We start from the raw sequence: 288,358 nt of genomic DNA, 5'->3' as shown, positions 1-288,358 counted from the left end.
GTTGATGACATCTATTTTTTAAAGGTCAGTACCTTAAAGGTCAAGGTCATGGTCAACAATCTTATCATAACTTTGTCCGCAAAATGACGGTTTGATCTATGACAAGGGTTGCACTTGGTCCTAAAATGCTGCCCATTGTTATTGAGGTCAGATAGTTTTGATCAATAATGTTATGAAAGTTTTGTTAGTACAGAATCATGAAAACACTTCGACCTATGACCTTGAAACGTTAGTGGTGTGTTGCCAGTACACAGTAGATGACCCGTATTGTCTTTGAGGTCAGAAGGTTAAAGGTCAATGTCATGGTCAAAAGTCTAAAGGAAACTTTATCCTTGAAATAACGACTAGAAATAAAACTTTTATGTTTATCTGGCTTTTGACATGTCGATTCCACCATTTATGTCAGTTGGTAAATCTTCAGGTATTTAAGAGTCTTATCATAAATGATATAGAATCGTTTGATATAGGATCGTAGAAAATTGGGCTAACCAATACATCCAAGGGTACGGTCATCATTATTCCTAACTAGTTCTTTCTTCCTAGAATTAATAGAAAATATTCTGTGTTATTATGCATTCGGTTAATTTACTTTGGTAACGTTGCATCGGATTTTCTGTAACAAAGTTGTAATTGACACAGGATAGAGGCTTATGATTAAATGACAATATATAAAGAGAGGGAACAAACATTGCGTGGTGATACTTTGTTAAAGTCAACTATCTTGTATATACTAAATTCGTAGAATCAGGATATCGTTAATTCAAAAGTGACAAATCTTTTTATGACTTTTTAGCGTAAAACTTATTTAATGATATTATTTGCAGTGGACTTCAATGCGTTAATGCACAAACTTTGTTATTGTCACTGAGTCTAATGTTAGTGGGATAAAACTGTATTTGAAAATGCTTATCAATGCTGGAATATCTAAAATATTACCATATTTATTTAAAATATATGGAAATATGTCTCCTGTCGCATTTCGATAGTGGTATATGATTTTTTGTAGTACTATACATATCATTGAAGGAGTTGTAAATAAAAAAATTATTATTCCTTGAGCTTGCCCTAGCGACTTTTAAATGCAGGACTGTTGTTATTTCACGACCGCAAATACGCAATACCGCATCATAATGGAGGTGCACACATGAACAAGGAAAGCAATACATCATTTGAATTTTTCCCAAAGGAATGTTCCTCCATTGAAATTATTTCAAATAAATCATGTAATTTGAAATCATGTTACGGTGGTTGACATCATTGCTTGCTTTTACATAATGGACCATGCAGCGGTGTGTCATTATTAATATCAATATAGTGATGATAAATGGTTAAATTAAAACGAGATATAGCTCATTGCATGTATATGACTAAGGGAAATTGAAAAACTTAGGTGTACATAAAAGATTATAAAACATGTATGAATAGTATACATATTTTATCCATTGAAATCGTTCCTTTGAAACAATGATCAATCACGTAATGACTTAATTGGATTTAGTTTGAAACGAATGTTATTGTTTTAGTACAGTTAAATGCCAAAAACTCGAAGACAACTGAATTTGATTTATCCGCTTTCTCAAATGTGTCTTTATAGTTGTCACTTTTAAGTTAGAGTGACCTAAGAAGAGTACGAGTAAAATGCATAAATGAATGTTGTCGTCCCGTTGTCAAGTATATCGCCTTTTCCATAGAACCGAAAAATACGGTTCATAGCCAGCTTCAATAATGAGCAAATCACCTGTTTCGGAATGAATATATCGTAGTCGAAGATGCAATGCATGCGTTATCAGTTATTTTACTAGAGTTATGTAAATGACCCATTATGGTGTAATAAATATTCTATTACGTGCTTATGCAGCATTCATGTGAATGCTAAGACCTACTTAAAGTTCGTATTACTGAAATAAAGATGCGTGTAATGTTATACTCTCTAATTACACTGATCTGGTAAGAAAATCAGCCGCCTAAGCATTTTGATTTTTTAACTATTTCTGTAATAGTGTCTACGCAGTAGTTCTAAAAGATTTGTTTTCAGCCTAGGTTTATATTTTAGGTATAAACTGCGTAAAGGACTATGCGAATTTGCAACCGTTATGACGTGATTAATATTCCTATGGACCGTTTGGCTTAGGACAAAGCTGTTGTATTGAAACTTTCATGCGACAAATATAAATCATTGCTCAATAATTTAACTGTCATTGCCCGTTTTTTCTCTACCACTTTGTATTCTAGCTGCCGGCAACCTTCATTATTGCCCTACATTTAAGCCTGCAATAGCAAAGACGATGTTACTTAGTTACATACACCATCATTTCCATACATTTCAACATGCGGGTGCAAACTCTATGTAATCTTGTTATATACACCATGATTGCCATTGATTTAAGCGCGTGGTAGAACACACGATGTACAAGCCTGTGGTAGCAAACACTAGACAGACATCATGCTCGTAATGGATAGTGTGAAAGCGGAAAAGCGTAACTCGAGAAAGGCGCCTACATTAAGCACCTGCTTAAATAGCTTGTCTTGGCACCATCAATATCTAAGAGGTCTGACGTTTGGCACCGCGAAGGTATTTTTTTTAAATATGGATTAAAAGCACGCATAATGTTAAAAGGTAACCATTTCATGGTCAATCACTGGTGCAAAGAAGCAGCATGCTGGTAAAAAATAAGTTGTTTGGCCTAAGGTCACCGTATGCTGGTCCAAAGAACCTGTGTCTTGGTACAAAGTCATCGCATGTTGGTCCAAAGAGCCTGTGTCTTGGTTCAAAATTATCGCATGTTAGAATAAAGAACCCGTGTTTTGGTCCAAAGAAACCGCGTACTGGCCCTAAGAACCCGTATGTTGGTCCGTTTCCATTCTCCATTGCAATACGTATGCATTGAAAGAAAGTGTCTATATATATATATATATATCTGTCTAGATTTTCAAATAACCTTTAGATATGAAAATGTATGCTTTTATTGATATCACATTTTGATACTACGGATTGCGGTTTGTATATTGATGTTAGTTGAAAAGAGGATTCTGTGAAGATATTTAACTGTTTAGTGCTGCACACTTTGTGGTTGATTTCTGCCATTTCGTGTTTTCATAGTTTCACGACGAAAATGTGAAGAGTGAAGGGGCTAAAATGTGCCAAGTAAATTGCTGAGCATGTGACAATTCACAAACGGTGGGGCGAATACGCCAAATGGTTGGTTGAAACCTTTCCAAGAATACCCCATTAAAGTCAATAATTTCACGTACAAATGTTTCAAATTCAATAAAATGCGGTAGGTTTGCCGTTAAAAGGGTTCATATTGGCACAAGTTTGAAAATTAACGAAATCTTATGAGTTGTTTCGACGTGGGTGGGAAGCGCCTCCGATAATTTTCCGGCATTATTACAGAAATGCACTCGAGATTGTAGGGTTTTTGTACAATTACATTTGAGTGACTTCGGGTCGGACGCGTTTTGTACAGTTAAAAGTTAATGTTTTTGCATTGTGATTGGATAGATTGAGTCATGAGTACGGTGTGAGTACGGGTTAGTGAGATATGTGGCTAGTTCATTCATTGACGTAAGTTAACGTAAGCACTCTAGGCATTGATCAGCGCATGCTTTTCATAACGGTATTTTTAAAGAGCACAATGGCAAGCAGACTTCTAGCAAGTCTCCCGATTCAAAGTTTGTAAAACATCATAATGTAACATGGCAGACATAAATGCACAGTATGACTGAGAAATATTTATTCTGCAAAGACATGCTGCAATATTTTCTTACGTCACGACGATGAAAGAATTTCGCTAGTAAAGAATGGGGACATAACTTTATTACATATTCATATTAAATACGACATGCTATGTTGAGATGTAGTCGTGAACATAATGGCGTACGATGTTTCGCGCAAAGATGCAGATATCTGTACAAGTTGTATTTGGTGAAAGCTATCATTTCATTTGAGCGAGAAGGCTGATCAACCCTCAACAACCCGCTTTCTCTGTGAATATGTAGGTTCCACTGACGTTTACCATTCACGAACCTTATCACACATACACTGTTAACTTGTCATTTTACCGATTACACACATTGACTTTTAACTATAAAGAACAAATACATGGATAACACTGAACGCTGAAAAAGTAGATCACACGTACACGCGTAGCGAACTTGTAGCTATGTTATTAACCTATAGGATAAACACATACTAGCGATATTTGGGCACGTTTTTACCTTGCGAATTTGAGGTCACATAAATATTCATTTAAAGCCGTATTTCTGAAGGATAATATATTTCGAACTGTACACAGCTCAAACGCTTTATTATCATATAAGTCAAATGAGATAAGCGTAATATTGCATTGGAATAAAAATAAATAAATATTTTTTTGCATCTATCAAGTGTATTCCATATTGTGCCCCTATAACAAAATATGCTGCCTGTTCTGTTCTGTATGATATTTACCAATAATTTATATAGTACAAGTAATATTTAGGTGTTCTATGATGAAAACAGTATGACTGATAAGTTGTATCTTTGAAGGTTTTATTCACCCATAAACTGGCGTACAGATTACGCGGAAAAGAAATACGGTTTCAAGTATATTTACGAATCTTTTCTTAAAAGTATTAGTTGAGTTCAATGTTTTGAGTATTTGACAAAACCAGAATACGAAGTGAAAAATGTCATTTATTCAAATTTAATAACGGATATCGTTATAAACGAGCAACATAATTTCTAGTGATTTCTACCCATACAATGAAACTTGCAATTCAAAAAAGAGAACCCTAAGCAATAAAAGAATTTCAAACATGAAAACAATATTTACAAATTCTCAACAATATACCTCCGTCTTGAGAATCGATCAGCTATTTTCTAACCTCAAGTGAACAGTTGTCTTTAAATATGTTTGTGTTTGACTACAATTTTGGTGATCTGAATAAAATACAGTGAGTATAGATCGTCAAAATTGGACTCTAGTTTATTTGATGTTTTCGGTGCATTCGTCAGAATCGATCTACGTAAAAAATTATGAACAGAACATTTTGAAAAAATCCTCGACTGTCATTGGCCCATACAAAAATGCAATCACATATGCTACTTTTTGTCCTTTTTTTACTCCAAGTAACATGGTTCCCGGGACACGTACTTGAACGTGATTCAATAGCTGTCAGCCTTCGTCACAATCGAAATACTATAAACTATAGATTTAATGTGTACATAAGTTGATATTTTTGTGTGAGGTGAGTAGGATATGTGTCAGTGTTGCAAAAGTACATATAAACTTCAAAAATATTTTGTCGTTGAAAAGTAGTTCAAATGCAGCGTAATTTCTCTATCAATGTTATTAGCAATCCCATTGTTCATTAGCCAAAGTCTTTTATTTTAAATGAGTTAGATCATAATATCCAAATCCAAATCAAATAGCTAAATAAGGCGGGAAAGGTCACGTTGTTAACATGCGAGTACTGAAAAACTACATTTAGTGGGCCAATTTACAGAAATGCCTAAGTGAGAGAAAAACCTAGGTACAATAAGGGGTACAATTTGGGTTAGCATAACAATTTTATTTTAAAATAGGTATTTTCTGCCACCGGGCATTTACATATTACATGAATCATGAATAAGTCCGGATTAAGTTGCATTAAAAATTATGCCATAACCTGATGCTAAAAATAGATGACTTAAAACTAGATGACTACATTGCTCGATTCGACTCTCTTCTTACATTAACAGTGTTGATGTTTTGGGCATTACACTTTTGCATCTACGTTTCATATGTTTGTTATCATAACACATTGACAACAATAAGATTAGTACCTTAACTTCGAAAAGACACAAGTGTAGCACTTCAAAAGAATCTGATAATTACTAAGAAAACCTAAGAATATTCGTCAGTTATTGCACATTCAAAACAAAATAAGTATATTATGGATAAAAACGCTGATAAACGACATTCATATTCCGTCTTGAGAGCCGATCCATATGTACAGGTGTTTTTGAATGATGTATTGTCTTATATTTCTACTCCATGTAATATCAATATAATTTCATCTCATTGAGCAAGTCCGAAATTCCATTAAGGAAATGTGGTGTTAACCCTCTTCGGCTTCCTGTGGTTAAACCTAGTGATTATAATAACGTTCCCAAAGGCAAAGTATCAATTTGAAATAGTGTTCATTACTCGGTTAAAGCTGTAGAGTTTCTATGTTATGACAAAGTGACCTATCATAGTGACCTATCGGCCTCGAGGACCCGATTTCATGTTTACATGTTTGCAATGGACTAGGGTCTACGGACAAATTTATAGATTGTAACAAGAGTGAATACTTATCAATATCACATTTCTTTCATCTTTCTATAATTTTTGCTGTTAAGAAACCGTTTTGATGTCCGTGAATAGTTCATCAATAGATATATAACAAGCTTTATAAAGAAATGTTAGCCAGACGGCTATTACGAGAATCTACAAACTCATTGACTTTGTTTAGTTTATATTGGTCGCTAGTCAGACGCAGTTGTTATTTTCCTTTGTCAAAGGAAGGCACTGTGTTTGAAAAAAATCGCCGTATATTTAAGCGCATACCTGTCGGAATTTTAATGATAAAAGCATTCCTTTTTGTTGGTGATTATTTTCAGAAAAATAGAGAAATTTGGTGGAGGAGAAAAAACACGGTCCGTCGCTTGTAGAACTAGCGAAGTACCGGTTATGACACAAAGGATGGAAACAAGGCCCAGTTTATAAACTTCAAGAAGGCGATTACGCACTTAGATATCAACATTACGTGTATGGACTTTCCTCATATCTCCTCAAATTGTCTCGCCGACATAAACAGCGAAATGACAAACTGGCTTCCATACGGGTGATTTTATTTAATTTAATCTTTAACATGTTTCTGACAACTTGCGGCTCCCTGGTTTGATATGTTTTGTATTAACTTATGTCATCCCTGCTTGTGTAATGTTTCAAACTTATGTCTGACTCAATTCGAATAATGATCAACATAATATCATAAATATAAATATGAAATTAAAACTATTCAGCCGCGTCTTGGATGTCTTACATCAAATTCCGTCTTGTTTCAAGTATAAACGCTAATATATTTAATGTAATGATAATATATTAAGTTGGTATGCATTTGTCATAGACAATATAAGCAGATAATTTAAAAGAAACGTGTGCAAAGGTCGTTTTATCTGCAAAGTGTCAACCTGAATTGAGCAATAACTCTAAAAAAAAAATGAAACATTTTCTTTTTGTAAATACCTGTCGGAAATTTTAATGATAAAAACATTCCTTTTTGTTGGTGATTTTTTTTCAGAAAAATGAAGAATTTCAGAGGCTATTTTGGAGGAGGAGAAAAAACATGGTCCGTCGCTTGTAGAACTAAAGGATGGTAAAAAGGCCTTGTGTATATACTCCAAGAAGGCGATTTCGCACCTAGATATCAACCTTACGTGTATGGAATATTTTCCACATATCTCCTCAAAATGTTCCGCAGACATGTACTACAAAATGACGAACTTGCTGCCTTTCGGCAGGTTTTATTTAATCTTTTACGTGTTTCTGACAATTTCGCCTCTCATGGTTGGATTTGTTATGTATTACTTCATGTCATCCCTCCTTTTTAATGTTTAAAACTTATGTTTACCTCAAAGACATCAAATTTCGTCTGTTTCAGTTATAAACTTTAATATATAAAATGCATTGTACATACATTAAGTTGGTATGCGTATGTTATAGACAATCTAAGTCGATAATTTAAGAGAGATGGTTGCAAAGGTCGTAATATCTGCAAAGTTTCAACCTAAATGGAGCAATAACTTTCAATAAATGGAATTCATTTTAAATCAAAAAAGTATTTTATCTTGCCTTATATTTACGTATAAGGCAGCTAATGTACTAACTGATTTATCAAAAGGCATTAGATGTTATTTTTTGCAATAGTTTTGAGCTTTTAAAGAATGTCTTTGTTTTTACATTCGCTTTTAGAATTAACATTATTACCCACCTGCCAACACCGGAATTCGGAGATTAAAGTTTCTTTAAACATGAAATATACCAAGACATTAAATCAAATCGAATGGACCTCGCCCTCAGTCAAGAGCTTCAGTTGAGAGTTTCTCAAGTGTATGTTTGTTGTACAAAGTGACGAAATGAAACGCGGTCGTGTCATTCATGCCATAAAAAACTATTTTAGGAAGGTGAGATTGTCGACCTATCAGTCGGTAGATCATGACTTCTTCGCACAATAACTTCATATCGGTTTAACGTAGGACCGTGAATTTTCACTCGTAGATTGCACTTGACTAGTTGATGACACCATTGTTTAAAGGTCAGTAGCTTAACGGTTTGACCTGTGACGAGGGTTGCCCTTGACCCTTAAATGCCGCCCAATGCTTTTGAGATCAGAAGGTAATGATCACTACTTTTATGAGTGTTGTCAACACAGAAACTTGAACACTCTTCGACCTATGACCTTGAAACTTTAGTGGTTTCTTGCCCTTACACAGTAGATGGTTCCTGTTGCTTTTGAGGTCATAAGGTTAAAGGTCGATGTCATGATCAAAAGTCTTAACGAAACATTATCCATAAAAAAACGACTAGAATTAAAACGTTTTATGTTTATTTTGTTTTTAACAAGTCGATTCCACTATTTATTTTTGAGTTCAGTAGGTAAATCTTCAGATATTCAACAGTCAAAATTGTTTCGGCAAAAATGACTTAAGAATGGTTTGACATAGGACAGTAGACAAATGCGTTAATCAATACATTCAAGGGTATGGTCATCAGTCTTCCTAACTATTTCTTTCGCAGTTTAAAAGTCTAAAAGTGTGTCTTTACTTCCCCTAAAACTTTTGAAACTGTTTTGTTTATAATTGCATTTTGGCAAGTTTACTCTGATACAGTTTCATCGGATCTTATGAAGCGTTGTGATTCTTTGTTAATGTTTACTATCATGTTTATACTAAATTTGTAGAATAAGGATATGGTTAATTCATGAGTGACGTTTCTTTTATGACTTTTTGGCGTAATTTTATGATTCTATTTGCAGTAGACTTCAATGCGTTAGCCACAGTCTTTGATTGATTGTTACTGAGTCAAATGTTAGTGTCAGATTTCGGATAAAACTGTATTTGAAAATGCATATAAATGCTGGAATATCTAAAGTATTACCATATTTATTTATGATATATGGATATTTGCACCCTGTCGCATTTCGATAGTGGTATATGAATTTTTGTAGTAACATACATATCATTAAAGGAGTAGTAAATATCCGTTTTTATTCCTACAGCTTGCCCTTGCGACTTTTAAATGCAAGGCAGTTGTTATTTCACGACCGCAAATACGCAATACCGCATCATAAAGGAGGTGCACACATGAACAAGGAAAGCAATACATCATTTGAATTTATACCAAAAGAATGTTCCTCGTTTGAAATGAATTCAAATAAATCATGTAATTTGAAATCATGTTACGATGGTTGACATCATTGCTTGCTTTTACATAATGGACCATACAACGATGTGTCATTATTTATCTAATTATAGAAAATAAAAGTGATGATAAATGGTTAATGAAAAACGAGATATAACTCGCTGCATGTCTTTGAGTACGAGAAAAAGAAAGACCTAGGTGTGCATAAAAGATTTTAAAACATGTATAAATAGTATACATAGTTTATGCATTGAAATTGTTCCTTTGGAACAATAATAAATCACTCATGTGAAAATAAATTTGTATTTTCATATAATGTCAAATATTCCATGACAATCGATATCAATTTCCCCGTTTTCTCGAATGTGTAAATAGGTATTTATTTGTGTTGATTATAAGCCAGAGTGACCTAACAAGAGTACGAGTAAACTGAATAAATCAATGTTGTCGTATGTATATCAAACGCGTAATTGCGTAACAGGAGTGATTTACCATTGTTTCAAAGGAACAATTTCAATGCACAAACTATGTATACTGTTTATACATGTTTTAAAATCTTTTATGGGTCATTTACATAAATTTGTATTTTCATATAATGTCAAATACTCCATGACAATCGATATCAATTTCCCCGTTTTCTCGAATGTGTAAATGGGTATTTATTTGTGTTGATTTTAAGTCAGAGTGACCTAACAAGAGTACGAGTAAACTGCATAAATCAATGTTGTCGTATGTATATCAAATGCGTAATTGCTGTTTCAATACTGAGTTGATAAGATTACAGCGAGTTAAGTATTATGTTCCCATTCCAGTACATCGAAGACCTGTCCGAGTGCGTCAAAAACTGACCGTAAGTCCCATCCGCTACCTTGAGTCGTCCAAAAGGCGATTCGCGCCGTTGTCCAGTACATCGTCTTTGCCGTAGGACCGGAAAATACGATTCATAGCCGGCAAATCATAATGATGCAAATCATCTGTTTTGGCAGCTTTGAAGACACTGAATATATCGTAGTCGAAAATGCAATGCATGCGTAATCAGTTATTATGCTAGAGTTATGTAAATGACCCATTATGGTGTAATAAATATTCCATTACGTGTTTATACAGCATTTATGTGAATGTTAAAACCTACTTAAAGTTCGTATTGCTGTAAAGATGGTTGTAATATAATACACTGCAATCACACTGATCGGGTAAAGAAATCAGCCGCTTATGTATTTTGATTTATTACCTATTTTTGTAATAGTGTCTACGCAGAAGTTTCTACAAGATCAGCTTATTTCAGCTTATGTTTATATTTCATTAGAACTAAACATATTTCAAAACTTACATAGCTGTTGTATTCTAACTTTCATGCGACAAAAGTTTGAACTTGTATCAGGTGCACATTATGATGAATTTGAAAACAATGACAATTTTACTCACATTGTTTTCTCATTGCCTTAAAACTATTTTCGTATTTCATACGCATTTAACATTACTCATTGCTAATTAATTCAACTGTAATTGCCCGTTTTTCTCTACCACTTTGTACTCTAGCTGGCGACAACCAAAGAGTACTTCATTATTGCCCTACAGTTGAGCCTGCAGAAGCAAAGACGATGTTGTTTAGATATATACACCATCATTACCATACATTCCATCCTGCGGGTGCAAACACGATGTAATGTTGTTATATACACCATCATTACCATACATTCCATCCGGCGGGTGCAAACACGATGTAATGTTGTTATATACACCATCATTACCATACATTCCATCCGGCGGGTGCAAACACGATGTAATGTTGTTTTATACACCATCATTACCATACATTCCATCCGGCGGGTGCAAACACGATGTAATGTTGTTATATACACCATCATTACCATACATTTCATCCGGCGGGTGCAACACGATGTAATGTTGTTATATACACCATCATTACCATACATTCCATCCGGCGGGTGCAAACACGATGTAATGTTGTTATATACACCATCATTACCATACATTCCATCCGGCGGGTGCAAACACGATGTAATGTTGTTATATACACCACCATTACCATACATTCCATCCGGCGGGTGCAACACGATGTAATGTTGTTATATACACCATCATGACCATACATTCCATCCGGCGGGTGCAACACGATGTAATGTTGTTATATACACCATCATTACCATACATTCCATCCGGCGGGTGCAAACACGATTTAATGTTGTTTTAAACACCATCATTACCATACATTCCATCCGGCGGGTGCAAACACGATGTAATGTTGTTATATACACCATCATTACCATACATTCCATCCGGCGGGTGCAAACACGATGTAATGTTGTTATATACACCATCATTACCATACATTCCATCCGGCGGGCGCAAACACGATGTCATGTTGTTATATACACCATCATTACCATACATTCCATCCGGCGGGTGCAAACACGATGTGATGTTGTTATATACACCATCATGACCATACATTCCATCCGGCGGGTGCAAACACGATGTAATGTTGTTATATACACCATCATTACCATACATTCCATCCGGCGGGTGCAAACACGATGTAATGTTGCTATATACACCATCATTTCCATACATTCCATCCGGCGGGTGCAAACACGATGTAATGTTGTTATATACACCATCATTACCATACATTCCATCCGGCGGGTGCAAACACGATGTAATGTTGTTATATACACCATCATGACCATACATTCCATCCGGCGGGTGCAAACACGATGTAATGTTGTTATATACACCATCATGACCATACATTCCATCCGGCGGGTGCAAACACGATGTAATGTTGTTATATACACCATCATTACCATACATTCCATCCGGCGGGTGCAAACACGATGTAATGTTGTTATATACACCATCATTACCATACATTCCATCCGGCGGGTGCAAACACGATGTAATGTTGTTATATACACCATGCTGGTCATTGAGCCTGTGGAAAAGCCACGATGTCATCTAGTAAAGTGAAACTCGAGAAAGGTTGTTGACATCGTAAGGCACCTGCTTCTACAGCTTGACTTGACATCAATAATATCAAAGAGGGCCGCATGTCTGACCTTTTACACCGTGAAGGTTGGTTTTTAAATATGCCTTAAGAGCACGTATAATGTAAAAAAGGTAACCATGTGTGATGGTCGTAGCCCCATGCTGGTAAAATTGATCCAAAGAACCAATATATTGGTCCATAGTTACAGTATGTTGGTCAAAAGTTACCGCATGCTCGTCCAAAGAATCCGTGTTTTGTCCAGAGTCACCGAATTCTGGTACAAAGTAACCGCATACTGGTCCTTAGAACCCGTCGGTATGCGTTACCAATAGTAAGACTTATGCATTAAAAGAACGTGTCTGTATATCTGTCCAGGTTCACACTAATAACTATATATTAAAAGGTCTGCGTTTAATTATTATCATATTTTGAAACTACGTATAGCGATATGTATCTTGATGTTTGTTTGAAGTAAGATTGTGTATGTACACATTATGGTTGTATATTTCTGCCATTTCTGGTTTTCAAAAGCGAAAATTCGCAAATTGGCGGCGCAAAAATATTCCAAAGGGAGGGGTGAAAATGTGGCGGGGCGAAAATGCGCCAAGTTGCGGTGGGAAGATGTATAAGTATGCAACGGTTGTTTCATTGTCGCGTTTTCGTCAAGCCACTTGCTATATGTTCGCCTTCCGTTAAGCATGCGCATTTTCGAATTGGTTTACAATTTTTCAAACTGCATTTATGTACAGAAGGTTTTCATTTTGCCAGTTTGAATAATTTGCACATGCAGTTATACCGAAAACCTGTATGAAAGCAAATAATACCTGCCTATTCAGACATATGCATGTATGAACCTCAAAAAGATGCAGTGATATTATTTGCTTTCATACCTTTTTCCGCATGCCTGACTTGGGAAAATGCCAAAACACGAAATGACATAAATCAGCCGCCATAGAAAACAGGTTTTTTAAAGAATGTCGTTTCTGCATTATATTAATTTTAGAAATACCTCTAAAAAGTAACCTGAACTTTAACAGCTGTATTATGAATATTAGGGACACTAATAGTAGATTGGATCCTATAGGGCACAGACGTCCACAATATTCTCCACAATATGCGGCGAGACTCGTTCAACAGCACCAGTTCCCGGATGCACGCAAAGATCGCCATCCTCGTCATTTACAGTATCCTTGAAGAACCACTTAAGACACTCGCTGAAGATATACGGTATTGAGGCATTTAGATATTGTCCAATTAAATGCTTCTTTGCAAACTCGATCCCTTGCAAAACAAATATTTGAACGCATGCTGGAGCAATAAATTATGCTGCTAAAAGTACAAAGTTGAAAGTAGATAAAAACAATAGCATTAGATGATTCACGCTCCTACACTGACCTTCAACAGGCCAGACAAAGTATGCTAAAGACATTATGTGTTGGTACGAATTTGTTTTACCCGCTCCTACTCTGACCTATAACAGGTTAAGGACAAACACCTTTAGTTACGATGTGATGATAAGATCATGTTTTATCTGCTTCTACACTGACCTTCAACAGGTCAAAGACAAACTCCTCTAGTCACTACGTGATGATAAGTACATGTTTTACCCGCTTCTACACTGACCTATAACAGGTCAAGGACAAACATCTTCAGTCAATGTGTGATGATTAGTACATGATTTATCTGACCTACACCTACTTTCAACAAGTCAAGAACGAACTCTATGAGGATTGACTGTACAGTCACTCTGTGATGGTACGTAGATTAGCTAAGGCAACTACGGTAGGAAGTATGCATGCGTACATTTTAGATGGATGTCAAATCTTCCGAGTCAAAACAGCGCTGTCACGAAATAAATCTCAAAATTAATTGCAAAAACACTTACACAATGGATTTTGTTTGTTTCAATAGCTTGTAGAACATTCGAAGCATACACGAAATGAGCCTTCTTTTATCCGTTTAAAAGCATTTCTAGTTCATAATGAATTACATGATTTAAACGTTTTTAGCTCGTCTGTTTTTCGTCGTAGTACATACATTCTTAATCTTGGCCATAAATAAAAAGAGGTAATATGCAAACAAAATTAATGATTAAAACATGTATTGTTTGTTTTGGACATCCTATCTCTCTTGCAGTTGCTTGTGATTTAATCATGTTCATTCATTCAGCTATATGTAACAGCCTTTCTGATATTTGTGCAATATGTAATATTGATATCATTTTGTACTTTGTGGAAGAAATGAAATTTTTGCTACAATAGAACGTCTTGAGTTCGTATCCTGTTTGCCTCAAAACGGTATTATCAATAAAACCTTATTCATACTGGTACTATATTTCACGGCATGCCGCGATACACGGGAAATGAACCTCACCAGACATGACTGAGACGTTTGAGAAAAGTTTGGTCACTATGTATGTAATGTACGTTTGTTTAGCCTGTCTACAATTTTAGAAAAAAACAACTCGGAATGTAAGCACAAACCTTGTGTCCAATGTTCGCACGAACATCATACATTTCCGCTAATATTTACAGCAAGGTATGTATTAAATACAGAATTGACCTCATATGTGTCGGAAACGTAACCTTTAGAGCCGCTAACGCAGACTATTTTGATGAGTTGCGGGCCCCCTAGTACTGTAAGCGCCATGAGCGTAGCAGCAACCTCAATATCCACAGCAAATTACTGATGACTGTGACATCCGACAAACCCTTCCGTATTTCATGTTATCCAACGCCAAAGTATTTGATTATTTTTATGTCTGCTCTCTTGCATGACAAAAGACATATTGCAATATGTTTAACACCACGACGATGAAAGCATTTCGTTAGTAACTAATAGGGACATCGGGCATAACTTTATAACATATTTATCAATGTTAAATACGATATGATGATACTTATGGCAGGATGTAGTCGCAACATTAATGCCGTTAACGATGTCTACGCGCTAAAATGCACCTACCTGTACAATTTGTACATGGTGAAACCTATCATTTCATGTGAACGGGTATCATGATCGATCCTCAAAACCCCGCTTTCTTTGTGAGTATGTAAAGGCCATTGTAAGGTCTAGCACCAGTATGACGTTGCTCTCAAAATGTTGATCACACGTACACTTACACGCACAAGTACCGCTTCTTAACCTCCCTGTTTATTGGCAGATATTCTTCACATTATATTTGATTAATTTATACATTAATGAGTTTTATACCCTATCCATATTAATATATTGCTTGTCTTCGAGTAGAAAAAACCCCAACTTAAACCAACATTGAAAGCCACCAAGATTACCATATCACATACCATGAATGTGGTTTTACTTAAAAAAAACTATTTTAGTGACATGTTCATACACTTTTGCAACAATGGTAATTGACAACAAACACTGACCTCTCATATAAAACATCTAAAATGTAATGGAACAGATCTGCTTTACGTGCCTGTTCTGCCAAGTATAATATAAAGCTGTTGAAGAAATTGTCTGTTTTACTACACTTAACAATACCTACAGTCAATATTTATATGAAAAACTACAGAAACAAGTACAGTCGTCGAAACTTAAAACATAAAAACAATTAAATGGCACAGGGTCAACGCATAGAAAACAAAAACAAACAATCACAAACCAGATATACTAAAATTATCAACAACTAATAACATTTAAAAAAAGAATCCCTTTAAGTAAAAAAAAGTCAGGTTCGATTTATTGACAATTTATCAAATTAAACATTCAATTTAACTTAGTCACGCCGATTCCCTGCCTTGAATATTCCAGGTTCTAAGGTACAAAAAGTATATAAGATAAAGTGCTTCCTTGAAGAAAATATAATTTCGCCCATAAAATGGCGTACAGATTAATGTGTTTTTGGATGAAATTAAGAAAGGAAAAACGAATTTAAAATACATCTAACTTTATCAATTTCTTCTTTTACAATGGAATGTACAATTTAAAATAGAAAACCCACAATGGAGTTCCCTACCAATGCCATGTTCATTAGCCAGTTTTAATTTAATTGAGTTTGAGCATCATATCCAAATTTAACATCTGAATAAGGTGGGAAAGGTCATACATGGGCTGAAGAAACTACTTTTATAGGGCCAATATACAGGTATGCGTATGGGTAAATGTAAGTTAAAGATAACAACTAGGTACAATTTCCACGTTGGTTTACATTTGCATTTTACTGACCGTTCCGAGGTGGTACCTAACAATCCTTGATAAACACACCTAGTATTTTATATATGAAATTTTATGGAAAAACATAAAATCATTTATAAACTTGAACAAATAAACTATTAGTTGTGTGTCACCTTTTTAACCGTTAGGGTAGTATTCCGTTCTTAGCATTGTTTATTATTTTTAACCAATCATTTGACTTAATTCCATCACGTGACACGCCTAAGCCAATGACATTGTTCTTGGCCATTCTCAGATATTTTTCGGCGTGGGCGATTGCCTCGCCAAACTTAATAAATTTTTGATTATTTGTACAGTGATTCCAGGAATTCAAGTTTATTCCTTTGTGACTTTCATTACCTCAGTACTTTCTTTGTTATATGGACGAATGATAACGGGGCGGCGACCTTAAAACAGGTGTTATTTCGGGTGCAAAGTGGACATAGTACAACAATTTCTCTCACACAGCGGCGCTCTCGCGATTCCTTTGTGATAGGACGAGATGCAAGATGGCGTCGCCCATCTCAGAAAATTGTATAATACAAATCTTGGGACATTCCTACGTCAAACGTCTTCGGGATTTCATTCGTCAGTCGAGCACGTTGCAGTTTCATTTGGGCTTTCAGGGTTCTCCACTGATTCAATATACAGGCTTTCCCGGCGCTACTGTGTCCACGTTACGTCATCATTTGGACACAGTTTCGGATTTCGGACCGGATATTCTCGTTCTTGTCTTCGGAACAAACGACGTGTATTCCAACGATGTGTCTCCACTGACTGTTGCAGCGAACATTACCGACTTAGTGGACACGTTATTGTTTGTTCACCATATCCCAAAAGTGATAGTTCTGCAGACGCTTCACAGATAACCATGTCTCGTGCATACCAGATTTCCAGTCGACATACATTGGTTCAATGCGAGAGTTGACGAACTTAACATGCTGCTTCTGGACAGGCTCAACCACACCAAACACCGCCGTTCCTATTTATGGCGGTTGAAGGGTTTCTGGTCGCCTGAATGCAAACACCGGAATTTTGCCCCGGATGGCTGGCATCTGTCTCATGACGGTCAGCTTCGCTTTGTTAGCAATATCAGAGCTGCTGTTGTCGCTGCCCTGCGAAAGTCCATCACTCATTGATATACCAGATACGTATCTGCTTGTTTGTTCCTTTTTCTTTGTTTACGTTGTTACATTGGTGCATTGCTTACCTCACTTTTCCAGTGGTTACGTGCTCTTTATTCTGCCCAACTGCAGCCCAGTTGTCGTGCTTTTTACCATTACATCTTCACATCGTCACGAACCATTTCTTTATATATATGAATATGGTTTAGTTTTCGTGCATATTTTTATACTTATCTGTATATTTGCTGGTATTGTACGCACATGGTTAGTTTACGTGCTTATTACTATGCTCCCTTCTGTATGGTTGACTCGCATAGGGCTTATTTTCATGCGACGCGTTATCCCCTTTCTTTTGGTTGGTACGGTTTATTTCCATGCCAGCTATCCAATGATACTTTTGCTCGCATATGGCTTAGTTTTCATGCGATGCGTTATACACTCATTTTGCTTCCATGCCACGCTTACGTTCGCATATTGCTTAGTTTACATGCGAGTTTTTTCCTGTGTCTGTTGTGATTCTTTACCTTTGTCATATATTACAACAGTATCTTTTGATGATTGGGTAACTGTTAAACCTGAATTTGTTAGTAATCTTATAATTCCTTCACTCAGGTGTTTTATCATATTTCTAATTTTATTGGACAGCCGTCATTGTTTTGTTCATTTTTATATTACATCTTATAGGGTGTATTTTTCAGATGAAGCCCACAAAGAAACGTAAACGGGCCAATTCCACACCTGCCTGTGCATGCTGTGCCACAGCGACTCGACCACAAGGAGTCCGGGACTCTGCACCGTTGGTGGCTTCGCCTCTCTTGGGCTCATCTGACCATCCGAGACAATCAAAACAGGGGAAATCCAGGAAAAGAACTGCTGTTCCAACTCCGCCTCTTCAGAGGTCTGACGCTAATGGACCCAACCTCCCACTCGCCCCACAATTGGACACTGTTGACAATCCAATGGACCTACCATTTACTACTACTTCTCCTCCAGTGGACTACGACTCTGAACTTCTGCTCCAACAACCCCATCATCAGACCGCTGGTGTTAGACAGCGATCACTGCTGGACACCTTTGCCATGCCAGAACAATCTTCCGTGCAATCTTCCGTGCCAAACCAGGGCCTTCACAACCCTATGAACATTTCATCCGATTCCGACAGTGACGATTACGCCCAGGACATGCCACACTTTCTTCAGGCCCATTCCGCAAATTTGTTGCCAGGTAACGGTGTTCAATTTACAGAGCCTATTAGTACTCCTATCCTTAACCAAATCCCCAAATCAACACGTAAAGACATTTGGGCTAACCGTTTCATTGATTTCGCATCTCTTTTGCCTACCACCACTTCTCCATCTACTCCTCAATATACTTTACAATTAGACAACAACTCAACATCTCCTTCCAGCCAACCTCACGCTCACGAAAAAATATGATTCTCAGTTTCGCATGCTTCGAAAATCTGTCCTCCTTCCATGGGATCGACTCCACACGGAGTTCTGGTTAATGGCCTGCACTTCTTTTCAACAGGCTACTCCCCAGTCCTTTCGAGCCTCCCGTCAACCTCTCCGATCCTTTCGATCTAGCCCCCAAACCCACTCTCGACCTTTCCATCCCCACATCTGTTGGAACTACAACAAGCATTCTCAATGCCGCAACTCCCACTGCAACTTCCACCACATCTGTGGTTTCTGTTAAGGTCAGCATACAGCGTTCAACTGCAAATTCTCCAGCAAAGATGAGGCCGACAAAGCTCTGGCAACCAAACCCCCTCCCCCCAATAGGAAAACAACTTAGCTCCCCTGTCACCCCTATCAAGATACATATCCTTGCTCCATTCCTGTTGGGTTATTCTTTTGCAGATTACTTGATCCAAGGTTTTTGATTTGTCTACGGTCAATTACAGTTCTTTCGATGATGCTGTTGCACACCTACTGGAACTTGGCCAAGGTACACTTTTTAGTAAGAGCGACATTGATTCCGCTTTCCGCCTCATCCCTATTCATAACACTGATCACCACCTCCTTGGTTTTAAATTTGATGACAATTACTACTTCGATACATGCCTCCCAATGGGTTCTTCATCTTCTTGCGCCATTTTCGAACGTTTCAGTTCTGCTCTCCACCACATTGCCAATAATGTCCTTCATATTCATCATATGGTTCATATTCTTGATGATTTCTTGATAATGGGCCCATCCAACTCTTCCACATGCCAGACTGATTTAGACAATTTCCTACAGTTTTGTGCCCTTATAGGGGTTCCAATAAAACACGAAAAAACCACACATGTGAAAATGCCACACCTATTATTACTTTTATGGGTTTAGAACTGGACTTTATGCTTATGGAAGCTCGATTGCCTCATGACAAATTGATTAAGCTACGTTCTCTTCTTGCCTCTGCTTCTAAATCCCGGAAAATCACTCTAAGAGACCTACAGTCTTTGCTCGACTTGTTAAATTTCTGTTGCCAGGTTGTTCTACCAGGTCGTTGTTTCTTACGCCGTTTGACCGATCTCGCCAAAAATGTCTCCAATCCACACCACCGGATCACTCTATCCCGAGAGAGCCGAAAAGATCTCCATGCTTGGCATTCATTCGTTGATCATTTCAACGGCCGCAATTTGCTCCTACATCAACGATGGGTTACATCTTTTTCCTTACATTTGCATACAGATGCATCTGGATCCCTTGGTTACGGCGCTATTTTCAAATCTCATTGGTTTTACGGTTATTGGCCTTCTCTTTGGCAGCGAGATTACTTTCAAGGAACTACTGTCCATAGTTTTATCCCTTGAAATCTGGGGCCCACAGCTCATCAACCAATGCATTACCCTTCATACTGATAATGCAGCTGTTCACATTATTAATAAACAAACATGCAAATCTGCTCCAGTTATGTCACTCGTCCGTCGATTGGTCTTGGCCAGCATGAAATTCAATATTCTTCTACGATCGGAACATATAGCAGGCAAATACAATCATTTACCTGATCTCCTTTCTCGTGTGCAGATCGAGAAATTCCACATGCTGGCTACACACATGGACAAGCACCCCTACACAGTTCCAGGTCACTTGCTCCATTGAACCAAGCGGTGTACACCCTTCTTGAATCTTCCCTGGCACCTTTCACAAAATCCAACTATCAGAATGCTCTTAAGAACTACCACGTTTTCCACCACACTTTTTACTCACAAACACCGTTACTTCCGGTTTCCGCTGACCGCCTTGCGCAATTCATTGCTGTTTGTAACAGCCGCGGTCTTCAAGCCTCCACCATAACTTCTTACATTTCCGCAATAAGCTATGTCCACAAACTACACAATATGGCTGTTCACGCTGACTCATTTCTCAAGAAATTACTGCACGGTCTACGTCGTAATAAATGTTCAGACATTCGACAACCTTTCTCTCTAGCACAGCTCAGCGCCCTATTAACCGCCCTTAAACATGTAGTATCGGACCATTTCACGCGTACACTTTTGCATGCAATGTTCCTCCTGGCCTTCTTCGGACTCTTTCGTGTTGGAGAAATCGCATATTCCCCGAAAGGATCCCAAAACCTAGTCAAACGTGAGGATGTTTCTATTCAATGCTGCCACTCTATGGTTTCCTCTTTTCTATTATTCTGAAACAATATAAACATTCCCAAGGACGGCCTTCTGCTGTCCCTTTTTCCCGTCAACCCACCCGCCATTTATGTCCCGTCTCTTGGAAAAACTACATGTGTATATATATTAGTTTAGAACACTTTTATGGCATTTTTTAATAAATGCCCTTTTTTCATGTAATCAACGTGTTTGTTTTTCCCTTCGTCCATACAAGTTCGCCTTAGACTGGTTTTCGTTCTACCTAACCTAAACGAAATTTTATGGAAAAACATAAAATCATTTATAAACTTGAACAAATAAACTATTAGTTGTGTGTCACCTTTTTAACCGTTAGGGTATTTTCTTAGCATTGTTTATTATTTTTAACCAATCATTTGACTAATTTCATCACGTGGCACGCCTAAGCCAATGCCATTGTTCTTGGCCATTCTCAGATATTTTTCGGCGTGGGCGATTGCCTCGCCAAACTTAATAAAAAATTTATTACCTCCTCATCTCCTCCTCCTATGAGAATATTTTTATTTCATATTATTTACATTTTTCCTGTCCATGATTTCTATGTGTAACTTTTATTTCCTTTATGTAAAAACTACATGTGTATGTATATTAGTTCTTAACACTTTTATGGGGCGGTTTTATCCACCCAGATATGATCTCTTGGAAAAACTGCATGTGTATATATATTAGTTTAGAACACGTTTATGGCATTTTTGAATAAATGCCCTTTTTTCATTCAATCAACGTGTTTGTTTTTCCCTTCTTCCATACAAGTTCGCCTAAGACTGGTTTTCGTTCTACCTAACCTTGGTCAACATATAAATAGTATGTATGCACTGTGCTTTTTGTGGGGTTTTGTGCTGTTCTTCCATGTTTCTTGTTTGTGATTTTATGTTCTATGTCTTTGGCGTTTACCCAGTGGCATAAAACCGGGTTTATGTTTAAACTTTTTTCTACTGAGCTTGTTTCTGCAGCTTTTTGCATAAATACTGATTAAAGATAGTGTGTTTATAAAGAAAAATTCTGCCCCCTGGCATATACATTCCATCAAGATCGTGAATAAATGCCGAGACAGTTGCATCAGAAAATATGCCAATAACCTGAATTCAGTTAGCTTAAAATAGATTGCTTTATACTTACATAAGTGCATTATTTATGCATAACGCTTGAGCGTCTGCGTATAAGATATCTGCTGTCATTACACAATGACGACAATAAAAATAATACGATGATGATTGCTAAGGAAACCTTCGTAAGGTATTACACAATTAAATAAATCTTAATATGAATTTATAAAAACGCTGATGCACGACATAAGGATTCAATGTGAACAGTTGCCTTTGAATGATGATATAGTTTGTCTCATTTCTCTACCCCAAGAGATATGGCATTCAACAAGTCCAAAATTATTTTTAGATTGTTCAAGAATATTGCCTTGTGTGGTGTTAAAAAGAGCTTCCTTTTGTTCACCCCAGTGATTCAAATGATGTTTCCGACGATACAGTATCACACTCGTGTTCACACAATTCAAAAATATTTGTCATAACTGGGTTTAAACTGTAGAGTTTCTTATGACGTGGCATTGTGACCTTTTACTCATTACAATTATAAAAGCAAATATTTATAACGCTATGCACAAACATGAAAATAATAAGCATATGCTAGTATATATATTACATATAATAGAGATTAGCCGGCATAACTGTTCGTCTTATCTGCAAAGTTTCAACCTTTAATAAGCAGAAACTTTCAATAAAAATTCAGTTTTTAATTTTCACCAAAATGGTGCTTTTATCTTGCCGTGTTACAAACTGATGTAATAAAAATAACCTATGCAACAGTTTTGATCCTTTAAAATATGCCATTGATTTTGAATTAGTATGAGAATAAACTAATTACGAAACCGCTCAGAACGGATTTCAAGGATTATAATAATGATATATTTTTTTCTTTGTATACTACAATATTTATTTATATGTTTCAAGTTCCTTTATGCTTATAAAAGATATCATAACATGCTTACTATGAAAAACCTTTACTTGGTAACTTTAAACGATAATTTGATAACAGTTCGACGTAGACCGTCAAACTCCACTTGTAGGTTGCACTTGACCAGTTGATGCCATTTACTGTTATGAGGCCAGTGGCTTAAAGGTCAAGACCATGGTCAACAAAATATTTAAACCGTTGCCAGCACAATAACGATTTGACCTATAACAATGGTTGCCTTTGATACTTAGATGACTCCTATTGAGGTCAGTAGGTCATAATCATTATCGTAATGAAAGTTTTGTCAGCATAAAACCTTGCAAACAGCTTGTCGAAAGCTTCCGTGGAGTGCTGCCCTTAAACAGTAGATTGGTCCTATATTTTCAAGGTCAAAAGGTTAAATGGCAAGGCCATGGTCAAACTTCGTAACAAAACTTTGTTCTTACAATAACGACTTGACCAAGGACAACTTCAGTCTTAATTTGCCCTAAACAAGTCGATTCCACCATTTATTTTGGAGGTCAGTAGGTACTTTTTCAGATGTTCTAATGAAAAATGGGTCTTCAAAATAAGTTAAGAATGGTTTACATAGGGCCATAGACTAAAACGCTTCATGGACTTTTCCCACGTGCCCTTCTCCGTTCATACAGCATCAATGCAAGAACAAATGCGATCAATCCTTAAATAAAACGATTAAATGTGTTTTTATTAACATTAAAAAAGAACGAATAAAATGCATAAATCAATTAGATTCTGTCTGATGTATATCAAACACGCATTTGATGTTTTGATAGTGAATTGATTAGTTTACAGTACTCTCAACATTTTGTCCCATTCCTAAAGATAGAAGACACGTCCAAGTAGGTCAAAAATTGACCGGAAGTCCTATCCGCTACCTTGAGTTCTCTAATGTTTTGTCATTGCTTTCAAAAAATATAATCTAATTTCATACACATTTACCATTGCCCATTAAATCAACCGTAATTGCCCGTTTTCTCTATCACTATGTACTATTGCAGGTGACAACTAAAAAGTACAGCATTATTGCCCTACAATTGAGCCTGAAGTAGCAAAGGTTATGTTATTTAGTTATATACACCATCATTATCATACATTCAAGCCTGCGGTTGCAAACACGATGTAATCTTGTTATATACACCATGTTTCCATTGATTCAAGACTGGGGTAGGAAACACGATGTAATCTAGTAATAAACACCATTATTGCCATACATTTCATTCTTTGGTAGTAAACACGATGTAATTTAGTAATAAACACAATTATTGCCATACATTTCAGTCTGTGGTTACTCATGATGTAATTCAGTAATGAACACCATTATTCCCATATATGTAAGGCTGCGGTAACAATAAACCGACATCTTGTTTGTAATGGCTAGTGTGAACGCGGGAAAGTGAAACTCGAAAAGAGGGGCTTGACATCGTAAAGCACCTGCTTGACTTGACATCAACCATATCCAAGAGGGCTGCATGTCTGACGTACGGCACCGCGAGGGTTGTTGTATTTTTAAATATGGATTAAGAGCACGCATAATGTTCAAAGGTATCCATTTGCTGGTACAAAAACAAATGTGTGTTGGTCCTAAGTCACAGTTTAATTGTCTAGAGAACATGTGTCTTGGATCAATGTAACCATATGCTGGTCCAAAGTTACCGCATACTGGTCATAACATCCCGTATGTTGGTCAGGATGCGTTCTCCAATGCAAGACTTATGTATTGAAAGAACGTGTCCATATATCACTCCACGCTTTCATATAAATATCTAGATATCAGTAGGTATGCTTTTTAATTGATGTCATATTTAGAAACTACGGATTTCGATAAACATTTTGTTGTTAGATGAAAGGGAGATTGTGTGAAGATGTTTTATTGTTCAGTGTTGTACACTGATTTCTTCTATTTCGTGTTTTCGCAATTTCACGGCGAAAATGTGCCAAGTGACGGGCTGAACATGCGACAATGCGCAAACGTCGGGACGAAAAGGCGCCAAGTTGCGGTGTGAATGTGTATAAGAATCCAGCGTTGTGTTTCATTGTCACGATCCCGTCACGCCGCTTGCCATATGTTCGTATTCCGTTAGACGTGCGCATTTTTAAATTGTTTTCAACCATTTCAAGAATACACCATTATATTCAATAATTACATATACAAATTATGCAAATTGAATTAATGTTCGGTAGGTTAAAAAGGTACTTCCAAATGTTTAAAAAAGGTAGCGGTTTATTTGCTTTCATAACGTTTTTTAAATGCCTACCTGCAGGAAAAAAATGCGAAAACGAAAGTATCACTAGCCGAGTTTTCGACATTTATCGGTGGCAATGCGACAATGTGTAAACGTTGGCATTCTTTGCATTGTTCGACATCCTGTCGAAAAGGCCAAAACACAATAACGACATAAATCAGCCGCGATAGAAAACAGTTCTATAAAAACTTTCTAAAATAATGTGGATTCCGGATGCACTATTCAGATCCTTGACAGAGGCCTTGAAGAGCCACTCAAGACACTCACTAAAGATATACGGCATTGATTTCTGCGTTATTCATGTAAATAGACCGGTACTTTAAATTTCAAGATCACTTGCATTTAGATATTGCACAATTATATGCGTCTTTGCAAACGTTAAAAAGGTACTTCCAAATGTTTAAAAAAGGTAGCGGTTTATTTGCTTTCATAACGTTTTTTAAATGCCTACCTGCAGGAAAAAAATGCGAAAACGAAAGTATCACTAGCCGAGTTTTCGACATTTATCGGTGGCAATGCGACAATGTGTAAACGTTGGCATTCTTTGCATTGTTCGACATCCTGTCGAAAAGGCCAAAACACAATAACGACATAAATCAGCCGCGATAGAAAACAGTTCTATAAAAACTTTCTAAAATAATGTGGATTCCGGATGCACTATTCAGATCCTTGACAGAGGCCTTGAAGAGCCACTCAAGACACTCACTAAAGATATACGGCATTGATTTCTGCGTTATTCATGTAAATAGACCGGTACTTTAAATTTCAAGATCACTTTCATTTAGATATTGCACAATTATATGCGTCTTTGCAAACTCGATCCCTCGCTAAACAAATATTTACACCCATGGTCGAGCAATAAATTATGCTGCTAAATATAAACATTGAAAGACGATTCGTTTTAATTTGAAAACTATTATGGGTCCATTTGAACGTAGTTGCGATCATTTGACTTCCTATTATTAAAACTGCTGCTATATACGTCATTGTATATACTTCTACTATAGTAAAGTCTAGTAATACATGTATTCTTGTCAAGGCCAGTCTTTCAAGGACAAAGCCCATTCTAAATTAGTACGCGATATCTATGAGTCTGACTATGCCCCGCGACAGTTTCGACCCTTAGACCAGAACAACTGGCTAGGTGGTATACTAAATGTGACCACTAATGTCATCCGGTGTTTTAAGTATCACTGCTGTGTGATATACTGATTGTGCTGTTTCTCATCAACTAATGAGTTGCCTTTAAAACAACAGGAGGTGCCACAGGAGGAGATGTTGTTCATGTGTGACGACCCTTAAAGCCAACGTGTTTTCCAGGTCCGCTCCTACATTGACCTTCAACAGGCTAAGGCAATATGCTTAAGTAACCATGTGATGGTAAGTTTATGTTTTACCCGCTTCTACACTGGCCTTGAACAGGTCATTGACAAAATCCTTCAGTCACTATATGATGGTAAGAACATGTTTTGTTTGTTTTTGGCATCTGTATTGCAATTGCTCGTGATTTATTCATATTCGTCCATTCATTTAATATGTTACAGACTTTCTGCTCTTTGTCCAATATGCAATATTGATATAATGAAGGCATTTCGCTAGTAACTAATAGGGGCATCGGTATACCTTTATTTCATATTTATCAATGTTAAACACGATATGATAATAATTATGGTAGGATGAAGTCACGTAAATCATGCTGTGCGATGTGTACGCGCTAAATTGTAGCTACCCGTACAGTTTGTATTTGGCGAAAGCTATCATTTTATTTGAACGGGCATGCTGATCGACCCTCAAAAACTCGCGTTCTTTGTGATTATGTATTATTACATTGCACAAACCTTCTCATACATAGACCTTGTCGTTCTACTTACCGAATAAACAACTTCTGCAGAGTACACGTACAGTCCAGTGCCTGTATGACGTTGCAATCCAAATGTTGGTCACACGTACACGTATTCATACACGTAGCGCTTCTTAACCACTCTGCAAGGTGACAAATATTCTTATCATTATGTAATTAATTAAGTCGATGTCGCCGCGAATTCATTTATAAGTTTGATTTATCGTATCCGTATTGATATATAGCTTGTCTTCAATTTCAGAAAAAATCAACTCAAACCAACAAGCAATGGAAATCAATCAAGATAACCATATCACTTAACATAAAAGTTTAACGTGGTTTTACTATAAAAAAAATTAGTGGTATATATGTACTTTTGCAACAACGGCATTTGACACAAACCCTGACCTCCCATATACAATATCTGGAATGTCATAGAACAGTACTAGATACGCATTGACAAATTGCTGCTTTAGATGCCTGTTCTGTCACGTATGAGTTATAACGGTTTATTGTCTATTATTCATCACTTAACAATACACACAGTCACTACTAAAACAATCAACAACTAATAACCTTTATGTTGTTTCCTTTAAATAAAAATAAAAATGTCAGGTTCTATTAATTGACAATTGGTCAAATGAAACAATCACATCAGTACAATTTAGTCACACCGATTTCCTGCCTTGAATATTTCAGGTTCTCAGGTGAAAAACGTATGGTATAAAAATTGTTTCCTTCACACAATTTTCAATTTAACCCATAAAATGCTGTTCATGTTACTCGAGTTATTGGTTGATATATGGAAAAGAAAAATGAATTTGAAATAAATCTATCTTTTCCAATTTTTACTAATAAAATGAAATGTACAATTTAAAAAAGAGAATCCCCGGCATGTAAGTTCCATAAACAACGTGACTTCTCAATATCATAAATAATCCTATTGTTTATTAGCAAAAGTTTTAATTTAATTGAGTTTTACCATAATATCCACATCAAACAGCTGAATAATGTGGGAAATGGCATTTTGTCTTAGTAAGAGAAAAAAACCTAGGTACAGTTTGTGCTTTAAGTTTCCACAACGATGTCATTTTCATATAGGTATTTTCTGCCACCGGACCTTTACATTCCATCAGGATGATGAATAAATGCCGAGAAAGTTGCATCAGAAAATTTGCCAATAACCTGAATTTCAGATGGCTTAAAAAATATCGCTGTCGACTTACATTAATAAGTGTATTGTTTATGTTTAACGCTTGTGCGTCTGCGTATTATATGTCTGTTATCATTAAACACTGACAGCCATAAACATAGTACTTTAACTTGGATGTTAAAAATTATTGCACTTACAACAGACTCTGATGATAGCTAAGGAAACCTTCGTCAGCTCTGAGACAATCTATTAAAATATCGTCTTTAGAACCGATCAGCCGTTCACTACTCCGTGTCAACTGTTGCCTTTGAATGATTTGATATATTTTGTCTTAATTTACTACCCCAAGTGTTATGGCATTAAAGAAGTCCAAAATACATTCAGATTGTTCAAGAATATTGACTTTTGTGGTGTGGTGCGAACAAGAGCTTCTTGTGGTTAAACCCCGTGATTCAAATGGTGTTCCGACGACACAGTATCAAACTCGTGTTCAGACAAGTTGACAAATTTGTCAAAACTTGGTTAAAACTGTAGAGCTTCATATGATGTGATATTGTTACCTATTCTCATTACAATTATGAAATCAAATATTTATAACGCAATGCACAATAAGAGAGATGATTTGCATAATTATGCTATCTTAGTCGATAATTCAATAGAGATTTGACGGCATGGCTCGTTCATTTTAACAGCAAAATTTCTATACCTATGTTAATCACGAACTTTCAATAAAATCAAATATCAATTTTTTAACCAAAAGAGTGTTTATCTTTCATTTTCTTTACCTTTAAGGCATCGACTTTACAACCTAATTCATTAAAAAGCATTTAAAATAATATATGCAATAGTTTTGAGCCTTTATGGGATGTCTTTGATTTTTTATTAGTTACGTACAAAATAATTACTCACCTGCCAAAAACGTATTTCAGGGATTTTTATATGATTTTTTTTCTTTGTATAATGAAATATTTACCGAATTGTTTCAATTTCCTTTATACTTATACTTTTTACTTTATACTTATAGAAGATACAAAAACATGCTCACAATGAAACACCTTTTTCAGAATGTTACGGTTGAGAGGTGTATTATGCTCACTAGAAGTTATCAAAATGGTTTGAACTCAAATTCAAAATCATAAACATGAGAAATAGGTTTGAATATGTTAGTAAATAAATAAAGTGAATGGTAACGATTGTAAGTATTTGTCAACACACATATTTACCATACTTTCATCATTTTGGAGTTTGCCTTTTGTACGTACTTTTCAATTTCTTGATTCAGTGGATTTTGTCTTACGTGTTTAATTGATGGACAATATTCTAGAACATTCGGTGTGAAGAAAAACAAATCACAAACCACAAATATTAACAGACTTAACATATTAGTACTCCGATTCAATCACGTTAAGCTGCATAGGCGTATAGTCGCCAAGAGCTTTAGTTGGGCGTTTCTCAAGTGTATGCGTTTGTTATACAACGTGGCGAAATGCTAACCGATCGTGTCATAGATGCCATAAGGTTGGATGGTTGTCCTATCGGTCGTTAGATCACGTATTGTTCAAACGATAACTTGATAACGGTTTTACGTAGGACCATTAAACTTCACTCGTTGCACATGACCAGTTGATGACACTTATTGTTATGCGGCTAGTAGCGTGAAGGTCAGTAGGTCATGATCACTAGTGTTATGAAAGTTGTGTCCACACAGAAACTTGAGAACACTTTGACCTATAACCATGACACCTCAGTGGTATGTTGCCCTTAAACAGTAGATGGCTCCTTTTGTATTTGAGGTCAGTAGGCTTAAAGCCATGGTCGAACGTCTTGTGTCTTTACGACTACACCTAGGACAATGAACTGAAGTGTTGTTTTGACCTCAACAATATTTATATGAAAAAAATTCAGCAACAAGCTCAGTAGCCGAAAGTTTAAATATTAACCCCGTTGGAAGGTGACCTTCTTTTTCTTTATATATTATTTGCTGTGTGTGTGAGAGGGGGAGGAGTAGTCAGTAGATCCAAAGGTACGGTGTACAGTCTTACCAACACTTTTTTCGCAGTTTAGAGGTATATTTGTGTTTCATCACTTTACTGAGAACTTGTAGGAGCAATTGTTGTCCACACGTTTCCGACAAAGCGGCGCTCAGGGGCATACTGTTAGACCAACATGCTATGTCTAGTTATGCATTTTGGTAAGTCCTAAGTTTACTTTGATAGCGTTTCATTGGCTTTTCTATAACAGCGTTGGACTTGACAAAGAATAGGGACTTATTATGGTACCATTGGTATGGAACAAACTTTGCGTGGTGATTCTTTGTTTAAGGCAACTGGCTTGTATATACTAAATTCGTAGAATTCATTAGTGACATTTGTTTTATTACTGAGTTGCGTAAAACCTTAATTGTTTAAGACACTATTTGCATTAGACTTCAAGCCACAGACGTTGATTGACTAAGCCAAAGGTTGATGTCAAATTACGGATAGAACTGTTTTTGAAAATGCTTAGTACTACTGGAATATCTAAAATATTATCATATTTATTTATAGCATCTTGTTATCATATACCTGACTTTAAATAAAGAGTATTGCATCTTGTATCTTTTTAGAACACAATCTCAGAATAAATGTGTTTATGGGGAGTTTGGTAGAACACCATTGTAAGCTGAACGTTAAACAAGTTTAATAAGATAGTTAGTGGAAATTTACGGGCTCTTAATGCATACTTATGAATACACCTTCTTGGTGTCAAACGTTTTTTGAGTCCCATCCGCTACATGGAGGCGGTCGAGCAAAAGGCGATTCGCGCCGTTGTCCGGTACATCGCCTTTGTCGTAGGACCGGAAAATGCGACTCATAGTTGGCTTCAATGATGAGCAAATCATCCGTTTGAGCAGCTTTGAAGACACTGAATATATCGCAGTCGGAGTTGCAATACATACGTGTTCGGTTATTTTACTAGTATTATGTAAATGACTCATTATGATGTAATCAATATTCTATTACGTGAATGTGTAGCATTAATTTGAAAACTTTAGCCTATCTAAATTTCTTAGTACTTAAACAAAGATGTGTGTAATGTGATACTCAATACAATGATATGGTTAAGAAATCAGCAGCGCTGCCGATGTATTTTGAATAGTTTTGTTTTCCTATTTTAGTAAAACTGTTCGACCTAGTTTTAACGTTCTTTATACATGTACGTATTTGAAACCTAGTCCTTAAGTGAACTTGTTGTGCACATTATAGATTCAACTGCCTTAAAGACCTTGTGACCTTGCTAACATTATAAAGTGATTCATTTTCCTATTAAACCGTCTGGCTAAGGATAAACGAGCTTCTCGTAGCTGTTCTGAAAACAATGATAACTCTACTCAAAACATCTCATTGCTTTAATATTATTTTTATTTCATTTGCATTTATCAACTATTAATTGCTCAATAAATCAACAGTTCTAAGTTGCGCGTTTTCTCTATCTCTATGCAATCTAACTGGCAACAACCAAACAATACACCACATTCAATTTCCCTTCATTTTAGCCTGCGGTAACAAACAGTGAGTTATCTAGTTTTATACATCATAATTGCCATACCTTCAAGTACGCGGCAGAACAAGAGACTGACAACGCGGGAAACGAAACTTCAGGAATGCGCTTAACAAAGTAAAGCATCTCTTTGAACAGCTTGACATTGAGAATCACAATATCCAATTAGGCCGCATGCCTGATGACTGCGAGGATAACGTGTCGCGCTCAAGTAAAGCGATGATTGAGTTGACGTTTGACACCACGTTATGAGGCCGTATATAGTTGAACGGTACCTATTTGCTGGTAGAAAAAAACGTTTGTTGGTCCAAAGTAACTGTGTGTTGGTCGAAGAACCCGTTTGTCTATATATCTGTTCAGGTTTTCATATTTATAACTAGATAGACTATAGTTTAATTGATTCTATACTTCGAAAGTACGGATTTTTGTATTTTTGCTTCACACTATGGTGGTTGATCTCTGCCATTTCGTGTTTTCGCATTTTCAAGGCGCAAATGCACAAAGTGGCGGGATGAACAGTCCACAGCGGGGCAAAGCGCGCCAGCCAAGTTGCTGTTCAAAAATATGTAAGAATGCTTATTTGTACACGCATTCGGGCCTTGCCCATTCGGCGAGTGCTCCGATAAGATTGTTAGTAATTTTAGATATTTTGGAGCATAATGCACAGGCAGAATGTAACCCTGGTTAGAGCTACCCTTGAAGATAGCACTGTCACACGGGACCCCCATTCCTCTTCTGGTAGGCACTCGCATATCCGAATAGGTTTAAACCTTTCCACGAATACACCATTCAATTCAATAATTGCATCTACAAGTGTTTCACATTACATTAGTGTAAGCAACGTTTCGTTGTTAAAATGGTTTATACATGCATAGGTTTGAAAAGGCAGCCGTAATTTTCCTTTCATGCCATTTTTGGCATGCCCTAAGGAAGGCGAACATTTGAGAACAAACGTAGAACTAGTCGTGTTGTCATCACTTATCGGCGAAAATGCGACAATGAGCAATTGTTCGCCTTCGTTGCATTTTCTGACTTTCTCATAAAAAAGTGATAACACGAAATGACATCAACGGCCACAGACAACAGCTTTATTAAACTTTCTGGAAGAATGTGGTTTCTGCATACAAGAAATTCTAGAAATATCTATTAAAAGAAACCTTAACCTCAACAGCTTTTATATATAAGAAATGTATATAGGAAACACTAATATTAGATTGTATCTTACAGGGCACAGACATTCTCCACAGCATGTGACAAAGCTCGTTCAGCCGGAGCGGATCCCGGAAGCATATGAGAGCGCCATCCATTGACGGCAGTTTTAGTGGGTTCCTACATCTTATTAACAACTGTGTGTAATAGTTGTTTAAAGGTTCCGACAAGCGCAACTCTTTCTGATTGTTTGGTTTCAGCTTGAAATAACAAGTATGTGTCCGTCAAGTATTTTATTCGAAATATACAGGCAGTGGCGCACAAAAATACATAAAACTATTAGTTGTTATACCTAAACAATAATATGAACGTTATTAATTAATTCATTAATTCAATGTCAATGGAAAATAGCAATGTTACCCTGATATTAAAGTATAACAACTCTTTGATGCATTAGTTTAACTTTGATATGAACAACAATAATCACTATATACATTTTCACTTGCAGCCTTAAACAAAATAATTTCTAGGTAGGGTAGGTAGGAATTTTTTTTTCAAAATCTGTCGTAAGTTCAGAGTGTTTTCTTGCACATGGCAGTCTTTCCTACATTACTGTCATTGCCTGACTTTGTTTTATCATATAAACAATAATTCTGATTTAAATCTGCATTTATCCGCCCTTAGTAACTCTCTATTCGCTGACGAATATTTATTTTGCTCAGAAACGGAAAAAAAATAGTTATGGTCGGCGCATTTTTATATAGGGTCGGGTTACCCGAAACAGACATATATTTTTTAGGCCTAATAATAATCAACATAAGATAATGTTTTTTTCTGGCCAATTTTAAGTTTAAGCATAATTTGAACAATATATAAAAAAAACTAACAAACAGTTGTCCGGTAAGGTGCTGGCAGTGGTGCCTGAACCAGCTTGGGTTTTCTTTATATACCCATGGACGAATTCTCATTACTTCCGGCGTCTCTTATATTATTTTTGTATGATGATTTTATTGGAAAGCTTTAATACATGTTCTATAGTTTTAACAAAAAATATTACTACAAGTTTTCTTTGGTTTGACACAGACGGTGCACAACTTCTTCTTATGAAAGTGTGTATACTTCCATTACTTATAGAATGAAGGTCATACAGCAGATTGTTTTAATAACGTTGTACTACTATTACCGGGTAATATTAATCATAAAACAATAACAGAGAAAATTTCAATATGAAAGCATTCTGAGAGAGTGCCTAATCCACTCACTTAACGCATGCGAGCATTAAGGCATTGAGGTCTTCGTTATTTAGGTAAATCGACGGGAACTTGAATTCTTAAGATCATTTGAATTTAAGTTTTGCCAATATAAATGTTTCATTACAAACTCGATCCCTTGCGAACCAAATCTCTGAACTGGTGGAGAAATAGATAATGTAGCTAAAGGTACACATGTTATAGGAGGTAGTATGATATATGTTAAGTCACGTCTAGTTTGTTACCGTGCATCCTGTTCTTTTGAGCTGTAATGTTTATACCAAATATCTTCTTGAGCATTAAAAACGAATCTTTTTAATGTAGAAATTATGTGCACCAACTTGTACTGCTAATTTTCACCACATAGTAGTTTTTTTCTGTATTGTAGCAACGTAAAGACACTGCTCTATTCTGGTCAATGGCAGCCTTGCCTCGGTGATTAAGTCATATTTTATGAGTCTGACAAATCTCGCGCCAGCTTCGACCTTCAGACAAGAGAGACCAGTTATGTATTGTACTATAGGTAGTCACTAATTCACCCAGTACCTCAGGTATATACATTGTGTGGCATACTAAATGTTTGTTCCACATCTACCAATAATGTGTTTTATAACACCAGGTGGGTGAGGCGGCGCCCCAAGAGATGTTGATGATGAGACGACGCTTCCTGTCCACACATTTTCTATGTCTGTTTAAACAATGACCTTCAAATGGTCAAGAACCAACTCCTACAGTCACCGTATGTGATGCTTAGTAAAAAAAATTATCCGCTAATAAACAAATCTTAAACAGTTGAAGCACAAACCCTTAGGAGATTCACTGTAAAGTTACTCTGTGATGGTAGGAAGATTGGCTAAGGCAGGTACGGTATGACAGCATCAACTAGACGTGCGTGTGGGTACTATTGACAAGACGGTCAAATCTTCCGAGTCATAAAAGTGCCGTTTTGCCTTAAGTAGCATTCCATGACCTCAATGAAAGCTATGATGACAGTCGCGAAATACCTTCCAAAAAAAATACAAAAGAACAAGAATAGAGAAGAATTTTACCAGATCTAAGCTAACCTGCGGAATAGTGTTTGAACTTCGAAAAACCCCTTAATTGAACCACTTCATTTCATTTTATGTTATTTGTGATTGATGCTCTTACTAATTATATTACCCATTATAAGGAATAAATATATTGATACCTTTGAACGATATCAAATGCAACAAAACGCACAGAAGCATCTATATTATGACATGTTTTATAAAAGGGTCATTTATGTTTTTAAAGAATATACATAAAGACGCTTGTCTGTGATAAATATTGCGACTAATCGGTAACCCGGAACTCCCTGTCTCCTGAAAATCACAATGCCTGACCACCTGACACGCCTATGCGAGGGTCAGAAAACCTGGGCGTATGATATGTGAAGGTTGGGCAAAACACGAGGGTGGGGGGGTAACATAGCAGACTTCCTTAATTTATCACAAGGTAGTGTTGCGACAACTGTATAAACTGCTGTAGGTAGGTTTACAATAACAGTCATGTTTATCGACATATATTATAAATTACATTTTTAGCCGTAATATTTAGAGTTGTTTATTTCGTCCAACTTCATGTTTTCCATGGTCGACTATTAAATTAACAAAGGGGTTCAGCGTATATCAATCGTTTAAATGAAAACGTTATTTTTCGTGAAAAGGAAAATGATAATCAAAATTGGTTTTGATATTAAATGGTGACCAGCGTCACTTATTAACGCCAGGTAATATTCAACACAGATTTTAACCATACTTTTATCTCCTTGGAGTTTGCTTTTCTGTACGGATTCTTCAATTTCGTCCTTCAGCGGATGTTGTCTGATGTCTATTTCAGCTGATGGACATTCTTCTAAAACCTCAGGTGTTACGAAAAACGACCCCAAACCACCAATATAAACCGCTTTCATGTATATGTACTCCGCTGCAAACAAGCTAAATGTCCGTAACATTGTGATGTTAGATATAGAGGTGTCAGAATTCTGGAAGTCGAACCTTTTTTAAGCAGTCCATTGCGTTAAGTATTTCGCATCTCTAAGAACATCATAGATGGTGCAGAGTTCGGTTTTCATCATCCTAATATGAATAACAACTGTATTCGGACTGTAATCGAACTTCAGTAATTACATCTTTGCAAGTTTGCATTTTTGACCACATTGAAGTGGAGGTTATTCTTAAAAAACGAACAAGATCCTAGCTGATCTGGATCCACTATTTCTCCGTTTGTTTCGGTAGAAAAGGCAAGGTGCATTACGAAATTAATAGCTGATCCAGCAAATGCATGACAAAAACCCAATCCCGGGAGGTAAATGTTGGACAGTAGAGCTGTTTGCAGGATTTCTGAAATATAACTATAGTTTGTAAAAAGAAGAAGTCATATCAAAATAAGATAGAAAGCACAAGGAATATAATCGTGAGAACACAAACACGCAAAGATGTCAACAATCCCAAAACTCCGAGTCAGCGCATTTTAAGATCATCACATGGCACAATTTGAAAATATTTATTTAGAGCAAGGATATTTCTCAGCATGCGGACGGTTCAACGCTTGGTTATTTCGAAACAAAGCAATGGGTTGACATAAATTCATAAATGTACTCCTAGGTTTCCACTTTCCATCAGCCAGCATCTCTATTTACAAAAGATTTTAAATAAATAAGTATCAATCAAAGTTGAAATACCTGTAATGGATCAAACATCTCCTCTTTGCCACATCTCGGAGCGTCGTTTCGTTCATTTTTGTGTTCAAAATCATCATGAAAGCTTGTCCGTCAGGCTTGCCTACCAAATTGGTATCTAAACACGTATAGTCAACGTTTACTGCACTCCGAAAGCAACGAAGACAATAGGCGTTCCCGTATACGTGTTTGCGTTGAATGATGTATGGTAGTTTGTTATCGAGTTTTCGGTAATAACCTCTTCATTTATATCACCAAATTGGCCACACATGTTTAAAACTGCACGCGTACCTGCACATTCATATTTGAGAACATGCTCATATAAGCTGATTGGAGGCATCGAGTAAAGCTCGCAGGATTCCAAAACCGTCTTTTCAAAGTGGTCAGTGCTGTTGAATGTGTTACTTATAATATGTGGACAGTCCACGATATTAAGAGTCCATTCGACAACATCTTCAACTCCATTACAAAGTGCACATTTGCGGTTAACATAAATGCGGCCGTCGGTATTCCTCGACACTGGAATGAAATCATCAAAATTCTGCATTTCTAGACAAGATTCATAGCCTTTGTCCTCTCCTGAACAGCGGGTTATGAAAATGAAACCTCCGTCCACGCTTCCGGCAATTATATTCCTGGGATCGTTATAAAGATGATCTTGAGTGTAGCATTTATGGGTTTGTTCAATGTCCCTTTTAGGTTCATAATCATAACAGCATTTTCCAAACAATTCGCAGTCCTCAGTACAGAAACAATGTTCGCAACACGTGCTTTCATGTTCATCTCGCGTCCATGTTTGTTTCAAAATCATAAACATTTATTTACAACTATATATTGAATAAGATTATAAACAAACACGTACCTAGTCTGTCGCAACACTGCAATACTCTGTCCATTTTGTAAATGTAGTTATACATTAAATAGTCCCTCTGGAACACTAAAAATTACTGTTAGGCTGAATCTCTTTTCAGAGCAACGTAATATAGTATATAGTTCCGTATGAACGATGATTGTAAACATATAGATTTTAACCGTCTAGGTCTGCATTCATGAACTTACTTAGTTTGCTTTTAAATGTGAACTGAACAATGCATAGGGTCATTAATGTAACAGAAAAACCTTTAATGGCCCTGATGTGCAGAAAGTGTTATACGGGCGCATTTCGGTCATATTCAGCTGCTCTTCGGACCCCAAAATGATTGCAAGAAATGTCAAACAAAATGCAGTCGGCTAGAACATTTTTGTCTCTTTGTGTGTGCCTGTAATATTAGATGAAATAATCATATGATTAGGTTTAACATGTTTAACATGGGTTATTTGTCGTGTATGAAATCAAACATCATTGTTATGAACAAAATATCATTGAAAAATAAGAAAAATATCTTTCCGGTCCTTTTTGTTTATCCAGGCAAAGTTTTAATTACAACTTCGTATGACAAAACCCATAAAAATATCAAAATGTTTCATGACCGGTTTGTGCCTTCTTACTGATATTCGGTAGAGATTAACTTTATATAGTCTTAGGCATCTGGCGTCTTTAACAAGTGTATGTCACAGTGTCATTTTAAACTGTTAGTATCTAACATTACTGTAAGCTACAATACGTCATGTTTCATACCTTATATAATCCTGCTAGAGAACAAGGCGCCAACAAGAGGACTTTGTCGGATGTTTTTGAATTGTAGGAAACCAACCCACACATAAGCTAATTCTTTTATAGCTCAATTCACTTTATATTAATGTTAAATTTTGATACCTGTTCACCCCATACAATGTTTAATTAACTTGTTTTTTGCTCTTAGAGAATAGCTGCTTGAATCATCGAAATGATAAATACAAAGTATCTCTTCAATATTGAGAAAATAATGTTTGAAATAAAACAGGAGTCAATGATAAACCATACAATAGTTGATTACCTATTGTGGCATTTGCTCGTCAAGTGCTCTTCCGGATTTATATAGGTTTGGGTTGGAGGCCCTCAAAGGGTATGCACTTTTAGCAAAAGTATATGTATATATCTATATTAGTAAATATTAATATATCTCCAAGTATGAACAAAAAAGAAAAAGGAAAACTGTTGGTTTCAATCAACAAATATTCTAACTATATATGCTCTTGGTATATGTACTAATATAGTAGTGTCAATTTTCAAGATAAGAAGTATTCAATCGATGTTTCATGTAGTTGTATATTGAACAAATAAAATAGTCAACGGACGCTGTTATTAAATAATGTTTTATTTATTTTTATTTTAACATACATTAAAAAACGGTTGTACCATGCAATAAATATATCAGAAAACGTTAGTTATTTAGCTCATGGGGAGAAATTTGATTCTTTTCCTATTTCTGTTCTATGGATGGGAACATTATCATACTGGAATAACCCTGTGCTTTAAGCGGGGTTTATGTTAAAACTATTGGCTACTGAGCTTGTTTCTGTAGTTTTTCACATACATATCATTATGGGGAGAATGGCGCACAACTGGCCAAACATATTAAATAATTGTCAATAAATATTTTGCGTTAACATCATCTACGATAGATTCCTGTGTGGGTTATTAAGCCCCAGGTGACCAAACTAAACTTTGGAGGGAGGAGGCTCGGGACTCGATTTGCTCGATAATTGCGGAAGCTAGCAATTCTTTGCCATCCTCCCTCGAAATAAAAACATTTTAAGATGACTGTATTATAAAATATATATTCAGACAATTTACGTTTAGCTTTCACCAGTCAAGCCTAAACATTATGTGATGCGAATAGACTTCTGGGCAACACGTCGATGAAACCCTTTACTCACGTTTTTTTTCGGAACAGTAAATATACAGACAGTAGCTAGTGTGTGTATGTACGCTTATACTCGCACTCGAGCCGTGTCCATTCGGCAAGTGCTCCGACAAGATTGTTAGTTATTTTAAGGTTTTTGAAGCATAGTGCACAGACAGAATTTAACCCTGGTTTGAGCTACCCTGGTCCTTAAACGTGCACCAGTGTATAGCACTGTCACATGGGACCCTCATTCAACGTCGCTCCCGGTAAACGATTGACATTATTTTAGTCGAACCTGCGATCCTCGATTGACAGTCAAGTGTGTAACCATTAGACCACGAATCCGCCGAGGTACAGTTGTGTCCTTACCCTTGCAATATGTACTATCTACCACGCATACGCATTGTCATATTCGCCAACGTCAAGATGACACTTCCGTTGTGACACCATCCGCAATTCCGTCACTTTACAAGTAGTTAGTGTTAGCAGATTTGGTGTTAACCTGAAGATGCTGTCATTCCCACCACACTATGTTGTGAAATGTTTGTTCTTGTGCGAAAACGAGTCGCCAAGAAGGTTGAGCATCGGCTAATTATAACACTGCGCATGCGTGGTAGCAAATTTTATAACTGGTGACCTATATTCATACCAACACATCAGCGAGAAGGAATAGTAGGCCCGGCTATTTCTACAGGATACACGTAAATGAGTTGTTATTTACTTAAAAGTTCAATTTAGTTGAAAGTCAATTGTGAATTAATATTACCAAGTTAAGGCCATTTTCAAATAAAATGGAGAATTGAAAATTGGAGAATTTCATTCTATGTTAACCACGCCATTTACCTTTGCGGTTGAGCAGAATGAGTTATTAATACATTTTGCTTTTAATGTCTCCAAATCACTTAAAGATAACTGAAAAGAAAATCCAACTACTTAGATAAGAGCTATCTCTTTTTTTTAAAGAAAACATTCTCCATCATCATGTTTACCTCGGCTTTGAACAAACATCGGGTCTGACATAGAAGGGATACGTTTGCAACGTAACACGCAAAGCAAATACAATTCGTAATGTGCTCAGTAGACACCTACTCAGTGTAATTAATAGGTTTGTGCACTTGTACCATACCGAATAATTACTTTGAAAACAAACATTATTTAACGTTTTGAAAAGAACCGGTTCATATATCGATATTTCCATCACAATTAAATACACATTCTGAATAAATTTCGGCTAAATTTAAGCAGAAACTATGCAAATATCGTAAGACGAGAGTCGACATTAAATGGTAACAATTTATATTCTGACACCGTCGAAGCAAAGAGCATAGTTTCGCATTCTAGCGATTATTTTCAAAAAGAAATGTTTTCCTGTCATTTTAGATGATACATCAAGAATAAATGGTAATGAAGAAATTTTTCAAACATTACATAATATTTTGTCAAAACGCAAACGTAAATTATAGAAACACAAAAACTACGAAAATGAGCTTATATTTAAGTAAAAAACTTATCGACTTTCGCGAGTGAAACTAGTCAGTCGAATCTAAGAATAATCTGGAGTTAGATAAGATTTATTTTCTGTGTTAAGTAAAAACAACAACATTACAACAGCCATTCTAGTCCTGGACAAGCAACAAGTCTACTAAATTAATTTAACTTCTTTAAATGAATATTTTAAATGTTACCACATATACAAATGTTTGAATCGCTGTATTTACAATCAAAAGGGTAGATAAAACCCAAATATTGCTGGTCAGATGTACTTAAAGTACCGTAAAGGCATAATATACGGGACAAGGTATCAGTATAAAAATGCCGTATCGTTTTGTTGGTATCAGTATTGGTATCGAAAAATGCCGTATCGTTTTGTTGGTATCAGTATCGGTTTCGAAAAATGCCGTATCGTTTTGTTGGTATCAGTATCGGTATTGAATAATTCCGTATCGTTTTGTTGGTATCAGTATCGGTATCGAAAAATGCCGTATCGTTTTGTTGGTATCAGTATCGGTATCGAAAAATGCCGTATCGTTTTGTTGGCATCAGTATCGGTATCGGATCGGTTCGTCCTTTAATAATGATCAAGTCGAGTAAAAAACATTCACATTGTCAAAGTCACGATCACGGTGACCTTCAACCAAAACAGCTTGTTCGATTGATGACTAGCTTGTGTGTGAGCGGTCCTCAAACTTAGTAGGGAGGTCCTGACCATATGGCAGATCAAGGTCAAGGTCACCATCTTTTACATAAAATAATTAAAAAAGATACACACAATGATTACTAACTAAACCATTTTGCTTGAAAGTGCAAGAAATTGATGATTGTTGTATCATTCAAAGAAAAAAAACATATTGTTTTCCACATCAATTGACTTTTAAGCAGTTATCTACATTGCCAATATTTCTAAACTTTATATTGTCTATTTAACTAGTTCAATTTTGTCAGGAGGACGCATACATGTTTTACTGGGAACTATAACTGATCAAAAACCCTGTTACAACATTCAATCACAATACCTCATAAACTTTGAGGGGATGTAGGTTCTTTAAATGCACCCACATAAATTTAACCGTAAGTTCTTAATTTGATGCCATTAGGGGTTCTTACATGTTTTACAAAAACTTATTTTTAGTTTCCGATGGAACAATTTGATATTCTCTATTCTCGACTGCTGAAGACGAAGATATCAACAACCCAATGGCTTGAGCCACATAGTCTTACACGTGTACACAGTGCTAAAAAGTCGTCTCTTTTTTCTTGAATCAATATGGCAATAATTCAGTAGTAAATCTGTAAGAAAACCTTTTAATATATCCTACTCCGACATGGCATCATAACGAACATAACATTTTTGAAGAGATACTCTCATTTTTAGAGTAGCTCATGGGATACCCAAAGTGTTTGTAAACAGTCCTTATGTTTGGTTACCATTAGCAAGCTGTCATCGATAAAACCTGCGCAAATATAACCTTCAACTATTCCATAGTCTGGGACCCTCTTTTCACCCATACAGATTATTGAAATAGTTTGCCGAAAATAGTTTTGATGCTCAGCGAGTAATGAGCATGTCGTATATCAGATGCAGAATTTGTGAATGTTTTTTATTTTTTAATTGAGAGCTGTTTCAAAGTTGTTCATTTTGAAAGGATGATATGGAACATGCGCATTTCTCTTTCTACCAATGTAGTATAATTCTATACTCGTTTTTCTTTGGCCGTAAGATATTATGGAATAAAAATGTATCATCATTCCTTGCCTTGAAGGCATGCCATATATGAATTTAACAAGGCAGTGTACACTTAAAATGTTTTCCCAATCTCAGTTAAAATATTTCAATCAACCCGCTACAAACGGTGCACTCATTGGAGAATATACATCTTTCTTACCCCACCCCCCGGGCCTTTAGCTGAAAAACTAGGTCTGCCTCTGAAGAATCCACCCACGGAGACAAACCACTGACAACTCATCTCCAAATAACTCGTTTGTGTATGGTAGAGATTTTACCCAAGCTTGAAAATTCATTGTCACCTCTGGCTTCAGTAGATATCGGTGTACCAAGTGTGTGTGCGTGTTTGAGTGCCCAGGAATCAGTAAGGCATCATTGCACCCACCAATTAACGGCCCGTTGTCACAGCCAGCATGTTTTGCCTCTATTCCATCTTTGCTACTTTATCAATGACTGTAGTTTCTTGTTCCGTGTCTATAGCTATTGGGGACACAATGTCCCAGGTTTACTGTAACAGTGTTTTTACAGTTAGGAGTAACCTATTCCTTTACAATATGATTGTAATGGTGCTCCTCCATTCCATCCATGAGCAGAACACATCTCATTGAATATCGTAAACATTCTTAGTCTAGCATGTTCTAACTGTCTTAGATTATACGATGTTTACAGCAGGACAAAAATATACTGTCATATCTGTTAAGTCGTTAATGTGCAATGCTTAACTATGAAGTGGTATGTGTTATATGGGAAACGAAAAAGACTATTTAGGGGATTTGGGTACAATGCATAACGTAAATCATTCTGAATACCGTAAATAATTCGTGATACATTGGCTATATATGTGAAATAATTGTGCACTTTCTGTAACAAGCACCAAACTTGGCACAGTTGTTCTTCAAGTCATTCTCTTTCATTTACGAACGTGCGGCCCTGCCTCATAGTAAGAGTTTTATTTGAGATTACGAGTTTCGAGTTTGGAGTTACGTAACGGGTAAGTGTCAGTTAGGGTTAGGGTTAGAAACATCAATTTTATGTTGTCATAATTAGATATATGTTATAAAAGAATCCAAATTCAGAAAACATAAAATAGTAAGATCAGGTATAGTTTTGATCTTATGGGATCCAAATCAGATTTAATCAAATACGTTTTTCTGTATACATTGTGCTATATGGGATCCGGTTTTGACCGTTCTTAACTCGTCAACCATATTTCTAAAAAGAAATGTTTTAGGGGATCCAGTTTTGAATCCCATATAGTAATGCACCAAAACTGGATCCCTTATATGCAAATACACGCGGTGCTTTTATATCAAATAAGTAGTTTTACGACATTAACTGACTTTCCTCATTTAAATAATAATATGACCTCCACCCGATTAAGTATACTACTTATTGAACACAGATACGCATGCTTTGGTGGAAATGTTGGTTTTAAGGTAGCACACCCCTAATGCAAACCTCTTCACTTCTTGTTTGTTTTCATTAGCTAACATTCTTTACAGAAGCCAATATTGTATTTTCATTAAAACGTAATTAAATACATTTCGACACATAAATATTAGCTTCTGTGAAGATTTTATAATTTGCAGGCACGGCTGAAATAGGTGGATGGAAATTACAAACTTTATTTATTTTAAAATGAGACAGTAAAACATTTTTTTTTGGCATAATGTTCCCAAAAGATTAAAGATAATTATCTATAAAGAACAGGTCATGAGTATTTCTAGAACTTGTTGATTTTGCTTTTAAACATCGTTCCAATATTACGCGGTCAAAACAGTATGTTAAAATTGAATTACCATATGGCTATTTCAGTAAAGTATGATTTTATTTGTTGGTGATACTGTATTATTTCTGAAAGCAAATATATTTCTTGTTACTCTGATACCAAATTATAACCAAAATGTTGAAAAATAAATGAAATACAGGACTTTTCTTGTCTCTCGGGTGATGTCATTTTTATCGACAATTCTGAAATGGGGGTAGGGTAATTCAAATTTAAATAAACTTATTATTTGACGGTAAATTTCCTTTAAATTTTGTTTTTGAATCCAGGAAATGATACACATCAAGAAATTATCAAACTGATCATAGTTTGAAAAGGTGCCCATTAGGAATGTGCTACCTTAATGTATAATAATCATTTGCTTGCATGTACATATATTTTTTGTTATGCAATACATTGTGATTATATTAAGTACCTTTAATGCCGGTTAAGGGTCACGGTAACTAATACAACTTGATTCCATTTACAGCGTTCTTATCTTTGAGGAGTGTATCTATTGTAACTGTCTGAGATGTTTCACAATATATATCTACTGCTCGTTTATGAAACATACGATGAACATCTCAATACTTCTACCGCTGTGCTTTGTGTTCTTGGCTGTGAACTGCGTTTATGGTGACGAAGAGAAGTTCGTTACAAGACAGGAATTCGACAAGACGATAACAACACTGCTAAAACGAATCGACCACCAACAGACTGTCATTAACGCTCTCGGAAAAAAGCTCGAAAAACAAAGTGGTACTTAGCTTTCTTCATTCGTGCTTAATGATTTTATTTCATAATTTAATAACCCACAAACATAGTATATGTAATTGCATTCTTAAACAGCTCATAATTAATGGTTTCACTTGGAAGCATTCATAGTTCAAACAATGGGCCGATTGTTCAGAATTGTGTTGATTTAACAATGTTGTTAACTGCATCAGTATGAACTTATAAACGTTGAACACCTTTCAATGTGTTCATTTATTTTAATACACAAGAACAACTGAAACTATTGTCTCATATCTGATTTGAAATACCGCAGATTACAAAGGTATTCTTAAAACTTCTAGAGTGTTGAAGCTTTGAAATTAACAACGATGCTGTTAACAACGTTGTTAGCTTTAACGACGTTCTGAACCGACGGCCCATTGTCAATGTTGAAATGTTGAAAAATCAGCGATCAGACGATTGTACAAGGCAATAGTATATAACTTAATATAAGCACATTTTTAAAAAAAAAAACATGAATTAAATGTCATATATTGTGGTCAGTTTTGTAGGAAATAAAAAGAAACGCTATTAAACTATATTCTAAGAAACACGTGTACCTAGTCAAACAGCAGAAACCTTACCTTTCTGCTCTAAACGAGATTTGACCAAAAAAGGGTTCAAAATTGCTTCTCCAGACTTCAAAATACATTGGTCACATTTGCATTTAATTCAACGGAATGAATGTAATTTAAAGTTTATTGATTAAAAGTTAATTGGTTTTGGATGCTATGGACGATTTTATGCAAACCTTATTTATTAAACCAATATAAAATTCAACCATCTCGGCACCTGCCATATATTTTCTATATAGTCAACGTAGATGTTATAATCATTTGTATTTACGTTCTTCCAGACATCGGAACCAAGACCAAACGACACGCCCAGACGCCCCTTATTGCTTTCAGTGCAACTCTGCAAAGTCACCAGGAACATTTAGGTATTCATCAGAAGGTCCTGTTCGACACCGTCATCACAAACGAAGGGAATGGGTATAACCCGCATTATGGCGCATTCGTAGCTCCCGTCAGCGGCACGTATGTTTTCAGCGCTACCCTTCTTTCTCACGCGGGAGTCAGCGGAAACTTTGAGCTAATGAAGAACGGCACGGTAGTCTACAGAATGTACATGGGCGGCCACGGGGGCGGCGACTATGACACTGCCGGAGGCTCGATCATACTCAAACTTTCGCAAAGGGATGACGTGGCTATACAGGCCATGGATTCCGTTTCCAATGGACAATCCGTACATGGTGACCTTCATTCAATATTCTCGGGATTTCTCTTAGCGGAGGCAGGAGAGGAGCTTGTCGTTGGATAATAAATAGATGTGCAAACGCATGATAGTGTTGTTGGTAACTAGGGTTTTATTGAAAACCGGCCAATAAGGGGTGAGCTTAACTTGTGTTTCTCGCTTAATAACTTGAGTAAGGATGGACTTTATTCAATGTAATATAATTGGTAGCAAGCGCATGTAAAGACGTACATTTTGACGGTATTTTAAGTCGGTGCCTGTTACTAAAAATAGAATAAGAGCTGTTGTAGGACGTCGCGCTCGACTATATGCCGCTTTGTGTTAGAAATGAATACAATAATGATGTAATATTTGCCTGCCGATAGCAATAAAAAGACAAATTTTAAAAAAGTTAAATTTAGCTTTAACTTTTTTCTTCTATTTTTAGTAACAGTGACCTTCACCTTGGTTCTAGGGGCCCCAAATCCAACCCAATGGAAGTCCTCCATAAACTCTTCCTACATTTCAAGTTTGGTCACAATATTTTTACCCTAACTAAAGTAATTAAGTACCAAACGGTCATATATTTTTAATAACAGTGATCTTGACCCTAAAGGTTCTAAATGCGGTCCCATCTAAGGTCTCCAATAACTCTTTCTATATACCAAGTTTGGTCGCAATATGTCAAACCTTACTAAAGTTATTCAGTTCCAACCATTTTTCTTTTTTAGTAAGAGTGACCTTGGCCTTGACTCAAAAGGCCCAAAACGAAAACGCATGCAAGGTCTGCATAAACTCTTCTAATGTATCAGTAAGGTCAAAATACGTCAACCCTAACTCAAGTTATTCAGATTCCACCGGGTTTTTTTTTCTATTTTTAGTAACAGTGACCTTGTCCTTGGCACTAGGGGTCCCAAACTCAATTACATGACAGGTTCGCTTAATCTCTTCCTATATACAAAATGTGGTCAAGATAAGTCAACCCTAACTCAAGTCATTCAGTTTCACAGGTTAGACGCCGCCCGCTCCCCTAAAAAACGATGTACGTTATTCTAATAACTAGGTTTCACTATGTGAAAACCTGGTTACTAATAAAATTGTCCCTTGAGTTGCAATGTTATCATATTTTTGAATGAACAAGAGCAGTCACAGACAGCTATATCCCCCGCCTCATGGGGACATTTTTTGTAACGAAAGCCAATCAATGGAAAGGGAACATAAGAAATGCATAAAATTAAGAAAGGGCAATAACTCTTTCAAAAAAGGTCGAATTGCAAAAGCCTGACAATATGCACTGTGTCTCTTTGTAGTCATAAACATAAGAGGAGTTGCGAAGAAACCAATTTTAAATGTAAAATAAGCAAAGGGCAATAACTCTTTCAAAAATGGTCAAATCAGGAAAGCCCGACAATATGTGCTGCTTCACTTTATGCTCATTAATCTGTGAAAGTTTGGTAGAAATCGCATGAAAAACGTAAGAGGAGTTGCGAAGAAACCAATTTTAAATGTAAAATAAGCAAAGGGCAATAACTCTTTCAAAAATGGTCAAATCAGGAAAGCCAGACAATATGCGCTGCTTCACTTTATGCTCATCAATCTGTGAAAGTTTGGTAGAAATCGCATGAAAAACGTAAGAGGAGTTGCGAAGAAACCAATTTTAAATGTAAAATAAGCAAAAGGCAATAACTCTTTCAAAAATGGTCGAATCGCAAAAGCCAGACAATATGCGCTGCTTCACTTTATGATCATCAATCTGTAAAAGTTTGGTATAAATTGCATGAAAAACGTAAGAGGAGTTGCGAAGAAACCAATTTTAAATGTAAAATAAGCAAAGGGCAATAACTCTTTCAAAAATGGTCAAATCAGGAAAGCCAGACAATATGCGCTGCTTCACTTTATGATCATCAATCGGTAAAAGTTTGGTATAAATGGCATGAAAAACGTAAGAAGAGTATCGAATAAACCAATTTTAAATGTAAAATAAGCAAAGGGCAATTACTCTTTCAAAAATGGTCAAATCAGGAAAGCCCGACAATATGCGCTGCTTAACTTTATGCTCATCAATCTGTGAAAGTTTGGTAGAAATCGCATGAAAAATGTAAGAGGAGTTGCGAATAAACCAATTTTAAATGTAAAATAAGCAAAGGGCAATAACTCTTTCAAAAATGGTCAAATCAGGAAAGCTCAACAATATGCGCTGCTTCACTTTATGCTTATCAATCTGTGAAAGTTTGGTAGAAATCGCATGAAAACGTAAGAGGAGTTGCGAAAAAACCAATTTTAAATGTAAAATAAGCAAAGGGCAATAACTCTTTCAAAAATGGTCAAATCAGGAAAGCCAGACAATATGCGCTGCTTAACTTTATGCTCATCAATCTGTGAAAGTTTGGTAGAAATCGCATGAAAAACATAAGAGGAGTTATGAAGAAACCAATATTAAATGTAAAATAAACAAAAGGCTATAACTCTTTTAAAAATGGTCGAATCGCAAAAGCCCGACAATATGCGCTGCTTCACTTTATGATCATCAATCTGTGAAAGTTTGGTAGAAATCGCATGAAAAACGTAAGAGGAGTTGCAAAAAAAACAATTTTAAATGTAAAATAAGCAAAGGGCAATAACTCTTTCAAAAATGGTCAAATCAGGAAAGCCAGACAATATGCGCTGCTTCACTTTATGATCTTCAATCTGTGAAAGTTGGTAGAAATCGCATGAAAAACGTAAGAGGAGTTGCGAAGAAACCAATTTTAAATGTAAAAAAAGCAAAAGGCAATAACTCTTTCAAAAATGGTCGAATCGCAAAAGGCAGACAATATGCGCTGCTTCACTTTATGATCATCAATCTGTAAAAGTTTGGTATAAATTGCATGAAAAACGTAAGAGGAGTTGCGAAGAAACCAATTTTAAATGTAAAATAAGCAAAGGGCAATAACTCTTTCAAAAATGGTCAAATCAGGAAAGCCAGACAATATGCGCTGCTTCACTTTATGATCATCAATCGGTAAAAGTTTGGTATAAATGGCATGAAAAACGTAAGAAGAGTATCGAATAAACCAATTTTAAATGTAAAATAAGCAAAGGGCAATTACTCTTTCAAAAATGGTCAAATCAGGAAAGCCCGACAATATGCGCTGCTTAACTTTTTGCTCATCAATCTGTGAAAGTTTGGTAGAAATCGCATGAAAAATGTAAGAGGAGTTGCGAATAAACCAATTTTAAATGTAAAATAAGCAAAGGGCAATAACTCTTTCAAAAATGGTCAAATCAGGAAAGCTCAACAATATGCGCTGCTTCACTTTATGCTCATCAATCTGTGAAAGTTTGGTAGAAATCGCATGAAAACGTAAGAGGAGTTGCGAAAAAAACCAATTTTAAATGTAAAATAAGCAAAGGGCAATAACTCTTTCAAAAATGGTCAAATCAGGAAAGCCAGACAATATGCGCTGCTTAACTTTATGCTCATCAATCTGTGAAAGTTTGGTAGAAATCGCATGAAAAACATAAGAGGAGTTATGAAGAAACCAATATTAAATGTAAAATAAACAAAAGGCTATAACTCTTTTAAAAATGGTCGAATCGCAAAAGCCCGACAATATGCGCTGCTTCACTTTATGATCATCAATCTGTGAAAGTTTGGTAGAAATCGCATGAAAAACGTAAGAGGAGTTGCAAAAAAAAACAATTTTAAATGTAAAATAAGCAAAGGGCAATAACCCTTTCAAAAATGGTCAAATCAGGAAAGCCAGACAATATGCGCTGCTTCACTTTATGCTCATCAATCTGTGAGAGTTTGGTAGAAAAAGCATGAAAAACATAAGAAGAGTTCGAAGAAACCAATTTAAAATGTAAAATAAACAAAGGGCTATAACTCTTTCAAAAATGGTCGAATCGCAAAAGCCAGACATTATGCGCTGCTTCACTTTATGATAATCAATCTGTGAAAGTTTGATAGAAATCGCATGAGAAATGTAAGAGGAGATGCAAAGAAATGAATGGGACGGACGGACGCACACACACACATACACGCACACACACACGGACACACACACGGAATCGCGCCTACCATTACTATATCCCCTCGCCTTTTCAAGGCGGGGGATAATAACAATTTAAAAAAACTACAATGAGCAAAAATCATTTGATCTATATGTGAGGTATCCGAGTGAGCTTGAAAGGTGCCATATAAAATAGAAGATGCTAGGTGATATACTAAAGCGATAAATACTTACATAATGAAATTGATGAGATCCAGGAGATATTTTTATGTATTCACAACAGAAATTTCCAATAGGTAGGAACGGTAACTTAATGAGGTCAAAATTTGAACCAAGTTTTATAATAATCCATCAATGCATAACTAATTTACAGCGCAGACACGCATGCATACTCTGACCTTTACATGTCTCGTTTGACCTTGACTATTGAGGTATGGACCAGGGCCAAGGTCACTGCACATCGTCTCAATGAGGACAACATTTGTACTAAGTTTTATGGTAATCCATAAATGCATAAGTAAATTATAGCGCGAAAACAGCCTGTGTACTCTGACCTTTAGTGAACTTGACCATGACCCAAATGCAATCCCATGAAAATTTTTCATAAACCCTTCTTTAATATACCATGTTTGGTCACCATATGTCAAACCTAACTAAAATTATTCAATACCATTGGTGAGTTTGACGCTGCCTAAATTAAAATACATGGGAGAAATGCAGTAAAGGCCTGGGTCACTGTTATTACAAAAAACATTTCAAGTAAGAACATGGGAGTTAAAATTACCCGTGCACTTGTAGCAAGAAACAAGCTTATAAAAAGGTGTTAACATAGTGTATTGCGTTTGGTATTGATAGGTTTTATTTCGCTATTAAAAAAGCGATTTTATGCTAAGAATTATGTACATATTGATGAAATAGAGTATGTAGCAGCCCCGTGTGAATGTGTACTTTTGGGTATCATTTGAAAATGGTGGTGTCAAGGTTGAAGATGATCAAGAGTGGCAATTTTTTACAAGATTTGCCTGTCAAAATTAAGTGATTTTTTGTGTCATTGGCCATAACTCTGAGTAAAACTGGTCGACATGACTTTTTATCGAACTTCGCCAAGATATTCTGCCAGTAAACATAAAAAATAAATATTGTCCATGTCTGGTGACGGTTCATTGTGCATAACCATGAAGTTACTGGTGTGGCATGGATGGTTATCGATATTGGTCGAGATAAACTGGCTATAGACTGATGGATGGACGAAACATCCACTATATCCTCTCTTAAAACTTGCAGCATTAAATTTACACACACTGTCATAATACATGTACCAACACTGTCTTATTACATTATTAAGGCTACAAATACATGTATGCATAATGTCAGTACAAACAACACACACAATTAGTTTTTATTCAGAATAACAAGTAACATTTAAATCAAAGAACACATTTCTGATTTCCATACATGATCTGAGCCATAAAACTATTGATCTTTCAATATCTGATAAATGGCATATAAGAACAATAAAATTTAATAAAATACAAAACGTACCCTTATAGAAGTTTGACACATGTTAATACATAAGAGAAATAAACAGAAAATATGTTACCTGGCAAAATACACTTATTGTAACAGAAACAGTGTCCATTTATGACAATTCTTGATTTTTTTTATTATACCAAATTATATCCATATGTGGTCCAATACACCAATACAAATAATTTACAGCTAGTCTTTAGTTAAAAAAAGGTTTGAATGATCCCAATGTGTCTATTACATGTATAAACTTATATACAGCTATTACAATAAAAATTAATAAAGATTTTAACAAATGAGTATTGCTTATTATTATAGGCGAAAACTTATCAAGTCAATTTACATGTGACGATCTTCAGTCATGTAAACATATTTTATTCAACATATATATCAAACATTAGATTGCACATTATTTGTTTTACTACAGAAAAAGTATTATGTACTGAAATGGACAACAAAAAAAGCAGAGCTTATTATGTTCCTCTCCAAATATTTTTACTTACACTAATAAGGGGAAGAATGCTCACTTTAGAAGATTACATATGTATGAATACATTTAATATATCATTTAAAGCTGCACTCTCACAGATAAACTGTTTTCACAACTTTTTTATTTTTAGTCTTGGAAAGAGCATATTTTGGCGTAAATATCGGCAAACCAATGATAAAAAATTGCTGACAAAAGATCAGATCGCAGACTTTCATTTTTCCATTCGAAAATTAATGTTTTATGGCTTAACTAACGGTTTAAGAAAAATGCATAAAATATCAATTTTTGAACTTAGATATAAAATTTTCATTCCATTTTTCATCAGCATTCTTATATAACTGGTTTCCATGCATTTTCTCAAAAAACGGCTCCTTCCAAGACAAATTATAAAAAAAGTTGTCAAAACGTTCTATCTGGAAGAGTGCAGCTTTAAGTGTAAACAATGTTTGATTCAAAGTATTTAAAACCATGACATATATATGGAAAATAGATAAAAGACCTTCTATCAAATTGAAACTTAATATCATATTGAGAGCTTTACTACGGATTACTTGACAGTCACTGAACCACCTGAGCCAATAATATAATATTAGACTTATGAAATTTTCTGGCCAAAAATATAACTCAGGATAGAGGAATGTGATATTGAAACAATAATATGAACTATTTTTTCATCAAATACAAGTTTTCTACAAATAAATCACATGATTTGACAACACTCGGCACAATGATGAACACATTAAGTACAGTTTTTGTTTGAAGGCCATTTTAGCTTGGAATGTGGGTTTGCCTCAAGCCATAACTTGCTTATCTCACTAATTTGTTCACTTAAATCAGCATGCATTTCAAGGAATGTCCTAGCTTTCTTCTCCACTGTTGAAACCCTTGAACTATCGGTATAATCGGGTGAGTTCTCCGACTGACTTGAGACACTGCCACGATCAAATGAGTAATCAGCGTTAAATGGGTTATGTCGGTGATGAGTAGCAACGTGATTTGAGGAACTAGAACTGGCAGACATGGATGAGTCCTTAATGAAACCCGATTCCACTAAAAATTTTCTCTCCTTCACAGCACCTTTTAGAAGTGCCAAGTTTGAATTGGTTTCCAAGTCTTTTAGTGTTTTCTGAAGCTCTGTCACACAGATTTTCAAATAGTCATAACTAGCCCCTGACAGCGCCTGCCAAAAAAGGAGTAAAATCAAATGTAAACAAGTCAAAGTTTCTTCAAGATATGTTTTGTTTACATATAGTCTTGGTTCTTTATGTCAAAAAGGCAATAAATTATGTGACAGGCTTGTAGTGTGAAGTTACAGAACAAGAAAAGAGGCCACTCCAATGTCTTTGACTCTTTTTTAAGACAAGCTTATTTTTTATCGTAAAGAAACCTACTATTTATTATGCATAACTGTTTTGAGCAGAGATTTTTACAGTTCATATATCAATGCTGATGCTTATGATGATACCTAGCTGCATAACTCACCTTCATCCAGCCCTCCATGTCCTCCTGGCTGTCTGCTGCCAGGACATACGTCCTCGAGCTGGTTCCGGGAAAGTGGAGCATGAACATGAACCCATCCTCCAGGTCTGATAGCTCCACGGTACAACCCTCCAGTACTAGCACACCTGGTAGGAATTCAAGAAAATGACAAACCTATATTTAAAGTTTAGTCAGTTTGTGCTGTTAAATCCATATAACTATAAATATACACTTCTATACAAAAAAATTCTGTCCTCACATTCTGTAAAGAATGGGACAAATACAATGTGTTCTGGATATTTGCATTGTGCATGTCATATCACTCAACACTACTATTTATTTATGAATTTCTTTCTTGAAGATTATAAAGAGCTTAAAGATTACAGCCTAATATGTGAAGTTTGTATGTATTTCAATAAAAGTTTTAATAAAAAACCAAGAAAAATTTCACAGTCTTAATAATTTAATTCTATGGTGCACATACTGATCTCTTTACTACCAAAAAAGGACAGAGTGCAGCACCCTTCCATAAGTCTTAAGCTTTAACGCTAATGTACATACCATAGTATAAATTTACCAGTAATAATCATGCTAATTTTATCTAAGAGTTGGTGAATGTGTGTGCTTATACACGAACCATACTTGTAGCTTACCTAAGGGATCCTTATCCGCTCTTTTCTCATAGTAAAACAGCAGATTACCCTTCAGTATGAACCATCGTCTCTGGAATGCCTTATGTAAAACCCCCTTCTTGAGGAGGAAACCTTCTCGGTCAGGTGGAACACCTGATCCTGCATACTTGGCCAGGCTTTTTTCATTTATTTTCATTTTGCATGAGCCTCAAGCATACTCTTGACGCTCTTGCTCTTAAATCTGAAAGAATTGCAATCAGGTTGGATCAAACTTTCAATATAAACCATGTTCATGGGTGAACACATGCAAATCCAACATGTAAGTACTTTATACAACCTGGAAAGTAAGAATACATTGTACATTTATATTATTATCTTAACTACACAGTGCTAGGAAAATTTATCAGGGGAGACGTAAATGTACCATTCAAAGGCTATAACTCAAAGCCAGGTTACCTTCACCATAACATTCACTTAAATACTTGTTTAGAAAATTATGTGTTTAAAGAGTTATCTGCTGGTCATGACCAGCCTCCTTCCCAAGTTTGAGGACTTTAGGCCCAAGCATACTCCAATCATCAATCAGACTAGGTTTGTTCTACCGACCGATGGGCTGACGGACAGACGGACAGACATATGCAGAGCAATTTACCCCCGCATAATAATAATTTCTTTTTGCCAAATCACTGTGCTATGAAAGTTTCTAATAGTTGTGGTTGGTCAATCCTGAAAAACAGCCAGGGGTCTATTTGAGTATGATGAATTCATTCCCAGGGAAAAGGGGCTTTTACTCCTTTTGAAATTGTTTCCAAAGTCATTTATATTCATTTCAATTTCCTACTGTTTTTGTTGCAAATACCTAGCAAAAAAACAATAACAATCTAAACAAATCAACAAAAGTCTGAAGTTCAGAGATCTTAATCTTGAGTTCAAGATTGTCTCTCATACATGACTACTTTAGGCGCTTGACTCAAGTGGATTTCTTCCTTAAACTATATATCATATTAACAAGCACAACAATGACAACTTCAAAGCTGCACTCTCACAGATTTACCATTTTTACAACTTTTTTATTTTTTGTCTTGGAAAAAGCAAATTTTTGCGTAAATATCTGCAAACCAATGATAAAAGATTGCTGAACAAAGATCAGATCGCAAATTTGTATAATTCTGTTCGAAAATCAATGTTTTATGGCTTAAACGGTTACTAATGGTAAAAGAAAAATGCATAAAACATTAATTTTGACCTTTAATATAAAGATCTACAATCTGTCAGCAGTCTTATATCACTGTTTTCCATGGATTTTCGCAAAAGTTGTCTCGTTCCAAGACAAAAAATAAAAAAGTTATCAAAACGTTCAATCTGTGAGAGTGCAGCTTTAAGAATTTCCAAATAAAACAGTCAAAAATTATTGAGTAGCTAAAAGAACTGTAATTAAGCACATATTTTATGTAAGAAATTAATGTCAATTATCCACAGAACAGAGCAAAGTTTCCAAACTTGATCAAAAGTCTATTTATCACTGGCTATGGACCCCTTTTTGCCAAGAAATAGAGGTATTTCTTGAATAAGTGAAGAAATATTGAATATGTTTTATTTAAATTTCACTTGGAGAGAGAAACCCTTATCTAGGCCACTAAGTACAAATATTTCCCCAACTCTAAATTGTGTATTATTTTTTAAAAAAATACCAACAAATGTTCATGTTTGGAGTGAAATATTTTCAGTATGTATTTCCTTTCAGAACATTTGTTTGCTTGTCACTGGATAATCTATGTTGTGTTGGAAAAAAGCTATTAGCTAGTGGTATCATGTTTATTAAAACCAACTTTAAAGAAAGATTATTTTATTTTATCTAATCTTATCTAATCTTATCTTAGTGGGTAGTCGCTTTTGACCCCCTACTTATATTATCTTATCTTAAGTTTGTGTGTTTGAAACATTTTATTAATTCAACAATTGGTGTGATTTTTTCTTCATTTCAAATATTTAAATATTAAATTAAACAAATTTAATGCAATTAAACTGAAAGGTCCATCCCCCACTGGAAAGTTGGTCAGTTCATGTCTCGTCTGGGTAACAAACCCTATATTCAAAACTTTACACCCCATCTTGACCTGTTCATACATCCTGCTGACTCAAACAAATCGCTGCTCAAATATTTTTTCACATTTTTTCACAATGGAATGATTGGAGAGATTATTCAAAGAATTACTAAGAAGGACAGAAAAAATGTTTCTCCTGGCCCTAATAACCAAAATATATAGTGCAAAAATGTCTACTACACAACCCAACCCATTAGGACTAATGGCCCAGTCACATAGCCCGGCAGATGTCCGGCATCGGTAGAGCTCGGTGGATTTTTTTGGTGCCACCGAGCTCTCTTCATCGGAAGCAGAGCTCGGTGACGTTAACGGACTCCGTCCGGACATCTTCGGGCGACCGACCGAACACCGGCCGGTGACCGTACGGAGTCTGTCTCAAAATGCGAGTTTTTTCTGCCGATGTGGCAGCAACTACCGGCCGGAGGTCGGCCGGACATCGGAAGGAATACGGCCGGTACCCGAGCAGGTAACAGGACACCGTGCAATCGCGGGCCGGGTTGTAAACGGGCTTTGAACAATGACCGGCCGATGCTCGTCCGATGTAACACGGACTTGGGTGCCGAGCTATTCCGTTCTTCCTACCTGACATTGTCAGTTCATCACTATGGCTGCACCGAGGAGACTTCGAATGGCACTGCTCGAACACGAACTGGCTCAAGTAAGGTTCCAGTACAACCTGGTCCTGGCGGCAATACTAGAAGCCGCCGAGAGGGAGCGACAGAGGGCCCGCAGAAGAGAAAGACGCTGGTGGGTGCGAGAGTGGATCCTACGCAGAGCCCTTTTCGGCCAGTACGAGACTCTCATGAAGGAACTCGAGGCCGAGCACCCTGCCGACTTCAAAGCCTTCCTCCGCATGGAGCCACAGATGTACTATGAGTTGCTTAACCGAGTTGGCCCCCGCATTACCAAGAGTACAACGTAAGTTAATCCGTATTTTGCAAACAAAATTCCCTCCAAACATTATATTCTTGCTAAGGTTTAATCATATTTCATCCTCTCCTGTTGCGGGCATCGAAACCCCTTGGACCCTGGGCTGAAGCTGGCAATCACCTTGAGGTTTTTGGCGACCGGAAGCAGGTACCACGATCTTGCGTTTGCGTTTCGTGTCCCACACAACACCATCGCCCTTTTCATCCCCGAGGTGTGTCAGGCCATCTACGACGTATACGAGGATGAGATGTGGGCCACTCCCCAGACAGAAGATGAATGGCGCCCGGTGGCCGAGGGATTCGGAGACAGGTGGAACTTCCCTCACTGTTGTGGCGCGATCGATGGGAAGCACGTCGCAATCAAGAAGCCCCCCAAGAGTGACTCACTCTACTACAACTATAAAGGCTTCTTTTCTATCGTCATGCTTGCGGTGGTAGACTCGAACTACAAGTTCATCTGGGTGGATGTGGGGTCACCAGGGTCGTGTTCCGATGCCGGCATCTTTAACCGGTCGCGGCTAGAGCCAGGTCTTCGTGAGGGAACGATCGGACTCCCCCAACCGGATTCGCTGCCTAATGACGACCGGGCCACACCCTACTACATGGTCGGAGACGACGCCTTCCCCCTTCGGCAATTCATGTTAAAGCCCTACCCTCATCGTCACCTGGCAGGGGACGAGCGGTTCTTCAATTACCGGTGTTCCAGGGCACGCCGTGTGGTTGAAAATGCGTTTGGTATACTTGTCAATCGCTTCAGATGTCTTCTAACAACCCTGGAAATGAGACCGTCGACAGTTACTAAGACCGTCATGGCCTGCATGACCCTACACAACCTCATGAGGACTCGTTACCCCAACATCCAGAATGCCGATCTCGACCGGGAAGATGAGCAGGACCAGTTCATCGCGGGTGCATGGCGAGACCAAGCCGTGCTCGAAGATGTGCAAGCAGCAGGGAACGGACCATATATATATACTAGCAGAGATGTCCGGCCGGGTTACGGCCGAGTTCCGGCCGAGCATCGGCCGGTGTCCCTTACATCGGTCAGCCACCGGTACTATACTTTCCAAGGCTCTGTCCCACATCGGCTGGAGCTCGGTCGGAGCTCGGCCGGTGTCCGTTAAAAAAACCTCGTCCTCTGGTTGTCTCAGATGCACGGGACACCGGCCGATACTCGGCCGTGCACCGGCCGACGTGTTTTCCGATGTGGTTACGATGGGGCTGCGATGAGGGAGCTCGGTGAGAGCCTGGTGAAATTTAGCTCCGAAGTTAAAATTTCACCGAGCTGCCACCGATGTGGTTTTAAGCAACAAACGCCACGGATGTCTGGCCGGTGTTCGGTGAAAATCGCATCGCTGGCTCATCGGAACCTCATTGGCCGGGCTATGTGACTGAGTCATAAGGAGCACCAATTATTCATAAAATTCCCCTTTCTTCTATCATTGGCATAAAACAACTAGTTTCAATGTGACTGAGAACTGCAGTTCCTCATAACACATGCCCCTTAAGTATTTAAATACATTTTAAGTCATGATGTTGGAGTCAAGCAATTATGCAGCTAATGGGCAAGGGTAGACCTTTAGACAACTACCCCACTTGAAGAAAGATGGCGTATCATTGGAATACCGGGGTAGGTCAATAAATAATTGGTCCCAAGCTAAACGTTTATTAAGATATCATTTATTAAAATTCAGCAAGGCAAAAAACAATAAACATGCAAGTTGCAGAGCATTTTTACTGACTATAAGGGACTATAATGTAAAAATACTTAAAAAAGTTATTGTGTTAACTTAATTTCCTGTGTATAATTCAAACTTCAGATGTTACTCTGCAAAAACACTAGCTTCAGATGTTACTCTGCAAATACTTAAGCTTCAGATGTTACTCTGCAAAAACTCAAACTTCAGATGTTACTCTGCAATGACCTACAAAATGAAGCTTGAGCAAGTATTCATAACAGACCTACAACAAATACTGAACTTGTTTAAATCACAACTCCATATCTGTATGGGTATCATGGTCGAAGAAACACCAATAATGACTTTAACACAATGGGGGCTCACATTAAAATTTAGTTATTTTTTTAAGTTTAGTTAAATGTAATAGTTAGATAACATGAGGTCAATACTTAATCATTTAGATTATTTTTCAGGACATCTAACTGCCTTAGACTAACCTCACTTGCTGTTACATTATCACCATAAAATATGACCAAGGGAGATTGTCTTTGGTGACTGACAGTAGGTAGACCTTTAAACACCGGCAAAAGTTGAAATTCTTAATATATATTCAGACTCAGAATAAATGTTTGCAAATATCTGATAGCTAAATACTAAATCACTTTTGACGTTTGATTTAGAGCTGCAACAATTCACTTAAAGCTCGATTCGATTCCAATATCAAATATTAATTATCATTTAATTAAAAGATAGTTTCTGGTATAAATGTGTGGCGTTTTCTGTACATATCAAATTTGATGGACTTTTTTAAGTTTGAACACATCGATGGAGATGCCAATTTAACTATCAACGCCCCGTACCAAAAGTCTACATGTTTAAAATGCGGGTACAATAGGTCATTTTGTACATGCACGTTTAATATCGAATCAAATTTTTGGGTTCTCTATTCAATCTAATTGGCAAGTTTAAAAACGTTTTTTCAATGCATCGCAGCAAATCATTGCACCTCTACAAAGTTATCCTTCCACAAGATTGTCAGATATGGTCAGTAAAAAAAATGGAAATAAAATTCCTATCATTATCCAGATAAGAAGATATCTACTCAACCTGTTAAACAGATTATAAACAGGAAATTTAAATAAAATTTACCTGTGTCTGTAAAACTTAAAATAGGAGAGGTAATAATTTTAGCTCTTAGTTATCTCCTCGTCCTCAAGTATTTAATATTGATTGTCTACATTTAATTCATGAAATGCTTTAACTTACCTACACAAACTATGTTTTAAGGATCATTTAACATCGTTTAATTATTTTTCCTAAGTTTGACAGCTCTAAAATTTCGGTAGAGCTCGTTTCAACTTTTACGCGAAAGAAAATTTAAGGGAAACGTATTTTGAAGCAGTCAACAGTTTTGGGAACGAATCAGCATGGAAAACGGCATAGAGGCTGCCACCATTCTTAAAGACATGACACTTTTAAGATATATGCATTTATTTTAAATATTTTTCAACAAATGAGGGTTTTGTCCCCTCTACCTACCCATAAAACCCGGAATAACTCTAAAACTCAGTTTTCTTGATATGGGAAAACCACATTTAGTATAGATATTGCACTTTAACGTCAAAAATGTTATAAATTTTATCCTGTCAACCTTGTTCAAAATTAAATATCGTTTTTGAACTATATTTGTTATCCCAAACGTGTTATTTTACTTGTATATGAATTATACGTGACTATATACTCACTGGGTGTCGAATGGTCGGATAACTTGGAATATGCTCTTCCCAGAGTCAAACGAATTAGGTTTGAATGGGGTGCGGGGTTTTATGAGGCTCTCTCCCGAGAAATGTGTGCATGTTAACACCAAAATTGTTGACACATTGACGATTTATTTGTAGAGCAAAAGCAGTTTATAACTGTCATTTATGTTTGCTTGTTTTCTTATGGGATCCGAATCCACCAGTTTGCTGTTGTTTTAGAATCCGGCGTACCTACATCGGCATCCGGGATACCGCCCAAAATGACCCTGATTCCGCCTTACCAAAGGGGGAAGGGGTAAAGCGACACACACTCAGACATATGTTTTATCATCCTATTATAAAGGCCTTTGATGTAAGATCAAAGACGGTAAACTCAGACATTTAGTATTGGTGTCGTTCGAAAGTTTGTTGTTTTTTTTGGAAAAAGATCTTTACCGACAACGCGTAATAATTTCTACTCGCCAAGGTCAAACGCTTTAAATAACTTTTGTCATTTACTGTAACTCAACTAAAGTCGTTAATTAATTGAAATTAAAACATTTAAAATGAAAAAAGAAAATGCAAATAAAAGGATTGAATCCCGACTTTCGTGCGCTCATTTATTCGGAAAATTTAAAGCGCGCTTCGTGAATGAAAAAGAATGATCGTGCACGAGAGTTCAAACTGCATGAAAGCACGAAACACGGGCTGCAACCCATAAACATATAGCTTTCAATGCGCAAAACAAAACCATTTCAAGCGATACCATACTGTCTGCATAAATAAGTATTCTTGATAGTGCTTCTGGACCATGACCAAATTTTTCAGCATATTCCATGAATGAAAACTAGATCATATCCAGAAAACAGTTATTTTATATAATTTATTTTGATTACACCATGAATGTCTATGCCGAGCATTAAATTTCTCAGAGGTGCTTCAATTTAAGTAACTTAATTGTGCTTTAAGGATTCCTGTAGCTCTGAATATAGCACACATGGAGACCTAGGGCGATGCTCTAAATGTTGGAAAGAAATATCGAAATCACATTTATAACGACACATTTAAGAGTAAGACCGGCGAGACAAAGTACTTCCGCAGTTATAATACTCAGTTTTGTGAAGATTTAATTGAATGCACGAGCTTATAGTGACAGGGTTGAAACGACTGAACCATGGCGTACCATAATCAAACACATTTCAACAAGAGATGTTTGTCAAACATTATGCCCCCCTGAGCGCCATGTTGTCAGGATTATATGGACAATTAAATGAAATATGCATGGACCGAAATGACAGCTGATTTGTCGCTGACATTGGATGCCGTTGAGGCAGTTTTAACATTATGACCATTCAAAACTTGAGGATAGAGTGTGTTATGACCATGACCTTTGACTCTATGACCTCAAAATCCATAGGAGTCATCAGCTGGTCACCAAAAATCTAAATGTTAAGTTTAAGGGCCATGGGTGCAGGCATTGACAAGTTATCACACAGACAAGCTTTTTTCGTTCAAGGTCACTGTAACCTTGACCTTTAACCCGATGACCCCTAAAATCATAAGGGGTCATCTACAGGTCAGACACAACTCCAAGTCAAGTTTGAGGGCCATGGGTGCAGGCATTGTCCAATTACCACTTGAAACATTTTCGCATTCAAGGTCACTGTGAACCTGACCTTTGACCCAATGACTCCTAAAATCAATAAGGGTCAACTCCTGGTCAGGCCCAACTTACATGTCAAGTTTGATGATCATAGATTCAAGCATTGTTGAGATATCACTGGGAGAAGATTTGTTAACGTTTTTGAATTACCTTGGCCTGATGATCCCCAAAGTCAAGAGGGGTCATCTACTGGTCAGGCCCAACCTTCAAGTCAAGTTTGATGACCATAGGTCCAGGAATTGTCGAGTTTGCTTTCAAGGTCACTGTGACCTTGACCTTTGACCCCTTAAATCAACAGGGGCCATCTACTGGTCAGGCCCAACCTCCAAGTCAAGTTTGATGGCCATGGGTGCAGGCATTGTCGAGTTATCACTCGGACAACCTTTTACCATTCAAGGTTACTGTGACCTTGACCTTTGGCCCAAAGACCCGTAAAATCAATAGAGGTCATCTACTGGTCAGGCCCAACCTCCAAGTCAAGTTTGAGGGCCATGGGTGCAGGCATTGTCGAGTTATCACTCAGACCTTTTACCATTAAAGGTCACTGTGACCCTGACCTTTGGCCCAACGACCCCCCAAAACAATAGGGGGACCGATCGACCGACCGACCGACATGCCTGTGCAAAGCAATATACCCCTCTTTTTCGAAGGGGGGCATAATAAGTTCTGTCTTAGTAACTGTGATATTGGCCCTAACGGTGATGTATAGTGGTTTTGAATGAGAGTGGTACAGGAAATATAACACTAATAACAATAAAATGTTTATTCTATGAATTGATAGCATACACAGTACATGTTCATGTTTGTAAGTCCAAATGGATTGAAAATTGCACTGAATAAAATATTTACAAATACACCAATACAAACAACATAAATTTACACATGGAAAAATATTCCATATATGTTCTCAATCATATTACGGTAATGGTTGCAAAAAAGATACACAAAAAAATTACGCAAACATGATGCAAAAACAGATAATGGTCAGGCGCGTAGCTGACTGTACGCAAATACGCAGTTGCATAATAAAATTTTGACAGGTCAAAGTTTTTGTAATACGAAAACCCCTGAATTTGAAATAAAAACCGAATGGGGATAGGGGGTGGAGGGGTTAATATGCTGTCCGTCATCGATCTGGTTATCCCAAATTGGCCCTAGCTACGCGCCTGATGGTAGAATCCGATCTAGGATCTGTTAAATGTTCAGCTACTTAGGCGTTTATTTGTTATCCAAAATATTTCAAAATGCAAGATATTAAGTTCCCACATTATAAGACACAAACAATTAATATCTAATAAAAAAATATTTTAGGCACTGGCAAACAATTTTCCAGAACATTATCTAGATTTTTATACAAAAGTCATGTAAAAAGATGAAAAACGACAAATATAAATTCTGGTACAGCTAAATGACTAACAATGTAAAAATATGGAAAGGCTACCTGGTCCAAAATCAATTTGGTTAACTATTGTAAAATATCACAAATATACAGGCGTATGCACTCTAGTTTAGAAAAATATATCATAACAAACATACATGTACAATGTACATGTAACATAATAAGCAACACAATACATTGTGGATTAAACAAATAACTTTCATAATATCTTAGTTACTACTTGTTATGTTACCATTAACATGTACATGTAGGTATACATGGAGAACTACATACTTTTAGTCAAACTGTCTTTAAAGGGTCCAACTCACAGGTTTTTTTTAACTTTATTAAAATTGATTAATTTTACTTTCTTATATGAACATTTGAGAAGAAATGTGTGAATCCAAGCCTAATATAATTCAATTTATAAGAGTAATACCAACTTCTTTTGGCTTAATAGAGCATTTTCTGTCACACCCATTAGTAATTATGATAAATAGAGCTCTAATATGAACTGTTGATATTAATTGAAACCAGCACTTTGTTCACATTCCACACAAGCAGAGAGTAAGATTATTGGTCCCAGACACAAGCAAGCAATGTCTGTCCCTATTAAACCTGAACAAGTCCCTTTAATGCACTATAAAAGTCTGTCAAATGTTTAACACATTGTCTCATAATAGTTCTGAGATTGCCTTGTATACATAACAAACACAAAATTGTTTCCAGTTTCCCCACCAGCCATTTTTTTTACCCCACCCTATTTTTATATACCTTACCCCATTTTATTCCTCAAAATAATCCTGACCAACCAACCCTATTTTTCGATTTCAGGAGCGGTGATATCGGAAAACAATAGCTAGTAAAGAATGAGTTGGATCATATACAACCGCTCTGTACATCTTTCATACACAAATGTAGGTAGTTCTACCACTAATATCAATGACATGAGCTAAGCTCACAAAATTCATGGCACTGTTACGTGGCATCTCAAAAAAAATGTAAATATGAAATCACATAGACGAGTCATGGTATAATTATATAAACAGTCAACAGCACCATTTCTTTAATTTCTTCAACAATTGTATGATATCCTTCTACATGTGTACACCATTCTGGCCAATGTGAATTCCATCAGCTAATGCTATTCAAAACTGACTCATGGTATAATGACAACACCATAATTATTAAAAAAAAAAATTACAAGCAAATACATTTTCTTATACTAGCTGGGCTAACAAAAGTTATGGCAAGATCAAACAGCATCCCTGCGTGGGAGCATATTTAACTTGTCTTTTCTTGAAATTCTAATGTCAAGGTCAGCACATTTAACTCGTCCTTTCTGCTCCAAGGTCAAGGTCAGAATTGGTCAGCCGTAGTTCATTGGAGCCATCTGTAAAAGACAAAAGGTGGAAATGAGGGTATTTTGTCCACTGGTAACATCAGTTACAGCTGGTATCATTTGAAAGCATTAGGTTGCAGATTTTTATTTTTTTTATCACAAAATGCATTTTTTGCAATGAGAGATGGCAAATCTCGTTACAGTACACATATTGTATATCATGCTCAATTACAATAGGAGTATAGAGCATAGCCTAAACACCACAAAAACTAATGTCTATACTGCATTTCTGGCCATTCTGGCCATTTGATTTATATATATATAGGATCTGACACGAGTTGTCATTTAGTACCAGATTTTATTAAACGAGTTCATGAAATTTGTTAGTAAGCGAGCCTCTGGCGAGCTTACTAACAACTTTCATGGACGAGTTTAATAAAAATCTTGTATAAAATGACAACGAGTGTCAGATCTTTTTTATCACATGCTTAAAACGGTGTTTTTATTACCAATTCAGTCCCACCTTCCACTTTCTAAACCCATTGTTTGACAGCCAAAGTACACTGAGTGGAATGTCAACGATGCGCCATATAAATGGTTCCAAATGAAAATGACAAAAACAGCTAGCAGTTATCAAGTTTTAATTCTGATAAAGCGCTGAACAAGTCACAAGTATGAAAATGTGTAGTAAAATATCCAACAACATGAATAACGAACAATTTTAACCATTAAACCACAATAAGTATTTGATGACGTCACACTGAGAGTACATGCTTTACGCGGTTTATGTGACCTACATCGGTCTGTCAAGTTTTACTGTGTGCACGGATTTAAAAGTTATTCGCTGTCGCTTTTTACGATGACTTTGAAGCGTTTTCTTAGTGTACATGGATTTTCACAACATGCAGATGATTACGACGAAGCCTTACTCTGCACTGCATGGATGTTGATGTTGAAAAAGTTCCATCAAGAAGGTTTCCAGAGAACAAGCTGTTCTTACCGTCTTGGGACGTACGTGTGGAGAGAAAACCTGTGCTGCGGAATTCGTATTTGTGTTTTGGTAACCGACAGCTGATTAAACTGGCAAGCAAATTTTATGGCATTGGTCGCATATTGCCTGTTAAGATGGAGATGTTTGAAATGTTCTCGTGTTGTTTGTCACTAATGTGGCTGTATTTGTTGACTGACTGGATATTTCTGTGACTATTAATCTGCATTATCTGGTTGGCGGAACATTGTTATCAGAAAGTTTTCGAACAAGATGCTTTCTGGCACTATGATTCGTTAGCCATTTGTCTCCCGGAAGTCCTACCGCTTCATTATTGAGGTAAGTATTTGTTGCGTTTAAACCATTTTGTTTACAAACAATGCGGAGGGATATCTAGGTCGCGTGTGATTAGTCTAGCCAATAGAAATGTCTGATATGTTATCTTACACATGTGTAAGAAAAAAAATATTCGTAATGGGTATATTACACGGAAAACAAGGGTAAGCATGTGATAAAAATTATTCTGCATCAGTAGCCAAAACTCTTTCAAAGGATACAAATATGATATACTTGCAGTTGCCAAGCATCAAAATTCAACCTTACAGAAAATGAGACATTCAAAGAATATGTAAACCTAAATGAAGGATGGGATACCTTAACTTAAAACTTGCAATTCTTTTAAAACATAAACAAAGTATATGATTATATTTTTCGTTTTTTTAGAACATGAAAATATTTCATCCAATGTTAACACTAGATATAACTAGTAATCCAATTCATTTTCTAAATGCGTGTTAATACAAGTTGTTAGTAACTGTGCATTCTATTGAACAACTCTTATCAAAATTGTGTTATTGAACAACATGAACATTTAGGAGTGAATTAAACAAACCCAGTGTGTCTCGTGCAAGTGCAAATTATACCTACTACTAGCAGTTGTCCCCCTTTCCCCTTCTTCACCAGGTAATTGTCTCCCTTGGAAAACTCAATCTGACCCTGCTTTCCACCCGCAAGGTCATGATTGATTCTGAAAACCAAAAGGAATTAATGGGTTCATGAACATGTTATACTTGACAAATTATCTTGTGCACAAAAAAATCGAATAAAACAACTCAATATGTACATTATAAGGGTGAGAATGGTCCAGTGGTATACATGTAGGTGTCACCACCAGGGTGAATATAGGTGTCACCACTAGGGTGAATATAGGTGTCACCACCAGGGTATATAGGTATCACCACCAGGGTGAGAGCACCAGTGATACTTTCCCATGGCCTTTAGAAAGGACTGGTTTCTATCCAGGAAACAGACTTAAGAGTGATTTAAATCAGCGTTGAGATGTCTGCACAGCTTAAATATCAAGATAAATCAAATAAGTTCAAACAAAATTTATACAAGACCGAAGACAGAATTTTTTATTTTTAAATGTATTGCTAATAAAGGGAAGGCTTAAAAATCAGATTGATTCACTGTATATAATTCCTTCAAGGTTCATTTATTCAAAAGGTAAATTGGCAACTTACACTCCACTGGCCGCAATTTGTAGAACACTTTCATTGTTGGATATCATCACAAGTTTAGTTAGTGTCTCAATCACATGGTCACTTTGTAGAATAATGTCACCCTGAAAAAAAATAAAAGTCCTTTCTTGAATATTACTGAGAATAAAATGAATACTGAACACATATAGAAAGCTTCATCAACACACATTTTAAACCCTAAGTCACCTTTATTACATATCTAAATCAATTCTAGCAGTGTAGGTGAAATCTGGAGCTTCAATCAACAATCAAAGTTCATGTCCTCTATTAAAAAATACCATTCTACATGTTAATATGTACCAGAGGCAAATATGAAATATACTTTATCATTTATTTTCCCCTGTAGTCATAATGCTCAGTATTTCTTCTATGACACATGCATGTGTAATAACCTCCGTATGTGATTACCTTGCATGCTCCATTCTCCTCTGAGGCAGCCACCACAATGACAAACACGCCATCCATCAGGTTACTTGTATGGACACCTGGTAACACAGCAAATACAGACATACAATGTGTACTGACGGGCAAATAAATGGAATGTGTTTGAGGGTTCAATGTGCTATTTATATGTTTGAGTCTGTAGTGCTGTGTCGGTTGAGCCCTTGACTTGTTCCTCTAAACAGGATCTATTTTTTAATCTTCGACTACTGGGCTTGTTCCTGTAGTTTTCATTGAAACAAATTTATATATACAGTTGAACACCGTTATTCCGAACATTTCGGTCCCGATTTTACATCTTCTTTGTTTAACTAAATTTTTGGTCTTTAATCCGTAATCACTATTCCGAAATAATCGCTATTCCGAAGTAAAAATTACGGTCCCGATTTGGTTTTCACACCTATTTATCATTTCTTATTTCGAACTCGATCGTGTCATATTTTTTTACACCATTCTGCAAATGCACTCGGGCATGGGCTTGAGGTGACAATGGAGCACAATTAGCTCTTGTTAAAGAATGATATTGAGAACGCGTATGTTACAAACATCGATGTCAGAAAATGAGCGATTCATTTGGGTGATGTAGTGTGTATACATGTAATTGCTGGTTTTAAACACAATCTGAAAATATCATTCGAAAATGTCTACCTCATCTGAATCGATCACCGCTTTGCATACATCTGCTGTCATTTTGTTTTAAATGTTTTATGTTGTTTTAATAAAGAAGTATAATAACGAATTATTTGCCAAATATTAAACACTAAATCAACAAATATTTTTGTGTACGAAAGATAACTCAAACCGAGTGTATCGTATTAATAAAAATTGTTAATCCGAAACATCGCTATTCCAAAGTAATTTGTTGGGTCCCTACAATTTCGAATTAACGGTGTTCAACTGTATGTAGAATCTGACATGAGTTGCCATTTAATACAAAAATGTAAGAAACAAGTTAAGAAAAAGTCTTTTGTCTAAATTGGAAAGCAAACATTTGTATAAACCAACCTTTAATGCTGCTGTAAGGAACCCTGTCCTTCACCTTACAATCTTTCTCGTCCACAACAAACAGGGTTGTCACTGCCAGGAACAGAACACGCTTACGAGACTTGTAGCCATGGCGATCATACTTCGTCACGTATGTGCAGTACTGTAATAAGATATTGTTAGACAATTGTTCATCAAATTAACTGTGCTTGATAAACATATCATAGGTCAAGGATATTGATTTATTAAAACTACGTTCAATTAACTCTCAAAGTTCATCTCAATGATTCCGATTATTACTGTATACATTTATGTCCTTTTTGTAAACCTTTAAAAAAATTCTGCATCTTGTAACAAACCTTGATATTTTCATTTGTCAGTTTTTGTAGCTTGTCCTTCAAAGTGGCATGATGTGGAGCTGCAAAAGAAATGCAAGTTATAATGCCAAGATAGGGTTAGGGTAGCTTTGTAGTGAAAGAAGGAATACTTATCACTTTTTTAAAGTAATTGTTCATAGCATTTTGGTAAACTTCACATGTTTACATGACTGAGCAGTACTAATTATTGTACACTTCACCACAAACCATTCTTTTGATAAACATCAGCAAATATGTATAGCATTTATTTTGTACTTTTTAAACTTAATAAAATCCCACCATTTAAAATACATTTAAAATGCTCAATCATCAAACTGGCATGCCTTACCAAGCGGTCTACACAGAACCTGGTGACATTAGGTGAAGATGCACATTCTTTTAGCAATGTTACGAGTCATTTTAATTCTTAACTTGAAGTTAGAAGTGAACTGATTATCTTTACCAAGTCTGGAATCTACAAAGTGGTCCTTGACACTGTGAGGGTAGACATCCTTCTTGCCCTTGAACAGCCGTTCCGCAACTACCTTCTGCTTCATCTAATTTCAGTACAAAAACACAGCGTTATAATGAAATGTTATTCAAGAACACTGCTGGTGTCAAAAGCCTTAGTTGACATGATGATTGTCATTGGTTACTTGTGTACTACAAGTTTCATGTAACATGCGCTGCAAAATCAGTCCAGACGAGGAAACATTACATTCAGGGGATTTAACATTTTTCTCTAATGGATGTATCAGTAATAAATGTTGAAAATGTCAGTGTCATATCAGGACCTTTGACTTTGCTTAGGTCATTGTATATGAATACACCCGAAGACTAAAATTGTATCGATTACCTTCACTCACAGCAAAAAAAGAGGAAAAGAGAAAATTACTTGAAAGTTAATATTGTGTGGTTGTAAACTATATGTTTATCTTATTACAGTAATATTATTATGTTAATCTGTTATTTCAGTTAAAATCACTGATGTGTGCAAAACACTTGCCTGGGATTTCATGGTTGGTGTAATTTTCTTCACATATTTGAGGACTAGATTTCTAGTACAAAGTTTCTGCAGATGACCAGATGTCTGAAAACAATGAAAACATTTTTAAAACAAAAAAGAACATTGTGACATTGATAACAAGAGCACTGAAAAGGAGCATAACACAAACATTATTTAAGCCAGAGTTATGGGCCTTGCTACACATGTGAGTATAATCTCCGACAACATATGTACCATTAAATTAAGTTTCATTTGAATGGTTCTTGAATTATGGCCAAGGTTAAATGATTTTTGCATGCCGACCATATTGCCAACAATGACACCAAGGATGACAACCACAACAAGGCTATGTCTATTAACCTCACTTATTTTTATTTCAAAAACAGTCAAGCTTGCAAGGGATACTTTGTGTTACCAATACTGCATATTCAATTTTGATAATATAATTATTTCACTTGGTTGCGCTTGAACACTCCTAAAACACTGTCTGACAATTAATTTAGAAACTGTCATACAATAAAGCACAGATCCTGTTTTAAATATTTATCAGCAAGTCTTTTTCCACCACTTACCTCTGCCAGCAGCCTGGGTGCCGGTATCCAGGTCTTGTCTAACACTGACTGTGGCGCCGCCTGGGCGAGGCGCTTTAGCCAGTTCATCTTAGTGAACTTCACAAACTCCCTGTTCTCTTCACACTCCGGCTCATTACGGTACCGGAAACCTTTCACAAATCTGGGGAAACAAACAGTCATTCTGTTGTTATTTTAATCACATTCTGGAACCAGAATCCTTTTTACTTTGGAAAATTGATGGATCTTATATTCCATAATTTAGGTGGATTATTTAGCTCTTACATGATTCAATCATTTTTTCCACATAGTGTTGAATTGATAATGATCAAGTGATCTAAAAGTAATATCTTAAAATACTACTGTATGTGCATCCAGATTTTGTCTTAATCTCTATTAAAAAACACTTGTGTTTGACTAAACACCTTTGTTATGAAGCAAAGTCTTACTTGCGTATAACCAGTGCTGCCTTCCTCCTTCGTTCCAGCAATCGTTGTGCAATGACTCGTCGCCAATGACACTGGATTAAAATGGCTGAAGTAACAAATGAATTAAGTCACATTAGATTATGCATACTTCAAGCCCACATTCATTGTTTGCCAGATCATGACAAGTGACATGCACACCTATAGAGGGAGGTTTTCAATACTTTTTTTATGTGGTTATTTTCTTATATATCAATGAACTTAGTACATATGTATGTTATATTAATATAGAAGTTACAACATAAGTGCTATTCAAATTACATACAAGGTTTCTTCAACATCATTTGTGATAAATAGAGAGTAATAATGTTAATCAGCTTAATTATGTAATAGTGTACATGTAGGAGTTTAATGTTAGATTCTGTACCTGATATTTTCATTCGAAGGAAGACCTTCCTCTGGTGAAAGCATCTGTACTTGGACTGGATCTGGGTGGCTAAACATAAAACATAGAACGAAGATACACTTTAGAGCAGTACATACTAGGCAAGTGGATTTAGTCATGAAAAATTAATTTGAGTCACTCAGATAAAATATAATGTTTACAAAGAAACAAAGAAATCAAGTTCCGTTACCTAGCTCATGTTTTCGCCTTTGGAAGGCATCCTCTGTTGCAAACAGAACTCTTGGAAACCGGATAAAAATCTTTGTCCTGAAACCAACATTAGATGTTAAAAATGATGCCATTATTTTTCGGTATATGAAGTATTCATTTTATTATTTGTTAGGACTTAAGCTTCGTATTATAAACCTCAAGAACATTTATTACAAATAAATCTCTGTGTTTAAATTCACAAAGGTGAAAAATAACTTTCACTTTAAAACTGGACAATGCAGAAATTGCTCTACCATTGAAATAAGGTACATATTACAGCATTTCATCTGAAGATCAACTTTAAACCATCCCTACTTTCCAAGCCTGTAGTCATCCTCTCCATACTTGAGATGGGACACCAGGGCCTGCACTCCATCTTTTGGGTGTCCCCGGTAGCTGGGCCAGGTGGCGGGGCACAGGGACTTGTACCTGGAACAACCATCAGCAGATTATATCAGTAATCCATCAACATGTTAGTGTTGTAGTACTGGTATCACAAAATAGCTAGAGCTATCAATTGATGTGATTAATACCCATGCTGCCATGCACAGCACTTCTCCTTAACACGGTCAATATGTGTCTGAAGTTTGAAGTCAATACCTCATTAACATATCGAGTAATGGCGAAAAGTAGACTTGACATGATGTCCCAGGACAGACGGACAAACAGACCAGACATGTTGATTCTTATATAGCCCTCACCACATTATGATGGGGATTAAAATTATATCCATGGAGAAATGTTACCATGTATTAAGAAGCAATGACACTGCGACTTATGCAAATGTTTCTTTGTTTTTCTCAGTTGGTATACAAATTGTTACTGTACAACACAACATAAAAAACTATTCTCAAGTGAATATATTTAACAAATTGACAGAAACAACCCAAAACAGTTAAGACATTTACGTTATTAATCATCTTTACCTTTTTAGGAAGACCTCATACGGCCTCCTGTAGGCAAACCCTGCCCGGCGTACTCTAAGGTTCTCCATCAACCCCAGGTACTTGACCTGGTGAAGGACAATTTTCTCGTCAAACTGGCCCGCACGCTTGTAGTCGTTTGGCTTGATACATCGCACATACGATGGCTCCTTGGACATAAGGATGTCCATCAGCTGAGCTAGACTTGTCTTGAACTGGGTGGCTGCCTGTAAAGCACAAATAAAAAAAATCAGAGGCACCATAGGAAAATTTATTTAAGTTAAAGAGCACAAGGGCTATCATTTGTGATTTTTTAACATAAGGATAAACAGTTAGCAAATAGATATGGGTGAGAGTGGTGAAGTGGTTAAGGTGTCTGCCTCTCACCCAAGATTGTGGGTTCAAGCATCACCTGGAGTATTTTCCCATGACCTCTGATAAGGGACACCAGTACCGGTTTCTTTCCAGGAAATGCACTCGAGAGCAATTCATATCAGAATAAAGCTGTCTTGCTAAAAATAAATTAGTGATAAAAATATTTAAATACCAGTACGTTATTTCCACCATTCTAAATGGTAAAACATCTTATATAAACACTTTATTGAGGTTTCTTAACACAATTCTTTTTAAATAACAATACACAAACTTACAGTTTCTGGTCTCTTCTTACTGATAAGCTCAGCCTTGGTGAAACACTGGCTGGTTATGGCATTAGTGGTCTCCACCATGGCCTGAAGTATGCAATCATAACATGAACAGTCACAGATTTTGTTCTTCTAGCAGACGCAAAGTTCAATATAATCATTCAATAGCAATCAAAGTAGGGGTACATGTAAGGCAGGCATATCCCTTAAATAGTCAAAGAACTCCTGACTTTAATTTAAAAGAATAAAACTAAGGAATAATTCTAGGATTCTAGATTATACTCGTCTTTGTTTTTCCTCACTTGAAGGGCAACAGGCACCAACAGCAGATTTAGACAAACTGCATATATGGTTGTTTAAATCGCAATCTTGGAGCAGGAAAATTTGTCAAAATCCCTAGGGTCTGGACGATCTAAAATCTGTCAAAACCCCATCACCCACTGTCTTAAGTCCCCTATATGCTCTACCCGTTGGGCTGTGAAAACATGGATAGGTACTTAACTATTTCAATTGTATGTGTCTATTAGAACTCTTTGGCTTTAACCATTTACAATATAGAAGACTTACTTCTTTAAGATCTCTAAAGAGCAGGTCATTGTTTTTATCGAGGAACCCCTTGATGTTGTATGTCACGTCTCCAGCATAATGCAGCATACGGAATTCCTGCCAAATCAATGTTTAAACTTCAACACCTTTCATAACGATTGTTGTAAACAATCAGAACATAAAAACTCATTTTCAGACATGCATTGTCACAAAGACAATATACTGAGAAGTTATCAGGTTTAACATGTAATTTCAACCAAGACATTTGAAAAATTATTAATCTCAACACAAATATTTTAACAAAGAAAGTTTACAAACATAACATATACTTAAATTGTGTTATTGTATGTTCTTCTGTTGTCACTTTCTTTAATTTTGTCAAACTATCAAAGTAAACAGTCCCTCTCACATCTCTAGCGATGGTTTTCCTGGTAGCATTGTCTGCCACACTGTGTGATATGAAGTGCGGATGTTTCCCAATTGTCTCCCCTAGTTTTGACAGGAATGTGGCATCAGTTGTGTCCCCTGGTCTTAAACACTCCTCATCCTGAAAGTTTTGCAAACAATTAAGAGTTGCTATAACATGCAATAAATTGCATATCTTTTAGTCTATATAAGTTAAATCAATGGAAATAGTCAATCGCAAATGAATATTTTTGAAAATAAAGCGTAGAGAGATGGATAAATGCTACCTCTTATTTATCATATTGAACAATCAGACTGAGATTTTTGAAAAATAAAAAAGAACCAGGAACACCATCTACAGGTTCAAATGTACTGTGACTGTTTTTTGTTGTTGTTTTTTAAATGCCAATTTTCTAAAAGCAAAGCATAACTGACATCAATGGTGATGATAAAATGGGTCCATTCCCTGGTTTGTTTGTTTGTTTTTAAAAAAACAATGAAATATAATAAGTAATTATATGAAGAAGGAATGCCAAGGACCTACCAGGACTGACATGATGCCTATTGGTTTTGCTTCAATGAGGTCACAGATGATTTTGTTGTTGAAGTATTCCACTGGCTCCCACTGAAATCAACAAAATATTATAATGGTCAATCACAGGAAAAGGCCAGCATCTTACTGTTAATATTGGCCAATTTCACCAAATAATTAAAAATTAATCAAAACATATTTAAGAACCAGGTTTTGATATTTTGAACTCCAAGGCCTTCAAATTCGGAAACTTTCCACAAAATAATGGCAATTTGTGAACTTCTAAGTACTTAATTTTGAATGTTCCATGCTACCATTAATGAAATGCCTATAATTTGGGTATTATTAAGAGTGAATAGTTTGTACCTGGATTCCCTCCCTTTGGTACTCTTCCTGTTCAGACTTCAGTGTGAGCTCGATGAAGAGCTGCTGCAGTTTCTCATTGCAGTAGTTGATGCAAAACTGCTCAAAGCTGTAGAAATACATTTTAAACTATATGTGTAATATAATATCATATATACATACATATCTGCCAACTTTGTTACTAAAACTAACAGCATTTAACTTAAAAAATGTTCTTAGAAGTTATAAATTTGATTGACAGGACACCTATATGCCCTGATTTGAATTTTCAAGACCAGCAAGTGAAAAAATCCCTGGCGACTAGCAACTGCAAAAAAACTCTTTGTAGATTTAACAGATTCTGTTGTTATACATTACGGAGCGCATTTAAAAATTAGCATCAAGTCAATATTTTATAAAAAAAACTGTCAATAAACAGTGCACAAATTGGCAAAACCTAAAAATAACTACATGTGTACAGTAAGAAAATGATGATAAAAAACATTTCATCCATCTTAGGGCAACTAAATGCTTCCTTTATACATGTATATGCCTTACTTACCAGTTGACTTGAAATATTTCAAAGCCATAGATATCAAGCAATCCCATCAGACTGCATTTGATTTTACACTGAAATAAACAAAAAGCATAGTGATAATGACATTTATTTAGTTTGATAAAAACAAACCTATGAAGTACAAACTACTACAGAACGCTTAAAGAAACAGAAGCACTGCAAGTAGATGTCTGAATGAGTTGCTCAAGGGGCATAATTTCACAAATATTATGGTCAGAGTGAGAACAACTAGAGCTCTCACAGGAGTGACGAATACCCCCACATGCCGCCTGGACACAGGAATGGCAAACCATTTCTTTGAAAACAGGCCATAACTCCAAGGTTACTGCACACTGCATCTTCTTTTATCATGCATGTATTGTTTTATTTAAATCTGTTGAGTAATTCAGAAGTTACACTGCTGACAAGAAAAACTAGCCTTTCATGAGTTATCGTCAGGAAACCGTTTTTCTATTTTTAGTAACAGTAACCTTGACCTTGGCCCCACCAGCCCCAATATCGAACTTGACCTGTATCTTCTGATGTTACACCTGCGTACCAAAAATTTTTCAAATCTGTCTAGCCTTTCATGAGTTATCGTCCGGAAACAGTTTTTCTATTTTTAGTAACAGTGACCTTGACCTTGGCCCCACCAGCCCCAATATCGAACTTGACCTGTATCTTCTGATGTTACACCTGTGTACCAGAAACTGTTCAAATCTGTCAAGCCTTTCATGATTTATCGTCCGGAAACTGTTTTTCTATTTTTAGTAACAGTGACCTTGACTTTGGCCCCACCAGCCCCAATATCGAACTTGACCTGTATCTTCTGATGTTACACCTGTGTACCAAAAATCGTTCAAATCTGTCAAGCCTTTCATGAGTTATCGTCCGGAAACCTTTTTTCTATTTTTAGTAACAGTGACCTTGACCTTGGCCCCACCAGCCCCAATATCGAACTTGACCTATATCTTCTGATGTTACACCTGTGTACCAAACTGTATCTTCTGATGTTACACCTGTGTACCAAAAATTGTTCAAATCTGTCTAGCCTTTCATGAGTTATCATCTGGAAACCGTTTTTCTATTTTTAGTAACAGTGACCTTGACCTTGGCCCCACCAGCCCCAATATCGAACTTGACCTGTATCTTCTGATGTTACACCTGTGTACCAAAAACTGTTCAAATCTGTCAAGCCTTTCATGAGTTATTGTCCGGAAACCGTTTTTCTATTTTTAGTAACAGTGACCTTGACCTTGGCCCCACCAGCCCCAATATCAATCTTGACCTGTATCTTCTGATGTTACACCTGTGTACCAAAAACTGTTCAAATCTGTCAAGCCTTTTATGAGTTATCGTCCAGAAACCGTTTTTCTATTTTTAGTAACAATGATCTTGACCTTGGCCCCACCAGCCCCGATATCGAACTTGACCTGTATCTTCTGATGTTACACCTGTGTACCAAAAATTGTTCAAATCTGTCAAGCCTTTCATGAGTTATCGTCCGGAAACCGTTTTTCTATTTTTAGTAACAGTGACCTTGACCTTGGCCCCACCAGCCCCAATATCAAAGTTGACCTGTATCTTCTGATGTTACACCTGTGTACCAAATATTTTTCAAATCTGTCTAGCCTTTCATGAGTTATCGTCCGGAAACCATGAAAACCGACAGACCGACCGACAGACAGACTGACCAACCGACCGACCGACCGACAAGCTCACTCCTATATACCCCCTCAAACTTCGTTTGTAGGGGTATAATTACTTATCGCATGCCTATCATCATGGCCCAGTTTTCACATACTGCTGATGAAGAAGCAATCAAGGCTATGACAATTCCTAATTTTTTTCAGACTATGGACTACCTTATAAACTGTATGCAACTGAATTTGCAAATAAGCCAAATTCTATTCATTTATTTTTGTTTGTACAACACATGATTAAAACAAGATGGCTGAGATTGCCCTATCTGCACACTTGATTTAAATGACCAACATGTCAGTGCTTATTAAAGATATTGCTGCTTGCCTAAAACAATTTTGGTGAAGGACCACAACATAATGCTACATACGAAATATCAAACATCTGGGCCATGCAATTTCAGAAAAGAATATTCAAAGGGGGATTTTCTGATAAACCAACTACCTCTTCCAACTGGAGTTATTTTTCTTACAAGAAATGAATCATGCTACAAATACATGTACAATTTAGTAATATAGTTAAAACTAGCACCGCCTCCTGTCTGCAGTGTTTTAAACAAACCAACATGTCTGTAAAAGCATTTTTTAAATCTGGCCAGTAGTTCCTGAGGAGAACTTTTTCAAAGCTTTTCCTTTTGGTTGCCATGGCAATAATAGTTCTAAAAGGAACCATATCATTTTAAGAAATCTTGAAGAAGGCTATCCAATGAACATTCCTGTAAAATTTGGCAAAGTTGTTCACGAGGAGATGTTGACGACGGACAACAGATGACTGACAATGGACAACAGACAGTCCCCTATCACAAAAGCTCAGCCTTGAGCATCAGAAGTGCTCAGGGGAGCTAACAACAGCTAAACACGCTACCCTGTTGGAGAGTGAGGAGTTGATCTTGTGGACTATCCAGGTAAAGAGGCGGTCATAAATCCCCTTAGCGAGAGCATCTCGTGCATACAGGGCCTGGTCCACAGTTAACGGGGATCTCAGCTAAAATACAGATATTACAACACAGATTCTAAATATAAACAAAAACAACACTGAATGGTTATGGACAAATGATCATACATATTTCATATTGCAAGAAAATTAATATTTTTTGATGGAATTATCTGGGATAATATTATAACTTTGATGTTTAAATTTACACAAATTTCTTTTCTGATCTCTTTTAAACAGTGTGATATCAAAGATACCAATAACTCATAATTCTCATATGCGTGACTTTTTATCTTCCCTTTAAACATCCTGATTTTATTGACGGATATACCTTTTCATTGTTTGCCTCTATAGTTTTGTTCTGAAGTGCCAACAGTAGCTTATCTTCCTGACATCCAAGCAACTGGGGAAAAATAACATGATATGTATTGATTATAAACCCACAAATTAATTTCCGTAAAACATACAACATTTTCATTAAATAATGTTATCATGGAAGAATGATGTTTTGATCAGAATAAAATGACTTTGTTTCCATAGTAACTTCCAAATACAATGGTATGAATTGTAAGCAAATGATCATTACATCTAATACAAAATTGATTCCATACATCACAGTTATGAATAAGTATGCAAAGAACCTCCAATAACTGAATGAGAAAAAATAATGAATAATTAATAGCATAACTATAATGTTCTGACAGCCTTTGTGTCAAAGTGGCGTTGATAAATATCTTACTGGTTATTATAGTTAACATATAACTATATATAATGCAGCTGACTTTTTTGTATCTAAAGAGCAAGTTCTTCCTGTCACTGCATCAGTACATGACAATATTCCCCATGAAACTTATTAGGCAAGGCAACCTTTTTGTCCTTTTACCATATTAAAAGGTACATTGAGGAACTTCAATCTTTGTAATAGTTAGAAAATATTAGATAAAATCTAAATAATGAAAAACGCTGAGGGAGCGAAGCAATTGGACCTTTACATGTTCTAAATGTCTTTGATTGTACCATAACCTATTTTCAGCAGTTGAGCAACCAAATTACCACATTGTGTCTGTTTAGTTGTACAACTATAAATCCAAATGATGAAGCATGGTACTGATTGAAGGCTGATGTAGGTTATAACCTAAACTGACATAGAATGCTACCCACCTCTGCTACCGTGGCAACCAGATTGGGGTTGGAGATGTGTGCCATGTCCTTGCCATCAGCCTCAAACTTCACATTGCCCAGGTGTAACACAGAAGCTACTATGGCAAACAGTGCCTATGAAATATAGAAAAAATCACTTAAAGTTGAACATACATGTAGATTATTTTATTGTTAGATTCCAGAAATAATGCTATAAACATCTTAAATTGCATATATGCTAAACATTGAACTGGCAATAAAAGCTTCTTATCTATGTTTTCACTGTGTTGTTGATAGCTCGTAATTGAGGTTCACATTTGATCTATTATAAATTTATAAAAATCAGCCTTTGTGTATAATATGGTGCACTATATTTTAGTAACAGCTTTTTGTGCATGGGTACTATTTTTTAGCAGTGAGCTTTTTATGCACTATATATTTAGCTGTCAGTCTGATATTTTTGGGATGGATCCATGGTTAAGAGGTTACAAAGTAGATCCAGGCATAACAGGTTTGATCCCCCGCTAACTACTAACTAGAAGCACTGCAATGCGACGAAACCAGGCTTTTAATATTGGCAATCAGAAATTATAGTTAATTAATTTCTCAGTTAGGAAAAAACACCAGCCTTTATATCTTTACTTTTATCAAAAAGAGACATAACTGAAAATTATTCTAATTAAGTATCTTATGAGTTTAGTTTCAATCAATTCTAACTAAAGCTGTTGGGCGGAAACCATTCTTCTATTTTTTATAGTGAAATTGACATTGACCCCACCTCCCTCAAAAGCAATCCCAAGCTAGCTCTTCACATAGGCTACCTACATACCAACATTCATTACTATCCATCAATGCTAGCTGAAGTATTTGGGTGAAAACCAATGTTTGACCCACATCGCCCAACAACATCCCAATCCTAATAACCTGGTTTTCATTGCAAACACGGTAAAAAATACTGTCTTCTGGAGGAACGTTAATGGGGTCTTCAATGTGACAGTGACATGGGACAGTGCTACATGTATATGTTAATAAGCCTGTTGCATCTTAAAATAAACGCACAGACCCCTTGTCTTTGTTCATAAGATTTTAAGTAAGTTTGAAAACAAGGCTGAACTTCAGTAGAGTTAAACACACACTACAACCACAAGGTCTCGTACCTTCTGTTGTTGCTGTGAGAAGTCTAGGACATCCAGACTGTGTTGTACAGCCCTCCAATTGGCCTGGTCATCCATTGTCTGAAGGCTGCTACTCTCACCCTGTAAAATATAGACAACTCTCTTTTAGTTACACATGTGATACAAGGTTTGGCATCTTCTGTTGTTGCTGTGAGAAGTCTAGGGCATAAAGACTGTGGTGTTTGGCCTGCGAGTTGGGCTGGTCATCCATAGTATGAAGACTGCTACTCTCACTCTGTCATTTGTACTAGTCATAGAATATTTATCTATACATTGTTGAGTAAATTGTACCCAATGTACAATGTACTACATTTATTGTCATAAAATGACCATACAAATAGAGTATTTCTAGTGTTATATTTAGAGCAAATTTGAGTTAGTCTGTACCAAGCATTGTTTAAATAAATATTTTTCATTTCTAAATGAGTTTCCAACCAAATGGTAATGGAACCCACCTGGTTGAGATAGAAGTATGCGTCAGGCTCAGCGGTGAGGCTAAGCTGTTTAAGGGTAATGGGCGAGGCGCCATTCAGGAGCTGGTAAAATGCATGGAAGTTCCTCTCCCCTGGGGCCTGATGTACCACTCGTGACTTCTCTAGCAGGTAGTTCAGGATGTGACCTCCCACAGGCGCTCCCTGCCAGAATGAAACAAACCAAGCTTTAGTATAAACATAACTACAGTATGATTCTCTCACATTAAAAACTGTTCCTCCTTTTTCCCAGCCAGCATGGTGTACCATTCCTTATTTCTTCAGATGAAAGTAAAAAGGTAACTTCCCAAGGGCCGCTGTCAGAGGCAAACTGTAACAGACAACCAAGTTACTGAAAAAATTTCCTCTCTAAATTTTAAAAGTCCTCACTTGAATTATCCAGTAAAAAAACTCCCATTGTTGCTCTCTGTCAATACAGATCAGTCACCATTTACTAAGAGACCCTCCCTTTCTTTACGACACTCTGCCTCTCTTGTTAAGCTTCATCTCCTATACTAGGACATGGGTACCACCCACATCTTCCCTAGGAGATAGTTTAGGATGTGATCGTCCAGGGGGCTCCTGGTTGAATACAACCCATAGTCAATCTCTACAGAATAGGGTCCACAACCTCTCTCTCTTATTAAGACACACCTATTTTCCCATCCCCAGGGGCTATGTGTTCCACCCACGACTTCCCTAGTAGGCAGTTAAGGAGTGTCCTCCAAAGGGGTCTCCCAGTCGGATATAACCCATAGTCAACCTCTATTAATCTCCCTCTTACTAAAGACACACCCAGTCTTAAGTTATTTTTCTCCTCTGGGGCATGTATCACCCATGACTTTTCAAGATAAAAATAATCAGTGACTATATGACTAATTATTAATACCTAAGAAAGTAAAAATGACATTTTAATGAGTTTTTATGCTATGGCAAAATACACATCTGACTTTGCCATTAATAAGACAAAATTATATACCGTAGCATGTTCCTCTTTATTACAAGATACTCATTCTTCACTTTGTTGAATACAATACAAAAGTGGAAATTGTTCATATATATTTATATATATATATATAATTATTATTGTATACCGTATGTACCAACTTTAGAATTATTTTAATAATACACAATCATAAGGCCACTGAGAATGAGAAGAAAGAAGTATATAAATCTTTACAACCAAGACTGTAACCATCTGAATCACTAGGCAAGAAGATGACAGGCTATGAAATATTAACTATTAAAGTTCTAATACCTTGTAGTCAAACTGGATGTCCATGTATTTCCCAAACCTGCTGGAGTTGTCATTCCTGGTAGTCTTGGCGTTTCCAAAAGCCTGAAAATCAAAAGAAAATCATGTATTTTTAATAAACACAATTTGTTTAATTCTAAAATGTTTCCCGTAGTTTGAAAAGAAACTCTGGTTTTGTCATTAAAGATTTAAGCCGTAGGTCTGAGAAACAACAACAGTTCTTAATTAATCACTATCATAACTTAAACAAGAGGGCCCTGAAGGCCCTGTATTGCTCACCTGATCCAATTCAATTACCTTGCTGTAATAAGTACATTTTGACCAGGTTTCATATAAAAAAAGTCGAAAATATGACCTCCAAAGTGTTTTAACAATGTTTTCCATGATTAGACTTCATGACCTAGTTTTTGAACTCAGTTTACCCAGTTTCAAACTTGACATAGACTTCATAAACACAAACATTCTGACATAGTTTCATGGTGATCAAAGAGAGAATATCACCTCTACAGTGTTTACAAAGTTTTTCTATAATTTGACCTAGTGGCCTGGTTTTTGACTTCTTATAATTCAGTTTCAAACTCTACCTTAAGATCATCAAGAATAACATTCTGATCAAGTTCCATGAACATATGGTCATAAATGTGGCCTCTAGAGTGTTAACATGCTTTTCCTATGATTTGACCTAATGACCTAGATTTTGACCACACATGACCCAGATTCTACCTTGGCCTAGAGCTTATCAATATAAACATTCTGACTAAGTTTCATGAACATACAGTCATAAATGTGACCTCTAGAGTGCTAACAAGCTTTTCCTATGATTTGACCTAATGACCTAGATTTTGACCACACATGACCAAGATTCAAACTTGACTTAGACATTATTAATATTAACATTCTGATTAAGTTTCATGAACATAAAGTCATAAATGTGACCTCTAGAGTGCTAACAAGCTTTTCCTATGATTTGACCTAATGACCTAGTTTTTGATCGCACATGACCCAGATTTAAACTTGATTTAGAGATTATTAATATAAACATTCTGACCAACTTTCATGAAGATACAGTCATAAATGTGATCTCTAGTGTGTTAACAAGCTTTTCCTTCAATTTGACCTGGTGACCTAGTTTTTGACCGCACTTGTCCAAGATTTTATTGAGGGTAACATTCTGACCAAGTTTCATTTAGATTGTGCCCAAATTGTGACCTCTAGAGTGTTAACAATCAAATTGTTGGCAACGGACGACGACGGACACAGGGCGATCACAATAGCTCACCTTGAGCACTTCGTGCTCAGGTGAGCTCAAAAGCAAATTTACAAAAGTCTTCGCATGAACATCACTTCACATGTACAGGTCATTTTTAAAATAACAAATCACTCACAACATTGAGCCTTACCTTCTTTGCTCTCTTTTTTCCTCCATTTTATAGATTTTAGTATTAATAATATTTGACTTTCCCTATTCCAACTGATGGTACAAACATGCCTGTATAGCTAGCTATTAACCTGCTTGAAACAAATAAGCATATACTTCAATAATTATAATTGATATCAACTGTTAATCGATCTCGAGACAAACCTCCAATAGGGGGTTAGACTCCAGCAGCCTGTCCTTGACGCGTTCAACATCGCTAGAGTGTGTGCTGCTGGCCGCAATATACAACAAAACCTTCTTTGAAGCCTCAGTCTTGCCAGCGCCACTCTCCCCAGATATCAGGATACACTGGTCACGATTCTCACCACGCATGCTCCGATAGGACGCATCCGCTATGGCAAACCTGGAGTGTACCGTAAAATCATAAATCAAGTGTCATTAGCTTATAATATCGTGTGTTGGAACAAACTGAAACTGTTTGCTGAGGCACTATTAACGAGACTTCATTATGACAAATAAACATTGATATCAAAATCAAAATTTAAGGTTGTCTAGTTAGCACACTCGCTTCTCACCTAGGCGACCTGGGTTTGATTCCCGGCTTGGGCGCATGTGAGTTTGATATGTGGTCACCAAGCCTCACAAGTGGGTATTCTCTGGGTTCTCCGTTTTCCCCCACAACACATGACCACACTTTCGTGTAAAATCATGCCAACAAGAGTGATTTATATAATGTTGTTATAACTTGTTTCACAATCGTTGTAAAATAAATATGTTTAAACTAAATTTGCAAAATCTTCTACAATGGACAAGCTGATATTTAAAACTGGCATATATAAATGTAATGATTTTATATGTAATTTCAAAAAAAAGTCATGTTAGGTTTGATGATTATAAAACTATGCAATTTTTCTTTTCATTGATACATATAAAGTAAAGAATATTATAATAAAATGTATAAGATATGACAGGAAAATAGGATAATCACGACTTTTGTATACTTTTTCAATGTATGGCATGATACAAAGGAAATATTATGTTTCGGCCTTATACTAAGTTATGTTAACATAATACATTTGACAGTAAACAATTTACTTGTAAGATGACTATGAGAGATTAATATCAAGTTTATTTGTACCAAAATAATGACATCTGTCAGTGACATTTGACTCTGCTAAATGGAAAACGTATGTAACAAGGTGAGATAATAGAAAAATGAGACAGTTACTTTGTTAAAAGAGGAACAGTCATTACACAGTAGATCAATGATTATTAAAAAGTCTGGCATGCCTTTGGCTTAAGAAGAACGGTGAAATAATGCCTGATTACCCAGATACATTGTAATAAATGATCCATAAGGCCAGTGCCTTATATTAAAGAGTTAATGTCTTACAACAAAAGGATTTTGATTTTGCTAATCTATTTAATAAGGTCATTTTCATACAAATATACAAAGTAAAGAAGTTTATTTGTATCATAAAATGTCAAGGGTTCAAAGCAATGAGAAATAATAATAAACATGCAATTTAATTAATTGAAATCAACCTCTTCAGACAATTTGATGATTGAATCATAAAACAACACCCATATCCTTGTTCAAGTTTTTCATCGTGAGTAATAACAATTCAACAGGGGAAAAGAAATACTTGTAGATATCAAGTACATGAGGATGAAAACCACTTCATAAGAGGATTTATAGCTGCAACAGATGCTAACCCAACATGCTGTTACAACTTTATCTGTTTCAAGAATGTTTCACACATATTCCACTTACATATAACATTCCCTTTTTGTGTTTTTTTACAGAGTTTGCTTTTGCAAGTAGTCATATTACAAAATAAATTAGGGTAGAGTTTCTTTAGAAAGAAAAGTACTTTGCATGTGACAATATTTGATTCTTATTACAAGATGATTTGCATAGTATGTACAGGTTATTTTTTTTATCATTCTTTATGAATTTTAATGTTCAAACCTGGCGCAGCGGAAGTATTTAAAGCTTATGTTTTAACCTCACTGTAAACAGCCAATATGTTGATGTTTTAACTACAAAGTATGGCATGTATAACATTGATCAAAATGGACTTTAAATGTCAAATGTAATGTTTTAAAAAATGCTGCCATTCCCATTGCTCAAAAAAATATTTTAACCATTATAGACTATATAAAAAAGCACCGTGCCATTAATTGCGAGACATTAACATTTCACTAGTTTATGAAACCGTTTTTTTTTTTATTGCAATGTGTATACAGGTAAATACCCTTATACATTATGTGCACTACAGCGACGGAGTTCTATTGTAGTTATTTTATGTGTTCATTGGATTGCACAGCAAGTCATGAAATTTGACTTTCAAGATCTGCAATCTGATATCTAATCTCACAATACGTAGTAAAGAAGCAATGAATGAAGCTACCTTTGGATCATTTCTGCAATTGTTAGAAAACCTCAGATTGCATAATTTTTCATTAAAATTGCTGTTTTTCAACGAATTTTATTTTATTGCCTTACAGATACAGGATAATATAATTTTGTATCCATTTATGAAAAAAAGAAAACGGAAGAGATACTATGGCAGTTGCATGCTGCACCTTTACATGGAAAACCCATTACCATAATCTGCTCAGTCATGTAGCAGTTAAAATCAGATTTATTACACACACATAATTATACATACACATGCGGAGGTAGCTCGTAAAAGTTGACATTCTTGTAGCTGTGTATGATCTCAGGGTTGTAGATGTCCAGTTCATGGTATGGGTTCACTGACACGAGGACTGGCCCTATGTATGTCTGTAAATATGAACATCAAAGGGGTTAAAATGTATATAATCATATATTATTTTATAAATGTCTATAGCCAGTCTCTCTAAACAGTAGTTTCATTAAAATGTAATGGCTTGAACCACTTACATATTTCATTTAGCTGTCAGTTAATTAAAACCAATTATTGATAATTTCATTTCCTAGAACCGAAATTCATTCTGTAATAAATATCAATTTAAAATAACAATAATTAAATAATAAACATGCTTCTTCTGATGACCAAAAGTTATGGTACTAGTATATAAATATGTAAAGATTTCTATGTTGTATCAACATTTCTACCTAATCCAATATACATGTCATAAGACTCACACCTTCTGGACTTACATATATCAGATCTTCATGGAACCGTTTCTTCAGGTTTTCCAGAAAGGCATCTGGGTTCCTGTAATCCTCAAGCAGCACAAAGTCCTGGACCCCAGTGTGGTCCCTTCTGTGCAGGTGATCCTCCATTGGTCACTACAGAGGGATGGGTACCGATAGTGGAAAGCTAGAGGTACCAATATCCTTGGTTATCAAAGCTGGGTACCAAATTAATAGTTTCTGTACTTAATCCTGGGTCCGCAAGGCAATATCCAATGACCTGTTTTATTAATGCCTCTTAAATGTCCTCACACTTAAGTTATAAAATCCTATATGATGAACATGACTCATCTGAAAAGATAATTATGTACCTATAAGTAACCAAACAACCTTTTGAGAGGGATATATCAACCAGTAAGGTTGTTAATACTTCAGTATCAAATTTTCAAATAAAATTACTAGGTAATGAAATTTGAGCAAACAATACTTGTAAACATTGCTGTTCACTCACTGGCAGCTTTAAGAGAGAGGGGGACAGCTTTTGCCCCCCCTCCCCTAACCTACCCCAATTGGTGAAATAGATTTTTTTTGTAAATATTGGGAAATTAATATGAATAGTATATACCACAATTTCAAACTTCAAATAGCCAAACTTTATGTTGGGGTGGACCCCTGTCCCCCTTACCACGCTTAAACTATAAACTGTCCTTATCTTGGAGATGTCCCCATGCGCACATCTGAAGTACCCACCCTCTAATGCCTAATCCTGCTGGATACACCCCTGCAATTTACATGGATGTGAAAATTTATCAGTTAAGTAGGAGAAAGCAAACAGGCTTGTGTTGTAAGATTTTGTTTCCATCTTGACCATAATCTTAAAGTGACCTCATAAATCCAAGTGCTCTACAAAGCACAGAGATCAAGCACGCCCAGGGTTAATATCTACCCAGAGAACATTTAAATGCCAAATAAGGTCATCTAACAAATCCTCAAGCTGACCTCAGTAAACTGCTTTCAAAAACTTCACTCAGATATCATTCAACAAATCTCCATTGTCTCTCTTGCAGAAATATTCTCAAATGAAACTTAAAGCCAAGTTATCCAAAAGCAGTGTTCCAAACTCTTAAGACTTCAACACTTAAGCCAGATACTTGAATAAACAAATGTTTAAGAAAAATAAATACCACAGTTTAGTATTTACACAATTGTTAAACAAAATCAAATTTACAATATTCAGCAAATTTGGCAAGCACGGCAATTAATGCACCCATTCAGTAAACAGTAAGCCTTTAATAAATTATGCATGTAAATACCCATAAACTGAATCAGGAAGCTTTAAACCCAAGTGATTAAATAACTTACCTTTTTAATACTAATTCACAACTTTGAATTCAAATTGTACTGTGATTGTTGAAGTATATATTTCTATATAACTTAAATTACACACTGTACATGCATGTAGTTATTTAATCAATTTAATAGTATTTTTCAATTAACTTCCTCAAATACACTCATACTTGATGAAACACTTTTACATAATAATAATTCCTACAAGAATTCTTGTATTATTATTATTTAATAAGGAACAGGACTTTTATTGAGATTAAAAGCTGCACTCTCACAGATTGAACGTTTCAACAACTTTTTTACTTTTTGTCTTAGAACGAGCCAATTTTCGCGAAAATCCATGGAAACCAGTTTATGATATAAGACTGCTGATAAAAAATCAGATCGCAGATTTTTATATTTAAGTTAAAAAATTGATGTTTTATGCATTTTCCTTAAACCATTAGTAACGGTTTAAACCATAAAACATCACTTTTCGAATGGAAATATGAAAATCTACGATCTGATTTTTTGTCAACAACCTTATAATATTGGTTTGCAGATATCTACGCAAAAAAATGCACTTTCCAAGACAAAAAATAAAAAAGTTGTAAAAATGGTAAATCTGTGAGAGTGCAGCTTTAAGCTAGAATTTTAAATATTAGATAAGATTAATACATAAATCAATGATTCATACTACTGTTTGCAAATGCACTTAGCATTTCAAAGTATTGAAGCATTCGACTCTCGTAGCTGACAAAGTTGTCACAAAAAATATCAAGGTGTTTAATACAGACGATTGATTGCACTGATCAAAAGCACCGTCTGCTGCTGTGAAGACTGGCACACTATAATATATCAAATGTGTATACTATTTGCAAATAAACTTGATGATTAACGTGCTAGTCAATCAGTTAAACATGGTCAGGTACGTTATGTCAGAAGACTGGTTCACACCCAACCTTTCAAAGTTTGAAGTCACTGCTATGCTAGCGCATTCTGGCAGATCAAATGAAATATTTTTGCACCCGATTCCTTTACATCCATTACTTGTGGAAAAGTCCTCTAATAATTCACTTTTCAGCACTCATGATTATTATTCATTTATTTATTTATTCATTCATTTATTACCAAAGCTTACCTTCAACCAGAGTGACTTTAACATAAGTTAACTATCCATATATTCACTATGTCCTTAGGGGCACTGTGCAGTCAGAACCAACACCTGATCTGTCCCCAAATCGGTTTACAAATATCTCAAACTTTGTAAGTTGTTGAAACATAACATAGTCACCAGGATGGCGTTGTTTGATCCTTCTGTCAAACATTCACAACCCCGGTGATTAACCAGACTCCTTTCCAAAACCGCACTACCGAACTTCCTATACGAGATAATGATAATCTCTGACAAAATATTTTACTCAAATCCTTAGCTCCCTGTTTGACCTTAAATGTAACATTTATCAGAAGTTGAAAACAAGTCCTTAAATTTAGCTCCCAAATGGACAAAAACATCAGATAACGCTGCTTCGGTATTTTTCTAAATGATACAGTTCCATATTAATCTTTAATATCCAAAAATTAATATCCAATGCTGGGATACACATATAATTATCACTTAATTACAATCAAAAAAATTAATATCTAACCTTTTGGCTTATTACATTTAGATGTTCAGAGAAACAAACAGTGGTATATCCAATAGGTTTTTTTATATAATGAAATTTAGAAATATGTTTTACATCTAATCCCAAAAATCATTTAAACCTTTTTGTGAATGAGCAGTTAACTGTTATTTTAAACATTTACCATGAAATAAACACCAGTAAAACCAATCCTATAGTAAATGACTAATACTAATTATCAAACATGCACCTTATATTAATGGTTACGGTTATTAAATGGTAAATTTATCATAGATCACATTCCACAGAATAAACCAGCTAAAGCTTCATGTAGAAAAAAATATCTTTGTGGTAATAAATAAACGTATATTTTATAAAAAGGAAAAAAATATTAACAAACCTCTGCTGTGATTTCAATAACGTATTTTAAGACTGACATGCAGTCTAGGTAAATGTTTAAGTACAGGAAAATTTACTACACCCATAAAATGCATTTTCATGCTGTAGATACATGTGTGATTCATGGGGTTGTTTTATGAGGAAGTGGATTCGGAAGTAATCAATGGTCTCTATCATGAAATAACAAACAGCATTTAAAGCCTTCCTACGAATAATAGAAGGATCTTTGTTCAATATTTGTAAAGAGTTTGTTTATATTTTACAAGGACAATCAATAATATATGTCAATATGACAATAAAACATTATCTGAAGGTCATAGTATCCTAAAGCATATATCACAAAATGATCTTGACAATATTTTGACTTATTTCCATATAATTATATACTTAAGAAACAAAATGAATAATTACAAATCAACTATTTGTTTTAATTCAAAAGTCAGTTATTATTTATTGTTACATCATAATTTTTCATCTTTAAATTATAATTCGTCACCATTAAGACATATTAATTCACAGTCCCATTGCCAAAAGTAAGTCATTTCACAGCAATATTGTTAAATAAATAAACAACACTGAAATTAAACCAGAATTTATTTCCAACCAGCTTTTGTAAGGCATTTATCTGCAGATAATGAGGCGGTACAGGTGCCTGGGTATCTGTACACAGTCCAGGGCAAACATACATTCATTTATCTACATAGATTTCATTAAATTAATTCATTTCTTATAGAAGTGGTTTGTTTAAGTTGGCCTAAAAAAATTCGTTCATGTGCGTTTTTGAAAAGTGCTCGTCATCCCTGTTGTGTGGTCATGCATAGCCAAGAAATAATCGATGATGGATATGAAATTAGTACTTTTGGACCAAAACCAAAAGTGACCTTGAGGTTTGGCTTATTTACACCTTTTAATTATAGTGAACATCTTCTGCATAAGATCAGTGATCCTAAGAATATTAAGAATAAATATGATAATTGTTACATGGATGTAAGAATAACCATTTTGGGTTTTATGACCAGGCGTATGCAATGATCACTGATCAATGTTTTTGTGAAAAACTAACACAAAATCAATATGGGTCAACTATTAGTCCTGACCAACTGGCATACCAAGTATGAAGTTCCTGGGTGAAAGCCTTCTCAAGTTATTAGCCGAAACTGATTTTTTTACCTCAAGGTCATCCCAACTTTGACCTTTGTCCTATTTATATCAAAATCAATAGGTGTCATTTACAAGTCATGACCAACTAGCATACCAAGTTTGAAGTTCCTGGGTGCTATAATAAAGTGTTTTTTAGTTATTGAGCAGAAACCATTTCCAGCCTTAATATAGTCACCACAATCATATCGTTTTTCACCTGAAGGTCACAGAAACCTTGACCTACTGTTCTCAAAAGAGATACAGGTCATCTACTTGTCATGACTACTTGCATATCAATAATAAATTTCCTGGACCCAAAAGATGAGTGGAAACCATTTTTTAAACTCAAGGTCACCTTGACCTTTGACCTTCTGATCTCAAAATCAATAGCGGTCATCTACTGGTCATGACCACAACTTGCATACCAAGTATGAAGTTCTTTGGCCTTAGTGTTCTGAAGTTATTTAGTGCAAACAAAGTGTGATGAATGAAATGACTCAGATGGACTGTGCAGCCAGACTTATTGACGGACAGGGCAAAAACAATAGCCTCCCCATGAATGGGGCAGACATGAATATTCAGGACACTTGTATATCAGTAAAATAAAAAAAATCTATAATAATATCAATTTGAGACAAAATAAATATATGAAAAAATTGTTAATTACCTTTAAGTTCCATTTCTTGCACAAGTCATTAATACAATAGTCCATGTAAATGATGTATTATTATCATGTCATTTTTTTAATCACATTTAATTCAATCTTTTTGGGGTATTTTTTTCCCACATTATAAATCCACAGAAAATCAAAACTTGTACACCAGCACTCACTCAAATCTATACCTGAGAATTAATTCTCTATGTTCTTGCTCACCACAGCTCAAAGCTGCTTGTTTAAGATATTTTAATTGGCACTGTGATGTCAGATTGAATGTTTATAAAGCATCAATCATCAACTTAAACAAAGAAAGGGAAATTTTCTGGGGAGTAGATGAGATGTGGCTGCAGATGTAAGCATATATCTAAGGAAATACTTAAAATGCTTCATTAAAAAGCTGCAGAAAGATAACAAAAAAACAAAACAACCGCAAGCGGATATTAAGGCTTATCTGCTTTTCCCCAAATAATTAAGGGACATAACTGTTAATTAGCTAGAGTTATGGGACCTGCTGCACATTCGGCATTTAATCCTGCTCATATGTTATATATATAGAATTTTTAATGATGCATGATGTCTGAATTATGAATTTTACTGATGTTTATGCATGACAATTATGACAACAACAACAACAACAACAACAACAAAACACCATTGATATTTACTTCACATAATCCCTTAGAAAAACAAACATAAAACAGCTCAAAACTGTCCATTTCACCATAAATCTCTGAGTATTATTACATTACAGTAATTAGATTTTTTGTTCAAAGTATTAATCTTATTACATTTGTACTAATGCACATAATAGTATATACAACAAAATGTGGTTTAAACTTTGATCAACGAAACCTCTCTGATTAAGGTGAAGTAAGTTCAACTGACCTACAAGTGTCTAAATCCTTCGCTAATTTATAAACATAGTAAATACTATCATCAGTTTCCTTTTAAACAAATTCCAAACATTCCTCAAATATTTCAACATTCCAGGTAAAACATTACCCAGTGTGTTTTAGTGTTTTTGTTGTTTGGTTGTTTTATCCTGTATTTTTGGTTCACCATCAAGTGCCACACCCAATCTAAAAAGATGCTGGGAAAAAATGCTTATTCAGGTATTTTATCATCAGACAGAGGAGAAAATCAATGCTACCTGGTTTTTGTCCTCTGATTGCTGGTGACATACAGCCTGATAATATTCTGTGATGTTGTTATTGGTATTGATGTAATAAAGGATTATTAAGAATGAATCTTGTGTCGAAGACTTAGTCAGTAATTTTAGTTTATGCCATTATAACTATATAAACATACCTACAGTAGCGTACAGCAGCAAACGGAACTATGTCATTTTCCTGAATTTCTCACACAATAAAATCTCATTATAATTGATATATGATTTTACAACAGATGCAGACCAATGGACAAAGCATGTTCTGAGTAACGCCACCTTCACTATCATCTGACCTACCATATCGTCAAATCATGGATGCACATTTATTAGCATTGTTGGTTTGTAAAGGTTATTATATGGAATAGTGCATTGTGGCGCGACATACGTCACGATTTCATTTCAACAAAGCAGTTTTGCAATATATGGGAGTGGCTGGATTCGGGAAGGGTTCGAGTATTTTGATTTTCGAAAAAAACAAACAAACAGGACTGTTTTCAAAAAGGTGCCTTTACACGATTGCTAGCAAACACATTATTTTATACTGACATGTCCAGACAGACGGCTTTTATTACTAATCCGACACCTTCATCATATTGCCCGAGAAAAGTGACGTCGGGCTTGACTATTATTTATTGAATCGATTATAGTCAATATAAGTCAAAACGGCTAGCTTCCCTACAATAATGTGCTCTGAAGATCAACGCAATTCTCCCCCTTACCGCGTCGCAATACGCACTTGTTATATCTTTTCAAATAACTCACAATAAAACATCAGACCATTATATTTTTCCATTTAAAGTAATAGCTATTAATATATAATACACCATTAAATTATTAATTATAGATAAATGGTAAATTGACCATCGTTGGCAACATTGCTTTTTAGCGGACCTCTGGCAGCTTTTTATAGCAGCACTGATGACGTCAAGTGTTATTGCCGCAGTTTGTCTGAAGACGACATCCCAATCATTAAAAGAATGAGCTATATTCCAAATATCGCATACTAAATGGACATACAGGTTATAATGTGCACAGCTGGTTTTATTGCCAGTTCGTTCTGGCCCGGAGTAGTCTTCTTTGCCCATTCTCAACCCCGTTGATTAGCCGGGCTCCTTAAAGGGCACTTCTTAACTCTGTGTTCATCTAGAGTGAATTATGTTTTTAAATGGAACATAGTCGACACCAACGTTACGAATTTTGTTTCTAATTAACAAATTGACTGTCATTTGTTATGATTGGAAAAGGGGGATGTGACATTTGATCCCACGACGCACTTAAGCTGAAGTAGATTGATTCGATTATATATTTGACCATCGTGCAATCTGTACCCACATTCGCTTATGATCGAAATCATACCCTTGCGCCGAAGTCTTCGTCTTGATCGAAAGTATTAGAGACGACTGCGTTTTAAATTATTTATTTATTATATTCCCGCTTTTCCTGTCCCTGTCGACGTTTGAAGAAAATTGGAACATGTTTATGATCTATTAGAAATTATTTCCGTATATAGAACACTATCATAAAAGTGTCACTGGAATCCGGCGTAACGTTTATTGTAGGACCGGAAACCGTAATACTGCTTAAATTTTAAATGGATTCCAAAGACCTTTTAGTACAAATAATTAATAAATAACCCAATATTGTAAGTTCTTATATTTTATTTCCATCGTGGTTTCTCTGATAATTTGTTACATATGTCCAATATAGCTCACGTATTGCGAGACGAAGTTGAATTATGATCCAGCGCAAAACTTTTATTTCTTATATAATAATATATTCAAAAACAGATAAAGACAATAAAATGTATAGAAAATAAATGACGAACGAGCGAATCAAGCGAGAAAAAATGAAATGCAAATGTACGTTTTGATCAAACGGGTTCATACTTCCCGCTTATATATAGTGCCAATTAAATTAAATTGCATTTTTATGATGTGTATACAATTCTGTCCAAATTGCGCGAGCCTACAAACCATAGAAGGATACCTATAAAACTACCAGAAAGGGACATGGGGAAAACGCAGGGTTATTTGGTTTCCATTTAGAGAGCTGTTTACCACAAAACAAAACGTTCGCTATGATACTGACTCGACAGTGAATTTGACGTTGCTGTTGAAGAAGCGCCAGAGAACTCAAATCATGCCTCCTCCCTTGAGCTAAATTGAATTTGGTATATACGTTATATTCGGGGGGGGGGGGGGGGGGGGGGGACCAACAAATGACAAAATTCAAATCATTTTATTGAACGCATTTGCAGTTGTACAATGCTCCACATGGTCGTGTCGTTCTCAAGCACCGCATACCGAGAGGGGAGACGTCGCAAGGTTAGGAGTGTTACACTGCTCCTTCAGCAACTCGCACCTGTACAAGATCAAGTAAGATAAGATGTATGTCAAGTCGGCAAGATATCACTAGTATACGACAAACTGGATCTTCTTCTGTCAGAAAACGTACAATAAAGAACACCAAGGATAAAACCATCAGTGGTAAAAAATCGTTACGTTAAAAATGTCACGGTACTTAAATAGAATTAGTTTGTGATCGATTGTGAAGACACCAAGATATATAAGCTGATACAATGAATTAAACTGGAGACCGTTTCATCGGTTAAACTCAAGCCTACATGTTTTTGCTGTTGCTAGAACCCAAGATCTCTTAGAAGTTTGTGTGACAAGGAGGAGGCACGTAAATACATGTACATGTATACCACTAGACCATGTGAAATAAACAAAATACTAAGTAATTGTTTCCTCTTGTATATAACAGAATAACAACTCACGGGTTCGGATAAAGTCTGCCATCGGAGCCACATGTAAGCTGTATGTGACCGGAATTACAAGGAATGGTGGCTTTGTTCAGACAAAACACCGCCATCATAAGTGCGGTCGCCGACACCGTCGTCGTCGGAGGACTGCTGGACAGATTTTGTCCAACCATGCTAGTAAAGCGGGTTCAAAATGAATATAAATGATATAATTTATGTCAAATGTCTTTGCATGTCGGCACCTTTTTGATGTGGCGTTGCCTTTGATGTCAATATGTGCTAAACTTTGTGAAAACTTATTTCAAAATATCCATCATGGAAAATTGAACACCCGCTTCGAAATTGTTGCACCAACGCCGCAAACCTACGATAACTTAAAGGAAAAACAAACTACATTTATTTGAAAGTGATCCCCCATCTGTTTGACATGTTAAGCATATATGACTGAACTTAATGTACGCGTAAGACATATATATTTAGTAAGATAAGATACGTGAACAACAGGCTGACAGCGTGCGATGTGTTATGGGCTCGATAGTCTTGTTAAAATATATTGATCGGAAAAATATCTTGACACCTTGCAGCTTGTGTAGATGCCGCGACGATGGTTGGTGTGGGAGGAGCGGTCGTGCGGGCAGGACACGGGCCCAGGTTGTGGACGTTGAGTGACACTATCTGGATGTGGCTATGGGCATAGTAGTTGTTATGATTTAGTATGTAGTAACATCGGCTCTTCGCGAATTCGCAACTGAATAAATATAAAAAAGAATAAATAAGTTTAAACGCCCACATGTGTACATGTACGTGTTGTTATATTTGGGTAAATACAAATTATTCTTGGTGTCAAAGCAATACATAAAGTTGTGTATCACCCACTGACTGCTGTAAGTGACTCCATCCGTGCCGCACACCGCCCCGTCCACGTGCACTTCAATATGGTGGGCGAGATGGTCGCAGTGCAATTTCTTAATCTCGTCACATAGATGATGTTGGTACGTGCCGTTTACGTGATCTAGAGCCGCGTTTACTTCCTCTTCTTTTCCAGCCGTCGTCAGGCCTGTCCGGTATTAAAGATAGTGCTTACTGTATAGCTTATTGGCCTTCTTAATGAATGTTTTGCCATACTGCGGATGGTATGGAGTACAACAAGGGAACTGATATAGACAATCAGCAAATATTGACCAGTTAAATGGAACCACTGCTGCACGTAGGTTTGTAAAATACTCTGGGGTCGGAGGTGTTTTGAAATGTTAAACCGAGCAAACAGTATCTCACACACACGTACACGCACTAACACATTTGTATATATATTGGGAATAATTTGCTTAATCAAACTGAAGGCACACAAAATGACATGATTAAAATACCAAAATGAAATTGATAAATAATGATCATATGTATAAACATAAACATACCGATGACAACACTAAAAAGAACCAATTTCACCAATCTCATCCTTGTGTTCACAGTGTGCAAATGCTTATCTAGATACATGTTGGCTTTATCAGATTATTCTCATTTTAATAAAAACTCCGGGACATGATAAGAACGCTCATGTGTCGTCTAGTAACCCAGGATTTGAGTGCAATTGACCCGCTGGCGCTAAAACAAACGATCATCTTTAGAAAGTGAAAAACAAATACATCATTCTGGACAGACTTGTATGTTCATTACATGGATGGCAGGTTTTATAATAACGAATATAACTACATGTAGTTACACCCGTCATGCGCTCAGAATGTAGCCACAGTTGTTTGATGGGAATGAACTCATGCTTTGGTTTCATACGAACTGTAAATAATTTAGTGACATTTAACCAGAAAGTAATTATTTTTCAGATATATCAAAGTGTAATCTGAAATCTGGAAAGAGTCATTATTTTTACAGGTTATATGACACCGAAGCAGGACTTCATTCCCACCAAACGACTGTGAATGTAGCAGGCATTAATGCATAAATACATGTAGCTTACTTAAACTGGTCTTACTCAAGCTGAAAATATAACTTCAAGACAAAGTTTGGCTCCGATTGGCATAAGTTCTAAATCTAAAGTATTTGTCTGAAAATGAGATGATACGCTCAAAGAGTTCACAAAACAAGTTTGTATTTCAAAGACAAGTTCAAACGATTCTTCGAAGTCCCATTCAACAGGAAAATTGCAGGATAAAAGCATAGATTGAACGTTAAGGAAGTTCTGCTTTAGGCTTTGTAGTCTTATTTCCGCTATTGGACGCTGGAACCATCTGCCTAAACGTCATGTTAATCCTCACACCTAAGAGACGCTTCCGCTGAGGCAAAGCGTGGTACCAGTATGTGTTTGTCGGGTGTTTCATCAACAACAGGCTCCCGTGCTCCAGCAGGAGTTTCAAGGGTTCTATACTGCGTTTAGCTTTCTTGCCGCGGGAATCCGCGTGCTTAAAGATGAAATCGCGAGGTTGTCCTAACGACAGGGACGCTATTGGGTACCCGTGCACGAGGTCTTTCTCGTCATCGCGGTGTTCCCCCATGTGATCGCAACCGTTCTTATATCTGAAGTCATTTTCACTTGTTTTCAGCATGCAAATTAACACCATTTTTAATATACAATAAATGCAAAGTGAAATGGTAAAATAATTATAATTATTTACATTTGTACTTGTCAATGTGACTGGCAATTTTTAGTTTACAGAAGTCGGAAGTTACGCTCTATTTGATATGCATGTAGTTACAGCTAAATGGCTGCACAAAAACAATATTTACAAATGTTTTAAAATGAAAACGAGAAAATAATAAATGCGGTATTTTTTACGAAAGACAAATTAACCTGTTGATGAGAACAAAGTTGAAGGAGTGACCGGTGACATCTGAGACGGCATCCCTGATGTCATCGAGGAATGGTGTCCATGGCCGGGCGGGCACCGTGTTGTTTGAAAACGTGTATGACAATCCCGGGTCACCATGCGCAACCTGCACGATAATACAAACTGTTTATATAACATAATAAAGCAGCGGAAACTACAGGGACAAGCCCAACAGGCATAACTAATTTATTACAACTGTCAAGGGCCAAAAGCCAAATCTAAATAGACAAACAATATACATAGATACAACAAAAACGCATAAATATTGGAGAACAGGCGAGTTTAGGTTGTTTATATTTAAATAGGCTATTGTGTGTCAACGGTCTAAAATGTACAAAAATATCAGCCAGGTTGAGCCGACAGACGGTAATCAAATAATTGAGAGCATGTTGAAAATCCTCTCAGGTCTGTACGGATCATTTACTAATGTGTTTTTGCGCCGAACTCTTATGATCCAATCACATTTTTGCAACAGCTCGTACTACCAAAAGCACATTGTTAATGACCATCATCTGTACCACCCATCAATTCTACTCCAAACTGTCCATGACAGTCACCCAAACCCTGGGCCACGCACCTCGATCCCCGACTTAAACCTAAACCCCACCTTATTCATCTCTGGAAATCAGCTGACTTAGTAAGCATTGGTATCAAACATACATAATTTTGCATCCCTGTTCACTGCAGAGTTCTGTACTTCCACGCCTATCAACACATTATGGAATACATTCAAGAAGGAGTGCACTGCTGCTATAAGCAAGTTTGTCCCGTCGAGGATGACTTCAGCTCGCTACAACCAACCGCAGTGTAACCGCTCCATTCGCCGTTCAACTTACATGAAGAAACGTGCATACAAGAAAGCTCGACGATCCGATACAAGACAAGATTGAGAAAAGTACAGAAAGATCCAACTCGCCACAGGGAAGGAATGCTAGAAGGACCGTAACCAGTACATCAGCGAACTGGTGTCAGGGGACAAGACCTAGAAGCTTTACACCTCTGTGAAAAGTAAAAAGTGTTACAGCACGGTGTCGCACCACAAAGAGAAATGGTATAAATCACGTTGATGCGACCATGAAGAAAGAAATACTGAACATGCAGTTTTCGTCATTATTTAGTATTTGCCAATGAGGGTAATACACCGTTACCTGAACACGCAGAAATCCCTTACCCTGATGTATAATGTCGGTCTGTAAATGGTTCATGGTCTTAACCCCAACAAAGCCACCGAGCCTGACTCTATACCCTCTCGATTCCCGAAACTCATTTCAATGTTCACAAAATACCTCACTCTCAAATTCAAGAAATCAAAGTCCAACATTTGAGACAGCCTTGTAGCACTCTCAATTTTTGTCTCAAACTAAAAAAATGGCCGACAACTATGTAGATCGATTCCAGCGTTTGCAGAGAATCGCAATGTATGGGCAACAGCGGATTCCCAGAGTACTCAAGGACAGGGCCAACCCGTTGGAGAGTTTGTCAAGAGTGGAAGTTCGGGAGAGATACCGTTTTTATCCAGAAACAATCGTCATGATAGTGGGTGTTGTTTTCAATGAACTTGATGCTCCAACAAGACGAAACTTGCCGCTACATCTGCTCTCTGTGCTTGTTACCCTTATATTTTCGCCACGGAAGCTCACCATTTATTAATTGCTGAAATACATGGAATTTCCCACCCATCTGTGGGGCGTGCCATAGATAGGCTAACAGACGCATTATGCAGGCACATTAACAGATTTATAAGCATGCCTGCAAATGATGCAGAGACAAGAATATCGAGATGACAGGTTGTTAGTGAGGACAGCTCCAAAATATTTTGATTTCTTAGATTAGCTATATACATGGATTCGGCAGTTATGTACTTCCGCTTGTTAGAGATACGGGGGTCCGCACTCTTGTCAGGGTTGAATCCCATTAGCCACTTCTTTTCCCAATCCTGTAGTGTCTTAAGGTCGTCCTGTAGGGCCTGAACATCTGCAGCGGTCTTGATGATCCTATACATCATCGTCAAACAGTCTAGTGGAAGACTGAACACACTGAGGCAGGTCATTGATATACATTAATATAAGAACAGGAGATAAAGGTTCCTTGGGGACGGACACCTGATGTTACATGTACAGACCTTGAAAATTTCTTATTCAGGGTGACTTACTGGCTTCGGTAACCTAGAAAGCTGTTGATCAAATCCAATAACTTCCCTCGCACACCATAGTGGTTTAGCTTCAGTGCAAGGCGCTTGTGGGACGCCTTGTCGAACACTTTCCACAGGCCAAACAAGATGGCGTCTACCTGTTGAGAGCTGACGAGGCTTGTTTGGAGGTTGTTGATTGTCATGTTCAGTTGGGACGCACAGTAAGGGAAAATGGTCTGTAGTTTGATTGTTTGCTCATATCTCCCTACTTCACAATACATGTACGTGAGACGTTAACTACTCTCCAGTCAACCTGTCCTTGAATGTACATATCGATATGAGAACCAAAAACGCAAAAGACATTACAACCTTCCTTAGCCCAAACTTATTATCATGCCCATGAGCCACTAAAGAGGCCTGCTACAAGACCTTCATCAGGTCCCAAGTCGAATATGCTGTCACTATCTGGGACCGCTACACACAAACCAACATCAACAAAGTTGATGCGGTGCAACGCAGAACTGCCAGATTCGTCTTTGGAAATTGCTCAAGTAAAAGCAGCGTCTCCGCAATGCTCAAAATACTAGATTGGGAGAGCCTACAGCAGCGGAGAGGGACTAGGCTAAAGCGGTCATGCTCTATATGGTAGTTAACAACCTAATCGCTGTACCTAGCCAAGGCTAACACCCACAGGGAATGTCATTTAAAGGTCTCTTGGTGAGATACATGACCCGCTATTGCAGGACATCATTCAGTACTTAAGGAGTGACACGATTGTTCTAGGAAACCGCCTCCCAAAGAGCCTTGTCACATCCACCACCTTCAAAGCACTGATATAATACCACATAATATGCACTTTGCTTTAACCTGCTTTTAAAGTTTTCACTTGGGACCCTCCCTCACTTGTGAATACAAATAGTCCAAACGGTGCGATATTGCCACACACGTGGCCCTGCATCGATACTGTAAAAAGAATAAGAGTTTCCGTACCGTCCACGTTATTTAAAAGCGAATAGCTTCTCCAAAGATGTATATAGATCAAAATACCGCGTTGGGTTGTCCTAGCATGAACAATTAATATTCATTTCAAAATTGGACAAAATTTAGCCGGGGAGTAGGATGAAATTTGTTATTGGTCCCAGATATAGCCAAGATACATGTAAAATTATGTACTTTTTGCCTGCAGTATGCTGTCACTACTATCAAGCTTCAACTAACTGTATGTGATTCTCTACTGTATATGACATGTGTCAATTCAATTTCACGTAATAGTGTTTATAAATTCGAAATACCGTGTAGCTTTGTGTGGCAAATTTCCCCGCATGAAAGGACCGACCCCATACGCCAAAAGCTGAGAGACAGTGTTGACAGTGACGTTTTTTTACAGCATGATACACTTTAAAACCATGGGAAGATGGGAACGTACCTGCTTTCTTGGAATGTCGTGCCATTTGCCAAATATTTTAACTTTTGCCAGCTGCCCTTCATTATAATTCAACATACGTTCGCATTGGCAAAGAATACGGTCTGCATTGACTTTGCTAAACAATATGCCATAGTCACAATCCAAGTTTTCAGCCCTTAAGTCACGCCATTTTAATGGTCTGATGATCAAAGTTTTAATGGACAGCGCCTCATAGTCATTTGCTTCCTGTTTGTACTTTTTTGTGTGATGATTTTCATCGAAATCATCGGCACTCTCCAATTTCCTCTTGTTTACGAGAAATTTATCCATCATTACTGTATCTATTCTTGCAAAATCATTATGCAACTCTTTGTTTACATCGTGGTAAATGAAGCAGCATTTTCTAAGGGAAGTAACACCAATGAAGGTAACAAACAACATTACGGTGTACCGGTTGCCGGGGTCTAGATGTTTCTTTATCATTCGGAACTCCTCGGCCATTTTTTTTTGAAAACAACCTCGGATGTATATGGACGGTTTACATACTTAAAAAGTGGTACGTTTAAGTCCGCTGCAAATAGATCGCGTAGTAATCTTATTTAGTAGTTAAAATTTATGACTTAACTCTTGGGAATCGTAATTATGTTTGCAATAATACACTTCACTGGCAATCAATTTAAACTGAGAGCAATGAATACAACTCTTAAACACTACATTTAATTAATGCTTTTATTAAAAAAAATACGGACTACTTCAACAGATGTACCGGCATACATCCGAGGTTGTTTTTGAAAAAATGGCCGAGGAGTTCCGAATGGTTTCTTTATTTTGTTTATTTTAGGAACACTCATTTCCGGAAACCGGCGACGTTGCAACTAAACAGAAAAGAAACCAAAATGCCGACCGTAATTGCAGAACAGAAAAAATTCCCAACTGTCGACAACACAGATGGTGTCTTAACAGAAGAATTTCTAGAGGCAGCGTCTGGTGCTGCTGAGATTGTCAGTAAGTTACCATTTTATGTGTTATTTTTGAGTTTGTGGCAGGCAACACAATTCTTAGGTTACGTTACACTAAGTTTCAGTATTGTGTATAGTACTGTATGAGTTACAAATAGAAGATATATTGAAACAAGTACGGCTTAGTTTCAGTTACGAGAACGCTTAAAGGTTATCAAGGGTGAAGGTAGTGCTGATGGGGGGAGGGGCTTGGGTCAGATGTAGGAGACTTCATACCATTATAATATCGTACCACTTTTTAATATCATACCATTCTTGGAGACATCGTACCACATACATGTATAAACTATTAAAGGCGGTTTTTTACAGTGTTTTAAGTATGAGCTAATGTGGTCCCTAATGGAGATAAAATGGTGTGAAAACGTCTCTCTTAGTAGAACACAGTGGTGTAAAAACATGACATACGACTAGAATTATATATCGATTATATATTTATTTCATATAAAGCAGCTTTATCACAATGTACTAGCATGTAACTCCCGAGATAAAGGGAATTTTTACTTTTAAAATTGTATTTTGTTTTCATATATAAACATAAGATATTAATTATTATCAACAACATGCAAGTGAAGCACATTATCTAGCACAATGTTTGAGCATTGTAACAATATAAACCATTGTGAAATAAACTGGGTACTTTTAAATTAAAATTTCACAATTTTGTGGGCCATTATTGATTATAATTATATACTAATTTAACACAAACATCAAATTTTGTAAATATATTTTTATAATACAATTTGTAATAATTGTTAATTCACTCGATCAAACACATTTGACTATATGATCTATATGTGGTACAATCTCTCCAGCTGGATGGTACGAAGTGGGGCGGGGGTAACATGGGTACGATAGACAATTTTTTAAAGTCTGTTGTCTTAAACCCCGTGCCATGGTAACTTTTCCATCCATACAGGTAAATATTATGTAGTCCCAGGATTTAAAACCCTTTAAACTCATTTTTACTGAAGAACAGAACAGTATAAATTTCCTAAATATTTTTTTTTGGTAATGGATCTTAAGAAATACAACCATTATTTCTCTTCAGCAATTAACACTGTTTTCATAATATAATTCATAATATCAAAATACAATATTTACATTCTATGAATGACATTTAATTCCATTTTCAGAGTCAATGGGCTCACAGTTTTCAATGACAAGGGATGATATGCTAGGAAATATAACGGTAAGTGAGCTGAAATCTACCGTTATTCAGTTAACCTGATCAGAATTTTAAATGGAAAAGTTGTCTTACCTTTTCATATATTTTTTACTAAGTTCATGTTCTATTGTATAAATAAGCAGAACTTGCTGTACTGTTTTATTTAAAAAAATGTTTCATAAATTAAACGTTTTAATGAAGTGTTTGTCATTTCATTGAAGATTAAGTTGTAGCTTGAAACAGTCTTGGATCTAAGTCAATATTTTTAATAATATCTTGATAAACCTTTATACAATGCAAAATATAAACTTCAAAACAGTTTTGGAAATCATAGTGAAATAAAACATCATAACACTGTCAATGATGAATTGTTATAGACTCATGATATTTAATGTAAAAGAGCGGAGAAACAATTTTTGAACGGGGTTGTTTTCAACCCTGTTCAGTGTAGCCACAAACTTGACACTCTCAACATAAAATGCCTATTAATAGTAACAAGTGTCGTCTGCCTCTTTACCACCCAAAATATAGTTTGAGAAAGTGCGGACTATATAAATTGCAAGCTATGTTTCCAATAACCGAGCTAGATTTGACAAAGCAAGAAGCAATCATAACGCAATATCTATTTGAATCATTTAATTTGTTGAACTTAAATAAAGATAATATTAAAGTAGTATCCCTGCGCCCAAAAATGAATGAACATCGAAACGTAAACAAAGAATTACTATCCACTCAAAGCGCATCATTCCATCACGTGACACAAAGATCTCATTGATCTCAATGATCGTACAGTTTCCCCGCTTAAAACATCACATGATAGTGAGCTATTGTGATCGCCCTGTGTCCGTCGTCGTCGTCCGTCGTCAACAATTTGACTTTTAACACTTTAGAGGTCACAATTTTGGCACAATCTTAATGAAACTTGGTCAGAATGATACCCTCAATAAAATCTTGGATGAGTTCGATATTTGGTCATCTGGGGTTAAAAACTAGGTCACCAGGTCAAATTAAAGGAAAAGCTTGTTAACACTCTAAGAGGTCACATTTATGACTGTATCTTCAGGAAGCTTGGTCAGAATGTTAATATTAACGATCTCTAGGCTAAGTTCGAATCTGGGTCATGTGCGGTCAAAAACTAGGTCACCAGGTCAAATTGAAGGAAAAGCTTGTTAACACTCTAGAGGTCACATTTATGACTGTATCTTCATGAAAGTTGGTCAGAATGTTAATATTAATGATCTCTAGGTCAAGTTCGAATCTGGATCATGTGCAGTCAAAAACAAGGACACCAGGTCAAATTGAAGGAAAAGCTTAACACTCTAGAGGTCACATTTATGACTGTATCTTCATGAAAGTTGGGCAGAATGTTAATATTAATGATCTCTAGGGCAATTTCGAATCTGGGTCATGTGCGGTCAAGAACTAGGTCACCAGGTCAAATTGAAGGAAAAGCTTGTCAACACTCTAGAGGTCACATTTATGACTGTATCTTCATGAAAGTTAGTCAGAATGTTTATATAAATAATCTCTAAGTCAAATTTAAATCTGGGTCATCTGGGGTTAAAAACTAGGTCACCAGGTCAAATCATAGGAAAAGCTTGTTAGCACTCTAGAGGTCACATTTATGACTGTATGTTCATGAAACTTAGTCAGAATGTATATATTGATTAATTCTAGGCCAAGTTCGAATCATAGTCATGTGCGGTCAAAAACTAGGTCACCAGATCAAATTTAAGGAAAAGCTTGTTAACAATCTAGAGGTCACATTTATAAATGTTTATCATGAAAGTTGGCCAGAATGTTATTATTAATAATCTCTAAGTCAAGTTTAAATCTGGGTCATGTGCGGTAAAAAATAGGTCACTGGGTCAAATTGAAGGAAAAGCTTGTTAACACTTTTGAGGTCACATTTATGACTGTATCTTCAGGAAAGTTGGTCAGAATGTTAATATTAATGATCTCTAGGTCAAGTTCGAATCTGGGTTATGTGCGGTTTAAAACTAGGTCACCAGGTCAAATTGAAGGAAAAGCTTGTTAACACTCTAGAGGTCACATTTATGACTGTATCTTCATTAAAGTTGGTCAGAATGTTGATATTAATAATCTTTAAGTCAAGTTTAAATCTGGGTCATGTGCGGTCAAAAACTAGGTCACCAGGTCAAATCAAAGGAAAAGCTTGTTAGCACTCTAGAGGTCACATTTATGACTGTATGTTCATGAACTTTCAGAATGTATATTGATTGATAGGCCAAGTTCAAATCTTATTCATGTGCGGTGAAAAACTAGGTCACCAGGTCAAATTGAAGGAAAAGCTTGTTAACACTCTAGTGGTCACATTTATGACTTTATGTTCATGGAACTTGATCAGAATGTTATTCATGATGATCTTTAGGTAGAGTTTGAAACTGGGTAATCAGAGGTCAAAAACCAGGCCACTAGGTTAAATCATAGAAAAACTTTGTAAACACTATAGAGGTTGCATTCTCTCTTTAATCCCCATGAAACTATGTCAGAATGTTTGTGTTTATGAAGTCTATGTCATGTTTGAAACTGGATAACCTGAGTTCAAAAACTAGGTCACGTAGTCAAATCATAGAAAACATTGTTAAAGCACTGTTGAGGCCATATTTTCTACTTTATCTATATGAAACCTGATCAGAATGTACTTATTACAGCAAGGTAAGGTTTGCAACTGGGTCATCGTTGATATTAAAAAAATCATCCGTAATATTATAAAAAAGAAATTGGTCACTAGGAAGGATCTAAGTAATATATTTTTTAATTCCAGCAGGTAAAAATGTTTTGATTCCATACCTCATGATTATATTTGGATGTGAATGAGATGTGAAACCCAAATCTTTAGTCCTGTTTTACACCATATAACCTGAATTGGTATGCGGTAAAGCCCATATAACCAATTTACCATCTTACTTTACCTTATATGATCTTAAGTAGCTGAAATAAAGATGACCCTTCAAATTGTGGTCTAAGGCTGATAGGGAAGAGTTTTGTCACAATTGCCCTCGCCCTGAAAACACTTATTTCACACTTGAATTGGATCAGGTGAGCGATACAGGGCCTTCAGGGCCCTCTTGTTTATGTAAATAATGTATATATCATTTTAAAATACTATTTATAATTTTAACAGTGGCCCTGAAAAGGATCGTTTTCAATTTCATAATTAGTATAGTCTGTGTTAATGCCAACATCTAATTACCAACCGGAAACAGTTTTAGTGTATATTTTAAATTCACCCTGAATGATAAACCAATTTCTATTTTATTTCTTTAGTTAATAAATCCTTGGCAAGCCTAACTCATATTGTAACACCATAGGATGGAGTTATGCTAGGATCCTCGTTTGCCTGCTTACACAGCGATATTAACTTTATTGTCAATAAAATATTAATTTGTCATTTACCATCATGCTTCAATAAACCTGGGGCCAAAATCTGGCCCTGTGGTTGTTATACACGGGGACTCTTAGATTCGCTGTGCTACATATCAGCACCTTATTAATACACACGATGGTGAATCATAATGGTGAAAACCCGTATAAAACCCTGTTCATGCAGCACTATCAGCGCTTTAATTATTGTGTTCAGTCATTATCTGGATGTATAAATTTCAGAAAGTGCGCACAAAGTTTGATACAGATCGGGAGAAATTCCGCCAGTTAAAGGACCTGCTGCAGGATGAGAAAGATAAAAAGAGGACAAGAACGACAAGTCTGGCACAGTTGGTGCTCTCTGGCTCAAACGGTGGGATATTTAATAGTTTACGATGCTATGCACATGTAGTTATAAGAGCATTATGAAGTCTCCATTTAGTGATAACTACAAGTATTGCCAGCAGCCTCAGGTAAATATGAAAGTCTTTGGCTGAATAACAAGGGCCAACACATGAAATCACCTCAGTAATAAAGTTTTAATACCAAAAAGCAAGGGGGGGGGACAGTGGGAGACAAATTTTAAGCTCTGAACAGAGCTGTCCTGCCCCAGGCACTAGACATTATCTCTATTTTCTCTAGTGGTACAAAATGTAACTGTTCCAACAGTACAGGTATATAAAATCTCGGGATGTTTTACTATATTAACTTTATACATCTATTTAAGCAGTAAACTATGCTATGAGTAAAATTAATATATATTCCTTGCATAATCAAAATAATATGCACTTGCTCTTATGTTTATGGTTACTTCCCCAATTTTCTAGATCTCAAATAAATATCATGTAGTTCTATGTTCAATCCTCTATGTTTAATGGTAAGCTTCATAAACATTTACTTCACGATCCAAGTTTTCCTACAGAGGTCTGGAGTACCTGTGTGAGGTGTTTTGGGAATTGATCACAGAGCACGAGGCGAGCAAGCAACCTGGGGGGAAGTCAGACAGCGGGGCAGTTAAGGTTGCCTGCAGCAACGCCTACAAGAAAACGCTCACTAAACACCACAACATGGCCACTAGGATGATTGTAAAGGTAATGGCTTTTGTCATGTGTTTGTCACTTTGATGGACGTGCATGTACTCGTTACTCCTTATTGATTGTAAACTATCAGAAGTTCTAAACTTGATTAAAAGTCGTAGTTGTTAGAAAAAATTATTTACTGTTTTTTTTATAAATTAGTGGTGTTCAAGTACTTTTATATTCAAAGTGTTATTTTTGATTGATTAATGTTTATGATGTGGTAGTGCCATTGTGAAGAGATCAGAAAAAGTGGAAGGATTTTTTATATTTATTGTATTTCAGGGTGCTTTGATGGTTTCCCCATACAAGGAGACTCTGATGACAAATCTGGCCAAGGGCGAGAAAGGGAAGGATGATGAGGTTTGCCCATGTTTTGCATAGTTTGATACTTTCAACTTTTTTTCATATAGAAGTTTTCATTTAATCTTTTGCAACTTTGCTTTTAAAGCTCTTTATTGTGACATGGCACCACGAAATGTTTTAACTCCGTTTTCACACTTCTATTCCCATCCAGGTTACAGATGACTTGAAAGCCTATGAGCCACCACTGCGAGCCTTTGTGATCATCGCGGGGAAACTGTTCAATGATTTTGGGCACAAAGATGATTGCATTGAATCTCACTAATGACATCCCCCTGCAATGACTGTGTTCCTGGAAGATGGCTGAATATTTCTTGTGCTATTAATGAAATCTCATATATGCAGATATAGTCACCATTAGCTTATTAGCTCATTTGTTTTTGTTTGTTGAAGAAAAACATCTAGGTTTTGTCAAAGCTTTGGTGTTATCTGCATCATGGGTGGTGTCATGTAAAATCTTCAACCTTGGCCAAAAAAATCTTGGACTAAGTTCACATGTAATGATGTTACCAATGACAATATGCACATTTTTGGCTTGGTGCATACATGTCGCTGTAAGTTTTGTCAAGTTATTGCCCTTGAATGACTGAGGAATACAGACAAGCATTAAAGTCTACTGATGTTGTTCTCGTTTGTTATTTCTGTTTTAAATACTGCTTTGTGGGTTGTTGTTTCGATTCGTAGTACAAAGATCCTTTACACACATGATGCATAATTGAAATGTATGTTGTGTACTATGCATTTTTATTAAAGCCCTAAGTTTTGTTTTGTTTTTGAATGGAAAACAATGGGTATTTCTGCTGCCATTGTGTTGAAAATCTATGAAAGAGTGGGTGTAATTTACTTGAAAATAATTTCTGCTTTAAATTCATGTTTTTTTTATATTGATAGTCATTGATTAATTTTTGTACTTGTACATAAACATGTATATGATCATATCTGATCATGAGAGGTTTTTTTATAAAACATTATCATGCAAATTTGATTTTTGTATGAAACATCTAAATGGTTACATTCCTGTTGAAAAATGGCATACTTTTCGCCCTTTGCCCTGGCGTCAATTTGTTTTTTAAAATTCTTAAGAATAATAAGTTTAGTACTTTATTTTATTATGCTGCATTTCTTACTCTGTCTTGATTTTAGCGAATATAAATAAGTTGGTCTTGATTATCATATAGATAATCTCATTGCATGGTCAAAATCTCTTAAAGCTGCACTCTCACAGATTGAACATTTTGACAACTTTTTTAATTTTTTGTCTTGAAACGAGCTATTTTTTGTGAAATGCATGGAAACCTGTTAAATAAGTTTGTTGACAGAATATTAGATTGCAGATTTTATTTTCAAGATGTTTTATGCATTTTTCTTAAACCGTTAGTAACGGTTTAAGCCATAAAACATTTAATTTTCGAACGGAAATATGAAAATCTGCGATCTGATCTTTTGTCAGCAATCTTTTATCATTGGCTTGCAGGTATTTACGCAAAAATTTGCTCTTTCCAAAACAAAAAATAAAGAAAGTTGTAAAAACAGTATATCTGTGAGAGTACAGCTTTAAGAATGTCACAATAACACTAACTTTACTAAAATAAAAATATCGGGTTTAGCTTAATCCTGTGATTTAACATGTTTCTAGAAATATGGGATGCTTGTTTAATTATAGTGCTTAACTTTACTTACATCATGCAATAATTGGATTAGAAATGGAAATGTGCAATGGTTTAAACAATCATGTATTATAAATAGGCAATAAACAGGCACTCTTTGTACAAAATGTTGTAGAACTGATTTGTATGACATGGAAGTATATCACGCCTCCAACATGAATAACATAATGCCTTTGGTCTGGGTGGCTAATCTTTATATCATGTCACAAAATGGCGTCTGTTTTTCCGATTCCAATGAATTAATGAAGCATTTCCAAGTAATGTTGGTGTCTTGATGAATGGAGGTTGTTGGGGAGATATATACTTTACGGGGCTAGTAGGAGACCTGATATGGGAGTCATTATCACCCCCGATATGGTTTCCTTGTCCCGTATATCCTGTATTGTGTCACCTACTGACCATGTATCTTATGATATTAGCATTAAAAGTTAAATGTGCTTGATAAGAAATTTGTGTTCAAAGTTCTTGAGATGTTTGGAGAAAACATGTTGATTGCCTCCATAACAGATCATTACAACCACATTATGATCTCGCAATTTTAAGAATTAAATCATCTTTAAAAGATGCTATTTTTTGGACTTAATCTAGAATAACATGTTGTGTGTTTTGCATGCATAGTTAATTTATTCTGCTAGTGTACATGTCATAATACATGTTAAATTATGTTCCATGTATATAATGAAATAACTGACCACATGTAAATTGTAGAAATAATTTATATAGATTACATATATTTTCAAAAGTGTGCTTTATCAAAACATATCATACATGTCTATTGTAAACAGATTATAATGAATGGGATTATTTTTTTATTTTTTTTTGGGGGGGGGGGGTCGTCGCCGGGTCCGGATCGATAGAGGTTCCAAAGTTTTAGAAGCCCTGATAATGATAACGTATAGAATGATTTATAATGTGATAGTTTTACTTGCATTGCTGGCTGTATTGATGAGTGATAATTTTATGTTATTATTTATTTTTGATTTTCTGGTGGCTTATAGAGATTCATCAGTGAAATAAAAATGATATTTCACTGTTTCAAACAGTGCAACAATATTTTGATCATTTTTACTGTTTTTGTAATTTTAGCCCAAATCAAACATCAGCTTGAACAGGGCTGAGACACAATTTCATCATATCAAAAATGATCATATTTTTGCATACAATTTGGCTTTCTGATAAACAACAATTTACTAATTGAAAATTGTTTGTTTCTGTGTAAGATGGTGATCTACATCATGAACACCAAAAATGAATATTTCATTCGAGGTATATATTAAAATCTTATACTGAAACAAACTATTATCCACTTTATATATATATATACATGAAAACACCATCTCTGGTCGATACAGCCACCTATGAAATTTGAAGTGTTCGGTCAATGTTGTAACCTATTACTCTCACCAAAATGCTGGGGGAGTATTGGTAGATAAATTGAAACCCACACTACAACAAAATTATACGAGGAAACTGGACCACAGTTGTAAATGTCATTATGTATTGCTCTTAACAAAATGCTTCGCAAGAGTTGGATGACAAATTGAAACCCATGCTGTAACAAAATTGAAGAAGGTAACTGCACCACAGACTACGGTACTTGCTCATAGCTTATGAATAGATATTAAAATATAGAACCTTTATTCATGCTTTTGCTTTGTTTAAATTTTTTCAAGTACATTTTCAAACTTCTTTATGTCTGATTTTCTTGATATTTTTTTTGTTTCCAAAGCATTTATGATTATTTCATGTATTATAATTTGTAACTCTGCTTCACTGCAATAAAGGCTTAATTTGTTTTGAAATAAAGCGGTTACAAGTCGTTTGTATGTCTTTGACTTTTACTTTAGGCATAATATGCATATTTGAAAACCTGGAATGCTTACTGAGGGCTCCCTCAGGTTATGATACGCTGGGGTGCCTACGGATGACGGGAGACAGACAATTTCCCCCTTGACAAAATATCCCCCACCAATAATTAATTGCATGGGTGGAAAGAAATCACCCCATATACTTTTCTTGCCATTTTAGAAGAATATACATATTGTACAAGTTGCATAACAGTTCATTATATTACATTTTCAACAATGTTTAACTGACATGCAATATAAAAAAAAATAGTTCAAATGTATTGGCGGACTTGTCTCCCTATGCCAAAATTGGTGAATTTGTTGGGAGAATCTTTCGTCCTTTTCTTGCTTACAAATACTGAAAGATGCCATGAAACTGTTTGGATTTTTAAATTTTAAGAATCTTAAGGCTCCATCACATTGTGCTCCTAAAAGTACTTAGGGTTTGATCATCAGACTTCTTTATCATTGAATACAAATGTGTTTTAATTATTGTTAAAGATGTGTAGATGTGTCAGCTCAATAACTATAGAAGGCTTGGACCCAGAAACTTCATAATTGGTATGTATGTTAGTCATGCCCAGTAGATGACCCATATTGATTTTGAAATCAGAAGGTCAAAGGTCAAGGTGACCTTGAGGTGAAAAAAAAACGTTTTCTCATAATTTAGTTGCTAAAGATCTAACACAGCCCTCCAAGATGATACCAAAGCTATTTGGTGATAATGATATCAGATAATGCTCAGCGAACACCAATGCTCAACTGATGTTGTTTTTTTGGTCTAAAAAGGGTATACCGGTAACTCAACAATAATTGTTGTATTGACATTTGCAACATATTGACCAAGTTCCATTTGAAACCTTTAATGGCCAAGGTGACTAAGGCATCAAGGTCATACAATACCTCAACTTTCTTTTTCATAAAACAGACAAGCTAAGAACAACTGCAGCCCATTGAAAAAAACCTTGAAACTTTGTCCACACGTAATCTTTCGTCGAGTTTGTACATTTAAATAATATGATTGGTTAATAGTACTTTTTACCCTGGTATGTAATTTTTGGGAAAATATATTGACATCTGAAGTCTGTTACAGTCATATTGTTAAATTATTTTGAGTGTTTTAGTAAAATGGACTTATGTTGTTTACCGGGTAATCAATAAACATTTTGGTTAACATTGACCAAACAAAAGGATTTAACCAACTTTAAACAAATGGCAGCTGACGTATTAAAAAAATACTTTTGAATCTTAATAATGTATATACATTTTTAAAAATGTAGATTCAGCATGAACATAAGACATTTATATAACAAAGAAATAGGTTTGATATTTTATTGTTAATAATTAATTCACATTCTAAGACTAACAATTAGACAACAGGCCTGCTATTGTCAATATGTCGATGATGTACCAGTGATAGAGAATTACATCATTTGTTAAAAAGAAAGAAATTTCTATTTCATGCAACTTATATCATGGAAATGGGAATAATACAAATACTTAGTTCACCATATACCAAGTTAACCATTTAAAAACCTTACCTTTTTTATAACAACCTGAACAACTATGCAATTTCCATATATGGAAAAAGCTCATTTTATGTGCAATTAAAGCAATATTTGGATTCAAATATAGGATTAGATCAAGAAAACATGAGCACACATTGTCCAACATTGGTCAATATCACATGGCGTTAGTTGCACGACATTGTACAATACCACATGGCGTTAGTTGTGCTACATTGAACAATACCTCATGGCGTTAGTTGTGCTACATTGTACATTTATAAGCAGACTGCAAACAAGTGGATAATTTTCAATGTTTTTATGTGACAAAAAAATAAAGAATGGAAGATGTTTTGTGAAGAATACAAGCAAATCTATCTGATTGTAGCCATCTATTATCATTAAAGGGTTTGACTAAGCAACTAGTATATCAAATTCAAACTGTTCACAAAAAACAAATGAATCTAGAATATGCTAAGGTGTGATTGTTTCCCTGCCAACATAAAACATCAAAGCACAAAAGTGCTATTCTTAAAGAATACATATATAAAAAACAAAAATTGACAAAAAGTTAAATTTTACTGTCACAGACATTGGGCCAATTACTCAGAACTTTGATCAAGTCAGTAACGTAGTTTACATCACGGTAATTAACTAGTAAACTAATAACTACATTGTTAACCTAAAACAAAGTTGTTAACTTTAAACATCATTGTTAACTTAGAACAATGTTGTTAATTTAAAACAACGTTCTTGACCTGAAACAACACTGTTAACTTAAAACAACATTGTCAAGGTAAAGAAAGTTCTGAACAATTGACCAAATGATAAACAAGAGGGCTAATATGGCCCTACAATATTTCAGCCTGTACATGTATTACATCGGCAGCCATTCTGATTATTTACCGGTAATATACAATAGTGAATTGGTGGCTGGTCGAAAAATGTTGAATAGAAACCTAAGCATTGCTAAAACAAAATGTAGACAGATATATGCTTTAAATCAATGAAAGCAATTACTTTTTCATAAAAAAATGCCATATACTTTGTACAAAAATTAATGTAAGTTTAATGTTTTTATATACCGTAGATAAGTGTTTCAAACAAAACACAATTTTATCAATATTTCTCCACCATGTACTCAATTCAGTCTGAGATTCATATGATGATAAAAACAGTATATTTACTAGTGTTTAAGCAATCTCCTATGCAGTGATTTCCCTTAAGAAGCAGAAAGATCTTGGTGGAGGTAATATGGGAAATGTTTTAGATGATTGAGGTGATTCAAAATCAGATAATGTCATAAAACTAGTAACCCTAACCCTAAAGTATTCCAAAATTGAATCCCCTCAAAACTTGATTTTGTTTCCCATATAACATTTACAATAGACCTTCTCTGCCACCACATACAATAAACAGCTGGATTTCAGTTATTCACTTTTTCAGGAATTTTATTTGATCATATTGTCATATTGTATTGCTCAAATCTTATTAAAAAATGACAAAATTCCATTCGGCTTCAATTGATTCTGTTCTTAAGAAGTTTAGGAAGATGTTTATGCCAGAGACCTTCAAAATATATTTTGTCAGAAACTGTGTGCCAATCCAATGAGAGCAAACACTATTATGACGTAGCGAGATTTATAATTGAGCATTTTACTTTCGGAAAAGAAAGCAAACAAAAATAAAATAAATTCTGATGAAAATCGGGATAACATTTTGAAATTTCACCAAAATAAACATACATATTACACAAACAGTATTCACTCAAAATTGTCAACAACAACACTGCATGGCAAGGACGAATGCAAAGTCATACATTGTTACAATGGATTTCTAAAGTGGGTATGTTATTTGTTTCACATACTGAAGAACCAGGCAGATATGATATGGTATGTAAATTTACAAAGCAATCTATAACACACTTTCGGTTACATTTTTCTTCAATATGCATAGGGAAGAAGTCCATAAATGAAAATTCAATTGACCTTGGCTAAGAGGCTAAAATCAAAATCTTAAAACACTTGGTTTGAGTATGAGGGATTTAGGCCAAGAGCAGGATTAAGCGACCTAAGAGCCCTGTTGAAATAAAAATTCAACCCATTTATATGCAATTCAAGTATCTTTAATTCAGGCCATAACAAACTTCACAAATGTACATTTGTTTGAAAGCTGGTAATCTTGATAATTCCTGAAATTGATTATCCCTTGACTAAATAGTTTTGTTAATTCTTAATGGTTAGTGTTAGATAACGTTTGAATGGTAAATAAATAAAATTTTGTTAAAAAAATAAAATTTATCTTAAACCATTTCAGTTGGTCAATATGTGGAACAGATGAAAACAGTATCACAGTAGTTGTGGAAGAACATACAGCGCATGGGTGCGCTTGGAAAAAACACCCTTATGTAACCACATAATATACAGCACCTCAATTTCATGGATAGGGATTTATTATGTTGTTTAACTTATTGCCCAATCACCTCGACTATTGGAATAAAATCATATATATATTTTTACACCAAATTGCATAATATGTATAATACACAAATACATGTATTGATAGGAACTTAAAATAATGAAAGATATTAATGTTAATCATACTTAACAACAAACAAATATTGCAATACATCATAAGCTAAGCTAAATGTATATGTTGTTTTACATGAGATATACTGCTATTATTCAAACATTGCTTCATGTGTATGAAAATATTCTATCAAGACTTTCATCATAATTCAAATGATTAATCCAATAGGGAAGGCCTAATACATCAAGCCATGTAAGCAGGAAGAATTATCATGCTAACTGTAGCATTAGAATGTATTTGAGCACCAGTGATGTTTATGTAACATTGATCTAATGTACAATGAAAAAAAGACAAAGAAAGAATTCTTAACAAAGTGCTGCTTAACAGAGGCATTTTTGAACTTTCATTAAAATCAAAACAACGAAAAATAAATAAAAAATTTGAAGAAAAAAAGGATACTCAAATTAGACAGAGAATTACTGGTAAACAGAGCCAATCAAGTGGCTGGATGGTATGACATGTCCATATTAATTTGCATGGGAGGTGTGAGGATTGGATTACGACTACTAATCTCTAAACACATTCAAACATACAAACATTGTAAATATCTATTTACATATCACAGCACAACAGAGTACTTCAATAAAACGGAACTGATAATGAGTCACTTAATATCAGATCTGTAATGGACGCCTCACACAAGGTATTCAAAAACAATTACAATAACTCTAAAACAACATAGTTTTGTATGAATGTTACATATAATCTTTTATACATTTCAATTATCACCCTGTCTCAAAATTCATTGAATTATATTTTCCTTAATAGCTTAATTAGGCCACAATTAAAACATACTTTGTTGGACCTTACCAGACCTACTCACAAAAATACAGAAGACTGAAAAGTATTTTTAGCCCCGAAAGTATTTTAGCCCCTCCAGTGGTCATCTTTTTTGTTCTTGTTTCTTTTATACAGCAAAAAGGGGTTATAAAGTAAAAAACAAAACAGAAATGTACCTACCTACCTACAGGTCGGCTAGTCTTACAAAGCATTTTTTTAATTGTGGCCTTATAAAAATGATATTAACATCTAAATGACAAGGCTGGTCATGCTTATCAAAGGTATGTCTTCTGTCATGCTTTGTCCACAATATAATAATGGCAGGGTTGTCACAAGGCACAGACATCACATGATATGCACATGTTAAACCAGGGTTCGAATTTAGCACTCGCACACTCGCAAAATTGAAAGATGCGAGTTGAATTTAAAGACAATCGCAAAAATTTGCGAGTTCAAAATTTGCAGAATATATGCAATCCTTGAAATAGATATCAACATAATCGGTGATCATTTCCTGCACAGTAGATATAAAACTAATTTTAGAAATGCCTACTTTCATTTTCCGATAATCACACAGAAATTGATGACGTAGATTAACGTTATGCGCACAGGCAGGTACTTGTTATTATGTGGCAGGTACTCGTTACTATGTATTTTTGTAGACTGGTCTCTCGTTTCCATTTTTTAACGGCAGTATTTAGTGATTATCGTATCGAGACACAGTCTGTATAATGATGACAAGCAAAAAGATAAGCTTTTTAAGCGTGTTGATTTTAAAATCGCCGATGGCAGATGGCAATAATCAATCAGTTAAAAAAAAAATGAAATCAAAAAGAAATAATCCGACCGTTAAAACTGTTTCGATGTGGAAGAGAGCGTTGAACATCAAATTGACCCTCAACACAGATGACGAAAGGAACGTTTTCAAAATATTTTGCACAGACCAAAACTGGCCTGATCAGACTTCCTCAGTACGTACAGTCAGCGTTACATATATGATGATATCGTTTAATGTACAATAACATGATAATTCATTAAAAAAAATACACTATACCAAACAATATATTTTTCCTAGCACAAAGGTTTGCTTTAAAAAAATGCAAGCGAGTGTCTGGTTTTGCGAGTTGAAAATTTAAGCACTCGCAAAAATTTGCGAGTATCAAAAAAAGTTAAATTCGAACCCTGAAAACATGACATGCACATATCATGGCACTAATGTTACACATCAGGAAAGACAGATGTCGTATGAAAGACGTGTCACATGGCCCTGCACTTGTCAGTTTCGTGAGATGGCAACGTTTTCACCAAATAAGCTTGTATTATGGCATTGTTTCTACATGACAAGAAGTCACATGGCCCCGCTCCTGCTATACTGATGGTTGACTTCTACTCCGCCCCAGGACAGTAGTTGTTTGTCCGGATTCTCCTCCCAGTTAACATCCCTGTGCAGCTGAATGCAGAAAACATGATACTGTGACACAGTCTTTCCAACAAATAGTCTACTCTTGGGCGTAAGACAATTGTCAAATTTACTGGGGCTTTGTCTCAGGATCACTAACAGGGTGAAGCCCTGTTAATATCTACGGTATTATGTCCAGACTTAATAAAAAGTTGTTCATAAATGCATTTTGAGAATGTTTGTGTTTCAAAACAAATGCGTTCATGTTTCTTTGCAAACAAGACCTGCAATCATTTATCAATTATTCTAAACTGCTGTTAGTATCACTAATAATTGCACTATTTAGAAGTCAAACAATGTACATTTGAAATAACAGTACACTCCAACCATGATGACACCCCCCCCCCACACTGACCTTGCGTGAGCGTTGTTTCTCCACCTCCTTGCGTTCCCACTGCTTCTGTTTCTGTTGCAGTTGTAGGCTCTCCACACGACCACAGCCCCACATCTGAAATACAGTAAGGTTCGATAATCACCTACATGCTCATATAATCTACCCAGTATCATCACATATGAAACATAACAGGGGGTTGAAAACGGGATATTAAATGTTCATAAACAATACAAACAAGTGTCAATGTTAGTGCCAAGGTTTTAATTGACACTGGTAAATTCTGCCAATTTGGAATTATCGCTTATGCTTTTCGGTTGCTATTTTTTCAATAGAAATTGGGGAAATTTTAACAATTATTAAAGATAACAGTTATAGATCTGACTATGTTCCTATGGAGACATTTTAACATCTTAATCTTGTTTCTTTTGAATATCATACACCATTTTTAAGCTTTAACTAAGGTTCACGTTCTTTCATAACACACTTTGAGCCATAACTTGACAATAAATCAACATATTTTCATCCAAAAACATACAAGCTAATAACTTACTTCCACATGATGGAGCTGACATTGAACTCCATAATGTTTTGCCATATCAAAGTCCAGTGGTATTGACAAGACTTCCAATCTCCCTGATTGTCCAAAATGAATCCCCTTTGGAATATTACGATCAGTTATGCTCCACTGAACTAATGGTCCTCCAGCTGAAAAAAACAAATATGTTTGCAAATATGGAATAAGATTACGTTGAAGGCTTCCTGTAATAAAATTATTAAGTATCATTTTTATTTACATTTCAGTAAATTCAGAAATCCCCACTATTTCACTAACAGTTAATCTAAAAGGAGGAATTAAATCTAACATTATGATATTACATATTTTTAAGACATTTTCTGGGTTTTTTCAAAGCTGTAGTTGTTGAAATACTTACATTGCACTACTCTATATACTGGAGTTATTTGAATAAGGCGAGTGTCTTCTCTTCCAAACTTAGATGTTCCCTCCCTGCAAGAGACATAACACTTGTCAATAAACATGCTTCTATGGTCCACATGTCATATCAGATTTCAGTCTTTGCATTATTTTTTATAGCACTATACCATTTTGACTTTTTGCCTTGAATATTAAACCACTAACCCAAACCAACGTTCTTTTTGATAGAGAAATATTTAAATTATTTGAACTAAAGTAATTACAATACAATTTGAACAAATAAGTGGCATGGTGTGGCTAAAAGTGTACTAACAAGTTATTAGTACTATACACTTTATTTTTGAGTGACTTCCCTTGTTACAAGTCAAATTGTAAACAAACACACATTTCATTATAAACAAACACCCATTTCATTATAAACAAACACCCATTTCATTATAAACAAACACCCATTTCATTACAAGTACAAGCTGCCTTAACTTGAAGCACAGTTTGATTTTAATCAGGCAGTTTTGACACATGAAATGTTTTCATTTCCAATTACAAATATGCAACAAAATATGTTGCAAAATGAAAGAATAAGCAAGAAACCAAAAGCATACACGCCATATTTCCAGAGAACATCCGAGCGTATTTTGACATTTTTTTTTTTAATTCCAGGGGATTTTGACACAGGACTTGGGAATTATCATCAATTAACATCGCTTTCAAGCAAGCATCATTTTACCTTATTCTACATATTTGATACTTATAAAAGCATTTTAAAATATTTCTATATAAATCACATATACTTTTAAGAGGCACTGCATATACAAATATGATGCACTTGCTGAACTTAATATTTCATAGAAAAATACATTTAATAGACATTTTAATGAGCTTACCTTCCTTTAAGGTCAATTAAAAAAACTGCTTACTATCAGAAAAGTGTTCATTTCTACCATTTCCAAAATAGTCAGATATACTTGTCTTTGATCCTTTTAATAAGAAATAAATTTATCACTTTTTTGATTAACATGTTGGCATTGATAAAAAAATCATTGTAATTAGCAAAGTCATTTTTTCCATAAAGTGTTGTTTGTTTACTTTCAGTTTCACTTTGGGTTTTTTCCCCTTCAATGTTTGTACCTAAATATATCTATAGGTAAAGCATGAAAAAGCAAATACCTTGTCTATAAGTGATTTAATCCGTACCAAATCATTTACTGTCACCTTTATAGTATCTTTATTAATTATCTGGTTTTAAACTGACGTAAGCCTGAAGAACTGTTATTCTGTTATATGATCTCTTATTTAATATTATTGACTTATTCTAGTTATTGTGCAAATGTCAAAAGTATTGATATGTTTCTCTTAAAAAATGGCCACATTGTTAATATAATGTTTTTATAGTTTTATAATGATGTCATAATGTGTAACAACTTGATCCTTGATTAGGGTGTTATTGTTATTTTTATAGTTCAACTGATGAAAGCAACCTTTCATCTGATCAGTCTTCTTGACACTTGTTCTTACCAATATCGAAAAGGCACAATCAAAACAACCAATGTGCCTTGCTAGTTTCTACACTCTAGTAATCGATAATCCAATTAAGCTTCAGAGTAGATAGAGCATTACCATAAACACCCTGATAAAATGTTAATCAACCCTTTAATGAAGTTTGCGTAAATGAAGAACGTTGCTCTTTTTTTAAAGTCATGGGGATATTTGTCCCTGCTTGGAGACCAGGGGATGGATAAAAGTTCTTTGGAATTTTTCCCCGGACAGGGTATATGTCATGCATGCAAAACAATATTTGACCCATAAATTTTTTTGAGCTGTTGACTGCTTTTGAAATACTTGTCAATATACCGGTAGATGTGTAAAACTACGTGTAGACCGGTGATTTATATTGGAACTTATGTACGGTAATAATACAACTTATAACCTCTTAAATGCACACTCATACAATTAAAATGTAGAAACATGCAACATGCCACAGTGTAAACACACTCATACCTCCAGGGAACATCCTCTGCTATACAGTATATATTTCTCCCCTCAAACGATACCAGGGTTATTGTGGGATCATTGTACGAGGTCACATGATGACTAAATCTGAAATGTTGCAACACAAAAATAATACATGTATTTGAAAGTGGAAAAGGATTTTATTTGTACAAAACAAAAATGAAAACTCTCCAAAAGGAAACCACAATAAAGTGTTTTTTTCTAAATGTTATTGAAGTACTTAATACTAAGTCTTAAGTCTAAGTCTTGCTATAATGTCACTGAAGTTGCATGCTTTGTATTGTTAATAACTCAGGCTTTTGTCTAGGCATTTTGAGATCAAACACATAATAGAGAAGTTACAAAAAGCTTTAGAAGACTTATCACAAAAATCCTTGAATTGGGAGTGAAAATTCTTTAAGTTACTTGTCAACATTGGTAAATCTGCATTATTTAAAGTATATCTGACCCATTAGATAAGTATATCTGACCCATTAGATAATGTATAAAAGGCCTGTTCCATACAGATGCACTTACACAGTTATTCTTAGTAAATGTGAGTTGCTTATCTATTGCTGCATCTTTAACATTTCTAAGGATCAGGTACTAAAATCATTATAGGATATAATATATATATATAGGATAATTACAATATTATGTTACCTGTTCATTGAAAGCCCATGTTCATCACTGTCATAAAGATTCACCCAGCTCTGACAACGACTAAGTCGAGCCTAAAAAAGCCATAAAATATTACAAAAGCTTTATAATCAATTTCAACAGCCATAATGTAAAATTGTACAATGGGATGTGAAATAAATTCATGTTCTGTATAAATCAGTTACCAATGTGACTACAGCAGAAAATATTTCAACAGTCGGTATACACTCATTTAAGTACGCATAATCAGACCTTAATATAGGCAAATTGTTGACATGCATTGTGGATTTTATATATATGTAGCAGAGCTTGTTAAATTCATTTTTGTTGCCAAGCACTTTTGTAAGATTTCTGGCTTGTTTGTCCAGATGTCTTTTCTGATACCGTAACTGCATGTGATATATGAATTTAATAAATGATTAAGGAAATTTGATATCAGTCATTTCCAATAAAGGGCAGACAAACTCAAAGTTTGTCGACAAAAAACACTGATATGAAATTTTCTACAAAATATGATTAACGTAAAAACATAATACATAACTATATGGGTTAGTGCCACTGGGGCCCAAGCAATATTAGGCTTAATAGAAGTTTGGTACCTGAAGCACTGGAGCCATTTTCAATCAAGATCTAAGGCTATCTTAGACAGTTCTTGTCATACATCCATATTAACTTGGAGCCATAATTTTGTTTATTTGCAACAAATTTCTGTTAATTGATCTTTAGCCAATATTTAAAATGAAAACAAAGTTTAGGAAATAATACAATCAACTCATCGATATCTATGATGTTTATATAGATTTAATCATTTAAGATACCGGTACTGCATTCTTACTCCCAAATATGATTTACCACAATTAATATTGTTTAAATATTCCAAAAAGGATGAATAAATGTCAAAAACAATGGTTCTTGTGAATGATACCTAGTTTAATTTGAAAGAGATGAGCATAAAACACAGTATTTCCACCTCATGAGACTATAGTAGAGCACAATAAATCTTTTAGCATTCACCAATCATTTAATATTTTTGCGCTTTCTGCTATTAAATACACGGTTACAATCTTGTTATCAGTAAATAATATTTTCCATAAATGCATAATTTAGTAAGTAGTTAAAGGTTAATCAGTCGAAATTGATGTTTGTTATACATGTGTATGTATTGATTTTGAATAAGAGTGGCACTTTAAATTATGTCTAAGATCCTTTAATGAAAGAAACTCTGGCATTCACCAACAAAAATAACTTAAAAAAATCTAACCAGTTTCATTAGAAATTGAAAAGATGTGAGTAGTGGGTTCTTGGTGCCAGCCTGAGCAGCCGGGTCCGTGTCCTTCTCCTCTGTGTGTGTGAACATGTGGGGCAGAGAGCCAGTCAACATCCATACCATACCCATCGTCATACAGTGTTGACCCTCTGTAAACCGTTCCAACATTGGCACTCGCGAGACCTCCTGGTTTCCAAAAAGAAAAACATTGATTCATTAAATCTAGTTTATTTGGAAATATGGCTTTGTGGGTAAATGTATGGCAGGGAGGTAGACAACATCCATACTATTTCAAGCGTCCAACATTGATGAGCTCTGTAAACTGGTCCAGCACAAAAACTCCGGAAACCTATTGGTAGTCCAGTAGTTCAACACTCATATTTGTTTTAGTTTATCCAGTATTTGACAATTTTGCTTTGTGTTTCTACGGCAGGGAGGCAGACAACACTGTTCAACATTGTAAAGTTGGGCTTCCACTCCGTAAACTTTTAAGCATTCACAATCTTGCAACCTCAAATGTGAGAAAAGTTATACCACAGGATTTTTAAGTTGGTTGTTTTTCAAAAACAAAATCAAAATACTCCCCCAATGCTTGTCTAATTCTGTTCCATGACATTAGACATTGGTAAACATGGAGTGTATTGTGGGTGTTTTGTCTATGAGATGAATATTTTACCCAATGCTCATGAAAATGGGTTTTAAAGATATGGACCAGACACAAAATCTTTGGCTTGAAACATTGACCTTGGACTGTGACTTTGACCTTGAACTGGCGCGCCTGTAACATGGTCTTGATGTGGTGAACATTTGACCAGAGTTTCATTCAAATCCTTCAAGGGGTTAAGGAGATACAGAACGAAGATGAAATGGTGCCAAATGAACAGACATCTAGGTTTGGAAAAATTAAGTTTTGTATACAGGGATTCATTAATATAGTTATAAAATATGTCAGTGCAATTTATTAGAACTTAGCCTTAAAGGGATAAAGCTTGACACAGTGCCGTTTTTTTGCTAAGAATGTGGAGTAAATCTATTTCAAAATCTAGAGACCATGTTATAGTATGTCAATTGAAATACATTTAAAAACCGTTAATCGAAAGTCATCAGGACCCAAATTAAAACTTCGGGTCATAAAGATAGTTCATTTGAACCATTATAAGAAAATTCTTTGAAAATGACAGCGGTCTAGATCTTTATCTGACATCGATGTTTGTTACATACGTCTGCTCAATGTCATTCTTAACAAGCGCTTAATGTGCTTCATTATCAACTCAAACCGATGCCAGTGTGCTATCATGTGAAAACTATGAGGTGTGAACCACTGAATCAGGACTGTAATTTTAACTTCGAAATAGCTATAATTTAGAAATCTGAGCATTGATGGAAATTTTGTTCAAGCAAAGAAAAAATAAAATCAAGACCAAACTATTTGAAATATTGATAATTTCAGATAATAGGTGTTTGGATTAACACTGTTTAAATGTAATCTTTTAATTATTTTTTCAACGATCAAAACAATTACCAGTTCTTCAGGCATCTTTGATCCAGTTAGGATAGTGTATACCCAGTTGTGGACGCCAGCAACCATATGAGGGCAGTTGGATTCCATCCACCGCTCCATCTCTGAAAACTTGATCTCTGACTTCATCCCAAACTGAAACAAGCAATAGGTCAATCAGTAAAAGTGTACTATACATGTTTTCTATGAAATGCTTTTGAATTAATCATGATGTTAAAAGCCTGTTGAACAATTTGACTAATTTGGGAAAATATGTAATAATTTTATGTATTATTAATATGTCAAGATGATAAATACAACAGAAACAGAGATGTTTGTCAAACATCATGCCCCCTGTAGCCAATTTGTTTTAAGAAGAAATGCTTAGTTATTGTGCAGACAGAGTATTCCCAAGACTGTTTACCTTTCACCTACTGACCTACTAGTCAAGGGCAACCCACCACTTATGTTTCACAGCCCTATATCAAGTTTGTATGCAGACAAAGTTTTGTAAGATTGCTGTTTGTGATATAAACCCTTGGATCTACTGATGTCGAAAACAATAGGTTATGTACGGGTCGAGGACGACCTACCACTGAAGTTTCATGGCCCCATGTCAATCTATTCTTCAGTTATTGTGCTGAAAAAGTTTTCATAATAAAGACTGACGCAATGATCCATAACGCATACAAGGACATATAATGGTCATGAGCAACCTTCCACCGAAGATAACTAATCCAGTGTTATTGTGTGGATAAGACACAACAAACAGATAGACAGACCAACAGACTGAATGACCAACCTACAACCTGGTAACCAATACCCCCTTTTTCCAAAGGGATCAAAAAAACTTCATACATCATTTCAAAAATACTCTTCATGTCATTATACTACACAGATGTCTTTTAACATTTAACAGGATTAAACCTACCATGCTCTCAAGAACGGCATTGAACACCTGTTCATCCTTTTCATTCTTTGCATATGGAACCATTGATGAAGACAATGTCAATGCATAGGCTATGTGTATCATGCGCAAGGCACCTGCAAATAAAATAATACATCATTCAAGGCAGTCAACAAAATTAAACTTTCTGATGAACAAGCAAGATTATACCAAGTTCTGCTATGTAAAATTACCAGATTTTGAACACGGATATATTTAACCAATGTAAAGGAACAATACAGATGTGAGATACTTAAATTATTCATATGTTTTACATAAATTTAGAATAGAACTTCAGATAAATCAAAGTCAACATTATATACTTAATAGTTTGTGATCACCACACACCTTCCTTGTCCAGCTGTTCCTTTCCCTGCGAGAAGAGTTTGAAGTAGTATTTGTGTTGATCTGTCTCATTAAAAAGCTTGAGCACTTCCTTTCCTGCCTTGACAAACTGTTCACAGGTGATTCTGCCGCGCACTTTGTCCCCATGGTGATGGTGGCCATTTGTGACCATCTGCTCATACAGCAGCTTACCAAATAGTTGCAGGGGCCCATGGAACACATTCTGTAAAAGTATTTGTTATGGGATAGTTACATGAAAAATGTGATCTTGTTGTTTTTAGAGAGATTTGCATTCCTGCTATAACTAAAGAAAACAGTGTACTTGTGTTATACTGCATATAAGCAAATATACATATACAGACATCGCAAAACCATCGGTCCGACGGTAAAATCTGACTCGGTCCGACTAAATTTGTGATGGGGTCAGCCCGTCTGACTGACAGTTTTCATGGCCAGATGTAAAAAATAATGAAGATTTAACCTTTATCAATTTTCAAACACTGCTTAAAGGGACTGTACACCAGATTGGCACCAAAAAAAGTTTTTTTTTTCTGTAACGAATCTCAGGACAATTATCTAATAGAATGTGTTACGCTTTGATAACCATAATTGTAACAAAAAGTACTAAAATGTAAACAAAAAATTGTGTTGGAGAATGGGTTCGAACCTGTGTCGCCAAAATTGCAGTCCAGCGTCGTATCCATTGAGCTACGACAGCTTACTCTAATTGGGTGACATAATTAAGCTATACACCTACCTTGGTAATATCATGTGATAACACCGACTAGCCAATCACGCATAAGGAATGAATTCTACCTGGTAGACATACCCAGTAATCTTTTTTAATAGAAAAATAGGAAATAACTGCTAAACTTAAATAAATTGTAAACTATGTGGTACTTCAGTTAGTAAGTTTCAATGCATTGTACACATCCATGCCAAGTTTATGTCAGTGTGAACTGTTATTAGTGTTCAAGTTTAACTGGTTAATATCTTAATGCATTTTTATTTCTTGTAATTTAAAATGTAAAATAAGCAACAAAGGCTTTGAAAAAGTTTTCAAACAAAAATTGTCGGACCTGCAAATTTTCTTTCGGACCGACAAAATATCATAATAATAGTTGTCGGTCCAAATGACCGATACTTTTTCTGAACTTTCATGATGTCTGCATATATATAGTTTTCACTGCTAGATCTATGATCCTAATCGACACACACTTAGTGACACACAAAATATATTTGTAGATTAACATGTATGTCATAGGCAATAATCTGTGTCAATTGATTTAGTTCTTTACCAATAAGGTATCTGGATAAATCAAATAAGAGGACCTCATTTTTTGTATCAGTGATGGTCGATTACAGCTAACTTATAAGCACAGCTACAGATAAGAGTCATTATTGGCATAAAAACGCTTTAAAATGTATAAATAACAAACTGTTTGTATCGGTACAAATTAAATTTTTAGAAGTGTGTGCCATTGCTAAGGGAAATTTATGACTATTTCAGGAAGAACTGTTTTGAACGAATTGGCTGTTGTAGAATCACTTCAACACATTGATTTTCTTTATGAGAGTTGTGTTTTACAATGCAAAGGGAAGTTAGCGTTGTTTTAATTTGGTTATGTTTGAGATCAAGTCTATCATTTATGTAAAATACATGCGCGTTTACACTCCAATGTGCCAGTAGACTTTAAGAATGACCATTACACTTTATTGAATGAAACTTAGGTGTAAAATACACTTTAAGTAATATGCTATCTAAAGAATTCTTGTACTCAAAAAGGGCCACTGATCCTCCTAATTTCTTGTATCAACATGAATATTTCTCCATAATGAAATAATAAATACTGTAAAGAGAAGAAACTATGCTTGTGACCATTATCAATCATGGAAATTGGGACTTTTGTATGAACAAGCCAAAATTCTTATATTATTACATGGCATCAAATTTTTGACAAGGTCCTGCATTTAAAATCCAGAATTTTAGCAAGTCCCTAAAGCATTTTGTACGGCTTGCGGGCTTGAGGTAATTTCGACCACTGCATTATTGGTAATGACTCTGAATTGCTTTCATTTCACAGACTGTAAGTTACTATTTTTTCGCCAATTTTTATGTTTTATAATAAGAGAAAATCAAGCTGATGCCAATGCTTGTCGGTTTTTGTTTTTGCAGTTGAAGACAAATTACTCAACAATTATCAAAGCCAGATTTATGGGCCTTGCTTCTTATGTGTATCTTATCTCTGACAACACATGCAATAAGTGTTTATATTTATGGCTAAGGTTAATTGTAGTCGGAGCCCAAGTAAAAACCACACCAAGACCATCACAATACCTCTAGTTATTCTCTTTAAAAACTAAACAAGGTAATAAAAGCAACTACTGTTTACCTCAAACGTTGTCCTTGTGATCTCCCCAGGATGACCATTGTCGTCTTCTGCAGTCAGTTCAAGCTTCTGTGTAAAAAAAAGAGTAAAATATTAAAAGAAGTGCAGTCATAATGAAACTTTCAAACTTTCATTTGTCACACCCCTAGTGAGAATGAATACATTTGCTGAAAGGACAGCGAGTCAGTGTGTGTATACCACATGATAAATTGCATCATAAATGCTACGTTGGAAGGCAATATTTTGATTTGAAAAAAGACTTTAAACAAAATAACTTCAAAATTTCTTCACCATTTTAAATGAAACAGAGTGCAGTCTAAAACACTTCGACATTTTTTTCACAATACGTCAAAGTTCGGTAATAAAGCAAATGCGGGGCTCTTTAAGCGGCATAGACTGCCCTTTGTTTTATTTAAAATGGTGTTGTAAAAGAAAAGTTATCTTTGATTTAAGTCATCATTTTAAGCAAAATGTTGCCTTCTTACGTAGCATATACGACGTCATTTATCACATGGTATACACACACACTGAGAGTTGATGAAATGGAGAGATACTTGAGAGAAGATCAGGAATCAAAACCCAAGCTCTTTCCAAATAAACTCCTTGGGTAAAGCACAAATACTCTGGAGACAATATACCACAATAGAACATTTTAAGATCTTATGATCAAGGATAACCAATGTATAGTAGGAAAAACAATGGAGTCTTAAGAAGATCCTGGTATCACTTAGATCCCTTCATTTTTAAGGGACATATATGATTATGTATACACATGTCTGCAATTTTGAAGAACATTTCAATGTGATATGTTGTAACATGATAATAAATTCATCAAATATTCACACATAAAAGAAAATAACAAGTATCTAATCATATAGTCACAATATAGCAGTTGGCAGGTCAAAATATTGGAATAGACAATTGGAAAAAAATAAAGATAAATAAATAATAATCATAGGTTCCATTTTGCAGACAAAAGCATCTTACAGTCTTATATATTTTGTATACTGCCACATAATAGTACTTAATAGCTGGAGTGAACAGATTTAATGCACTTAACATTACTTATCACTCACTTCCAAATAAAATGAAGAACTGTGACTTTTTTAAAGAAATAATTTTATTGACTGCCTTTTTAATAGGGAAAATAAGGGTGTTTTTCTGACTGGATATTGGCCTGAAACACAAAGAAAGATATCATCCGAATGTCAAAAAATTTGAAGAGGAATTTACAAGAGTAAATTTAAGACAAAGGGAAATTTGGTTAGTGCCAGAAAAAATAATTAATTTGGGGGGAAATGGCAGCAAGGGGAAACAGCCGAAATTCAGCAGTAAAATTAAACAAAAAGAAAATGACATTTGAAATAACATGTTTCTCCATATATATAGAATAAGATATATATATATATATATATATATATATATATATATATATATATATATATATATATATATATATATATATATATATGGAAAATTGTAAAACACTAGAATACCATGTTTTATAAAAGATAACAGTAAATTTAAAGATGCACTCTTACTCCCAGATAAGATTTACCACAGTTAATAATAATATTGTTTTAATATTCAAAAAAGGATGAATAAATGTCGAAAACGATGGTTCTTATGAAGCATACCGATTTTTACTTAAAAGAAATGAGCATAAAACACGGTATTTTTACCTTATGAAACTGTATTAGACCACAGTAAATATTTTAGCGTTTACCATTCATTTAATATTTTTTGTGCTTTCTTCTATTAAATACACGGTAACAATCTAGTTATCAGTAATTAATGTTTTCCATAAAAGCATTATTTAGTAAGTAGTCAAAGGTTTTTCAGTCAAAAGTGATGTTTGTTATACTGCACATGTGTACGTATTGATTTTGAATAAGAGTGTCACTTTAATTCAAACAATGAAGATTATAACTTGTAAATAAATCAGAAGGTAAAAGACATTTATGTACAAAAAAGAATCCATGTCAATTATGAAATCAGCTATCAAATGTAAGTTTCTTAAACAATTAGAAAAGTCATTTGAATTGCGATTCAGACATAAACATGTAATGATAATCGTTCAGTGTATGGATATTATATGATTATAATGTTATACTTGTAGTAAATTAGAATAATGGCTTTTGTTAAACACTAAAAACACTTCAAACAGTATAAAAATTTAAATGTTTTAAGTATTTACAATATTTACGGGAAATATTGTGTAAATTTTATTGGTTTATACTTAAAAGCAGTGCATTTAAACATGGAAATAATCAAAGGAGACATTAACGGAATATTAAGACAGGATGCTTTTCTGAAGCCGTATCATGTCTTGTGTGGTGAATAAATGTACATCCTTCTTCACCACTACGTGGTCTCGCCAGATTCACCATCACTGTGATTACAGACCAAACTCGATGTCATAATCATACAGTCTTTACAGGTCATCCGAAAAGCGTTATCTCTTTTTTCCAAAGAATATGCCCCATTATGCAGCATGATACACTGATTTTATATCATGATGCGTTATAGAGAATCACACCCATTCCTTTTTAAGTACAATTATTGTAACCATTATTACTAGGAACGTTTTGCTGGATAGCTTTTAATAACGTCACCGTTTACCTGAAACAGTCTTTCTAGCGCTGGAACATGGGCTGATGTGATTTGTTTTGCACTGGACCTTCGTCGAACGGAAAAATCTGGCTTTTCCACACTTTCATTTGGATGATGTGAATGACTGTTCCCCATTCTACACTTGTAAGCCAACAATGTCAGCTGACTCGTGTTGACAGTCGACCGGAAGTTCCTGTCTGTTTAGTTCTCATCATGTAGGCGATTGTTTTTTTTAAGTATTAATCCGCCTTACAAAATGATAGTATATCATGTTAATCTTATTTAAAACCAGTTTAAAGTGTCAGTTAAAGATATTATTTGTTAATGGGAAATAAATTTATTCAAGTTATCTTATAACAGCGATTGTTTATCTTAGAACTATTTGTTTGCGTATAAACAACCCCAGCACCGTTGTAAGGCTTCGGTAAAAAATGTTTATTGAAAGAGCAAACTTGCCCATAATTTTAACATTTTATCGATGGTTTATGTAAAACTACAATTGACATTATGGCGAAGTGCGAGTGCTCTACTAAAATAATTCCCGCAGTTTGCGCATGGACGCTCTTACTTGGCACGACCGGTGTATTTATCGCTTTTGTGTAAGGAATTTTGTTGTTTTAAAAGTGGGTGGGGTAAAATGAATGCTAATCTACAGAACTAAGTTATTACGAGCGTCTCAGTCTTGCAAAAATATTGTAAACTCAGATCCTTCGGACCGAGTTTTGAATGGACTCACCATTAAGGGATAGCAATGTGATATAAAGCCATTAACTGTCATAGAAATGTATATTCCTGTCATTTCTTGACCAATTTTTTTTATCCCCAGCGAATTGAAGGTTTCGGGTGAGAAACACCGTTTTGGCATTGTGGGTCCTTCCATCAGTTAGTCCATTTTTTCTGTCTGGAATCATATCTAGCTATAGATTGGTCAGATGATGTTCAAACTTGGACAGAACTTCCCCTTCTTAAAATCTTGACCAGACTGCTTGTAATGCGGGTAACAATTGGCGTCTAAAACTAGGTCAGGTCTAATGAAAATCTTTGGAAAACACTTCAAACATTGTATTAAGTCAAATATTCATGAATAATTATTCAAAATTCCTTGGTATACTCCATGATTAATTTGAAACTAAGTTGTAAATAAACCAGCAACCACGTTACTTTTTTTCCCGCTACATTTCATTCATATTGTGGGATAATTGACAGACAAAATCTTATTTTGATGAATGTGCATGAGGCAGGAGTGAACAACTCTTTCAATAAATTTGCATGTTACACTCAAATATTGGTCAATATAAGATTTTCATAGCCAAGTTGCCCACGGTACACTAAAGCATAGCTAAAGTAAACCTGGGAGGAAAAGTGCGCCTGGTGTGGGGATCGAAGCCACGACCGCCGGAACACTAGTACGGCGCTCTAACCAACTGAGCTAACCGGGCGGCTGGTTCTTACCCACACACACTACATAGCATAGTGTGTTTTTGGGTATCCAACAATGATGAAAATAGGCAAATTCTTAGAAAAATATAAAAAAACATACCAGATGCATTACATCTGGTCCTTTATTTAAGAAACTTAATGAGTATGTTTTCCTTGATAAAATCAATGAGTTGTTTGAAACTTGGTGTCATGAGATCAGAATCTAGGTCAGATCTTTAAAAAAAACCTGTCTGAAACCAAATACTGGTATTGATTGATCAGAGTGTTTTCAAACTGTGGTCAAAATGATCCTCTTCATGAAGTCTTGGTAGATTTTAAAAGATTGTCACATGGGGGCAGAAACAAGTTCATTAGGTCAAATCTTAAAGAAAAGTTGTGAACAGATACAATATATATATCCATTTCAAACTTAATGAAACTGCCTTGATGAAATGTTGGCTTAGTGTGAAACTTGGTCAAACACAAGGTCAAGTTTTAGAAAACCTTTGGAACACTGTAGAGGCTATATTTTTGGTCCAATCTGGCCTGAAATGTTTTATTGGTTTGAAACTGGGTAATTGGGGTCAAAATCAAGGTCACAATGTCAATTTAAATGCTACACTATATATGATATTCTTTTATTTCAAACAGTTGCAAACAAAGTCATATCTCATATCCAATGTTGATAAGAGGCCATTACTCTGCAGCTGTTTTGCTTGGTTTGATTGGAATATTTCACCAACACATGATTTCAATGCCAGCTACTTTGCCTAATCTGTAGGGGGATATCAATTCAATGAATTTGCTTGATTACTATTGAAATCACCAAACATGTGTGATTGCTGGTGACATGGAAACATCTTATATCTATAAAATATGTGCTGCATACATGTGATATCCTACATCTATTTCTTGTTCCCAGCAATGCTGAGCATTTTCATTTTTACAAAAAATTTGCAATATTATGGTGACAATCTGACATAAAAACTTTATTAAAGCATTTAATATGAAATGACATATCAGGCCTTTTTCTATAGTACCCACGGGTCCGACTATCGGACCCATTCCCCTAACAAAATGTATGGTATTTTTCCAAATCTGGAGAAAAAAAATCCCAATCAGAAGTAAAAATAAAAAAAATATTTTTTATTAAAATTCATTTTTTTTTTGATATTCTTGTTACATGTAATGGTTCATTCAGCAACCTAATGAATTATGTGATGTTCAATTTTTCATCACATTCAGAGATCAGTATGCAATATCAACTGTCATGATTTATTGCAATAGATATTTACATCCAAAGGACTGATATTTTAGCCATTTCAGGTATTTTAAAAAATAAAATAAAATTCATATTTTGATAATTTCCTGATTTGCATGAGACAGAGAAGCTTAATCCTTAGACTGAAAAAAGTTCAATTTTGTTATGTTAAGCGATGATTTTATTCTCAAAATGGCATATTTCGCAACGCAAACATTTACTAAAATGTCTAGAGTCAAAATGCCCAAAATGGGCAGAAAGAAGCCTGCAAGTACAGTCATATCAAAATAACAAAATGATTTTTATTGCAGGTCTCCCTATCTCTATTCAATTAGCATTGGGCTTCCGATATATGTTGGACTGACAGCAATATTTGTGATAGCAAACTTTGGATTAGCCACTTTTATGGACCCTGGTGTTTATCCTAAAGGTAGTGTTTGTATTCCTGCATTATTTTTCATATCTTCATGAAAAATAAGAAATATGTTGAGGTCTAAATAATTCGCAGACTATGGCATACATGTACAATATTTATTATTATTTTGCTGAACTTAACGAATTTGATATAAAATTAAATTAATAGCTGAGCTAAGAATAGGATTATAGGTTTAATTAAATAGATGATAACAATGTCAAATTTGTTAAAGCACATGAAGATGAAGTAAAGGATGATGATTTCCGAGCACCACTGTACAAGAATGTTGAAATCAAAGGCATCACAGTTCGCATGAAGTGGTGTGCCACATGTCAGTTCTACCGGCCACCAAGATGTTCTCACTGTAGTGTCTGCAACACCTGTATTGAGGTTGGTTCAGCTTAAAACTTGAATATCCTTTGATCCAAACTCCAGTTACCCTTGCACAAGATACATGTTGTTCTACTGCTTAACTTTGATGTACATGAAGAATATGTCAATTATAATAATTAAATTAATATAAAGATGAAACATATAAAAAAAAATTGTTTTTGTGCATAAGGCCTAAAAAAAAATAATGTCTGTTTCGGGTAACCCTACCCTACCTATAAAAATGCGCTGACCCTAACTTTTTTTTTTCGTTTCTGAGCAAAAAAAAAATTTGTTAGCGAATAGAGTTACGAAGGGCGGATAAAAGCAGATTTTAATCAGAATTATTGTTTATATGAAAAAACAAAGACAGGCAATGACAGTAATGTAGGAAAGACTGCCATGTGCAAGAAAACACTCGACAGATTTTGAAAAAAAATAAATAAAAAATCCCTACCTACCCTACCTAGAAATTTTGGGAAGGTTACCCTAAACAAACAATTTTTTTTTTTGGCCTAAGGTTTTGACAGTTTTAGACACTTAATGCAATATTCTATGTGTTATAGTTAAGTGTATTTATGACCACTTAATCAATGTACATTTCAGACGTTTGACCATCACTGTCCATGGGTGAACAACTGTATAGGACGGCGTAACTACCGCTACTTTTTCCAGTTTTTACTCTCCCTTAGCATACTGATGGTCTCACTGTTCGCTCTCAGTCTATTCTACGTCCTCAAACATAAGGACTCGCTTTCTACCATTCCCAGCATTGTCAGGTGAGGCTAGATCTGATCCATTAATCTTAAGACCCTTATAATAGGATCGAGCCCAGCAAACTTTTTTCTTTTGTTAAAATTGTGTGACATTTTCCTTGCTAATTGAGATATATTTTAATGACTAAAAATCATTATCATGTTGTATAATCTAGTTTAAGTATTTAATTTTGCTTAATCATATGAGACACTAATTTTTTGGAGATAACAACATGATAATGAAGGTTATGTACATCTGACACAATAATCAGTATTAGGTACATCATGATAATTAGGGATAAGTACAGCACACTATTCATGGCTATGTTCATCACAAAATATATCACGAAATTTAGATTTAAGTACATCCTTATATTCAGGGTTTAACATGAAATTCAGGGTAAAATAAATCATAACATTCAGGGTTAAATACATCATGACTATCAGGGTTCAGTACATCATGACATTTAGGGTTAAATACATCATGACATACAGGGTTATAAACATCATGACATTCAGGGTTAAATACATAAAGATCAGGGTTCAATACATCATGACATTTAGGTTTAAACACATCATGACATTCAGTGTTATATATATCGTGACATTCTGGGTTAAATACATGGCTATCAGGGTCCAGTACATCATGACATTTAGGGTTAAATACATCATGACATTCAGGGTTAAAAACATCATGACATTCAGGGTTAAATACATCATGACATTCAGGGTTAAATACATCATGACATTCTGAGTTAAATACATGACTATCAGGGTTCAGTACATCAAGACATTCAGGGTTAAAAACATAATGACATTCAAGGTTAAATACATGACTACCAGGGTTAGTACATCATGACATTTAGGGTTAAATACATCATGACATTCAGGGTTAAATACATCATGACATTTAGGGTTAAATACATCATGACATTCAGGGTTATATACATCATGACATTCTGCGTTAAATACATGTCTATCAGGGTTCAGTACATCATAACATTCAGGGTTAAATACATAATGACATTCAGGGCTAAATACATCATTTAGGGTTAAATACATAATGACATTCAGGGTTTAATACATCATGACATTCTGGGTTAAATACATCATGACATGCAGGGTTCAGTACATCATGACATGCAGGGTTAAATACATCATAACATTCAGGGTTAAATACATTACTATCATGGCTCAGTACATCATGACATTAAGGGTTATATACATCACAACATTCTGGGTTAAATACATCATTACATTCAGTGTTATTACATCATGGCATTAAGGGTTAAATACATCATGAAATTCAGAGTTAAGTACTCTTTGTTTCATTTATTTCATATCATTTTTAAGCTTGAAGCTAAAATGATATTTGTTTATTGTGTTTCAGTATTGTGACAATGTGCATCATAGGACTGCTTATCATCCCGGTGGGAGGGCTGACATGCTTTCATGTTGTCCTAGTTTCCCGGGGTAGAACCACAAATGAACAAGTAGGAGCAGATTAGTTACATCTATCGATGTGTCCATTATATGCATGATATCTTTTGGACATAATGTCTGTAGTAATAGTTGTTATTCACAAATAAATGTTTACGCATAAATTTTGGTTCAAATAAGCAAAAAAACATCTAAATGCAGGCAATAGGAAAATGGTTAATAGGGTTGTTCAAAATTCAGATCTTGTGAAATAGCCAGATTTGTTACAATTTCTATAAGCAAATATTTAAATAGAATAAAACAAACAGCATATATTGAGTTGTACTATTTTGTTTGATTAAATATTGTTACATAACATTGTTATGATGTTGAGTGTTGTTTCAGGTCACTGGGAAATTTAAAGGTGGTCATAATCCTTTCACTCGTGGCTGCTCACAAAACTGCAGATATGCTCTCTGTGGACCAGTATGGCCAAAGTAAGCAAATTTCACCCATTTTTAGCATGTTATATGGGTTTTGAAAAAATGTAAATGTTTTGTATGTTAAACATTCCTTACAAATTGTGATCTAGAAGTAAATCTTCACGTATCATTTGATCTCTGAAACAGATGATCTTTAGGTTGAAGGAAAGAATCAGGATCAGTGTCAAAGCTGTCATTCCACCAGCATACACAAGCTACACATGTATAATGTTGTCCAAAGCTTAAAATTTGTTCAGAAAATTGACACGAAACTTGGTATGCATGTTAAGTATAATTAGGCAAATGGCTTAAATATTTGTGGAGTGTGTTGATTGTCTAAAAAAAACAGATGAATATTGACGACTGTTATGGTACCCTTGCTTTTGTTTTCTACACTTTATCATTTGATTTCATTTGATTTATTTTCTTTCAGATTAAAATCATATGTAAGAAAAACTAGAACAATTCAGTTAGATTCCACAAAAGTGACATATATAGCAGCAGATAAAGAAGTCAAGGTGTATGCTGATACTAGTAACGGAGTCAAACGGAATATGAAAAATGTAAGTTCTTCTTTTATTGTCGAATTCTTTCTCACATAAATTCTTAATCCAATCCTTCTATCATAACAGGGTCTTATTTGTTCCATCATTGCAAAGAATCTCTTAATATTTCAGTTAGATTTGTTTACTAAGTATGTACTATAATATCATTAATATTGGGGGGAAACACTGTTACAGTCTGTAAGAATAAGTAATATTAAGACTCTGTTTTATGACTGTTGTGTTCAATATTTGTAAATGTTTATAATTGATTTGCTCTCCTGGCAGGCATAAAGCATGTTTCCATTTTACAGCTGACATTCATTGTCCCACAATGATCGAGTTGCATCTTCATTTGCTTTGTAGCACCTGCGAGTATCAGTGAATAATCAATATTGATTGGATATTTGAGCTTCTCCTTTTAATGTTTTCTCTGTATTCTTTATATATATGTCAAAATTGAATCAGTGTCTAAATTCTAATTAACATGTAGAAAATCCTTTGGTATGGTTCTTTCAGAAAAATTATTTGTTCTTCAGAAATATCTACGGTACATTTTATTACACTGACCTTCTTGGTTATTTTTAAAGAAAAATGAGAGATCATTTTGATGTTAAATTTCTAGTGTTGAATGATTAATTTAAATTTGAATAGTAGCAGCATTTAATATGTTTGAAAATTTTAATTCACTGCATGTTTAATAAAACTATATTCATTTCACCCTGATGATCAAAATCAGTTAACTAACACCCTCAGCATGTTACATGTTTTTCAGAATTAACCTTTAAAATGTGTTATACTCCAACAAAATATTAAATTGTATGAAAAAATAGTAGACTGGTTAGAGAAATATCTTGTAAAGAAGGTTGCCTGCAAGACTGTAGTATCCTCTTATTTAAAAAATAGATATTACCAGCCACATTTTATGTGTAGCAGTTACCTCCCTTTGTTCTTCAGTAATCACTACAGTCAAATGTATCGGACCATGTAGCAGTAACCTCCCTTTGTTGTTTTTTGTAATGACTGCTGGAAATGTATCAGGTGTTGATAATCTGAATCAAAATCATGTGATGAAAATCAAAATCAAGTGACTGTTCGTCTTGAAAGAATTTTTTTTCTTTTTAACTATGATATGAAACATTTATTTTGAAGATTTCATTAAACAAAACAAAATGGGATAATTGATTGAGATCATGAGATGGACTTAATTTTGTAAAAACAGTAAAGCAGAAATCCAGTTATTTTTGCTACATACTGGCTGTGATCTTCACTGTTTTTCAAGGGAGATAATTGAATTTGAGATTGAATAACTGCAGTCTAGCTGGCAACCCTTCAAATTTATATATCTACATGTTTCATCCTGTATGTAAAGAGGATGTACTCATGATCATGCATCTATGATTAATGAATTCATTGAATATTTCAGGCATGCTAGAAGCTGTTGTTATACCACCATTCCCCCCCCCTCTCCTGTTTCGGTGCTTATGCTTTCTTTGTTGTATTGTTTTCTTCAGCACCACACGCATACGCAATTGGCTTTAGTCTGGGTTCTCCCTTGTATTCTGGGTTCTCCCATCCATGTATTCAGCATGTACTATGTGGTACAAATAATTAAAGTTTGCCGATATGGTCAATGTATGTTAAGAATTATCAGGAGACATCTTACCTATAATTTTCAATATGTATTTATTCTTATGATGGAAGTTTTTAATCTGAGAGTTTCGAATGTTTTGACTTGCAAAACGTGTGTGTACTGGTATGTAATTCAGGGCCGTTTCCATAAAACATCTTTCGTTTCTTAAGGATACATGCGTCAATATAACCAAATATAAAGGATTTCTTCCGATTTGATATTGATTTCCTTATATTTTGTTTAAAAACAAACAGATTGCCTGTGCCAATGTGGTGATGGGTGTTTCAGTACACTGTATTCATAAAAGCTTTTATTGTTATCAACCTTGCATGACATCTTCAGAAATGTGTGAGTTGTGTTCATGTAGTTAACTTTCTGTTATTGTTTTTAACCAATTTTTCAATCAAAACCAGGTTCTTAGAATAGGGATGTTGTTGGGCGGGAGGTGTACGTCAAATATTTGTTTCTGCCCAAAAACTTGAGCTAGCATTGCATTAAAGTAATGAAGTCTTATGTGAAGAGCTAGCTTGGGGTTGCTTTTGAGGGGGGGGGGGGGGGGGTCAAGGTCACTGTTGATAAAAATAAAAAAAAATGGTTAAGCCCATTAACTTAAATAAGAATTGATGAAAAGTGATGAAAGTTGATGTGTAGGTAGCTTATGTGAAGAGCTAGCTTATGATTGCTTTTGAGGGGTGGGGCGAAGGGAATGGTCACTGTTAATAAAAATAGAAAAATAGGGGAAATATTGCTTTGCTAATTAACTTAAGCATTGATGGATAGTAATTAAAGTTTGTGTGTAGGACGCTTATGTGAAGCACTAGCTTTGGATTGCTTTTAAGTGGGTTAGGGTCAAGGTTACAGTTAAGGTCATCGTTACTGAAAATAGGAAAATGGAGGAAATATTAGGTTCAGCCCAATAACTTAAAGAATTGATGGATAGTAATGAAAGTTGGTGTGTGTGTAGCTTTGTGTGTAGATTTGTAAATAGCTAGCTTGGGATTGCATTTGAGGGGGTTGGGCAAGGTCAAAGTCACTGTAACTAAAAATAATAAAATGTTTTTGGCATTATTAAATTAGGCTGCTTCTTTTCCCTAACTCATACAAGAAATTAATTGGCTATAATCTTTGATTACCCATATTTAAAACCTGGTTTTGTTGCATTGCAGCCTTTCTTAATCTTAACTGTTCTGAAAATAATCATACCATTGATACTTGAGTCTTAAAGAAATAAAATTTCAAATTTTTAGATCTGAACACATTTTTACACCTAACATAAACTTCCTGTTTTATGTTTGTAACACATTCTTGTACAAAATAGATACATTAACATTTGAGGAACACTTTTTTCATTTTGGAAAATTGGTTAAATCTTAATGGTTCCTCTTTTGAAATAAATTGTTTCATATTGTTTAGTTAATTTTTATTTTTTTTTATTATCAATTTGAAAACATAAACAACTGTTTATGAATTCTGAAGTACTGGTGAGGGGCCCCCTTTTTCAGTGTTTTTTTATAATTAGAGAAATTGTAAATATATTTCGAATGAAATTTCATAGGGTACAAGTTAATCACCTAATGTAAAACAAAGAATGATAGAATTAAAATGTACTTTGTTTGTATCATGCTTAATTCAAGAACAAATTTTCATGCAAATCATGTGCATTTAATTCACTGAAATGACAGTGTTAAGTACCAATAATTCACACACTTTAGAAAGTTGTAATTATTTAAAATTTCTGACTAACATTTTGCTTCTTTCTATTTGGTAAAAATCTGAAGGTGTTGCTCTTTTAAACATTTTGGGTAGAAATATTTTCCATATTGTTGAGAGGTATTGATATTTCCCACTCTTAAAGAAATATGGCGCAACCTGGTGCAATTTCAATATTGCTGATAAATTGCTTTTTATCACAGAAAAATATTTGTTTTCTCATTTTGGAGCTTTATTGAACACAAAAGATAATTTCTATGAGAAACAATCATAAAATGGAAAAGTATTTATTGCTCCCAAGTGGCTTAACTGGGTGGGCGAATAATTGGTACTGGCAAAAAATAGGTATGAGTGATAAAGTGGTCCCTAACCAGTACAAGTTTTTTTATCTGATTTGTGATTGCTGGAGCTTTAAAAAGTGTGTCAACATTTACAGACCAGTTTTAAAATCAGAAAAATTAAAAACCATTGATTCATACTTAAATAGCAAGTAATTATTACTAATAGGTGGTGGTGAGCTAATTGTCATGTTTTCTTTCACAGGGCACAATGACGCCAGTTTAGGGAAGATCATCTTGTGCTTAGCTATTTATATATCAGTGTGGTGGCAGAGTTTGTTGTAAGCTCATCAGTAACAGTAGCAAAATATTAATTTGCTCTGGCGTATGCACTAGTGTTAGAGTGTGCTCACATATTCGCTCTGCCCTTTCCGTTAATTCTTCCCATCATTCTTTGCACACCAGGATCGTGATGGAATGCGCCTCTCACTCGTCGAAGATTACGATGACAACGTGGATGATGATGCCACTCCGTCTCAGGATAGCATAAGCCTGGACATTGCCACGAACCAACAACAGCAATCAGCTTCTTACACAAATCTTTTTGACACTTCGCAGCCCACACCGGTCGGTGCATCATACCAACATAGCCGTGCGAGCCCAAATACTAGTCGCAGTAAACAGCAGCAGTATGATCGGTCACAGAGACCTAGAGACACCCCTTCTGCTCTCTCAGTCCCACGGAAGGATCCCCCACTCGCAATTCCTGAAGATTTTTCACCAATAAAAGGCTCAAAACCAAGAACAGTAATGAATAGCCCTGGAGTGGGTAGACCAAATGTTTCCAAACCACCAACAGGGCATACAAGGCCAATTGACTTTGACAGGGGGCAGAGGGCAGGTCAAGGTCAAGATGCTCCTTACACTAATAAATACAATGGGTATCCAGTGAGGAGTGCTAGTGAAGAAAGATTCAGGGATAGTGATAACAATTACAGTAATCATCCTACCTCCAGAGGGCATAACAGATACCCTGATAAAATGACACGGAGATCCCATGAATATTTAGACCATAGGGGTCCACAGTACAACCAGAGGGGAACAAGCAAAACTATGCCCAGCCAAGGTAGGCATGTGACTAACGCTGCCAGTGGGCAGCAGTATTCAGACGCTGCTGAAAGTGATGATGCAGACTACAAACGGCCAATGTCATTTGTAAAAGCACTAGAAATGAGCGAAGTTATGCTCTCAGCTCGTGGTAAAGACTTCAGTGCTCCACAACAAAACTCGCAGCAACACATTTCACAACAAGTCACAAAAGAAGAGAAAAAGAAAAGTGTGTATGACTCTTCATATGAGATTTCTGTTTAATGGTTTTGTTAGCTCGTCAATTTTATGAATATATATAAACAAACAGGAGGTCTTGTGATAGCCTTGTTGTCATTAATGTTGTTGTGCAAAAACTACAATCTTGGCCATTACTCAAAAGCTATTAAAGATACTTAAATGAAACTTGGTACACGTGTTGAGAAATACAATACACATATGTGAAGCAAGGCCCTTAAATCCACCTTTGACCCCATTTTCGACTGAAAAAAAGAACAACAGACTTAGCATTTGTGTTTGCTCCGCGACACTTTTGTTTGTCTTTTGTTAATTTTCTATGAGTCATCAGCTTACTTCAATGTCATCAGAATTCCTTTCTTTGTTTGTAATAATGTATGTTTTATTTATCATTCATTATCATATATATATTTAATAATAAGAGTTTGAAGAATATTTTCATAGCTTAAACATTTTGACTGCCATGATTCAGATGAAAGTAAATTGTGAATGTTTGCATAATTTAGATTGAATATTTCAAAATTATCATTCTTATTTTCTGCCTTGGCACAGGGGCCATTGTCATACCAACCTGCAAGTTTGTATGAATGTTACCTACTTTATAATAATTATTGCCTGTTATATTGGCTTTTCTTGGATTTGTATTGTACTAAATGTCAAAAGAAACATTGGTGCATCACAGTTATTTTCACAAAGTATTTGCCAATTGGGACAACTTGGCCATTTTCCACCGAAAACAGCCTCGGATGTATATGGATGGTTTACAATGTCAGAATTCTTTACATTTAACTACGCTGCAAGTAGATTGTGTAGTAATTTCAACTTAGCAGTTAAACTTAAGGACTTTACCCTTTGGAATATTATTTATGCAATAATACGTATCACTGTGAAACAATTATGACAAAATTGCTTCAATTAATTAATATTATTATTATTATTAAATTTAGGAACCTTTTCTACTAATGCACCGGCATACATTCAAGGTTGTTTTTGATGGAAATCAGGTGAGGTGCTCAGATTGAATATTTGCATACTTTGTAATAATTATAGTCTGCCAAAAGGGAGCTTTTTTGTTTTGGGGCAGCTTGTCCCTGTGGTTTTAAGCTTTTGGAGTATGCAACTCTTTATTCAAAGTTCACACTTGAAAGAGTTTTGTTCTGAGAAAAAAAAAAAACTTGTAAAAGTTTTTGGTTTTTCGTCCAAGTATATGGTGCTTCTACGTTATTTTTTGTAACATCTCAGCTTTTGAGATTCAATTTCCTGTTTTCATCAAGGACATGCTAGTTTGTGTCTATATTACCAAGCCTTCCAGTGTACTTGTTCTGGGTATACATTTGTTCTTGCAATTATTTAACTTTCATTTTCCATTTTCAAAATTAAGTTCTATTTGGTTTAGTTTTTGGATATGTTTTTTTTTTCATTAATTTGTGGCATAATGTCTAAATGAAATGATAAAAAAATTGCTTTAAATCAGCTTTTAACAGGCACACCATCCAAAACTGATTACTCTATGTCAAAGTCAAAATGAACGTATTTTAGACACTTGTTGTTGTTTACGGGAGTGGGATTTGTAAAAATAGTAACTTCTTAACTGGAAATTTAAACCGAAATGTTTTTGTATCTTCGTTTTCTACTGGATATCTAGTCAGATACTTAGTTGTTACCATTCTGTTGACACAGCTTAGGTTAACCTTTCTCCCTTTACCATTCAAATGACATGACTTAGTGTAAATTATATGCTGTTACCGTTTAAATGACATGGCTACCGTTTAAATGACATGGCTTCGTTTTACCCACATCTCCTTTTTTCCTTTTACTAAAAGATAAATTAGTGAATTTTCAACTTGTGTTTAACATTCAACTTACGGCATATTCACTGACCGAGAAATCTGTCTGCATTTTGTAAGTTTAATGTTATGACTATAACCTATATCCTCATAAATCATTCCACAGGAGTTCATATAAGTTCTGTGTTTGTTGACTATGCTTTTTGTATGGATTTGCAAAATTGTAATGTATTTTCTTGTCATAGTTTCAGGGAACATCCATCTATTCAAGTTTGGATTTTTTGTACAATAATAAAATTTCGTTGCTTGATAGGTTCGTACTGAGCCGTGGAAATTTCTATTCTAAAACGTGAAGTACAAAAAAAAATGTGATTGTTTGCTTCGATTTCAGTTTAGTGCTGGTAAATGTTTTTTAATTGTTTAAATAAATATAAATGCACAAGTAAGTTACTTGTGTCAGAGCTGTTCAGCTGGATCTACAATATACTTTAATAATGCTGAGTAAATGACCTATTTCTTGTAAAGCACCATTAGCCTTTCTTTTCATATAAATTATATTTTTATATTTTTTTGCAATTTAGCTTGTCCATATTTCTAAAAACAAACCTGAAGGTATTGTGATAGCCTTGGCGTTGGCGTGATGCTGTCATGTTATATTTTGTATATAATCGATGTAGTGTTTGCCTGTCCCTTTGATTTACAGTGTAGGTCTGTTCAATGACAGTAAAAGTGTCAGTCTGTTTAATGACAGTTATAGTGACAGTCTGTTCAATGACAGTTAGTGTAGGTCTGTTTAATGACAGTTACAGTGTCGGTCTGTTTAATGACAGTTACAGTGTCAGTCTGTTTAATGACAGTTATAGTGTTAGTCTGTTCAATGACAGTTACAGTGTCGGTCTGTTTAATGACAGTAACAGTGTCAGTCTGTTTAATGACAGTTACAGTGTCGGTCTGTTTAATGACAGTTACAGTGTCAGTCTGTTTAATGACAGTTACAGTGTCGGTCTGTTTAATGACAGTTACAGTGTCGGTCTGTTTAATGACAGTTACAGTGTCGGTCTGTTTAATGACAGTTACAGTGTCAGTCTGTTTAATGACAGTTACAGTGTCAGTCTGTTTAATGACAGTTACAGACTTGGCTGTGTTCACTCGAGTCTATTCTATTCACAGTAGGTTCTTAAGTTTCAGTAATACTAGTATGTGCTTGACTGAGTACTGACAATCTTATCACTGAATGTAAGACAAACTATTATAGTATCAAGTATTTCTGCTTGATATTACAATAGTGTCACAAATTCTATCCAAAAACTTACTTACAAATTTAAAATTATTTGTATTATGTATCTATTCTCAGAATTTGTCAAATTATACTACAGTGAAACTGCGGTCGTTTTAACAGGTGGTCGTTCGAGAACTGGCGGTCCCTTGAGGTCGTAGCTTAGTCCCAAACACTTTTCCTTCTATTTTCATATAAAATATACCAACGCTGCATCGAAACCTAAATAAGTCAAGCACAAATGCTTGTCCCAAATAAACAAATTATGCACAAAACCTTATCACTCCCTCAAGGTCATAATTCTACACTTTTTTCGCGAACACATGTTTCAAAATAAACAAACAATGGCTACGTGTTAAAACTTTCACAAGTTGTAAGAATTGCAATGACAGTTGAAAGGAAGTTTGATAAAGTATGAAAAACCGTTTATCTATGTTTATTAATGACCACTATTAGTTGATAACGGCATTTGAGAAGATAATTATGATTATAATATCCACCATATTTCAATGTTACTGAAAATGTGCTTTTCTTAAAACTAAACTTTACTATATATTCATTTTTTGTTTTACTTTTACGGTATATGTTAGCCTTTCAACAGATGATTGATTTCCACAATGCAATACATAATCGGTGTCGGATGTAATTTGGTTTGAAGACTTTAAACTTAAAATACACTGATAGACAACTCATAACAGACTGGGAAATTGAATCATGGGTCGTTCAAAACATCAGTTCCTTCGAGGTTTTAGCTCGGACCCTTGCGTCCTCAAGTGATTGCAGTTTTACTGTATAATAATAATTTGAAAATGATAATTGATAGGTTTGTTGAGTCATAGTCTGTTAATGTATTTAACAAAATGTATTTATAATAGCTGAAATGAAATTAACTTACCAATACCTTTTTTGAATGAGAAATTGTGGGTCATTTTGTTGTATATAATGCCTAGGATAGGGTAATGGCTTAGGAAGAGGTGACGATTCATTATTTGAGTAACGTTTTGTTTCCATTTTTTTTTTTCATTTCTTAGATAAAAGTAGCAGTTTTATAGGCCTAGGTGTAATAGGTAGTTTTTGTTTCATGTAAATGTTTATCTTGCATTGACAATTCAGTTTCTTTGCTTTTATAAAAATGTTATGTTAATGTTTGATTTTATTATGAAACACATTTAATAATGTAAGTCTCACTTTGTGATTAGTTACTCCATGGTAATATGCCGTTGTCATGTGACTTCTCTGATCCTATTGTACACCTTGTATTTAAAACTGCTAAGTGTATGTATTGGTTATAGAGCTTATTCCATTTCGTATTTGTGTTAGTAAATTGTAAACTCATTTGTCAATTAATTGCATTTTAACCATTGATTGTAAATACTTTAATTTCAAAACATATTTTTTTTATTTAAATAATGTTGTATTTTAAATGTATTTTGTTTTAAATGTATTTTTAAAGAATAAAAATAAATGTGATAACTATAACTATATCATGTTTCAGTTAATGATATTTAAATTGTATGACAGTGAACAGAAAAGCTTTACTTAGGTAGCTTGGTCAACAATCTTGCTATAACAAATTAAAAATCTATGTAAATATATCAAATACATTTTGCACAATTGCTAAAAAGATACAGGAATAATCTAGCGAACAAGACTAACCAGCACAATAAGTCCTAAGAGTTCAAGGGTTTTGTCTGTGACCTTGATTGTTGACATAATATAGGTGATCTACAAGTCAAAACACAAGTGCTTGCTGAATGTGTCTTAACAAAAAACGAGGGTAAACAAGCTCACAATACACATCACAACAGTTGAAAACATCCTTACAGTTCTGTCATGGCAGGAACATGTTGTTGCTTTCATAGCAATTTCGAAGCAGTGAGAGTAAAATGTGATATTGACCGCAAAATACAGCATCCTGAAAACCAGGTGGAAAGTATGGAGATCAAACTCTGGAATCTTCATTGGCAAGTTAGGTGCTCCTGTCCATGGGTTGATAACCAAGTTTCAACATGTCAATGGTAACTTAAACCTGAATGATGTTAAGATTGACTTATTGGTCTTTTTGACAAGCAAGTCTGTGATCCCGTCAACAAGTTATAGGAACAAAGTTTACTCAAACTGCCTGTTCATAAGTATTAGGCGACCTAAACTACTTGGTTCTTAAATTGACAAAACTAAAATATCACACCCAAGTAACATGTTCTTACGTTATATTGAGGGACACATTTATGTGTGATAGTTTTGTGAGACTGGTTGTCTATGCTCATTAGCCACAGGCCGACCCTCTTTATTCCGTTAAAATTAATGGTATGCAGTGTATAAACAAGGCTTCTGAAGTTCATGACTAATCTCTGCAGACTATTGTTAAGTTGTAAAAATTGTTTGTTTTTTGCTCAGACAATTGCATCAGAAATAGTAGGAAGAACCATGAAATGAATTTGGAACGAATTTCAAATGGTGTCTAAGCACTGTTACCCTGCTTTACAGCACGAAATCATGACACTGAAACAACCTATACAGTATTTTTCAGGGTTGACAATTATCAGCTGTTCGAACCCCTGATAAAGGAAGTGCACATTTGGACCCATTAGAAACTACACATGAACTAAAAAGCTTCAAGGAGCTGCACCATGTTGTAGTACTGTAAAATGTTTGATGTTAACACATGGCATTCCCGAGACTTTATGGGCCTGATTAAAACTAGAGCTATCACACAATTCGATTAATGCAACTGCACGCCCAAGTGTCGGAATTACTGCTCGGATAGAACAAAAGAAATCAAGTTGAACGTGTTTTATTGAAGGTAAAAGTGCCACACATTTGCTAATAAAGTAGAGACATACATGTGGAAGAATTGAAAATATTGGCACTGTTCTGTGACACAAACTGTTATCAGTCAGGATTATATAGCAAAACATACTAAGTTCAGAAGGTTGTTGTGACCTTCACCTCGAATTTAGGGACACCGGTCATAAGCGGTACAGTCCTTTTATTATGGTGGTCACATCAGACAAATTCTTTTTAAATCCAAAGTTGTAGGCAAGGACATGGGCCGGACACGGAACTATTATCAGAAAGACTTAAATAGCAAAACATTCAGGAAGTGCAGGAAGTTGCTTTGATCTTGACCTGAAAGGTAGGAACACGAGTCTTGAGCGCGACACATCCTAATACTATGGAGGTCACTTCTGCTAAACAGTTTTAAATTCAGATTATGCATGAGAAGGATCTTGATCGGAAACGAACCATTATTAATAAGGCTTACATAGCAAACCGGACCAAGTTCAGAAGGGAGCTGTGACTTTGACATTGAATGTAGGAATATCTTATGCTATGGTGGTCACATCTGCCAAATAATTTTTAAATCCGACAATGATTAAGAAAAATATATGGATCAGATGACGGGACGGACAAACTAAAAGTTAGTTCAGAAGGTGGCTGAGACCTTGACATTGAAGGTAGGAACACGTTTCTTGAGCGCGACACGTCCTCATACTATGAGGTCTCTCCTGTCAAGTAACTTTAAAATCCGACCATGAATGACAAAGATATCGATCGGATAAAAACGGGACGGGCAAACTAAAACTAAGTTCAGAAGGTGGCTTAGACCTTGACATTGAAGGTAGGAACACGTTTCTTAAGCGCGACACGTCCACATACTATGATGTCACTTCTGCCAAGTAACTTTAAAATCCGACCATGCATGAGAATGATATGGACCGGACACGGAATTATTAACAGAAAAGCTAATATAGCAAAACATCAGAAGGCTGCTTTAACCTTGACCTTAAATATAGGAGCACGGGTCTTGAGCGCGACATGTCCTCATACTTTGGTGGTCACTTCAGACAAATTATCTTAGAATCCGACTATAAAGGAGAGTTGAAACGGAAACGAACTATGATGAATATGACCTATATAGCAAACCATACTAAGTTCAGAAGATTGCTGTGACATTGACCTGAAGGTAGGAACAAGTGTCTTGTGTAGGACACATCTTAATCAGCTATGGTGGTTACATATGCCAAATAAATTCGAAATCCGACAATGAATGAAAAAGATAGGTACAAGGGTGTTGTGTGTTACACAATATCGTGCTATCATGTAACTTTTGCCAAGTAACTTTAACTCCGACCACGAATGAGAAAGATATGAATCGGACAAAAACGGGACGGGCCAAAGCTTCGTTCAGAAGGTGGCTGAGACATAGAGTTAGACATTGAAGGCAAATTTAAGTAAGTTGTCTTTCCATAATTATGTGAAAAGATAAGAACCATATAGAAATTTACCAATCTAATTCTGGAAAAAGTGTTCTCCATGCAGAATTACTGACTATTTATGAATTAACATGAATTTTCAGAATCTTGCAATTTGTGTATTCATGGTATTGGCAATTTAACTATATTAACATCTTTTTATGATTTACACTTTAAAGAATTTAATGTAATTTCTGGTCTCACTATACAGTATGCCCGCTCATCGAAATAGCTCGTAAGGTAAAGCTAGGAGAAAAAGGGCGCCCGGTATGGGACACGAACCTTTTTTACTACTCATTTGACTGTACGGTACGGAAATGTGACGGGAATTAGTCACAGTCAAGGCTACACTAAACTGATACGTTACAACATTTACTAGACTGGTACCCTTATTCTCTTTTCTGCAAAAAGAGACCAGTGCGTTCAGTCAGGCGAGTGTTTACAAAACGCTCGCAGACGTTGTTTTTTGTATCCCTGTTGCAACGCAGCGCATACACGTTAAGCGGGAAACCAAACAGTAAACGTTCGCCGCAAACATCTTTACTGAACGCGCTGCTGTCGTTAGATTTTAATCAAAAAGTAACGAAGGGTACCAGTCTAACATTTACGAGCACATTCGGAACTCCTCGGCCATTTATATCTAAAACAACCTATGGCCGAGGAGCTCCGAATTAGACTGGTACCCTTCGTTACTTTTTGATAAAAATCTAATCTTTTTGTAGAAAAGAGAATAAGGGTACCAGTCTACTCCGAATGTTACGAGCATTCGGAATTCTTCGGCATTTTTTTTTTAAAAATGGCCGAGGAGTTCCGAATGCATTTACGAACACTAACAGACGGCAGGGGACACGTAGAGAAGAGAAATATTGTCGCTTGAAAATCAGGAAGGAAATTTACTTGTATAATGACATCTAAAACAGGTATGTATAATTTTAATAAACAAATCAATTAATTATTTTAACTGCTGGGGCAAAAGGACACGGAAAGGTTTACCAACAGTAAGGGTAATTCGGATAATAAGACAGTCGGATAAACATTTTTGAACTGAATATGATATTACGTTAGCGCGTAACATTTTGAAAAAAGTTATCTGGGTTTGAAGATATAGAATTCGTTTAACCATAATATCACGTGAATGTTGGTATAAAGCATAAATTAGCAAAAATGATGTGCCTTATGCACAAGTCAATTGTAACCACGGCTATATCCTTATTATGCGTTTCCCATTTGTGCTAAAAAAGAATGTTTAAAACTTTGAATATGAATTCAAAGTAAGGCAATTAATGAATTATTTATGTTTTCTCAAACAAAGAATAAATAATGACATATATTTTTAGCTCGACTATGCGAAATGACATATATTTTTAGCTCGACTATGCGAAGAATATGGAGAGCTTTACTACTCACCCAAGCTTTGACCAAGAAGTGTCGCCAACGCTCATGCCAAATTGAATTTGGCATGAGCGTTGGCGACACACCTTGGTTAAGGTTTTGCATGCAAGCACACATAGTTAATATCTCAGCAACTACTTGAGGTATTGCATTGAGACTTGATACAATGGTACTCAACCATCCAACCTACTTAATTTACCAAGTAAGATAACTCTATCTTTCATATTATAAAATTTTTGCCCCTTTATTATGAGACTTAGAAATTCTGGTTAAGGTTTTTCGTGCAAGCACACATAAATTAATATCTCAGCAACTACTTCAGGTATTGCATTGAGACTTGATACAATGGTACTCAATCATCCAACCTACTTAATTAACCAAGTTAGATAACTCTTAGTTGCATTTAATGCAAATAATAGGCTGTTATTATTTGACTTAGAAATTCTGGTTAAGGTTTTGCGTGTAAGCACACATAATAATATAATTTTTGCCCCTTTATTATGAGACTTAGAAATTCTGGTTAAGGTCTTGCATGTTGGGCACCTGTTGTCTGCTACGGAAGAGAAGTTGCACGTTTCACCATGTGAAGAAAATTGCGTTTTTTGTGTTATTTACAGTTCTCAATAGCTGAAATAATCAAGCTCAGAAGGTCTATGGTGTACAGAGGTCTGTCTTAAATACGGCAAGATTTGATAGACTAACCGGAGAGGTTGTAGAAAGCAGTTTTAATTTACTACCACCACTTCCGCGAGGAGGTGCTAGCCTGCGCACCGGATAATATTGTATGTCACCAGTTTTCGTGACTAGTAAACATTTGACATTTAACCATGGCCGAGGGTAGTGGTGATGATATTAGGGCTGCCAAAGACTATATTGATGCAGTGTTCACGCCGGCCAGTATAGTTAGATGTGAGACTCCAAAATCAGGTTCAAAAATGCAAACGTGCACACTGGCACAAAACACAGAGTGATTTGCTCTCTGATTTAGAAGATGATCAAAAAGAGTTCTGAAAAAAAATTGGTAAAATTGGCATTGTATCAGATCGTAATTAATCAATACCAATGCACGCTGTACTTGAGGATGGAAGTGTATCTGATGATGTTAAAACTGTACTTATAAAATGGCAAAAAGATTTCAGTAAGTTACTAAACGTTGAACATGATGTACACATGAATGAAATAAATATTGAAAATGTACCAAATGCTGTTAATTTTGACCTTGATGTTGGTATAAGTATTAATGAAATTGTCAAATCTGTTGGGAATGCTAAGCGATGTAAAGCAGCAGGTGTTGACTGTATACCATCCGAAACTCTGAAAAATGAAACTGCTTTATTATAGTTCTACATAGTCTTTTAATGTATGTTTTCAAACTGAAATAATACCAAAGCTTTGGTCCAGAAGTATTATAAACACAATTCCTAAATCTAGTCGTAAAAATCCAAATGACCCCCTCTCCTATAGAGGCATTACACTAGCTCCTAGTATGTACAAAATGTATACCAGAATATTGAATGAACGTATTGTAAAATGGGCTGATGATAATGATCAAATTACTGATGAGCAAAACAGCTTCCGAAAGAAACGTAGTACAATAGATCATATCTCGAGTTTGACAAATCTTGTTGACACACAAAAGAAAAATAAGCAATCTATTTTTTGTGCATTTATTGATTTTAGTAAAGCGTTCGACTCGGTTAAAAGAAATTTGCTTTGGAAAATATTGGCATGACAACTAAAATGCTCTCAGCAGTGAAATCCCTGTATCACGATATTTCATCCTGTGTCCGAATCAATGGCCACTATACAGAATGGTTCACATAAATACTGGCCTGCGACAGGGCTGTTCTTTGTCAACAGTACTTTTCAGTTTATACTTAAATGACTTGACATTAATGCTTAAAAGTTTGGGAAAAGGTACATGTATAGAAATAGGCAATGAAAAATTGTGTATACTACTATATGCAAATGACATTGTTCTAATAGCAGAGAATGCAAATTATCTGCAATCCATGTTATCAACTTTAAATTCTTGGTGCAATTCAAACGATATGAATGTTAACACAATGAAGAGCAATGTTAAGTACATTTTAGACCAAATTCAGTGAAACGTTCTGACGTGGGTCCATCCACTTTAAAATATTCAGACAGATATGTATAATTATCTTGGTGTAACACTCACAGAACATATAGACTTTAATATAACCGCTAAAATTGTTGCCCAAAGTGCTGGTCGTGCCTTGGGACTTCTCATCGCTAAGTTTAAAAACAATGGTGGTTTTCCATTTGACATGTATTCAAAGCTTTGTTACTCCTGTGTAGTGCCTATAATAACATATGGGGCTGCTGTTTGGGGAACACGGTCTTTTTCATGTATAAATGCAATACATCGCAGAGCAATGAGGTTTTTCCTAAGCACAGGCAAATATACCCCTAATGCTGCAGTTTATGGAGATATGGGTTGGAAACCAATCATTGTTGATCAATGGAAATTAGTCTGTTATCATTGGAATAGATGTCTTAAATATGATGTATCAAGAATTAACAAGAAAGTATTTGATTGGGCTGCAGTAAAAGGAAATAATAGATGTAGAAATTGGGCATTTGCTGTAAAGAATAAATTGTTGTCTCTGAATCTGAATTCATATCTCCAGCTACCATTTTCATATAGTAAACTTGTTTCAGATCTGACAGATGCAATGTTAAAAAAACATGTTGAGTTATGGAAGAATGATGTGAATATAAATTTTAGAAAACTTAGAACATATCAATTGTATAAGCACTCATATGAAACTGAACTGTATTGTAAATTGAGTTTTTCTTTTCCACACAGATCTGCTCTAGCTAAGTTTAGATGCGGGGTTGCACCCCTGAGTATTGAAACAGGTTGTTATCAGAATATTCCAGAAATGGAAATGGTATGCCCCTTCTGTACTGATGTTATTGAGTCTGAAAAACATGTTATTCTACATTGTCCAACATACAATGAGCATAGAAAGTTACTCATTGAGAAATGTAAAACGTTAGTTTCAAACTATGGTAGTTTAAATGATGATGATAAGTTCATACCGTTAGTTTCAAACTATGGTAGTTTAAATGATGATGATAAGTTCATACTTATATTCACCCATCCAGATTTAACTAGAACATTAGCCAAAAAAACCTGTCATGAGATTTTAACCGTTAGAAACAATATATTGTAGCTAGTCAGTTCTGTATATATATGTATACAGTTATCATGATAGTCATATTCATGATGCCTGAGTACTAATAATATCAGATGTTTTAAAAATGAAACATGTCTTTGCATTTTATTATGTTCAACCTTTTTATATAATGGTAGGATGAGGCAGTTAATCTGTTCGCTCCTAACCTAGTTAGAGGTGATACATGGTTTATTAAAATATTTCTTACCAGAGCTTATTTAAAGCACCAAAGATACAGCTGTTACATTTTATGTTCTTCTCTCTTCTTTTAGACACCTAGTGGTCACGATTAAATGACTCAACCTACCTTTTAGTGTATTATTGTGTCCTAGTATACAATGATATATAATGTATTCATATGTGTTATTTGAAGCAGTTTGCACACTGTGAAATGGTATGTAAAAGTTTTATAGTCTCTTGTAATTCTATAATAGATAATATAATGGCTGCATATATATCCTGTTTTGTACATACTATGTTTTAACTTATTTGAATATATGTGGATGAGACTTTAATAAATAAATAAATAAATATAAAATACAGGATAATATCTCAGCAACTACTTGATGTATTGCATTGAGACTTTATACAATGGTATTTAACCACCTAACGTAATTGAATAGCCAAGTTAGATAACTGATTTTTGCAAATAATAGCCCTTTATTATTACATTTAAAAATTCTGGTTAAAATTTTCCATGTAACCACATTTATGTAAAAATCTCAGCACATCATGTATTGCATTGAAATCTAATCTAACAGTGATCCATGCATGTTTCGCCAAAACTTTTCAATCCTTACACTGAAAAGCGGTGGAATAGTTGAGCATGCTAGCTGTCTCTTTGACAGCTCTTGTTTACTTCTAATATAATTGTATATATCATATAAAGGGTCCAGCTTAAAGCCAGATTGCAAGAAATTCACTATGTGTTAAAAAATTGTGTATGAAATTAGAACTTAATTACCACTAAGAATGCATGCGCTGAGTTAAAAGAAGCAAATTGTCAACATTTTAATATTGAGAACACTGTACATTATTACTAGAACTACTTATAGAATTACTATTAAGGATATGACAAGAGCTCTTCCAAGAACTTTTAAAATCACCATTACATGAGCTACTCAGGGTTCACAATAAGTTTTCGTTGAACCGTCTCAAGTAGTGAAATAACCGACGATCTCCTACTTATTCTACACAATATTTTGAAAATTTGAACCAGACCAATTGCTATTTAAACTGTCCATTTTGTCCAGCAGCCGATTCCTATTGAGAACACTGAACTTACACCAATATATTATACTTAACTTTAATGACAGGCCCCTTAACTCTTGAGCAATATCCAATTAATTGTTAAAATTTGACCAATTTGACCTTATTTGCTATTCAAATAGTATTGGCAATTTTTTTCTTTTGAAAACTTGCTAACAAATGTTTATTGGCAAAAAAAATCAGTCAAATCTAGAATTATGGCATTCCTAATGCCTATGGTTTTCTGTCTAACCTTATCATATTTCAGTTCTGATTATCTCTGTTTTATTGAGTTGTGGCCCTTTACTTGTAAATATTTGATCTTGTCCCCTCTTTAGCGCATCACAGTTTATATTTTTTTTGAAATTCCTCAAATTTTCCATAACATTAAGTTCTTTGTCGTCATTGTCATCAATTTTCACTCATGATGGAAGGCAGAACAAATTAGCTGATAGGTATGTATGATAATTATTGATATAAAAAAATAACTCAAAAACAAACACAACAATTTTTTTGCTCATTGTCTTTTATAATGACTGGATGACCCAATTGCAGCTAGGGTCAATTAAATCCCTCACTTAAGTGATGCATCAAACAATTCATACCATATATGTTCAATTCACTGTTGTATTGAACAGTTATAACAACAATGCATACAAAAGTTTAAATGCGGTATAGATAAATTGCATGCAATGGACAAAGTAATGAATGTAATCATAGAATTTACAATGTTAACATTTTAAGCTGCACTCTCACAGCTTTACCTTAACCGATTTGACAACTTTTTAATTTTTTCTCTTGGGATGAACAAATTTTGGTGTAAATATCTGGAAACCAGTGATATAATACTGGTAAAATAATATCAGAGGGAAGTTATTAACATATATTTTACATTTCAAAGTTGAAATTCTAATAACTAGTTGTAGGCTAATAGCGCTACTAACATTTTGAAGGAAAGTGATTTTTTGGTATTTTGGGCTCAATTTTCGAACATAAATATTAAAAACTATGGCTCATTTAAAGTAAAAAAATAAAAAAAGTTGTCAAAACAGTCCATCTGTGAGAGTGCAGCTTTAACATTAAAAATCCTGCTCACATCTGGTACTCATCTTGCAACTCGGGGAAGATTCTTAAAAATTTGCTAAGAAATGTACATTTAGGCTCTTGTATTGATGCTATTATTATTTGATAATATCTTCCATGACAAAAAAAATCCTCAAATAAGATCAAAATACTGGCCTAATTACTGGAGAAAAAATATCACAGCCTTTTTCTGTCCATCACACGGGTCAGAATATCTGACCCATCTGACCCATTCCCAATGCCAAATATGTATATTTTTTCCCAATTTCAAGAAAAAATTCCCAAATGAGATGAAATAACTGTAACAAAAAGGTTTGCTTCTCGACTTACACTTATAGCGCGGGAACAATTCAACTGGAACAATTCATTCAATAGCACTTAAGGGTGACATTTATCATCATGGGTATATACACTAATTTCACAGAGAAATTATGAATTTGTTGAATATTTTTATTGCCAATTATTACACGACTTGAAAAAAACTAGTTTTGCAAGTACTTTATCTAAAATTGACAAAAATGCCTGAATTTTTTTCCATAATCTGTAAATTTAACGTCGCAAAATGTCCCAATTTTTCTTGGGTCTTTTTCCCCAAATTGGACAGAAAAGGTCCTGATATCTCATTATCTGATTACAATTAAAAGGACACATGCTACTTCCAACTAAATATTATTTCGAAATTTTGCGGGCCATTTTTAAACGCTTTGCCTGCCAGATTCTTTAAATCAATGTATGTCTATAATGACAATGTCTGTATAGAGTATAAGTATCTTTCATGTGTTTCCGGTACGGATAGAAAAATCCGACCTGAGGGCACGCGCGTAAGCTGGTAACGAGGCTTGCCGAGTTACCGGTCACACAGCCTGCCCGAGGGTCGGATTTTTCTATCCGTACCGGAAACACATGATTGATATTTTTTCTTGCGTACCTAAAATTATGAATTTGTGGAAAAATTGATGTAGAAAACGCACTTTTGTACATTTCATCAAAAAGCGCGTGCGACGTTGTGTACTGACGTCATAAAGCGCAGTAATTTTAAATCACTATTGACGTCAAATAGTTCCTTTAAAAATCGCGCTTTTAACAATTATTTATTTTCAATTTTAATTAAAAGTATTGTATACTTATATTTTTGATTCCGCTTTATTGAAATTGCATAATAAACTTCTCATAAACCATACAATAAAAGTAATAATTATTGGCGCGTTGTTACGCGTGACTCATCTTACATGGTGGGTGTAAGATGAGTTTTTCCTGCACCGGTCACATGACCGGAAACACATGTCCGGTATGCAAGAGACCCTTTTTCTATGAAATGTAGAACAATCAGATAGCACAACCTTTTCTCAAAAATTCTTTAGAACAGGTTTTTGAAAAATATGTAAATACAAGGAACAACTTCCTTTCTGATGTTAAATATTGTCATAATACTTCATTTTATTACATTTCACAGTGCTTTTAAAGTATCTCTTAGAAGTTTTTAAAAGTTCTAATAGAAGCTCTTAATAGTTTTCAAAAGTTCTTAAAGATGTTAGTAGTTCTAAGTAGCTATAAGTGGCTTTTAGCAAGATTTGGTATCAACATCTTTCTGTAGCATGTACTTATATTTTATTTGGTCCCAACCTAGTTCAATGTGGTAATATTTATAGTTTGCAATATTCCGCTATTTTATACATTTATTCAAGGTGTGTCTCAAGAGCTGTTGGACAGATTCCAGTCCCAGTTTGAGAAAAGCGAGAAGAACATATTGGCCCAAAATGTTTGCACAGCCCTTCCCCTGTGGGACGTACTGGCCTCCCGCGCCTGCAAGCAAGCGACACAGCACTGTTTCAACCACAAGGTTAGACTTCATTTACAATTTGTTGGTTTCCAACTTTTCACTTAAGTATTAATAATAACTACATAATTTATCATATTCCTCTCATTTCTTTAATAGTTCGTCATGCTTACACATTGATGCATTGGAGATTTGAACTTCTGTCTCTGAAATATTTGAAAATGTAGCACTTTCAACCGGTGGTCAAAATAAGGGCAAGCAAGTGAGCCGCACACTTCTGAAGTGTTTGTCTTACATTTTAATACTAAGTCTAATCTAGATGACTTTTTAAACAATACCTTCTTGTGATACAAACATTCTTTATTTTATATAATAATTTTTATGTGATTAATGACTTGAGTTGTTTTTTAAAAATTGATAATGATATTATAAACAATTTTAGGTTGAGAAGGAGGGTACACCAATGACCGACCAGCAACATTCAGGTCGGTGCTGGATATTTGCCTGTCTTAACATTATGCGTATTCCATTCATGAAGAAATACAAACTAGACAGTTTTGAGTTCAGCCAGACCTACGTTTACTTCTGGGATAAGGTTAACAGATATTCAGATCATTTAAAAAAACTAGTATGTTGTCTACAGCTGGTCCTGACTTACCAACGTTTTTTGTGATAATAGATCTTGTATACTTTTGTGTATTTTACCTTCATACTATTTAATGCTGTCTTTTCAATTTCTGTTTATTATACCTCTGCTTCACAAAGTGGAGACTATTTAAATGTGCGTCACCACAATCTTTCATTCATCCCATTTTTGTTCGGTCCATATATTTCTTATTCTTGGTCGGAATTTAAAATTATTTGGCCGAAGTGACCACCATTGCATGTGGATGTGTCCCTGCAAACTTCTGAACTTCGTGTCTGCTTGCAGCTATATAGGCCTTACTGATGACAGTTTGTGTCACATAACAGTAACAATATTTTCCAATCTTCCTCATGTCTCTACATTATTGACAATTCTGTGGCATGTTAACCTTCAGTGGAACATGCTCCTCTTGATGTCTTAAATTGTAGAGTCTATCCCAGCAGTATTTCCGGTACATGGGCTAAGGCAGGGAATTAATCACATTCTTTGATAGCTCTTGTTTATAAATGAAATTCAATATGTAATTGAAATAACTGTGCTAACAAGTAACAAGTTCTGTCACTGTCATATTTTTAAAGTGTCTTAACCTGAAACAGAGCTGAAAATCAAAATAGTACATTTTGTAGTGTATCAAACTTGTAAAGGTGGTACAATAATGAATAAAGTATTATTAGTTTATATACATGTATTGTATAGTGAATACTGCTATACATGAATAAAAAGTCAAACACAATCATCTACTGTAGGTTGAGAGGGCCCACTACCTTCTGAATGTGTTTGTGACGTGTGCGAGGAAAGGTGAGGCATATGATGGGAGACTGGTTACCCATCTCCTCAAAAACCCGTCAGAGGATGGGGGGCAGTGGGACATGCTCACCGGTTTAATTGAGAAGTACGGGATCGTCCCAAAAGTTTGCTTCCCTGAGGCATGGAGTGCAGAAAATAGTAACCGTATTTGCAGGGTGCTCAATAACAGGGTTTGGGTTTTGCTTCATAAATTTAACTATTATTTAATCATTTTTTGTTAAAACAACATCCACCATACATACAATGTACCATCACATATGCCAAACATTGGCTTTTCAATGGTTTTGGTTTTGGTTTTATTTTGAACTATTCAAATCGTTTTGCTTTTGTGTAATTTATGCATTATATATATATATATAAGATCTACAATTAAAGAGAATACATACATATGTATAGATGAAGGGGCTTTTGTTGAAGATAGTCAAATAAACGCTTTTAAAAAATGTATTTGCTTCATCAGCCTATCATACCCATAGTTAAACTATGAGCAGTGTATACGTATGTCTGCTTAATAATACATATCTATGAATAAAATAATACTTAAATAATAATAATAAATCTAAATAATAAAGTTTCATTTTCCAAAATGACATGAAGTTTGTGTATTTGTTCAGTTGCGTGAGGGGTGTTGGGTGCTGCACAAGATGGTGGCTGACAGTAAATCACAGGCAGACATCGACGCAGAAATCACAAAGAGAATGGAAGAGGTAGAACATTTAAACAGTGGTTATCAAATATAATGTTTGTAAATATTTAGCTTGTCTGTTTTTGAGTAAAAGGTTCAGGTATTATAAAGTTTAAGTATTGACAGTGCAGCTGTTGGCATCTTGTAAAACTTCAATGTTGACCGAAACTCTTTGATACAACAGATATACCGGATCATGTGTATAGTGTTGGGCACGCCTCCTAGGGAGATAACATTCCAATACTCTCCACGTAAGGAAAAGGAGGAGGAGGGGAATGAGGCTGGGAAATCCTCTTGCAGTGAAATTGGCCCTATCTCTCCAAGGGATTTCTACCACAAACTCATCAAACCCGACTGCTTCAATCTCGAGGATATGGTAATTCTAAATTGGATTTCTATACCTCTTATGGTATTTTTTCTTTGTGTTTTCATGGTCTTTCAGTTTTGAGTAATGAAAATGATACCTTTTGCATATTAAAACCTACCGTAATTAATAATGTAAATAATGTTATGTAAATGAAGGACTTCCGTCGGCTCCCATCCTTAACTTCAGAGTTAGTGTACATGGTCCAGTGAACTGTGGTTTCAAAATCTAGACATTGTTAACTCTCAGGGTATTTTTGCTAAGTGCTATGTGCAACTATATCGAAACATTGGTATATTTCATTAGCGTTTATGCTGTTTTCAATTTTTAGCACTATGCATATTGGCATTAAAATGTGAAATTTGGAACCACAACACTTTTTTATTGACTTATTATTTGGTTTATAGATCCAGCATATTGACTTACTGAATCATGGTTTTTTAAAATCATTTTGTAATGTGTCTTCATTTGTTTTATGATTTGTGTCTAAAAGTACTGTAAAACTTATGGTTGTCAACGATGTCAAAACATCATCAGTCCCTTTTGATTAGGGATGCAAACGAATATTCGATCAAACGTTTGGTATTCGAATGTCAAAATCAGTATTCGAATATTCGAATAAAAAAGTTCAATAAAGAGAATAAAAAAACCTTTTGCCTACACCACTGTTGTGGTTTATAAAATTTATTTGTCTTGTTTTTACAACGATTGGCCCCTAATGCCAGAGGTGTGAAAGTGACGATACACTAAACATGCGTCATATGTCATTTAGGGACTTATCCTCGGGTACTATAAAAAGTCCCCCTACTTTTACAATATCTGGCTAGGAATCGGCTTTAACACCAATGTGTTGTCTTGGCTGCAAATTAAGCTGTGTAACATACCTCAAATTCACATATTATTTTGATTTATTATTTTCTAGATCCCAAGTTGGTTTGGGGTTTCCATAGTATATTAAGTCAAATTAGAGGTCAATCACAGAAAAAGGCTACACGTCCTAAGGAAAGACCCTCCATTGGCGCAAGACAGCAGAATTGAAATTATTTTATATTATTGTTTGTTTGTTTATAATGAATTGCTTATTTCTTCCTGAAAATGGAGAATTTCAAAAACTCATTTGGGGAAATTCAGGGTCCGCCGCACATACTGGCTACAACAAATTACGGGATAAAAATACCCCGGCTAATACTTTAGCGAATACTTATGGTATTTTACTACATCTTATAAAATATGTATTTCAGTTATCGAATATTCTATCGAAAGAATTACCGAATATTGAGTTTGCGATTCGTTTGCATCCCTACGTTAATACACAAGGATAATTCTATTTCAATCAGCCAGATGCTCCCACCTTGTCAGGATAAATCTATTCATCTAAATATTTATATTTATTGTAACTTCTCTCCCAGGTGTGTTTGGTGAATGACCCACGTCCCAGTAGCCCTTACAACCGCCTGTATACAGTGGAGTACCTAGGTAACATGACTGGAGGCCCGCGTGTTCTCTATATCAACCAGCCGGTAGATGTCCTCAAGAAACTCACCATCAAATCTATCGTGGATTGCAATGAGGTGGGATTTTGTTTGGTTATCATGTGAATAAGCAGAGAGCCTATCCCATTAACATCTTAAATTTCAAGTTAGTTATAAAATATTGGGTGCGTTCCATGGACAATTTAAATAATTGATATGACATATAAATTTGGATGATAGATGTCTTCAAAAAATACAATATTTGCGACAATTCAGAATAATAGTTTAATAGATAATTATACAGGATTAAATGTGATGTGATTTAGAAGTGCATAGTCAAAATTTATTTAAATAAAAAAAATGCAACAACCTTAAAACCTTAAAACAGTGAGGTTTTTTCACAACTATTTTGCATTTACTTCAACTTAAACAACAACGCATACACTATTTGATGAAGAGTATAAAAATAGTAGGGATGCAAACGAATATTCGAATATTCGATCGAACGTTTAGTATTCGAATGTTAAAATCGGTATTCGAATATTCGATTATTTTTTTCAAAAAATAATGATATAAACCTTGAGTCTTTAGGGCAGTTGTTGTGTTTAAAATTATATTGTCTTGTTTTTACAACAATACGCATCTTGTGCCTAAGGCGTTAACGAGATGACAATCGAGTGTGCGTCATGTGTCAATTAGGGATCGATCGTAGGGTACTATAAACAGTGTCCATAATTGTAAAATAACTGGCTATTAGGAAGTGACATCAAACAAGTTTAATTGATTTTCAGTTCTTTTAAATGACCATGCCAATTAAGAATTTAAGGAAGCGGCCTTCACACCCTCTTGTCAGTTTGCCTGCCAATTAAGCTGAGCAATATTGCTCAAATCGGTGATTGATATTATACGCTGAAAGTAGATACCACTTCATTCCTTCAGAATATATGTTCGCAAAACATTATAAGTTAAACTTATTATTATTATTATATATTAGATTTGTATTTCTTAACAACGTAAAAGATGCCAGCCACATCTGAAGTATGGACTTTTTTCACCCGCTCTGTTGACAAGAAATCTGTCACGTGCAAACTATGCAGTGTGAGGTTGTCGTACATGGGCACGACGACTAATCTCTGGAATCACGTGAAGGCTAAGCATCCGAGTTCTCAAAGTGAAAGCAGTAAACAGCAATCAATGAAAAAGTTTACCGTTTCTGGTCTTAAACATGATTTGTGTCATGGGTGCTTTGGGCAAACACTGCAGCTGGCCATCAAGCCGGCATTTGCTCTCCCGGATGTCAACAGGGTCGTCTCCAGATGTCGTAAGCTGGTCGGGCACATCAAACACTCGACTACATTGACGGCCGAAATGCGCAAGCGCCAAGCTACTCTAAAGGTGCCCAAACACGAGCTGGTGCAGGATGTTACAACCCGATGGAACATCACGCGCGTCCTGTCCGACCTCATGCTGGAAACTCGGGTTACCCGGAAGGCCAACCAGCACCTGTCGTTGAAGGACGGCGAGTGGACCGTCGTCTCCGAGCTGAGCGACGTACTCAGTCATTTGACTGAGACGACTTCGTATATGTCAACGGAGAAGAACGTGTCATGCAGTGAAGTTTATCTCATCGTGACAAGTCTTTTGGACAACACATTCCGTGCATGCGAGGCTGATTCCCATGTCGTCAAGGAAGTGAAGGGTGTTATTGCTGCTGAGCTTCGTCGCCGCTTCCGACCTTCGAACGATGCCACCGCCACATCCACCCTAGTCCTTGCCGCTCTATTGGACCCCCACTACAAAGACCTGGACTTCCTGTCTGTCGGAACAGCTGCGCTACACGGAAGACGCGCTCGAGAGTAGATTGGACGATGTTCCATTTCGGTTGCCAACCCCGACGAGAGTGCGTCAACACCCTCCAAACGACCCCGTCTTAGCTTCATGGTTCCAAAGACGACCAAGACGGCTAACGACGAGCTGCGTCGGTACCGGCACGAACCTTCCGATGAGGAGGCCACTCCACTTGCATGATGGAAAAAGAACGAGGGACGCTTTCCTCGCGTTGCACATAATGCTTGCCAACTGCTTGGGATACCTGCGACGTCTGTGCCATCAGAAAGAATTTTCTCCTGCGCCGGACTCATTGTTAACAAACTTAGAAACAGACTGTCATGTGATCTTGTTGATAAGATAATATTTCTGAATAAGAACAAGGCCATCATATGTGATGATTTTATTGATGGGTGATTTCATTGAATTGTATGTGCTTGTTTTGTGCTTGTTATGTGCTAGATATGTATTTCATATGTCGATGTAATAATATTCGACACGCTGCTATGTATTGTATTGTATTACGATAACACTGGAAACATTCGACAGATAAAGAAAAGGGTATCGTGGTTTATAACTAAAATTAATAGATAACTATAACTTTTTAAAGATTCAATTTTTATCGAATATTCGATCGAAAGAATTACCGAATATTCGAATATCGATTTTGCCATTCGTTTGCATCCCTAAAAAATAGCATTTAAAGATCCAGGTATATAAGAAAAAGTGTCATTCATGAGTATGTTGGCAGATCTAAAAATTCAACGCTCACACGCTGCGTAGCCAGTAACTAACGTAGATGAGTAGATGATGTAATGTAAGTTGAAAATTGAACAGGTTCCTCCCCCACAGATTTTTTCTTTTCTTTTCCTTCCTGGGATGTGTTGTATGTTTAAATGGAATAGATTATTTTGATTTTTCTTATTTCAGGCTGTATGGTTTGGAACTGATGTAGGCAAGTTCTTCAGATCCAAGGAAGGCTGTCTGGACTTGAACTCGTAAATATCAGAATGCTTTTTAAGCACTAATTGTTAAGTCAAAATCACCCATGTTCAACTGGTCAGCAACTTAGATATAAAATAATGCATGTTGTATATTTTAACCTCCCTCAAATTACCAGTAAGATTGATTGCAAACAGACTACAATATGCAAAAATAGAGCCTAACGTATATGATGATGAAAATATGACTACTTAGTTTCTCCTGACTTAAATTAGAATGGTGGCCCGCTTTAGTATGACTTAGACGTTTTGTAACGGTCCATTGTCATTATGGCAGGTTTTGCGACTTTTCTAAAGAATATATATTTGATATGATGCCCAAAATAGACCATTCAACAATTAATTATAAAAATCCCATTCAACTAACACAGTTCATATGTATTTTGTTGGGAGTCTACCTACAGAGGAATGTTACATTTTTTCAGGCTTGACTTCAAGCTGACGTTGGGAGTGGACACTCTCCAGTTGAACAAGGCTGACCGCCTCATGTATGGCGAGTCCCTCATGACCCATGCCATGGTCTTCACTGGTGTTAATACTAAGGTTGGACTACTGAGAGCTTTCATTATAAGTTAAATTATGAAATGAAAAAGTGTTTTTCTACATAGTCTTTAAAGGATTAAAGATTTTTGTTTTTTGGGAGGTATTGTCATAGACTTGGTGTGGTTGTGGCCTGCAAAGGGTTTTACTTTTGTCAAGTTATGCCCTTTGACCAACCGAAAAGTGGACAAGTATTGGCATCTGTTTGTGATATTCTTGTTATGTTGTATTTAAGCATATCTAAACCATTTTAAGTAAGGCACATATTCACTTACACCATAAGTCTGAGACTTGAGAAAAGCGAGTTTTTGTAATGTAACAAAATATCTTTAATAGCATTATTTATTGACAAAAGACGTTTGAATTATTGTAGAATATGTTATATAAAAATATCTTACCATTATTGGCCATGAATTGGCAATATAACAATATGAATTAAGTTTTGCAGCACAGGTTCCAATCTCTGAGTAAATACGTTAATGACTGTGGGCCCGGAGCATGTATGCGTTTATTGTATAACTTAACTAGCATTATGGTTCACAAGATATCGTACATACATTACAGGCTAACGGTTGTGCAGATAAATGGCGGGTGGAGAACTCCTGGGGAGACAAGAATGGAGAAAAAGGTACATGGGGTGCATAGAACAACTCACAAAATGATGCATAGAACAACTGACCCATTTTCTATTTGCCAACCCACTACTATAAACTGTTTGCTCTTGGAAGTTTAATAGGTTTCTGTGTATATTTGTACAAGTACATTGTTTAAGCACAGGAGATGGTAGTTTGAGATGTATTCAAATAACAAACCTATGATTTGTCTCGAGTCATCTTCATTAACGTCTTAGTTTGAGACTAAGCACAAAAAAGGAATTCTTAAATGTTTCTTGATATCTTGAATATATTTTTAAAGAAAAAGACATGTGCCTGATTGTAGGACATGTTTTTAGCTCACCTGAGCACATATTGATCCATGTGAGCTATTGTGATAGGGTTTAATGTCCGTTCTTGTCCGCATGTATCTTAAAACAATTTTTCCTCCTAAACCACTGAGACAATTTCAACCAAACTTCACTGCAATGTTCCTTTTGTGGTCCTCTTCCAGATTCCTTCAATTAAAGTTGTTCCATGCAGAAATCTTTTTCTCAGAAACTGCTGACCATGTATCAGATTCTTTCACCCCATGTTGATTTGAAAAAAAAAGCATGACCGCGAAGGGGCGGCACTAATTTTCACTTTTTGTCTATATGGAAAACTTTAAAAATCTTCTCTTGAGAATTTACTGGCCAGATATTAAGAAATGTTCCTTAGGTTCTTCCTTCACCCCATGTTGATTCATAAAAAAACATGGCCGCAAGTGGGTGGGTTCACTTTTCACTATATGTCTATATGAAAAACTTTGAAAACATTCTCTTCAGAAACTTTTGACCTGATTTCAAAATAATTTCACAGAAATGTTCCTACAGTGACCCTCTATCAAATTCCTTCGCCCCATGTTGATTCATTAAAAAAACCTGGCCAACGGGCCGAGCTACTTTTCACTTTATGCCTATATGGAAGACATTGAAAATCTTCTCATCAGAAACTGTTTTCCTGCCCGATTACCAAATAATTTCACAGAAATGTACCGAAGGTGAGGTTCTATCAAATTCCTTCACACCATGTTGATAATATATAACATGGTTGCCAGGAGCGGGGCTACTTATATGTCTTTATGGAAAACTTCTCTTGAGAAACCATTGGCCCAATTTCAAAATTCATTCACCTTTTATTTTTTTATTCATTGTTTTATAATTATTTCATTGTTTTACAATCATTAAGGATATCAACTTCAAATTTCATGAACTTATTCACAATAACAATGTGCTGCAAAAGTAATGAACCTTCTAAACAAATTTTATGTTTTTTATGCCTGTTTAAAAACGGGACATACTACAGTTTCACCTGTGGCATACAGGCGACAGTGTCCAGTATGTTGTCCGATCAATAATTTTAGAACTCTTTGTCCAATCAGGTTAGCCATATAAGGCCATCTTGGGCCTCATGTTTTAAGGTATACCTAGTCTAGCATTATTAGCTCGACTATTCGAAGAATAAGGAGAGCTATACTACACACCCTAGCGTCGGCGTCGGCATCACACCTTGGTTAAGGTTTTGCGTGCAAGCACACATAGGTTAATACCTCAGCAACTACTTGAGGTATTACATTGAGACTTTAAAGAATGTTACTCAACAATCCAACCTACTTAATTAACCAAGTAAGATAACTCTAGTTTGAATTTAATGCAAATAATAGGCCTTTATTATTTAACTTAGAAATTCTGGTTAAGGTTTTGCGTGCAAGCACACATAGGTTAATATCTCAGCAACTACTTGAGGTATTGCATTGAGACTTTATGCAATGGTACTCAACCATCTAACCTACTTAATTAATCAAATTAGATAACTCTAGTTTGCATTTAATGCAAATAATAGGCCTTTATTATTTGACTTAGAAATTCTGGTTACGGTTTTGCATGCAAGCACACATAGGTTAATATCTCAGCAACTACTTGAGGTATTGCATTGAGACTTGATACAATGGTACTCAGCCATCCAACCTACCTAATATACCAAGTTAGATAACTCTAGTTTGCATTTAATGCAAAAAAATGCCCTTTATTATTCGACTTATAACTATCTAACCTACTAAATTAATGAAGTAAGATAACACTTTTTTGAAAATAATGCAAATTATTGGCCTTTATTATTTGACTTAGAAATTCTGGTTAAGGTTTTGCATGTAAGCACAGGGATGTGATTGACATGGCAGCTGGAGGGCTGAAACTATTTCGGCCATGGGTTTAGGGGGCGCTCTTTGGGTCAAAAGCGCACTGCTGTAGAAGAAAAAAGCTCTTTTGGGGGCTCTCCTGACTTTAAATTTGAAGCAAACTGGAAAATTAACTTAAACAACTAAAAGCAACCAAATAAAAAATTTTCAGGTAAAAAAAAAATATTATTTTTTTTTGGGGGGGGGGGGGAGGGGGTCTCTGGGGCCATTAGATCCGAAGAATTCCAATCTACTTAAATAACCAAGTAAGATAACTCTAGTTTGCATTAAATTCAAATAATGGCCCCTTTTTTATTCGACATAGAAATTCTGGTTAAGGTTTTGCATGTAACCACTTAAGTCAATACCTCAGCAAATACATCATCTATTGCATTGATATTTACACACAGGCTCCAAACCATTTAACCTTCTTATTTAATCAAGTAAGATAACTCTATCTTTCATATAATATAATTTTGCCCCTTTATCATGCGACTTAGAAATTCTGGTTAAGGTCTTGCATGTTAGCACACATAGGATAATATCTCAGCAACTACTTGATGTATTGCATTGAGACTTTATACAATGGTATTCAACCACCCAACCTAATTAAATAACCAAGTTAGATAACTGTATTTTACAAATACTGGCCCTTTATTATTAGACTAAAAAATTTTGGTTAAAATTTTGCATGTAACCACATTTATGTTAATATCTCAGCACATCATGACTGTATTGCATTGAAATCTAATCTAACAGTGATCCATGCATGTTTCGCCAAAACTTTTCAATCCTTAAAAGCAGCGGAATTGTCTAGCGCGCTGTCTCTGTGACAGCTCTTGTTATTCTTATAATCAAAGTTGAAATATGCAGTATGGAATCTTGAGTCTCAAACTTAAAATGTTTGTGAAAAAGAGTCCTGGATTTAGTCTATGGCATATTTCCATGTTTTAGCCGGTCAACTTGCATCAAATGGCTTTGCTTTCATTTTTTGTGATTTTGTGTGTAAATTCATGTGCAATTTTGATACTCTGCAGATGTCCATGTCATGTTCCTGGTGTATTTCCTATACGAATTGACATAGAAACACGGATGGTTAAATTTTGGGCACACCTAGTACAACCTTCGAAAATAAAATTGTCTACAAAACTTTACTATGCGATGTATTGTCTTTATGATGATCTTCAAAATAACGGGAGTCAAAATAAATTAATCTGGATAAATAATATTAAAACTATGTTAATAAAAACAGGAATGTATGGAATTTGGCTATCACATACATTTACTAACTGTAGATGGTTAACACTCTCAGTATCACAAAAGTTAAAAGATTTGTTTATTACTGACTGGTACAGTACATTAAACACATCCACAAGCTTCCGATTTTATAAAACAATTAAAAGAAAGTTTGAAATGGAAAAATATCTTTATAACACCTATGACATAAATACAAAAAGTTATGCAAAATTATGAATGAGAAATCACAAATTACCATGTGAAACTGGGCGATGGAGTAATGTCCCATACGAGAATAGAAAATACACGCGTTGCAATAGAACGATAGGTGACGAATACCACTATATAATAGAATGTCCTGATTTTAAATCTGAGAAAAACCTGTATTTTATGTTACACCAAGTTATGTTAAATTCCTGAACCGATTTACAAGTACGAATGAAAATGATTTTAGGAAACCATTAAAATCGTTTACCACTTAGTGTTAACAACTGTTCATTATGTAAACGTATATAACTCGTTTATTTGGCTTATTAAATTGGAGAATTATCCCATGCTATATACCTTAAAGGTACATACTCTTCTGGAGAATTTTGATAATTAGCATACTGTTGATTTTTCTGTTTTAAAATGATTAAACTTGACATAGTTTTGATTCTGATTATTGATAATTGTAATTCTATTTGTAATTTGAAACTCATGTATCATTCCTTTCAGACAACATCAACCTCATTGTACACTTTGTTTTCATATATGTATTTACTATGTGCCTGCATAAAGCCTCGTTATACTTAGCACTTATGATATCCTCATGTTTGTAAACTCTGTTTTACATTGAGTGTATGAATAAACTTTGAAACTTTGTTCAAGCAGGCGGTACATACAAACTGACATTTCAGGTTACCTGATGATGACAGACGACTGGTTCACAGAGTTTGTGTATGAGGTGGTGGTGAACAAGAAGTTGATAGAGGACCAGTCAATACTGGACGTTCTAAACCAGGAGCCAACCGTCCTGCCGGCCTGGGACCCCATGGGTGCTCTCGCACATTGACCTTCATCTTAATTTAAATAATATGGAATGCTAGCAATATTTAGTAGAAATCCAACCTGCATCTTCATATTTTTTCTGTATACATGTAGCTCTTGTTGTTCTGTAGAAATCTACTTGTAGTGTAGATTGTGAAGACTTGTGAATGAATTGTGATAAATATTAATCAGAAGAGTACAATAATAGGAACTCTAATTGTGTTTATTTAAAATTAGATATTTAATTCTGTGGAAATGAAAATTACTAAGATGTTTTGGTGTCTATTGAGAGGGGTAGTTATACAGGTTTTGCCTCAATCATAAAGCATGATGGCAGCACATATCATTTCTGACTACAGGTTATTTATTTCTCAGTATATCATTTCTGACTACAGGTTATTTATTTTTAAGTGTTAGAATACATGTACTGTATGTATTTTGTCAAGTGTTTTGATATTCATCTTAACATTCCATTGGAACTTATTAACTGTGTGGCTATAATCTATCAGTGCTTGTAATAAAGTAATATCTTGTCAGATATTTCATGGTCAGTGACTGACCAGTCTGTACTTAAGTAAAGTAATATCCTGCCAGATATTTCATGGTCAGTGACTGACCAGTCTATACTTAAGTAAAGTAATATCCTGTCAGATATTTCATGGTCAGTGACTGACCAGTCTGTACTTAAGTAAAGTAACAACTTGTCAGAGATTTCATGGTCAGTAACTGACTGGTCTGTACTTGTAGTAAAGTAATATCTTGTCAGAGATTTCATGGTCAGTGACTGATCAGTCAGTCTATATTTAAGTAAAGTAACATCTTGTCAGAGATTTCAATGTCAGTGACTGACCAGCCTGTACTTAAGAAAAGTAACATCTTGTTAGAGATTTCATGGTCAGTGACTGACCAGTCCATACTTAAGTAAAGTAACATGTCAGAGATTTCTATGTTTTTATTGTCTATACTTTACAATGATTTCACCATACTGTTGTTCATACAAAATACACAACAAATGAATAAATATATCACTCAAAAATGTGTTACTGTGCTTGTTAACAAACCCATCCTACAGTCTTAACAAAAATCCTTGTACATATAATAAAGCAATAACAACAATACATGCAAATAGCTTTGTTTTCAAGTGCAGTCTAATTCAGATGAGCAAATAAGTATTGTCTTCAAACAGTTTAGAAAAAAAACTGTTCAGCTGCATATAGACAGGGCTATTCCATTTAACTCACCCCTCAAAGGCAAAATAAGAACATTCTATAAAGTGATCGGAACACCTCCGCAAACAACAATCCTTGGATGTATGCAGATGCATTAGTAAAATAGTTTGTTAAATTTGTAGTGTTTTAAAATTGTAATTTTTACTTAATCTGTGAAGTTCAAATCAATTCCCAGTGAAAAATATTATTGATGCTCCTGAGAGTAAAGTCCAAAGACTTTATTGCTCAATTAAAATTGCTATGAAATCTACTTACAGCGTAGTTAAATGTAAAGAATTCTGACATTGTAAACCCTCCATATACATCGCAGGTTACTTGTAATGGAAGATGACAGGTGCTCGGATTGTCCATATAGGGTAGGTTCCTGTTTTTTTAAAAAGGGATTGTCAATTTAAAATTACCTTCCTGTGGTGGGTGGTATGTTTAAATGGAATAGCCAACAATGGTTTATCTTCAGTTCAGTGTCTACTAGAGAGTATTGACTACAATGTTCTGAAGTGATATTTTTAATACCTATGACTTTGGTCAGAAGTGTGTGCAATACAAAACAATACAATATCCATGAAATATAATTGATCTAAAAATATAGCCAACTTTGGTGTTACCACCATTACAAAACTCTCAGCAGCAGGAATATACCGGGTATGTACCTTGCACAGAGGAAATTCTTACAGCGGTAAACTTTGAGGTAGAACTACAGTGGGCCCAAGCAGTCTGGGGCTTGTATATAGAAGAATAATTGTTTCGGTGCAAGATAGCAATCAACTTCACCAAGTGAGCACCAGAGCTCTTTTTTGCCTTGGTCAGTGTGCTATTATCAAAATGAATATAATAAGTTAAACATGTATATGTCATCTCATATATGTATATTCCTTTTTAAAAAATGGAAGTGTATAAAAATGTTGTAGCACAGACAAAGTGATAGCACATTTTACTGAAGTGTATATGTACCATTTCCGTTGATGCATGTAAATAAAGAAATATATATCTGAATTAAGGCCAAAATTGCCGATAATGGCACCAGTATGTTTTTTAGGACCATCTGAATATATGAAAAAGTGTACCCCCGGAATTGATAATTGAGTGTACAACTTATGATTTCTATGGATGCAAGTATAGATGTTAAATACTGGTTTTCGTTGATAAACTGCAGCACATGAAAAGATATACCAAAATGAAATCTATGATTAAAAAACATGATGAATAAAACAATGAAATTCTGCTTACTTAAGACTAGAATCAGAGAACACTTACAAACTTGAAATATAGAACACTTGAATATAAAAGTTGTAACGCAATAATTCAGACAGTTGAATTTTAAAGCATGCACAAAAAATCTGTTCAGAAAATCTGCAATAAATGATTCAATATGATGGGTATATACATGTAGTGTTGATCATTCAAGATTTACATTTTCCCAGGCTATTTTTTTCCATGTTTCACATTTACAGAGTTTGTTTCCTTCATAAAATATTAGCAATTTAATATATAATCGTGATTGTTGAATCACATTAAATATGATGTACGGTAATTGGCAAAACATTGAATCACATTAAATATGATGTACGGTAATTGGCAAAACAATCAGTGAATAACGAAACCTCTTAGTAGCTATCTCATTTGCATCTATTTGTTGTCCATAAATATAATGTAGAACTAACCGTCTATAAATAATTACCAATTAGTTACAGAATAGTTATGTATGATAATGATTCTTACTTTTACAGCATGTCTGTAAATTTATATGAAATTAAACTACATGTAAACTTAGTACAAAAGAAACCATAGCTATTGAAAATATTCATTTTGTATTAATTATACAACATAATCCATATGTTCCTAAAAAGTTATCAAGCTAATTGAAAAGTGATAGTATAACCGATTTCAGATGATTAACATGTATAGTCAACTCATTTTTCTGTGTTCTACTTGACATAACTTTACTCCATTCAAAACAACCATTTTAACAGTCACCACAATTGTGTTGAATTCTACGATCTACAGACCAGCTGTGTAGTACAACAAATTTTAAAATGTCATTAAATTCTACATGACGTACAACAGTTTAGGGCATGCATTAGAACATTATTTACACATTTTAGGGAAATCTTGTAAGTACATATTAAGGGACTTTCAACAGTGCAAATGTCAATCGAAGGACCAAAATAAATAATGTTTAAAAATGTCGTTCTTATAGTTTTGAGGTTCAATATTTAGCAAGCATAATACTTTGCAACATGTGTTGCTATAATAAGGAGTTGACCAACATTTATGGAAGATGATTTTATCAGATTTCCAATTAAAAAGCACTTGCATTTTTTCCGGAAATGTCTTGATACAAAATGATTGTTTTTGTCAAAATAGTCCATACTACCCAAACAACAATGTCTTGGGGCTTTGTGCTGATTGCAGCTATTTTAAGAAAGATATTTGCATTTTTGTAACCAGTATATAAATTTAATCCACTATATTTCGTTATTTTATTGACCATGTTTCTTTTTTAAAAAGACATCTTCAAGAACCCGCAAGACTCTGTTTATTATTTTGTCTAGGGCATTTTAATGCAAAAACATGAAATACATTGTAAACAGACTTTTACGAAAAAATGCAAATGCTTTATTTTCAAAATCTGATTAAATCTTCTTTCATAAAGTTTGGTCAACTCCTTTTAACCCCAAAACATGTTACAAAGTACTAGTATGTATGTTTTACTCCTGAAAAAGATTGTTCCTCAAAACTAAAAAAAAAACATTAACTTTTAAAACGCTTTAATATTTGGCCTTCCTCACCCACTTTTGCACTGTGTAAGGCCCTTAATTAAGATATTGCAGTAAAACTGTTATCACCTGTCTACCTTATCCATGGCTGGGCTGAGAATACAAAATCAAGTTAGTGAGAAACACATAAGAGCCCTCCTTCCCTAAGTAGCTAATTTATTTTAAAAGTGCTTTTGGTTGAAATATAAAAAAGCATAAGAAAGGTGGGAAAGGTTAAACCTCTGTCACCAGATAGTCCACCTCAATTTATTGTTCAGATGCAGATTTTCTATGTAATGACCTGAATCAAAATAGCACTCCCTATGAGGTAGTAAAATTCCAGAGCTAGGAGAGTATGAAGGGCTCTCTTATAATCTGCTGTTACACAGGATTGTTTCATAAAGCACCCGAGATTTAACAGCTTAAGCAATATACCCCAGCCTGTGTATTCCAGGTCACTAGTACAGTTTTATACATTTATATGTACATGTATTGCTATCAGAGGGTTGTAAACCCATTATATCTATACATGTATTATGTAAATACAACTCTTTATACAATGTATAAAATGTATTTTGGTCTTCAAATATCTCAAAAACATACATTGCTATAACATGGAATCTCTAGTATAATACAACAGTATTGCTTTTCATGCAAATTGCCTCATTTTAATGAGTGCAAATAATGCATGAACATCCACATAATGCTTAAAAACATCACAAAACAATAAGTAGGTCAGATCTTCCTAGCTTTGAATATGAAGGGGTGAATGCAAAATTGATTCTAGTACTTAAATTTTAGTATAGAAATTAAATCAGACTTGAGCGTCTTTATATTTTGCACATAAGTATTAGAACTTATTTTCATTCAGCCCTACACATAAAGGTCTATCTGTTGGACATCACAGTGCTGTTTCACACAAAAGAGTAGTGATTCTCCACCGCCCGCCCATGAAGTCCTTGTTGACTCCCATGATGCTGTTGTGCCTGTTCCCGCATCACGTTCTCTATTGACTCTGTCCTTGCACGAATTGACCCACTTATCACAATGATGTCGCGCCCCTCCCCTTGACGTGAACTCAGATTAGGGTTGGAGCCAGTTTCCAGTGACCCTTGGCTCGGCGATCCCTGGGTAGGGGTCATGGGTCGATCTAGCGACACCACATAGTCCGTCAGGGTCACGTCTGATGTGCCGCCTGATTCTAGAGGTATGGGGTGGGTGCGAAAGTGTTCCAGCATGTCAAAGATAGAGTTGAACCACAAATGCTGGACTCTACACTGTCCTTCATTGTTGATAGTCATTCTCAGGTGCTGCAAGAAAACAAAATAAAAGTAAACAATAGTGTTAACATCATCATTGTTAACTTTCAAATTTTTACTTCTCTCTGGATCTAAAATGAACACACATGTGATTTGCAGAATTTCTAACAAGATTTAAGACACCTGTTTCAGATGAAGATGTTTTATCTTGATATATGAGCATGTTACCATAAAGTTCACCTTTAAAAAATAGCGATGCTGTTTGTAATGTTGTAAAATTTAGTTAAGCAGTAAATAAGAACCTCATACTTTTTAACTAGGTTTCCAATGAAAACCGGGTTATTAGAATGAGGTTGTCGTTGGGCGGGCTGGCGGTCATCAAACATTGGTTTCTGTTCAATAACTTTAGTTAGCATTGATAGATATTGATGAAACTTGGTGTGTAGGTAGCTTATGGGAAGAGCTAGCTTGGGATTGCTTTTGAGGGGGGTGGGGCTAAGGTCAAGGTCACTGTTACTAAAAATAGAAAAATGGTTTCTGCCCAATAACTTTAGTTAGCATTGATAGATATTGATGAAACTTGGTGTGTTAGTTGCTTATGTGAAGAGCTAGCTTGGGATTGCTTTTGAGTGGGGAGGGGCTAAGGTCAAGGTCACTATTACTTAAAATAGAAAAATGGTCAAGGTCACTGTTACTTACAAGCATTTTCAGTGAAAAGATATCCCCCGCCAACGATGGCTTGTTTGTGCTTGATGGCTTGTTTGTGCTTGAAGGTTAAAAAAAATCTCAGAAAGAGTAAGATAAGCACATTGGTTTTACTGAGAAACGGCTGCAAACAATGATTTTTTAATAAATCAAGGACAATAACTCTAAGGAAAATTGACCAATCCAAAAGAAAAATAGACAGGCATCATCACAGTATGTTGGTTCTTATTTATTCCAAGTGTCATGAAATTCTACCAGCTAGTTGCATAGAAAAGGCTGCAAACATGGATCTTTTAATAAATCAAGGGCAAATAACTCATATAGAAATTACACAATCCAAAATATAAATAAACAGGCATCATCGGAGTATGTTGGTTCATATTTATTTCAAGTTTCAAGAATTTCTACCAACTAGTTACTGAGAAATGGCTATAAATGAGAGTTTTTCAAAAAATCAAGGGCAATAACTCCAAGTACAATTGACCAATCCAAAAAAAAATACACAGGCATCATCCCAGTATAGTAATTCATATTTATTTTAAGTTTCATGAAATTCTGCCAGCTAGTGACTGAGAAATGGCTGTGAATGTGCATTTTTCAAAAAATCAAGGGCAATAACTCCATGGACAATTGACCAATCAAATTTTTTTTTTGACGGGCATCATTCCAGTATAGTGGTTCATATTCATTTTAAGTTTCATGAAATTATACCGGCTAGTTACTGAGAAAACGCAGGTGACGGACGGAAGGAAGGACGGACGGAAGGAAAGACGGACGGACAACGCCATTTCAATATCCCCCTCCCTATTTCATAGGCGGGGGATAAAAATAAAAAAATGGTTTCTGCCCAATAACTTTAGTTAGCATTGACCGATATTGATGAAACTTGGTGTGTAGGTAGCTTATGTATAGAGCTAGCTTGGGATTGCTTTTGAGGGGGTGGGGCTAAGGTCAAGGTCGCCTGTTACTAAAAATAGAAAAATGGTTTCTGCCCAATAACATAAGTTAGCATTGATAGATATTGATGAAACTTAGTGTGTAGGTAGCTTATGTGAAGAGCTAGCTTGGAATTGCTTTTGAGTGGGGAGGGGCTAAGGTCAAGGGCACTATTACTAAAAATAGAAAATTGGTTTCCGCCCAGTAACTTATTTAGAATTGATGGATAGTGATGAATCTTAGTGTGAATATAGCTCATATGAAGTTGCAGATTGAACTTGCTCATACAACAAATTAATTGGCTATAATTTCTGATTGCCAATAACAAAAACCTGGTTTCGTCGCATTGGGGCGCTTCTAGTATAGGTTTTGCAATTATATCAATGAAACAAGAGGCACATCAGTGCCTGTGCTCCACTGGCCAAAAGGTTCAAGCAAAGACCACCTAACGAACATTTTCGTCAAGTTTCATAGAAATACAATCATCAATTTTTGAGGAGAAGTTATTTAAAAAAAATTTTTACTTTAATAGCTCTGGCTGCCATGTTGTGCAGTGGACCGAAATGATTTGGGCAATTTGAGTTAAGGAGCACCAAACAAACATTTCTGTCAAGTTTTATCGAAAAAAGGTCATCGGTTTCGACGACAAGTCGTATAAAGTTTTTTTTATTTTTTAGCTCTGGCAGCCATGGTGTGCAGTGGACTGGAACCATTTAACAAATTTTGGTTAATGACTACCCACATTTCTGTCAAGTTTCATTGCAATACGATCATCGGTTTCTGAGGAGAAGTCGTTTAAAGGTTTTTCTATTTTTACCTCTGGGGGCCATCTTGTGCAGTGGACCGAAACCATTGAAGCAAATTTGATAAAGGACCATCCAAGGAACATTTCTGTTAAGTTTCATCAAAATCTGATCATCGGTTTCTGAGAAGATGTTCTTTAAAGGTTTTTCTATTTTTTTGCCCTGGCAGCCATGTTGTGCAGCGGACCGGAACCATTTGAGCAATTTTGGTTAAGGACCACCCAAGGAACAATTCTGTCAAGTTTCATCAAAATCTGCCTATCCGTTTCAGAGGAGATGTCGTTTAAAGATTTTGCTATTTTTAGCTGTGGCGGCCATATTGTGCAATGGACCAGAACCATTTGAGCAATTTTAATAAAGGACCACCCAAGGAACATTACTGTCAAGTTTCATCAAAATCTGCCGAACCGTTTCAGAGGAGATGTCGTTTAAAGATTTTGCTATTTTTAGCTCTGGCGGCCATATTGTGCAATGGACCGGAACCATTTAAGCAATTTTGGTAAAGGACCACCAAAGGAACATTCCTGTGAAGTTTTGTCAAAATCCGCTTATCAGTTTCAGAGGAGATGTCGTTTAAAGTAAAAGTTTACGCACTCACGCACGCACGCCAAACGTACGCACTCACGACGGACAATCTGTGACGACATAAGCTCCATGGCCTTCAGCCAGTGGAGCTAAAAATGAGAGCTGTCACAAAGAAGGCTTCTTGAATATTCTGCCGCTTGAAATTTAAAGGATTGCAAAGTTTTGGTGAAACATTCATGGATCTCTGTAAAATTAGATCGATTCGAATAAAATGTCCAAGTCTGGTAATAACAGGGCTGTAAAAAACCTTAACCGAAGTCAAATAAAATTTCAAAGTCAAATAAAAAAAGGGCCATAATGTGCATAATTTGAGTCATATTACTTTATTAATTACGTAGATTGGGTAGTTGGGAACACATGTCTAAAGTTTCAATGCATTACATGATGTTTTAGCTGAGATATTGACTTATATGTGGATACGGTATATGCAAAACCTCAACCGATTTCTGTGTGGAATAATAAGGAACATAGCTTAAATTGTATGCAAAATAGAGTTATCAAACTTGTTTATTGAAGTAGATTTGATGGTTGAGTACCAATGTAAAAAGTCTCAGTGCAATACATCAAGTAGTTGCAGAGATATTAAACTATGTATTCCTAAGTCAAATAATAAAGGGCAATAATTTGCATTATATTGAAGATAGTTTTAATGCAAAACATGTTATATTTGCTGAGATATTGAATTAAATGTAGTTACATGCAAACCCTTAACCAGAATTTCTAAGTTGAATAACAAAGGGCCATTATTTGCATTATATGCAAAAAAAGTTATCTAACCTGGTTATTCAAAGTAGGTTGGATGGTTGCAATAAATCAAGTAGTTGCTGATACATGTATATTAACCTATGTGTGCTTACATAAAAAAACCTAAACCAGATTTTTTTAAGTCATACAATAAAGGGAAATAATTTGCAAAAGCAGCAATATATGCAGGATTTAGTAATCTTACTTGATTTATGAAGCTGGTTTGATAGTTGGAAGACATGTCTAAAGTTTTAATGCAAAACATTATGTATTAGCTGAGATAACGACTAAAATGTGGTAAAATGCAAAACCTTGACCAGAACTTTTAAGTCGAATGATAAAGGCTATAATTTTCATTAAATTCAAAACAGTGTTATCTGACTTCATTAATTAAGTAGGTTGCATAGTTGGGAACACATATCTAACGTTGCCATGAAATTCATGATGTATTTGCTGAGATAATGACTTGAAGGTGCTTACATGCAAAACCTTAACCAAGGTGTAATGCCACCGCCAATGCCAGAATGAGTCGTATATCTCTCCTTATTCTTCGAATAGTCAAGGTAACAAGTCATTTCATAAATTTCTAACAAACAACTTAAGTTTCTTCTTTAAGCTTGATTAAAATGAAAACTGTTTGCTTATAGAATCACGCTTCAGTCCAACTCCTGGGTAGAAGTAGTGGTGATTTCAATCTGTAGATGACATGAGAAAGATAACCTGGTGGATATTGAGACCTTAATGGATGGATGGCGCCATTGTTGTCCATATTGACCATGAACTGTATATGATGATACTAGTAAGCTAAAAAATTGTCCAAAAAGGGGCTGCACTTAAGATGCTAATCACCTACCTTTGCTCTAGCCTGGAAGTTGAAAGTGAGGACGTACTCTCCCTTGCGCGTTTCACTCTGGCGGACAAGGAACACGCCATGGCCATTGGGCCCCTGTTGTAACACGAGTTGCGCAGCCTCCAGGCGACTCAATGTGCCATGAAACCAGGGATACTCACGCAACATCACATCAATGTTGTGGTCACCAGATCCACCATCATGGTGATCTGAAGCATTATGGTAATGTTAGATACACCTTTCTTTGATAAAAATCATGGATTGACCTGGCAGCTGAAGTGCAGAAACCATTTCGACTATAGGGTTTAGGGGGGCACATTAAGCCCCAAATTAGAGTCAAAGGGAGTGAAGCACCCTCCCACAGAAACAGAACTGGCTTTTAAGAAACACTTTTGAGCACTCTCCTTACTTTGAATTTGAAAGTGGAGCGCAAATACTAACAAGAGATAAAGTATCAACAAACAGCAACCAGATCACTTTTTTAATCAGTTAAAAAAAGTGTTTTTGTTTTTGTCCTAGGAGCCATTAGATCCACAGAAAACTGCGAATCTGTGGACAAATCACATCCCTGTAAATCATCAAATTTTGGTGTGACATTCTTATTCTACATTATTTTAATGCTTGCATGGACTCTGAAAATGCATTGAATGGAATGCTTTGATGAAAAAAACAACAGATTTTTACAAGATGCCTCTTTTATAATTCTTGTTTTGATAGACCAGTTCCGCAAACATATTAGTAGTAACTAAAATTTAAGACTGCTGCTGTCAGACAGTCAGTTATATATTTTTCTACATACCATCTGGGCCTAACGGGTAGTTGAATGACCGTGGACTAGAGCCAGCAGGACGGGGTGGGATTTCCGGTGGATTGCTGTTTACGCTGCCCTGGGAAGTGCTCCGCCTTGGACTCCCAAACATCAGGGAATCTATGCAATATGGAATGACTTGGATATAATGAGACTTGACATGAATAATTTCTCTTACACAAATCCTTCCTTTCTTACAAAAATCTTCGTAATAAAACCAATAAATGATTAAACAGAACAATTGTTTTTGTCAGATGCTTTCAGAAATAAAGCTTACCGGGTAAATATTACTATGGCAGAATTAATTCCCAAAACCTAAAATTCTTACAAATTGCAAATGCAATCTTCTTTCAACAATCTTTATAGGAGAAATAGTACAAGGATGATTTTTGTCTTTACATTAAAAATATTCACAAATGACAAACATAAAGAAGAACCTATGCCCCCATTTTAAAAAAAAAATAGTTAATAACAATAAAAGCAAATAACTAAGACATTGAGTTTTATGATCTTTTAAAGAATAACAGCAAACATTTATAACACTGATCTGTTCACACAAACTGGGCTCCAATTACAAACTAACCTGTATTGCTGTGACTGACTGAGCCCCCTGGAGCCGAAGGTAAACGGGGACGCCTGAAGTTACAACGCTTGAAAATGAACATCCTGAGAACAGAGCTACCAATAAAACAATAGCACAATTATTTTCTCAGCAGTTGTTCTTATATTCTGCAATGTGTTGGGTAAAACTTTTTGATGTACAAAGCTCTTACAAAACTACTATATGACTTTTAAATAACGTATATAGTAATTATCAACCTAGACCTTAGTGAAAATGAATTTGTACTTTTGTTGTTAGGAATACAGCTTGTATGTAGTGAAGTGATGATAAGTCGTTCACAGCTAGGTACATGTACATTTAAGTGATAATCAGTGCTGAATAATTCACAAGTGAATCATGTTAACTACCGGTAACTGTTAGTGATCTTATTTTCCTTATTTGTATATAAAGAGATGAAAATAGGCCTTCCTGCTTTCCTTTCGAATTACAACTCAGTGGTGTCTCAATTAAGTTTTACTTCCTGCTCACAGATATACATGTCTTTTTTGGACTTTGATCATGGGAATTCTAATTCCTCTGGGAAGGTGCCACCTCTGGTCTATATGAATAGACATCTTAGTTGTGTATGATATCTGGTAATGTAAAACTCATGGGAAACATAAAATGTCCATAGAAATAATTCCAAACACCCATGAGAGGTATTTTGGCTAACCCATAGTCCTTGAATTGCAAATTGGTGACTGGGTGATGTACACTGAATGGCAAACTTAACGTAGTCCATCCATCATTAGGATACAAAGACGTGCTAGTGCATTTTAGATATTTCTATGTTTAATTCATATTACGGTATTATAAAGGATGCAGACGAATATTTGAATATTACATTTAACATTTGGATTTTCAAACGCAAAATTCATGATATGAATAAGAAGTGCTAAATATCTGCTATAAACTGTTTTGCATGTCTAGATATAACGTTCATGCTGTTTAGTATAGCATTTAAGGAGTTATTACCTATATTGTTATACAATAGATGAGTAGAAATGAATGTTTGTTTTCGTAACATAGTTGCTTTTTATTTCCCATAGATATATTTAGTAAAGGTCGATCTGAGAGCAAGGTGCCAGGTAATGTAGAATATCTAAAATTATATACCCCTCTCGACTATTGTGGTCCTGTGACTATTAACGACCCTCCGTTGGCACATACATCATTCAATCGAGAATTTACGAATTGCACCAAGCTCTATATGCCTTGTTTACAAATAACGCATTGGAATTAAAAATATTCAATTCTGCTTTTGGTTTGTTATAATATTGCTTTTTGTTTGCTTTTCCCTTGAAATGGGGACTTTCAGAGGTTACTTTGGGGGGAAAAACAAAGTCCATCGAAGATACTGACTATGACAAAGAAGGGTAAAAACACCCTTGCTGTTACTTTTTAATAATAAATATTTGAATATTTCATAGAAAAATATCAAATACTCTAATATCAATTTTGCTATACTGTTGCATTTCTAATTTATATTTATTAACCAATATATTATTTTTGTATGGACTGAGTCCGCCTTTTCGGTACAATAATTGTTCACAGCAGTCAAGACCACACAGCCATGAAGGCTGCAGTCCCTTCAGGGTTAATGAAAAATATTTGCCATCCATTAAGTTGTCAAACACAAATTCATTGGAAGAGTTGTCTTCCCTGCCTCATGCATATTCAATAGAATAAGATTTTGTCAGTCAATTGTCCCACGGTATTTTATTATAATTGAATTATGTACCATGCTTGCCAACGATGTGACTAAACTTGCAGGTTTAGAATAAAAAGAAGTCAAGCACTTACGTTTCTGGAGTAAGATCGTGGTCGCTGTCCACATCCAGGTGTTGGACAGGGGAGATACAACATTCCAGTGCAGCCAACCATGAGTTCATCTCACTCTGGGAGGGGGCCTCTATGATGTACTCTGTTGTAACAGCACCCTGTAAAACACATTTAAGATATAAAGTCACAGTGTGGGTTATCAGTAGATATTTTTCAGCAGTTGGTTATAACAATGAATTTTATATAATATCTTCTAAAACTCTTTTTTTTCTCTCAAATGTTTTTGCTCTCTAAAAAAGTAACCAGTAACATAAATCTGAAAAAAGAAATAGTCATTTCATTTGGCCACTGAACACAAATCTTTAACTAGAATTATGAATTTGGTTATTGGAGATGTAGCTTGTTTGGAGTGCCAATCATATGTAATGTTAAATGAGCAATGTTTGTGGTAAATTGAAATACTGAGGCAACTGACGACACAATCAAACTTGACTGTGATATTATGCCTACATACACTGTCACCAAGTTTCATTATAATTGGATGATTAATACTTTTAATAATTGTCTCTGCAAAAGACATGAAACTACTTTGTTTAAAAGTAAAAGGGGCATTCCCTGTAACTCTGGCCTTACTGATATGATTAAAGCCTTTTCAAACTTGACTGAGATATTATGACTGAAAAAGACAGTCGCCAAGTTTTATCATGATTGGACAATTATATAGTTAAGTTATTGTCCACATAAGTCATAAATCTACCATTTTTATCATAAAAGGGGAACAGCAGTTACTCCTGCTTTACTGATGCCATTTAACCAAGGATCAAACAAACCAAAACACTGTCACTAAGTTTCATCAAAATTGAATAATAAAAAAGTTATTGTCTACACAAGACATAAAATGACCACTTTAAGCAAATATTACCTCACAATTTGTTTCAAATGTTTAAGGAGATGTTTATATCAACACTCATAGAACTGTGAAAATGGAATCTCTGCAGAATTGCCATGTCGCGGAACCAACGAATATTCAGAATGGTTGCACCTAAGATTTACAAGTCATATGACAGCCCTTGGCAAACTAATACATGTGAACTATGATGGCAAGGAAAGTCATAATTGGATTGAGCATGATATATCAATTACCTTACCTTTAAAACAAACGAGTGCTGATGGTCAGGCATTTCGAGGGGCGTTGTTACTCGTGCCTCAGTTATCATTGTGCAGAATAAACCTTGCTTTGGTTTCACAGACTGAAATATAGGGATGGGTATAACAGGCAAAAATGAATCACAACATCATAACAGTAATTCAGAGCGTATCATGATAATCATTTGAAATAATAAAACAAGAGCTGTCACAGTATGTGACGAATGCCCCCGAATGTGACATTGACCTACGAACAAGGTCAGTACATGAAAAGTTGATCTTGCCTTTACGTGTCAAATACATATGGCAAGTTATTTTAAATTGCCTCTGAACATAAAAAAATACCACCCATACTTGACAACCTACACTGTTATGTCCTTATATTCAGAATTCCCTTGTGAATAAACACTTAGTGTATCTTTCACCTTAGAGGTAAGGACATGGGTCTTGCACACGACATGTCGACTTGGTATGTGGAACACATGTGGCAAGTTATTTTAAAATCTGTCCATACAAGGGAAAGTTACAGCCCGGACCCGACAACCTATACTCTATGTCCTTATATGCAGCACTCCATTGTGAATAAACAATATGTGTGACCTTGACCTTTGAGGCAGGGACACGGGTCTTGCATGTGACACGTCGTCTTGGTATGTGGAACACATGTGGCAAGTTATTTTAAAATCTGTCCATACAAGAGAAAGTTACAGCCCGGACACGACAACCTATACTCTATGTCCTTATATGCAGCACTCCATTGTGAATAAACACTAAGTGTGACCTTGACCTTTGAGGTAGGGACACGGATCTTGCACGCGACACGTCGTCTTGGTATGTGGTACACATGTGGCAAGTTATTTTAAAATCTGTCCATACAAGAGAAAGTTACAGCCCGGACACGACAACCTATACTCTATGTCATTATATGCAGCACTCCATTGTAAATAAACACTAAGTGTGACCTTGACCTTTGAGGTAGGGACACGGGTCTTGCACGCGACATGTCGTCTTGGTATGTGGTACACATGTGGCAAGTTATTTTAAAATCTGTCCATACAAGGGAAAGTTACAGCCCGGACACGACAACCTATATTCTATGTCCTTATATGCAGCACTCCATTGTGAATAAACACTAAGTGTGACCTTGACCTTTGAGGTAGGGACACCGGTCTTGCACGTGACACGTCGTCTTGGTATGTGGAACACATGTGGCAAGTTATTTTAAAATCTGTCCATACAAGGGGAAGTTACAGAGCCGGACGGATGGTGCGATTTTAATATGCCCACCTTCGGGGGCATAAAAACATAAACATTATCCATGGTAATTAATTAAGTTTTCAGTTTAATACATGTATCATCATTATTTCACTTTCTGTCTAAATAAAATAAAGATAGTGAATGACAATATTGAATAATTATGTAATTGTGACCAAAAATAATAAAAGGTTTTACTGTTATCACTATCATGTACTATACTCAAGAAAAATTTATTTAACAAAACTGGAAACTATTACATACAGACAACTCATTACACCATATAATACAGAAGAATACATCACTGATAAAAAGATTATAAGTATCTTCCATGGCCGAGAGTGTAAGATAGGTTCATTCCGACCCGAGCGTAGGGTGTTTTGCGGAAACGAGGTTTACCGAGTTTCCGCAAAACACCCTGCGCGAGGGTCGGGATGGACCTATCTTACACGAGCAGCTATGGTAGATGCTTTTTCTCCCATCTCAGTTAAACAAAATTAAGTAAAAATGTATTTTTTGCTGGAACTCTTTTGTGCTTAGTGAAAATAATTGCGTATGGATAGGCGATAGCACGTGGTTGTCATGGATATGCGCGCAATGATCCAGTTAGGCCTAAAAAAAAATACATTTGGTTCGGATTACCCGACCCTACCTACGGAATAGGCGCCGACCCTAACGTTTTTATAGTCAGTTTGAAAAAAAAATGAAAAACTAAAAAAAAAAAAAAAAAAAAATTTCTTTTTTTTTTTGCTTTTCAGTATGTAGTTTAAAACCTTAATTGCTTATATAGAAGATAACTTTAACACCATTCTCCAATGATGAAAATGACATTCTTATATCCTTTCCGCTACCATAGCCGCCTAATGCAGACCCAAAATTCGGGTGTCCCCATTACCTCTATCATACACCGGCGAACTACCACAGCAGTGTAAACCGTACTCAAATTTTCGGCTACTGATTACCGCTATCGTACAGCGTGGGAATACCGCTTATTTTTATAATCTTGTACATGTTTTGCTAAAAGCAGAGACTTAAATCTCCCGATTAAAATGCGTTAGCAATTAGGTAAAATGTTTATCAATTTCGAAACAGTATAAATTTATAACACAATTAAAGAAATTAATTACAAACATTATATAGTACATAAAATTATATAACATAACACCTTTATAAATCAAGTTTGCATTTCACGAATTAGTGACATATACATTATCCCTAATTAGGTAATGTTCTAGTGAAAATGTACATTTTTCCTTTTACTTAAACCCTTTCATAGACACATTAATACAATAAAATGCATTTTATTGGTTTTATTATGTAACGGCAATTAAAATATTCACTTATTAATATATATGACATTTCGGCATAACTACGCTCTGGTTGACTTCGGAAAAATACAAAACTCTCATAACTACACTACGGATATGATGAATTTTGAACAAATGTAGGAATAACCGTAGACGTGTGTTGTAGTAATTTGATTGAAGACAATCATCAGTAGGTAAACGCACATGCAAAACAGCGCAATGGTAATCCTGTGATATGTAGGTTGTGGTATTTTTCATCTTCGGTATTGGCTACTTTTTAATGTTTATAAAACTACTATAGGCGAGTTTTGTAGATAGGAATTACTTCTTTGAACAATTTGTTAAGTACATAAAGGATAATATTATGCATTAATACACTCTGGTAGTTCTAGTACAAACATTTCAGGTATATGTATTTCAAAATTGCCGGAGACGTTTAATGTTATGATCAATCTTGGAATTATACCACGTGTGCATGCATAGATACACTATGGCAGTTATAACTTTTGTAGTAACTCGATATTTATGTCTGTTGTTTTCCTCATAAATACACTACGGCTATTATTTGATATTTCTCAAACAGCAATTTTGTACTACAGTAGTAGAAAAAGGTTTTCCAAAATATTTCAAAAGTATAATGCTAAAAAAGATGTTTGTAAGGCAACGTTGCGAAATGTTTTTATTATTTCAAACATATTATGCATGTGTGTGCTTGAATCGGAGTAAATTGAAAAAATCCACATAAACACTCTCTGGAATGCCATGTGTGGCTAAACCATGTATGTATAAATACGCTATTTTAGCCGTGCTTAATTTTAATGCACACATCACATTATCACAGTTTTCCAGGCACGTGTCATTCTATGTAAAATTCAGTAATAAAACAAAAAGTGAAAATTATGATTTAAGAAGTGGTGTAACAATGTTTGTGTCTCTAGTTCATTGTTGTTTGGGTCCTTGACGTGTACACCTTAACAGGGCCTATTTTTTACTGTTCAACTAATGGGCTTGTCCCTGTAGTATTCATTATATTATAAATATTTTTGTTTATTTTAGTATTTATACATGCATAGAGCGATTACAAAACAATATGCTTTTCATCAAATAAATCAGAAAGGAATTAAAATAATAATTCTCTATCATGATATTTTACACACATGTCCATTCATTTTCTATATAAATGTATACATATAGGACTAAAATCCAAATACGGATTCACAATTCATTCATACATCAATGTTATAAAATGTATAGATCAATTATATACATCATAGGAACTTGAGGAATACATAGGGATAAAATTAAACACGACGAAAATCAATAATGATAATATTTTTTCTCCAATCAACAAAGAACATATGTACATAATTATATAATAGAAAAACATAGACCAAAACATAAATCAAAGAATTTGGCTGTAACTATTAAATTGCTAAAAATATCGAAAGATTTGTCACGGGAAACAACACCAGTATAATCACAGCATGCGATTAACGAAACGGCAACAGAGTCTAGTGGAGTTTCTGGTGCAATGCAATATCATCGGTCTGTAAAAAGAAATCACATATTGATGAATATTTGTTATAAAGACACGTTGTTAGCGACAATTGCACTGTATATGTGTAATTTCGAAAAATATGTCCTCATTTTAAGCATGAAATGTTTAATTCTATAAAAAACATTAAAACAAACATTATTAGTCCCTTCAGGAACAAAAATTTATTTTAATACATGATTGATCTAAACGGCGCTTTCTTGTACTAGACTCTGAAATTCAAGATGTGCCATTAAACAGTAGAAATAATTTAATGTATGCATTTTCATGAACTTCAGAGGCCATTCATTGTTTCGATTTAAGGGTCATTTCAAACTGCAATTATATAAAAAACATATATTAGTGAAAATGTTTAGGATACATGAGTTGTTGTTTTCCGTTCCTCTGTGTTTCTGGAGCCATAGTCTTGTTGGACTTGACTTCCATTCGGCCTTTCCTAGAGGTAATGCCACGATACGAAATAAAACATTCCCTTAAATAAAATAACATTTCATTTGAGTTTTATTTTATAAACATTAGAATTATACTCATGCAAGCTGACTCTGCACTGCACATTGCCAAAGAGGTCAAGTTAAAATATGTCGCTTGTTTGTTTGGATTTCCTTATACGTGTGCCATTCCCGCCGATAAGTTGTTCTGCAACCTAAAAACAGAAACATAAAACACTAAACAGCTGATTGATTTTAAAAGATGTTGTTCATGTTTCATTTTGGTGGTACATGCAACGATCAATATGTTATTAAACCTGATTATGGTTACTATTTAACATTCTACAGCATGTTTGTAATATACTGTAAAAAAGTATTACCATTCTTTCAAACAGCTTATAGGTAGCCGGAGGGTTGAAGCTTTATACATGATGAATCACAAGCGAGATGTCCACGGCAAACCACACACATTAGGTCCACAAATAAGCACTTTGTGTTGGTACACTGTAAATGTTCACTGTCTACAACACCCATGTTCTTTTTTAATTATAAAATAACTTTGATGCATGTTTTTCCCACTTTCCTTTTGTATTTACTTCTTCCGCCACAACCTTGTTCTGTCGGCTATTTATTATAGAATTGAAACATGTCATCGGGTTGCACACATGTTTTGATTATTCCCATGCAGTGGACATAAGCTTCCGGTCCGCAATATTTCATGCCATGTGTTCCCCTCTGCTGAGCATCCTAACTTTGCCATCTCTTTTCGTGGACTGATTTTGCGATTGACCAATATGTCCTTCCGGTGTTTAATGCGTGACACGAAAGTATAGATTTTTTCCAAACGCCAGAGGAACTAAACTTGTCGGCAAATACAACATGATCATCTTGTGATGTTTTCTCTTCAGTTCTCTACAACTGTTTGAGTCAACCCTACTTCTATCTTTCGACTTAAGTACGCCTGGTAATTCCTGAGATACCCCATGACACACGGAGCACCAACGATTCTTGAATGGTGACCGTGACCTTTGATCATTGTTTCATCGACAGAAATGTATTGGTGCATGTTGTATTAAGTAATGCTCCTTTCCCATACAACATTCATAACAGGGGTCACTGTGGTTCCAACCTTGATGCGACCTTGTGATATTTGTCCGGTTGGTTTATTGTCTATTGCAGTGGTTTTCATGGCAACTGTGACAGCTATTTTGTAATGGATGTTCTGTTGATATATTTGCAGTCACTAAGGTTTCCATGATAACTTTAAAGCGATCACGTAATAGATGTCCGGTTGGATTTATAAGAAAGTTATAGCAATATGTCAACAGTTTTAAAAGGAAGCGTAACTAGCGTTAAATGACCTTCAAAGGCAACGTCGCCTTTGAAATGGGTTGTGTTATGTTGATTACGTATTATGTTTATACAGGAAATACCGCTGCGTAGTTTTGCATACTTCTAGATTCAAGAACGCTACCAAAGTGCACTTAAGTGACTGATTTAGTTTAATTCAAACATGAAATGTCTACCTTATCGAAGTTAACACACAGTCCGTAAAACAAATATCACAGTAATACCACTGCGCAGTTTTGCTCATTTCTTAAATTTAACAGTGATACCACAGCGTACTTCTGACACAAGAGGAAAAGCATAAGAATGCGGTTTTATTAAAGCAAATTTACAAATGCCAGAGGCGAATAATGTTGAATGACGATTTTTAAAGAAATACCGTTGCTTATTTTTGCATGGTTATTATATTTGAAAGAAATTCCGTAGTGTAGTAACTGTTTCTAAGACAAAGTACCATAGCGTATTAATGCTGTTTTTAAAATTCACAATCCTTCTTATTTTAATGAAAAACGTACCACAAATTTGTGGAAAATGTGCATTTTGCGGCTGTGGAACTAGACGTACCTACTTTTTCGGTACGTTTCAGTCGTCTACAGTATTCCTACAGTAAAACAGTAGCGGTAACCAGCACCCTTGAAAAATTGGTCTGCATTAGGCGGCTACGGTAGCGCATCGATGTACGGTAGCGGTTTTCGAAAGGATATAAAGCCTAATAAAAAAAAAATAAAAAGCCTACCTACCCTACCTATTTTTGAAAAGGATGTAACCCTAACCAAACAAATTTTTTTTAGGCCCTAATGTTAATAGTCAAATCGGTCTTTTCAAATAGTTCTATGGAGAATGAAGCATTATTTCTTGAAAGGTGCGTGAAAACTGTTTTATGGTGACATTTGAAGTGAGAAATAATTAATTAGCGTTCTAAATATTACCATAAGACAAGATTTCCTTGATGCTACTGACGACAGTCTTCAACAAGGGAGGTAATTACAATGTGGTGACCATTAAAAAGAAGTTCCATATGGGCATTTTATCTTCGCCCGTAGGCAAGATAAGAATATCTAGCATGGTTAAATTATTGGATCTACTTATCTGAGGTGGGAGAAACAATTGTCCCTAAATATCAATACATATCACTTCTGTTTTGTAGCATAATATTTCTATTGGTTTATCAATGACATTGCACATCTCTACTCATATACACACAAACATCAGAATTAAATAACTTACAACCAATTTTATATATATGTAATATGTTTAAATGCGAACTACAATGTTTTTACAAGAGTCTACGCTGTCCTTATAGATTATCTGCAAGTGTCCATTCACTGACTTCCAAATTTGAGCCCCTGTGAGATGTTTGTCCACATTTACTTTGTTTGTCAATGGATAAATTTAATCAATAGTTTGATTTAAAAATAAGTTAAGGCACATTAACTTTCAATTGGGCCTCACAAAGTGTGCCTCAATTATGATCCTGGGCCCCATTTCCAATAAAAATGTACCAAAGGCTCAAGATCAAAATTTTCAAAGCATTACCATGTTTTTGGCATTAAATGCATTTCAAATAAGATCTTGTAGGAACATTTATGATATGGCATATATTCTGCCCGTAACTTTACCAGTGTACCTAAGCACTCATCAGTAGCATAATATCTTATTAAAAAAAGGCCCTTGTCACCACTTCAGTAAGATATCGAAGTTGTAAACTTTACACATTTAGATGTAAAACAAATACCAATTTCAGTGTTATGCCTTAAATAAAAACTTGTTTTTTACTAGACTATGAGTTGAAACTAACGATAATATTTTTTTTTGTCTTTTTTCTTCAAGAGCATTTTAAAATGTGTAATAATATGATCAAATTTCAAATGTTATCTTCACTTTCTTAGAAAGCCTCAGAAATGTTGTTTAAGTGTACCATAATTATTTTTGAAGGGCTGAATAAGATCCTTAACAAAAAATATACAATAAAGCACCAAATATTTGTGTTATTCAATTTTTATTTCAAGTACCAGGAAGTTTAAAAGGACTTATCTAAGAGATTACACAAAACAATGTGAATTTTCCATTCTCATGATATCAAAATTCACTAGGGACTTAACATGGCTTAAGTTTGTCACAACTTGAGGATTATCACCACTCAAGATAGAAATTCAAGTTTTTATAAGATCCATCGACAATACTATATGCAGCTTCAATAAACATGTAGGAAAAGAAACATCAAAATATCACTGTTCTACATCAGTTAACAATAGTCAGTCTTAAGGCAAATTAAGTTGTTTACTTTGTATTGTTTGCATCTACATAATGTATATATATATATATGCCTCAGGCTTAATTGTGATGATAGGTCATAACTTGTGGTATTTTTATTGTACCTTAAAAAGAACTTGATTATACCGTTGTTGTTTTTTGCTTTGATGTATACTTACAATAATTTAATTAAAGTAATAAAACTATTTTTAAAAACAAAATATATTGACATAATCAAGTAAATGTATTATGTACCAGATGAACTGCCAAAATTACATTAATAAATACTATTATACAAACACTGACAGCCCTTAGTAGTTATATAAATACTATCATACAAACACTGACAGCCCTAAGTAGTTATATAAATACTATCATACAAACACTGACAGCCCTAAGTAGTTATATAAATACTATCATACAAACACTGACAGCCCTTAGTAGTTATATAAATACTATCATACAAACACTGACAGCCCTTAGTAGTTATATAAATACTATCATACAAACACTGACAGCCCTTAGTAGTTATATAAATACTATCATACAAACACTGACAGCCCTTAGTAGTTATATAAATACTATCATACAAACACTGACAGCCCTAAGTAGTTATATAAATACTATCATACAAACACTGACAGCCCTTAGTAGTTATATAAATACTATCATACAAACACTGACAGCCCTTAGTAGTTATATAAATACTATCATACAAACACTGACAGCCCTAAGTAGTTATATAAATACTATCATACAAACACTGACAGCCCTTAGTAGTTATATAAATACTATCATACAAACACTGACAGCCCTTAGTAGTTATATAAATACTATCATACAAACACTGACAGCCCTTAGTAGTTATATAAATACTATCATACAAACACTGACAGCCCTTAGTAGTTATATAAATACTATCATACAAACACTGACAGCCCTTAGTAGTTATATAAATACTATCATACAAACACTGACAGCCCTTAGTAGTTATATAAATACTATCATACAAACACTGACAGCCCTTAGTAGTTATATAAATACTATCATACAAACACTGACAGCCCTTAGTAGTTATATAAATACTATCATACAAACACTGACAGCCCTTAGTAGTTATATAAATACTATCATACAAACAATGACAGCCCTTAGTAGTTATATAAATACTATCATACAAACACTGACAGCCCTTAGTAGTTATATAAATACTATCATACAAACACTGACAGCCCTTAGTAGTTATATAAATACTATCATACAAACACTGACAGCCCTTAGTAGTTATATAAATACTATCATACAAACACTGACAGCCCTTAGTAGTTATATAAATACTATCATACAAACACTGACAGCTCTTAGTAGTTATATAAATACTATCATACAAACACTGACAGCCCTTAGTAGTTATATAAATACTATCATACAAACACTGACAGCCCTTAGTAGTTATATAAATACTATCATACAAACACTGACAGCCCTTAGTAGTTATATAAATACTATCATACAAACACTGACAGCCCTTAGTAGTTATATAAATACTATCATACAAACACTGACAGCCCTTAGTAGTTATATAAATACTATTATACAAACACTGACAGCCCTCAGTAGTTATTTAAATACTATCATACAAACACTGACAGCCCTCAGTAGTTATATAAATACTATCATACAAACACTGACAGCCCTTAGTAGTTATATAAATACTATCATACAAACACTGACAGCCCTTAGTAGTTATATAAATACTATCATACAAACACTGACAGCCCTTAGTAGTTATATAAATACTATTATACAAACACTGACAGCCCTTAGTAGTTATATAAATACTATTATACAAACACTGACAGCCCTTAGTAGTTATATAAATACTATTATACAAACACTGACAGCCCTTAGTAGTTATATAAATACTATTATACAAACAATGACAGCCCTTAGTAGTTATATAAATACTATTATACAAACAATGACAGCCCTTAGTAGTTATATAAATACTATCATACAAACAATGACAGCCCTAAGTAGTTATATAAATACTATCATACAAACACTGACAGCCCTTAGTAGTTATATAAATACTATCATACAAACACTGACAGCCCTTAGTAGTAACTTGTATAACTGCATGCTTGTGAACAGTTTCTTAGTAATTTACCAGCATTTTTTAAATAAATTATTAACAAGTCTTAGAATATATCCACATATTTTACATGTATACCATTCAAATAAACAAAATACATTTACGCGGGTGAGTTGAAAACTTCGAGGAGCAGGACTGACTAGGGCCATAGTCTGGAGACTATGGTCAAGAGAAGTAATCAATTGACTTTATCTATTTTCTAAGAAAAAATGTAGATTTTAAGTTAAAAAGTGGAACATCACATGATGATTTTTAAAATGTACAATTTAAGAATGTATTTGTAAACATTCTTAAATGATGTCCATGTACACTGTGGTTATTAATTTAAAAATATATAATATGCAGCTTTAATATGGAATTCCATATTATCACATCCGTACTTAGGTACGGTAACTAGACAGTGTTTTTTCCCACAACTTAGGGAACAGGGTCAGAGACTTTCTGATTGGAAAAAATGTGTCATTTTAACTTAATTGTGAACTTTTATTTTGCTTAGAAATGAACAAGAATGATATAAAAAGTACACAATAAAAAAAAGTTTTTTCCTTTAAGATTACACCTACACATCCGTGCAACAACGATTTGGGAGTCCATTTTTTTTATAAGAAAAGAAATTCAAAGCGTAAAATTGGGAAATTCATTTTCATGTTTGGGGGAAAAAGGTACATGTAAATGTTTTAACATTGGGAATATGCTATGCATTGTGCTAGGCTATGTTAGGACTTTAGCTGGGCAGTTTTAGAAGATTTTAGAAGAGTATTCAGTATTCTAAACCCTGTCCTTTTTCGGTGCCTGTCTGACCCTTCAATCCTCATTGCGATGAGCACATGCAACTTCTGGGTTTATAAAGAAATGCTTCTGTTTTGTTTAACAACTTATTACAAATAATTGATAAACTATGAATGATACCACATCATAACAATATACATGAAAACTATTGATCTTGTTATTGTTTGTATTGTGTCAGCAGGTCCCGTAAAATATAAATCAACATTTTAGAAAGTGCTAAGTTATTATATTTTAAACGTTTTGTTGCCAAAAGTGTTTCAATTTTACGTTAAAATGTGATTTCAAGTGGTAGATCTTTCCCGCATTATTGTGACGTCTTTGGAAAAATGTTTCCGGTAACAGTCGGGTCGTCCTATTTACAGAATGGGTAAGGAAGCATTACTGAAAGGTAATTCGAAATGAAATGAAGTATTTTTTAACGTTTCTTGAATAAAATAATGAACTATTGGTGTAAATATAAGGAAAGAATTGCGGTGTTGATGTCATTATCCCCGCAATTCATTCCTTAAATAAAAGTCTGTGAAATATAGAAGTCCGAGCAATTTCAGACATTTTTGGACAAAATTGCTACAATTTATAAGTAGTATTATAATTTCAATATACAAGATAATGTCTATATTGTTTGCAATTTTATAATATTCGCAACACTTTCTCGTTATTTGGTTTTATAATTCACAAATTCAATGCATTATTCACAGTTTGCTAGACTAAATTGAACATCATAAAAAGTCAAATATATGGAAAATGCAGTCTTGTGCTAAAGGACAACTGATTATTTCACAAATGGATATACTAAATTGTGTAGTAGTGAGTACTCCATACTATATACAATACCTTTGGTGGTGAGAAAAACTCAAGTGAATAGTCTTTATCTGCTTTACACAACAAAAGTCTTGTTTTTTCCCACTTTGATTTCCCTTTTGAGTCCTCCCCATTAAACACATACACAATTCCTTCTTTTTTAACTTGTCCCGGATGTGATGGTAGTGGCGGTAATTTTTGTTTTGATTCTTTCATTAGCTTTTTGGATCTCTTTGCTTGTTTTTGATCTTGCAAATGTCTCTCACGAGAATAATTTTCATTTGATCCAGAAGATAATTCAACTTCATCTGAATGTTGCTTGAATAAATTGTGCTGTTTAATTTTTCTAAATGAAAACCTTTTGAGAATACTTCCTTTTGGCGGCTTTAACATTGATGATGTTTGATGACTTGGACTCGGTGCTTCAGCAGCTGAATGTTCGTCTGATAGTACAACAACATTTGACGATTCATTAAACTGATCTTGTCCATTAGATGACTGAAATGATTGTTCAATTGCACTAGAATCATCAAAACCATTGGACCCACCAAAATCGCCACCATAGTTTGACCACCCAGTTGCGCCCTCTAAAGGCTTTTGATTGATTTCTTCACTGTCTGCAGGCTTGTCATTTTGTATCTTTTTCTCGAAATACTTCAGAAACAACTCAACAAATTTTTTGGCAAAGTCCACCGGATCCCTTGGTCTAAATTCAGAAGTAGGATGGGCTTTCAGATACACCAGGAAGCTAGCAAAGAACTCTTCGGACGCTGATCTTGCATGTTTGTCACAGAAATCCATCCAGCCAGGTCGAAGTGGAGATCCATTTGACACCAGACTTAATGTTTCCATTGCAAACTCATGATCAACAATACGAAACGAATAAAACAATGGCAAATGTTTAACTCATTCAGGAAAATATGTCAATTGGTAACCGGAAGACAACATTGTTCGCGTGCGCAGAATTTGTGCGCATAACGGTTATGGTGTAGTAACTATTATAGATAGATAGATAGATAGATAGATAGATAGATAGATAGATAGATAGATAGATAGATAGATAGATAGATAGATAGATAGATAGATTTATTCGTGCATATATATATATATAATTATGTCAAAGTAACAAACCAAATATCTCATAAAGTTATATCACAGAATGATTAACAAAGTATAAGGGATGATATCTATACTAAAGCACAACATCATATTATGATGTAGTAAATATTTCTTAGTATAATTATCTGATGCCAAATATCAAAACTTGAGAATAAAATGACTGATGTTAAATGGTTTAAGTTGTTTTAGTTCTCAGTGATGAATGGAAGTCAACGGTTTTGTATTAATAAAGAATATATTTTTTTTAAAAAATAGATCTGATTCAAATTGGAATACCTACAGTACAGTACACACTTGTCTTGACACTTGAAGAAACTTAGTAGTAGAATTAAAAAGGGAGTCAATGCGCATATTTTTTAAAGACAGATGTGGGGGTGGTCCTAAATCTAAACAATTTATGTAAACAATGTTTTTGTCCAGCGCCTCTGTAAAAAAGTCTGATGCTAAGATTATTTGTAATGAGAATGATACTACTTTCTTACTTTCTTATCACTTAAATATGTATTGCTGTTTTAATCACATGTTTTGTGTCTTACTGTTGCCTTCATTTAAATTTCACTTAATGTATTGGACTATTATTTTAATCATAAATACAGTTTATCTTGTAACTTTTGATGTATCTGGTATTTTTTTTATAATGAAGCCTATAATCTTATTGCAACCTATGTATTAACATTTTAACATGTGATATTATGATCTTGAATCTTTTCTGGTAGGTCTTTTGTTTGTCTTGTTATTGGATAATCTGTTATGTCGGAAAATAGCTATCAGCTAGTGTTATTTATGTTAATCATAACCGACTTTAAATAAAGATTATCTTATCTTATCTTATATTATATTATTCTTGTATCTGATCAAATGTCTGTTTAAAATATATTGAATCATTTTTATGTGAATCATGATGATTGCAAATAACAGGTATAAATGGCTCAGTTGAAATCAATGATAAACATCCTAATATAGAAGCTATCAAAATTAACAATTCAAACCTAGGTATTTTTAGCTTTAGCCATGTTGAACACTAAAGTATGTACACAAAATCTTAACTTCTATGGATAAAAAACCCCACTAGAGTGGATAATCTACCACCAAGGGTGATTAAAGCTGGTGCTGAATCACTAACAGGCCCTTTGACCAAAATTGTTAACACATGTTTTGATAAATCACAATTCCCTTATTCATATATTGTCTAAAGCAAGCCCAAACGAACCCTATCTACAAAAAGAGGATCCTTTCACGAAGAAAAAAATACAGGCCAGTTAGTATTCTGTCAGCTATATAAAAAGTTCTTGAACAATCAATCTCCGATCTATTATAACTGCATATTTTGAAAAAGACATATTTCATAATTTTCTTTCTGCGTTCAGAAGCTCATACGGTTGCGTAACAACTCTTCTAAGGCTAGTGGAAGATTGGACGTGCGCCTTGGACAGACATGAATATGTTGCAGCCATTCTCATGGACCTGTCCAATGCTTTCGACTGTCTCCTTATCAGCTGATTGTTCAGAAACTCCAAGCCTTCGGGCTCTCGTCTTCTGCCGCTCTCCCAAATGATTATCTTTCAAACCGAAAACAATGCGTAAAATTAGACAATTTCGTAGTGAGCGGATGTTCATTACTAAAGGGGTGCCTCATGGATCAATTCTGGGTCCTCTGATCTTTAATATTTTCAAATTTGTAGAAAAGGCCAAATGTTTCAATAACGTAGATGATAACAATCTCACCTACTGGGACAAAAGTATCGACAGTTTGAAAGTGAGAGCCACGGTGCAGTTTCAATTTCCAGGTTTGAAAGCAATCATATGCAAGCCAATCCTGAAAAGTTTCAAGCAATATATGTATTGGTAAAAACACAAGTGAATGTAATTTAGGATTTTAAAATTGATGACTCCATTACTTCATGTGAAACTAGTGTCAAACTTCAGAAATTTTAAATTGATTCAATGCTGAATTTTGAACAACATGTGTCTTCTGTTTGTAAAAAATGCAGCAAGACAAGTAAATGTATTGGCACGACTGTATAATTATAAAGACCGTGATATTAGACTGCTGATTTATACGTATTTTATAAGATCAAATTTTAATTATTGTCCACTAAGGTGGCACTTTTGCAATAAAGCAAATACCGAACAAACTTGAACGATTACAGTATAGAGCATTGAGATTTTTTTTAAATGATTTTACATCTAGCTACACACAATTGTTAAATAATGTAAATATGCCAACTCTTTATGTCAGTCGCTTGAGACAAATAGCAAAGGAAGTGTTTAAATGTCATAAAAAACTTGCCCCTGTATATGTACAAGAACTTGTAAATGTAAACTCTAAACAATATTCTTACATGCGTAACAATGCTCTTGATGTCCCTCGTTTCAAGACTGTGACATATGGTAGGAATAGTTTTCGCTATAAAACCACCCAGGTATGAAACTCTCTTGAAGGGAGGAGGTATAACAGAGTATGATGTTACACATCGAACTAAGCATAAATTAGTAAATGCAGGTCACCTCAACAAAATAACGCCAAACGAAACCAAATTATATTGTGCCTGGAAGGGGATAAAATCAAAATTATAAAGGCTCAACAAATTCTTCTAAATTAAAGCTTGTACACAGCCATAGTTTTAGTAGAAGTTCATGATGATGCATGTTACACGCTATGCAAGGTGGCGGTGTTGTTTTAATAACGCCTCAGGTCCAGGCGCATTGTATGAAAAACGCTTTTGACCCACGCCTAATTGATTAAAAAAAGAAAAAAAGATATTCAAATTTAGTAAATAAATATAAATATACGTAAATAAAGCATACACTGGACATGCTGTGTATTAAAAATTGTGTATATAGATACTTGTACATTTAGAAAACAATCAGGTTAAAAAAAAATAATAAAAAAAAATAAAATATATATATATATATATATATATATATATATATATATATATATATATATATATATATATATATATATATATATATATATATATATATTAACGCATTCTTTGGTCTTGAATACGTTTTAGAATTTAAATAATGAGACAACTCGGAATTCGACAACAATAAGGGCAGTTCACATAACTATATATGTATATGCATACTGGACGAAACGTCCTGTTCTCAGAACACTTTTTTAACAATGAACTGTCCGCAACTCTTGCTCATCCTTCCACATTTAGAGTAGTTAAATATTTTTAAGGCAAGCGTGCTATCCAATTCCTATACTACATTATAAGACCAAAGTAATAAAATAAAATCAAAGAGTCAGAGCTGTGGGACCATTCTAGGTGTCATTCATTGAAGAGCCCGCGGCATTTTGAGATCAAAATTACTCGTTTGGCGAATATCCCACAAACTGGTGGGAATAAAACTCCTCATTTGGCCTCAAAAATATGTTTCAGTCACACTAGGGGATGTGGCGGGCTCAAACCATAATGCAGCCATAGTGCGCAGGCAAACCTTTATAACCCCAACAATAACAACATTCAGTAGTGTAGAGCTGTGGGACCACTCAAGATGTCATTCATCGCCGGTTTCGCGGCACTTTGGATACAAAATGACTCCTTTGGCGAATATCCCATCAACCGATGGGAGTAAAACTCCCCCTTTGGCTTCAAAATTCTGTTTTAGTCACACTTGGGGATGTGACGGGGTCAAGCCATAATGCAGCCATTATAGGGCGCGGGCAGACCTTTATAAACTCAACAACAACAACAACACTCTCTTCCAAATGACATCAGAACGAGCACAGACTATGGTGAGGACAGGAGATTGATCCAGACCTGGAGTGGCTTCAAGTGAGGCTGTTCTGTGTGTACATAGTTTGTACGGTATGTGTGTACCTGCATGTGTGATGTGCCTGTAATATATATGTGTGCATATGTTGTTTTAGAATGATTTAGTAGCTGCTGTCTTTGTCTTTCGTCTTGCTATAATTTTATGAGAGTGTAATGTATGCCTTCCGAGTTATGCTTTTGTTGTTTTACCATTAATTTCCTTTGTACTGCTGCATCATGCTTTTTAATTAGTTTAATGATATTTGTTTTATTGTATAATTTTACTTATTTTTTCAGGTGTGTCTTTCTATCTTATTCCATTTAATGTATTTAAGCGAGTCTCAGTTATTTTAGCTTTGCCAAATGATGTTTTTATTTTTTTATATTTTTTCTCTTTCATATTTTATGTATATTTGCATTATATTACTTTTACCATGTTTTAGACCCTTTATTTTCAAAACGTACTTATTTTGACAATAAACCTAGTTTTGAGACAGAGAGTTATATGAAAAATACTGACTGGTTTGATCAAGAATGTGTTAATTCTCGTAATGTTTATTTGAATGCATTAAACTTGTATAATTGTGATAAAACAAATGTAAATAGGTTAGATTTATGCGAACGTATAATGCAATATAAGAATATTATACGCAAAAAGAAAAATGCATTTTATGTACGCAAAATGTCTGAAATAGAAAATTTGAAGAAAGCTAAACCAAAAGATTTTTAGAAATATTTTAAAAATAAGAATAAGTCGGTTTCTAATAAAATAGAGTTAGAATCCTTTCGAGAATATTTTGAAAATCTTGGCAGTAATGTGTTTGATTGTTCAAACGAAGAAGCGGAAGATTTTTGTGAAAATAATGATTTTAATAAACAAAATGAAACGTTCCCAGAACTTGACCAACCTATCGTTGTAGATTAAATTTTAAAAGCTGTTAAGTCTCTGAAAAGAGGAAAAGCATATGGCAGTGATTGCTTGCTAAATGAATATTTTATTGAAAGTATAGATTTATTATCGGCACATTTATGTGATCTATTCAATTGTATTTTGAACTCGGGTATTTATCCGGATAAGTGGATGGATGGTATTATAATCCCTTTGCATAAAAAAGGCAATGTTAATGATGTAAACAATTATTGAGGTATTACACTTGTTAGTTGTATGTCTAAGTTATTTACCTCTGTGCTTAACAAACGACTTGAATTTTTTTGCAATGAACATAACATAATTTCGGATGCACAATTCGGATTTCGCAAAGGCAGATCTACGGTTGATGCAATATTTATACTTATGTCATTAGTACAAAACTATTTAAATGAAAATAAACGATTATATGTTATATTTGTCGATATGATGAAATGTTTTGATTCCATATATAGAAATGCATTATGGCTTAAAATGTATAAATGTGGAATCCAAGGCAAAATTCTTAGAATTATACGCGATATGTACAAACAAGTTAAATCCTGTGTCAAATCATGTTCTAATTATTCTGAGTATTTTAATTATGCTGTTGGCTTACGCCAAGGGGAGGTAATGTCCCCTCTTTTATTTTTTATGTTATTCGCAGATGATATGGCCATTGTAGGTAAAACACCTAAAGAATTGCAAGATCATTTAGACACATTATTCGAATATTGTAATACATGGGGGCTCAAAGTGAATACCACTAAAACTAAAATTATGGTTTTTTCGTAAACGTGGTGGGTTATTAGACACTGAGCGTTGGACCTATAATGGAAACGTTATCGATGTAGTAAATGATTTTAACTATCTTGGAACTGTTTTCAACTACACGGGTAATTTTGCACTTAATCAAGAACATTTAATTGGCAAAGCCCTTAAGGCTATGAATGTTCTATTATGCAAATGTAAAGATTATGACATTAGTCCAAAAACGTTTTACCAATTGTTTGACGCTTTTGTTTTGTCTGTTTTGAATTATGCTTGTGAAATTTGGGGAAATTCTAAATCAAAAGAAATAGAGAGAATACACTTAAAATTTTGCAAAAGAATACTGAAGGTTAGGCCAAATACATGTAATGCCTGTATCTATGGTGAACTAGGAAGATATCCGCTTTATATACATAGATATATGAGAATAATGAACTATTGGTTTAAAGTAGTTAAAACTGATAATATTATTTTAAAAACTGTATATGAGCAAGCTTTGTCAGATTGTAATAATGGTAAAAGAAATTGGGTATCAAATGTTAAGAATTTGTTAGACGCGCATGGTTTTTCTTATATATTTGACAATGTTGCCAATATAGATTGTAAAGTTTTTTTGTATGAATTTAAACGTAGATTACTAGATATTTTTCAGCAAAATTGGCTCGGAACACTTAACAATAGTACAGTTTTAACTATATATAAAGAGATTAAACCTTCATTAGAATACGAAAAATACCTCGATATTTTACCAACAAATTTACGCTTGTACTTCTCCAGACTAAGGTTATCTGTATTTCCTCTGAGAATTCAGACTGGTAGGTATGCCAGAAACCGAATACCTCGAGAGGAGCGGTACTGTTTAACTTGAAATACTAACGATATTGAAGATGAATTTCATTTTATATGCATATGTCCATGTTATTCCGATGTTAGGAAGAAATATTTAAAACGTTGTTACTATATGCACCCTTCCGTATACAAATTTCTACGATTATTGAAATCAAATGATAGAAATGAATTAATTAAACTAGCTTTGTATATTAAATATGCTCTTGTTATTCGAAATAATTTGTTGAATGTTGAAAGATAAATATTAAGTTCAGCCTCCATTTTTGTTACACATAGTAAATGATAGTATGTTGCTTTGTTACACATAGTATGTTGTGTTATATAAAACAAAAACGTATTTACCATTACATGTTGTATATACACGTTGACATGTTTTATGAAAATATATATGTTTATGTAGATGATGTACATTGTACAAGTCTGAATAAAAATGTCTGTCTGTCTGTCTGTCTGTTAACTTATCACTTTTATATAGGTTTATAGTATTTTCCTACTATGTACTTAAGAGTTTCTATGCCAATTCTATATATGTTTTAATCAACTTAATTGTACTCTTGTGATAATTGTGTTTAAATTACCCCTCTTTTACAGGACTTTTGTTTGATTGTTACTGCATAATCATGTTTTGTCGGACAATAGCTTGTAGCTAGTGTGACCATGTTTGAATATTACCGACATTAAATAAAATTATCTTATCTTGTCTTGTCTTATTAATAACACTGATTAAATGTTCATTTATTGATTTCACTATCTTTTCAACAGCTAGTGTGAATAGTTATACGTTTTCTTCTTTATTATTTTGATTATAAACTGATATGTAACTTATACCGGATAATTTATAAGTGTCTTTACGGTTAATAAGGTTTATTTAATATCAGAGCGAACCAAAGGGTCATTTATCCTTGTATATATATCTCATACTATTTTTTTCGTTCGGCTGTCACTTCAGCAACAAACCAAAAGGGTTCCGTTGGAAATGATTTCAATCAACGTACTTTATATGGTTATATAATATATGGTTATATTACATCGCAAGATCTAAAAAGTACTTTTATACACATATTTATAGACTTTTTCAAGAACTTTTTGGACTTCATATACATATTAAAGGGACTGTGTCACAGATTGGCACCAAAAAAGTGTTTTTCTGTAACGAATCTCAGGACAATTATCTAATAGAATGTGTTACGCTTTGATATCATAATTGTAAAAAAAGTACCAAAATTTAAACAAAATTGTGTCGGAGAACGGGTTCGAACCCGGGTCGCCAAAATTGAAGTCCAGCGTCTTACTCAGTGAGCTACAAAGGCTCACACTAATCGGGTGACATAATTAAGCTATACACCTACCTCGGTAATATCACGTGATAACACCGACTAGCCAATCACGCATAAGGAATGAATTCTACCTGGTAGACATACCCAGTAATCTTTTTTAATGGAAAAAATACAATGTAACTGCTAAACTTAAATAAATTGTAACCTATGTGGTACTTCAGTTAGTATTTTTCAATGCGTTGTACACATCGATGCCAAGTTTATGTCAGTTTTTGACAAACATTTTTTTCGCTATTTTATCATACGTGAGACAGCCCCTTTAAGAACATTTACAAAAAGTAAACATTTTCAGACAGTGCCTTTTCGGTACTATACTGAAGGCCTTTAAAGGGTCTCGCTCATGATCATGCACCTTTTAATATGAAATAAAGTGTGGCAAAGCGATTGGTTGTTGCGTGATTGGTTGATTGGCATGATCACGTGACGTTAAAAATGTGTTGTTAAAGGGTCAAAATATCAAATACTTTCTTATTAGTCCGCGTGGCCAAGTTTATGCCATGTTATGCAAGGTGATGGTGTTGTTTTAATAACGCTTCTGGTCCAGGCACATTGTATGAAAATTGAGAAAATAAATTATATGAATTATGTGAATATACACTTGACCAGGGGCTACATGTGTATGTCTAGATAGTCCAGTATGGATGATAATTATCCCGCAGATGCATATTTAAATGGAACAAAATCGGGCTCGGGCCGGTGGAAATATTAAAAAAATAAATGAAAAAAACAACAACAACATATATATGTATCAACATTTAAGAGAACAATCAGGAAAATAAATCAATTTAAAATAAAAAAAATATATAAATATCAACGCATTCTTTGGTCTTGAAGAAGTTTTGGAATATAAATAGTGAGGCAACTCGGGATTCGACAACAAATAGGTCGGTTCACATAATTATATACGTATGCAGACTGGACAAAACGTCCTGTTCTCAGAAAACTTTCTTGCCAAGGAACTGTCCGCGAGTCTTCCTCATCCTTTAAAAAAATCCAAACTTACAATAGTTAAAGATGTTTAGACGCGCGTGCTATCTATCTTTAAATAACAACAAGTTAAGACCAAAAGAAATAAAACCATATCCAATAGTCAGAGCTGTGGGACCACTCTAGATGTCATTCATCGTAGGACCATCGCCATTTGGGGTTCAAAATTACTCATTTGGCGATTATCCCACAAAACGTTGTGAATAAAACTCCCCCTTTGGCATAAAAAATATGTATCAGTCACACTTGGGGACGTGACGGGGTCAAGCCATAATGCAGCCACTTTAGGCAGACCTTTATAAACTCAAAACTGTGACAACACCGTGTGGCCAAGTGGTTAAGCCGTCGTTTTTTTTATTCCCCTTGACTTTATCGGCATGGGTTTGCCACTAAAATCAAAATATGTTTTTAAACTTAAGATGTATTTTTTTTCTGCAGTTTCTATACCATACAGTCAAATGAGTGTTTTCAGATGCATTATCTCGAAATCTTATTTTTGGTCCAAAAACAGCAAACTCCAATTGCATATTCTTTAGTAAATTGGTCTATTGTTTGGTTTGGTTTATAAGTCCATAAATTGCTGTTGAATAATCAAATCATTTTATTCACAAACTGTCCAAAAATAATCTGAGAATAACGTGTCGATTTTTTTTAACCAACATGGTTAGTGGAGAGTTCTCGATTAAAACTCAAGGTTTTCTACACTTTAACCCTAGAGACCTATCATTCTAACATTCGGAACTCCTCGGCCATTTTTTCAAAAACAACCTCGGATGTATATGGACGGTTTACATACTTAAAAAGTGGTACGTTTAAGTCCGCTGCAAATAGATCGCGTAGTAATCTTATTTAGTAGTTAAAATTTATGACTTAACTCTTGGGAATCGTAATTATGTTTGCAATAATACACTTCACTGGCAATCAATTTAAACTGAGAGCAATGAATACAACTCTTAAACACTACATTTAATTAATGCTTTTATTAAAAAAATACGGACTACTTCAACAGATGTTCCGGCATACATCCGAGGTTGTTTTTGAAAAAATGGCCGAGGAGTTCCGAATGATCATTCTAATTTTAGTTTACTGTGACGTCCGTTTTCACGTCACGTGACCAAACTTGACTATCAACAAGCAAGATGGCTGCAGAAATTAAGAATCCTAATCAAGAGCTTGTGAAAGGCAATATATTCGAGATAGGCCCACGCTACACAAATTTGCAATATGTTGGCGAAGGCGCATATGGGATGGTTGTGTAAGTTTCTTACATTTTGTTGCATTACTGATTGAATTATAGGATAAGCTCGGATGAACAGCGGAAACGTGCATTTCAAAATTATGCGACATTCCTTCTGCCTCAACGCTATTTTCCCACGTATTGTGTGATATTGTATTATAAATATCAATAAAACAATCAAAACCTAAGGTGTTGAAATAAATTGAATTGTGTAACCACATTTGAAAGTCAGTTGTATTTGCAGTTGTGGTATGGTGGGTGGGGTACAAGCACCTGTTCCAATTAAAATTGTATTACCAGATATCTGGACTTGTTGTGTGATCTGATATCATAAAGGTGTCTCATGAAAAAAATATGTCATTAATTGCTATGTTGTTAACTTTCTGATGATTCTGTAACTCAATTCCATTAGTTATTTTGTTTGTCATGATGAGTTTTTAATTTGATCAGCTGTTGTGTCAATGTAGTCTAAAATAATAGACGTGTTGTACAGAATTCTTCCAATCCCAAACGTCTAAATGGGTTTGTGCAAAAGCAGGGGGGTTTTGAAAAAAATATTGAATTGTATTTAGGGAAGTATTTTATGTTTGAAATGGATGATAAAGGTTTATATTCATATTTTATCATGTATGTGCAACGATATTTTGCACAGAACAAGCATTAAATGCATTAAAATACAGGATTTACCTAGATAATGAAACTTGACTGACACAGACAACCATTATGCCAATCATAATAACTCGACCATCCTGGCAAGCTTCGAGATAGACGTCGTAAATACAATCATAACAACTCGGCCATGGCTGAAGTGTTCATCATAATTCCTTGGATATTTATTTTCTGTGTACAGAAATAATATAAAATAACATTATCTGGTAATATTTCTTGTTTTTATGATATTTTATAGATGCAATATGCTTTAACCCAGAATCCCAATCGAAATTCCTACCCACTTTTGGTACAAAACAATTTGTACATGAAGGATTTGCCATATCAAAAATCGTAAAAAAAATCTGTCAACGTACAATTATTTGGACTAGTGTCAATGGTACTACATTTTCTTGATTTGTTTTGCATGTAATCTCAGTTTATCCTACACAATGTGGGAGGGTAGAATATTTCTTTCAGAAATCATCTTCTCTTCTATTTGGGGTCTAAACCATTAAACGTTTGGTAAAAACAATTTCATCTTGTGGAATTGGGAATGTGGCCTTTTGAGGATGTCAATGAAAATTTTGTTACCTTTTCATCTTTTGCTCATCGGACAACTTGCTGAATGTTGGAACCAAACTGACTCAATGTAAAGGCAAAAGGTCAAGAATGTTAATGTAGCATTTCATGTATCATCTGCGTTTTATTTTTAACAACCTAAAAGTATAGATCAAGTAAATACTAGGTTGAGGGTTTGAACTTTGCATTCCATTTCCTGCTACACATTTCCAACACCTCTTTATGTACTCTTAATGGATGACATAAAATATGTTTCTCTGACATTAAGTCAAAATGCTGAACCCATGAAATATGGTATGTTGAAACTGAACCCACTCAAGGTTTACTGGTTCAAATCTTAGTTGTTCCAAATCGCAAGATGAAGCTGAAATGAAGGAAGTTGTTTTGATATTAACAGGTTTTAAAGTTCAGTCGCCAGTCTACAAAATGTTTTTGTTGTAAAAGAGCATGCGTTATCTGTAAGATTATGTTGATTATTTATTCATTTATTGTTTTTGTTATTTCAGGTCAGTCACAGATAATATTACAAAGACAAAAGTAGCAGTGAAGAAAATATCCCCATTTGAACACCAGACTTACTGCCAAAGGACATTAAGAGAAATAAAAATTCTAACAAGATTTAAGCATGAAAATGTAAGTAAGAACTTCCGCTATAATTTTTTCCTTCTGGTAATCCAGTGCTCCAGCCAGGATTTGAAAAGGGCAGGGTGCTAGGTTAAAAAGGGCACTTTCAATGAGCCTTGATCGGGCGCTTGCAACGGCCAATGTTGAATTTTTATTGTGTATTTGTTGTAATTACTTTCAATCCTAATAGTTAGTTATGAATACCTTACCTGTTTTCTTTAATTTAGTGTCAAAACTATTTCTATTTATTATTTTCATACTTATTTCTGAAAATTGACTCTGTCAAACAAAAAGGGCACAGCTGGGTGTAGTTAAGGGCAGCAGGGTGCTGGAAAAGGGCAGCAGGGTGCCCCACCCTGCTATTTAGGCCTAGCTGGAGCACTGGTAATCTGATCAACCATTGACTGTTAAAACAATTTTTTTTTTTGTCTTGGAATGATCCATTTTTGCATAATTGTCTGGGAGCCAGTGAATCAAGACAGCTGATAGAATATCAGATTACTGTTTTTTATACTGTGAAATCATTAATGTTCGTGGGGCATTAATGTTCGTGGTTTTCGTGGGTAGGGTGATCCACGAATTCAAGATCCCACGAAATATAAACCCTTTATTCACTTTTTCAATTGCCTTGTTACGTACATACTCTAGTATATTATTTACAGAGGTCGCAGTATACAGTGTTAACACCTGTCTCACTGTATAACTTACGATCATTATTCTGTTAATATATAATTACTGCATTTAACAAATAATGAACCAAATCAATTAAATGTGTTTTATGAACCAAATGACAGTTATAAGCACGTGTTTAAACGTGCGCTGTTAATGAAAATCTCCAAGTTTACAAGATGTGCGTGATGAGTGTCCATACTCGATTTTTTTATTTAATGAAATAATTAATCGATTACTAGTACATCGAAGGTTACTAAGCACCGAACGTGACAATATACGCAACGTTTCGGTGTTTTCACAGTTTGCAAAATTCTTAATTGGCATTCAATGGCTTCCCCTATCTTTATTTATGATCAGGGTACATCTTCTTTTATTACCTTTATTCCCAATTAAATCGATAAGTGACATGGTTATATGCACTAATTGGCATGTCGTACCACATTGGCGAGTGTCATAAACCGAGTGACATAGAAGGCGGAAATCACGGGCCAGCGCGTGGATATTATGCAGACGATCTAGGACGATCGCATCTTCGATTTCATTTTTTTTTTCAAAAATGAAAATCCACGAATTCAAGTACCCACGAAATTGTTTTTATTCGGCAAACCACGAAATTTCATGCCCACGAACATTAATGATTTCACAGTATTTATGTTTGAAAATTGATGTTTTATGGCTAAAAGCATTACTAACAGAAATGAAATTTAGATCTGTTCTATTGTGAGTCATCTTATACAACTGAATTGATTAAAGGCATTGATACCAAAATCAGCTGATTCCGAGACAAAAACTTAAAAGAAAAATTCTTTATTTGTTAGCGTGCAGCATTCTCTTGACAAGTATTTTTGAAAGTATTTAAAAAAAATATTTGAAGGAAAAAACATTAAATTTCAATCCTGCTACATAGTCAATTAATCAGTATATGCTCCGAAGAAAATATTTATTGCTGTAATTCCATGTGACCTAGTAAAAGTGTGTTCGGGCATATGGAATATTTGCTTTTTTCTAATCTATTTTGAGTCAAAATTTGGCCCCATTCCCAATGCTAAAGTCAAATATACATTATTTTTTTTCCAAATGTGAAAATTAAATTCCCATTTTGTTATTTAATAATTTTATTTTATTTTTTAATCAAATAAGATTGACCCAATGTGTTGGAAGAGTTTGTGTATTGTTAATGAAACAAACAAATTAAACTATCACATATTTTTTATCTTTACTGTCTATTGTTTGAAGCATTTCAAGGCTTTATTTGAATTACCAATTTTAGTAAAGGATGCATTTTTCCCAATCAGATAGGCCCCTGTGGCACCTTTCCTGTTTCCAAAACAAACACCAACAGTGGATGAATCAGGGCTTCCATTAAAGGAAGTTTGGAAGTATATTACTCCCTAGAAATGGGTTAAAACTTCCAAAATTGATTCCTTGGAAGTACAAAAACTTCCATAATTTTGAAGAAAACTTCCAAAGTTGAAAGCTTGGAAGTACAAAAAATCAAAACCTTTTGTCAATATTACTTTTATAGTCATAATTTCAATCAGTTTAAGTGTTTTTAAGTAAAAGGAATTATAATAATATAAGTTAAAGTGAAAATTATTTGATTTTTAATATATTTGTTGAATAATAGTTGAAAAAGATATTGTATTATGGAGACTAAAACTTCCATATTTCAGTGTAAAACTTCCAAAAGTGATTCACAGGAAGTTCACACTTCCAGTTTCAAATTCTTAATGGAAGCCCTGATGAATGTGTCACTTCTAAGGTCCATTACTCAGATATAAAAGTTGTTTTATTGGTAATGTAGGATGCATGATTTGTGTTTATGTACCATGCAATTTCAATGAGTTTTAAGATTTAACATTTCATTTCAGATTATTAACATACAAGACATTATCAAGGCAAATTCCTTGGAGGAGATGAGAGATGTGTATCCTTTTCTGTGGCAAAGCTATTTACCCAGAATTGAAAATTGTAGCAACTGATGATAGTGGAATGGTAAAAAATGTTTCTTGAATTAGCAGTCACACTTAATTGTATACATGCATACCCATAGTGGACTGGATTCGCTTGGATCAGTTATGTAACATTTTAAGAGTTATTGCCCTTGACTTGAGTTAATGAAAAAAGCGATTATAAATGTGTAAGTCTGAAGCCAGTTCTGTGAGACTTATTTGACAGAATTTTGTGCAATTAACAAAATATTTAACTGTATAAGTTATAACCATAGAGTGATCCTTAGTTAATGTGCCTTACTTAATGAAAAGGTTAAATTGTCCATCCAAATGCATTACTATGTAACCAATGAACATAATGTTCTAGTCTAAGAATGTATAGGTGTGTATACAATTAATCATGGAATGGTGGTGTATGCTTAAGTTTTGGTCAGGTTGGGCCTTAAAAACAAAAACATTTTTTAAGTGAGTGTTTTAATACGTAGTTTAAAACATTTAAAGCTTTATACAGAATATTACTTTAACACCATTCTCCAATGTCAATGTTCTTATATAAAGCCTAATAAAAAAATAAAGAAAAGCCTTCCTACCCTACCTGTATTTGTAAAGGATGTAACTATCACCAAACCATTTTTGGGGGCGAGCCTAGGGTCAGTTATTGCTCTTTAATTGATGAATAAAGCCTTCACATAATTAATTTAGAAAATTTGCTCTTATGCCTTATCATTTAAGGCCTAATACGTTTGGTTTGAGCTACCCAGCCTACCTTCAAATAAGGCCCCTAACCCAACCATTTTTAAAGTCAGTTGGTAAAAAAAGTCTTTGTGGTTTTATATGAATTTTAAAAGTGTTCAAGCTTTATATAGAATATTACTTTAATACCATTCTTTAATGATGACAATAACGTTCTTACATCAAGGTTATAAAAAAAAGCCTACTACCCTACCTGTTTATGAATGGATGTTAGCCTAACCAAATCATTTTATTTCTTTGGCCTTATGTTCATATGCCAGATTTTGTAGAAATAACGTAAAGAAATAATATTGAAGAAAAGATATCGCAACATTTTCATAGCAGAAAAGTAGGATCCTTTGCAGCTTTTCCTCTATGTTTCTAAACTTTGAAATAATGCTTACATTGAAAAGACAAATAGTTCTCGAATTGGTTTTTCTATAAATGAAAGAGATTAGCGGAGACTTGAGAAGTTTCTCTTACTTAGATTTTGTTCAAATGTGAGACTATTCCTGGTTATGTTTGATGACTAATGGGTGGGTCCGTAAAAATTGAATGCTTATATTTTCGTTATTGTATTAAAATAGTTGATTTATAGTTCCTATTCTGTTCCGATACGGGTAGTATGACTATTGCGTTTCTAGAAAACTAGATATCTCTTTAGTGTATACACCAAATAACTTGATCCTTGGATTTTAGACTCATGGGATTGTATTTAATAACCACCATAAATTTAATGTAATTTCAACCGTAGATTCTGCTTGCTTTAATAGGACTCTAATATTAATAAGCCGATAGACTGAATGGAGTCACTGTGGCATGTCTCGGGATAAGTTTATAGAATTATTTTGAGTTCCGCCCTTGGACTCATTAAATGTTGTTAAATCTGATAATTATATGTTTTGTTTGACAAATGCTGTTTTACAGCATTTTTTCCCACTAATATTACTCTCTGGTTTGATGCATTTTAGTCTTGTCACGGTGGTCTGCTCAAATTATTACTTATCATATGTATGGTTGATCCACGGTCTAGTTAAACATGCTGAATATTAAGGTAGGTCGGTCGGTCTGTCGGTTTTCATGGTTTCCGGACGATAACTCATGAAAGGCTAGACAGATTTGAAAAATTTTTGGTACACAGGTGTAACATCAGAAGATACAGCTCAAGTTCGATATTGGGGCTGGTGGGGTCAAGGTCACTGTTACTAAAAATAGAAAAACGGTTTCCGGACGATACCTCATGAAAGGCTTGACAGATTTGAACAATTTTTGGTGCACAGATGTAACATCAGAAGATACAGGTCAAGTTCGATATTGGGGCTGGTGGGGTCAAGGTCACTGTTACTAAAAATAGAAGAACGGTGTCCGGACGATAACTCATGAAAGGCTAGACAGATTTGAACAATATTTGGTACACAGATGTAACATCAGAAGATACAGGTCAAGTTCGATATTTGGGCTGGTGGGGCCAAGGTCAAGGTCATTGTTACTAAAAATAGAAAAACGGTTTCCGGACGATAACTCATGAAAGGCTTGACAGATTTGAACAATTTTTGGTACACAGGTGTAACATCAGAAGATACAGGTCAAGTTCGATATTGGAGCTGGTAGGGCGAAGGTCAAGGTCACTGTTACTAAAAATAGAAAAAACGGTTTCCGGACAATAACTCATGAAAGGCTAGACAGATTTGAACAATTTTTGGTACACAGGTGTAACATCAGAAGATACAGGTCAAGTTCGATATTTGGGCTGATGGGGTCAAGGTCATTTTACTAAAAATAGAAAAACGGTTTCCGGACGATAACTCATGAAAGGCTTGACAGATTTGAACAATTTTTGGTTCACAGGTGTAACATCAGAAGATACAGTTTGGTACATAGGTGTAACATCAGAAGATATAGGTCAAGTTCGATATTGGGGCTGGTGGGGCCAAGGTCAAGGTCACTGTTACTAAAAATAGAAAAATGGTTTCCGGACGATAACTCATGAAAGGCTAGTTTTCTTGTCATCAGTATAACTTCTAAATTACTCAACAGATTTAAATAAAACAATACATGCATGATAAAAGAAGATGCAGTGTGCAGTAACCTTGGAGTTATGGCCTCTTTTCAAAGGAATGGTTTGCCATTCCTGTGTCCAGGCGGCATTTGGGGGTATTCGTCACTCCTGTGACAGCTCTAGTTATATTTTTATTTATGACCCTTAAATTACTTATGAAGTGATCACTGACATGGGTATCTGCGCTTATCATAAACGCAGCGTGATATAGATGATACATAGTACGATGTTAGTGGATGGTAAATTATCAGACGATTTAGGATTGCAGTTTCGACTATTTATTTTTTTAAACCAAAAATTTAAGTGCACGCATTTAAGAACCCATGAAATATCAAGCCCACAAATATAAAAAATTCCACAGTAGGTGCATTTAATAGTGACGGTAAAAAATAATCATTTCTTAAAGAAGAAGGGATGATCAAATTCAGGATTAATTTTGAAAGCAGGATTAAGAGTTTTCTTTTTAAACATGCTGTATATCTTTAAGAAGAAAATGCTGGACACTTGCATTTAACTTATAAGATGTAACTACGTGAACTATTTTCAATTTTTTATAAAATTGTTTTTTAACAGGGACCCCTTATCCTTTTCTATTCCTCTGGCCTGACTTCTTTTTTGCTCCAAATAAATTCTCAGGGTTGGGATTTTCATTCAGTTTCCACCCTTCGAAAACACAACAACAACAACAACATGTCTTAAGACAGAAATGCCTGTCAGAACCTAACACCAGGGACAAGATGCTTGACACATCTAAATGGGAAAAATAGCGGTAGAAATCAATGAGTGTTCAAGGCAAGGGAACAGGCTTAGTGTGAAAGAAGCTGGCAAGAATTTCTCTTAATATTGAATGTCACAAGGCTCAAGACAGATTTATTAAACATTGGGGCCTGTGAGTATGCATATACTGGAGACATTAGACGGAAATAATATTCCAAGCATCTGGGAATTCCCGATTTAGCTGATCTTATACTGCCACAGTTAAAGGGGCACAGTACAGGTTAACAATTCAAAGATGCCCAAAAGAAACATTGATGTCAATGCATTGTGTTAAACTCATAGATGACTTGAATGATCAAACAAAAAAAGCATATGATTTGTGTACAGATAGAATACAGATAAAAATATTATCGATACATGAGAATTGTATTTTGGCGTTTTTTTCTACTGGGTACTTTGTGGCTATGCAACTATTAATTTAAAGCCACACTCATATTATTTATTTTTTTAGGTTTATATTTTTTATCTCACAGTACACAAATCATAATAATGCTTTGTCTGTTTTGATCATTAAGTCAAATGAGCTGAACATAATAGTGCATTAAAATGAATACATTTATTTTGTGCATCTGTGAAGCGTAAAACCTTTATTGGGGCCCTCTAATGCATGTAAACTGGATCGTTTTATTGGGGAAGCTTATACCAGGTTTATCTTTAATACTTATTACTTTTCTTAAAAGTTGATTTTACAGATATTCATGGATTTTCATCTGAAAATAAAATTACAAAAAAAGCATATCAAATTATGAGGAAAATATTTGTTACTTATTTATGATAAAACACTATCTATTATGTTTGTAGATAAATCAGTCTTATCACAATGTTAACAAATAAACATGCATAGTTCCTGTATGAAATCTGTTAAATTAATACATATAATATAAACCCTGTGTTGGATATGCATGTATCAACATTAATGATCTTGGGAGAAGGTTTTGTATGGAGCCTTTTCTATAAAAGATGCACATTAGAGGTACTGCCGTTTGCAAATAAACATAATTGTCATTCAGTTAAACAAGGCATTATTGCAATGCCATGATGCACTGGAGAGACTGCGAATTTGTAACACACCAACAGCAGCTTCTCCAATGATGTGATTGTCATAAATTTTGAAATCACTTAATTTGCCAAATAAAACCCCGCAATTTAAGAAGCAAAGAAATTAACATTGACTGCAAAATAACAATAAATCTACACATTACATGTATGCATATATTTTTGACATGTAAATCGAAATGTTGTGTAGTCACTGAACATGTTGTTTCTTTGCCATTTTCCTTGACTCCTGGGAAGCTATATTGTCCAGTGTTTAATGGAGACAGACATGTACAAGCTCCTGAAGACGCAGACGCTGAGTAATGACCATGTGTGCTACTTCCTCTACCAAATCCTGCGCGGGCTCAAGTACATTCACTCTGCTAACGTGCTCCACAGGGATCTCAAGCCCAGTAATCTGCTACTTAACACCACTTGCGATCTCAAGGTGGGTGCCAAAACATGTTATTATTAAAAACATGATATTAATAATATGTAAGATTTATGAATTTCAGTATATTTTTCATTTAACATGCATATTCACTGGCCGTTCAAACCAATAATGTAGGCAGTTTAAGCTTTGGCCTGAATATCATTTTAATAATAGATCATGATATTAAAAGAAATGTCTCTTTATTCTAGTCAAGCTTCCATGAGTATGTAAAGTTTTTAATAAATGTATTTTATAAAAAGATCTCTTGTGTATGTATTTTAATTACAATGTGTTACAGATGTGTATTATAATTAACAAGCCATTTCTTACAAATAAAATAAACTTCATTCAAGAACTTTAATGAAATAATATTTTTTATATATCTTTGTCATTTCAGATATGTGATTTTGGTCTCGCAAGAGTTGCAGACCCTGACCACGATCACACGGGATTTCTGACAGAGTATGTGGCCACGCGCTGGTATCGTGCCCCCGAGATTATGCTGAACTCTAAAGGCTACACCAAATCTATTGATGTCTGGTCTGTTGGGTGCATCCTTGCTGAAATGCTCGCAAACAAGCCACTCTTTCCTGGAAAGCATTGTAAGACATTTTTACACATTCTATACTACAAGGATATACTGATGAGTTCGAGCACAGTGTATAATTAACATCTCCTAAAAAAAATATGCATTAATGAAATAATTGTCGAAGGTGTAGAACTACTTGCCTCTGTCTGTATGTAGATCTGGCCGTTTTTCTGTGTCAGGGTATCTTTGTCATGCAGTGGTGGAGTTTATAATTACTTTGCACTTGTGTTCAGTACATTAAAATGACAAGTGCGAGACATACATGTACATCCCTACCTCAAGCGTCAAGGTCACATTTGAAGGTTTATCATTATGGAATGCTGCATATATGCATATACATCTGATCATAATTCAAATTTTAAGTCTTTCATTAAACTCATTTTAGGTTATGTGTTCGGGTTATGACTTGGATTCCTGCTGCAGCACTTCCATTAAGAATTTGAAACTGGAAGTATGAACTTCCTTACCATAAATATTGAAAGTTTTTTGCTGAAATGTGGAAGTTAAAGTCTCTCAAACACTACAATTACATTTTGTTCCATTATTTTTCAACTTCAATGTTAAAAAATTAAAAAGAAATTTCAAAACACTATTTCTTGACAACATCTCACTTTTATAGAATAATTATTCATGTAACTTCAAGACTGAGTGAAAATGTCACCATAAAAGTAACATTGACAGCAGGGGATGATATTTTGAACTTCCAAGCCTTCTTTCAACTTTGGAAGTTTTCTAAAAAATGGTGGAAGTTTTTGTACTTCCAAGGCATCAGTTTTGAAAGTTTAAACCCATTTATAGGGAGTAATTAACGAAAGCCCTGTGTTTGCTATGCTTACTGTGACATACTATGTTCGACTGTAAATCTTAGTTAAAACTTTACTTAGGTTATGAAAATGTCACTGAGTTCATATGTTGTTTCCTTTCATAAGCCAGACTCACTTTTCTGACAGCGTTTATTTCTTAACTGTCAATATGGTAGAATGTTTTTGATGTTTGATATTGATTTATAATTTTCTAGACAAATAAGTCCTGGTGATGGACTAAAGCTACAGTCATTTGAAGGGAATGAACTGCTTTGGTGTCATATGACCTTTGAAATCTTAAGTGATATTTAACCTAAAAGTATTTATTTTCTCTCTAGTTAAGAATAAGTGGTGATGTGCTGAAGCCACAGTCATTTGACGGGAATTAACTCCTGATTTGGTGTCATATAACCTTTAAAATCTTTAGTAATATTTAACCTAAAAGTATTTATTTACTCTATAGTTTTGTCAAAGGGGTCACTCTACCAACAATTGAGCTTAAAAATAGCTATGAATTACTGCAGTAAAACAATGTCAGAAAATGTTGAAAGGCCTAAATAGCTTAAAGTTCAACAACTCTGCCATTGACAAGTGTGATGAGTACTGAAAATATGCCAAGAAAATTACACAAACGATAAGATTCAACAAAAACATGCAGCCCACATGCAGATAACATTCCAATCTTACAGTATCAACCAGAACTCTCAGCTGAACATGTGTCTAGTTGAAGAAAATTGTTTAAGTTTTAGAAAGTATTTTAAGGCCACAACAAATTGATCATTTGTTCGTCGGATTTGCCGCACCTAAAATTCGAAAAACGAAAAAAAAAAAAAAAACAACTTTTTTTGCGCCCGCACATACTATTTGGCCGTGCATATTTATATTTTTTGTTGACTTCTAAATTTCCTCTATTTTCTGAAATTCTTTGACTTAGAATTTAAACCTGCAACGTCGACCTCGCCTTTTTGAATGTAATTCCATGCTTTACATTCTTCGCGAGCAAACTTTCCTCGTGTCAGGACAAAATAAGGTCCGGGTAACCGCAAAATAGCCGATATTTGTTGACAGTCTTATTTGTCGGGAATATTTTGCAGGACGCACCGTTGTTATTCATTTCCGGTATTAAGTTTCAGGTTAATTTCAGTATTTGTAATGTAAAATACACGTTTTAAGTGAAAATCAGTGTCATAGTCAATGGATTATAGTCTTCAATAAACAACAAGAGTTTCACAGCGTTGAAGGCAATAATTATTTATGTGTGTTTTAAGTAATTTATTGTTTTGTACTCAAAATTTAGTGTTAAATAATAACTAAATCGGATTTTGAGTGCAAAACTTATATTAAAATACACGAACTCACAACTTACGGTACAACCATTGAACATGTTTTCCTGAGTTATTAAATTCTTAAATGTCTTAGTTTTCATATAATCATAATTGTTTAAAACAGATAAAAATAGTAGGACTTGTAAATGTTTAAATGTTTTAGAAACATTCTGTATTTATGCACCAGTCAATTGTAACCACGCCCCCCCCCCCCCCCCCCCCCCCCCCCCATGCCCTCCCCTCAGGTCCGAGAATAGCCGGGTAAATGAACCGTGTTTTAACCTTCCAGGTGGCCCCGCAATGCTGGGTGAATGCGGTGGATTTGCCCGGCGGGGTTGACTGGACCGAAAGTCCCTGCTATTCCCCAGACCTGGGGGGGGGGGGGGGGGGGGGGGCTGGTGGTTACAGTTGACTAGTGCATAACACATACAGTTTGAAAATAACATCAGTTAAATCAGAAAATAAAACCTTTTATAAGTAAAATGACTGTTTTAATTTTCTCAATTCTTTGTGCTTATCCAATTTTTTCTTTGACCGAGTTGTAGTAAAGTGGCCTGTTTCTTATGGTCATTGATGCTATGGGGCCATCATGTTATTCTTTTTAAGGCACGGACCTATACAGCATAGGTTAATGTCACTACAATTTTATCATGTGCTTCAAGAGGTTCAAATTTAGACCTGACCCAATATTTGGAAATGCTCAAATGATGAATTACTCTTACTAGTCTAAAATGTTTTTTTGTGATAGTAAGTTACAGAATGAATACAATAGTTTTCTTTTTGGTCCTCGAATAATTGCACGTTACTATGAGGAATGTTGTCTTTACAATATATCCACGTTTAAATTTAAGTTAATAGTATTAAAAGCACTGGATCTCATTGCCATTTGTTAAATATTGAGACAGATTTTCATGTGATACAATCAAAACCTTTTCATTTATAACTGGGAACCTTTGTTTGTAATTGAAAAGCATTTCTTGACATAATTGTATGATAAATTTGGTAAGAAATAAACTTTTTTATTTATTTTTTAATTTTTCGCTTTTCGCTCGCCTCTGATTTGCCTTAAATTTAAAAAAAGTTTGTTTTTTTTTTCGCTCGCTCGCTCCTACTTTTTTTTGGCAAAATCCGTAGAACAAATGATCAATTTGTTGTGGCCTAAGCAGCAATTTAATATCTATATAAGCTTGATAAGGGTTACAAAACACTTCATATTGTATTATTTGTTACCCGTGCACTACTCAACATGAGAAAAATAGTTCTGGCAAGCAATTCACAAATACACAATTCTGGTAATAATGCTATAACAAAAAGTTTGAAACCCATATAATAAAGGTGATAAATAATGATTTTATTGGTTTTAGATTTACAAATGTAGAAATAAAAGCTATTATTGCATCGGAAGCACTTATTTAAGATATTGTCATGGAGGTAAAACATCTGTATTTTTCCCATGAGGGGATATAAAACGGCATTAATGCTGTAGAATGTTGACTGTGATCCATTATAGCATGGCAATCCCTGTGATCATAGTTTATGTTGCATCTTAAAGGACTCCTTAAAGTTGTCCTTTTAAATGAACATATTTTATTTTTAAGCAAGCCGTGTGTTATGTTTCACCATCTTAAAGAACCTGTCATGTCTTAGCTCTGCTTAGATTATAAAGAACTGAACATAAAGAAAAAAGACAAATTGCTTTTACCAGATGTTAAATTGTCAAATAAGCCGACATAACCATATTACAAATATAATGATGTGACCTGCATCTGGACATAAGAAATATAAAATAATATAATTTTGCTTAAATGTACCTCGCAAATGTTTAAGGATTAAAATTCGACATGTTGCATTTTATCGGGGTATGGTATGCAATGGGGCTGTTCAAAATGGGTGGAGTCCGAAGGACTCCACCAACATTTTGAACTGCGCCATTGCTTACCATACCCCGATAAAATGCAACATGTCGAATTTTAATACTTATATTTACATTCATTTAAATCTACATTTCTGCTAAAATAAATTGATTATTCAAGAGCATTTTCTCTTTTCTTTCTCTCGTTGTTCTCAACGGTGGGTAAATTAGAACAGCTATCGTAACCTAATTGTATACGACAATAAATGCACAGATAAAATAGTTCCTTATTTATATGTTTATTTTCTATCTTTTCAAGGTCAAGAATATTATAAATACGTATTTTTGCATACAATGTGTGTTTTCGGTCCGTTATCGTGGTGTATTAAAACGCAAAAACCCGGGCGTTTTCGGTAGAAAACGGTCATTATTCAGTAAATTCACGTGCCGTTAATGCCCGTTTTTTTGTTTTACATATGCTCTTTTAAGGCCCGCATCATAACAATGAAGGCTGAGCGACCTGGTTTCTGACCGAAAGTTGGTCAACGATGCAAACTTTTGCACAAAAACATATTTTAGAATATATAATGTAGATGCATACAAATACCAAAACAGGAAATAAACCACAAAAGTCATATAACTTACATATTTTCTGCTGAGTTGTCTTTTCCTGGCAAGCTGATGTGTTTACCAAATAGTTTTTTCTGCAGTTGTTTTGACTATTAAAAGCACTAAATTATGTCTAAAACGACTAACTCCTCTGAACTTTTAGTTATTTCTGTCGATTTTATTCAGAACATACGACTTATATGGACATGATTCCACTATGTCGTATGCAATGAACAAAGAAATTTCAAATATTTTTTCTCTGATGCTGAAGATGCTGTACATTTTATCAAGAACATGTTTACAAAATTTTCAGGCTTAAATTAGTTATCAAAACAAATAATGGTTAAAGTAGGACTGCATAGGTAATTAATTGATTACCCAATAGGTATTGTGTGTAAATAATCCCAGTAATCCAGTCACTTTTCGAAAAACAACACTTTCAAAACGAATGAACACTGCAAAAAATGGCGTCGAAACAAAATGCAGCTGCCGAGTTATGTTGCGGCCCGAATCGAGCTTAATGTAAAACTTTTTCAATGACATCACTCATGACGTCATACAAGCACCCATTATAGAGGTTATTTTGAACTAATGTTTTTGCATTTTCGTGACATTTAACAGCATTTTTAAACACAAACTTTTCTTCAACTGTTCCATCCATCATGAAATTATCTACATTAAAATCAATCAAATAATCGTTGCTTATTTTGTTTTAACTGCTTTACTGCAGATTACAGTTTTGCATGTTGCCAATAATTGTACTACGATTTCATTAAAAAAAATAGTTCCGTAGTAAATATGCCCCGCCCCTTGGTATTATTGCGCCCAATGACAGGACAGAAGTATCGAACAAACGCACGTGATATCGATGGGAAATGCCATTGCACTTTATACAGAAATAAAGTGCAATTGATAAACAACAACCATCGTTAAGGAATGAAGTGTGAATGTAAATATTTAGGATTATGGCACCCTTTTGATGCTTGTGGTGCTTTTGCACAACTTTATACATTTGGCTACATTAAGTAAGCAGCCTTATGCATAATCCTGTGCATATTTTACGTAGAGATTTCTAAATTCCTTCATTTGTAATGGCACAAGATATGAATCTGTCTGACAGGGATGCCTTAAATTTGTATTGCATGTAAAAGTTTATGCCATTAATATTCCATGTACCTTAGGGGTTGTGGTAAATCAATCCAGATGATTATGAAAATCACTGGCCTGCATACTTGCCAAGCACCGGTAACTACACCATGTATCACACTTTTGTTACGGTAATTTTGAGTACAAACCATTGCATAGTTCCAGTTTTGCGTGTGATGTTTCACAGCTTTCTTTTTTTTGATTGAACGTTGCTATGTTGCATCCTTTAAAATATTAGCTGTAATTTGCAAATATTAAGGTCCTGAGTGAGCATTGTTGATATTTATATCTTCTTTGGAAGTTGGGAATTTATCCACTATATGTTGTCTTCTTATATAAATAAAAAATGCCTGCCACTATTTCTGCTACAACGGGGTTGGGCGTATCTTGGCCGCTGGCAAAGTGTTAGGTCAAAAGTGGATTGAAACCTGGCAGTTTCTTGCCTGAAAACAGGCCGCTCTTTTTACATCGGCCAGAAAATGACCAGGCCCAAAATACACCCATGGCAAAATCCCTTGGAATTGCTGGGAGATGGCATTCTTGTTTAGGTTTTTATTAAGACAAGTTAAAAGTTTACTTTTCTTCTCTAAAAAAAATTAGAATTGGAAATTTGGGAAATGTTTGATAATTTTACAAACATTTGAATTGAAGAACATTTATGCTAAGGTTGTCATTTTATTTTCTACAAATTGAGACACACTTCGATACATTTGAAGATTTGAAGAAGTTGTTATTTTATTTCACCTAAAACCATATCTTGAAATGTTCAGTCACATTCTTTTCTGCAACCTGACGACGCCCCCTAACAGCTGTGGCAAAACAGTAATTGCCGTATAAGCATGCACTTATTCAACATCTGATTGTACACAATGATTGTATTGAACATTGTTAAAACAACAACAACAAAAAATTAGCCAGTTACAAAATTAAATAAATGAATACTCAGCTGTGACTCAAATCGCCCACAAAAACAGAGTTAAAAACTCTTCGAAATAAAAACAACAACACTGGAAATGACTGTGTGCCCTTTTGCTGGTAGAAGGTATCAAGTCAGTGTCAGACCTCAATTGCAAAAATGGCTTATAATAGTTCAGTACTGCTAAATTTGATGTGAACTTAAAGAAACTGCCAGGTAGAATGACTATTCTAAATAATCAATATCAACCTGCATGAAATTCACATGCAACACTAATCTTTATAAACTTGTACTGCATCAGACAATCTGTTCTTTGCTATTCTACATAGCACTCGAAAATACAAATAATGTTACCTTCTTTAAGTTACTATAATGTTTTATATAACCCTCACCTTCTTCAAGCAAGTCTGATATTTTGTTTAACCGTCTTTGAGCACCTGTGATATAATGTTCACTATCTTCAAGCAAGTGTGATATTATGTTATACCATCTTTGTGGACCTGTGGTATAATGTTCACTATCTTCAAGCAAGTGTGATATTATGTTATACTATCTTTGTGGACCTGTGGTATAATGTTCACTATCTTCAAGCAAGTGTGATGTTGTGTTATACCATCTTTGAGCACTTGTGGTATAATGTTCACAATTTATCATTCATGTTTAAACTTTAAGCACCTTTGTTGTCATATTCAACTCTTCAAATACCTGTGTTATTATATTTTACCTGTAAAGCACCTGTGGTTTTCTATTCCAGACCTGGACCAGTTGAACTTGATCCTAGGGGTGATAGGTTCCCCTTCCCAGGAGGATCTCAACTGCATCATCAATGAGAAGGCCCGCGGATACATTCAGTCACTCCCCTACAAGTCGAAAATCTCCTGGGCACGCAGTTTCCCACGCGCTGACCCTAAAGGTTTGTTTGCTAAATGTTTTTGACAATACTGTAAAATCATGTTTAGTTGAATGTTAGATTTAGAACAAGTTCAAAAAACAAAATGTGTTCTATCCATAATTTGTGTGAAAACTTTAAAATTAAAAAACAACAACATTGATTGTAGTTGATATTTGAAACAAATCAGTCAATTACATACCAATCTGCTGATAAAGAAGTTATAGTGGAGTAGTAATAGAAAAGGTACTAAAGGTTTGACCTAGGTAACAGACTCGAAAATGATGCATATCTTAGTATGGCTGTCTTTGCAAATGATCTAAATTGAACTCTAGTAATTAAAACCATGTAAGAAGCCTGCACTGCAGGGCTTGACGCTTATTCTACTACTTGGTTGCCCTTCGGGCAACCACCTAGCCATTTTCACTTGCCCAAATGGATTTTTTACTTGCCCAATTTTTGGGGGCTCATTTTGTTGTTATACTTCACATCAAAACCCATTTCCAGATTCAACCTGCACATCAGGGCTTGCTGTATTTGAAATAAATCAGTTGTCATGAAATTTGTAACTAATAGCACATACATTCAAATTATTAAGGATGAAATTTAATTGAATAATAAGAACGAATAGTCAACCTCTTATAATCTTAGCCTTGTAATCTTACATTTATTTTGAAGTAAATTACAATTTATCGCAATGTAAAGTGAAATCGTAAAGTTCCAAAAACCGAGCATCCGAAAATTGGAGCAGTCTGAAAAATAGTCAAAATGACCATTCTCGCTGTGTCGGAGTCCAGGAAAATTGTTTCCCCAAGACTCGACCCAGCGTCGTTTTCGTTTCTTTTCATAGCTGGTCTTTTTCTCGGATGACTTAGCCTTTTTTCGTTTGAAACATTAAAAAAAAACTTGACAGCGTCGACTGTCAAAACATCATTTGACGATTTGTGTACATTGTGAGGGCATTAACTGGAATGCTAGCTATATGGATTTGGTGCAGCTCACGCGATTGGCCAACGGATCTAGACGGAATTACTCGAGCTCTATCGGAAAATATTCGGCAGTCTTCGCCATCGTAGTTTCTAATGAAAATGTCCGAGGAGCTCCGTTTGACCCGATTTTTCGAGTCAACAACCAATGAGTGCATTAGTTTCGGTTTGATAAATACTCTCCAAGAAGGAGATTACGGACTATTCTTTTTTACCAGAAAAGTCGCCACTATAACGAGTTTTTTTTTATACTGCCCGATCGGGCAGGTAGATTCTAAAAACTACTGCCCGCCTGCAAAAATTACTTGCCCGGGGCAATCGGGCAGTGGTTAATGTCGAGCCCTGTGCACTGTATGTTTGTTTTTGTAGCCCTGGACCTTCTGGACAAGATGCTGACATTCAACCCTCACCGGCGTATTAATGTGGAGGAGGCGCTGGCCCATCCCTACCTCGAGCAGTACTATGACCCCGCAGATGAGGTTAGTGTACTTGTATAAATGAGAATTGTATTGTCCTTATCCATACCCTGACAAGATGTTGAGGTTCAACTTCCACCATTGAACATTCTATTGAAGTGAAGCATTATTGTGGTATGTTTTGGTGCATGTTCAACTGTCCAGTTTTTCCAATGGGAAGGTTATATATGTTGATGGTCTTGTCATTGGCATTCATTGTTGGCTATAAGTTAAACAATGAAACAGATACTAACCTGAAACTTGGTATTTCTTGAATATCTTGAGAGAATGTCATGAAATTTTGTACACATGTCCACAATGAAGATAGTCAAATTTGAAGCATAGCCAAAAATGGCTAAAATATTTGTTGAATTATGCCCCTTGAACACATAAAAAAAACTGACAAGACGTTGAAGGATTTGCATCTGTCTGCTATCATCCTATTAAGTTATGGCATTGTTGTTTTAAAGGAATATATAAGTTTTGTTGTTTTGTCTTTGTTATTGAATTTTGTTTGATTAAATTTATTTACCTGTGCTATCGACAAAGGGGTTTGAAGGAAATTGTTTGACACAATGACAATACTATCCTGAATTCAGTATAAGATTGTCTCAGTTTGGGTTTTGTTAGTGTAAGCCTAGTGAAAACAGTATAGCAAGAAACGTGAAAAGTAATGTTTGTACCAGCTTGTTGCTATTTTTGGCAGTGTTCTGTGTCACGCAATTCTTTAAATATCTATAGTGCTTTAAACTGCCTTGTTTTCCCATTAAATATGTAACTATTTATGGCAAAATTGTGAATAACCTATTTATTTGTTTGCTTTTGGATGGTAAAGACAGTCCCACTTATATATACGTATGTACATTAGCACACCCATTTTATTGAAGCATGCGTGCTCCACAGACTTCATGTTGACGTGCTGATATCACGTACAGAAGGGGGGCCATTCCCATTGGAAAAATGCTTTGTTTGTTGTCATCAGTTTGATAATTGATTTTTCTGTTGCCTGTAAATATGAGGTGGGCATTTTCCACTTTGCTGTTTAATAATTTAGTATGGATCGAGGTGGCAGAAGTGCCAATTCTTGTGTTAACATGATAAATTTAGAGGTTAATATATGACATTGTGGGGCCATTGGGTGAAAATGGGCTGTGTCTCATAAAGGCCAGAGAAGTAGTGGATGAACGTTATGATCATTGGGGCCAATTGTCACCCAACAGCCTGGCTTTGCTGTGTTTTAACCCCTCTAGTACATATGGTATATTTTTTTCTTCTTTTGTGAGTGAATTTTTATCTTTTAACCTCAAGTCTAGTATTAATCCTTCAAGCTTGACAAACGTATTAACTTGAGTGTAGTTTTAGACGGTAGACCAAGTAATAGAACAAAGCAAGCAACATTTTCCATTTATTCCATTCTTCTTCAACATTCACACTATGACTGTAAGCTTGAAAAATCTACAACAAGTCTATCCAACATGTCTATCAAAATTTGTCACTCTCTCTTTTCATATCTTGAATATCATAATTAAAAAAAAATGAACTTGTAGCATGAAAAGCAAATACCTGACATTCTTGATGTAGAAATATATGTATAATTTTTCAATGTCAACGCTGAATTAAAAGTGACGGCCTATTAGTCTACCTTGTTTATTGATCACTAACACAATTTCCTAAACTGCATCTGCGATTGCCCCCCATATAGAATTCTCAATAATTATTATTTTTGAACTGATCAATGAACTATGATTATGCAGTTTATGATGCACCCCATGATTTCCCAAGTTGCTATTAAATTTGATTTTAAATGGAAAAATTAAATTCACATGCAAATGTTTCACAGATTGTCTGCAAAACTGCTAGGTGCTGAGTCATGCAAATAATTGCAGAAACCCTGTTGAATAACTATGTTTATTAGCATAATTCAGTATATATTAAAAGCAATTTAAAGAATAAGCTTCAAATTAAATTTCCATTAAGGACCACAATGTATTGTATGCCCTGCTGTAGAGTACATACATAGGTTTTGGCCCTGCAGCTATCCCCTGCTTATGACCTTGCAGCTAGCCAGCTTATGGGCCTTCAACTAATCCACATATGGCCCTTAAGCTAGTCTACATAAGGCCCTGCAACTTCTCCAATCAATGCCCTGCAGCTAGTTTGATTATAGCCCTGCAGCTAGCCTACTTAAGGCCCTGCAGCTAGCCTCCTTAATGCCTGGCAGCAAGCCCACTTATGGCCCTGCTGCTAGCCCACTTAAGGCCCTGCAGCTAGCCTCCTTTATGCCTGGCAGCAAGCCCACTTATGGCCCTGCTGCTAGCCCACTTAAGGCCCTGCAGCTAGCCTACTTAAGGCCTCGTAGCAAGCCCACTTATGGCCCTGCTGCTAACCTACTTAAGGCCCTGCAGCAAGCCCACTTATGGCCCTGCAGCTAGCCCACTTATGGCCCTGCAGCTAGCCCACTTAAGGCCCTGCAGCTAGCCTCCTTTATGCCTGGCAGCAAGCCCACTTATGGCCCTGCTGCTAGCCCACTTAAGGCCCTGCAGCTAGCCTACTTAAGGCCTCGTAGCAAGCCCACTTATGGCCCTGCTGCTAGCCCACTTAAGGCCCTGCAGCTAGCCTACTTAAGGCCTCGTAGCAAGCCCACTTATGGCCCTGCAGCTAGCCCACTTAAGGCCCTGCAGCTAGCCTACTTAAGGCCTGGCAGCAAGCCCACTTAAGGCCCTGCAGCAAGCCCACTTAAGGCCTGGCAGCTAGCCCACTTAAGGCCCTGCAGCTAGCCTACTTAAGGCCCTGCAGCTAGCCCACTTAAGGCCCTGCAGCTCGCCCACTTATGACCCTGCAGCTAGCCCACTTAAGGCCCTGCAGCTAGCCCACTTAATGACCTGCAGCTAGCCCACTTAAGGCCCTGCAGCTAGCCTACTTAAGGCCCTGCAGCTAGCCTACTTAAGGCCTCGTAGCAAGCCCACTTATGGCCCTGCAGCTAGCCCACTTATGGCCCTGCAGCTAGTCCACTTAAGGCTCTGCAGCTAGCCCACTTAAGGCCTGGCAGCAAGCCTACTTATGGCCCTGCAACTAGCCCACTAAAGGCCTGGCAGCTGGCCCACTTAAGGCCCTGCAGCTAGCCTACTTAAGGCCTGGCAGCAAGCCCACTTATGGCCCTGCAGCTAGCCCACTTAAGGCCCAGCCGCCCTGCAGCTAGCCTACTTAAGGCCTGGCAGCAAGCCCACTTATGGCTCTTTATCTAAATTCTTTATGTAATACCTTGTCCAATGCCTTTATCAAAGTTTACATCTTATACTACAGCCGGTTGCAGAGGAGCCCTTCACGTTTGAGATGGAGCTTGACGACTTGCCGAAGGAGCGGCTTAAGGAGATGATCTATGAGGAAATAAACATGCTCATGCAGAAAAACAAGCAGGGTATGTATACATGGTGACACTGGGGTAATTTTTAATGCGGTAATTTTGCCATTAATTCTTTAATTATAAAAGACTGTTGATTGAGATTGAGTTCTCAAGCACATAGAAATAAATGTTAATCAAATAATCAAGGTAAGACAACTTAATTAGGCAATCCAGCCAGCCCCTACTGAAGAGAAGATCACTACTTTGTTAGCTCCCTTGTTTTTTATGCGATGGTAATGTGTACGTAGTATGCGCATCCGTGCGGTCGTGCGTTCGTGCCTCTGTAAACAATTGGTTTTGAACACGATACAGTCTTCAGTTTTGATTGTATCTCGATGAAACTTGTACAGTATCTAGATATCCATTAGAGCTTGGTTCCTTTCGAAAACCAGCCAGATCCGCCCATAAATGCCTAGATTATGGGCCATGAAAGTTTTATAGAAATGCTTTCTATTTTTAGCCAGGTCTGCATGAGCGAATTCTATTTTTAGCCAAGTTTACATGTACATGTAAATTCAAGTCTAGAGTTAAGAGAGACAATTTGCAAGTCTAAGATTTTGAGAGACAATTTGCCTTTTGCTTCTGCAGTTGATTTTGTGAATTACTCTGCCTTGTTCTTGTTGAAAGCCCAAAGGCCATTTTTTAGCTTTAAGTTCTGTAGTTTGCGCATTCATCTTAACAAAATTGGTTGTGAATGTTTAAGTTATGCACCTGGTGTCATTACTGGCCACACCCAGGGTTCACAGGTTTGGTAAACATAAATCTGGAAAGGTTTGAAAATCTTTTTGTGTGTTCGTGCATCCATCTCAGCACAATTGATTGTGAATGTTTGTTCAAATTGATCAATGTTGTCCTAGGATGCCCTTGACTTTGACCTTTTGACCAACTTTTTTTAACTTTTAAAACTACAGACATTTTTACTATGAGTACAGTTTTGAAAGCATTTTTTTTTGTCAGATGACTTTTACTTGGCACATATTAAAATAGTTCATGCAACTAATCTGCTTACAATACTTTCTGGGCTCAGATGTTGAACGTGCTACGTTTTCAGGCAACCCAAACACAAAACATAAACTATATGTCTGTTGCCTTTTACCCATACATACATGCTGTAGATTGATATGACCACAAAAGCCATGCCAGTAGAGCATAGGCCCTTTTGGGCCTCTTGTTACGAATTCATTAAGGTGGGGTTCTGAAGTAGCCTTGCTTTTATAGGTCATGACTCAAAAAGCTTTCATGATATTGTAATCAACCTTGGTACAAACGTTTCCACAGACAATACACACACAATTTATGCAAGGCCTACTACGTGCTGAGTGGTTTTGTCTGCAGCGCTCATTTTTTGTGTGTTAGTCTTTGATTGCTGTTGGTATTTGCTAATATTCTTCCATGAGTGTTTAAGAAAGCCTAACATACTTCACCAACATGTAGTAAAGCAACATATTGGTATTAAAAGGGTAAAGGCTACATTTTACCAAGTTAGATTTAGTCATAATTAAGAAAATTGATGTTGAACAATTATTGAGTAGAAGTTAATAATTATCGCTGACAACATCAGGTCGACGGCAACCAATTTTGTTGATCTAGAACGATGTCGCTTCTTGATAGGTACCTCACCAACTTAAATCCAAATGTTAAGGAAAATAATTCACACTGTGCACAATAACGCAATATATGTTATTTGTGATCGGTCTTCATTTTTAGTACATTTTTTTGTCTCCCTTTGAGAGTTACAATACATGGATGTCATCTTAACATAACAAAAATTAAGAGTGAATTTTCTTTACAAAATGGATGAAGATCAGTTATTTGATTTTAATACTTATGAAGTTTCAAAGTTTGAAAAACATTATTGACCTCTTCCCTCTTGATTTCCCCCGATCTGCATAGTTTGCCAATCCATTGAATTTTAAAATAGTAGTTAGTCCAAACAAAGCATAGGCATCTGAGGTGAAATTTAAAATTCAACAAATATTTACTCTGGGTATATAAAGTTGAATGTAAAAAAATAATTTTATAACTTGTAACTACATCATATATTTGCTGTAAAACGAAACATGATTGTATTGTATTGGCTTATTTGTGTACAGCATATAAAGCCAACTGGCTCTGAAATATATAAAATGCAATCTAGCCCATGTATGTACTTGTTCGCTGTTTATGCTGTTTCTAGGTACATACTTATTAAGAAAAATATATTTTTTTGATTATTCTCTGATAATAAATGAAAATACTCATTCAGATTTGTTTATAGAATCCAAATCCCCATGTTATTACCTTGTTCTTTATTTCAGCGGGTATATTATAGATGGCCTGCATCTGGAGGCGGGAAGCCAGTCATTACAGCATGTGTATCACAACCACTAAAACTCATCTCGACATTGGAGTTCGCTGGCTTTGAGAGCTACCATAGATCTGTGTGCTGCTAAGTGCTACGACCATTATCTACATTCTCATCTGGAGGTGATGCTTGGGGTACCTTGTGAAACTTGGAAATAGGGAATCGGCTATCACCTACAGTTATTCATAACTTTGTGTTATAAGACAATATGTTTGGACATTCAAATGAGATGAACCATTGCTAAGCACATGGGATAATTTTCATTTTTAATGTCATTTTTTTAAAACAATCTTGTGGTCAAAGATTTAAGATTAATGGATTGAACTTGATTATTCTCAGATTATTCTCTGCAATTTTTTTTCTGTTTGATAATTTTATGAATTGCACAAGATTAATGGGAGTGTCAAGAATGCAGAAGTGGTTTCCTTGTTTCCTGGCTTCGTCCAGGTAACCACTCACATGTTCTCTAGACGGTCATGAATAATGACCTGTTGCTACTTAATCTCCATTTAAAACATATCTCAACATTGAGGGAAGATTTTGTTTGTTTTGTACCAAATTATATTGTTTGTATAGCTTGTTATTATTGGTTTATTTTGTGCTTATTGTTTCTTCCCTGTACTAGATTGTCTGTCATATTATGCTTATCATATTTATTCCTTGATATTTTGTACTGTGTTTAAACCTAAATCTTTCATGAAATGTAAGAGGTTATAACTTATATGATTTCAATACTGTAGAATGCTTTAATTTAGTGCATGTTTTATTTTTGCTAATATTCACATTTCAATCATGTTGTGAATTCTTAACTTTGCTAATAATGTATGAAAAAACAATCATGCTTATTGAAGTGATTTTAATCATCATCGCTTCTCAAATATTTTTATTAATCTCATAACGTGGTCAAAAACTGAAAAACCACAAAAAAAGTATCGCACAAATTGTAATCAGTCTTACAGTATAATTATCATACTCATGAACAGAAACCTTCACTGGATATACATATTGCTTTATATTATAATGTTGTTGTGAGAAATTCTTTAATAATATCAATCTACTCTTTATTTGGTGTATTAACTAATTGCCAAATATTTATGTTGTCAGCTATGCTTGGTCTTTCTCTCTATCATGTTTCTCACCCATCGTTCCTGAATTTTGTGAAGTTAATGTTTACATGATAGTAGGCCTTCAACCTATGTGCAAAATCACTGTCACTGGACCCCAAACTTGCATGTCCATGCACCAAGAAATCAAGTACCAGGTCATGGCGGGTAGTCAATGTGTCCAAATCAGAGTTGAATTTTTTCAGTTAAGACTTGTTTACATTTTGTTATTATTTATTTGTCTGAACATACACATTGAAAGTAATGAGAAGTACCTTGAAATGGATATAAATGGCTTTGAAAGCAATTAGAACAGTGGTCTAAGCCTCCAACCTTGTTATAAGTCAGAATTGCTCATACTCAAACTAAATTTTCAATTTTTTTAGGATTCTTGGGCTGTAACTATCCTGGATAATAAGACCCTGGACTAGCATTGGTCAAAATTAACACTAGTCGCAAACCCAGCACTTGTTAATTACGGTACTAGTGAAGTTTATTCAAAATTTAACAATTTATATTTTAATAAACCAGTCTAGTTTAAATTACAAAAACAACCAATGGAATGTTCGGATTCTGACTGGTTGCTTCACAAGGCCCTGTTTATGACTGTGTATCGGAGAGACAGCACCAGTAACATTCTGTGGCACAGTTTCTATCTTCTATTGATGTAGTGTTTATCTGGAGCTTAACCCATTTCATTATGGCTTCATGAAACCTTGTTTTACCATCATTGCACATATTTTACCAATGATATTATTGCTAAAGCATAGTTATTTGTGAGACTTCAAGATTCCTAAACATTTACATGGATGTTGTAATTCAGCTATTCATGAACTTTAAGTGATTTTATTTTTGTAAAATAAATTGCTCCTGATTATGTAAGATTGTATCGAAAATCTGATTTATTTTCTTTCTCGATACACTTGATATTTGAATGTTTAAAAGTGGCAGTTAATGTGATATATAAACATTAAAACAATGATAAGGATATGTTGCCTAGGTGTTTTAAAGTACCAAAAAACTTACAGGCAAGAAAATACTGAAATCAATGATCTCAGAACAAAGTTATCAGACTGAGATCATCATGTTTTTACCTCTTTTTATGATAGAGAGTATTTCTCATAAGTTCCTTGTCTGTATTGTGCATCAATCTCAAGTTTAATCAAGATTGTATGGAATTCTGGTGCAGGAAGGACTTCTATTTGGCTCTGAATGTCACTGGCCTTACATGGCAATCATTACTGTTATTCAGTGAAATGTCAAATGTATAAGGCATTATTTATCTGATTCTAAACAAAAGACATGGAAATCTTGATGGTTGCGTTTCTTAATATTTTAATAGAAGAATGAATAAATTTTGACTTATATGTTGATTTTTAATAGTATATAATTGCAAAGTTAAAAAGCCAGTAAAGATACTTTGCCGTCTAGATAGAAGAGCATTAATAAATGTAATATGTTGACTAGCTGAAAGGTGTAGTTTGTAAGCTTGTCATGAAATATACTCAAGACCATGTACCATATGTTTGAGCGTGTGGAGTGTTAAACTTTAAGCTGCATTATTATGATCGTAGTATTGTAATGTGTTCATGTGTTGCATGCCCAGATTATGTGCAATAGCTGCATCTTCCTTGTATCTAAGGTCAGAGTTCATGTTTTCTTTGGTCAGAAGTATTTCCAGGCAGTATTTCTTTTGTCTGATTTCAGCTTTTTTGGTTTTCATAGAAAATAAATCTTGGTATTATCATAGCCTTGGTGTCATCACTGGCATTGTGCAAAAACTTAAAACTTGGCCATAATTCAAAGTTTCTCAATATAAACAAATAAAACAAGAGATGCATATTTATAGCATGGCTTAAAACTTTGGCTTCAATCACTGTTGAGTTATGGCCCTTGTTTGAATGTGAAAACCTTACCCTTGAGCGCCCTTGTAATTAAAGAGGTCTTAATTGTTTGACACATACTACAAACTTTTAACTGATGCACCTTTACTGAAAAAAAGATCAATAGGAAAATGTTTGTGGAAATCATTTTGACCATTGAAAACTATTGTTTGAAACAGCCATATGTTCATAAAATGATTGTAACAGAAAATAAGGTTTTCAAATGGTAGTTTAATTATATAACTTGTAATGTGTATTTCTTGTAAGCTTGGAATGTTTAACAGTATCATATGTGTTACTTTTTCAGTTATTCAAAGTTTTTTATGTCAAATTACACAATCTAATGATAATAATGCATAGTGTATATTACACTTTATAATACTGTACTTTTTCGTAATTCTATATTCTATATTCCTTGCATCGGTGGCGAGTTGATTATAATTCTACTCCCTAAATATTTTCGAGAAATAGGAATGACTGTAATGTTTGATAAATAGTTTCATTATTTGTTTTGTGAAGATAGTTTTGGGCGGAAATATTTTCATTATTATGAACTTTGTGGATTGACTTCCATTGTGTTGTTCTAAACCAACTTTAAAATACTTATGAGCATTAATTTATTTTTATTTTTTGAAACGTTTCATAATAACACAGATACATTTAGATAATCTTCTGAGACGAAATCTAAAAAAATGATGTAAACATGTGTCTGGAGAACAGACATGATTTATGTGATTTCATGAATTCTTAATTCTTAACTTCCTCTCTGCTGAACTCGACTGCATGTATTGTGGTAATTGAAAATAATTTGAGTGAATTTAAGTATATTTAAACGTTTTTTGTGAATATTGCTGTATCATGAAGATATGTTTCCAAGTGTATTACTTAGTAACAATTTTTTGTATATTTTTTGTCTGTTATATGGTGAATATTGCATTTATATTTTCTTGTTGACTTTATTCATATTTGTTTAGTACATGACAGGTGAAAACTGTTTGATTATTTACACAACACTTTACTATCTCAAGTAAGATAGATGTACTACTGTTAACTTTTACTTTCTTTGACTGTTATTTACTTTATACCATGTAGTTTGTACACAATTTTGTACAAAACAATCTCTTATGCGGTGATCTCCCCTGACAAGTAGGATACTGTACTGAAACAAAGGGAAGTAACCTCTGCAAGGATTGTGCACATTCAATTAGGGTGTTGAATAAGTAAATGGCAGTTTATATGAATTTATAAACTATTTATTGATTGAAGATTTATAATGTTATTAATTTGTTCACTTAATATCCTCTCATGCATACAACATTTGACATTTCATAGTTTTATAGTTAGAAATAATTCAAATTAATGTAGTAATTTTCACTTTTCTTTTGACTTAAGTAAGATATAACAAAAAAAAAGAAATGAGACTATGGTTGTTTGTTTACATCCAGATAATTTTTTATTCTGAAATATATTCTAAACATTTTATGTTAATTTCCAAAAACAAGTGCTAACTCTAACTATTGTATAGATGTTTTATATATTACAATATTGGAGTTGTTGTCTTTTATTTGTCTTTTGAAGATTAATTAAAAATGGAACAACTAAACAAGCTTGTTTTGTTTAAATTTCATTCCTTTTTATGCCCCAGAAGTGTGGCATATAGTTATCACATTTCATCCATCTTTGTCTGAAACAACATTGTGTCAGCCATAACATTTTTAATTGTTCATTAGATTTCTTTCACAGAATCGTAGAAAACCTTAAGGTGTGTTGTGCATAAAATCCTTGCTCATATCTAAGGCCAAGGTCACACGCAATTAGAGTTCAATGTTGTACAATATTGATTTCATAGTAAAAGTATGTGTTTTGGCCTTAACATATAAACTATTTATGGGAATTCAATCAAACTTCCCAGAATTGAAGAGCCCCGTACTGATGAGTCGCACAAAGAATTTGAGTTCTTATCACATGAGTCAAGGTTTCATAGCACTATTTTGTGTCTAACTGTCTCGGCTATAAGCTTTTAACTAGTAATAGCAATTCAATTCAACTTCCAGAATTGTATAGCACCATGGAAAGGTGTGTTAGACAAAAAGGTCTTTCTTGATTGTCAAATTTTTAAAATCTGGTCTTTATAGCAATATTTCATGTCTCAGTCATAACTTAATTATTGATTGGAATTCAATTTCCCTAATTTGTAAATCACCAAAAGAAGACCTGTCACGCATGCAGTCTTTGCTCTTATCTTAAAGCTAGAGGTCAGACTTAGAAGTCAATATTTTACAATATGCACTTCATACCAAAAGCCTCCTGTCTTCGCCAAAACTAATGTGAATGCTATCGTTTTTCACAGAATTGCACACTTTTGGGTCATTTGACACAGTGATTTCAAAGTAACTCTTTTTTTCACAGCTATATCTTTTTAAATAGTAATGAAAATCCATTGACATTCCAGACTCATTTTGTGTGGTGTCATCTCGAAGGTCAAGGTCACATTAGGAGGTCAATGTTGCACAATATGGATTTTAAGCAATGCCTCATTTCTCATCCAATCAATCTTCACAGATTTGCATCGCACAACTTGAAGGCATTTGTTAAGTTAAATGGGATCTTAATCAAACATTTTATTCCTCATATATATGTCATATACTAATGGCAGTCCATCTGGCAGGCCTAATAGGGGCATTTGTTACCTTTCCTTGACAACTTTTGTTCTTGTCTTCTTCTGCCAAAGTTGGCCTAGGTACATGCTTATTATAATCATAGTTCTCGTGATGTTTTTTAGCTGATGGTGAGCTTTTAGGATCGATGATTGTCCGTCGTCTGTCGTCTGTCCACACTTAGTTTGTTAACACTCTAGGGGTCACATTTTTGCCTCAATTGTCACGAAACTTGGTCAGGATGTTTGTCCCAGTAATTACTCGGACGAGTTCGAATATGGGTCACCTGGGGTCAAAAACTAGGTCACAGCGCCAAATATGGAAAAACCTTGTTAACACTCTAGAGGTAACATTTTCAGCCCAAATATCCTGGAAATTTGTCAGAAATGTTGTTTTAATTATTTCTAGCTCAAGTTCAAATATGAGTCATCTGGGGTCAAAAACTAGGTCACAGAGCCCAAATATGGAACAACATTGTTAACACTCGAGAGGTAACATTTTCAGCCCAAATATCCGGGAAATATGTCAGAAAGGTTGTTTTGATGATTTCTAGCTCAAGTTCGAATATTGGTCATCTGGGGTCAAAAACTAGGTCACAGAGCCCGAATATGGAATACCTTGTTAACACTCTCGAGACATCATTTTCAGCCCAAATATTCTGGAAATTTGTCAGAAAGGTTGTTTTGATGATTTCTAGCTCAAGTTCGAATATGGGTCATCTGGGGTCAAAAACTGGGTCACAGAGCCCAAATATGGAAATACCTTGTTAACACTCTCGAGGTAACAATTTCATACATCAGAGAAGCCGAATCCCTGTTTTTGCCCTTTAATTATCAACAAGTATATAGCACAAAATTTTACTGAGGTGAGCGATATAGGGCCATCTTGGCCCACTTGTTTTAAAGTTACCTATCACATAATTACATGTATGTGCATGGCTAGGAGTTTGGTTCAAGAGTGTTCTAGTCAGCCTGATTACCGCCCCAGTGTAAACAAATGTATAAAACCACAGTCTTTTGGCCAGTGTGAACGTTTCAATGATTTGATTGTATTTATTTGTAATTTTTGGCCAATCAATAAACATTTTTGCTTAATTTAACACACCCAAGCATAAACCAGTTTTTTTTATATAAAATTGGCATTCAAGACCAAATTTGAGTAAGCGTATTAAATTTCAACTACATTCGAAACTCGTTGGCTCGATATCGCATGGCTCGATATCCTCGTTGGCTAGAACCGGATTAAAAGGACCGATTTTTTTTTTTACTTTATGAACTATGTTGATGGTTATCGTTGATATATTCGCCAAGTTAAAACAAAGCTAATATGAAAAAGGCGCACAAATGAAAGCAAACTTTATTATGCGTATTTCTAGTGCAGTTCATTTTTTTATAATGGGGAACACTCCTTGCATAGTCACTTAATTGCACTTCCTTTCTTACCAAGACATAACACGATAACAATCATAACAATTCATATTATTGATTTATTCCGACAATTTCCACTTGGAAATAAATATATAACGATTTAATAAAAAATATAATTATAAACTGTTCATTCAATTGATATAGTCTGTCAAATTTACCTTGCAGAGTCTTACATATATCTTTGGTCATATACATGTGTATATCCAGAATAATAAAAACTGTTCATATATTTGATATAATCCAACAATTTTACCCGAAACACTCTTTCTTGCACAATCATAATAATAAAAAAAATCTACTACCCGGTAAACAAAGTCTTCAGTAAGGGCATAATTAAAAAATGTTTGACCATACCGAACCCAAATTCTTTGTTTTGTTTTTACTTCCTTTTCCCCTAATTCCGAAACGAAGAACGAACATACAAACGACCACCGGGGAAGCTAAACAAATGTTCGGGTTATGGGTATTTTAGTGAGTTGGCCAAACACACTTTTATTAGGAGTTTCCTTGACTATGTGTGTACTTGAACTGGAAGATTGTATCTGCCCGGATCTGTTTGTTCCATTCGGAGTCGAAGTATTCGTTCTGTTCCACCGTAAACCAGTTCTTCCAGTCCCCAACCTCACCTGAAATCCAACAATAATAGCATTTTATTTCTTTATTAAATATTTGCCGGGAATGGGGCGATGGGGTATTCAAACAGCAGCGTCAGGGTTATGGTTAGGGTAAGTTGATTCCCGACAGATGGATTTAAGTCATATCCGGTGGGATCAGGGACCCGGGATTTAGACATTGCCGGCTTTCTGGTGCCTTGAACATTTCGACAGGCAACCAGACACAGCGTTAGATTTATTCACAAAATCAACAGGTTTTTTTCTAAATGGCATTGGACTCCCTCCCTCCCTGGTGAGGAGGAACTATAAATAGTTTCGTACATGTATGTTGTACGTCACAAAAACGGATAAATTATTCAATGTTTAAACAATGGCATACACCTATTATGTTACCAGTACCACCACTGTGACAATAAAGTGACACATAGTAGCGTAAATATCCGACGATGTCTCAAACATGGGAAGTGCACATATTTATAACAAATAAAATGCACCGGTAATGTTTAAACAACAAAACATCACATTCGTAGCCTTCATCATTTCAAATTGTATGACAAACACCTTAAACTAGCATATAAACGGCTTCACAGGCCTCGCACATAGCCTACCTTTTCTAAAGAATCGAAAGTTTTCATTAAAAAACCCATCTTGATCTTGTATGAGCATTTTGTCCGCAGCCATCTTCTGGAAGCCACACATGTCTAGTATATCTCTCTGCAAACTATCCGATATATCGATCTCTAGAAATGAAATAAGCCTTTCGATTTCTTTCATCCCATTCTGAAGAAAAGGTAAACACTAAATTTGTATATTTGATTTATAGTGATTTCACATAATAAGGCAATACGGAAGTGAAATTTGGGGCGACTAAAACTATACCGGATATGTTGAAATTGTTCCACTTCGATTAACACAACTTCTCAAAACATGCTACCCTAATATACTTGTTTGAAAAATACATAAACATTTATATAAATGTTCTGTTTTTTATGCTAACATTTAAGAAAACGTCAATTTCATAGATCACAAAAGGACACTCGCGTGGTAGACATTATCGCAACGCCATTTAAGTGGGGTTATCACAAAACATTGAACGCTATGTTTGTTATATTAGGTAAGGCGGGATCTAGCATCTAGAACTGAAGTGAAAATAACAGCAGTGAAAAAGATATTTAACCGAAAAGCATGAAAGAAAAAAAATAGGCAGACAGAAAAGGATATAAATCAAATGAAATTTAATATGTTCAATGCAAACATGTTTAATAAGCTTTATTTCACACAGCACGGTTTTCACCATTTGCATTTCCTAGAGGCACATGTTATAAACCAGGTACATGGCTAGCCTTCAAGCCCGAGTCCTCTATAACAACCTGCCACTCTTTCCTGTGGATATGGTAAGACCAGTACTGGTCTATTTTCCAATTACCTGTTTGATATCCTCGAAGCACATAACATGTAGTAGGAAACCTCGGCCCCACCTCCATTACCTCTACCCAGGCAGGCGGTGTAAGGTCCATATTCACCATTTTTAGGGCGTAAAAGTACATGACTTGTAGCAGCTCTGCCTCTTTAACTTCCTCCCCTCTATTCAGGTTAGCGTAGTCCCATTTCCCGGTACTCTCAGTGCATGACGTGTAGTAGGTACCGTGGTACCGCCTCCATTACGTCTTCCCATTCGTTCAGGTAGGCGGGTTAAGCCCCGTACTAACCAGTTCCCCATACTCAAAGTACATGACGTGGTGTAGATACCGTGGCATCGCTCTATGACGTCTTGCCATTCGCTCAGGTAGGCGGGTTAAGCCCCTTACTCACCATTTCTGTTACTCAAAGTACATGACGTGTTGTAGATACCGTGGCATCGCTCTATGACGTCTTGCCATTCGCTCAGGTAAGCGGGTTAAGCAGCTTACTCACCATTTCTGTTACTCAAAGTACATGACGTGTTGTAGATACCGTGGCTTCGCTCTATGACGTCTTGCCATTCGCTCAGGTAGGCGGGTTAAGCCCCTTACTCACCATTTCTGGTACTCAAAGTACATGACGTGTTGTAGATACCGTGGCATCGCTCTATGACGTCTTGCCATTCGCTCAGGTAAACGGGTTAAGCCCCTTACTCACCATTTCTGGTAGTCAATGTACATGACGTGTAGTAGGTACCGTGGTACCGCCTCTATGACGTCTTCCCATTCGTTCAGGTAGGCGCGTTAAGCCCCGTACTAACCAGTTCCCCGTACTCAAAGTACATGACGTGGTGTAGATACCGTGGCATCGCTCTATGACGTCTTGCCATTCGTTTAGGTAGGCAGGTTAAGCCCCGTACTCACCATTTCTGGTACTCAAAGTACATGACGTGTTGTAGATACCGTGGCATCGCTCTATGACGTCTTGCTATTCGCTCAGGTAGGCGGGTTAAGCCTAGTACTAACCATTTCCCGGTACTCAAAAAAAGGACATGACGTGTTGTTAATACCGTGGCATCGCCTCTGTGACGTCTTGCCATTCGTTGAGGTAGGCGGATTAAACCCTTTACTTGCCATTTGCCGGTAGTCAATGTACATGACGTGTAGTAGGTATCGTGGCACGGCCTATAGGACGTCTTGCCATTCATTAAGGTAGGCGGGTTAAACCATGTACTTACCATTTACCGGTAGTCAATGTACATGACGTGTAGTAGGTATCGTGGCACGGCCTCTATAACGTCTTGCCATTCGTTAAGGTAAGCGGGTTAAACCACGTACTCACCATTTTCAGGTCCTCGAAGAACATGACGTGTATCGGGTACCTCGGTCCCGCCTCTATGACTTCCTGCCACTCGTTCAAGTAGGCAGGATAGGGCCCGTACTCGTCTGAAAACCCGTACAATTCGTCATATTGTACATACACATTATTTTACATATGCAATTTAGATGATTTCGAACTGATCTACCAACATTTATTAAGCGACCTTCTAGGAAAACTATTCATTTTTTTGTATATTTCTTTTCACTTGACCTGCTGCAATCATACGTGTGTTGTGACAATACAGGGGAAAAAACCTGTAATTGTGTAGGCATAATGATTAAGTAAGAAATCTCACATTTTCCCTGGACGTATGGCCGCAACCTGTTTTTCCATTGTCCGTTACCGTAGTTGTACATTTTCATGCCCCGCATATGGTTGAAAAATGAGACGGCCGTGTCCTTTGGATTTCGCAAACACAACATCGTCTTTATCTTCTTCTGAGCCAGGTCTTTGGGCAGAAATCTACAAAAAGGAGAAGAGGTAGTACATGTAAGTTGGCAGAAATTGGGCTTGAAGCTCTTATAATGACGATTTTATATTAAAAATAGCTGCGTGGTGTTTGTATTTTTGGGCCAATATCAATCGAGTAATTTGCAAATTGTATGTTCATGAATTCTATGTAGATCAGTTTTGACGCATACACCAACAAACACCAAATAAGTAACAGTCCAATTTTGACGATCAACAGAAAGTGTAGCGGGATACCTCGACCTATGCCCGCTTTACGACGATTTTATAACGATCTGGCCCCTCCCCCCGATCCGGTAGTGGATATAGGCTGGCATTGTATTGATTCATTTTTCGACAAGTTAGGTTAACCTATGGGTGAGTCTAGAGGGCTCCTTACCTGGGTGGGAGATGACAGTTGATTACTCTGGGAGATGGGACCTTGTCCACGTCCTCCACCCCCTGTAGCTCAAGCATGGTCATGCTCTTGTTGAGATCCACCCGTTCCGCCTTCCGCCGCAGCAACATCATCAATACCTCATACATCCAGTTCGTTCCTGCTCGCGCGAGTAAGGAGCACATATAATTCATCACAATGCATGTTTACAATATATTTCAGGCATTAAAAAATCGTTTAACTAGTCCATATTGACACCTTGAATAGACATTATGGGAGTTTTACAAGATTTTGGTATTGACTGGCTGTTGAAGGACAGGGAAACGTAAACTGTCTAAACAAAAAATTCTTTCACATAGAAGGCTTTTAAAACATGTCGCTAGAGATCTTGTCCTTTTATCACCAATTTCGCTTCTTGAAATGATTTTAACTATTGTTTTTAGATAAAAATATAAACTTAGAATAGCAAAGAATGAATTACACTTATTTAAACTGTAACGCAATTTGAGCGATGCCTTATTAAGTCAACCACTATACACGTCGCAATTTACGAAATCATACCGGTCTTTGCAAATGTGCACAACATAACGTCGTCATCCCTGTGTTTGAATTCTGGTATCCCGTCAAAGATTTTCTTGAGTTCATCGTCAGTCTTTATACCAAAGGCGGGTGTCCGGATATCCCCCATGTCCATAAACTCCAAGGTCTCCCCGCCATCGTCCTTCTCCTGGACACGTGACATGACTGGTACTGTATCCTTGCAAAATGTGTACTGCGAACACCAACTTTCTCTTACGTCCAAATACCAAAATGATTTTTTAAAGGTACTGTTAGCAGTATGTGTGAAAAACACGGTCTTGGAAGTACAGCTCATAAACTTATAACTCCAGTTGAAACAACGTTCGTCGCATGTGAATAAATTATCAACACTTGTATGGCGGTCAGGCAAGTGCAAGTGGTGTCCTATTTCTCATCATTTTATACGTTTGTTTGCATATGCGCTAAAGTAAACGCACAACTATCAGATATAGAACATTTTGTGGGTCGCCTTCTAACTCTTATCTATTATAAATTTATGACACAGCGATTTGTTTATACAATATGGATTATTTAGCAAAAGTTTGTGTCTTACTGTGTCAGCTATAATGTTTTACCTGTTATTGGCAATACAATTCAACTTCCCAGTATCGCACAACACCATGAAATAGTGTGTCAGACAAAATGTCACTCTTGTATGACAATATTTTGAAATATTTTCTCTCTAGCAATATGTCATACCTTTAACAACTAGTTATTAGAAATCATTTTTCCTAATTTGTAGAGCACCACAAGAAGACCCGTCGCGCATCAAGTCTGTGCTCTTATCTTTAATGTGAAAATCAGAGTTAGAGGTCAATGCTTTACAATATACACTTCAGACCAAAGCCAAACATAATTAATGTGAAGTCAATCTAATTTCATAAAACCGCACACGTTGAGGTCATTTTGCACACTATATATTTCATTGCACTCCTTTTTTCTCAGCCTTAACTTTTTAAATATAAATGAAAATTTACAGATTAACCAAGCTCATTTGGGAGACGTCATCTCAATGGTCAAGGTATCATTAGGAGGTCATTGTTGCACAAAATTGATTTTTAGCAAAACCTTATTTCTCACCCAACCAATCTTTACATTTTTGCAGTGCAAAATTTGAAGGCATTTGTTAAGATAAATGGGATTTGAATCAAACTTTTCATTCCAGATATATATATCTTACCCGTCTGGTGGGCCCTATAGGGAGCACTCGTCACGTTTCTGTGACAATTATTGATTTCTTCTGTCAAAGTTGTGAAAGTACATGCTTATTATAATCATAGTTCTCGTGATGTTTTTTTTGTAAGTTACCTTTCATATAACTAATGTATGTGTATGGCTAGGAGTTTGGGTCAAGAGTGTTCCAGTCAGTGTGTTTACCGCTCCAGTGTAAACAAATGTATAAAACCACAGGTTATCTATTGGCCAGTGTGAACGATTTCATGATTTGATTGGTTAATTGTAAATATTGGCCAATCAATAAACAGTTTGGCTAAATTTGACCATACCAAAGCATTAACCAGTTTTTTTTTATTCAATTGGCTTTTAAGACCATATTTGAGTAAGCTTATTAAATTTTAACTACAAACTCGTTGGCTCGATATCGCATGGCTCGATATCCTCGTTGGCTCGAACCGGATTAAAAGGACGGATTTTCTTTTACTTTATGAAATATGTTGTTGGTAATCGTTGATATATTCGCCAAGTGAAAAAGCTAATATGAAAAAGGCGCACAAATGAAAGCAAACTTTATTATGCGTATTGCTAGTACAGCTTCAAATAACTGGTTGGATATACCATACTGGCACGTAAGATTAACTCAAAGCAGTTCATTTTTTATAATGTGAACACTCCTTGCAAAGTCATATATGCCGATTATATAATAAGAGATAAACTTAATTTCAACAAACACTTCCTTTCTTACCAAGACATAACACGATAACAATCATAAACAATTCATATTATTGATATAGTCCGACAATTTACACTTGGGAATAAATATATAAAGATTTAATAAAAATATAATTATAAACTGTTCATTCAACTGATATAGTCCGACAACTCCACCTTGCAGAGTCATATTTATTTATTTGGTCATATACATGTTTATATCGCTAATTATAACAAACTGTTCATATATTTGATATAATCCGACAATTATACACAAAACACTCTTTCTTGAACAATCATAATAATTAAAAAAATCTAATACCCGGTAAACGAAGTCTTCAGTAAGGGCATAATTAAAAAAAAAAGTTTGACCATACCGAACCCACTTTCTTTGTTTTGTTTTTACTTCCTTTTCCCCTAATTCCGAAACGAAGAACGAAAATACATATTGACCACCTGCCAAACACACTTTTATTAGGAGTTTGCTTGATTCTGTGTGTACTTGAACTGAAAGATAGTATCTGCCCGGATCTGTTTGTTCCATTCGGAGTCGAAATATTCGTTCTGTTCCACCGTAAACCAGTTCTTCCAGTCGCCAACCTCACCTGAAATCCAACAATAATAACATTTCATTTCTTCATCAATATTTTGCCGGGAATGGGGCGATGGGGTATTCAAACAGCAGCGTCAGGGTTATGGTTAGGGTAAGTTGATTCCCGACAGATGGGATTAAGGCATGTTCGTTGGGATCAGGGACCCGGGATTTAGACATTGCCGGCTTTCACATTTCGACAGGCAACAAGACCCAGCGTTAGATTTATTCTACAAAATCGACATTTTTTTCTAAATGGCATTGAGTTCCCTCGCTCCCTGGTAAGAACAACTATAAATTGTTTCGTTAATGTATGTTGTACGTCACAAAAACGGACAAATTATTTAATGTTTAAACAATGGCATACACATATTATGTTACCACTACCACCACTGTGACAATAAAGTGACACATAGTAGCGTAAATATCCGACGATGTCTCAAACATGGGAAGTGCACATATTTATAACAAATAAAATGCACCGGTAATGTTTAAACAACAAAACATCACATTCGTAGCCTTCATCATTTCAAATTGTATGACAAACACCTTAAACTAGCATATAAACAGCTTCACAGGCCTCGCACATAGCCTACCTTTTCTAAAGAATCGAAAGTTTTCATTAAAAAACCCATCTTGATCTTGTATGAGCATTTTGTCCGCAGCCATCTTCTGGAAGCCACACATGTCTAGTATATCTCTCTGCAAACTATCCGATATATCGATCTCTAGAAATGAAATAAGCCTTTCGATTTCTTTCATCCCATTCTGAAGAAAAGGTAAACACTAAATTTGTATATTTGATTTATAGTGATTTCACATAATAAGGCAATACGGAAGTGAAATTTGGGGCGACTAAAACTATACCGGATATGTTGAAATTGTTCCACTTCGATTAACACAACTTCTCAAAACATGCTACCCTAATATACTTGTTTGAAAAATACATAAACATTTATATAAATGTTCTATTTTTTATGCTAACATTTAAGAAAACGTCAATTTCATAGATCACAAAAGGACACTCGCGTGGTAGACATTATCGCAACGCCATTTAAGTGGGGTTATCACAAAACATTGAACGCTATGTTTGTTATATTAAGTAATGCGGGATCTAGCATCTAGAACTGAAGTGAAAATAACAGCAGTGAAAAAGATATTTAACCGAAAAGCATGAAAGAAAAAAAATAGGCAGGCAGAAAAGGATATAAATGAAATGAAATTTAATATGTTCAATGCAAACATGTTTAATAAGCTTTATTTCACACAGCACGGTTGCCACCATTTGCATGTCCTAGAGGCACATGTTATATACCAGGTACATGGCTAGCCTTCAAGCCCGAGTCCTCTATAACAACCTGCCACTCTTTCGTGTAGATATGGTAAGACCAGTACTGGTCTATTTTCCAATTACCTGTTTGATATCCTCGAAGCACATAACATGTAGTAGGAAACTTCGGCCCCACCTCCATTACCTCTACCCAGGTAGGCGGTGTAAGGTCCATATTCACCATGTTTAGGGCGTAAAAGTACATGACGACTTGTAGCAGCTCTGCCTCTTTAACTTCCTCCCCTCTATTCAGGTGGGCGTAGTCCCATTTCCCGGTACTCTCAGTGCATGACGTGTAGTAGGTACCGTGGTACCGCCTCTATGACGTCTTCCCATTCGTTCAGGTAGGCGGGTTAAGCCCCGTACTAACCAGTTCCCCTTACTCAAAGTACATGACGTGGTGTAGATACCGTGGCATCGCTCTATGACGTCTTGCCATTCGCTCAGGTAAGCGGGTTAAGCCCCTTACTCACCATTTCTGGTACTCAAAGTACATGACGTGTTGTAGATACCGTGGCATCGCTCTATGGCGTCTTGCCATTCGCTCAGGTAGGCGGGTTAAGCCTCGTATTAACCATTTCCCGGTACTCAAAAAACAGTAAATGACGTGTTGTTAATACCGTGGCATCGCCTCTATGACTTCTTGCCATTCGTTGAGGTAGGCGGATTAAACCCTCTACTTACCATTTGCCGGTAGTCAATGTACATGACGTGTAGAAGGTATCGTGGCACGGCCTATAGGACGTCTTGCCATTCGTTAAGGTAAGCGGGTTAAACCCCGTACTCACCATTTTCAGGTCATCGAAGTACATGACGTGTATCGGGTACCCCGGTCTCGCCTCTATGACTTCCTGCCACTCGTTCAAGTAGGCAGGATAGGGCCCGTACTCGTCTGAAAACCTATGGGCGAGTCTGGTTGGCTCCTAACCTGGGTGGGAGATGGCAGTTGATGACCCTGGGAGAGCGGACATTATCCACATTCTCCGCCCCATGTAGCTCAAGCATAGTCACTAGTTTGTTGAGGTTCACCCGCTCCGCCTTCCACCGCAGCAATATCATCAACACATCAAACAGCCAGTTCGTACCTGACCCAAAGAGTATGGAACACATAATAATTCATCACAATGCATGTTTATAATTTATTTCAGGCATTTAAGCAAATCATACAAAGAGTACATATTAACACCTTAGATAGGCATTATGGGACTTCTACGAGATTTTGGTATCGACTGGCTGTGAAGGAAAGGGAAAGGTAAGCTGTCTAAACAATAAAAAACGTTTCACTGAGAATGCTTTTTAAAACATATCGCTAGTGATCTTGTACTTTTATGACCAATTTCGCTTCTTGAAATTATTATAGCTATTTTAACTATATTTTTAGATAAAAATAAATACTTTGGATTACAAAGAATGCTTTGCACTGATTTATACTGTAAATTAAAGCAACTTGAATGATGCCTTATTAAGTCAACTACTGTACACGTCGCAATTTACGAAACCATACCGGTCTTTATAAATGTGCAAAGAAGTAGTAAACACGAATCTTATCTAGTTAACCAGTTAGTATGTTACTGACTTAGTGTAATTCGCAAACCAAAACTAAATCACCTGTTAGCGCCTGAATTTGGAATGCATTTATAGCTAACTATTAGACAAGTAACACGAATCTTATCTAGTAAACCAGTTAGTAAGCTACTTATTCGCAAACCATAACTAGTTATCCCGTCAATGTTGTTGCACATCTAAAAAAGGTAACAGGTGGCAGTTTTTGGCACTTCCAAGCCAGTTTTCAGTCTGATGATATTTATCTTACCGAAAAGGTTCCGCGAATTTTAACTAGATAGCTAGATAAATATCGAGAAAAATAAGTGGTAAACACCAAACAATTCGCGAACTTTAACAGGTTATTTTACGGAAATCATATGCCACCAGCAATGGATAATTGGAGCACGAAAGCTTTTAAAAATATCCCTATCAAGGCCATTCTTTTAAACATGTTTATTTGCAATGGTTCGACTAAATCACTGCCCCAGTCAATTTTGATGACCACCGGCGTAAAGTCTGACTTACAGTTACGATTTTGCCTACGACTGCCAGCGAGAAAGAGGTGATTCTGCACAGAGCGAGAAAAATCGTAACATAATCTTTGTTGGGAATCTTGGCAGGTCATAATTTCATTCGTTACGACATCTTAACACAATCTTGGTGAGTCTTGATAGGTCATGAATACATTCATAACGCAATATTAACACAATTTTTGTAAACTTGGCAAGTCTATAATACATTTCTTACGGCATCTTCACGCAATCTTGGTACGTGAGCCTTGACAAGTCGTTAATTCGTTCGTAACGGCATGTTCACGCAATCTTGGTGAGCCTTGTCAATTCGAGAATACATCCGTAACGGCATCTTTACCCAATCTTGGTATGTCTTGAATACATTCCCTACGGCATCTTTACACTATCCTTGTGGGTCTTGAATACATTCACAACGGCACAATCTTGTTGGGTGCTTCTTGAAAACATTCACAAAGGCATCTTTACACAATATTTATGGATCTTGGCAATTCTTAAATACATCTGTAACGGCATCGTTACACAATCTTGTTTGGTCGTGGTGCAGCTTTATACAATCTTGAATACATTTACAGCGGTATCTTGACACAATCTTGTTTGGTCTTGAATACATTCACAACGGCATCTTTACACAATCTTGATGAGTTTTGAACACATTCACGACAGCATCTTTACATAATATTGGTGAATCGTGAATGTTTTTACGCAATATTGGTGAGTCGTGATTGCATTCTAAACGACATCTTTAAGAAATCGTGATGATTCTTTGCCGGTCGTGAATATATTCATAACGGCATTTTCACGCAAACGTGGTGAAACTTTGAAGATCGTGAATACATTCGCAACCGCATCTTTACGCAATCGTTATTATTCTTGCCATACTTGTGCGATCCTGGTGAATCGGTATCGTTGATGGTCATATAATTGGTTGTGAGTTTCATTTGATCGAATCAGTACGAAAGAACGGGACTATTGTTACAATTAATACGTTTAATACGCAACTTCCGAATATATATGTAATCGTAATAGTCGTTCACATATCACCAGTGTTATCCCGATTCAACACGAATAATGCCTCTATGATAAGTAGGCAGGAATCGGGGCTGACGTCGTGACAGTAAGAGCCAGACATAAGCAATATATAGCTATATTTGTAAATTTCTGGGCAACTGCAAAATTGCAAAATAACATATATATTCCATTGATCCATGTTATCGTTCAACTATTTGTAATCTCTGCCCCCACCGACCTCTCCTCACAATTGCAGATGGAATGCACCAGAATGGACATTTTCCCACTGTAAATATAAAAAATTTGGGAAGAAACCCCCACCACCTTTGCACCTTCATCTCTTCCTCGTGGTATCGCCTCTGTGCATTCTTAGAATGAAAACAATAGCAAATGTGCACATTTATCTAAATTGTCGATTTGTTGTCTCATTATGCTGATAAAATTTATAGAGTTTGATTCAACATTCTCTTAATGGAACTTGGGACTACCTAACTAGGACGATCGCAGATCGTGTTTAATCTTTCATTGCGTCCTAGTAATTTTTTATCTATAAATAAAACATAAGTCAGTATTGCTATTTACGTGTTTTTTCTCTCTTTACTTTAGTAATAAGATAAGGTAAGGTACAGTTAGGTACATTTATAACGCGGCCTTAATGCAACCGATCTGAAATGAACAAAAGCAGTGAAACACTCTAATATGGAACACTCATTAACATTCTTCTATCCGGCAAACGGAAGTTAAAGGAGTTTCCAGTAATACTGATATTTTGATTCGAATGTTAATCATCACTCGTTTGCTGGATTTGGTGTGTATTTGAACTGGAAAATGGTATCTGCCCGGATCTGTTTCTTCCACTCGGAGTCGAAGTATTCGTTCTGTTCCACCGTAAACCAGTTCTTCCAGTCCCCAACCTCACCTGAAATCCGACAAAAATACATTTCATTTCCTTATCAATATTTTACCGGGAATGGGGTGACGAAGTCTTCAAATAGCAGCTTCAGGGTTACTGTAAGGCTTGGGGTTAATTGATTCCCGAAATCTTGTGGAATGAGGGACCCGGGATTTAGACTTTGTCGGATTTCTGATTTTGGCAATGCAAAATGGTAAATAAATTTACCGTTAATGTTTAAATGACAAAATACCACATTCACATCTTTCATAGTTCATACTGGTAGGCATGAGAAACAACTTAAAAGCAAATAGCATACCTTTTCTAAAAAATAGAAAGTTTCCATTGAAGAACTGCTCTGCATTTTTGTTGAATTTGTCCGCAGCCATCTTCTGGAAGCCACACATATCTAGTATATCTTTCTTCAAACTATCCGATATATCGATCTCTAGAAATTGTATAAGCCTTTCTATCTCTTTCATCCCGTTCTGAAAAAGGGTAAACACTAAATTGAATTTTCCATAGTGATTTCACGTAGGAAAACTATATGAAAGTGAAATTTGGGGTGACTGAAACCATACCGGAGAAGCCGGATATGTTATTATGATAGCTCGCTTTTCTAGTGACCTGTTTCACGTTGAGTCCGGTGTGTAAACACGTATCAAACATAAAAGGTACTTATTTTACGAGTATTAACAAATCGTCATTTGTAACCTGTCACGCGGTCAAGTTAACAACATGGGCTAAAGCTGGGACCAATAACTATCCTACATTCAGTCGAAAGTGAATGTTCGTAGGATTTTTTGACGATCATAATATTCAGAACTGTGGGAAGTTTGTGAGTCAATCGCTATCATTATCGATGACGCGAATTCGCCTTCTTTTTCGTATTGGCGAGCTGCTCATGGCTATGGTAATGTTACAAGTAATGATCTTCGAATTTGCAAACAACTAGTAGTCTAGATAGATCGGAAGTGTTCTCTGCTTCGTGCTTTTCTTCATGTATCTTTGAAAACCATGCTTCTGGATACTTACAGGCTACTGGTGGAGTGGCTAAACTAAGGTAATGTTATGTATCTTTGTCACGCTATTTTAGCGACTCAATTTAATTGATCCCAATGGGAAAGTCGGCTGAAAGACATCTTCGTGACGCAATCAGTTTAGTGGGGTTATTACATGGGTGGCATAGTGAAGGCTATGCTACTTTAATTAAGCACTACTGGAATAAACATCTAGAACTTAAGTGAAAATAACATCAGTGAAAATAACATGATATTTTACCGAAAAGCATAAGAGGAAAAACTGACTGGCAGATGAAACTGTAAAATGTAAACCTGAGCTTTATTTTTTATACACACGGTTCCTCACCATCAGCAGGTCTTCAACATAACAGGCCATGTAGCAGATACCCCGGCCGCCCAGCGTTCGTGTAGACATGGTGAGGCTCGAACTTGACAATTTAAATGTGTATTTCTCACTTACCTGATTGATATCCTCATAAAACGTGACAAGTTATTGGAAACCCACCTCTATAACCCTGTTACTCGTTCAAGGAGCTCTGTAAGGTCCACGTCGAGTATATGACCTATTGCGGATATGCCGGCTCTGCCTCTATAACCTCCACCCATTTTTAGGTAGGCGTGGTAAGTTTTGTACTCACCATTTTAGGATCCTCTTAGTAAATGACGTATAACGGGTTCCTTTGAACCTTTGCTCCTATTACAACTCACCCAGTAAGGCGGAGAAAGGCCCGTACTCACCATTTTCAGGTCCTCGAAGAACATCACGTGGATCGGGTACCCAGGTCCCATCTCTATGACTTCCTGCCACTCGTTCAGGTAGGCAGGGTAGGGCCCGTACTCGTCTAAAACCCGTACAATTCGTCTAATTGCATACACTCATTACAATGATAACATAAATAAATTATACAAAATAGAATTTATACGCGTTGTAATTTCGAACTGATCTCCTAGTATTTATTAAACGACTTTATAGGCAAACTATTCATTTTTTTCCATATTGCTTTACACAGGACTTCATTCATACATTTGTTGTGACAATACAGGTTATAAAGGAAAAAACTTTGTAGGCATTATGATTAAGTAAGAAACCTCACATTTTCCCTGGACGTAAGGCCGCATCCAGTTTTTCCATTGTCCGTTACAGTAGCTGTACATTTTGAGTCCTCGCATATGGTTGAAGTATGAGACGGCCGTGTCCTTTGGATTTCGCAAACATAACACCGTCTTGATCTTCTTTTGTGCCATATCTTTAGGCAGAAATCTACAAAAAAATAGAAGAAGTAGAACATGTTGACAGACAGAAATTGAGCACGAAAATCAAGAATATATTTCTTAACGAAGGAGGAGAACACATTAAGCATTGGCAGAAGACAAAATGTTCTAAATCTAACCACTAAGATTTGATAGTATACAAAACCCTGTGTGATAAGATTTATAATTATGTTTGGTATTTGAGTTTTTGTGGGGAACAATGACAATCGATGATTTTTCAAATTTCCCGTTTATTAATATTACGTAGATCGATTCTGACTAAAGCACCTGAAAATAGTTTCATAAAGTATACTTCAGTAAGTCAATGTTTCCAGCAATGCTTATTTAGGTATTAAGGTAAATCAGTAGTAAAAGGTGGCATTTACTAGGCGTTTGCATTTTTGTGTTGGCCAAAGACAATGAGAGGATTTTCAAATGTTCTATTCATTCATTTTACGTAAATCGATTCTGAGGAGTTCTGATGAATGCGCTGGCCAGTAAACACCAAATAAGTTTGATTAAAAAAAAAAAAAATGGTCGACTAGACTGCCGATATTCCTTCATGAAACGACATCAGGGATTTCACGGAAGAGGGGGCGTAACTAAAGGTTGTAACGCTTTGACTCGCGCCCCTCCATCAGGACCGAAACTTATTTGGTTTAAAATGTTGGCAGATAGGTTTTGGGGTACTTCCATCAGAAAATGTTAACAATTTCTAGTCCTAAATGGAGCCTTTTACGCATATTTTATTACTTTTTTTCTCCTATATTAAAATAAAAAGTAAACTTGGACGATTTTATTAAGGCGGGCGCACCCGGTGCGCCCCATGGATCGGCTAGTGGATATAGCCTAGTATTGTATTGATTCATGTGTTCGACAAGTTAGGTTAACCTATGGGTGAGTCTGGGGGACTCCTAACCTGGGTGGGAGATGGCAGTTGATGACCCTGGGAGAGGGGACCTTGTCCACATCCTCGACCCCTTGCAGCTCAAGCATAGTCAGCATCTTGCTGAGATGCACCCGCTCCGCCTTCCGCCGCAACAACATCATCAACACCTCAAACATCCAGTTCGTACCTGCCCGCACGAATATGGAACACATATAATTCATCACAATGCATGTTTACAATATATTTGAGGCATTTAAGCAAATCGTGTAACTATTGACACTTTATATGGATACTAAGTGAATTTTTACGAGTTTTGGTTTTGACTATTGAAAGAAAGAAACGAATAACATGTTCAAATAATAAAAACGTTTCACTGAAAACATATTATCTTTTAAAAACATATCGCTAGTGATGTTGTCCTTCTAGAACACATATCGCTTCTTGAAATAATAAAACAATTGTTTTAAGACGCAAATAAATATTTTGTTAAGCAACTAATTTATATTTCATGCGCATTGATTTATATTGTTAAGAAATTTGAGCGATGCCTTATTGAGTCAACCACCAGACACGTCGCAATTTACGAAATCATACCGGTCTTTGCAAATGCGCACAACATAACGTCGTCATCCCTGTGTTTGAATGCTGGTATCGCGTCAAAGATTTTCTTGAGTTCATCGTCAGTCTTTATACCAAAGGCGGGTGTCCGGATATCCCCCATGTCCACAAACTCCAAAGTCTCCCCGCCATCGTCCTTTTCCTGGACACGTGACATGGCTGCAATTGTATTTTGGCTACACTTGTCCAGTAGAAGCGATCTAGATCTCGACGCCTATGGTCACCTATGTCCAAAGACCAATATGAAAATTGGTAAGGGTATGTTTGATTTTGTTAAAAATTATGTTAGCCCTCTGTTGGTGATGATCAAACTAAATATGAATAACAGCTCATATAATAATTATTCCAGCCTTAACAATGAGCGCTGTACGCATCAACTGTACGGAAGTCATCCAAGCACAAGGTTTGTGATATTATTCAATTTCAGATTTTGTTTGCTTTTATGTAAAATAAACACAGCGAGAACAGCTATCTAGATAAATTTGAGGGTCACCAATAGGACAATGCATCATTTTCAACCTGATATCTATAATATATTCTACTCACATAGCGATATTCTAACATTAAGATTCGAACAACTTCTTTAAATCATAAATATTCCTAAATATATAAAGGCCATTAAAAATACCTACGAGTCGATTTAGACTGCCCAATGTTGATAAACTTATGGTGTTCCCTTGTTTTGTCATTACTCAATTTCAAAATGTCCCAAACTACCGGACCGGGCAAACTGCCTTTTTATTGTATATTGTTATTATCATATGAGTACTCAGTCGATCGTCCGAGTAATCGAATACTTATTTACTTCTCGATTACTCGGATAAAATTAAATAAAAATGTATTCATTTCAATTTAACATAATGCACACTATACAGACAACATACAAACGATGTTACAGTACTGGCGCGATGCCAAAAATGACACAATCTAAAGACCCTTAAAACCTTGCTAGGTACATTATTGACCCTATCGAATTTAATCACAATTGTTGTGAGATAATACAAATTGTTAACTGAGGGCCATACTTTGCACTGACCGAAGTTTTCCCTGCATATTTCTAGTCTGTTGTGTTACAATTGTTTGTTTGTATATTTAAGTTCTTCATGGTCTGCTCGCGAATATTGACTGCATTATGGCTTGATCCCGCTTTGTTTGTGTTTTAAATCCATAATTGACACAAGATATAAGTGACAGCAAATTGCAGACATACAAGAGATCCGGTTGTGATTTCCACGAATAGACATTTTGTTCTTTAACGTTCTCGGTGTAAAGCACCGATACACGGGATAAAACTTTCAAGGGTTGAGGCAGTACTGAGTACACCATTTTCCCAGTACCCTTTAATTAATTAATGAGGTAAACAAACTAGTACAGTATGAAGAAATTTAAAAGAGTTGACACTACAATCATGCTCAAACATCCTCGGCATCCCAGCGTATCATAACCATATAGGTTGTGATACGCTGGGGTGACGAGGATGTGCTCAACCATCTGCGGTTGAAACATGAATCCGAAACGAGCTCAACGACGCAGCCAGGGGAGCCCCAGAAAAAGATGAACGTGTTTTTAAGACGAAAGCCTCCGTCGACCATGATTTTTGCCCCATGTATTATCATTAAGTGTTGCTCATATGTTGATTTCATTACTTGATATTTTTTGACATATACAATAATAATAATAATTTCTTATTTTGCATGCTCTATGTATTTGTTATAGTTCATTTTGGCGAAAAAATGGAAATGGAGCGAGCGCAGCGAGGCCGCAGGCCGAAAAGCTCGTACCATTTTATGTAGATTATTTGGTGCTTGCACCAAATCGACCATTTGCTCCGCCCTCTGTGTAGTCACGTGTTATTTTGGCGCGAACAATAAACCGACCATTCGTTAGGTTCATAAAATGAGTATCGGGCGAAATTGTCGCAGCTTTGTGAATTATTTTTAAAAGCAAATGAAATGGATTGATGTATATACAAAAATGGAAATATTTTTACTTGGATGATCTCGTTAAATTTTTCATTCATAATGCTCAACAAAATATTGCACAATTTGGTACTGAATTTGCTTGATTGGTTGTATGTTATAAAGAACATATTAAAAGAAGAAACGTAAATGGGGTTTGCATTTGAAATTTGACACAGAAATATTTTAATTGTGCACTGAATAGATGTCAATACGATTTGAGAATTGATTACATATCTATTTCCGATTCGGGTTCATGACGTAAGCTTCAACTGCCTCTAGACAGCGGCACCCTCAATAGTCAATCATAGTTACTTTACGCTTGCGCAGAGGGCAGAGCCAAATCATGTAGATCGACAAAATGTTTGGAAAAACAGAATATCCAATTATATTGCACGATAGAAGGTCCAAATAAGACCGAATTCAGTTTCAAGCATTAGAATAATGGATGAAATCATCACGACGTTTGACGAAGGAGCGACAAAATAGCTGAACGTTGACACTTATACGAGGTATTTAGAAAAATGGAAAGGAATAAATATAAGTTATTTAACTTTTTTTTCCAATCCATTAATTACCATATTCATGTTTTGTCCCTATTGTCTGTATTTTTTGTAATAAAATATTGTTTGAACTAAAACTAATAAAACACCGAAGATAAGCATATAAGAAACAGAAAAAATGTTGATTTCAGTATAACATCGTACATTAGTAATCATAGAGAGACTATATTTTCACTCGTGGGTCCGCAATTCGTGAACATATGTTTTTTTATGACATTCGTGAAATAAAATACGACACTGAAATAAACTAATATCCTCTATATATTCATGAATATATTGATAAAATATCGGGAAACGGTAAAATATTAATTTTCTTTGTACTTTAAAACAAATATACATAAATACAATACAAATGTATAATACAATTTACATATTTACAACACAAATAATTAACGTTAAAACAACAATAAGGAATTAAAGACACTTATTCATTCGCACGTCTTTGTCACACCCAGAACACCCACAAGGGCAGTAATGACATGTGCTCCCATGTTTTCTGGCTCACTGTTTAGGGTGAAAAACGTCCTCGATTCGGTGAGTATTAACACTCAATATTTTAAACGATATCTTGTAGAAACGGCATTGTGCACCGAATGAAGAGCAATTGCTTGTTTACGATGACGCCTGTTTTAGACAAATATTTTGTATGTATTAAAATATGACCTCCAAAATATAAGCATAGTTCTACTTTAAGCAGGGAGCTGTGAAATACTTATCATAATCACCCTTCATATACTTGTTTTAGTACAAATATGTGGATAAGGAAAAACAATCTACGCCTTTAATCGTTTTAAGTGTTCCATAAATTTACCAGAATTAGTGTGATCTGCACTCGGTAAACAAAAATAATATATGTCATTGACCAGAGCAAGGTATCTTAAAAAGGTTAAAAGTACGCAATTTATTGAAAACCAAAAATAGTGAGCTTAGCTTAATCCTGTTATAATGGACTTCAGAACTTTTGAGAAATCGGGGCCGGATGAGGTTTGCACGAAGAAAATGGTATAAAGTTGTAGTTTTGAAAAATAAAGTGCATTGAGTGAATCGGTAAGCCTGGTAAGAACATGCATTGTTTTCACGAGATATTACTGCCCTTGACTCACTCTGCATCTAGCGCCTATGCCTCGCTTCAATCATGAATCACCTTTTAAACTAGAGGACCAGTATACGTCAAAACACAATAGATATTCCCGTGTAAGTACAACAAGCTGTTTGTACAACAGCCGTCCTTATTCATTATTTGTTTTTTTCTTTGAATCATCCGCGTTCGGCTCTGGCTTCTACCGAAAGAAAAGTGGCTTGTTCTTCTTGATTGGCTGATAAAATGAACACTCCTCTGCATCCATCCCTTTCAGGAACTCATTGAAGCAAGTTTTACCATTATCATAATGAGAAGCAACCATTTCAGCAGCACTAGGATATTGGCAATAAGTTTTGTATCCAGTGTAAAAGGACCCTAAGTTTCCTAAGTAAATGTATTGTCTATATCTTTCTTGCTTTGTACAACATCTTTACTTTATCGAAGAAAGCCTTTTGTGTGTTCTATCTGTTCGTGATGTTTGTTATTTTCAGTTGCATCCTTGGCTTCAGATGCATATTCATATTGAGCAACCAAGTGACTGAAATCATGCCGGCAACCATCCACAGTCGTATAGTGGATAAGTTTTCAGTCAAACCAATGGCACTACCATCACCTTTGATAACAACATTCGCTTGCTCATGAGCTTGGTCAATAGCCAACGCTGAAAATTCACGATTAGATTTATGAACAACAAATTCTCCGTTATTGAATTCTGCAGCTGGCTGAATATGTGTATGTTCAAGCAAAATTATGTCTCTGAGATGAATGGTATCTTCCCGCACAACGATTGACGGTATAACGTAAAGTCTGCCTCTCGAAATGATCCGACCAGGGACATGATTGTTGATTCCATTGTCAACACTAGATTCCAAAATTGAAATTGTGAACATTCAGTTTTGCGTCTTTAACACCAGTCAACGATACTTAGCACATCCTGTGTTTGTTCATTGGCATCTTTAAGTAGCTTGAAGAGAGTGCTAACTTTGACCTGGTGCATTTGCCGTGTCCTAGTGACATCTGAAGCAGAAAGGATGAATTCTGTTGTTCCCGAGGAAGCAGTCCCTGCCTCGACAATGGCTCCTCTCACTATTTTGAGGGTAGCGTCCAAATGTCTGAAACGCCGCCATTTTAATATATAGACCCCAAACATAATTACATTTTTTTCTTCACCATACTTTTCTGTTTGATGCCACTGTATCTGGTTTGCTAATGCGTAGACTGTGTATTTCCATATTGTTTGTAATATGATACTTTCATTATAAGACTATATGAAGACATAATTTTAAACCTTGTTAATGCGAGCTATTTCTGATAGTTTTGTTTGAATGACTTTATTGCACCTCTTGAGCGCTAATTGAAATTAATTTATCAGTTACATCTTATTTTTGGCGTTATTCTTCATTATTTTCAAGTTGATGCTTGCTCTAATAAGGCTTATATATTTTAATTTGGTAATTTTTGATAAATGACGAGACAGGTGTGATGTTATGGCCATACTAACTAGTTTAAGCACCCACTGGACTCTTTTAACGACGGTAAAGCAAATTCGATGACGGAATGGTTTGTTTGTGGTGTTTGTATTTGTGTTTAGGGTGTAAGGTTTTTTTGGTGTTTGTGTTTGAGTATGTGATGTTAATGTGTTCGTGTTTATAGTTCATTGTAGTTTGTGCGCTTGCCTTGTGCTCTTATAAAAGGTTTAATCTTTGAATTTTCGACAGCTGGGCTTGTCCCTGTAGTTTTCATTATATCATTATTATCTAACTGGCATTGCATTTAGCCAGACTACCGGTTAGTGTAAAATATTATAGGGCTAACAAGATAGCATTTGGGACATTTAACTATACTAAAGTGAATATTTAGCTGACACTAAACCACATGCTGAGTTTCACAGCAGTGGTTTCACCAGTGTGCCCAGTGTGCTTTGTCACTCACTATCTTTCTCCCGTTAATGAAAGTTTAAATTTTCTATATTTGACTTCTCTATAAAAGCCAATGTATTTGGCCAAAAAAGCATTAAGTTGGAACTACTAAGTCAATTTTTGCATTTAGAAAAAATATATTTCAATGGGGATTGGCGGCCATCGTGAAAATGACCGCCATTTTGAAAAAAAAGATGGCTAACGTTTTTTTCAAAAAAGTATCCTCAGAGGAGAACCTATGCAATTTTGAAGTCTGTATCACACACTGAACGATTTTCCTAAATATTGACTTAATCTGCCGGGCTAGTTATACATTCGTAACGTCATCCTCACGCAATCTTGGTAAGCCTTGACAAGTCGTTAATTCATTCGTAACGGCATCTCTACGCAATCTTGGTAAGCCTTGACAAGTCGTTAATACATTCGTAACGGCATCCTCACGCAATCTTGGTAAGCCTTCACAAGTCGTTAATACATTCGCAACGGCATCCTCACGCAATCTTGGTTTGCCTTGGCAAGTCGTTAATACATTCGTAACGGCATCTTCACGCAATCTTGGTAAGCCTTGACAAGTCGTTAAAGATGCATTCTTACTCCCAAATAAAATTTCCACAATTAATACAAATGTTTTGATATACCAAAATTATGAATAAATGTCGACAACAATGGCTTTTATGAAGGATACCTTAAGTTTAATTTGAAAGAAATGTACAGAAAATATTGTATATCTACCTTATGAGACTATAGAAGATCACAGTAAATCTTTTAACATCCATCAATCATTTAATATTTTTACGTTTTCAGCTATTAAATACACTTTTACAATTTTGTTATTAGTATTTAATATTTTCCATGAATGCATGATTTAGTAAGTTCATGTAGTTATAGGTATATCACTCAGAACTTATGTTTGTGATACATGTGTATGTATTGATTTTAAATAAGAGTGTCACTTTAATACATTCGTTACGGCATCTTCACGCAATCTTGGTGAGCCTTGGTAGGTCGTTAGTATATTCGTAACGGCATCTTCACGCAATCTTGGTGAGCCTTGTTAGGTCGTTAGTATATTCGTAACGGTATCTTCATGCAATCGTTGTGATTCATGACTGTCTTGTGAGATCGTAGTTTATCGGTATCGTGGATGATCGTGAGATTCATTATACTAAATTCAGTACGAAAGGATATGGCTATTTTTCCACCAGTAAAATAATCGTCAGAATTTTCATTCGATAATAAAATCGGGGCCATGTTATCCCGATTCAACACGAATAATGCCTCTAAGTAGGCAAGAATTGGGGCTGAAGTCGTGACAGTGAGAGCCAGACATAAGCAATCCCGGCTATATATGTCAATCTTACAAAGTTATGAGCAACTGCAAACTGGCGATATGACGTTTATATATATATTCGATTGATCCATTGAGCAACTGCAAACTGGCGATAGGACGTTTATATATATATTTGATTGATCCATGTAACGTTTAACAACAGTCGACCCCCGTTGGCTCGATCATGCTTGGCTCAAATTACTCGTTGGCTCAAACTGGATGTAAAGGACCGATTTCATTATACTAAAGGTAAACATACCCGCTTGGCTCGAATTTTTCGAGGCTTGAGGTATTTTCGCCGGTCCCTGGGAGTTCGAACCAGCGGGGTTCAACTGTAAAAGAATCCCTCTGCCCACCTCTCCACACCATTTACGACAAAACAAACCAGAATGTACTACAAATATCAAAATTTTTCTTAGATAAAGAAACTCCCATCCCCTTTGCACCATTATCGCGTACTCATGGAACCGCCCCTGTGCATATTTTTCTTTTTTGGAATAAAAACAAAATCAAAATTGCCCACTTTCTTGTTGGTTGTGTACGCGTGTCACGTCACGTGGATTTAAATTATAGGGTATGATTCCACCTAAGGACTCTTCCGGGATAATGTTTATACTTTTATTGCGTCCTTTACATCTTTAAATAAAAATAAATCCATCATTCAGTTTTGCTATGTTTTTGTCCTGTTTTACTTTATTTAAGATGAGTAAGATACGGTAAAATCTTTGTCTATTGGTAACCGTTCTTTAATGATCGAAAACAATGAAAAACTCCAATGTGGTTGACTCATTTACATTCGTCTGTCCAGTAAAAAAAAGGTTAAAGACGTTTGTAAAAGTTTGCTTCTTTCTGTGTGTATTTAAACTGAAAGATTGTATCTGCCCGGATCTGTTTGTTCCACTCGGACTCGAAGTACTCATTCTGTTCCACCGTAAACCAGGTCTTCCAGTTCTCAACCTCACCTGAAATCCGATTGAAAACACATTTCATTTCTTTATCAATAATTTGCCGGGAATGGGGCGACGGGGTATTCAAACAGTAGCTTTAGGTTTATGGTAGGGCAATTGATCCCGACAGATGGGATTTAGACATATCCGTAGGTATCCAGGACCCGGCATTTAGACTTTGCCGGCTTCCTGATGCCTGGAACATTCCAACAGGGATTTTGGCAACCAACCCCAGTGAGCGTTGGAATTATTCTTCAAAATCGACAGTTTTTTCTAAAGGGCTATGAGCTCCCTCCCTCCTCTCTACTAGGTGAGAAAAACAAAAAAAATAGTTTCGTTTATGTATGCCGTTTGTTACAATGATGTATATGCTTCAATGTTTAAAAAATATCATACACATAGTTTGTTACCACTACCGCCACTTTGACGATGAAGTGACATGTAATAGCGTGAATAGCCGACGATGTCTTATACATGGGAAGTGCACATATTTAAAACAAATAAAATGTACCCTTAATGTTTAAACAATACACTACCACATTCGTAGCCCTCATAATTTAAACAGATTCACAGTATTCGCACATAGCCTACCTTTTCTAAAGAATCGAAAGTTTTCATTAAATAAAACCTCTTCTTTTTTGGTAATTTTGTCCGCAGCCATCTTCTGGAAGCTACACATGTCTAGTATATCTCTCTTCAAATTATCCGCTATATCGATCTCTAGAAATGAAATAAGCCTTTCTAGTTCTTCCATCCCGTTCTGAAGAAAAGATAAACACTAAATATTTTATATATAGTGATTTCACATAATAAGGCAATACGGATGTGAAATGTGGGGTGACTGAAACTATACCGGATATGTTGAAATTGTTCAACTTCGTTTAACACAATTCCTCAAAACATGTTACACTCATATTTCTGTCTGAAGCATACATTAACATAAATTTTCTGTTTGTTTTTATGCTAAAGGCATTAATTGATCCCAATTGGAAAATCGCGTGGTAGACATCGTCGTAGCACCATTTTAGTAAAATAAAAAATAGGCGGGCAGATATAAGGTATTTATGAAGTGAAATTTTATATGTTCAATGGAAACATGGTTTAGTAAGCTTTATTTCACACAGCACGGTTCCTCACCATTTGCAGGTCCTTGAAGTACATGTTATATATAATGTACCTGGCCGCCCACCAAGCCCAAGTCCTCTATTACAACCTACCATTCGTTCGTGTAGATATGGTAAGACTCGTACTTGTCTATTTCTCCATTACCTGTTTGAAATCCTCAAAGCACTTAAAATGTATTAATAAACCTCGGTCCCACCTCTATAACCTCCACCCATTTGTTCAGGTAGACGGTGAAAGATCCGTATTCACCATTTCCAGGTCCTAGAAATACATGACGTGTAGCGGCCCTGCCTCTATACTACTTCCCCGTTCATTCAGGTGCGTGGAGTACTCACTCTTTCCGGATACTCAAAGTACATAACGTGAAGTAAGTACCGTGGCATCGCCCTTATTACGTTTTGGAATTTGTTCAGATAGGCGGGTTTAGCCCCGTACTTACCATTTTAAGATCCTCGAAGTACATGACGTGTAGCGGGTACCCAGGTCCCACCTCTATGGCTTCCTGCCACTGGTTTAAGTATGCAGAATAGGGACCGTACTCGTCTGAAAACCCGTCAATTCGTCAAATTGTAAATACCCATAAAAACATATGCAATTAAGATGGTTTCAAACTGATCTACCAACATTTATTAAGCGACCTTAAAGGGAAACTATCCAGTTTTGGTATATTGCTTTTCGCGGGACATGCTGCAGTCATCCATGTGTTATGACAATACAGGAAAAAAATGTAATTTGTAGGCCTAATGATTAAGTAAGAAACCTCACATTTTCCCTGGACGTAAGGCCGCAGCCAGTTCTTCCATTGTCCATTACGGTAGTTGTACATTTTGAGGCCCCGCATATGGTTGAAGTATGAGACGGCCGTGTCCTTTGGGTTTCGCAAACATAACACCGTCTTGATCTTCTTCTGCACGAGGTCTTTGGGCAAAAATCTACAATAGGAGAAGAAGTAGAACATGTTGACAGACAGAAATTGAGCACGGAAATCACGAATATATTTCTTAACGAAGGAGGAGAACACATTAAGCATTGGCAGAAGACACAATGTTCTAAATCTAACCACTAAGATTTGATAGTATACAAAACCCTGTGTGATAAGATTTATAATCATGTTTGGTGTTTGGGTTTTTGTGGGGAACAATGACAATCGATGATTTTTCAAATTTCCCGTTTATTAATATTACGTGGATCGATTCTGACGAATGCACCTGAAAATAGTTTCATAAAGTATATTTCAGTAAGTCAATGTTTCCACCAATGCTTATTTAGGTATAAAGGTAAATCAGTAGTAAAAGGTGGCATTTACTAGGCGTTTGCATTTTTGTATTGGCCAAAGACAATGAGAGGATTTTCAAATGTTCTATTCATTCATTTTACGTAAATCGATTCTGACGATTTCTGATAAATGCGCTGGCCAGTAAACACCAAATAAGTTTGATTAAACTAAAAAAAATGGTCAACTAGACTGCCGATATTCCTTCATGAAACGACATCAGGGATTTCACGGAAGAGGGGGCGTAACTAAGGGGTGTAACGCTTTGACTCGCGCCCCTCCATCAGGACCGAAACTTATTTGGTTTAAAATGTTGGCAGATAGGTTTTGGGGTACTCCCATCAGAAAAGGTTAACAATTTCTAGTCCTAAATGGAGCCTTTTACGCATATTTTATTACTTTTTTTTCTTCTATATTAAAATAAAGTAAACTTGGACGGTTTTATTAAGGCGGGCGCACCCGGTGCGCCCCATGGATCGGCTAGTGGATATAGCCTGGTATTGTATTGATTAATGTGTTCGACAAGTTAGGTTAACCTATGGATGAGTCTGGGGGACTCCTAACCTGGGTGGGAGATGGCAGTTGATGACCCTGGGAGAGGGGACCTTCTCCAAATCCTCGACCCCTTGCAGCTCAAGCATAGTCAGCAACTTGCTGATATCCACCCGCTCCGCCTTCCGCCGCAACAACATCATCAACACCTCAAACATCCAGTTCGTACCTGCCCGCACGAATATGGAACACATATAATTCATCACAATGCATGTTTACAATATATTTGAGGCATTTAAGCAAATCGTGTAACTATTGACACTTTATATGGATACTAAGTGAATTTTTACGAGTTTTGGTTTTGACTATTGAAAGAAAGAAACGAATAACATGTTCAAATAATAAAAAACGTTTCACTGAAAACATATTATCTTTTAAAAACATATCGCTAGTGATGTTGTCCTTCTAGAACACATATCGCTTCTTAAAATAATAAAACAATTGTTTTAAGACACAAATAAATATTTTGTTAAGCGACTAATGTATATTTCATGCGCATTGATTTATATTGTTAAGAAATTTGAGCGATGCCTTATTGAGTCAACCACTAGACACGTCGCAATTTACGAAATCATACCGGTCTTTGCAAATGTGCACAACATAACGTCGTCATCCCTGTGTTTGAATTCTGGTATCGCGTCAAAGATTTTCTTGAGTTCATCGTCAGTCTTTTCACCAAAGGCGGGTGTCCGGATACCCCCCATGTCCACCAACTCCAAAGTCTCCCCGCCATCGTCCTTTTCCTGGACACGTGACATGGCTGCAATTGTATTTTGGCTACACTTGTCCAGTAGAAGCGATCTAGATCTCGACACCTATGGTCACCTATGTCCAAAGACCAATTGGTAAGGGTATGTTTGATTTTGTTAAAAATTATGTTAGCCCTCTGTTGGTGATGATCTAACTAAATATGAATAACAGCTCATATAATAATTATTCCAGCCTTAACAATGAACGCTGTCCCATTTGATTTAATTATGAAGCATCAACTGCACGGAAGTCATCCAAGCACAAGATTTGTGATATTATTCAATTTCAGATTTTGTTTGCTTTTTTGTAAAATAAACACAGCGATAACAGCTATCTAGATAAATTTGAGAGTCATCAATAGGACATTGCATCATTGTCAACCTGATATCTATAATATATTCTAATCACATAGCGATATTCTAACATTCAGATTCGAACAACTTCTTTAAATCATAAATATTCCTAAAGATATAAAGGCCGTTAAAAATACTTACGAGTCGATTTAGACTTCCCAATGTTGATAAACTTATGGTGTTATCTTGTTTGGTCATTACTCAATTTCAAAATGTCCCAAACTACCGGACCGGGCAAACCGCCTTTATATTGTATATTGTTATTATCATATGAGTACACAAATCGATCGTACGAGTAGTCGAATACTTATTTACTACTCGATTACTCGGATAATTTAAATAAAAAAGTATTCATTTCAATTTTTATTTAATGCACACTATACAGACAACATACAAACGATGTTACAGTACTGGCGCGATGCCAAAATGACACAATGTAAAGACCCTTAAAACCTTGCTAGGTACATTATTGACCCTATCGAATTTAATCACAATTGCTGTGAGATAATACAAATTGTTAACTGAGGGCCATACTTTGCACTGACCGAAGTTTTCCCTGCATATTTCTAGTCTGTTGTGTTACAATTGTTTGTTTGTATATTTAAGTTCTTCATGGTCTGCTCGCGAATATTGACTGCATTATGGCTTGATCCCGCTTTGTTTGTGTTTTAAATCCATAATTGACACAAGATATAAGTGACAGCAAATTGCAGTCAAATCCAGACATAAAAGAGATCCGGTTGTGATTTCCTAGACATTTCGTTCTTTAACGTTCTCGGTATAAAGCACCGATACACGTGATACAACTTTCAAGGGTTGAGGCAGTACTGAGTACACCATTTTCCCAGTACCCTTTAATTGCCGAGCGCTAGGCAAGGGAGCTACTGATACCATATGTTAAGTTTAAATCCCCGACCTTCCGCACCGAAGCAGACGCTCTACCACTGAGCTATCGGGGCGGTTGTTTTACCAATTAGAGACTATTAACCATACAATACACATTGATGCGCAAATTATGAACATTTATTGGTTAATGGGCGTTTTTTTTTGCAATGGTCATAACTATTGGTTGGTGGATGTCTTTAATTGGGAATTATCCAGTTTAATAATGTAAACAAACGAGTACAGTATGAAGAAATTTAAAAGAGTTGGCACCACAATCATGCCGAGGATGTGCTCAACCACCTGCGGTTGAAACCACAGTGACTTGGAGGGAATGTGCTGAATTTTGACCTCTACAAAATTTATTGACATTTTACCTAAAAAAAACCTAATATATATATATTTTTCTTCAGATTCATCAAAGGGGTCACCCATACCAACTATCTAGCATAAATAACTATGAATTACGGCACTTTTACAAAGTCAAAAAATCTCGATTTGTCTAAATACACGCATGCGAAACAGTGGCTCCAGCTCTTTTAGGAGCTGTGTATAAAAAGGAGCCAATGACACTTCCGAGCTAGAGCAAAAGAACGGATATCATCGTAAAACGTAAGTATGACTCGTTATTTTATCTAATATCACAATTATGAGGGCTTATTTGAGAAATCGGGGAATGCAGTGCCATATAAATATGTTTAATCTTCACACGTATTTGGATTATTTTGTAAACATATTGTTTATGGAGTTATAAAACCGATTCTCCCATCAAACACATCAATGTTTACAAACAAAAGTAGAACATTTTCACCAATTTTCAGCTGAATTTCACTCAAGAAGCTTACATTTAAGATAAAGCCAGTATTATCGAGTGCTTTTATTTTGTCGGGAATAAAAATGACCGCCTGATTACCGAAATAAGCATGTTTATACTCCTTTTCTGGGTTGAGCTGGAGCCAAAGCCAGGGAGCCGTTCTTTTGCTCTAGCTCGGAAGTGTCATTGGCTCCTTTTTATACACAGCTCCTAAAAGAGCTGGAGCCACTGTTTCGCATCCATGAAATAGAGTAAAGTGAAACAACTCCAATTTCATCGAAATGTGACAGCTAAGAAAAACATGCCTACTAAAGCACCCAAACGAAACGTTGCAACAAAAAACATGCAGCCAACATGCAGATAAACCTTCAATCTTTCAATTGCAACCACTATTCTCACCTGAACATGCATCTAGTTGGAGAAATTTGATAAAGTTTCTGAAAATATCCCCAAAAAATCTCAACACAGACTTGCGTCGCATTAATGAAAATAAACCAGTCTACTTTTTTTAAAATTGTATTTAATAATACAATCAACCTAACTAATATTTCATCAATTACCTTTCATTGATAAACGAACAAAACAGCCTTTACTCGCGAGATAATGGGTAAATTAAAAAAAAATACACATGCAGGTTTGGTTACATTACACTATTACTTCTTCCCCGAATTCGGCTACCACGTCTGCTTCATGAATAATTCAGTTGAACCAAAAAACGTCCGCCCCGTCGTATTTAAGCAGACTTCAGCTGTCATTTCCTTTTAAAATTGTATTTTCTTGAAGTTTTATTCACAAATGAAGTCGGAGGACACAGGTATTACGGCAACCCCGATTTACCATATTCACCACCCCGATCAAACGGTACACGCAATATAACAATTGCAACTTTTCTTCAATTTAAAACGTTCAACATTTTTTATTTTAACATCTGGGTTTTAATTCACAAGATATAACATTTTAAACGAGATGTAGTCAGTGTAAACTGTGTAAAAGGGAAGACGGTTCACCAGTCGCTGCACATGTTACCCGTAATAAGCCTTCCAGCTATAAATATATATGCAAAAAGCTATAAGTCTAAGTGAACAGTTTCGGCAATTAATCAGTGTAACACACTGGTGGGTTTTATTTGAAATTTGAAAATCCCAAATGTTCGTCGTTTTTAAATAGTTACTTCGAATAAACTATTTGGTGATACCGAGTCATGACGGGGGCAGAGTACTGTTTATCATGGTATGTATTTGTATTAAACGTTTCCTTAAATATTAGATATGATTTTTAATTGACTCGGTGTTAATTGATAAATGTGAATATGAAACAGTACGATGTTTATCATGTGAATTATCCTGTTTATTTGTCATTCTTAATATCTTTCCTGTGCAGGTTGAGGGAGAATTTCGAGTCAAGGCCTGGGGAATCCATGATATTCCAAATATTGTATGGACAATATAAAGATTGCGGTGGGCGCCTCTCGAAATCCGTTGTAGGCAAGTTTGTTGGCCATCTGTTTAATTCCGTTTTGGAAACAGAATGGTCTGTGACTCTGAAGAAGCGAGTATATTTGTATGCAAATATTGGCATTTCTTCGAAAACTGTTAATGGGTTTGAGAATTTTGCAGACATTTCACGACTAGTCCCTTCTCCCTTTTTCGTATGTCATGATAGTTCAGATCACATTGATTTTTGTAAGTTTGCCGGAGCAGTCAATGGAAATCAGTTACTAAAGAAAATAGTATTTCATCCAAATGGTAAATGGGATTTTTTGTAGGGAATAATCAGGTTGATCTTAAAGAATATCATGTAAATTATATGTATAGTTTCTCACGAAAATCTATTCATGACATTTGTGACATTATTTCGAAATTCAGGATATGGTTAGGAAAAAATAAAGATAATGCAGTTCTTGAAAACCAAAATTTTGTCATAACAGAATTCATCGGAGAAGACAAAAGAAAATCATATAGAGCTAGTACTTGTCTTCGAGTTGTGCCCGTCACTTATATTACAAATAATGCAACCGTTGTCAGAATAATATTCGTTTTGTAAATGACATTGAATTTTCTTTGAAAAGAACAATGGCAAATTTTAATGATGAAAATGAAGAAATGACTAAAAAAACAAAACTTAATACATTTAATGCAAACAAACAAAACGTTCCACAAAATTCAGATACAAATGAGCAATACCCTTCTCAATCTGACAATAACGTAAATAACGATACAGATCAGTCCTCTTCTACCATTATATTAGTTCCAGACCAACATGAAGATATGACAGCTATACTAAAAACTGTTCTTCCAAACACAATTGGTACTCAACTACAAAAAATAATGGAACAAGAACAAAACATGTCTAAAGACCCTAGAGGTCGAAGATGGGATAAATCAACATTGAGAATTTTACTTTCACTTTGGTGTAAAAGCCAAAAAGCATATACAGAATTACGGGAACAAAATATATTTCTTTTACCATCTGGAAATACATTGAAATTATACAAAAATTCTATTAAACAGTCTGCTGGTTTCAATAAAGATATGTTTCTATGGATGAAAGAAGAAGCCAAAAAAATAAATCTTTCGATGAAAATTACTGAGGAGGAATTGTTATTGATGAAATGTCTATTCAAGAAGATTTAACATTTGTTAAAGAAGCTGACGGAGTTCGACTGATTGGTTTTGTTGATATGGGCGAAGAATGTAAAAATCTTAATATCCTTACATCAGGAAAAAAAGAAAAAAAAGCTCGCAACACATGTTCTCCAATTTCTATTTTTAGGTTTCAATGGATTTCTTTCCCATTTGCATGTTTCCCTGTTACTAATACAAAGGCGTCCGATCTTTACTTTCTGTTTTGGAAATCTGTGCAATATTTAAACGCATATGATTTCACAGTTACATTTGTTTCGATGGATCGAGCACAAACCAATAGAGATTTTATAAAACTGTTTTTAAAGACTCCTCACCACGTACTGAGAAATATTCTTCAGTAAATATATATTCACCCCTGGATCCAAAGATAACTTTTTTAATGGATTATTCTCATGTCATTAAACAAATTCGAAATAACATCTTAAAGAGTGGAGAAGGTCCAAAATGCGTCCGAAAATTACAAGTGAACAACCCTATATATTGTGAATATTGGATAAATGCATATAAATGGGATAGAGACACAAATACTTTTCCTATCCATAGAAAACTTAAAGATGATCATTTATATCTTACACAAGAATCAAAAATGAGAAATGCTTTGGCTGAAGACGTTCTCGATAGAGATATGTAATATTTAATGGAATGTTTTCAAAAGTCACTTGGTGAAAATGGCGATTATCTTAATGATACAATAGAATTATTAACGGCAGCAAGTACAATCATAAGTATTTTTAGGGACCCACGACCAATAGTGAGTACGGCAGACGATCGCCTCGTAAATTTGAATAAAGCGCTTGACTGGTTTCACTGTTGGGAGCATCAAGTGTCTCAATCTTTATCTTCATCCGCTGAAAACAAACAAGAGAAGATCTCAATTCATGTATAATCGGTTTTACAGAACTTTGCAAAAATTTTCTTATAAATGACAAAAACACAATTATCTCTTCAAGAATCAACAGTGATGTGATTGAGAATATATTTTGCCAACAACGTGGCAAAACAAAAAAACAACGGAAACAACACAAATCCAACTTTTTACCAATTCCTGCAAAACATAAATACAGTTATACTTGGACAACACTCAGTGTCTAAATCAGCAAATGCTACACCAAGAGGTTGCGATCCATTTAAATTTCATGTCAGTTGACCTTTGCAACACAAGAAAAAAAACAGTACAAGACAACCTCTCTCCACTATAACGAATACCTTTCAAACATAAAGAAAACAAAGTAGCATTCCAGTTAATACTTATACTTGTTCGCGTGGACATCCATTTAATATATGTGGAACTGTTTGTTTTGCCTTGCTATTGATATGATTTTAACATTACCTAGGCTTCTTGTGGATAAATCCGTGCGCGTGTGGACTGGCCGTACAGCCGGTGAAATCTGCAGTTGCCTAAAATAGATTATACTAATAAGTAACACATCAATAATTTTAATCATATTCAGAGCAATGGACAGTATGCATTAATGCAAGCAATGAACACTATCAGTATTTTGTAACGGCAAACATGAGCTTACTTTGTTTATGCTGTCCTGGTGAGCAGATGGACCCGTGCGCGTGTGGACTGGCCGTACAGCCGGTGAAATCGGCAATATCCAAGCTGCATGCATTCATATTTTTCATAACTATCTACTTGGGAGAAGGGGCTGTCAAAAGATACCAATCATATGTTAACATCTTTATATACTAGTATCCATCTTTTACCTCAATATAGTGTACACAGTTTAATTTGTGATGCAGTGTAGTTTTTAAATATGTTTCTTTTAATAATTTAGATTTAACATTCGTGGACAAAATGACCAAATGATGAAAACTAAATGTTATAGACCACCATTTATGTACATGTTCAGTAAAAATATTAAATCATTTCTATCATGTTCATTTCGGCTAGTTCTAAATAATGAAAAAAAGCAGACGAACAAAATAACTGTGATAAAATAGTTTACCTTGTTTCCCATTTCCATGCAGCAGCCCATATCAATGTTGACATCCATCAGCGACATGTTATCATTTCAGTTATTACATTTGTGTTTTAGGCTATTCAATGGTGTTGTATGTTTATAAGAATGTATGAAATGAAACTGTTCCTAGTTTTGTGATAAATAATTTCAGTAAATGTGCTTAAGATTTTTTTGATAAATAATTTCAGTAAATGTGCTTAAGATATGAGAATTTGGCTGAGAAATTGTACGAATACGATTCAATGTTGTAACAATGTTAAATTAAATGTGGCTTGCAAGTTTCACTCAGAATTTGTTTAACCGACTTATATGCATTGTATACTATATTAATGTGATAAATACTTAATAATGAAAAAAGTGCTTACATTATAGAAAACTAGTTTGCGTTGTTGTTCTTCAACCCTTAAACAAATGTTTGCAATTGGTTACACTATCAAAATTATATCATCACTGCTGCATTAACATTGGTAAACTAGGCGGTTGTATTTAGATTTACTGATTACATTCAGGATTTTCTAAAAATAATCAGGCTGTAATGCCAGTCCAAACCCACACTGAAAACCACACTAAGAAAATGTAATATGATATAATACATAGATCTACTATATTATAAAAATGGCCTGAAACTGTAATTTGTAAATGAAATATGAAACAAGAGGCCCAAACGGGCCTATGCTCTACTGGCTGGGTTTGTATGGTCAACATCACTGTAATAGAAAAGAACCAACCCTTATGAATTTTTGAATAGAGTACAAGTTTCATCGAGTTACAATCAACACAAGGACTTTATCATGTTCGCAGGCACTTTTACACAATAGCATTTTTTATACTATCAAGGCCCATAATGTAATCATTTCAAGGCCCATAACCTAGGCATGCCTGGGCAGATCTATCTGGTTTACGAAAGGAGCCGAGCTGTAATGGATATGTAGATACTGTACAAGTTTCATCAAGATATAAATAAAACTGAAGGCTGTATCGTGTAAACAAGAATTGTTTTCAGACGCACGGACGCACAAACTACGTACACATTGCCATCGAATAAGCTATTCTGGCCTTTGGCCAGTAGAGCTAAAAATACACACACGCGCCTTCAGTTAAAACAATTTCAAACATGAAATTATTCCAAAACGAAGTATTCGTATATACATATATACTTATATCATAGGTATAATACCTTAGATACAGAACAGTAACTTAACTGTTAAAAACTTTTAAATCACTAACAGACTGACTTACAATAAAATGTATTTCTATATGGGAGCGCGTTTTGTGTACGAAATGTCGCGAATTTGCGCATACTTTGACGCTGTTGAAACCAGTCAAAAACTATCATCCCGCACACCCCAATGGGTGCATCTTGAAGGGTTTAGGGTCTCCTACAAGGTAAAATTGGTCCCAGCCTGATCACGTGTAGGGATGCTGAGATATCTTCGAGATTGCCGACCCCATTTTAGTGCATTTTGTGCTGCATTTTAGTGTATAAAATAACGTTATAGGCGAATGGAAACTGTGACGTAATAACGTCAGCGATGCACCGACGTGCGCGTGACGTAGGGTATGGTAAGACGTAAATTTCAATACCAGAACCAAGCTCCTATCACTCTTGGTTCCGAAGATACCTTCGAGATTAGCTCCCCCTTAGTAGCTATATGGGAGCGCGTTTTGTGTACGAAATGTCGCGAATTTGCGCATACTTTGACGCTGTTGAAACCAGTCAAAAACTATCATCCCGCACACCCCAGGGTGTGCATCTTGAAGAATTTAGCGTCCCCTACAAGGTAAAATTGGTTCCAGCCTGATCACGTGTAGGGATGCTGAGATATCTTCGAGATTGCCGACCCCATTTTAGGGCATTTTGTGCTGCATTTTAGTGTATAAAATAACGTTATAGGCGAATGGAAACTGTCACGTAATAACGTCAGCGATGCACCGACGTGCGCGTGACGTAGGGTATGGTGAGACGTAAATTTCAATACCAGAACCAAGCTCCTATCACTCTTGGTTCCGAAGATACCTTCGAAATTGCCGACCCCATTTTAGCTATATGGGAGCGCGTTTTGTGTACGAAATGTCGCGAATTTGGGCATAGTTTGACGCTGTTGAAACCAGTCAAAATCTATCATCCCGCACACCCAAAGGGGTGCATCTTGAAGGGTTTAGCGTCCCCTACAAGGTCAATTTGGTCCCAGCCTGATCACGTGTAGGGATGCTGAGATATCTTGGAGATTGCCGACCCCATTTTAGGGCATTTTGTGCTGCATTTTAGTGTATAAAATAACGTTATAGGCGAATGGAAACTGTGACGTAATAACGTCAGCGATGCACCGACGTGCGCGTGACGTAGGGTATGGTGAGACGTAAATTTCAATACCAGAACCAAGCTCCTATCACTCTTGGTTCCGAAGATACCTTCGAGATTAGCTCCCCCTTAGTTATAGGCGAATATGGGAGCGCGTTTTGTGTACGAAATGTCGCGAATTTGCGCATACTTTGACGCTGTTGAAACCAGTCAAAAACTATCATCCCGCACACACCAAGGGGTGCATCTTGAAGGGTTTAGCGCCCCCTACAAGGTAAAATTGGTCCCAGCCTGATCACGTGTAGGGATGCTGAGATATCTTCGAGATTGCCGACCAAATTTTAGGGCATTTTGTGCTGCATTTTAGCGTATATGTGAGCGCGTTTTGTGTACGAAATGTCGCGAATTTGCCCATACTTTGACGCTGTTGAAACCAGTCAAAATCTATCATCCCGCACACCCCAAGGGGTGCAACTCGAAGGGTTTAGCGTCCACTACATGGTAAAATTGGTCCCAGTCTGATCACGTGTAGGGATGCTGAGATATCTTCGAGATTGCCGACCCCATTTTAGGGCATTTTGTCCTGCATTTTAGTGTATAAAATAACGTTATAGGCGAATGGAAACTGTGACGTAATAACGTCAGCGATGCACCGACGTGCGCGTGACGTAGGGTATGGTGAGACGTAAATTTCAATACCAGAACCAAGCTCCTATCACTCTTGGTTCCGAAGATACCTTCGAGATTAGCTCCCCCTTAGTAGCTATATGGGAGCGCGTTTTGTGTACGAAATGTCGCGAATTTGCGCATACTTTGACGCTGTTGAAACCAGTCAAAAACTATCATCCCGCACACCACAAGGGTGCATCTTAAAGGGTTTAGCGTCCCCTACAAGGTAAAATTGGTCCCAGCCTGATCACGTGTAGGGATGCTGAGATATCTTCGAGATTGCCGACCCCATTTTAGGGCATTTTGTGCTGCATTTTAGTGTATGAAATAACGTTATAGGCATATGGAAACCGTGACGTAATAACGTCAACGATGCACCGACATGCGCGTGACGTAGGGTATGGTGAGACGTAAATTTCAATACCAGAAGCAAGCTCCTATCACTCTTGGTTCCGAAGATACTTTCGAGATAAGCTCCCCCTTAGTAGCTATATGGGAGCTCGTTTTGTGTACGAAATGTCGCGAATTTGCGCATATTTGACGCTGTTGAAACAAGTCAAAAACTATCATCCCGCACACCCCAAGGGGTGCATCTTAAAGGGTTTAGCGTCCCCTACAAGGTAAAATTAGACCCAGCCTGATCACGTGTAGGGATGCTGAGATATCTTCGAGATTGCCGACCCCATTTTAGGGCATTTTGTGCTGCATTTTAGTGTATAAAATAACGTTTTAGGCGAATGCAAACTGTGACGTAATAACGTCAGCGATGCACCAACGTGCGCGTGACGTAGGGTATGGTGAGACATAAATTTCAATACCAGAACCAAACTCCTATCACCCTTGGTTTCGAAGTGATCTTCGAAATTAGCTCCCCCTTAGTAGCTATATGGGAGCGCGTTTTGTGTACGAAATGTCGCGAATTTGCGCATACTTTGACGCTGTTGAAACCAGGCAAAATATATCATCCCGCACACCCCAAGGGTTGCATCCTCAATGGTTCAGCGTCCCCTACAAGGTAAAATTGGTCCCAGCCTGATCACGTGTAGGGATGCTGAGATATCTTCGAGATTGGCGACTCCATTTTAGGGCATTTTGTGCAGCATTTTAGTGTATAAAATAACGTTATAGGCGAATGGAAACTGTGACGTAATAACGTTAGCGATGCACCGACGTGCGCGTGACGTAGGGTATGGTGAGACGTAAATTTCAATACCAGAACCAAGCTCCTATCAATCTTGGTTCCGAAGATACTTTCAAGATTAGCTCCCCCTTAGTAGCTATATGGGAGCGCGTTTTGTGTACGAAATGTCGCGAATTTGCGCATACTTTGACGCTGTTGAAACCAGGCAAAAACTATCATCCCGCACACCCCAAGGGGTGCATCTTAAAGGGTTTAGCGTCCCCTACAAGGTAAAATTAGACCCAGCCTGATCACGTGTAGGGATGCTGAGATATCTTCGAGATTGGCGACTCCATTTTAGGGCATTTTGTGCAGCATTTTAGTGTATAAAATAACGTTATAGGCGAATGGAAACTGTGACGTAATAACGTTAGCGATGCACCGACGTGCGCGTGACGTAGGGTATGGTGAGACGTAAATTTCAATACCAGAACCAAGCTCCTATCACTCTTGGTTCCGAAGATACTTTCAAGATTAGCTCCCCCTTAGTAGCTATATGGGAGCGCGTTTTGTGTACGAAATGTCGCGAATTTGCGCATACTTTGACGCTGTTGAAACCAGGCAAAAACTATCATCCCGCACACCCCAAGGGGTGCATCTTAAAGGGTTTAGCGTCCCCTACAAGGTAATATTAGACCCAGCCTGATCACGTGTAGGGATGCTGAGATATCTTCGAGATTGCCGACCACATTTTAGGGCATTTTGTGCTGCATTTTAGTGTATAAAATAACGTTATAGGCGAATGGAAACTGTGACATATTAACGTCAGCGATGCACCGACGTGCGCGTGACGTAGGGTATGGTGAGACGTAAATTTCAATTTCAGAACCAAGCTCCTATCACTCTTGGTTCCGAAGTGACCTTCGAGATTAGCTCCCCCTTAGTAGCTATATGGGAGCGCGTTTTGTGTACGAAATGTCGCGAATTTGCGCATACTTTGACGCTGTTGAAACCAGGCAAAATATATCATCCCGCACACCCCAAGGGTTGCATCTTAAATGGTTCAGCGTCCCCTACAAGGTAAAATTGGTTCCAGCCTGATCACGTGTAGGGATGCTGAGATATCTTCGAGATTGGCGACCCCATTTTAGGGCATTTTGTGTTGCATTTTAGTGTATAAAATAACGTTATAGGCGAATGGAAACTGTGACGTAATAACGTCAGCGATGCACCGACGTGCGCGTGACGTAGGGTATGGTGAGACGTAAATTTCAATACCAGAAGCAAGCTCTTGGTTCCGAAGATACTTTCGAGATTAGCTCTCCCTTAGTAGCTATATGGGAGCGCGTTTTGTGTACGAAATGTCGCGAATTTGCGCATATTTGACGCTGTTGAAACCAGTCAAAAGCTATCATCCCGCACACCCCAAGGGATGCATCTTAAAGGGTTTAGCGTCCTCTAGAAGGTAAAATTGGTCCCAGCCTGATCACGTGTAGGGATGCTGAGATATCTTCGAGATTGCCGACCCCATTTTAGGGCATTTTGTGCTGCATTTTAGTGTATAAAATAACGTTATAGGCGAATGGAAACCGTGACGTAATAACGTCAACGATGCACCGACATGCGCGTGACGTAGGGTATGGTGAGACGTAAATTTCAATACCAGAAGCAAGCTCCTATCACTCTTGGTTCCGAAGTGACCTTCGAGATAAGCTCCCCCTTAGTAGCTATATGGTAGCTCGTTTTTTTTGTACGAAATGTCGCGAATTTGCGCATATTTGACGCTGTTGAAACCAGTCAAAAGCTATCATCCCGCACACCCCAATGGGTGCATCTTAAAGGGTTTAGCGTCCCCTACAAGGTAAAATTAGACCCAGCCTGATCACGTGTAGGGATGCTGAGATTTCTTCGAGATTGCCAACCTCATTTTAGGGCATTTTGTGCTGCATTTTAGTGTATAAAATAACGTTATAGGCGAATGGAAACCGTGACGTAATAACGTCAGCGATGCACCGACGTGCGCGTGACGTAGGGTATGGTGAGACATAAATTTCAATACCAGAACCAAGCTCCTATCACCCTTGGTTCCGAAGTGACCTTCGAAATTAGCTCCCCCTTAGTAGCTATATGGGAGCGCGTTTTGTGTACGAAATGTCGCGAATTTGCGCATACTTTGATGCTGTTGAAACCAGGCAAAATATATCATCCCGCACACCCCAAGGGTTGCATCTTGAATGGTTCAGCGTCCCCTACAAGGTAAAATTGGTCCCAGCCTGATCACGTGTAGGGATGCTGAGATATCTTCGAGATTGGCGACTCCATTTTAGGGCATTTTGTGCAGCATTTTAGTGTATAAAATAACGTTATAGGCGAATGGAAACTGTGACGTAATAACGTCAGCGATGCACCGACGTGCGCGTGACGTAGGGTATGGTGAGACGTAAATTTCAATACCAGAACCAAGCTCCTATCACTCTTGGTTCCGAAGTGACCTTCGAAATTAGCTCCCCCCTTAGTAGCTATATGGGAGCGCGTTTTGTGTACGAAATGTCGCGAATTTGCGCATACTTTGATGCTGTTGAAACCAGGCAAAATATATCATCCCGCACACCCCAAGGGTTGCATCTTGAATGGTTCAGCGTTCCCTACAAGGTAAAATTGGTCCCAGCCTGATCACGTGTAGGGATGCTGAGATATCTTCGAGATTGGCGACTCCATTTTAGGGCATTTTGTGCAGCATTTTAGTGTATAAAATAACGTTATAGGCGAATGGAAACTGTGACGTAATAACGTTAGCGATGCACCGACGTGCGCGTGACGTAGGGTATGGTGAGACGTAAATTTCAATACCAGAACCAAGCTCCTATCACTCTTGGTTCCGAAGATACTTTCGAGAATAGCTCCCCCTTAGTAGCTATATGGGAGCGCGTTTTGTGTACGAAATGTCGCGAATTTGCGCATACTTTGACGCTGTTGAAACCAGGCAAAAACTATTATCCCGCACACCCCAAGGGGTGCATCTTAAAGGGTTTAGCGTCCCCTACAAGGTAAAATTAGACCCAGCCTGATCACGTGTAGGGATGCTGAGATATCTTCGAGATTGCCGACCCCATTTTAGGGCATTTTGTGCTGCATTTTAGTGTATAAAATAACGTTATAGGCGAATGGAAACTGTGACGTAATAACGTCAGCGATGCACCGACGTGCGCGTGACGTAGGGTATGGTGAGACGTAAATTTCAATTTCAGAACCAAGCTCCTATCACTCTTGGTTCCGAAGTGATTTTCGAGATTAGCTCCCCCTTAGTAGCTATATGGGAACGCGTTTTGTGTACGAAATGTCGCGAATTTGCGCATACTTTGACGCTGTTGAAACCAGGCAAAATATATCATCCCGCACACCCCAAGGGTTGCATCTTGAATGGTTCAGCGTCCCCTACAAGGTAAAATTGGTTCCAGCCTGATCACGTGTAGGGATGCTGAGATATCTTCGAGATTGGCGACCCCATTTTAGGGCATTTTGTGCTGCATTTTAGTGTATAAAATAACGTTATATGCGAATGGAAACTGTGACGTAATAACGTCAGCGATGCACCGACGTGCGCGTAACGTAGGGTATGGTGAGACGTAAATTTCAATACCAGAACCAAGCCCCTATCACTCTTGGTTCCGAAGTGACCTTCGAGATTAGCTCCCCATTAGTAGCTAAAATATGGGAGCGCGTTTTGTGCACGAAATGTCGCGAATTTGCGCATATTTTAATGCTGTTGAAACCAGTCAAAAACTATCATCCCGCACACCCCAAGGGATGCATCTTGAAGGGGTTAGCGTCCCCTACAAGGTAAAATTAGTCCCAGCCTGATCACGTGTAGGGATGCTGAGATATCTTCGAGATTGCCGACCCCATTTTAGGGCATTTTGTGCAGCATTTTAGTGTATAAAATAACGTTATAGGCGAATGGAAACTGTGACGTAATAACGTCAGCGATGCACCGACGTGCGCGTGACGTAAGGTATGGTGACACGTAAATTTCAATACCAGAACCAAGCTCCTATCACTCTTGGTTCCGAAGATACTTTCGAGATTAGCTCCCCCTTAGTAGCTATATGGGAGCGCGTTTTGTGTACGAAATGTCGCGAATTTGCGCATGTTTTGACGCTGTTGAAACCAGTCAAAAACCATCATCCCGCACACCCCAAGGATTCATGTTAAAGGGTTTGGCGTCCCCTAGAAGGTAAAATTGGTCCCAGCCTGATCACGTGTAGGGATGCTGAGATATCTTCGAGATTGGCGACCCCATTTTAGGGCATTTTGTGCTGCATTTTAGTGTATAAAATAACGTTATAGGCGAATGAAAACTGTGACGTAATAATGTCAGCGATGCACCGACGTGTGCGTGACGTAGGGTATGGTGAGACGTAAATTTCAATACCAGAACCAAGCTCCTATCGTTCTTTGTTCCGAAGATACCTTCGAGATTAGCTCCCCATTAGTAGCTAAAATATGGGAGCGCGTTTTGTGTACGAAATGTCGCGAATTTGCGCATACTTTGACGCTGTTGAAACCAGTCAAAAACTATCATCCCGCACACCCCATGGGGTGCGTCTTGAGAAGTTTAGCGTCCCCTACAAGGTAAAATTGGTCCCAGCCTGATCACGTGTAGGGATGCTGAGATATCTTCGAGATTGCCGACCCCATTTTAGGGCATTTTGTGCTGCATTTTAGTGTATAAAATAACGTTATAGGCGAATGGAAACTGTGACGTAATAACGTCAGCGATGCACCGACGTGCGCGTGACGTAAGGTATGGTGAGACGTAAATTTCAATACCAGAACCAAGCTTCTATCACTCTTGGTTCCGAAGATACTTTCGAGATTAGCTCCCCCTTAGTAGCTATATGGGAGCTTGTTTTGTGTACGAAATGTCGCGAATTTGCGAATATTTTGACGCTGTTGAAACCAGTCAAAAACTATCATCCCGCACACCCCAAGGGTTGCATCTTAAAGGGTTTAGCGTCCCCTACAAGGTAAAATTGGTCCCAGCCTGATCACGTGTAGGGATGCTGAGATATTTTCGAGATTGCCGACACCATTTTAGGGCATTTTGTGCTGCATTTTAGTGTATACAATAACGTTATAGGCGAATGGAAACTGTGACGTAATAACGTCAGCGATGCACCGACGTGCGCGTGACGTATGGTATGGTGAGACGTAAATTTCAATACCAGAACCAAGCTCCTATCACTCTTGGTTCCGAAGATACCTTCGAGATTAGCTCCCCCTTAGTAGCTATATGGGAGCGCGTTTTGTGTACGAAATGTCGCGAATTTGCGCACACTTTGACGCTGTTGAAACCAGTCAAAAACTATCATCCCGCACACCCCAAGGGATGCATCTTAAAGGGTTTAGCGTCCCCTACAAGGTAAAATTGGTCCCAGCCTGATCACGTGTAGGGATGCTGAGATATCTTCGAGATTGCCGACCCCATTTTAGGGCATTTTGTGCTGCATTTTAGTGTATAAAATAACGTTATAGGCGAATGGAAACTGTGACGTAATAACGTCAGCGATGCACCGACGTGCATGTGACGTAGGGTATGGTGAGACGTAAATTTCAATACCAGAACCAAGCTCCTATCACTCTTGGTTCCGAAGTGACCTTCGAGATTAGCTCCCCCTTAGTAGCTATATGGGAGCGCGTTTTGTGTACGAAATGTCACCAATTTGCGCATACTCTGACGCTGTTGAAACCAGTCAAAAACTATCATCCCGCACGCCCCAAGGGATGCATCTTGAAGGATTTAGCGTCCCCTACAAGGTAAAATTGGTCCCAGGCTGATCACGTGTAGGGATGCTGAGATTTCTTCGAGATTGCCGACCCCATTTTAGGGCATTTTGTGCTGCATTTTAGTGTATAAAATAACGTTATAGGCGAATGGAAACTGTGAGGTAATGACGTCAGCGATGCACAGATGTGCGCTTGACGTAGGGTATGGTGAGACGTAAATTTCAATACCAGAACCAAGCTCCTATCACTCTTGGTTCCGAAGATACCTTCGAAAGTAACTCCCCCTTAGTAGCTATATGGGAGCGCGTTTTGTGTACGAAATGTCGCGAATTTGCGCATACTTTGACGCTGTTGAAACCAGTCAAAAACTATCGTCCCGCACGCCCCAAGGGGTGCATCTTGAAGGATTTAGCGTCCCCTATGAGGTAAAATTGGTCCCAGCCTGATCATGTGTATGGATGCTGAGATATCTTCGAGATTGGCGACCCCATTTTAGGGCATTTTGTGCTGCATTTTAGTGTATAAAATAACGTTATATGCGAATGGAAACTGTGACGTAATAACGTCAGCGATGCACCGACGTGTGCGTGACGTAGAGTATGGTGAGACGTAAATTTCAATACCAGAACCAAGCTCCTATCACTCTTGGTTCCGAAGATACCTTCGAGATTAGCTCCCCCTTTAGTAGCTATATAAACACAATTGCCACGTTCCAACGATGATGCTGTATAACTATACAGAAAAATATACATTATCAAATACTTACAGGCAGAGGTATAGTACGGCAGAATATGTGTATGAAATGTATGAAATAGATGGTACTTGATAAACTGACGAATGATCAGAAGTATATGTATCGTATTTGGAATAGTTATCAGGCTGTACGGACAGTCCACACGCGCACTGATAACTTGAAACCTTCAAATGCAACATGAACATACTACAGATTTATTAAGTACCACATTCATTTTTTACATCGCAAATGGCACTGCAAAGCCGGACTTATTTTAAAAGTCATAATAAAAAAACCGCACTCTCATTAACAAAAGTAATGCAATCGTTATATTGAAAACAGTTTAATCAAATACACTAAAAGGCCAAGGTAAAGTACGGCAGAATTGGTGTTGAAAACAGTTGAATAAAATACGAAAAGGCCAAGGTATAGTACGGCAGAATTGGTGTTGAAAACATTTGAATAAAATACGAAAAGGCCAAGGTATAGTACGGCAGAATTGGTGTTGAAAACATTTGAATAAAATACGAAAAGGCCAAGGTAAAGTACGACAGAATAGATGTATGGAATGTATGAAATAGATGGTACTTGATAAACTGACGAATGATAGAAGCATACTATATGTATCGAATTTGGAATAATTATAACGCTGTACGGCCAGTCCACACGCGCACTGATAACCAGAAAAGTTCAATTGCAACATGTACATACTTCAGATTTATTCAGTACGACGGTAACATTTAATGAAAAAAAGGAACTTGAAAAGGTCATTGATAGTTCTCCAGAAAAAAGTAAATTAGCAAAAACAAGGCTCTAAATACAA

At 35.6% G+C, this 288,358-nt stretch overlaps 13 protein-coding genes and 1 pseudogene across 23 annotated transcripts; 5 read left to right on the top strand and 9 right to left on the bottom strand.

The window, feature by feature from the left end:
• Nucleotides 1-45,536: 45,536 nt before the first annotated feature.
• LOC128232826 (complement C1q tumor necrosis factor-related protein 3-like) lies at nucleotides 45,537-47,107 on the top strand. The gene is made up of 2 exons (XM_052946581.1): nucleotides 45,537-45,752; nucleotides 46,624-47,107. Exons 1-2 carry the CDS (start codon nucleotides 45,557-45,559, stop codon nucleotides 47,085-47,087), a joined length of 660 nt encoding a protein of 219 aa, XP_052802541.1. The 5' UTR covers nucleotides 45,537-45,556; the 3' UTR covers nucleotides 47,088-47,107.
• A 5,273-nt stretch (nucleotides 47,108-52,380) lies between these two features.
• LOC128230159 (sesquipedalian-1-like) lies at nucleotides 52,381-61,200 on the bottom strand. The gene is made up of 4 exons (XM_052942203.1): nucleotides 61,103-61,200; nucleotides 55,145-55,364; nucleotides 54,495-54,637; nucleotides 52,381-54,192 (listed from the first exon to the last, which is right to left on the bottom strand). The coding sequence occupies exons 2-4, from the start codon at nucleotides 55,317-55,319 to the stop codon at nucleotides 53,752-53,754; spliced, it is 759 nt and encodes a 252-aa protein (XP_052798163.1). The 5' UTR covers nucleotides 55,320-55,364; nucleotides 61,103-61,200; the 3' UTR covers nucleotides 52,381-53,751.
• Nucleotides 61,201-63,986: 2,786 nt separating this feature from the next.
• LOC128231543 (unconventional myosin-Ic-like) lies at nucleotides 63,987-94,929 on the bottom strand. 8 transcript variants are annotated; one of them, XM_052944535.1, is made up of 30 exons: nucleotides 94,913-94,929; nucleotides 88,075-88,401; nucleotides 87,599-87,714; nucleotides 85,128-85,326; nucleotides 83,549-83,629; nucleotides 82,276-82,455; nucleotides 81,803-81,901; nucleotides 80,667-80,780; nucleotides 79,837-79,908; nucleotides 79,437-79,556; nucleotides 76,878-76,945; nucleotides 76,340-76,445; nucleotides 75,986-76,066; nucleotides 75,446-75,583; nucleotides 75,058-75,153; nucleotides 74,497-74,577; nucleotides 73,850-74,073; nucleotides 73,239-73,352; nucleotides 72,904-72,980; nucleotides 72,696-72,764; nucleotides 72,293-72,377; nucleotides 71,847-72,006; nucleotides 71,275-71,358; nucleotides 70,732-70,825; nucleotides 70,272-70,330; nucleotides 69,934-70,075; nucleotides 68,896-68,972; nucleotides 68,470-68,570; nucleotides 67,870-67,973; nucleotides 63,987-66,009 (listed from the first exon to the last, which is right to left on the bottom strand). In XM_052944535.1, exons 2-30 carry the CDS (start codon nucleotides 88,198-88,200, stop codon nucleotides 65,945-65,947), a joined length of 3,132 nt encoding a protein of 1,043 aa, XP_052800495.1. In that variant the 5' UTR covers nucleotides 88,201-88,401; nucleotides 94,913-94,929; the 3' UTR covers nucleotides 63,987-65,944. The 8 variants fall into 8 exon arrangements, with proteins under 8 accessions (XP_052800495.1, XP_052800490.1, XP_052800491.1 ...); XM_052944530.1 differs by lacking the exon at nucleotides 94,913-94,929 and adding an exon at nucleotides 93,208-93,362; XM_052944531.1 differs by lacking the exon at nucleotides 94,913-94,929 and adding an exon at nucleotides 91,402-91,521.
• A 1,660-nt stretch (nucleotides 94,930-96,589) lies between these two features.
• LOC128232540 (DNA oxidative demethylase ALKBH2-like) lies at nucleotides 96,590-103,909 on the bottom strand. Its single transcript, XM_052946166.1, has 7 exons — nucleotides 103,528-103,909; nucleotides 99,934-100,076; nucleotides 98,546-99,659; nucleotides 98,007-98,187; nucleotides 97,708-97,878; nucleotides 97,146-97,304; nucleotides 96,590-96,727 (listed from the first exon to the last, which is right to left on the bottom strand). Exons 1-3 carry the CDS (start codon nucleotides 103,837-103,839, stop codon nucleotides 99,314-99,316), a joined length of 801 nt encoding a protein of 266 aa, XP_052802126.1. The 5' UTR covers nucleotides 103,840-103,909; the 3' UTR covers nucleotides 96,590-96,727; nucleotides 97,146-97,304; nucleotides 97,708-97,878; nucleotides 98,007-98,187; nucleotides 98,546-99,313.
• Nucleotides 103,910-104,328: 419 nt separating this feature from the next.
• On the top strand, nucleotides 104,329-114,005 carry LOC128232541 (pleckstrin homology domain-containing family A member 8-like; annotated as a pseudogene).
• A 1,343-nt stretch (nucleotides 114,006-115,348) lies between these two features.
• LOC128231966 (uncharacterized) lies at nucleotides 115,349-133,529 on the bottom strand. The gene is made up of 12 exons (XM_052945267.1): nucleotides 133,349-133,529; nucleotides 130,730-130,795; nucleotides 128,340-128,559; nucleotides 127,977-128,089; nucleotides 127,070-127,201; nucleotides 125,542-125,733; nucleotides 124,284-124,354; nucleotides 123,630-123,728; nucleotides 121,630-121,703; nucleotides 121,248-121,402; nucleotides 120,719-120,811; nucleotides 115,349-120,354 (listed from the first exon to the last, which is right to left on the bottom strand). The coding sequence occupies exons 1-12, from the start codon at nucleotides 133,472-133,474 to the stop codon at nucleotides 120,253-120,255; spliced, it is 1,443 nt and encodes a 480-aa protein (XP_052801227.1). The 5' UTR covers nucleotides 133,475-133,529; the 3' UTR covers nucleotides 115,349-120,252.
• A 222-nt stretch (nucleotides 133,530-133,751) lies between these two features.
• On the top strand, nucleotides 133,752-149,513 carry LOC128231688 (palmitoyltransferase ZDHHC8B-like). 2 transcript variants are annotated; one of them, XM_052944765.1, is made up of 8 exons: nucleotides 133,752-133,938; nucleotides 136,331-136,449; nucleotides 136,667-136,824; nucleotides 137,410-137,582; nucleotides 138,949-139,051; nucleotides 139,383-139,474; nucleotides 139,893-140,022; nucleotides 144,241-149,513. In XM_052944765.1, the coding sequence occupies exons 1-8, from the start codon at nucleotides 133,847-133,849 to the stop codon at nucleotides 144,991-144,993; spliced, it is 1,620 nt and encodes a 539-aa protein (XP_052800725.1). In that variant the 5' UTR covers nucleotides 133,752-133,846; the 3' UTR covers nucleotides 144,994-149,513. The 2 variants fall into 2 exon arrangements, with proteins under 2 accessions (XP_052800725.1, XP_052800724.1); XM_052944764.1 differs by having other exon boundaries at nucleotides 144,088-149,513.
• Nucleotides 149,514-153,065: 3,552 nt separating this feature from the next.
• On the top strand, nucleotides 153,066-174,409 carry LOC128230307 (bleomycin hydrolase-like). 3 transcript variants are annotated; one of them, XM_052942477.1, is made up of 12 exons: nucleotides 153,115-153,205; nucleotides 157,257-157,277; nucleotides 160,900-161,054; nucleotides 161,434-161,586; nucleotides 162,384-162,614; nucleotides 163,059-163,151; nucleotides 163,314-163,505; nucleotides 164,903-165,064; nucleotides 167,723-167,790; nucleotides 168,219-168,336; nucleotides 168,898-168,961; nucleotides 173,280-174,409. In XM_052942477.1, exons 4-12 carry the CDS (start codon nucleotides 161,455-161,457, stop codon nucleotides 173,432-173,434), a joined length of 1,215 nt encoding a protein of 404 aa, XP_052798437.1. In that variant the 5' UTR covers nucleotides 153,115-153,205; nucleotides 157,257-157,277; nucleotides 160,900-161,054; nucleotides 161,434-161,454; the 3' UTR covers nucleotides 173,435-174,409. The 3 variants fall into 3 exon arrangements, with proteins under 3 accessions (XP_052798436.1, XP_052798437.1, XP_052798438.1); XM_052942478.1 differs by having other exon boundaries at nucleotides 153,116-153,205; nucleotides 157,260-157,277; XM_052942476.1 differs by lacking the exon at nucleotides 157,257-157,277 and having other exon boundaries at nucleotides 153,066-153,205.
• On the bottom strand, nucleotides 174,347-200,449 carry LOC128230306 (SH2B adapter protein 1-like). Its single transcript, XM_052942475.1, has 7 exons — nucleotides 199,536-200,449; nucleotides 187,616-187,717; nucleotides 186,489-186,625; nucleotides 184,668-184,720; nucleotides 184,076-184,204; nucleotides 183,280-183,485; nucleotides 174,347-178,704 (listed from the first exon to the last, which is right to left on the bottom strand). The coding sequence occupies exons 1-7, from the start codon at nucleotides 200,352-200,354 to the stop codon at nucleotides 178,309-178,311; spliced, it is 1,842 nt and encodes a 613-aa protein (XP_052798435.1). The 5' UTR covers nucleotides 200,355-200,449; the 3' UTR covers nucleotides 174,347-178,308.
• A 9,896-nt stretch (nucleotides 200,450-210,345) lies between these two features.
• LOC128231464 (mitogen-activated protein kinase 1-like) lies at nucleotides 210,346-239,896 on the top strand. The gene is made up of 9 exons (XM_052944324.1): nucleotides 210,346-210,497; nucleotides 212,216-212,342; nucleotides 214,877-214,932; nucleotides 219,819-220,008; nucleotides 220,391-220,595; nucleotides 227,988-228,146; nucleotides 229,478-229,587; nucleotides 232,867-232,981; nucleotides 235,264-239,896. Exons 1-9 carry the CDS (start codon nucleotides 210,382-210,384, stop codon nucleotides 235,275-235,277), a joined length of 1,092 nt encoding a protein of 363 aa, XP_052800284.1. The 5' UTR covers nucleotides 210,346-210,381; the 3' UTR covers nucleotides 235,278-239,896.
• Nucleotides 239,897-242,297: 2,401 nt separating this feature from the next.
• Nucleotides 242,298-247,585, bottom strand: LOC128232777 (sulfotransferase 1B1-like). Its single transcript, XM_052946506.1, has 6 exons — nucleotides 247,181-247,585; nucleotides 246,623-246,779; nucleotides 246,071-246,237; nucleotides 245,737-245,840; nucleotides 243,603-243,774; nucleotides 242,298-243,006 (listed from the first exon to the last, which is right to left on the bottom strand). Exons 1-6 carry the CDS (start codon nucleotides 247,491-247,493, stop codon nucleotides 242,876-242,878), a joined length of 1,044 nt encoding a protein of 347 aa, XP_052802466.1. The 5' UTR covers nucleotides 247,494-247,585; the 3' UTR covers nucleotides 242,298-242,875.
• A 1,974-nt stretch (nucleotides 247,586-249,559) lies between these two features.
• Nucleotides 249,560-252,117, bottom strand: LOC128230843 (sulfotransferase 1B1-like). Its single transcript, XM_052943285.1, has 4 exons — nucleotides 251,936-252,117; nucleotides 251,144-251,252; nucleotides 250,274-250,445; nucleotides 249,560-249,690 (listed from the first exon to the last, which is right to left on the bottom strand). Exons 1-4 carry the CDS (start codon nucleotides 252,115-252,117, stop codon nucleotides 249,560-249,562), a joined length of 594 nt encoding a protein of 197 aa, XP_052799245.1.
• Nucleotides 252,118-254,881: 2,764 nt separating this feature from the next.
• Nucleotides 254,882-258,970, bottom strand: LOC128230842 (sulfotransferase 1B1-like). Its single transcript, XM_052943284.1, has 6 exons — nucleotides 258,742-258,970; nucleotides 258,178-258,334; nucleotides 257,102-257,268; nucleotides 256,746-256,849; nucleotides 255,305-255,473; nucleotides 254,882-255,012 (listed from the first exon to the last, which is right to left on the bottom strand). The coding sequence occupies exons 1-6, from the start codon at nucleotides 258,920-258,922 to the stop codon at nucleotides 254,882-254,884; spliced, it is 909 nt and encodes a 302-aa protein (XP_052799244.1). The 5' UTR covers nucleotides 258,923-258,970.
• A 7,250-nt stretch (nucleotides 258,971-266,220) lies between these two features.
• Nucleotides 266,221-272,802, bottom strand: LOC128231981 (sulfotransferase 1B1-like). Its single transcript, XM_052945294.1, has 7 exons — nucleotides 272,712-272,802; nucleotides 270,091-270,338; nucleotides 269,526-269,682; nucleotides 268,454-268,620; nucleotides 268,128-268,231; nucleotides 267,155-267,323; nucleotides 266,221-266,578 (listed from the first exon to the last, which is right to left on the bottom strand). Exons 2-7 carry the CDS (start codon nucleotides 270,269-270,271, stop codon nucleotides 266,436-266,438), a joined length of 921 nt encoding a protein of 306 aa, XP_052801254.1. The 5' UTR covers nucleotides 270,272-270,338; nucleotides 272,712-272,802; the 3' UTR covers nucleotides 266,221-266,435.
• Between the last annotated feature and the right edge of the window lie 15,556 nt (nucleotides 272,803-288,358).

The sequence above is a fragment of the Mya arenaria genome, chromosome 4 (genome assembly GCF_026914265.1).
Source record: "Mya arenaria isolate MELC-2E11 chromosome 4, ASM2691426v1".
NCBI classification, from domain to species: Eukaryota; Metazoa; Mollusca; class Bivalvia; order Myida; family Myidae; genus Mya; species Mya arenaria.
This window is presented reverse-complemented; position numbering and strand designations above follow the sequence as displayed.

Excerpts from the sequence above, each read along its gene's own strand:
- LOC128232826 (XM_052946581.1), top strand. The coding sequence starts at position 45,557 with ATGAAACATACGATGAACATCTCAATACTTCTACCGCTGTGCTTTGTG. Across the intron at positions 45,753-46,623 it reads AAAGCTCGAAAAACAAAGTG|ACATCGGAACCAAGACCAAA; the intron begins GTACTTAGCTTT and ends ACGTTCTTCCAG.
- LOC128230159 (XM_052942203.1), bottom strand. The coding sequence starts at position 55,319 with ATGAAAATAAATGAAAAAAGCCTGGCCAAGTATGCAGGATCAGGTGTT. Across the intron at positions 54,638-55,144 it reads AGCGGATAAGGATCCCTTAG|GTGTGCTAGTACTGGAGGGT; the intron begins GTAAGCTACAAG and ends AATTCCTACCAG. Across the intron at positions 54,193-54,494 it reads ACATGGAGGGCTGGATGAAG|GCGCTGTCAGGGGCTAGTTA; the intron begins GTGAGTTATGCA and ends CTTTTTTGGCAG.
- LOC128231543 (XM_052944535.1), bottom strand. The coding sequence starts at position 88,200 with ATGGAGGATCACCTGCACAGAAGGGACCACACTGGGGTCCAGGACTTT. Across the intron at positions 79,909-80,666 it reads TGGTTGCCACGGTAGCAGAG|TTGCTTGGATGTCAGGAAGA; the intron begins GTGGGTAGCATT and ends ATTTTTCCCCAG. Across the intron at positions 70,076-70,271 it reads TGACAAATGAAAATATCAAG|TACTGCACATACGTGACGAA; the intron begins GTTTGTTACAAG and ends ATCTTATTACAG.
- LOC128232540 (XM_052946166.1), bottom strand. The coding sequence starts at position 103,839 with ATGATGGATAAATTTCTCGTAAACAAGAGGAAATTGGAGAGTGCCGAT. Across the intron at positions 100,077-103,527 it reads ACGACATTCCAAGAAAGCAG|GTTGCGCATGGTGACCCGGG; the intron begins GTACGTTCCCAT and ends ATTATCGTGCAG. Across the intron at positions 99,660-99,933 it reads AACTTTGTTCTCATCAACAG|ATATAAGAACGGTTGCGATC; the intron begins GTTAATTTGTCT and ends AAATGACTTCAG.
- LOC128231966 (XM_052945267.1), bottom strand. The coding sequence starts at position 133,474 with ATGGGGAACAGTCATTCACATCATCCAAATGAAAGTGTGGAAAAGCCA. Across the intron at positions 128,090-128,339 it reads GGAACAGCTGGACAAGGAAG|GTGCCTTGCGCATGATACAC; the intron begins GTGTGTGGTGAT and ends TTTTATTTGCAG. Across the intron at positions 120,355-120,718 it reads AGAAACAACGCTCACGCAAG|CTGCACAGGGATGTTAACTG; the intron begins GTCAGTGTGGGG and ends TTCTGCATTCAG.
- LOC128231688 (XM_052944764.1), top strand. The coding sequence starts at position 133,847 with ATGGCGAAGTGCGAGTGCTCTACTAAAATAATTCCCGCAGTTTGCGCA. Across the intron at positions 136,450-136,666 it reads CCCTGGTGTTTATCCTAAAG|CACATGAAGATGAAGTAAAG; the intron begins GTAGTGTTTGTA and ends AATTTGTTAAAG. Across the intron at positions 136,825-137,409 it reads TCTGCAACACCTGTATTGAG|ACGTTTGACCATCACTGTCC; the intron begins GTTGGTTCAGCT and ends TGTACATTTCAG.
- LOC128230307 (XM_052942476.1), top strand. Across the intron at positions 161,587-162,383 it reads ACGTTTACTTCTGGGATAAG|GTTGAGAGGGCCCACTACCT; the intron begins GTTAACAGATAT and ends CATCTACTGTAG. Across the intron at positions 165,065-167,722 it reads CTATCGTGGATTGCAATGAG|GCTGTATGGTTTGGAACTGA; the intron begins GTGGGATTTTGT and ends TTCTTATTTCAG.
- LOC128230306 (XM_052942475.1), bottom strand. The coding sequence starts at position 200,354 with ATGGAAACATTAAGTCTGGTGTCAAATGGATCTCCACTTCGACCTGGC. Across the intron at positions 186,626-187,615 it reads AGCACTCGTTTGTTTTAAAG|GGTGCTGTTACAACAGAGTA; the intron begins GTAAGGTAATTG and ends TGTGTTTTACAG. Across the intron at positions 183,486-184,075 it reads CTACCCGTTAGGCCCAGATG|ATCACCATGATGGTGGATCT; the intron begins GTATGTAGAAAA and ends ATAATGCTTCAG.
- LOC128231464 (XM_052944324.1), top strand. The coding sequence starts at position 210,382 with ATGGCTGCAGAAATTAAGAATCCTAATCAAGAGCTTGTGAAAGGCAAT. Across the intron at positions 210,498-212,215 it reads GGCGCATATGGGATGGTTGT|GTCAGTCACAGATAATATTA; the intron begins GTAAGTTTCTTA and ends TTGTTATTTCAG. Across the intron at positions 220,596-227,987 it reads ACTCTTTCCTGGAAAGCATT|ACCTGGACCAGTTGAACTTG; the intron begins GTAAGACATTTT and ends TTTCTATTCCAG.
- LOC128232777 (XM_052946506.1), bottom strand. The coding sequence starts at position 247,493 with ATGAGCTGTACTTCCAAGACCGTGTTTTTCACACATACTGCTAACAGT. Across the intron at positions 246,780-247,180 it reads GTGCACATTTGCAAAGACCG|GAACGAACTGGATGTATGAG; the intron begins GTATGATTTCGT and ends TCGCGCGAGCAG. Across the intron at positions 243,007-243,602 it reads CTTTCGATTCTTTAGAAAAG|GTGAGGTTGGGGACTGGAAG; the intron begins GTAGGCTATGTG and ends GTTGGATTTCAG.
- LOC128230843 (XM_052943285.1), bottom strand. The coding sequence starts at position 252,117 with ATGTGTTCCATACTCTTTGGGTCAGGTACGAACTGGCTGTTTGATGTG. Across the intron at positions 250,446-251,143 it reads CCTGGGTAGAGGTAATGGAG|AATGGGATGAAAGAAATCGA; the intron begins GTGGGGCCGAAG and ends CCTTTTCTTCAG. Across the intron at positions 249,691-250,273 it reads CTTTCGATTCTTTAGAAAAG|GTGAGGTTGGCGACTGGAAG; the intron begins GTAGGCTATGTG and ends GTTGGATTTCAG.
- LOC128230842 (XM_052943284.1), bottom strand. The coding sequence starts at position 258,922 with ATGTCACGTGTCCAGGAAAAGGACGATGGCGGGGAGACTTTGGAGTTT. Across the intron at positions 258,335-258,741 it reads GTGCGCATTTGCAAAGACCG|GTACGAACTGGATGTTTGAG; the intron begins GTATGATTTCGT and ends TCGTGCGGGCAG. Across the intron at positions 256,850-257,101 it reads GCCTTACGTCCAGGGAAAAT|ACGAGTACGGGCCCTACCCT; the intron begins GTGAGGTTTCTT and ends TACGGGTTTTAG.
- LOC128231981 (XM_052945294.1), bottom strand. The coding sequence starts at position 270,271 with ATGTCACGTGTCCAGGAAAAGGACGATGGCGGGGAGACTTTGGAGTTG. Across the intron at positions 267,324-268,127 it reads ACTTCGAGGATCTTAAAATG|AACGGGATGGAAGAACTAGA; the intron begins GTAAGTACGGGG and ends TCTTTTCTTCAG. Across the intron at positions 266,579-267,154 it reads CTTTCGATTCTTTAGAAAAG|GTGAGGTTGAGAACTGGAAG; the intron begins GTAGGCTATGTG and ends ATCGGATTTCAG.